Source organism: Microcaecilia unicolor, chromosome 9 (genome assembly GCF_901765095.1).
Source record: "Microcaecilia unicolor chromosome 9, aMicUni1.1, whole genome shotgun sequence".
Classification (NCBI taxonomy): Eukaryota; Metazoa; Chordata; class Amphibia; order Gymnophiona; family Siphonopidae; genus Microcaecilia; species Microcaecilia unicolor.
In genome coordinates, this window is record NC_044039.1 from 111,204,145 (window position 1) to 111,451,526 (window position 247,382).

The 247,382-nt window shown below is 44.6% G+C and overlaps 1 protein-coding gene across 2 annotated transcripts; it reads left to right on the top strand.

Moving 5' to 3' along the window:
• Positions 1 to 76,833: 76,833 nt before the first annotated feature.
• SNX6 (sorting nexin 6) lies at positions 76,834 to 242,214 on the top strand. Of its 2 annotated transcripts, none has more exons than XM_030214380.1 (14): positions 76,834 to 76,890; positions 77,068 to 77,115; positions 90,525 to 90,629; positions 103,448 to 103,558; positions 125,611 to 125,732; positions 137,184 to 137,307; positions 164,713 to 164,808; positions 177,882 to 177,987; positions 194,996 to 195,071; positions 207,195 to 207,234; positions 230,582 to 230,668; positions 230,931 to 231,090; positions 238,564 to 238,649; positions 240,642 to 242,214. In XM_030214380.1, exons 1-14 carry the CDS (start codon positions 76,885 to 76,887, stop codon positions 240,693 to 240,695), a joined length of 1,221 nt encoding a protein of 406 aa, XP_030070240.1. In that variant the 5' UTR covers positions 76,834 to 76,884; the 3' UTR covers positions 240,696 to 242,214. The 2 variants fall into 2 exon arrangements, with proteins under 2 accessions (XP_030070240.1, XP_030070239.1); XM_030214379.1 differs by having other exon boundaries at positions 76,836 to 76,890; positions 77,065 to 77,115.
• Positions 242,215 to 247,382: the final 5,168 nt, after the last annotated feature.

The following is a 247,382-nucleotide window of genomic DNA, read 5'->3' on the forward strand; positions in this document are numbered from 1 at the left end:
AAGGGTCACTGCTGGACATCTGGGTGCATGCAGGGCAGGGGAGAGGAGGGTACACTGCTGCACATGGGTGCATGCAGGGGAGAGAAGGGTCACTGCTGGACATCTGGGTGCATGCAAGGCAGGGGAGAGGAGGGTACACTGCTGGACATGGGTGCATGCAGGGCAGGGGAGAGGAAGGTCACTGCTGGATATGGGTGCATGCAGGGGAGAGAAGGGTCACTGCTGGACATCTGGGTGCATGCAGGGCAGGGGAGAGGAGGGTCACTGGGTATGGATGCATGCAGGGCAGGGGAGAGGAGGGGAGAGAGAAGAAATGCTGGACATGGATGGAGGGGAGAGAAGAGTGAGGAAGGAGATGAGATGAGGGAAAAGGAAGAGAGGAGAAAAACTGCACATGGATGAAGAAAATAGGCAGAAGCTGAGGACCAGAAATGAAGAAGAAAGGAGGAAAGAAATAAATGGAAAGGAAGCCCTGGAAACGGAGTTAAGAGGACAGATAGCAGCAGAATCGGATACTGGGCCAGCATGATCAGAAAAACAGTCACCAGACAACAAAGGTAGAAAAAAAATCATTTTATTTTCATTATAGCGTTTGGAATATGTTCACTTTGAGAATCAGGTGCTCAACATTAAAAGTTTATATTTATTTACTTATTTATGTATTTACTTATTTATGGCATTTTATCCCACATTAAACATGAATTAGATTGGAACCTGGGATCATTTAATGTTTTTTCCTGGAGAGAGTAATGCATTGCCCCCCCCCCCCACGGCTATAGCCAGCTCTGCAATTTTGGGGGGGCGCAGAGGTGGACGGGGGGGGGGGGGGGGCAGTGATGGATGGGGGGGGGGGCACCGAGGTGGACCGGAGAGAGAGCCTGTTGTTAAAAATTTACCAGCACACCACTGGCACAAACCCAAGCATTTGGAATGGTCTGGTGGCATGATAAGGAAGTACGCATTCCATAGGAGGTACTAAGTACTTAAAGATCCAGGACTCAACAGTGATACATACTACATTGTTGTAGGCTCTTCTAAAACCTCCGGTCCAATTCCCTGATCACCACCTCATACCCCGCCACCACCTATGAACCTCATGGCAATTTCTACACAGCCCAAACCCAGTGGTTCACTGATATCCATCCTCCCCTCCATCCTCTGTTCTCCTATAGAGCTTCAGTGACGGACCCCTCCCCATCAACCCTATAAACAGGAATGTATTGGCTGTGCTACATATGAACTGCACTGAGCATAAGAATGACATCAGTCTGTGGTTGAAAATTCACAGGCCCCACCTCTTCAGGGCTTACATGCATTAAGAAAGCCTAGAGGGATGGATGCAGAGGAGGACTTGAGATTTGTGGTTTAACAGAGGGTAGGAAATTTGGTGTTACCTATTCTCAGTGGCGGCCCCACCATTAGGCCGAGGTGGGAGCCTCAGGCAGCACTCTTCATGGAGCAGCGTCTCGCTCCTTCCCACCAGCCACGATCTGGCTTCTACCCCCATCCTTTGTCAACCTCCTTTCCCGAGTCTACCTTCGTTTTTTGTTTTTCAAAAGTCATGGTCTGTAGCATTGATTCCCATACGCTTCTTCTCTGTAATGAGACCCACCTCTAAGGAAACAGGAAGTTACATCAGAGAGGAGGATCGCAGTAGAGAGAAGTCAGTGCCTGAGGCAGAGCAGCGTATGGGAAGTGCTGCTTCTGCTGACTTTTGAAAAACAAAAAAAAGAAGGTAGATTTGGGGAAAGGGATTAAGAAAGGATGGGGGAGAGGCCAGACTGTGGCCAGAGGGGGGGGGGGGGGGGGGGGAGGGAGTTGGGAGAAAGAATGTAACTGTAGAGATGTTGGACGTGAGGGTGGGTACTGGGTGGCATGGGGGAGGGGTGCCATTTCATCATTCACCTCAAGTGGCAGATTACCTTGGGCCCCTGCCTAGAGTTGAAGCTCCAATGTGAGAGGGGATGACAGAAAAGGCAGGGGATTTTGAGATTTCTGTTACCAGGGGAAAAGGCCAAAGAGGTGGGGGGTTTTTCACACATATAATTGTGTGTGCCTACCTAGATTAGATTAATTAAATTCAGGATATCATAGCATATAATGTGGTACAGGTAGCTCTCATGTGCCAGTGCCTTCTCCAGCGCCGGTCTCCGGCGCAGCCGCGTTCCTGCCCTGCTCTTCTTGCTCCTCCTGTCCTGTGCACGCTGAAGCTCCTCAATTTCACCAGCCAAACCAGGGGCCCGGACATAATTTGCGGGGACCCAGGCCTCCCTGGTCCCCCGTAGCTACACCCCTGCTGACAACTGCAGTCAGTTCACACAAACGTCCTGAACATACTCATTGGGAATGCGTTAGCACATTTTTGTCAAATGTGAGCAACAGAACCACGTCAAGGTCCATTCCCATGTCTGTTGGCATTCATACACATTCACACCTGGAGGCACCAGTTCCTCCTTCCTCTGCCTCAATGGGCCAGAAGATAACAGTGGTACTGAAGGTGCTTTCTCTATAGAGACACCACTGCTGGAGAAACGAGTTCCTTCACTCTTTGACACACACATATGCACTCACATGCACACACATGCATACTCAATTATACAAGCAGGCACTCACACATGCATACTATAGAGGTGTATTGAGGCAAGAGGGCCGAAATACAGCTCCAGTTGTGTAAAATATAGTGTTAATAGCCATGTTAATATGATTTACATCAAACTGATGCTACTTACTGCACAGTGAACATGGATGCTGAAGCTCAGACTGTATTTTCCCTGCTCAAGAGATCATGAAGCAATGGGCCAGAAATTGCCTGATGATGTCACAAGCAGAGAAAACACAACCTGAACTTTATCATCTATCTTCAATATGCTGCCACCTCCCCACTCCCCAAAAATCCCTAAGAGGGCAAAAATGTTCACTTAGCTCCAAAAGAATGAACATGGATATGCGGAAATTCAGGCTGTATTTTCCCTGTTCAAGAGATCATGAAGCAATGGGCCAGAAATTGCCTGATGATGTCACAAACAGGTTAAATACAACCTAAACTTTATCATCTTTCTTCAATATGCAGCAACTGAGAGGCCAAAAAAGAGTTGCCTTAGCTCCTACAGAATGAAAATGGACGCAGAGCTCAAGCTGTATTTTCCCTGCTCACGAAAGCATGAAGCAATGGGCCAGAAATTGCCTGATGATGTCACAAGCAGAGAAAACACAACCTGAACTTCACATCTATCTTCAATATGCAGCCATTGGAAAGACAAAAATAAAAATATATTTGCTCTCTTAGCTCCTACAGCATGGAAAATGGATGCTGAAGTTCAGGCTGCATTTTCTCTGCTCAAGAGATCATGAAGCAATGGGCCAGAAATTGCCTGATGATGTCACAAGCAGAGAAAACACAACCTGAACTTTATCATCTATCTTCAATATGCTGCCACCCCCCCACTCCCCAAAAATCCCTAAGAGGGCAAAAATGTTCACTTAGCTCCAAAAGAATGAACATGGATATGCGGAAACTCAGGCTGTATTTTCCCTGTTCAAGAGATCATGAAACAATGGGCCAGAAATTGCCTGACGATGTCACAAACAGGTTAAATACAACCTAAACTTTATCATCTTTCTTCAATATGCAGCAACTGAGAGGCCAAAAAAGAGTTGCCTTAGCTCCTACAGAATGAAAATGGACGCAGAGCTCAAGCTGTATTTTCCCTGCTCAGTAAAGCATGAAGCAATGGGCCAGAAATTGCTTGATGATGTCACAAGCAGGAACAACACAACCTGAGCTTTATCATCTATCTTCAATATGCAGCCATTGGAAAGACAAAAATAAAAATATATTTGCTCTCTTAGCTCCTACAGCATGGAAAATGGATGCTGAAGTTCAGGCTGCATTTTCTCTGCTCAAGAGATCATGAAGCAATGGGCCAGAAATTGCCTGATGATGTCACAAGCAGAGAAAACACAACCTGAACTTTATCATCTATCTTCAATATGCTGCCACCCCCCCACTCCCCAAAAATCCCTAAGAGGGCAAAAATGTTCACTTAGCTCCAAAAGAATGAACATGGATATGCGGAAACTCAGGCTGTATTTTCCCTGTTCAAGAGATCATGAAGCAATGGGCCAGAAATTGCCTGATGATGTCACAAACAGGTTAAATACAACCTAAACTTTATCATCTTTCTTCAATATGCAGCAACTGAGAGGCCAAAAAAGAGTTGCCTTAGCTCCTACAGAATGAAAATGGACGCAGAGCTCAAGCTGTATTTTCCCTGCTCACGAAAGCATGAAGCAATGGGCCAGAAATTGCCTGATGATGTCACAAGCAGAGAAAACACAACCTGAACTTCACATCTATCTTCAATATGCAGCCATTGGAAAGACAAAAATAAAAATATATTTGCTCTCTTAGCTCCTACAGCATGGAAAATGGATGCTGAAGTTCAGGCTGCATTTTCTCTGCTCAAGAGATCATGAAGCAATGGGCCAGAAATTGCCTGATGATGTCACAAGCAGAGAAAACACAACCTGAACTTTATCATCTATCTTCAATATGCTGCCACCCCCCCACTCCCCAAAAATCCCTAAGAGGGCAAAAATGTTCACTTAGCTCCAAAAGAATGAACATGGATATGCGGAAACTCAGGCTGTATTTTCCCTGTTCAAGAGATCATGAAGCAATGGGCCAGAAATTGCCTGATGATGTCACAAACAGGTTAAATACAACCTAAACTTTATCATCTTTCTTCAATATGCAGCAACTGAGAGGCCAAAAAAGAGTTGCCTTAGCTCCTACAGAATGAAAATGGACGCAGAGCTCAAGCTGTATTTTCCCTGCTCAGGAAAGCATGAAGCAATGGGCCAGAAATTGCCTGATGATGTCACAAGCAGAGAAAACACAACCTGAACTTTACATCTATCTTCAATATGCAGCCATTGGAAAGACAAAAATAAAAATATATTTGCTCTCTTAGCTCCTACAGCATGGAAAATGGATGCTGAAGTTCAGGCTGCATTTTCTCTGCTCAAGAGATCATGAAGCAATGGGCCAGAAATTGCCTGATGATGTCACAAGCAGAGAAAACACAACCTAAACTTTATCATCCATCTTCTCTTGGCAGTAGCTGAGAATGTACAATGATCGTTCACTTGAAAAACTCAGTAAATACAACATGGTACTACAGATTCAGTACATATATGATCTAAAACTCTCATTTTGCTACTAATTCCTAGTGACAGAAAATTTAGGAATGCAGTACAAAAAAGCTATGAAAGATAGAATGTTTCAGCTCAGTAAAACCTCTGTTCATCTCTAGACCTCTAGATGAAATGTTGTTTATAAACCATATCCTTTTATTTCATTATATTTAGGGAGAGAGAAGTATGGGCAGATGCTCATTTTTAGCTGTAAAGTATGCACTCTTGCACAATACATTCAGTTTAAATTTTAGTTTTGTCTTGACACTTACCTGGATCATCATAGCAGGTCCTGTGCAACAGATGAACTGGACGTTTGATGCTTTTCCACCAGTATTCTGGTGTTTTTTTTAGTATTTGTAAGTATAGTGATAAGTATTCCACTCTAAATGAAGTACCACGTTTTTCTATTGTGTAATAATTATCCAATAATTTGAGTTTAAATTAAGCACTTACCTGGCTCCTTGTAGCAGGTCCTGGTACAAGAGATGAACTGGAGGTCTGCTTTTCCACCAGTATTTTGGTGTTTGTTAATCCTCATTAGAGGTAAGTATTGCACTTTAAATGAAATACCAAGTGTTTTCGTATTGTAATTCCTATCACGCTTTACACTGAATCTACTAATTTTGGAATAAGGAGCACTTACGCACGCACCTCTTGGTGGAAGAGATGACCTGGAACCACCAATATTCTGGTGCTCTGGTTAATCCTTGTTAGCATAGTAGTAAATATTTCACTCTAGATTAAGGTTCAAGTTGTTCCATAGTGTAGTGGTTATCACGCTGTATACTGAGTCTAATAATTTCAGATTAAATTAAGCACTTACCTGCCTCCTGGTGGAAGAGATGAACTGGAACTCTTCTGCTCTTCTACTAGTATTCTAGTATTTATTCATCGTCATTAGGTTAATTTAAAGTGTGTTAATATCACACTTTAAATGAAATTCTTTTAGAATAAATAGCAGTTACATAGCTATTGGTAGAAGCAACATCTACATGTCCACCAGTATTCTAATGCTTTGGTAAATCCTTGTTAGAATACTGGTAAATATTCCATCCTACATTTGAATGCTAATTTGTTCCATAGTGTAATGGTTAGCACTGGGCACTGAGGCCAGTTATTTAAGTTCAAAGCAATTTAACGTTTACCTGGCTCCTCGTAGCAGGTCCTGGTACAAAAGATGAACTGGTTCTTGCAGATGAGCTGAAAAGAAATCTCCCATATTGTCTAGCGGCTAGGATTCCTGGGTTTCCCCAAGGAATTCCAAACTCTCAGTTTGGGAATTTTTTTTTTTTTTTTTTGTTCTCTACTCTTAAGAAAGTTGAGATGGAGAGAGGTATAGAGCAGCTTTATAAGCTAAAAGCTGGGGGAAAGTCAACAGTCTGATAAAATATAGAAGTTAGAATATCCTAATGGAAAGGTTATATAATAAAAGCTGAAGTAGCCCAGGAATATTTAAATAAAGAACAGAGAAAAATTATTGCAAATTTAGTTCTGTCAATTGCTATAAGACTGAAAAAATGTTATAAGGGCTACAAAGCATTTTCTCATAAAAGTAAATAAAATTAGGCCAATAATGTGATAGATTCTGCATTTTACTACAGATCAGAAGATTCCAGATTCACTTCCTGGCTGCTTCATGCTTTAATTAACCTATCCTTAAAATAACAGGAAGAAAAGACTTCCTGTTAGAGATGTTAGTAAGAGATAGAAGCACAAAACTGGTATTGTGAGACTCAGAGGTGAAGGAGAAACATATGTAGAGGCTGATGAGGGAAAGGCAGAATTGCTTAACTATTTCTTTTTGGGTGTTCATTGAGGATGGGCCGGGAGTAGGCTTACAGAAATAATATGAATGGGGGCCTGGAATTTGGAGGGAGGGAGGGGGCCCTGGAACTCAGGGAGGCAGATCCCCCTGGAACTCAGGGAGGGAGGGGGGCCCTGGAAATCAGGGAGGCAGGTCCCCCTGGAACTCAGGGAGGGAGGGGGCCCTGGAACTCAGGGAGGGAGGGGGCCCTGGAACTCAGGGAGGCAGGTCCCCCTGGAACTCAGGGAGGGAGGGGGGGCCCTGGAACTCAGGGAGGCAGGTCCCCCTGGAACTCAGGGAGGGAGGGGGGCCCCCCTGGAACTCAGGGAGGCAGGTCCCCCTGGAACTCAGGGAGGGAGGGGGCCCTGGAACTCAGGGAGGGAGGGGGGCCCTGGAACTCAGGGAGGCAGGTCCCCCTGGAACTCAGGGAGGGAGGGGGGGCCCTGGAACTCAGGGAGGCAGGTCCCCCTGGAACTCAGGGAGGGAGGGGGGCCCCCCTGGAACTCAGGGAGGCAGGTCCCCCTGGAACTCAGGGAGGGAGGGGGTGCCCTGGAACTCAGGGAGGGAGGGGGGCCCCCCTGGAACTCAGGGAGGCAGGTCCCCCTGGAACTCAGGGAGGTAGGGGGCCCTGGAACTCAGGGAGGGAGGGGGGCCCTGGAACTCAGGGAGGCAGGTCCCCCTGGAACTCAGGGAGGGAGGGGGGCCCCCCTGGAACTCAGGGAGGCAGGTCCCCCTGGAACTCAGGGAGGGAGGGGGCCCTGGAACTCAGGGAGGGAGGGGGGCCCTGGAACTCAGGGAGGCAGGTCCCCTGGAACTCAGGGAGGGAGGGGGGTCCTGGAACTCAGGGAGGCAGGTCCCCCTGGAACTCAGGGAGGGAGGGGGGCCCTGGAACTCAGGGAGGGAGGGGGGGCCCTGGAACTCAGGGAGGCAGGTCCCCCTGGAACTCAGGGAGGGAGGGGGGGGCCCTGGAACTCAGGGAGGCAGGTCCCCCTGGAACTCAGGGAGGGAGGGGGGTCCTGGAACTCAGGGAGGCAGGTCCCCCTGGAACTCAGGGAGGGAGGGGGGCCCTGGAACTCAGGGAGGCAGGTCCCCCTGGAACTCAGGGAGGGAGGGGGGCCCTGGAACTCAGGGAGGCAGGTCCCCCCCTGGAACTCGGAGGGAGGGGGGCCCTGGAACTCAGGGAGGCTGGTCCCCCTGGAACTCAGGGAGGGAGGAGGCCCTGGAACTCAGGGAGGCAGGTCCCCCTGGAACTCAGGGAGGGAGGGGGACCCTGGAACTCAGGGAGGCAGGTCCCCCTGGAACTCAGGGAGGGAGGGGGAGGGGAGAATGAACCCCTTAAATAAAAAAAAAATTTTCAGCACCCCCAATCATTTTGAAAAGTCAGCTCCTATGACAATGGAGGCAGGAGCGGAGTCCTTGCTGTGACATACTATAGTACAACCTGTGGTCCTCCAGCAGATCTCCGCCATAACAGTACATCATCCACTGATGTTCTCAGCTACAGTGCTCCCATAACTATGAAAGGCACAGTGCTGATAGTTCTGTCATTACTGTATTTTGTTGCAGAAAGATAAAATAGCATACCGTAGTCTGCTGCTGAATCTACCGTAATTGTGGAAAGATGTCAAAGCAGAAAAGGCTTTCATATAAAATCCGTTTTAAACTGGAGGTAGTGAAGTACGCCAAAGAACATGGTAACAGAGCAGCGGAGAGACACTTTGGGCCACCTCCAACCGAAAAAATGATACGGGAATGGAGGAAACAGGAGGATCAGCTGCAAAAAACGGACAAAACGAAACAATGTTTTCGTGGGCATGCTGCAAAATGGCCACAGTTAGAAGTGGATATGAAAGAGTGGATCACACGTCACAGGAACAATGGCTTTTCAGTATCTACAAAAATTATCTACTATAATAAAACTCACCCTCAACGTTCTGAAAACAACGTTCTGAAGTCACTCAGTTACTCCCTGAAGGGTTCATGGATTCATGGTGGTGAAGCCACAACACTGACCATGTCTCTCTGCCCCGCCCTCGCATGACGGACCAATCAGAAAAAACACCTTCAACATTCTGAAACACAAAGAACCATCACAACACCGTTCCCAGGCAACACTAGGCAACGTAAGATGGACCAATCAGAGGAAACTACGTGACAATAAGGGAGGAGCATTCCCCAACAGAATGGCTCATTATCTGTGCAGCACGGAGAGCACAGAACCACCACTGGAACGAGAGAAGAATATTCCTGTTGTGGGTATGTGCAAAAATAGACCGGGGGGGGGGGGGGGGGGGGGAATAAATTTTTAAATGCCTAATGCCAGTACTGAAGAGTGCCAGAGGGCCTATAGCACAGACTATATTTGGGATCGCTTGACATGGAGTCAGAGGAGCCGGAAAACAACGTGCCCGTCACCATCTGAGACGTGGGCGAACAGGACAAGCTGCGGACCAGTTGGAAGGATTACCCGCGACCCAGCCAGCAGCAAACAGCGACCAAGGAAGGGGGAGGAGTACTCCTTCCCTGCCTAGGAATCGCTGGAGACTGGCTGCCAAACTAACGAAACAACCGCACACCGACGCACCACCTCCATCATTCGAAAGGCATCCACTCTTTCTTCAACAGAAATGCAAACTAATAATACAAAACAAACAAAGAATACATGGTTTCTCAGGCAGCTGCAGGTAACTCCCCACCCACTACCTCTTCCCCTTTTGCCGAAGCGGCCAAGGACCTGCCCAACCATCCCCAGCCTCAGGCAAGCTGTCTCCCACCTCGGGGATTCCCTGAGCACCCGGAAAAAGACGGCATGATTCCTGCAGCGCATAAATGTTCCAGCATTCCCCTGCAGCCGGCCTGAAATTGACCAAACATACCGGATCACCCCCCGATGGCCCGAGACCGTGCTCTTCTCCCTTCCGCCAACTTAAAACAACCATCCCCGTCCTCAGGCAAGCCGTCACCCACCTCCAGGATGCCCAGAACCCCAGCCCAATGGAAAAAGATGGCGCTGCTTCCAACAGCACATTTCTCTTCCAGCATTCCCCTACAGCAGCCCTGAAACGGCCAAAAAATACCAACAGACAAAGAACGTGCTCCTCTACCTTCCGCCCATCTAAAACAACACTGCTGCCTCAGCACAACACAAAAAAAAAACATGGAAAAAAAAAACAACACTCAGCAAAGGCTGACCCCCCTATAACCACATTTACATTTCACCAACAGAAAGACCCCCCTCCACAAACCTCCTTGACAGACAAAACCACACACACACAATACAACAGAAACACACCCTCAAAGCCACACACCAATCCAACCCACTTTGCCAGCACAGCACAGCACATCCCCCAACCCCCAAGCAAAAAACAAAACAAAAAAAGACACACATCAACAACCTGCACACACACCGCACCCTCACACACTCACACACACACACACAAACACACACACAAAAAATAACTCTGTGATACATACACACACACACACAAAAAAAGCCACATGCTAGCGCCCGTTTCATTGGTTTCGGAAATGGGCCTTTTTTACTAGTCATATATGAAGACAAACGTCTTGCTACAGAGAAAGGCATTGAGGACTTCACTGGATCACCATCATGGTGCCACAGATTTATGAAGAGATGTGGTCTTGCTATGCACACCAAAAGTAGGAATGCACAAAAAATGCCTATAGAATATGAATCCATGATTTTGTCTTTTCACAAATTTGTACTGGATGCAAGAAAGAAAAACTGATTTGAAATAAGCCAGATTGGGAACATGGATGAAGTCCCGTTAACCTTTGATGTTCCATCAAACAAGACTGTTGATGTGAAAGGTGCCAAAACCATAACCTTGAAAACCTCAGGGCATGAGAAAACCCATTACACGGTTGTGTTGTCCTGCTGAGCAGATGGCATCAAACTGCCACCAATGCTGATTTTCAAAAGAAAAACCATGTTAAAAGAGGCAATCCCAAGAGGAGTTATTGTTCATGTTCATGACAAAGGATGGATGGACGAAAATGGCATGAAGATATGGATAGAAAAAGTGTGGTCCAAACGTCCTGGAGGGCTTCTGAAAAAACCTGCTCTATTAGTGCTTGACCAATTTAGGGCACATATCACTGAAGCCACAAAAAAGAGATTTAAAGAAGAGAAAACCCATCTAGCCGTAATTCCTAGGGGGCTTACTACTACTACTACTTAACATTTCTAGAGTGCTACTAGGGTTACGCAGCGCTGTACAATTTAACAAAGAAGGGCGGTCCCTGCTCAGATGAGCTTACAATCTAAAGGACAAAATGTCAAGTTGGTGTAGTCTAGATTTCTGAGTATAGATGTGGTGGTTAGGTGCCGAAGGCGACATTGAAGAGGTGGGCTTTGAGCAGTGATTTGAAGATGGGCAGGGAGGGGGCTTGGCGTATGGGCTCAGGGAGTTTGTTCCACGAATGAGGTGAGGCGAGGCAGAAAGGGCGGAGCCTGGAGTTGACGGTGGTGGAGAAGGGTTCTGAAAGGAGGGATTTGTCTTGAGAGCGGAGGTTACGGGTAGGAACGTAAGGGGAGATGAGGGTAGAGAGGTAAGGAGGGGCTGCAGATCGAGTGCATTTGAAGGTTAGTAGGAGAAGCTTGAACTGTATGCGGTACCTGATCGGAAGCCAGTGAAGTGACTTGAGGAGAGGGGTGATATGAGTATATCGGTCCATAAGACGTGCAGCCGAGTTCTGAATGGACTGAAGGGGGGATAGATGGCTAAGTGGGAGGCCAGTGAGGAGTAGGTTGCAGTAGTCAAGGCGAGAGGTAATGAGAGAGTGGATGAGAGTTCGGGTGGTGTGCTCAGAGAGGAAAGGGCGAATTTTGCTAATGTTATAGAGGAAGAAGCGACAAGTCTTGGCTATCTGCTGGATATGTGCAGAGAAGGAGAGGGAGGAGTCGAAGATGACACCGAGGTTGCGGGCAGATGAGACGGGGACGATGAGGGTGTTATCAACTGAAATAGAGAGTGTTCAGTTTCAGGTGGCGATTGGACATCCATGCAGCAATGTCGGATAAGCAGGCCGATACTTTGGCCTGGGTTTCCGCAGTGATGTCTGGTGTGGAGAGATAAAGCTGGGTGTTGTCGGCATAGTGATGGTAGTGGAAGCCATGAGATGAAATCAGGGAGTCCAGGGAAGAGGTGTAGATTGAAAAAAGGAGGGGTCCAAGGACAGATCCCTGGGGGACTCCGACAGAGAGTGGGATACGGGAGGAGGACGAACCATGAGAGTGTACTCTGAAGGTACGATGGGAGAGATAAGAGGAGAACCAGGAGAGGACAGAGCCCTGGAATCCAAAGGAGGACAGAGTGTCAAGAAGTAAGTTATGATTGACAGTGTCAAAGGCGGCGGATAGGTCGAGGAGGATGAGGATGGAGTAGTGACCTTTGGATTTGGCGAGGAGTAGGTCATTGCAGACTTTAGATAGTGCCGTTTCTGTCGAGTGCAGGGGGCGAAAGCTGGATTGAAGCAGATCGAGGATGGCATGAGAGGAGAGAAAATTGAGGCAACGGCTGTGGACAGCGCATTCAAGTATCTTGGAGAGGAAAGATTGCAACTTTTGGATGTTTCCATCAACAAGCCATTTAAAGTTTTAATGAGAGAAGAGTGGAATAAATGGATGACTGCTGAAAATCATGAACTGACACCAACTGGATGAATGAAGAGGCTCACTTTCACCCAAGTTTGTGAGTGGGTGAAAACCTCATGGCAGTCAGTTAAGGATGAAACCGTTGTGAGGTCCTTCAAAAAATGTGGCATCAGCAATGCCTTAGACGGCTCTGAAGATGACATCCTCTATGAACAGAGTGAAGACAGTGATACTAGTGATTCTGAGGAACTGAGCTTCATAAATGTGGACAGTAGTGACGAGGAGTTTTTGGGGTTCCCTGATGATTAGAGTAGTTTCTGTACTTAAAGCTTAAAGTCAGTAATAATGGTTGTTAATGCTGCTGTTGAGTTCTGTTTACATTTACATTGGTTAAATATTGTTATTTATGGTATGTTATTAAATATTTTACCACACGTTTTGCTTCAAACTTTTTTTTCTATTTTCCTCCTCTAAAACCTAGGTGCGTCTTATGGTCCGGTGCATCTTATAGTCCGAAAAATACGGTCATTAATCTGTAGAATTACATTGTTCTGCTATTTGAAAGAGTGAGAAAATATAAAAGATATCGCTGTTATTTTACAGCAGTTTTACATGGAATAGATATTTTTTTGATTGCTTTGGTTCTTGTTATATGATGGAAACAAAAAAAATATACAGTAAAAGTATATAGTTTTGCTGTTTGAAGTGTGATAAAGAACTAAAAAGTATATTGTTCCGCTTTTTAAGAGTGCGAGAAAGTTTAAACGTTTAGTAGTTTCATGTTCAGGAGTGTAATAGAACTTTGAAATTAAAATGTCAAAAGCTTAGATGTGTATTATTTTGCTGTTTTAAAGTGTCATCTTCAAAAGTAAATAGTTTTGTTCTTTGGTAGTATAAGAAGTTTAAGAATATACTGGGTTTTGTTTACTAAGGTGCGCTAGCATTTTTAGTACATTCCAAAAATCAGTTCACACTGTGTAAGACACTCATAGGAATATTATGGGAATATATTGTTTGGGAGTGTGATAGAGCTTTAAAAATGTGTTTTTGAGATTGTGATGTAATCATTACAAGAGCATTGGTTTAAGTTTACTTGGGAACAGTAGATGGACAAAAATTGCCAAGGCATAGAATGGGTAAAGGGTAGCAACGCTTCTCCTTCAGCTCTGAGCCCGTATGAAAATAGGGGGCAAGCAAAACTTTCAAGGCCCTACCTTGATGACATTCTCTTCAACAATGCACAGTCCATACCAGTTAGGCTGAAAAAAAAAGTAAGACCCTTTACTGATAGAACAAATGCACATTTGTGAATGTATCTTTAATGGGGAACAAAATTTGTATTCCTTTCCTCTAGTTGACAGAGTACCTCTTTAAGGGCATCTTTTACAAAGCCATGCCAGCGATTCCCACACGCAAATGAGAGGAAGCCCATAGGAATTGAAAGGGCTTCCTCTCATTTGCCATACCAAAAATCGGTAGCGTGGCTTTGTAAAAGAGGCCCTAACAGTTTTAACAATATGTGCTTACAGAGGGCCGAGACAGTCTGAGGTCAAAACTAGTAAAATATATTCTTAACCCCTTTCCCTATACTGTCCCCCACTAGAATTATTGCACATTTTAGATGGAAATAGAGACAAGTAAGATATTTTTTGTAGTGAAAATTATACCAGAATGTAGACCTAGGCTGCTAAAAATGCAACTCATAACACTTGGTTACTAAAGGTGGTGATGGTGTTAAAGAATGTACTTTATCAGTTTTGACTGCAAGAGGTAAGGCATACACATTTTGTTCCACATACACTTAAGGCTACTGATTTAGGCTTTAACTGATAAGAATCAATACATGCAGAAAAATTAATGTAGATGTCCATGGCATAAACACACACAAATACCCTTACCCTTGTTTGCCTTGGATTCTCACTCCATTTTTATGTCTCTTCTGCACTTCCTGCTAAGCAATATAAATGTACATATTTGATTCATAGTAACATAGTAAATGATGGCAGATTAAAGACCTTTATGGTCCATCCAGTCTGCCCAACAAGATAAACTCATTTTACATGGTATAATAATACTTTGTATACCCGAGTTTGATTTGTCCTTGCCATTATCAGGGCACAGACCGTAGAAGTCTGCTCAGCACTGTTCTGAAGTTCACATCGAAGTCCCTAAAATTTACACTCCAGCCCATCCATATCTATTCAGTCACGATCAGGGCGCAGACTGTTGAAGTCTGCCCAGCACTGGTTTTGCTTCCCAAAACTGGGTTGCCACCCAGTCTCCGCTAAGATTCCATGGATCCTTTTTACTTCCTGACATTACTCCTGAGCCTGCCCTCCTTCAACCTCAATTCATATCCTCTAGTTCTACCACCTTCCCATCTCCAGAAAAAGTTTGTTTGTGAATTAATACCTTTCAAATATTTAAACGGCTGTATCATGTCTCCCCTGTTTCTTCTTTCCTCCAAGATACACGTGTTCAGGTCGGCAAGTTTCTCCTCGTACGGTTTGCAATTCAAATCCCATACGATTTTTGTAGCTTTTCTTTGCACCACTTCCAGTCTTTTTACATCTTTAACAAGATACAGCCTCCAAAAATGAACACAATAATCCAAGTGGGGCCTCACCGATGACTTGTTGAGGGTATCAACACCTCCTCTTTCTTCAGCTGGTTATGCCCCTCTCTATGAAACCAAGCATCCTTCTGGCCATGGCCGCTGCCTTGTCGCATTGTTTCTTCACCTTCAAATCCTTGGACACCATCACCCCAAGGCCTCTTTCCTGAGTCAAGCTTACTAATTTCTCCCCTCCTATCCGGTATCTCTTTTGGGTTTCTGCACCCCAAGTGCAGCACTCTGCACTTTAACTCTCAAATATATCTATATCTATATCTATCTAATTAATATAGTGAATAGTGTTCAGAACTGAGTGCATGTCTAGATCTGGAAACCAGCTCTTTAGATAGCATTACTTCCCACCATCATAGCACTAAAGTCCACCTTCCTGCCTATCTCTTCATTTATATTAAGTTCAACTATAACAGTAATCCAATATAATCTTCGAAAATGCAATTTATCTGCAGGTGGATGTTCTTGGTGTGTTGTATACAGTGTTTATTAATGTTCTTAAATCACATTCCTTGTCATGCCCTCAGTTCTTTGTGTTTAAACCATTAATTTATATATATATCTCAAAAAAATGTTTTTAATATAGTGAATAGTTCTCAAACGCAAAGAATGGGGAAGAAAGAATGTGCTTTAAAAGCACAATATAATTCACTAAACACAAAGAACTAAGAGCATGACAAGGGATGTGATTTATTGCTGTGGGGGGATGAGGGGAAAGCCTAGATTTCAAGGTAATCTCTTTGGAGGATGTTCTTTCCCATTCAATCTGGCTCCTGTATTGCTGAGGCTGTGGGAGAATGAGGGGAAAGTCTAGCTTTAAAGGCCCTCTCTTTGGATGATGTTCTTTTCCATTCAAGAAGGCCCAGTCTACACCAGCCTGATAAATAAACAAAATAGAAGCACAGCACTTGTCATCTGAAGTAGATGAGAAGGAACAGATGGACAAATCACAATCTGGAACAGATGTGTAGGTTTTTTTTTTCTTCAGGCTCATCGAGTCACTCCTTACATCTTAGACTCTTGGGATCTCAAGAGATCTTTAACAACAGCCTTTCAGAAACAAATGCTCTCTTTTCTTTTTTGACTCCTTTAGTTACTCCTTATTCCTTCAGACTCAGAGTTATGGGGAAATCTGTGTGAACAGATCTCCTTCAACAATAAATGTGCTTCTTTGTGCATAAAATCCTCCCCAAGACAATTGTTTTCTCTTCTGTCCCTGGACCAACTTGGTGCTGAAGACTTTATGCTGCTTTGTAGAGCCCTGATGCTTCCCAGGAAGGTAATAAGAAAGAACCTGAGGGCTAATGTCCCAGGATAATATTCTAAGAAATCCAGCAGCTCACTCCATGTGTTCAGCCCACTCTTATGAAGGAAGAAAAAGAAAAATATAAAGATTACAAATGCCAGGTATGGTGTTAAGGAAGTGCAACAAGACTACTGCCACCTGGCCAGAGAGAGCCCTAAGACTGCTGAAAGCTGAAGGCGGCATGAAAATTTCTGCCTGGGCCCTAGCCACATCTAACACCAGCTCTAGCAAAATACACATTTCAAATCTGACATATTCTAATCACAAAATAGAAAATAAAATATGTTTTCTACCTTTTGTTGTCTGGTCATTTTATTTTTCAAGTCGTGATGGTCCCAGGCCCTAGTTTCTGTTCCTTCTGCCTTCTCAACTCACTCGACAAGGTCTTCTGCCCATTTGACATTTCTTCTTTACCCATGCTCACCATCCATCTTCCAATGTCTGTGTACCTATCTTTCTCCATGTTCAGCATCTCCCTTCTCTGTATCCCCTATACTTCCCTGTCCAGCATCTCACCGCATTCACCATCACCACTCTATGTCACTATCCCCTCCCCCTGTGTCCAGCCATCACTCCTCTGTGTCCGTATGCCCCCCAAGTCCAGCATCTCCCTTCTATTTTCTTATTCTCCTCCAAGTCTAGCATTGTCCATATACCACCTTCCATGTCTAGCATTGCCCCCTCTGTATACCATCCACATGTAGCATCTCACTCACCCTCCCTCTTCCTTCCCTCCCCTTCAACGCTGATCTCTTCGCCTGCCCTCCCTGCTTCTCCTTCAGTTCCAGCCCTCCCGTTCCTCTCTCCAATACTGTGTCTCTGTCCCAGGGGCGTAGCCAGACACCCAACTTTGGGTGGGCCTGGACTCAAGATGGGTGGGCAGAAGAACCCCTCCCTGTCCCACAGGTGATTTGGTCTCTCGTCTCACCTGCATGCCATCTGCTATTTACAAGGTATGCAGGAGAGACAGTTGTTGGGAGTTTTCAGCTGGTGGGGCTAGGGAATCAGAGCATAGGTGTGCTGCTACTGGATGGGCCTGAGGCCACTGCTCTGTCCCCTTCTGCTCTAGCTTTCTCTCCAGCACTGCCTCCTCAGTTCCATCCCTCCCCCCTCCAGCACTGCCACCTCCTCCCTTGGGGATCCAGCAGTGAGTGCCTTCCTTCCTCCAGGCTGGTCCAGCATTCTTTTTGCTGTGAAGATCCCCCACAGGCCCACTCTGGGGCCTTCCCTCCTCCAGCTCGTGCCTTCTTCTTTAATTTCCTGTTTCACAAAACAGAAAGTTACATCTGAAGGAAGGAGTTGGCAGATGAGAGAGGGAAGGCCCTGGATCAGGCCTGTGTGGTGAATCTTCAAGGAAGATGCGAGGGGCAGGGAAGGGAGGTAAGGAGGAAGGAAGGGAAGGAGAAGATGCCAGATCCACGGTAATTGAGGGTTTTTGTTTTGTTTTTTACCACAGGAGCAAAGACGTTTTACATTTTAGCTCTCCCACAGGGCAGTAAAATGTTTTGCTCCCACATCCGTGGTAAATGTGGCCAAGACTGGGGGGACCTGAGCCAAGATTGGGGGGGGGGCAGGACTCCTGAGGCCCCCTTTAGCTATGCTCCTGGCCCAGACACAAAATAGTCATCTCTGATTTAATCATAATGCTTGGAAACACAGGAATGGAAATGGTGGACAATGTCAATTTAGAAAGCTAATTGATGCTCCTAAGAGATCTAGGTATTTTTTTTTGTTTTGAAAATGAGGCCTTAAAGCTAATACCTCTGATGCTAGAGAGAAATGTAGGGGCCTTGAACATATAATGCAAACAAAACTTCCAAGCCTATAAGCAGCAGAACAAAGCCCCCAAAATACAACTAATAAGAAGAGGGAGAGCAGCTTCCCATAATAGTACATTTTAGAAAAAGGGCCGAACCATTTGCTTTGACAAGGTAGGTCATCTGGACCAATCAAAGTTAAACTAAAGTTATCAGCCAGCTGGGTAGTGTATAGACACTCAGATTGAAGAGGAGCAGCTTGAGTTAAAGGGAAATATAACACATGATTGCTTCCTCTCTATATGGACTGGTGTTTAAGCACTTATTTGTTTGCTTGGAGCATCAAGAGGATCTGAGAAGTACAACTGAGTGATCAGCTGTCCATAATTAAAAGCTTGGGTGTAAATTAAGAGAGAAGGTATACTTATGATTCTAGACATCTCAAAAAAGGGGAATTAAAACCTGATCCCCAACCTGAAAAAATCTTTTGAGGTGTGACCACACACACTGCCATTTGTATAGGTTACATAAAAGATTGTGTACTTTTCAAAATCAAATATGTGCACTGTTTTCCTCTGCTGACACAATCCCTCTAACCCCCAGACCGTGAAAGCACCTTCTTTACTCAGCTAATTGTGAGCTATGGAAGCCTGTGTGAACTCTGACCCTCCTCCTGGTACAGTTACATTTTCTAGGTTCTATTATACAGCATCTTTTTTCCCCCAAAATGATTGTCCAAAGCTTTCCAAAGTGCAATTCATAACAAACATTTCAAAATTCTTTAAATTACATAATAAAAAATGCAACATTTTAACACTATGAGAAAAACAATAGTCAATTATAATGCAGTAATTCAAATATTTAAGAAGGGAATGCTAATTGTATGTTGGACTGACTGTGAGAAGAAAGAAAGAATTATCTGTTGGATCCCACTTCACCTAAGGAAGTACTGCTTCAAAGTCTTAATAAGTTAATTACCTGTTTATGTGCACAGTGTTACATGAAGTCTGCATCAGATATAAATTACTGGAGCAGCTTTCAAACTGCATTGGTATAATAACCACAAGGACTTCATGCCCACATGCTTAGTACCAGTTCTCTAAATTGAATGGATACTGTGAGTTTGACACTTGCTGCAGGGGCTAGAATTTTGTGTAGATTTGCAAATGCAATTTTTGAAAAATGTTGTAAAAGGGCTCTATGTTTTGTCTCCATTGTATTCCAGAACTTTGAAGCCCTCACTGAAAAAGCTTTGGCTCTGGCTATCCATCTATCAGAAGAAAGCTTTTTTTCTTTTTAATTCATTTTCAATTCATATACAGTGCAGAAAGGAAGAGGAAAAATCACCATGAGGAAAACAGGCAACAATAACATCATCAAGGAAACAAAGACAATATCATTGGCGCAAGTGGACATCAAGGAGAGAAAAACACAGCTAAATTAACAAACAGTAATCAAAGAAATCTTCACAATTCTCAGTTTAAACATTACTCCCCCCCCCCCTTACATAGCTAGTCCCCTGCAAATAGGTGGGAAAATGTGGGATACAAATGAATAATGATTATTTAACAGAAAAGAGGAAGACACCCTTTCTGACAAAAACGTTTCCAGGTGTTCTGGGTCAAGGAAATTAAATTGCCTCTGAGCCATAATCATACATCTGCAGGGAAACTTTCCAAAATATGCCTCTCCCTCCACCCTTCCCAAGTGCAAGTGTCCTAGATTTCATGCCCAAAGATGCCTTACCATGAAGCTGTGTAGCATTCAACACATCTGGAAACCACTTGAATTTTTTTGTCCACAAAACAAATAATCCTTTCTCTTAAAAAATAATCAAATCTTCAGTTTGTCCTCTAAGTTAGTAAAGAGACAACAGGGTTGACTTGTAGTAATGACATCTAAAGAGTCTTCCAGGAAGCCAGACAAATCTACTGGAATGACCAAAAGGTCTACCTTCTTTTCTGTATCCTTCACCAAATGTTTCTTAGAGGAAATATAGAAGACTATTTGTGACCATCTCTGGGAAAAGGTGACTAAAGTTTCACATCCAAAAGGTTGAGAATGGCTGCTTTTTTATGTCATGGGTGCATAAACAGTCTGCGCAAAAGTTCAATGTTTTAACTTCTGTAACTTTCTTATGTTTTCAGATAAAAGGATGGGGTGTTTGGACTGTTATACTACAAATCATTTGCTCTAATAGAATTCATTAAAACCTCATTTTTTCCCAGTGACTGTAGTCACCTGTTCATAGAGATGGTATCAACATCAAACATTTTAGATCCAAAATCTCAGCAGACAACACATGCATTTTTGGAAAATTCAAAAATGTCAAATTATATAAACAAAAAGAATTCTCTCAGGACTCTATGAACAGACAAACTCTCCTTAGTCCCTCTTTTATATGCTTTTCCTTTTAATTTGCCTTTTTTTAATATCTCGGATCTCCCCCATAATGTGGGCTTAAAGTCTTTCCCTTTATGTTTCTTATTTGAAATTTAAGATTTGTTTAAATTTAATTACAAAAAATAAACTATCCTTAATCCCTGTTATATATGTACAGCCTAAACATGAGTCTCCAGCTTCTGAGATGTCTGTTTTAAAGCTGGAATTTGTAACAAATGAGCTTGACTTGATCTTAAGGACCTTAGTAAGTTCATACTATTTCAAATAATGTCTCAAATAAAATGGGCCATTAACTTCCAACACTTTAACATTAAATTCTTCCATTTCCATTGGGAGATAACAAGGTTCTTTCAACAGGCAAAAAGCTTTAAAAATTGCTCCCTCCATATTCCCAGGGCCATTCTAGTAGTGAGAAGGAGAGAACTCTTACCTTCGCTAGCTGCCTCTGCTGTAGTCATTTTTTTTAATCTCAGGTGGTTTCAACCCTCTTTTGGGGACAATGCGCTTAGGGTGTCTGCTCAGAATTGGCATTCACAGCAGACAACTGATAGGGTTACCCCATTGTATCAGGACAGCGTGATCCAGTGGAATAAGGGCTGGATCAACCTGCTTTAATAAATGAAGCCAGTTGGTGACCTAAATCCTCCAAAGTGCTCCTTGTCCTCTAACTTGTCCAACTCAGGACTGAGGACAAACAGTTGGCTGCAATTTTATATGTTTTCAGGTCACTTAGCAACATCCTCTGTCATAAAGGACTGTATAGGTCAGGGACACCTCCTTCTCCACTGTGACATCACCACAACTGGACTCCATAGCAACACTGAAAAAAAAACATATGCACATACATTATGGGATAGTAACAGACACAAAAATGGGCGGAATTAATACAAGTTTAAAACTTCTGAGTAGTGCTACTACGGTTACCATATGGTTCCAGAAAAGAAAAATCAGGACAGATTGAGCCAGTCTGTGTTTTACTTCCATTGCGTTCAATGGAAGCAAAACCTGGACTGGATCAATCTGTCCTCCTTCTTCTGGAGCCATATGGTAACCCTAAGTGGTACCAACTGTCAGGGTTTCATCCCTGGCTACTCTCCATTTATACATTTCATATCAATTCATAATTCAATGTCATTATAAAAAAAAATGCAACAACAACAAAAGTGGAGCTAGTTTCTTTAACAACTCCTTTGGTTTATTTTGTAATGGAGTTGGATAGAGAGTTTCTTGTAAAATTATTGTTTAAACATAGGGATGCTTTATTTTTAACTTCTAAGACTAAAACCTTTCCTGACTTTTCAAGGGTAATTCAGAAGAGAGGGGTTGGGAACTTTCTCTTCCTAAGATATTTCAGATATGAGTTGCTTTCTTACAGAGGGATGATCAGAAGCAAACACCGGTGCTAGAGGCTGTTAGCACCATACTAGCGCCTGCGTTTGCTAATGCCCCATGATCAGAGTCCCCGAGCGTGTGAAAGAACATGCTCGCGGGCTCTGAACACAACTAGCATGCAAAACAGGGCTCAGTGCAAATAGCATGCAAATGCATGCTAAACCTATTCATCCCCAATGATCAGCAACCAGCGCACCAAAGATTGGGTCGCTGGCCACGGCAAACCCTATGCCATCTCTGAGCTGGCATTAGGGGTTTGCAGACCATTGGGGAGCAATGGTGAGCCCTGTCCAGCATGCATTTGCATGCTAGCAGGCCCCCATTCCCCCCAACGAAGCAAACCCTCCCAAGAACTAATGACCCCCCCCCCAGCGACAGGGGGCTGGAGGTCTGGCGGACCTCCAGTCTCCCCGACACCCCCCACCAGGTTTAAGGAGGGCTGGAGATCCGGTGGGTCTCCAGCCCCCCCACCCCAGGTCCCCTCAGCATTTCTAAAAGGTCCCTGGTAAAGCCAGCAGCCAGACTAAGAAAATGGCACCCGAACTATTTAAGGCACGTAGTGACGTCAGAGGGTGTTCCGTGAACAAGTGCCCTTAAATAGTTTGGGCGCCATTTTTTTAGTCTGGCTGCTGGCTTTACATGCCAGAAGACTACAGCTCTCAAGGTACTGGAGTTTGGCATTCACACAGATTGATTGATCCAGTTTGTTCTTTTTAACGAGTTATCTAGCAGGAAATAATCTTTGTGTTTTTGGCTGTTTCAGGGACAGTAGTGAGGACTCTTGAAGAAGCCTGCGTGAAACGGGTCCGTCGGGACCTCACCCCACATGAGAGCAGTACCGCAATAGCTGGTGTAACACAACCACATGCAGTACAGATAAGTAATTTTTGAACTGTTCTGTGTTTTTGCTGATAACTTTCAGGGTTTAAACACTAATATTGAGAGGTTTTTCAGCTTATGATTACTTTTTTGCCGTAGTGCTCTAACTTTGTAAAGAATTCCAGTTAATACACTGAGTTGAGCAACAGTAGTATGAAGCTTTTCCTCTCTTTTCTACACAAACATTATGTTTTTTTTTTATTATTGTCACAATTTTGTTTAACAACTGAATAAACAAGTGAATCTGATTTTTGAAGAAATGAAGAGAACCATCTCAGGCCCTGCTATCTCTGCTCTGAACAGGAACACATGCTAGTGCATGTCAATAACCATACATATACACAGATGGACACATCTGGAAGTTAAGGAGTGATTCATACCTTTTTATTGTTTTGCATTTTCTTCAAAGGTTGCTGTTTTTAATAACAAAATAGAATGGGTTATCTATTGACTTGCCTAGGGGGCTCATTTTCAAAGCACTTAGCCTCCCAAAGTTCCATAGAAACCTATGGAACTTAGCCTCCCAAAGTGCTTTGAAAATATGCCTGTCTGTAGTAAGCATGGATATTATCTGTTTTGTATTACTTGATATTTCTAAAGTTTCAATAATTTGCATCATGACAACCTATTGAAATGACTAATGACTAGAGGAATTGCAGGATCACTTTTATCCTAGTTCAGAACATTTTGTACCAAACATCAGCTCATATGTATTAAGAAATTCAATAAATACTTGGATTCCTCAAGGGTATGCATTATCTGTAGTACTCTGCGTTATCTGTTGTGCTTTTTAATGTCTTTATTCTGCCACTTTGGGACACATGATGAATATTACCTTGGATTTCCTGGATTTCCTCCAACACCTTCTTGACTGCAGTGTGAGGTGGCAGACCTCTGCCCTCCCAGAATAAGTGATGTTCATTTGCAACTACAAGCACTCTCACGAGCTCACTTTCCTCATAAGAAAAGTTGTGCTCCCTCCTGGCAGCCATTCTGCTCATTTATAATTTGTTTCTGATAGAGGCCGCTGTGTTATGCATACTGGAAACATATAGTCAAGGCTCCACACATTTCACACAGTGCGCAAGATGTGCAGGGATACACAGCTTGCTCCCAGCCTCCTTCCTACATACAAGGTTACTAAATTAAATGGGTATCCCACTACATGCCTATGGTGCTGAATGGGGTCACCACTGAACATAACATACATAAAAAAAAAATATCTAGCCTCCGCTATTCCAAGCATCACAGTAATGATATATAGGTATAAAATAAATCCAATTTTATACCTTCAGGAAGGTAAAAGCTCCAGAACAACTTGTTCAGCAGCAACGAGTGCTCAGTTTTTCAATCATCAGCAAAAAAAACCTTTCTTTTTTGAACTGATATATAAATGCTTCATTCACTGACATTTTTAAATAAAGAATGTTTTCAGGAACTTAATTGTCCATAATTATGCTGCAGAGGGCCACCCAACAATGGCTAGTGTTTCACAGTGAAATCTGTACTGCTGCATCGTGGAACCGAACTAGAAAAATATTTTTTAAACTGTTATAAATCTTGCATTTGAAAACAATTTCTATTAACAATTTTATATATACTTGCTCAGTACTTATGTTTGCACTAACCCTCCCTCTTTTATAGACATATGGGATCACACTGTCACTAAAGTGAAGTTACTTACCTGGAGCAGGTATTTTCTGAGGGCAGCAGGACAGGTATTCTTACATTTGGGTGACATCATCCTAGTGGAGCCCTGTACAGATGCTGCCCAGCTCTCTATGGGACCCTTTTATGAAGCTTCTGTAAGCCCAGCACAGACTTACCGTATGCTATCCCGGGGCTACCGCTGGCCCAATGTGGCCACTGACAGTAGTTCTGGCTCAAGCGAGCGCCATTTCTGGCACAAAAAAACCCACCCAGATATGGTTAGCATGGTGCTAACCTGGCGGTAATCGGCATCACCATACACTGCCCAGTTAATGCTGGGTTAATGCCGGAGCCCTTACCGCCATATCAGTGGGTGGCGGTAAGTGCTGCCCACCACAAGGCCATGTAGTAGGAGTATTCTTACCGCATGGCCATTTTATTTTGGGGCCTTTTTACCTGCTGCAGTAAAAAGGATTCTGGCGCATGGGAAAAACAGCCCCCACCGCTACCATAGGGCCCTTTTTCCCGCAGCTTGATAAAAGGCCCCGTATATATTTAAGAGTCTTTCCACCCGACGCATTAGCACAAGACCCTCAGTGATTTAAAATATCTTAAAAAAGAAGAGGTAGAGGGGTATAAGGATACCTGTCATGCTGTCCTCAGAGACCACCTGCTACAAGTAAGTAACTTTGCTTTCTCCAAGGACACCACACAAAATCTCCCAAAAACACTCTTTGGTAGGAACACACTAATAAAATACAAAACCAAGGACCATAAACTGAATGTCTTTTATTCATTGTGTCTATACCAATTTTCTATATATATACTCTTAAAGAGAACCCTCAGGAGACACCACTAATAAAGGCAATATCATTGATTATTTTGCCTAGTGGCATAGCATCTCTTCATAGGGCTATCTCTTAATTGTGAATTTAAGGTGCTATTGCAAACACACATGAGTGCTCAAAATCAATGTGCTCAATAAATAATGAATGAAACTTATCTTCAGTCCATGTCTCTGAAGTTTACAGTCCATATAGGCTTCCCCTGATTGCGCCCAACACCGCGGGTTTCAATGCTTTCCTCAGGGACTCAAGTTAATTGCCCTCACAAAATCCACAAAGACCTGTAAGCTGAAACACCAATGCTGAATACTTTTTCTGCACTCGCAAGTTCTTTGATGGCGCTATTTAAAGGCTGCAGGGAGCTGTCGCTTTTCATGACATCACTGTGAAAACAAAGAATCTTACACCAATAAAACAGTCCAACCTGAACAATGATTAAGATCCCCACATGCTTATAAAAAACTCGCAAGCATATGAGAAAAACATAACCCCGCTTATAAGGTAACACCACCACAAACTTAAAAATAAGGTAATTTTTCTTTTAGGTAATTGTTTTTGTCTCCAAGGACAAGCAGGGCACATGTATTCTTACATTTGGGAATCCCTAGCTACCAGGTTCACCGAAAGCAACAACAGCAGGACAATAGAATCATGCAACAGCAAGACTAGCCTGAATCCAATTAACCTTAATCGTTATACAAATTGGTTGTGGAGGTGCAGCTTGGAACAAAATAAACAAGGAGCCTAGGAGAGTGAAATTGGATTCTAGACACCAAACAAATTCTACAGGACTGTCTAGCCAAACTGACTGTTGCATTGTGTATTCTGCTTAAGACAGTAATGAGATGTGAATGTGTGGATCGAAGACCCCTTTGCAGCCTTGCTTGCTCCTCAATGGAGGCTGGCCTCAAGTGAGCTACCAACGCAGCCATGGCTCTGACATTGTGAGCTGTGACATGACTCTCAATTGTCAGTCCAGTCTGGTCGTAAGAGAAGACGATGCAATCTTCTAGCCAATTGGACAAAATGTGCTTACCAGTGGCTGCCCCTATTCTGTTGGAATCAAAAGAAACAAAAACCTGGGTGGACTATCTATGGACTTTAGTCCACTCCAGATAGAAGGCAAAGGCTTGCTTGCAGTCCAAGGTGTGCAGTGAACTTTCACCAGGATGGGCATATGGTATGGGGAAGAATGTTGGTAGAATGATTGACTGGTTAAGATGGAACTCTGACACCACCTTAGGGAGGAATTTAGGATGCATGCTGAGAACTACCCTGTTATGATGGAATCTAGTGTAAGGTAGATCAGCTACTAGGGCCTGAAGCTCATTTACTCTGCAAGCTGAAGTGACCGCCACCATAAACAAGATCTCAAGGTAAGGTACTTCAGATGACAGGAGTCTAGTGGATTGAAAGGAGCTTTCATCAGCTGGGTAAGGACAGCGTTGAAATACCATGACACAGAAGGAGGTTTGAGAGGAGGCCTTGTCAACATCAAACCTCTCATAAACAGAATATTGCAGGAATGGGCTTGTCATGTACATGATGATTATAAGCGCTGATTGCAGAAAGATGAACCCTTACAGAGTTGGTTTTCAACCCAGACTCAGTTGTAGGAAGTACTTAAGCAGTTTTTCAGTAGGACAAAAAAATTAGATCTAGGACTTTGCTTTCACAACAGACAGCAAACCTCCTCCATTTAAATGTATAATAGTAGTGGCAAAGAGGTCCACTGAGGGGGTGCACCACACTCAGAAAATCTTGCAGGCTATGCCCATGTTGAGAGACTGCTCGTGTGGTTGCATGAACCTGCTCAGTCTGTCTGCCAGACTGTTCTTCTTGCACAGACAGGTATGTTGCCCTGAGCATCATGCTGTGTTTGAGGGCCTATTGCCATATCTTGACTGCTTCTGGACAAAAGGGATAGGAACGCATACCCCCCTGCTTGTTGATATAGTACATCGCAACATGATTGTTTGTATCAAAATGATTTGATTTCCAAGACGATCTCTGAAAGCCTTTAGAGTGTTCCACATTGTCTAAAGTTCCAGGAGATCGATATGTTACCGCCTGGGAGGACCAAGTCCCCTGAGTGTGGATCCCATCTACATGAGCTCCCCAGCCCAGGTGGGATGCATCTATGGTCACAATTTTATGTGGAAGTGAAATTTGGAATGGGAGTCCCAGGGTGAAATTGGACCAAATCATCCACCAGCAGAGTGATTGTCTCAGCTGCAGGATGACCTCGATGACATATGCCAGGTTCCCTGTGGTCTGATGCCATTGAAAAGCCGGAGTCCACTGGGCTCTTCTAAAATGAAGATGTGCCATGGGAGTAACATGCATAAAAGTCACCTGATCTTGAGTGAGATATGCTCAAGCTTACACTATGTCTAGCAGTATTCCCATATACTCTAATTGCTGAATGGGCATTCGTTTGGTGGGACATCACAGAAGACTTAATACCAATTCTGTTAAGGTCCCCATGGATTCTCATTGTCTTGCATTTCAGCATGTTTTTTTCTGATCTAAAGTGGCTAGTTATTGAACAAATTCCTGATACCTATCAAGGCGACAGGACTTACCATCTTTTGCTATGAGAACAATATTGGATATTTGAACTTCAAGTGGTTCAACTGCATGGTCTTAATGAGTGTGTTGAATGGAACAGCATTTCTTGAATATGTTTGTGCTAATAAAGTTGTTCACAAGGATGATGTCATCTTGGGTATTTCTGTTCAGCAGAAAGTGGAGTTGGCGTTCTCCTTTGCTGGTTGCCATTTTAGAAAGTGCCTGACTCCTGTTGCAGCATCAGGACGGGCTGAAAACCCCAGGGCACAGTCCCCAAAGGAAAAGGATCCCTAAAGGACCTTGGATGTTGATGTCAACTTTAAGTCATTAGGATAGACGGATTATTTTTTATTGTTGTTTTCCCTTTCTATGGTGAGACAGGAATGAAAAAGTGTAACTCAGCAAACAAGGTTAAGATGTCCTTGGATTGATCCTCAGATGCTGTAAAAGGAATGGGTTCCAATACTAGGAGATGTTACAACTTTGCAGAAGGGAGGATATAGAGGGGCATAATCAAACGGGGCCGGCCATCTATAAGGGCGTCCATCTATAATGATGGCCCCGTTAAGCGGCGTACCCGACTGTATTATCGAAACAAGATGGCCGGCCATCTTTCGTTTTGATAATACGGTCGGGGCCGGCCAAATCTCAACATTTGGGCCGCCCTTAGAGATCGCCGGCGTTAGAGATAGCCACCATTGATTTTCACCGATAATGGAAACTAATGGCGGCCATCTCAAACCCGGTCAAATCCAAGCCATTTGGTTGTGGGAGGAGCCAGCATTTGTAGTGCACTGGTCCCCCTCACATGCCAGGACACCAACCGGGCACCCTAGGGGGCACTGCAGTGGACTTCACAAAATGATCCCAGGTGCATAGCTCCCTTACCTTGGGTGCTGAGCCCCCAAACCCAACTCCCCACAACTGCAAAACACTACCATAGCCCTTAGGGATGAAGGGGGGCACCTAGGTGTGGGTACAGTGGGTTTCAGGTGGGTTTTGGAGGACTCCTATTTACCACCACAAGTGTAACAGGTAGGGGGGATGGGCCTGGGTCCGCCTGCCTGAAGTGCACTGCAGTACCCACTAAAAACTGCGCCAGGGACCTGCATAGTGCTGTGATGGAGCTGGGTATGGCATTTGAGGCTGGCATAGAGGCTGGCAAAAAAATGGTTTTTAATTTTTTGGGGGGTGGGAGGGGCTAAGTGACCACTGGGGGAGTAAGGGGAGGTCATCACCGATTCCCTCCGGTGGTCATCTGGTCAGTTCGGGCACCTTTTCAAGGCTTGGTCGTGAACAAAAAGGGACCAAGTAAAGCCGGCCAAATGCTCGCCTGCCTTTTTTTCCATTATCGGCCGAGGAAGGCCATCTATTAACCACGCCCCTGCCCCGCCTTTGGAACACAAACAACATGCCCCCTTGAACTTTGGCCGGCCCTGCGACAGAAAGCAGTTGAAGCCGGCCAAAATCGGCTTTTGATTATACCGATTTGGCGGCTTTAGGAGAAGGCCGGCCATCTCCTGATTTGTGTCGGAAGATGGCCGCCCTTCTCCTTCGAAAATAAGCAGGATAGTCTCACATTAGAATACTACTTTGAGGAATGCATTGGATTTTGTTGTCCCTGAGTGAGTTTGTAATGGAAGATCTGAGCAGAGGGCAGAACCATGTATTTCAAGCGGGATGAAGCAAGTTCGTAGAAAGCTATGCCACGTTGAAAGAGAGTGACGTAGGACAAGGGATGGTGATGTAAAGGATACTTATATGATGAATTTATAGAATATTCTATTGTAGTGAAGAATGAGCAGGAGTCTTATTATCAGAAATGCATCACAGATGCAATGAACAGTCCCCGCAAGAGTTGTTTCAAGTGGTGTGTTTTCTAACACAGATAGTGTCTGTAATGAGAGTTATAGTACACCTGATGAATATATGAATTGTTTTAAGCAGAAAGTTAGTAATATTGTTACAAGCTTTCCTGAGCAAGAATGTATGGGCATTTTGATTGTGAAATGGAGGATGAATGGAATGAGTTTTCAATGGTGGCTAGCTTTCAAATAAGTAGATATCTGAAGCAGTGTCGACCTATGGGGTCTGTTGGAGTCATATGTTCCCCTGGTATTTTGAAGGGAATTTGTTCCTGAAATTGTGTAAAATTATGAATCTATTTTTAGAATCTGGGTATTGTCCTGACGAATTGAAGCTGGCTACGATTTGTCCTGTGTTGAAACATGCTAAAGTGAGAAATGTTGTATTGTCAAACTATCACCCTATTTCTACATTACCAATGATGGTTAAGGTATTGGAACTTTCTGTGTACAAACAGTTGAATGATTTTTAATGTGCTCACTCTTTGTTAGACCCATTCCCGTATGGCTTCTGCAAGGCCCAAGCATAGAGGCATTGTTAGCTGCTACAGTAGATAAGTGAAATAGTTTACGTTTTTGTTTTTTAGTCATATCCTCAGATTTTGATATACTGGACCATACTATTTTAATCCAACAGTTACATGCTTGTGGACTTGTGGGGGCAATTCTGCAATAGTTTGAGTCTTTTTTGAGCAACACATAGGTAGTTGTGTGTGTGTGTGTGTGTGTGTGTGTGTGTGTGTGTGAGATAAGATTTCGGCCAAGTGAGAAGAATCAAGATGGCGCCGGCAACGGTTGTCGGATCTCGGAGCTCCTAAGACTCAACAGCGTTCGCGAGAGAGAAATTCTATCCCCAACTTTAAGATGGGGAAAAGAAAGGGGAAAACGCCGGCACCTACCTCCTCTGTACCGGCGCTACCCCCAACTTCTCATCAAACGACGCTCGAAAGCTATGGAATCGGGACCCTTGGCGTGCAGGCTTCTATTTCGACGGGCTCGCTCCAATTCGGTGCAGAGCGCAGCGTAGAGGGCGTGATGCTGAGCCCTCATTCTCTCACCGCTCCTCCACAACCTGGAAGTGTAGCAGAATCGACGGGACCACAACAGTTGGAACTGCTGTTTGTGGAAGGAGGACCCTCGAGTACTTCTACTCCGGGGAAGGAGATAACAACTCAGGGGCAAATGCTGGTCGGGCTCCCTGCTTCCCACGGAGCCACTTCAGAGAGTCATGGAGGAATGAAAAGACCAACTCAGGTGACAATGCCTATGCTTTGGGATGCAATCCAGGAGGTAAACAACACTCTACTTCAAATGAATATTTCCATAAAGGGCGAAATTGTGGAACTGAAGCAAACTAGTCAGAGTTTATCTTTAAAAGTTCAAGAACAAAATGAAAAAATGTTGAAGATGGAGACTGAGTTTAAACAATTACAGGATTTAACTGTGACTTTGGTAAAAGAAAAAGAAACTCAGGAAAGAAAGATGGAGTATTTGGAAAATAATGGGAGGAAAAATAACCTGAGGATATTGAATTTTCCTAAATCTCCCTTAGTATCATCAATGGATATGCTTAGAAAATATTTTGTAGATATATTGGGAATCCCTGTAGAGGGAGTTCCCCCTATTACAAGGGCCCAATATATCTCTGGAATAGTGAGACCTTCAGAAGAACAACCCCAGGTTACTTCAAATCTTAATTTGACAGAATTTCTTGAGAACTCCTTGGAAGTGATCACTGAAAGAACAACTTTAATAGTGACATTTGCTCTTGAACTTGATAGAAATAATAATTTCAGGCTATACTTTCGCCATTTAAATGATTGTTTCTTGGGACAAAAAATTCAGATTTTTCCCGACATGGCAAAGAGCACACAGAAAAGGAGAAAGGAATTCCTATTGTATAAACCTAGAGTTATTAATTTAGGTGCAACTTTTCTGTTAAAGTTTCCTTGCAAATGCCATGTAACTTTTGAATCAGTTAATTACATATTTTTCTCTCCCTCGAAATTGTTAGAATTTATTGTATTGAAGGAAGCTGTTAAGCCCGAGGATTTGCCTCCCTAATTGAGAACGCTGTTACGTTGGCTGTAAAATCCCTGCTCTGACCTAACCGTTAATAACTTAGTTTATAGCTATGTTATTTTTTTTCTTTTCCTTTTATTTTATTGCCTAGTATCTTGATTCAAATTGATTGTGGACAAAAATTTAAAAGTTTATCTTCCTATTTTAAGTCAGAAATGGCTATAAGTAGTTTTCTCTTTTTTCAGCTGTTTGTATTTTCTGATATTTCCTCATTTATGTCATTGGATGTAAATGAAAAATTTATAAATAAAGAATAAAAAAAAAAAAGATTTCGGCCAAGTACCACATACATACTGGGGTGCTCCAAGGATCAGTACTGTCGGCTATACTGTTTAACATCTATATGCGCCCACTGTGTGGGCTACTACAATCTTTGATATTCAATTCTTTTTTTCTTTTCCTGATACTGATCTGAATGTGGCACCCAGACTGAAAGTAATTTTGGATGCTGTCCTTGAATGGTTGACTCAAAATAGTCTGCAACTGAATGTCGAAAAAATAAAGTCATGTATGTGGTTTCTGATTCGGCAATAGAGTTGCCGAAAGAATTTCATTGTTGGGAGTGTCAAAGCAAGTAAAAAATTTGGGAATGCTGGTAGATTCAGTTTTGTCTTTTAGGCCTCAGATATAGGTTTTAATTAATAATGTATATTTATTTGAAGATGCAAATGTTGAGCAGGTTGGAGCCTTTGTTGCCTTGGAGCGACTTTAAAAAGTAGCTCAAGTGATGATATTCAGCAACCTGGATTATTGTAATATATTTTTTTTAATTTGTAAAGTTTATTAAACATACCACAAATATAACAACATTACAGTGCCTCGCCCCATTCACCATTATCATCCGGATTATTGTAATATTATTTATCCGTGGTTCTCAAATTATTATATTCAAATACTTCAGGTAACACAGAATTCAGCAGTTAGGCTTTTGTTTGGTTTATCAAGGGCTGAGCATCTGACAGCGCATTTAAATCAACAGAAATGCTTACTGTACTGATGAGCTACCGAATATTGTATAAATTGTTGTTGATGACTCATTGTATAATGTACCAAGATTCATCTTACTATTTGAAAAATGCTGTGAAGTGGTATGTACCAACATGTTCTCTGAGGTCTTTGGAGCAATGTAATCTTGTTGTACCCTCTCTTCAGCAGTTCCATTTGGGCTTGACTAGGACTGCTGCTTTTTCTATTGGTAGAATAGTACAGAATGATTTTTTCTACCTTTGTTGTCTGGTGACTTTGTTTTTCTGATCATGCTGGCCCAGTACCTGATTCTGCTGCTATCTGTCCTCTTAACTCCATTTCTAGGTCTTCCTTTCCATTTATTTCTTTACTTTCCCCCTTTCTTCTTCATTTCTTGCCTTACATCCGTAAGTAAAAGCTGGGTCCTCTGCAGACTTGACTGTCCAGTGGATCCAGCTTTTGCCTATTTTCTCCATCCATGTGCAGGTTTTTTAACACCCCCCTTCAAAATCTAATACTAGGCATGCCGAGAATACAAAACACTCAGGACCTATAGAGCAATTCTACCATACCATAAGCAGTAATTTCTACGAGTCACACAAGAAAAAGGAATGCATCTTAAACACTACAGTGAGCACTAGAACATCAATTCACCTAAAACGGAACCAGGCAGAATAATACAGATCGTTGATCCTGCACAGTCAATGCCAACTGAACGCCATGTCTTTTTCACAAACACAGATACACCCTAATCCACTATAGGCACCGATGGAAGAGGAATGAGGCCATCTCTCTCCTCCAACTGAAGGTAGGAGGGTGGGGAAGGGCATCTAGACCACCAGGTGGGGGGGGGGGGGATTGACCCGCAGCCCACTGAGCCACCTAGGACATCTGAGGGGATGCTTGAGGGGTTAGTGGGGCTGGAGACCCACCGGATCTGTAGCCCCCCCTGAACCTGTGTCGGGGGAGGTTAAGGGGACCAGACGTCCACCGGACCTCCAACCCCTGTCACTGGGGTGGGGTGGGGTCGGGGTTCCTGCAGGTGACTGCTGCATTGGGAGGAATGGGGGCCTGCTAGCATGCAAATATATGCTGGACAGGGCTCACTATTCCTCCCCAATGGTCTGCAAACCCTAACGCCAGCTCTGAGCTGGCATAGGGTTTGCCGCGGCCAGCGAGCCAATCTTTGATGCACTGGTCGCTGATCATTAGGGATGAATAGGTTTAGCATGCATTTGCATGCTACTTGCACTAAGAGCCCTGTTTTGCATGCATTTGCATGCTAGTTAGTTTCAGAGCCAGCAAGCGCATTTTTTCAAGCACTCACGGGCTCTGATCCTGAGGCGGTAGCAAACGCAGGCGCTAGTATGGTGCTAACAGCCTCTAGCACCTGCGTTTGCTTCTGACCATCGGCCCACAAGTTACGTGAGGGGAGGCCTGCCAGCCAGCCAGTCTACCCGTTCGCCAGCCAGCCTGCCCAGCTGCCCAGATAGGCAGACTGGAAAAAACCACCTGGATCCCCGACAGTCCCCTGAAAAGGAGGACATGTCCGGGGAATTCCGAATATATGGTAACCCTTTCCTAAAGCCAAAGGTCTGCAGTTGATCATACTGACCATGGAAATGAAGACCTGATGCAGGTTAGCAATCAAACCATGCAGGTCTTACAATGGCTAGGATGTAGGAGGGTCCCACTTAGACTTAGCCTTGCCACTCCAGCTGCCACTCCTTGTTTACAGACTGCAGGAGCAGTTCTCTCCTTGCAATGCCACCTAACTCATAGAGGTCACAGGTATATAGGCACCAGGTACAACTAAAACACATATGGATCTGAATGAATTCCTTGTATACAGTTGTTATAGGGCTCCTCCTGAGTCTGTAGCTGTAAGTTGCTCTTGGCCTTTCACTATTATTAGGGATTCCTCATGCCTTAGGCACAAATCTGGTGAACTAATCATTTCCTTAATATATTGAATCCTCCAAGGTAGCAAACTTTTTGTAGCAAAAGTATTAACTAAAAAAGTAACTAAGGGTAGGTGGAGGCGAGTGGTTACAAGTCAATAAATTATTAATAATTAATAAATTATTATTAATTAATAAAACCTAAACTACACATGCATAGACTATATAATACCCATTATTTGTTAAAGTCCATACAACCAATCACAAATAAGCCACCAATACGCTTGTGATTTATATATATATATAGTCCTCAAAAATTTTTTTCTTTCTTCAGACTCCTTTTTGGCCTGAGTCCTTTTTGGTATACAAGCTTTATCTCACATCTTCATAACTCCAACAGGCTTATTAAGCATAGAAACAGGTCCATAGTCTCTGTGATAGCTGTAAAACACCCAATTAGTGCTAAAGAATCTTGGACGCTATCAGCTGTTACTGCATCCTGCACTCCAATGTCTGCCTTAAGCAAATCCAGATACAATGGGGAAAGCCCGACATGATCATGTTTCGCTGAAAAGCGTTTTCAAGGGTCTTTCACTAGCTACCAACGGTAGTCAGGAACACCTCCCGGCAAGCAGCCGGCGGAACCGTCAAAAGACGCCCACACATGCATGTGTTAAAGTTCAAATTGCTGTATTTTATGCTGGAGTGCTTAGATATATAGTATGTTTAGTATTATATATGAAGGTTTTTATCAAATTTGTGTTGTATGAATGAGAGAGTGTATGTGAGTGGATTTAATATTTTGATTACATTGTATTAGACATTTAATAAAATTCGTTGTGATTTTGATAATTAATAAAGATTGAATTTTGTAAAGATAATACGGTTGCTTGAGAGAATTTGTGGGTATAGTGCAACCAGTATTCATCATTGAACCTAGATTAGAATATATATATCAGTGCTAAGAATTATACCACGAGAGAGGGGGAGAGCTAGAAGATGCAGGACCTCTAGGGGAAGAGAGGAAAATATAGGAGGGAGGTAAGAAGAGAGAGAGATGGAAATGGAATATGGCTGAAATCTATGAGGGAAAGAGGAAGAGAAAGGGATAGTGGACCTGTGAGAAGTGGGGTCAGGGGCAGGAAAGAGATGAACCTTTGCTGAATTTCAGGAGAGGAAGGCATAAGGAAGGGGGAGAGAAGAAAAGATGCTGGACATGGGGAGGGATAGAGACATAGACCACAGAAGGATTATGCCGGACAGGTGGTGGGGGGATAGGGACAGAAAGGGATGATGCCAGATAGGTGAGGGGGGGATAGGGACACAAAGGGATGATGCCAGATAGGTGATGGGGGAAGGGCACAGGTATGATGCCAACAGGAGGGGGCGATAGGGACACAGAGGGATAATGCTGTACAGGTGGGTGGAGATAGGGACACAAAGGGGTGATGACACATGAGGGGGGGTGGGGATACAAAGGTGATACTGGATATGGGAGGAATAGAGACCCAGAAGGATGATGCCAAACAGGTTGGGGTGGGGGGGAGACTAGGGACACAAAGGAATAATTCCAGACAGGTGGGGGGGGGGGGGATAGGGACACAAAGGGATGATGACACAAGGGAGGATGGGGACATAAAAGGGTGATACTGGATAGGGCAAGAATACAGACAGAGAAGAGGAATACTTAACATGGTGGGAGGATAAGAGCAGGGACATAGGAAATACTAAACAGAGTGATAGTGACACAGAGGGAAGATGGATAGTGGACATGGAGCGAGAAGAAATGCCAAATGAACCAAGAGGCCCTGGCAAGAGACAAGAGAAGACAGAGGAAAGCAGAAATCAGAGATTGGGACCAACACGATGAGGAAAATGATTGGAATATGTCAGTTTTTGGAACGTGCATCTGCCAGAAAGCGAAGGTACTTACCTGTAGCAGGTGTTCTCCAAGGACAGCAGGCTTTATATTCTCACAAGTGGGTGACACCGAGCTGCGTTGCCCGGTCTGGGACTTATAACAAGTATAAGTAGAACTTTGTGGAGCATGAGACACACTCCACTGCGCATGCGTGAGTGCCTTCCCACCCGTGGCAAGAACGTGGTCTCCTCAGTTTAATACTACAGCAAAAATAAAGTAAAAATAACAAAGAAGACAGCTCAAAGAGGGAAGGACTACTACTACTACTACTTATCATTTCTATAGCGCTACTATGCTATCCTCGGAGAACACCTGCTACAGGTAAGTACCTTCGCTTTCTCTGAGGACAAGCAGGCTTATTTATTCTAACAGGTGGGGAATCTCTAGCATCCAGGCTCACCAAAAACAACAAACATTGGTCAATTGGGCTTCTCAATGGCGAGGACATAACGCAGATTAACATGAAACTATATACAATCTGAATGAGAGTGCAGCCTGGAACAGAATAAAACGGGCCTAGGAGGGTGGAGTTGGATTCTAGACCCCAAACAGATTCTGTAACACTGTCTACCTGAACCGACTGTCACATCGGGTATCCTGTTCAAGGCAGTAGTATGATATGAACATGTGGACTGAAGACCACGTCACTGCTTTGCAAATTTCTTCAATGGAGACTGACCTCAAGTGGGCTACCAACACAGCCATAGCTCTGACATTATGAGCTATGACATGACCCTCCAAGGCCAGCCCAGCCTGGGCATAAGAGAAGGAAATGCAGTCTGCCAGCCAATTAGAAATGGTGCATTTCCCTATGACGACCCCCATCCTGTTGGGATCAAAAGAAACAAAAAGTTGGGCGGATTGTCTGTGGGGCCTGGTCTGCTCCATGTAGTAGACCACTGCTTTCTTGCAATCCAAGGTCTGCAAGTTGCTTTCGCCAGGATGGGCATGATGTCAGTAAAGTGTTGGCAAGACAATCAACTAGTTCAGATGGAATTCTGACACGACTTTCAGTAGAAACTTAGGGTGAGTGCGGAGGACTACTCTGTTGTGATGAAACTTAGTAAGATGCATCCACAATTAAGGCCTGAAAGCTCACTGACTCTATGAGCTGAAGTAACTGCCACCAAGAAAATGACCTTCCAGGTCAAGTATTTCAGATGGCAGGAATTCATTGGCTCAAAAGAGCTTTCATCAGCTGGATGAGAACAACACTGAGATCCCATGACAGTGGTTGAGGTTTGACAGGGGGCTTTGACAAAAGCAAACCTCTCATGAAGCGAAAAACTAGAGGCTGTCCAGAGATGGACTTACCTTCTACATGTTGATGATAAGCACTTATTGCACTAAGGTAAACTGTTATGGAACTTGTCTTGAGACCAGACTCTGATAGCTGTAGAAGGTATTCAAGCAGGGTGCGTGAAGGGCCTTGCTCTCACACCAGAAGGCAAACCTCCTCCATTTGAAAGAATAGCACCTCTTACTGGAGTCTTTCCTGGAATCCAGCAAGACCTGGGAGACACCCTCTGAAAGATCCAAGGAAGCGAATTCTAGGCTCTCAACATCCAAGCTGTGAGAGCCAGAGACTAGAGGTTGGGATGTAGAAGAGACCCTTAGTTCTGTGTGATGAGGGTCAGAAAACACTCCAATCTCCATGGTTCTTCGGAGGATAACTCCAGAAGTAGAGGGAACCATATCTGCCATGGCCAGTATGGTGCGAACAGAATCATGGTTTTGCGTTCTTGCTTGAGTTTCAACAAAGTATTCCCCACTAGAGGTATGGGAGGATACGCATGCAGAAGACTTGTCCCCCAATTGAGGAAGAAGGCATTTGACACTAGTCTGTTGTGGGCCTGAAGACTGGAACAGAACTGAGGGACCTTGTGGTTGATCTGAGTGGCAAAAAATCCACCGAGGGGATGCCCCACGCTATGTCCATATTGAGATACCACTCGTGTGGTTGCATTACCCTGCTCAGTCTGTTGGCCAGGGTATTGTTTTTGCCTGCTGGATAAGTGGCTCAAAGGAACATGCCATGTTGGCGAGCCCAATGCCACATCCGGACAGGCTCCTGACACAGAGAGTGTGATCCGGTGCCCCCCTGCTTGTTGGTGTAATACATTGAAACCTGATTGTCTGTTTGGATGAGTACAATTTGATAAGACAGCTGACCCCTTTACAGCATTCCTGATCGCCCAGAGCTCCAGGAGATTGATCTGAAGATTTGTTTCCTGGGTGGACCAAACACCTTGGGTGTGAAGCCCATCTACGTGAGCTCCCCCATCCAAGGAGAGATGCATCCGTCATCAGCAGCTTTTGTACCTGAGGAATCTGGACTGGAAGTCCCAGACTCAAATTGAATCAAATGGTCCACCACTGGAGAGAGCATACAAGCTCTGGGAACACTTGGATGACATCTACCAGGCTCCCTGTGGCTTGACCCCACTAAGAAGTCAGTGTTCATTGAGCTGATCTCAAGTGAAGCTGTGTCGTGGGTGTAACATACACTGTGGAAGCCATGTGGCCCAACAATCTCAACATCTGCTGAGCTGTGACCTGCTGAGAGGCTCGAACCTTGGAAGCAAGTGCGACAAGAGTGTCCACTCTCATCTCCAGAAGGTAGGTTCGAACTTTCTGTGTATCAAGCAGGGCTCCTATGAACTCCAATTGTTGGACAGGGTGAATATGGGACTTGAGATAATTTAAAACAAACCCTAGTAGCTCGAGCACCTGAATAGTCATCTGCATGGACTCCTGAGCACCATCCGAAGAGGTGCTCTTCACTAGCCAATCGTCGAGATACGGAACACATGGACTCCCAGTCTGTGTAGCGATGCTACAACTACCGCTAGACATTTGGTGAAGACCTTGGGAGCTGACTCGAGGCCAAAAGGCCAACACACAGTACTGGTAGTGCTGTGTTCCCAACCAAAATCAAAGATATTTACAATAGGCTGGAAGTATCAGAATGTGAGTATATGCATCTTTTAAGTCCAGAGAACATAGCCAATCATTTCTCTGAACCATTAGGAGAATGGTGCCCAGGGAAACTATCCTGAACTTTTCTCGGACTAGGAATTTGTTTAGGGCCCTTAGGTCTAGGATGGGAAACATCCCCCATTTTCTTTTGCATTAAGACGTACTTGGAATAGAATCCCCGCCCTTCCTGCCCTGGTGAAATGGGCTTGACTGCATGGGCCTTCAGATGGTCTGAGAGTTCCTCTGCAAGTACCTGCCTGTACTGAGAGCTGAATGAATGAGCTCTCAGTGGGCAATTTGGAGGTTTTAGATAGCAATTGAGTGCGTATCCGAGATGGACTATTTGAAGAACCTACCGGTCGGAGGTTATAAGGGGCCACCTTATGAGGAAAAACTTCAGCCTCCTTCTGACTGGCAAGTCATCTGAGATGGACACTTTTACTGTGGCTATATTCTGCTGGAGCCAGTCAAAAGTTCATCCCTTGCTTTGCCTGGGGAGCAGCAGGAGCCTTTGGCGCATGCTGTTGACATGAACAAGCGCACTAGGATTGAGCCTGAGCAAGCTGACGAACTGAAGGGTTGTACCTACGCCTCTGATAGTAATAGGTACTTCTTGGTTTTCTAAAAGTTCTCCTAGCTGAGGAATTAGATGCAGAAAGCACCTGGCGGGAGAGAGAAGAGATGGTATCAGTATGTTTTTTGATTTGGTCAGAGACCTCCTCAACCTCCACTCCAAAAAGGTTATCCCCCGGCATAGTGCATCCATCAGCCTCTGCTGAACAGAATGTTCCAAGTCTGAAACATGCAGCCATGAGAGAGTATGCACATTGCTATACTCTGAGCAGAGATCCTGGATGCCACATCAAAAGTGTCTTAAGTGCCCCTGGTCAAGAACTTTCAACAAGCCTTCTGCTGCTTGACAAACTTGCGAAGTGACTCAGCCTGCTCCGGAGGGAGCGTCTTAGCCAGTTCCAACAACTTGCGCACAGAGTTTCACAAGTGGATGCTCATGAAGAGCTAGCATGATTGTACTTTGGAGATGAGCATTGAAGCCTGGTACAACTTCCTCCCAAAAGAATCCAGGGTTCTAGCTTCTCTACCTGGGGACACCAAGGTATATTCCCTGGAACTCCAGGTTTTTTTGAGAGAGGATTCCATCACCATGGAATTGTGAGGCAACTGAGGCTTATCAAAACCAGGTGCACTGTGGATCTGATACTGGGTGTCTATCTTCTTGGGAATGAATGACCAGGACCGACAGAGGGGATTCCCAGTTCCTGAGGACTTCCTGAAGTACCTCATGGAGAGGGACAGTCACAGCCTCCCTAGGAGGAGACATGTAGTCCAGGACCTCAAGCATCTTGGCCCTGGGCTTGTCCTCAACTTCCAAATGAAATGGAATGGCATCAGCCATTTCCTTAACAAAATATGGGAATGAAAGGCTCTCTGGGGGAGACTTTCTCCTTTCAGGTGGAGAAAGTTCAGAAGGAATTTGCATAAGACTCATCTGAGGAGATCCAAGATGGCGATCTGGAAAGACGCATGAACAGCAGCTCCTGACCCCTTACATCACAATCGCGAGTTGGAACCTTCCCTGGTTGATTATGGGGAAGAGAAAGGGTAAATCCAACTTACCGAGCTCCACAGGACGGGTGAACCCCTTTCCCTCTCGGCAGACGACGTTGGAGGAGGCGGGACTGCTGTTGCAGAGGACTCAAGCCGGCGCTTCGAGGGGCCCGATGGAAACGTCGGACCTCAGCATAGAGGGAGTGACGTTGAGTCCCCCTCCGATAACAACGCCCCAGAGACCCGGAGGGGAACAGATGGCTATGGAGAGGCAATTGGCGGGAGCGACCGGTAGTGTAGTCCCTGCCGATAGCAGTGGAGACCCCATAGCTACCTCATCTCCGTTGGAAACACCCTCGCAAACAGGCTTGAGGCTGTTAGCGGCTTTGCCTGAGCGACAACTGAGTGAGCCCTCCGTTAGTGTCCGGGAATTAGTTAGACCATCTGTTGTTACAATGGACTCCATTTGGGAGGCAATCCAAGGACTAAACAACACACTACTCCAAGTAGCAGAAACTTTGCGTACAGATATGGGGAAGTTATCTCAGGCTCACTCAGAACTTTCCACTAAGGTAACTGAACAGATGAATAGAATCGACCATCTTGAACCTGAGGTAAATTCTATAAAGGAATCTATTTCTGCAGTTATCAAAGATAATACCATTCAAGGGAAAAAAATTGACTATATGGAAAACCAACTACGAAGGAATAATTTACGCTTTTTGAACTTTCCTAAATCTCCTTTGACTCCAGCTAAGGAAATGTTAAAAAAATACTTTATTGAAGTTCTGGGGCTTTCCTCAGAAGCTTTTCCTCCTCTTACTAGGGTGTTATACATTTCTGGAGCTCGAGTTAATAATGCACAATCTTCTCTACCTGATTTGAACTTAACTCAGATTTTGGAAAGTTCAATGGATGTTATTACAGAAAGGACAACATTGCTGGTTTCGTTTGCATTAGAATTGGACCGTAATAATATATTTAGGTTATTTTTTCGCCATATCTCTACACCTTTCCTAGGTTCAAAAATTCAAGTGTTCCCTGATCTCTCTCGAGAGACACAAAGAAAAAGAAAAGGCTTTTTATTATTAAAAGCAAGGGTCCTACAATTAGGTGGATCCTTTATACTTAAATTTCCTTGTAAATGCTATATTACTTTTCAATCCACTAATTACATTTTCTTTGAGCCGGGAAAACTTTTAGAATTTATAGTGAGTAAAGAGTAGTCTGTTGTTTGTCAGGATTGAATGCTATAATCGGTTGCTCCGACTTGATTTCTTGTCTTTCCTGTTGTTAAAATTGACTGGGGTGGGAACCGCCTCAGCTATTTTGTTCTAAATTTGAGTTCCTAGTTCTTGGATCATTAATGTGGACAAACATATATTTTTTCTTTACCTGATTGTCTTTTTTTCATTATTGTATATTTCTTTAAAATTCCAATTTATGTATATGCGTAAATGAAATATTAAATTGAATAAACAGAATAATAAAAAAAAAAAAAAAAAAAAAAAAAAGACTCATCTGAGGAACAGTACCTTGGATCCTCCTCTGAATCCCATGAGTGTTCCTCTTCAGTGTCAGACAATACCTCCTGAGAGCGTTAAGACTGAACCTGCCTTGATGTACAGGAACCATGTCCTCGAGAATGCCATCGAGAAGTCAGTTCCTGCCTTGACTTTGGCGAAGCTTCCTCCACCAATGTTGAGGGAGTGCTGGCTTGGATGGCGATACTAGAGCCGCATGTGGCATCAGTGTTGGAGGTCACACCACGGGCTGAGGGCCAAGTGGGGCTGCAACGGTAGGCAGGGTAGGCGCAAGCACCCACAATACTGATGTACACCGTTGCATTAGGCCATCCAGCAGCTCATGGAGCAAGGCCTGGATGCGCTCATTAAGAGCTGACACCAGAAAAAGCTGGGGTGCTGGTTCAGGTGCAGGTTGCAGAGTTGGGTCTTTGCTGCTGGGAGACTGATGCAGTGGCACATCCTGTATGGAGGGGGAGCGGTCCTCCCGGCATTGACACTTCTCGGGTGCTGAATCCTTCGACGCCCCAGAGCTCCTGGCTCTATGCATCTAGGACGATCGATGATGATGACCTTCTCCTGAAGTGTGTCACCGAGGCTCCTCGATGACAATGAGGACAACATGGAATCCACACGCAGCCTCGGGGTTGAGTCTGACGATGGACGGTCCCAGGGGTCCTGCACAGCAGGAGACCTCAAGGCAGGTGGAGGCCCACTCGATGCTTCACTGCTCCCAGTGTCTAAGGGTCTAGCAGCAGCCATGCATGCCGGTGCAACACTCGACGTCAATGCGAGGAACCAGACTTGGCTCCAAAAATCCTCTCTCATTGATCCTCTCTGGAAACCTAGGTCCTCTTCTTCATGTGAAGACAGAGAACACAGTTAATGGGGCTATGGTCAGGCCCAAGACACTGAAGACACCAAGAATGGGTGTCCTTCCCAGAGATCATCCGATTGCACCAGGTACAGAATTTAAAGTCACTGCGAATGTTCATGGACGTGGAAGGAAAAACTTCCTTGGCTAAATTAAATGAAAAAATGGTGCCTGAAAAAAGGTCAAGGAATGGCAAAAAATAAAGGGAAAAATCCTGACCGGTCAAGGCCTAAAAGTGGCTGAACGATGACAAAAAAGAAAGGAAACTTAAAACCAGGCAAAATAAACTGAAAAATATAAGGAAAAGACAAAAAAAAGGAGGTTCCACAACTGACAACGCAATTTAAAGACGAAAAATTGCTGAAAGGCACAAAAATGCTCTTTAGGACCAAGTGATGTGAGGAGACGGTAAAAAAACACACCCTTTCCTCACCAAGGTAGAAAAAGTACTTTGGAGTCCACGTTCTCGTGGCGGGCGGGAAGGCACTTGCGCATGCGCGGTGAAGCATGTCTCGCACCCCACAAAGCTCTTCTTATACTTGTTATAAGTCCCAGACCAGGCGAAGTAGTGGGTCGGCATCACCCACTTGTGAAAGAATAAATAAGCCCGCTCGTCCCTGGAGAACTAGTTTTAGACATGGCTGTGGCCCGCAACAAAAATCTCACTCATTGGCCTTCAGTCTCAAATATTGCAGTGGACCACCTTTGGAGTCTCTGCCATGGGGTGTAAATTAGGGTTGCTTGCTAGATCCAGATTTGCCCGACAGGGTTGATCTAGTCCTGGGCTTACCCCTTTGCATGAAGGGACTTGTAGTTCTGATTTCCCTATTGGATTCCCTAAGAAAAGCAAGGCTAAAGGTCCCTGCATGCATTGGGGTAAGCCCAGAATAGGATCAACCCTGTCGGGTGAATCTGGATCCAGCTGGCAATCCTAGAAATACATATTACTGGCTGTACCGTGCAGAAAGGGGGTTGAGCATGGCAGGGGTGTAGCTAGATAACAGATTTTGGGTGGGCCTAGGGAAGAAGTGGGTGGGCACCAATTGTTCCCCCCCCCCCCCCAACCACCACCCAAAAAATACCTTCCTTTTTGGCAGAGCATATGCTGTGAGCCCGTCTGGAGCCACATCCTTTTGATCCACGACTATCTCAGCGATAAATTATCACCACTCCTCTCTCCCTTTCCCTCCTCAGTTATATCTCTTTCCCTCTTGTGACCTTGTATACTGAATTTTGTACTATTGTTTGCTTAATAGACTATTGTACGCCACATTGAGCCTGCCCATGGGCGGGAATATTGTGGGATATAAATGCCATAAATAAATAAATAAATAAATCTCAGCTGGTGGGAAAACGCTTCTTTCCACCTTGGCAGTCTGCAGCAGGCATGCGCTGAAAACTGAACATTTGCAGTCTTCAGCTGGCCGAGCTTGGGATCCCACCACTAAACGTGTGCTACTGTTGGGTGGGCCTGAGCCCTAAATGGGTGGGCCCCGACCCACACAGGCCCACCTGTGGCTACGCCACTGGAGCATGGGAGTTCACTTGCACGATACACATGGCACACACTGCATTACAACATAAAGTAATGAAGGCATTACATATTTCTCTGCAACACACAAAAGGAAACAGTGACTTTTAACACATGCACAATGTGAGAAATTGTTTGCTAGGTCTGGGGCAATGTAGAAGGGCTGGTCAAGAGGATTTAGTGCCAGTTTTGGGGGTTAAAATAACAGTATTGTATTTTTTTAGTAACTAGAGAAGTGAATTTTAAAAGACAGACAAAAAGTAACAGCTCATGTGCGTGCACCTGAACAGAAACAGAAGTGCCAGTGCATATCTATACCTGTTGTTCTTTACATAATTATTAGCCTCGCAAACCTTTTATGTGCACGAAATGTTTGCGAAGCTAATATTTATGTGCCGAACAAAAGGCACAGATGTGTGCTGGCATTCTCATTTTGTTTGGATATATGCATAGCGAGCTGCCTTGACTGCAGAACCTTTGTGCATATGTGTATGGCAGGCTTCCCCTGATCATTGTGTAAGTTCTGCATGCTTGAAATTAACAATCATTAGCTTACTGCATCACACGGTTTTCATTTCATGGTAGAAGCTGCGTGCTCATCCATCTGTGCACAACTCTACCGCATTGCTTTCTGCATCGACCCCTCTGGAAGCAGTCTTTCCCCCCAGCTGGGATGGGATCTGCTGTATTGCTCTGGTGATCTTCCACACCATCTCTCTGTACATTTTGCTTTGTGCTCCTGCACTACAAGTCCCCTACCTATGACATCAAGTATCGTGAACTGATTAACAGGCAGATGGACAAACTGAAACAAGAAGCATGTTTTCATTTTCATAAAACATGCTGAACAAAACCAGCTACCTTGGAGAACAGAAATAACATTACAGCTACTGCTCACCACTCTAAGCAGAAGCCGAAGTGCTTTTGCTGGGCTGCTTCTGTACTGTAAATTGCAAGAATTCCATTGCCTTACATGGTGGGAAGGGAAGAGAACTTGCTTGTTTGACAAATCTGAGCATTTGGATCAGTCATTTGTCCCCTCGGCAGGGGGCAGGGTAATGGAAAGCAGTGGGATAGGTTGAGCAGGTGCATAAACTGCTGGCAGTCTCCTCGTTTTTGCCTTGGCTTGGGAGAGGTTTGGCCATGCAGGGGAAGCTATATGAAATAACTCTGTGTTCCTGGATCTGCAAACAGACTGGAAATTCCATAGTTTTAGACAGCTTTAGAAATGATTAATAGTAGTAGTAGTGTTTGAGAACGTCAAGCACTGCTGTTATCCACACAGTACCTTGAATTTTGCTTATATCAAGGACTGGACCAGTGTAGGGGAGAGTGTGCTCTTTTGAATAAATTTGCAGTCCTAGGGGTTTCAAAATTGCCTCAATACTGATCGATTGTGGGAACAGCTTAGACAAGCAAAATTCCTTTGTAATCCTATTCAGATCTACCTGTGATGTGATAATTCAGTTTAGTCTGTGATATATAAAAAAAAATTAAAACCTAGTGGCATAGTGGATTGAGAAACAGGGAAACCAGGGTTGAAAACCTACTGATGCAATGAGGGGTTAAGTGACTTACCCAAAATCACAAGGAGCATCAGGTAAAACTTAGGGGGGCTTTTACTAAGTGTTTTTACACCAGCTGATTTTTAGCGAGCTAAAAACTCTAACACACTTTAGTAAAAGACCCCCTTAGATTGTAAACCCTCTTGGGCAGGGAAATTACTATAGTTTGTGAATTATAACTGGCCTTTAGCTCCGGTTTGGAAAAAGTATTACAAATCTAGAATTCAAATCTCCTGCATAAGCCTAGTTTTGGCAGTTATAACCTGACCTGGCTATATAGCCCAGGCCATAGGAGCCAGTTCTGCGGGTGAATGAGCACCCCTAATATTGAGCAAATTCTTTGACTGTGTCCAGGGAAGGGTAATTTCCATTGGATTTAGCAACCTCAATCATTTTGAAAAGCTCGCTCCTACGGCCTAGACTCATTCAGAGAATGATTAACACAATATGGTATGTATCTGCATAATAAAATTTAATAAAATTAAAAGTTCTCTCAATAGCTGTTGAGTGGAGTCCTAATACTGTCCAGTGTTAAAGGTTGCTGGCCTAAACCTTTTGAATTTTAGGACAAAAAAGATTTAAATAGATCAGACTGCAACTGTTTTCTTTCTTGGTGCATGATGATAATAACAGATCATGGCTGGCTCAGCTAACACAGGTCTGTTTAATACATTTTAGTGGATACTGCCATTATTTAAACTGTGCAATCACATACAAAAGTTTGAGAATGCTTGCTTACAAAGGTTAGAATTGAAATAGCTCAAGGTGTACCTTGGGTCACGGTTCACATTAAGATAATAGCTTAATTGCCAAAATTAATGTAACTATAGTGCTTTGATTGCAACAACTATTTTTTTTGTTACATTTGTAGAGTGGCCTAGTGGTTAGGGTGGTGGACTCTAGTCCTGAGAAACTGAGTTCAATTCCCACTTCAGGCACAGCTCCTTGTGACTCTGGGCAAGTCACTTAACCCTCCATTGCCCCAGGTACAAATAAGTACCTGTAAGCCGCATTGAGCCTGCCATGAGTGGGAAAGCGTGGGGTACAAATGTAACTAAAAAACATGGGCTTCTGTTTACACGTGTTACTGTACCATTAACATACTATTTCACAGATCCCGTTTTATGCAATGAGACCAAGTTATTAATAACTGAGGTTAACAGTGAAATAACAGTTCTTAACGGTGGCCTACACTGATCCCTTCCCCCTTCAGTAGGCTTATCTCATATTTTCTGTATCTCTGACAGCTTTTGCCCAGTATGTGTTCAATGTTTTTATGTTTCTGTAGAAGTGGGCCAAAATTTTTAAAATACATTAAATAAAAGGGGAAATTACAGGGTTTCTTTTTGAAATCCTATTGAATATTAGCACCAGGGGGATTCTTAAGTGTGAAGTATATGGGGCACAATGTTTTTTCTCTGTTGGTTTGGACCTCTGGCATATGACACTACGCTGTTATTCTGTCCTTGTATTCTCCCTTTTCTATTGGTTTATGAACTGCCTTGCTGTTCTTTTGACCAAAAGATGATATATCAAGTGAGTGAACAAGGCTTATTTTCAAAGCACTTAGACTTACAAAGTTATATAGAGGGGCATAATCGAAAGGGGCACCCAAGTTTTCCTGAGGACGTCTTCGCAGGACGTCCCGGTGAAGGGGCAGGGAAACCCGTATTATTGAAACAAGATGGGCGTCCATCTTTCGTTTCGATAATACAGTTGGGGATGCCCAAATCTTGACATTTAGGTCGTCCCTAGAGATGGTCGTCCTTAGACTTGGTCGTTTCTGATTTTCAGCTATAATGGAAACTACGGACGCCCATCTCAGAAACGACCAAATGCAAGCCCTTTAGTCGTGGGAGGAGCCAGCATTCGTAGTGCACTAGTCCCCCTGACATGCCAGGACACCAACCGGGCACCCTAGGGGGCACTGCGGTGGACTTCAGAAAAAGCTTCCAGGTACATAGCTCCCTTACCTCGTGTGCTGAGCCCCCAAAACCCACTACCCACAACTGTACACCACTACCATAGCCCTTAGGGGTGAAGGGGGGCACCTAGTTGTGGGTACAGTGGGTTTGTGATGGGTTTTGGAGGGCTCACATTTACCACCACAAGTGTAACAGGTGGGGGGGATGGGCCTGGGTCCACCTGCCTGAAGTGCACTGCACCCACTAAAACTGCTCCAGGGACCTGCATACTGCTGCGATGGACCTGAGTATGACATTTGAGGCTGACATAGAGGCTGGCGCAAAAAATTTTTTAAGTTATTTTTTGAAGGTGGGAGGGGGTTAATGACCACTGGGGGAGTAAGGGGAGGTCATACCCGATTCCCTCCGGTGGTCACCTGGTCTGTTCGGGCACCTTTTTGTGCCTTGGTTGTAAGAAAAACTTGACCAGGTAAAGTCATTCAAATGCTCGTCAGGGACGCCCTTTTTTTCCATTATGGGTTGAGGACGCCCATGTGTTAGGCATGCCCAAGTCCCGCCTTCGCAATGCCTTCGACACGCCCCCAGGAACTTTGGTCGTCTCCGCGACGGAAAGCAGTTGGGGATGCCCAAAATCAGCTTTCGATTATGCCGATTTGGGCGACCCTGTGAGAAGGACACCCATCTTCCGATTTGTGTCGAAAGATGGGCGTATTTCTCTTTCGAAAATAAGCCTGCATGTAACCTATGGAACTTTGTAAGTCTAAGTGCTTTGAAAATGAGCCACTCATAAACTAAAATGCACACAGAGATTTGAAAAGATATCCTTCTGACTACTTTACTGGGCTCGCTCCTGATACTACCTCTTTTCCCTGTTGGAAAAAGCATGTGTGCTGTGAACATATAGGGGAGAAGTTATCAAGGTACGATAAAAGGCAATCTTTTACTGCACCTTGATATACCACAGAATGCAGCAACCTGCAGTATTTCGGTCCCTTAGGTTTTTTGGGTTTTTTTTAATTTTTAGAAATTTAAATTTACATCCCAAAGATAACTTTGTCAAGAAAAAATGCCACATAATAACATACACAAAAAAACAACAACAAGGCAATATCTAGAACAGGCTATTAGTCCACTAATGTTGGGGCAAGAGCAATTCACTAAACCTAAGAGGCTGTTACAATAAGGAAAAAAAAGTAAATAAGAAATAGTAGGAACACCACCTAAATCTTTAAGGCAAAGTAGAAACAGTAGGAACAACACCTAAATCTTTAAATCCTACTTCCAAATAAACTATCACTTGGATTACCTTCCATCCAAAATGTGGCGCAACTGAGAAGGTTCAGAAAAATGAAACACAGTATTATCTACAAAACACATTTACAATGAAACTTTAGCTGATATCTTGCCCCCAAGGCCAATGCCTCTTGCTTTATAAGTAAAAAAAAGTTTCCTTCTCTCAGGTGTCCATCTGGAAACATTTGGAAATATCCAAATTCTCTCTCCCACAAACATGACTGAGACAGCATATTGCAAATTTATTCTAATCAAAGCTTCTTTATCTTGAAGAAACACAAGGCACCAGGAGGGTAGCCCTAAAAGCTACAGCCCCTCCTTATCTCTCTACCCTCATCTCCCCTTACGTTCCTACCCGTAACCTCCGCTCTCAAGACAAATCCCTCCTCTCAGTACCCTTCTCCACCACCGCCAACTCCAGGCTCCGCCCTTTCTGCCTCGCCTCACCCCATGCTTGGAATAAACTCCCTGAGCCCATACGCCAGGCCCCCTCCCTGCCCATCTTCAAATCCTTGCTCAAAGCCCACCTCTTCAATGTCGCCTTGGGCACCTAACCACTACACCTCTATTCAGGAAATCTTGACTGCCCCAACTTGACATTTCGTCCTTTAGATTGTAAGCTCCTTCGAGCAGGGACTGTCCTTCTTTGTTAAACTGTACAGCGCTGCGTAACCCTAGTAGCGCTCTAGAAATGCTAAATCCTCCTGAGAAATCTCCAAAACAGCCTAGACGTTTAAGCTATCTGAAGAAAGTTCTGCTGCAATTGGCCCGACTGTTTTTTTAGACTCTTGATGCAGGCTCTTTAGCCAAAACACAGTCTGTGTTGAGCCATCACAATTGCAATAAAGGATATCAAGCATCCTGTTGTCAGCTCCACTGTTTTGTTCTTCTTGTTTTGTGTGGAGACTTGTTCTTCTGTTCTGTTTGGCATGGATAAAAAAAAAAAATCAGTTACACAATCACAGTAAATACAAAGACCACATCTTCGATGTCCCTTAATGACTGAAGAAAAGTAAGAAAAATCCAAATAAGATTTTGTAAGACACTCCTTCAAATTATAACTTTGTTGTATTTGACAACTTCTATGGTTTGCACAGCATCATGAGTCTGCAATATGTGCCAATAACAATTTATAATGGAGCTTATTTTAGACAACCCTAAACCAGCATTTAGACGCCCTTAGTATGGGGACATCTAAATGCCGATTCTACAATGCTGTCAAATCTACGGAATGTCCATACTTCAAGAGGGCAGGTTCTGGGCATATTAAGAGTGGAATTGGGGAGTGGCTGACACTTTGACATTCATGTCCCAGTTATTGCTGATTTGAGAAGCAGAAGGAATGTTCATATCCACAAATATGGGTGTTGTTATTTAGAGCAGCTCCTGGAATCTCCAGTTACGGGAAGGTGCTAGAATTGAGCAGCGCTTTACTGGAGGGATTTGGGGAGTGACTTCCATGATCCCTGAAAATGAAACTAGTGAAAAAAGCCAGGGCAATATCTCAGCTGCACAAATGCTGGATGTTCATGGTACTAAAATGACTGATATGAACGTTCAATGTCCTGACATATGGATGTTTTTCTTGCCACTTTAGAACATGGGCATTCATGTTGCTGTCCAAGTTCTGGTTTAGCTACATCCATAGTTTGCACATTCTAGTTTGCAAAATGGCTATTCATTCTGGATAAACTCAGCATTATTGGCAATGCACTGACTTGGATGTTCTTTCTAAAATGCTGTTCTACGTGTCTAATTGAAACATAACTTGAAAATGGCAAAACACATACAGGAGATGTGAAATTAGCTTAGATTATATTGGTGATCACAAGAAGTCGCTTTCCGCGAGATTCTATATATCAAGCCAAGATTTCCACGTGGAAATCAAAGCATATTCCATAACAATGTGCATAAGCTAACTGGCTAACAAACTAATCAGTGCTGATAATTGGATGTTAACAACCAATTATCATCACTAATTGGCATTAATTAGAATTTATGCACAGAACTGTCTAAGCATATTCTATAACATACTGTACATAAATTCTAAGTCGAATAGTTGAAAAGTGAGCGTGGAATGGATGGGTCGTGGGCGTTTCTAAAATCTATGCACATTGTTATAGAATACACCCGCTCTACATGTAATTTAGGAATCGGGATATATGCCAGGTTTTACTTGGCATAATTGGTCACGACTAAATTTAGTCGCGTGGAGCAGCACTTGGCATATTCTACAAACCACGTGGATATTTAGGCTTATTTTATAAAGTAAGGCAAATTTCATTTTGGCGCTGAATTTTTAGAAGTGATATATAGAATCTAATCTTTTGTGCATATAATGCTCTTTTATAAGCCGATTTACAATAGAGGAAGGATATCCTCTCTTCAAGAACTGCTGCAAAATATTCCTTGCTAGCAATTTAAAATTTTGTACTGATGTACATAAATGCCACAAAGAAATTGTGATAGTACAATTAGAGCTGTACCGAATAGCATATTTTATTATTCAGCTGAATACGAATAATGAAAAATATTATTCGGCCAAATATGAATACTGAATACGAATAATGGGCATTGAGCTTTAACATAACAAATAATAAAAGACGCAAAGTGAAATCAGAGATCAGGTGTTTATTTAGCACAGTAGTGCTCTGGATTACTTGTATTCGAATTTAAATCACTATTCGGCCGAATACGAATAATGTATTTTGGGCACCATTCGGGGCCGAATCGAATATAAATGAAAAGAAATAAATACTAATATCTGGTACAGCCCTAATTACAATATGCTTAGGTGATATTCATGTTCCTGGATTTATATATTGTCAAAAGAGGAATTATTTTAAGATTGCAATATCCTCACAAAAATGGAATAAGGGCGACGAAAATGATAGTGGGGATGGGACGACTTTCCTATGAAGAGAGGCTGAGAAGGCTAGGGCTTTTTAGCTTGGAGAAGAGACGGCTGAGGGGAGATATGATAGAAGTGTATAAAATAATGAGTGGAATGGATCGGGTGGATGTGAAGCGACTGTTCACGCTATCCAAAAATACTAGGACTAGAGGGCATGAGTTGAAGCTACAGTGTGGTAAATTTAAAACGAATCGGAGAAAATTTTTCTTCACCCAACGTGTAATTAGACTCTGGAATTCGTTGCCGGAGAACGTGGTACGGGCGGTTAGCTTGACGGAGTTTAAAAAGGGGTTAGATAGATTCCTAAAGGACAAGTCCATAGACCGCTATTAAATGGACTTGGAAAAATTCCGCATTTTTAGGTATAACTTGTCTGGAATGTTTTTACGTTTGGGGAGCGTGCCAGGTGCCCTTGACCTGGATTGGCCACTGTCGGTGACAGGATGCTGGGCTAGATGGACCTTTGGTCTTTCCCAGTATGGCACTACTTATGTACTTATGTACTTATGTACTTCATATGGATTCAGATATGGATAGCAGACAGCCACTTATATATACTTATATACATCATCTATATAAATTTGTATAAGGATTTTTCTGTGTGCAATGATTATTTAGAATCTGTTGACTTACGTGAATGGTCTTTGCAGTGTTCTGAGCACAATGTTTTCTGTCCTTTTGAGCTTTGAGATGTTTTGATAAATGAAATGTATTATTTGTATTATTTTTTTTTCTTAAAGGGCAATTCTATATAAGGGCACTCCATTTATGCATCCATTCTTGTGCTGATTTACAGAATAGTAGCACTTTCATGTTAAGTGCACAGTTACCTACAAAAGTACTAGCAGGGCACCTAAGCACTATTCTGTGGCAGAGGATGCAAACAGATGGAGCTCACACTTACCAGTGCAACTTATAGAATACTGTAGGTGTGTAAATGTAAGGTGTTATGCTAGTATTCTATAATGGAATCTGGGGGTATAGATGCTATTATAGAATTGGCATCCTCAGGATACTGAAACAGACACCCAGTTATAGAATCTTCCCCTCAATTTTTATGTATATATATCTGTTGGAAGATACCATCTGTAAGCACTGTTCCCTCTAAGCTGTGCAGGAGTCCTCCAACTGCACTGCTACCAGTGGGGGACGGTGCTTCAATATTGTGTTTTCAATCCCTAGGGACAGGCAGCTTCCCTGGAGTCCTGCAGAGCTTGCCTGTACATCACTACTGAAAATGTGATAGTGAAACAGCACCCCCCACTGGCTGGACTATAGGTGGAGGAATCCCCGCTTAGCTTAGAGGAAACAGTGTCTGTAAGGCCTACATATGCTGCTTGTCATCAGAGAAAAAAGTTTTTATCTGCATTTATCAGTTATCTGAAAACTGTAGAGCCAGTGTACCTTTAGCCTGATTTAGAGAGGGTATTTCTGGAAATCTGTTTAAGATGGGGGAGAAAAAGAACATGAGTAGATTACACTTTCAAATTAACAAGTGTTATTTTTTTCACAGAAAGGGTACCTACAGTGACAAATGATAGATTCAACACAAAAGTATACTTGTGCTTTTGCTTTGAAAATTGGTATAAAGTTCACGAATAACATGTTATCTACAGACTCTAAGTAGACTATTTAAAAAGCGCCCCCTTTTAATTCAGTTGCAGCTGCTGGTAGATGGGCTGCTTCATTAGAGATAGATAAAGCCTGCCAGAACTAACCAAGCACCTAGACTCTGATTATCCCAACCAACATTAAATCAAGCTGATGAAAGACTAAAACATCAGCCATCTGCACCACTCACATACAAGCAGCATGCACAGAAGAGAGCTTCTTTCAAAACACGTAATTGTGGTGTTTGAAATATGCCTGGATGCTGAAAGGCTGGAATCCATCTGTCCCTGAAAGAAAGAATGACTGATTTGGACAGCTTAGAAAAGTGCTTTTAAGTATTTTATTTATTTCATCATTTATATAGTACACTAAGGAAGAATGGGCAGGATATCTGATACTAGTTTACATGGGCAATTTCTGTGATAAAATTTGAGACATAATACTGTAATGCCCAATTTGGGCAGATCTGTTGCCTTTTCCTCATAGCCCTAGGCCAACATCAGGGTGCAGCCTTAAACACTGAAACACATACCATGCACGGCAGAAATCATTTTGGACAAACAGAGGTCCTAGCTTCTCAAAAATAAATTCCCTTCATCATTACCTATTCCACATCTTCCAGCAAAAACATTTTTTATATTTTGGGCTGACAGAAAAATTATATCTATGAAAATACGTAAACCCCCTATTGTGCAAGGTGGTATAACAAGTGAATAAATCATATCAGACTCAAACAATACTAGCTTTTTACTTCAAGTTCTTCCTATTCGCTAGTGGAGAGATAATAAACACTCTTTGTGGCCAAAACTGTCAAGAAGTACTTTTCAGTCCTGTGAGTATGGGAGAGATGCACAGAGAACTGCTTCTTTCTAACAAAGCTAATTGGTGCCCTCTAGTGATATAGGTGCTTCTTCATCTCAGTGATGTAGTTCACTGTGTCTGACATACACCCTGGGGAATTGTGCAATTATGTACCCACATTATTAATTAAAAAATGTATATTCCGTTCTTTCCATAGTCTTCTAGGTGGAGTACAACAAACACTGGCATCATAATGCTCGTAATGGGCCTGATTTTATAACAAGGCACCTTTGTAAGAAGTCCACAAAGATGCCTATTTTATAAAAGGCAAAATGAAAACATAGGAACACAGAAAAAATGTAGGCAGCTAAAGATCACATGGCCTACCCAGCCTGCCTCTCTTCAATTCATATACTGTTTTTGCTCCACCACTTCCACTGGGAAGCCGTCCCATGAATTTACCACCGTGAAGAAGTATTTCCTTAGGTTACTTCTGAGTCTAACCCCTTAATCCTATGCCCCCTCGTTCCAGAGCTTCCTTTCAATTGAAAGAGACTCGCCTCCTGTGCATTTATGCTGCATAGATATTTAAATGTCCCTATCATATCTGTCCTCTCCTGTCTTTCTTCCAAAGTATATATACTGAATAAGTTTGTCCCCATATGCTTTATGATGAAGACCACTGACCACCCTTTGGACTGACTCCATCCTGTCTATATCTTTTTGAAGGTGAAGCCTCCAGAATTGTACACAATATTCTAAGGCCCCAATGATCAGAAGCAAATGTGAGTGATAAAGGTCATTAGCGCTGGACTAGTGCCCGCATTTGCTATCACCGAATGCTGACAGCTGGTGAACTCGCGAACAATCTCGCCAGCTCTCAGTGCAATGAGCATCCTAATGTATTCAAAAGCAAGCTAAGTTAGTTTCCTATTCATCCCTAATGCTCGGAGGACTGCGTGACTCAGACAGGCACTTCTACCGCTGTAACCCTTACTCCAGCTCAGAGCTGGTATTAGGGTGTCAGGGGTACCATCTCTCCAGCCTCTCCCCCCCTCCTACACTAGTTTCCACCAGTCTCAAGAGGAAAAATAAAGTTTAAAATCAAATGTGTCCGTGCAGAAATCAGTTGCCATGTTCAGATTCTGGAAGGAGGGAGGGAAAGCACGTAAAACACACATTTCCTTGCACAAAGAACTCCGCAGTGCTCTGCTTTCTCGAAAACAAGAGCAGGACTAAGTGGATCACAGAAGGCAGTCAATACTGGAAGAAGTAGCTGAATAATAAAAAGCCGCTGAAGGAGTGAAGAGATCAAAAGTTTGCTTGGAAACATTCACCAGGAAGGAGCTGTTCAGTAGCTGCTGCAGCACAAGAAGGACCCACAGGTCTTGTGCGCATGTGTTGGGCACATCCCTCCCCTTTACTTCCCAATGTTCAGTGCTAACAGTGCACATAAAATTTGCAAACCATTAGCACTGAGAATTGGGAAGTTCTTTTACAGCGGGGTTTTGTACAGCACTGGAGTTTTGAGCATCTGGCTGTCTATGAGGTCTCACCAGAGTCTTATACAGGGGCATCATCACTAGACAATGACACGGGGATAGGGACCTGTGGTAATCCGCGGTAGTAGAAAATGATTTTGCATATTTACTAAGGGTGCAGGAGCAAAACTTTCTACCACACTGTAGGAACAGTAAAAAGCCTTGCTCCCACGGACCCCCCCCCCCCCCCCCGCAGTTACCGTTTCCACGATTACAGCATCTCTGTGTCTTCCTCCACTCCTTCCCTCCCCTCAGTATCTGTACTTTATGGAGCCGACAGTGATCCCCACAGGCCTGCTCTGGGGCCTTCCCTCTGCCAGGTCCTGCCTTCTGATGCAGCTTCCTAAAACTGGAAAAGCTTTGGAGCAGGCCTGTAGGGATCGCTGTCAGCTCCATAAGGTAAGTCCAGATCACTGCAAAGAAATTACCCCTTAAAGTAACCATGAATCAGCAGTAGATTCAGCCAGAAGGCATTAGAATTGCTTTTGAAGTTTTGAAGCTGCAATTTTGGTGAATGGGAAACAGAAATAGTGACGGTGCTGCGGAAATGTGAAAATAGTTTAGCATCTGCAAATCTGGAGATGGTTAAGAAAAGAAAGCTGGACTGACTTAACCCCAGCAGACATAATTTCTGCTGTTTGTGACTGTGATGCAAGCTGATAAGCCCTCCATATCTAGCTTCAGATCATTACTTTGCACCAGCATACAAAAGCTTTTTCTCTCCTCCTCTGCCCATTGCCTTTCCTTGTCTGTATGACTTTCATTCTGACCTCCTCTTTTACTGTACTCCCTCTCCATCCTCTACCCCCATAGCAAGATTCCACCAGGCCCTAATTCTTCACCCATACCCTAGTCCCACATTCTCTTCATCAATCCGCTGGCTCTGTGTCTCTCTTCCTCTGTTTTGCCCTCCTAGCCCTCTCATTCTACTATTGGCTCTCCTTTTCTCCCCCCCCCCCCCCCCCCCCCGTTTGCTTCTCTTTCCTCCACAGTTGAGGCGGGGTGATGAATCCCATCCCTTTTTTTCTGTGCACAGGTGCTAGCTGGCCTTGCTCTTTTCTAAACTGTCCAGTTACCGCTAGTTTCCTGGTGAAAGATCCAAACAAGGAGCAAGAGGCAGCCTAGTTGCCTATAAATGAAAGCATTAATATCCTCTCCAGGGTTGCCAGGTGGAAAATTTTTTTCCCACCCAAACCAGCCTAAATCCAGCCCAAAACCCGCCCAAACTCAAACCCCGCCCCTGACACCCCCACCCCCGCGTCATCACCCCTGCCCCCGCCGTCATCAACCCCGCCCCCGCCATCATCAACCCCGCCCCCGCCATCATCGGCCCCGCCTCCCTCGTCATCGGCCCCCACCTCCCTCATCATCAGCCCCGTCCGTCACTAACCCCGCCCAAAACGTCACTAACCCCGCCCCCCGCGGCCGGAAAAAACCGCCTGAAAACCACCCAAAAGAAAAAAAAGAAGCCCAAAAAACCGCAACCCGCCGCGGGCAAAAATTTCCCGCGGCGGGTCGCGGAAAACCGCCCAATTGGCAACACTGATCCTCTCCCCTGTCATCACTACACACATTTAGTATTTAGTCAGAAGGGGACAATATATGGTAGTAGGGTGGGGTGTAGTAAGAAGTTAGAGGCACTGTTCATAACATTCTAATTCCAGAAGGTAGAACTAGCTTTAGGTGTTGATAGATTTTTTTCATCTTGGGGGTTGAGAAGCAGATCTTTGGGCTACAAAAGCTGAGCTTTTCTGGTATTAGTTTTAAGTTTCCTAGAGCCTCAGAGATAGCAATATCAAAACTTCTTCCTTCTGTTCTGAAAGATGCGGCCAGTGAACATGTTCTGTCCACTGCTGGGAGCCTTGCTGGATAAGTGGTTAATCAGTTTGATAAGTTGGCTACTGAAGTTCTATATCCACTGGTATCTAGTTCCTGCAGCAATTTATGGGATGGTGGGGGATATTTTGAGATTTTATACAGACTGGGGAAAATACTCTCTGCTGGCTCTGAATAACTAGATTACTGAGGGCCAGATGCACAAAGCTTACCATGCTATTAACATTTGCTTTAGACTGGTTCTAGCTAGTCTAAAGCAAGCAAATATGTAGTCAGTAATGCACAAAGGGGTTTTCTGTGGCTTCTCCAGAGCAGAAATAATTTAAGGAGCAAATAGAAGAGATGCACAAGCAAGCAGCTGCAAAGGCTGCCTGCTTGTGCCTCCTACTTCTCACTTCCTGTTGGCCCCACCCCAATTCTTTTTAAAAATTTCCCTAGTGGTCCAATGGACCCCGACACCCCCCCCCCCCGAACTTTTTTTTAAATTTCCATGGTGGTCCAGTGGACCCTGAACCCCACCTCACGGCTTTTCCCAGATCTCTTTTTTTTTTTTTTTTTTTCCTGGTGGTCCAGTTCAGCCTGACCACCCTTCCCCACGGCCCTCCCCACAACCCCGCCCCTAAATCTTAAAAAAAAATTTCCCTGGTGGTCCAATGAAACAAACCCTGACCCCACCTGCACCCCTCCTTCATAGGTGGTCAGTGGCCCAACTGTTTGGGGAGGCTAAAGGGGGTGTGGTTAGGGGTGGGGCCAGGGGTGGAGCTTAAACCCATAATTGTCTGATAACACACAGAAAAAATAAATAAAAATAAAAGTCACAATTAATACCGTTTATTAAATTTAGATATTATATATGTATCATATGTCAAAGAATAAAGTGGTTGCTCAAAGCATATACTAACCACAATTGCTCAACTGCAAAACACTATGCACAACTTTGTACAAAACCACACTCAGAACCTTACTGTACCATAAATATTACACTGGGCAGAACCTAATACACCAAAATACCACCCATATGGAAAATGCAGACCATCAACAATATGAAACTTTTAATGTTGAGCACCTAATTCTCAAAGTGGACATATTCCAAACACTATAATGAAAATAAAATGATCTTTTCTACCTTTGTTGTCTGGTGACTTTGTTTTTCTGATCATGCTGGCCCAGTATCCGATTCTGCTGCTAACTGTCCTCTTAACTCCGTTTCTAGGGCTTCCTTTCCATTTATTTCTTTCCGCCTTTCTTCTTCATTTCTTGTCCTACATCTGTAAGTAAAAGCTGGGTCCTCCGCAGACTTGACTGTCCAGTGGATCCAGCTTCTACTCTCTTCCTTTTCCCTCATCTCATCTGCTTCCTCACTCCACCCCCCCCTCCATCCATGTCCAGCAACCCTCCTCTCCATCCACCCACCCATGTCCAGCAGCCCTTCTCTCATCCTGCCCTCCCCTCCATCCACCCATGTCCAGCCACTCTCCTCTTCCCTGCCCTCCCTCCTTCTATCCATCCATCCATACCCAATGATTCTCTTCTCTCCCCTGCCCCCCTCCATCCACCCATGTCCAGCAACCCTCCTCTCCCCCTGCCCTCCCCTCCATCCACCCATGTCCAGCAGCCCTCCTCTCCCTCCTGCCCACCAGCGACTCTCCTCTCCCCTGCCCCCCCCCAAGCCAGCCAGCCAGCCATCGCTTTCTCCCCCCCCCCCCCCGGGTCCTGTCTCTTCCGCCCTCACTCATCCGCTCATTTTTATAGCGTCGTTCTCCCTCCGACGCTGGCGATTCACAGAGCCAGCCTTAATCTGCCTGCGTCGGAGCCTCTCCTTCAGACGCATCCCACCTTCTTTAATGCAACTTCCTGTCTTACGCAGAGGTGGGATGCTTCTGAGGGAGAGGCTTCAACGCAGGCAGATTAAGGCTGGCTCTGTGAATCCACGGTGCGGCGTCGGAGAAAGAACGCGGATAGGTGAGAGCAAGGGGGGTGCAAGACTCGCGCGGGAGGGGGGAGGAGGCAGAGACCGCCGGTCAGCGTTTGGCGCTTAGGCGCCATCTCTTTTAAAGATCTTTGGGGGAGCGACTGCTCCCCCTGCGCCCCACCTAGCACTGCAGCCAAGGGAAGTCCACGATTGGGCTCTCCCCAAGCCTCTTATATGGGGTGCATATGCCCTCCTTGTAGATTTACAAGGTAGAGGCAAAGGGCAGGAGCAACAGCTCCTACCTCCTGCCTCAGGCCTGCCTGGAACACAATGGTGGTGCCCAGGCCCTGTGGGATGTAATGGGCATGGCTAAGTACCATATAAGGAAAAAAAACTTATATGGTGTTTAGCTCCAACCAGTGCATCCCAGAAACCATATAAGAAATTTACACTGGGCAGGGCCTGGGAACCACCATTGTGTTGCAAGCAGCCTTGAGGCAGGAGGGAGGAGCTGTTGTTGCTCCTGCCCAGTGCTGTAGCGAGGGTGGCTGACACCCGGGGCGGTTCGCCGCTGCGCACCCCCCCCCCCGGGTGCAGCACAGCGCACCCCCCCTCGGCGCGCATTCTTACCAAAGGAGGCGGGCAGGAGGGCCGCTCCGCCCCGAGTGCACGTCGCTGGGAGCTGTGTCGGTTCCACTGGTTTCCTGCTCTCTCTGTCCCGGAACAGGAAGTAACCTGTTCCAGGGCAAAGAGAGCAGGGAACCAACTGCGCCGACACCCCCCCAGCGGCGTGCACCCAGGGCGGACCACCCCACCCCCCCTTCCTACGCCACTGCTCCTGCCCTCCTGCCTCCACCTTGTAAAGGTACAGGTAGGGGTGCAGGTGAGGTCGGGGTCAGAATGGGGTGTGTGCACCTGCAGGGAAGGGGGTCTGCTTCACTGGACCACCAGGGAAGATTTGGGGGGGGGGGTGGTGGTCAAGGTCAGCTGGACCACCAAGGAAAAGTTTTAAAAAGTGAGGTTTGGCGCATCAGAGCTGTCAAATGCACAAAGGGAGATCTGTGCAGCTCATTTGCATGCAATCCGCTTTGTGCCTCACTCACTGTTAGCGAGTTGCTAAATTTTATCAAGGTAGATAGATGTATTTTATGGCTGCCTTTTTGCATCAGGCCCTGAATCCTTTAACTTACTTATACTGCCTTGAAAAAGTCTTCAAATCCTGCTGTCTAAAGATTGCAATTCAGAATGCATTAAATTAGGAGTTTCACTGATTTGTTTAATATCCATTATGGGGCCTATATTCGGCATGATTTAAGCAGGCAAGAGAGATTCCTGCACACTTAAATCATGTTGAGTAGGCCAGCTGCCGATATTCAGCTGTACTTAAACAAGCAGTGCTGTTGAATATTGACATTAACTGATCATGTAAAAGCTGACCAGAAGAAGGGCAGTCTATGGATAAAGGCAGGGAAGAGCTAGCTGGTATGTGGGTACTGGTGATATTTGGTGTCAGCGTTAGCATGGCTAAGCAGGCAGATAACACCGCACAAAAAGCAGACCTAACTTTCACAGCTTAGCTATGCAGGTGCTGGACCTGAATATCAGCCGGCACCCACATAACTTTTGGGTAGCAGCCTGAAGCTTATTTTCTCTCCCTCCTGCTCCCCCTCATACAGCTGGGGGAGGAAGACAAAGTGCCGGACCCATGGGGAGTGGGATTTTGGACCTGCAGAAGGAGAGAAGGTGCTGGATCTGAAAGAAAGGGAGAGAAGTGCTGGACTGCAGCGGGTGGGGGGGGGGGGGGCTGGAGGACTGCGATGGGGGAGGGGAGACATGTGCTTTGTTGATTCTTGTTCTGAATTGTTTCTGATTTATAAAAATGCCAGTTGTACAAAATATCATTTCTTTTTATACTTTAATAAAAGACCAAATGATGAGTGGAGGAGTGGCCTAGTGGTTAGGGTGGAGGACTTTGGTCCTGGGGAACTGAGGAACTGAGTTCGATTCCCACTTCAGGCACAGGCAGCTCCTTGTGACTCTGGGCAAGTCACTTAACCCTCCTTTGCCCCATGTAAGCCGCATTGAGCCTGCCATGAGTGGGAAAGCACAAGGTACAAATGTAACAAAAAAAAATATCAAATGTATCATTAAAAAAAAGTATGTATATATAATGTAATGCCTAAATACCATAGAAAATATGAATGCTTAACAATAATGTGAGATATAGGAACTCAGTTATCAATGGTGGTCTCAGCTGATATAGCTAATAAGCACTTAAAAAGCTGGTGACCCCCTCATTCAATCATCGCACCAACTGTGGTTCATAAATTTGTATATACTGTAATAACTATAATCCCGGTAGCAAACCTTCAGGGGTGGTAGGCTCCCTTTAGCAGTCCACCAACAAAGTCCTTCCAGACAACACAGCTTTTAGTGCCAAACAGTTTATTTCCCCACCTCCACAAAATCTCAGTTCAAGGGGTTAAAGTCCCATTCAGTTTCCAAACTAAAGCACCCAGAAAAAAACTTCCCTTTAAATCCAAGTTCTCCCCCAGTTCAACAACCTGGGTTTCAGTTTTAAAAGTCTTTCCGCTTGGGTGGTTGCAGAATGGCAGTACACCACCCACAACACAGCTAATTGACTCCTGTGACCACCCACCGCCTTCAGTCCCTGCAACTCTGCCCCAAAGTACAATTACAGTCCATGTCCACTGGTTCCTCCCAACCTGGTGTGTTGGTCTCTCCAGCCTCTCCTTCCTCCAAACACTCCATTAACTCTGCTTCTCTGCTAGGCTGTTGGTTGGAGACCTCCTCCCCCTCCCAGGTGGAAGGAATCTTGTACTGATTTCTAACCCAAGGGTATTGAGCTTTGTCATCCCTGCTCCCCCTTCTGGCCCTCGCCTGCCATCGCAGCTGCTTCCAGTCCTTTTCCCCCTCCCTTCCACGTGGGGGCCATACCGGGTTTTGGGACCTGCCACCCCGCTCCCTTCTCTCAGGGCCTTGTGGGGAATGTAGTCTTGCCCCATACCTCCTCCTGAGCTGCTTAGACCCTCCAACCTCCTTACAATACGTAAGTAAATGCCAGTTATCTGATTAAGGAGCTTGGTAACGCTTCAACTGTTTCTTGGATGGTATAAAGAAACCACCAAAATATCAGGTGTAATCCAAGAATCAAAAAATCTACTATAAAGTGAAAAAAGTGCTTGAAAAACATGCCTATTAATCCATTAAAAATCATGAGACTGCAGCCAAAAAATTGTGTTAAAAAAATAAAAAACCAGCACACAAAGCCATCACGAAGAAATACCTACTTGAATAGTCCCCACCAACAAGAACCAGGAAATGGGAGAAACACACCATAAGGTATCGACAAAGTTTGCATATTCTACCCCGTTCACAACCCACCTTGACCTCAAATGACCAACCACTTCACAGCTGGGAGAACTCCTTCCCCATCACCTCCCTGCCTCTCCCATTATTGAGCTGCTGAAAGAGTTGTAATCTTGCTGGAAGACACACATAACTTCACCAATTCAGACTGGTTCAATAGATCTGGAGGACAAAAATAAATCTCTCTTTGCTTCTAGCTTCATAATCCAGTCTGCCTAGCACATACAATAACTTACAAACCTCAAGTTGACATAGGACATACAATAACTTACAAACCTCAAGTTGACATAGATAGCACAAAACCTGGCTATATAGGGCAGTGTATGTGAAAGGACTAAATGCTTATAGAGAGAGGGTCCAAAAGTCTTAATGTGTGTCAGGCTTCTGACGAAACACTGGGTCTGTGAACTCTTGGGCCACTGCCGAGGAGCGGCAGCGGCAGGAAAATCACCAAACAGGAGGCAAGGCAGACCACAGACAGACAGGCGCAGGCCGGACTGGAGCAGCTGGACTGGAACCGAAGCACTAAGCAACAGCAAGAGAATAGTCCATGAATCAAGCAGAGTCTTACAGGCAGGCAGCAAAGCAACAGGGAAACCAGGAACCAAACCAAGTCTATAGGCTGGCGGCAATCAGTAGAAAACCAGGAATCAAGCAGGGACTTGAGCAGGCAGCAAACTGTAGAATAAACCAGGAAACACGCAGGGTCTTGGCAGGCAGCAAACTGTAGAATAAACCAGGAAACATGCAGGGTCTTGGCAGACAGCAATAGAATAATCCAGGAACACAAGCAGGGTCAAAAACAGGCAAAGCAAGCATTCAGGGCAGGAACCGCAACAGACCAACAAGGACAAGAACACAACTGAAGACCTTTGTTGCCAAGGCAAAGCCTGAAAGTTCCCAGGTGCTTAATAAAGGCAACATACAAGGGAGTTCACCAGTTAAGGGTGCTGCTAAGTTCCAAAAATCCCAAGACAGTCTGGAATGCTGGAAGATCTGGACCGGACCAGCATGACTTCTGGAACATGGGAAACAGCAAACAGACAGTCCATCGCAGCCACCTGGCCTGACCACCAGGTGGCGAGATAAGTGAGAGCATGAAACGGGCACAACCGTGACAATGTGACAGGACTAAACGTTAATAAAATGAAGGTCTAGAAGTCTGAATGCCTATGTCACTGTAAAAACTGTTATGAGATACTCAGTTAACTCTATATAAGGTAAAAGGTAACACATGTAAGACCTTCCCTTCCAATTCTAGCAGTCATAATGCCTATGTCATTGTAAAAACTTGTTATGAGATCAGCAAACAATAACAGGTAACTGAAATATGGATCAATTATAACACTAACTAAACATTTATTTACTTTCTAGAAAGTACCTGGGGAGATCACGATATATAGCTGCTTACCAGTTTTCAAATATAACTGGTTTTTACAGGGCTACAGTAAAGAGCTTTCTCTCTCAGGCAAAAGCCAGTACAATTCAAAATAAATGAGCTCCTGGACCAATCAGAGCCCAGAACAAGAAGTTTCAAAAATAGCTGGTTACATCACTACAGGCATTTCCTTTATCTGTGTGCTAACTAAGGCCCAGATGCACTAAACCTAACATGCCAGCAATGTGGCTTTTACACCAGCTCTAGCCGGTTTAGTAAGCAAGTAGTAAAACCTCAGAGCTGTTTTCCTGTCATAGCAGCAGCTAACGAAAACGAAATGCAAAGCTATTAAAATGAGCTAATAGCTATTATAATGAGCTAATTACTATTATAATGTGCATGGAAGGCGATGCATAGCTGTTTTCCGACCCCATGCACAGAAGCAGTCCCTACCTTTACGTGGAAGATCTAACGGGAGGTCTGCAGCTCTTGGTAATGCCTTGCTGGGGCTGCTGTGAGCTGCGGACTGCCTGTTGCTAGCGCTTTAAAAACAAAACAAAAAAAAGAAGGCTACCTGCTTTCCTACAAGCAGCTTGTCTGCGTGAGGGAAAGCAATCTGTAGCATGCGTAGAGAAGCCACACTTAGCGCATGGCTGCTCTGCGCATGCTCAGCTGACCTACTGGCTTCCCCCCCCTAGAAAGGAAATTGCATACAAATGAACTAACAGTGAACAGCTCATTTGCATGCGATTTCCTTCATGCATGCCCAGTTTTTTCAAAATTGCTAAGCAGCAACTGGGAACGGTAAGGGAAGGGAAGGGCTTTTAGCGTGCAGTTTAGTGCATCTGGGCCTAAAAGAAGGAATGGTCATTACTCTGTAGCAGTTTAAACATAAACATGCACCATCTGCTGGCCAAACTAGAGAAATACACTTCAAGAAATATTCAATACAATTTAAAGGCTTAAAAACACACTGTTCTGTCACAGTCTTCGATTAAATATCTGTCCATTTCTTGTCTGTGAAGGAGGCCTGTAAATCACACCAAAGTAATACATTTGCCATTCCCTCTTTCCAGATTGATCCATAGTGCCTCTTCCTTACCCTGCAGATCCTGCAATTGCGTGGCATTAATATTATCTTTAACATATAGGCAGTGGTGTGCTGGAGCCGCTCGCACCGGCTCGCAAGAGCCGGTTGTTAACTTGCTCGGCTCTTGCGAGCCGGTTGTTGAATTGCGTGAGCCGGCTCTCTTCCTCCCTCCCAATCCAGTCCCTTACGTCAGCGACTTCACGAATTCTTTGGGGTCGCTGCAAGCGCTGACTCTCCCACGCTGGCGCTGCAGGTTCGCATTTTAAAAATGGCCGCCGAGACTTCTGCCGAAGTCTTGGAGGCCGCCCTTGTATGTCCTCAGCGGCCATTTTGAATCGCAAACCTGCAGCGCCAGCGGGGAGAGGAGTCAGCGCTTGCAGCGACCCCGAAGAATTCGTAAAGTCGCTGACGTAAGGGACCGGATCCGGAGGGAGGGAGGGAGGGAGTTGAATTCGCCGAACTCGGGAGGGGGTGGCAGGGAAGAGAAGGGAGTCGCTGGGCATTTGTGAATGGAGGGGAGGGGAGAGAAGGGTCGCTATAGGTGCATGCAGGGCAGGGGAGAGGAGGGTCACTGCTGGATATAGGTGGATGGAGGGCAGGGGAGAGGAGGGTCACTTCTGGACATGGGTGCATGCAGGGCAGGGGACAGGAGGATCGCTGGGTATAGGTGCATGCAGGGCAGAGGACAGGAGGGTCACTGGACATGGGTGGATGGAGGGCAGGGGAGAGGAGGGTCACTGCTGGACATGGGTGGATGGAGAGCAGGGCAGGGAACAGGAGGGTCACTGGACATAGGTGGATGGAGGGCAGGGAGAGGAGGGTCACTGCTGGACATGGGTGCATGAAAGGCAGGGGACAGGAGGGTCACTGCTGGACATGGGTGGATGGAGGGCAGGGGAGAGGAGGGTCACTGCTGGACATGGGTGCATGCAGGGCAGGGGACAGGAGGATCGCTGGGTATAAGTGCATGCAGGGCAGGGGACAGGAGGATCGCTGGGTATAAGTGCATGCAGGGCAGGGGAGAAGAGGGTCACTGCTGGACATGGTGCATGCAGGGCAGGGAAGAGGAGGGGAGAGAGAAGAAATGCTGGACATGGATGGAGGGGAGAGAAGAGTGAAGGAAGGAGATGAGATGAGGGGAAAAGGAAGAGAGGAGAAAAACTGCACATGGATGAAGAAAATAGGCAGAAGCTGAGGACCAGAAATGAAGAAGAAGGAAGAAAGAAATAAATGGAAAGGAAGCCCTGGAAACGGAGTTAAGAGGACAGATAGCAGCAGAATCAGATACTGGGCCAGCATGATCAGAAAAACAGTCACCAGACAACAAAGGTAGAAAAAAATTTCATTTTATTTTCATTATAGTGTTTGGAATATGTTCACTTTGAAAATCAGGTGCTCAACATTAAAAGTTTATATTTATTTACTTATTTATGGCATTTTATCCCACATTAAACATGAATTAGATTGGAACCTGGGATCATTTAATTTTTTTTTCCTGGAGAGAGTAATGCATTGCCCCCCCCCCCCCCCCGGCTATAGCCAGCTCTGCAATTGTTTTTTTTTGGGGGGGGCGCAGAGGTGGGGGGGGGGGGCAGAGGTGGATGGGGGGGGGGCGCCGAGGTGGACCGGGGAGAGAGTCTGTTGTTAAAAATTTACCAGCACACCACTGCATATAGGGCTTCTTTTACTAAGCCGTGCTAGTGATTTTTGCGTAGCAAATAAGAAGCCCATAGGAATTGAATAGATTTCCTTTCATTTGCTGCGCCAGAATCGCTAGCATGGCTTAGTAAAAGAGGCCCATAATGCCACTCCCACTCCCTTTCTTCCTACCCTGTTTTTCCTGAACACATTATAGTCCGGTATAACTATATCCAAGTCAAGGTTCTCTGTGTCACTAAATCCAAATCAGCCTCTTCCATCACAGCCTCAGATCTAAACCTTACTTACCATACTTTGGGCATTAGTATATACTGCTTTCCAGATGTTGCCCCTTTTTCCTATTTGTGTAAAGGTATTTAATGCTTCGCTTACCTGACGGTTTGTACTTACCTGGGGGCTTTGACCATCCTGCCCCAACGATTCTTGTTTAAAGCCCTCTTCAGTAGGTTATCTAGTCTATTGCTAAAAACAGTTCTCCCCTTCTTTAATAGATGGACATGATCTCTGCTCAGCAGCCCTTGGAAAAGCATCCTATGTTCCAGGAAGCCAAAATGTTCTTGACCACACCATCTGCACAGTTACATATTCATCTCCAGAATGCAAGCTTCTCTGCCTGGCCTTTACCCTCAACAGGGAGAATTGATGAGAACAGAGCCAGAAGCCATGAAGGTGTAAACCTATCTGTGTGCCAGCAACTATAGAATGTAAATGCTGGCACACAGATTTATGCCTGTTTCAGAGCATGTTCTTGTAATGTACACACACATTTTATAAAACACACAACTGTACCCCTGCTCCACCATAATTACACCCCTGGGAACACCTACATGTGGTCTGTCACCATAAGTACATAAGTACATAAGTAGTGCCATACTGGGAAAGACCAAAGGTCCATCTAGCCCAGCATCCTGTCACCGACAGTGACCAATCCAGGTCAAGGGCACCTGGCACGCTCCCCAAACGTAAAAACATTCCAGACAAGTTATACCTAAAAATGCGGAATTTTTCCAAGTCCATTTAATAGCGGTCTATGGACTTGTCCTTTAGGAATCTATCTAACCCCTTTTAACTCCGTCAAGCTAACCGCCCGTACCACGTTCTCCGGCAACGAATTCCAGAGTCTAATTACACGTTGGGTGAAGAAAAATTTTCTCCGATTCGTTTTAAATTTACCACACTGTAGCTTCAACTCATGCCCTCTAGTCCTAGTATTTTGGGATAGCGTGAACAGTCGCTTCACATCCACCCGATCCATTCCACTCATTATTTTATACACTTCTATCATATCTCCCCTCAGCCGTCTCTTCTCCAAGCTAAAAGCCCTAGCCTTCTCAGCCTCTCTTCATAGGAAAGTCGTCCCATCCCCACTATCATTTTCGTCGCCCTTCGCTGTACCTTTTCCAATTCTACTATATCTTTTTGAGATACGGAGACCAGTACTGAACACAATACTCCAGGTGCGGGTCGCACCATGGAGCGATACAACGGCATTATAACATCCGCACACCTGGACTCCATACCCTTCCTAATAACACCCAACATTCTATTCGCTTTCCTAGCCGCAGCAGCACACTGAGCAGAAGGTTCAGCGTATCATCGACGACGACACCCAGATCCCTTTCTTGATCCGTAACTCCTAACGCGGAACCTTGCAAGACGTAGCTATAATTCGGGTTCCTCTTACCCACATGCATCACTTTGCACTGTTCACATTGAACTTCATCTGCCACTTGCACGCCCATTCTCCCAGTCTCGCAAGGTCCTCCTGTAATCGTTCACATTCTCCTGCGACTTGACGACCCTGAATAATTTTGTGTCATCGGCGAATTTAATTACCTCACTAGTTATTCCCATCTCTAGGTCATTTATAAATACATTAAAAAGCAACGGACCCAGCACAGACCCCTGCGGGACCCCACTAACTACCCTCCTCCACTGAGAATACTGGCCACGCAATCCTACTCTCTGCTTCCTATCTTTCAACCAGTTCTTAATCCATAATAATACCCTACCTCCGATTCCATGACTCTGCAATTTCTTCAGGAGTCTTTCGTGCGGCACTTTGTCAAACGCCTTCTGAAAATCCAGATATACAATATCAACCGGCTCCCCATTGTCCACATGTTTGCTTACCCCCTCAAAAAAATGCATTAGATTGGTGAGGCAAGACTTCCCTTCACTAAATCCGTGCTGACTTTGTCTCATCAGGCCATGTTTTTGTATATGCTCTGCAATTTTATTCTTAATAATAGCCTCCACCATCTTGCCCGGCACCGACGTCAGACTCACCGGTCTATAATTTCCCGGATCTCCTCTGGAACCCTTCTTAAAAATCGGAGTAACATTGGCTACCCTCCAGTCTTCCGGTACTACACTCGATTTTAGGGACAGATTGCATATTTCTAACAGTAGCTCCGCAAGTTCATTTTTTAGTTCTATTAATACTCTGGGATGAATACCATCTGGTCCCGGTGATTTACTACTCTTCAGCTTGCTGAACTGACCCATTACATCCTCCAAGGTTACAGAGAATTTGTTTAGTTTCTCCGACTCCCCCGCTTCAATATTCTTTCCGGCACCGGTGCCCCCCCCCAAATCCTCCTCGGTGAAGACCGAAGCAAAGAATTCATTTAATTTCTCCGCTACGGCTTTGTCCTCCTTGATCGCCCCTTTAACACCATTTTCGTCCAGCGGCCCAACCGACTCTTTGGCCGGTTTCCTGCTTTTAATGTATCTAAAAAAATTTTTACTATGTATTTTGCTTCCAACGCTAATTCTTCTCAAAGTCCTTTTTTGCCCTCCTTATCTCCGCTTTGCATTTGGCTTGGCATTCCTTATGATCTATCCTGTTACTTTCAGTTGGTTCTCTTCTCCACTTTCTGAAGGATTGTTTTTTGGCTCTAATGATTTCCTTTATCTTACTGTTTAGCCACGCCGGCTGACGTTTAGTCTTTTTTCCCTTTTTTCTAATACGTGGAATATATTTGTCCTGAACCTCCAGGATGGTGTTTTTAAACAGCATCCACGCCTGATGCAAGTTTTTTACTCTGCGAGCTGCTCCTTTCAGTCTTTTTTTCACCATTTTTCTCATTTTGTCGTAATCACCTTTTCTATAGTTAAACGCTAGCGTACTTGATTTCCTAGTTTCACTTCCTTCAATGCCAATATCAAAACCGATCATATTATGATCACTGTATCAAGCGGGCCCTCGTATCGTTACCCCCCTGCACTAGATCATGAGCACCACTAAGGACTAAGTCTAGTATTTTTCCTTCTCTTGTCGGCTCCTGAACTAGCTGTTCCATGAAGCTGTCCTTGATTTCATCAAGAAATCTTATGTCCCTTGCGTGTACAGATGTTACATTAACCCAGTCTATATGCGGGTAATTGAAATCCCCCATATTATTGTGTTGCCCAGTTTGTTTGCGTCCCTGATTTCCTTTAACATTTCCGCATCCGTCTGTTCGTCCTGGCCAGGCGGACGGTAGTACACTCCTATCACTATCCTTTCCCCTTTGCACATGGAATTTCAATCCACAGTGATTCCAAGGAGTGTTTTGTTTCCTGCAGAATTTTCAATCTATTGATTCAAGGCTCTCGTTAATATACAATGCTACCCCTCCACCAATCCGATTCACCCTATCACTACGATATAATTTGTACCCCGGTATGACAGTGTCCCACTGGTTATCCTCCTTCCACCAGGTCTCAGAGATGCCTATTATATCTAATTTTTCATTAGTGCAATATATTCCAACTCCCCCATCTTATTTCTTAGGCTCCTGGCATTCGCATATAGACATTTCAACTATGGTTTGTTGTTCCTAAGTACATCATGCTTAGTACTTGACAGTATTAATTGGCAATCTTTTGTCTGATTTTTATTGTTATTTAAAGATACCCGATCTACTACAATCTCTTTTGCAACCTCACTATCAGGATACTCTATCTTCCCTGTTATGGTGATATCTTTGAAGATACCTTATCCCGAACCATGCTCTTTTGAGCGACTGTCGGCCTTTCCCCCATTTCTAGTTTAAAAGCTGCTCTATCTCCTTCTTAAACGCCGATGCCAGCAGCCTGTCCCACTCTGTTTAGATGGAGCCCATCCTTTCGGAATAGGCTCCCCCTTCCCCAGAATGTTGCCCAGTTCCTAACAAATCTAAAGCCCTTCCTCCTGCACCATCGTCTCATCCACGCTTGAGACTCTGGAGCTCTGCCTGTCTCTTGGGCCCTGCGCGTGGCACCGGTAGCATTTCAGAAAATGCTACCCTGGAGGATCTGGATTTCAGCTTTCTACCTAAGAGCCTAAATTTTGCTTCCAGAACCTCTCTCCCACATTTTCCTTATACACATATATAATGTGGTTTATTTTAGAAAAGGCCTTTTCCAAGTGTAAAATGTTGTTTACACATTAAGAAGCTCTATCAAATTACCCTGCATGTGTATAATTGCTATTTGCATAATTCTCTTGCATGTGGGTGTGAATTAGAGAGAAGATGTCAGCTTGTGTAGCTGGAAAGAAGATACTACTAATCATTTCTATAGCACTACTAGATGTACGCAGCACTATACACATTGTATGCAGGTACTTTCTCTGGCCCTAGAGGGCTCACAATCTAAGTTTTGGTACCTGGGGTAATGAAGGGTTAAATGACTTATCCAAAGTGACAAGGAGCTGCAGTGGGAACTGAACCCAGGTTGGCAGGATCAAAGCCCATTGCCCTAACCATTAAGCTAGTCCTCCACTCCTAGTGCCTTGCCTAAGGTCACAAGGCGCTGCAGTGGGAAATTAGCCTGTGTGGATTAGATTAAGGGAGACCCATGGAGTTGAAAACAGGAGATGGCATGAGCCCAGATGGAAGGAGGCTGCATCGGAAGGTGGCCTGCATGAGTAAGAAGGCAGTGAGAGCCCCGGTGCAAGATCAATAGTAGAGGTGGTAGTGTTAGAGTACTGGGGGAAGGCTGACCCCGAAGTGAATCAAATAGTGCATTACTCCATTAACATTTTATACCACTCATGAGCCTGGGAGGTTTTCTCACAAAACACTGTAGGGGGGCAGGAGAGAGAAAAGTATGATGTAACAATTTTGGTGGGATTTGACCTTGTGGGGGGGGGGGGGGGGGAGAGAAAGAATGGTAGCAATGGAATTAAGGGGAAGAAAAAATAGTGATATTTGGCTTGCGAGTGGAGTGGAGGAGTAGCCTAGTGGTTAGTGCAGCAGACTTTCATCCTGGAGAACTGGGTTTGATTCCCACTACTGCTCCTTGTGACTGTGGGCAAGTCACTTAACCTTGCATTATCCCAGGTACAAATAAGTACCTGTATATACTATGTAAACCACTTTGAATGTAGTTGAAAAAAACACAGATAGGCAGTATATCAAGTCCCATTTTCCTTGAGAAGAAAGGGGGAAGAGAACAATAACCATTATTACATTGCATGACATGCTATGCATCTGCATTTATGCGTAAGAACATTCCAATACTGTTCTATTTAATGTGGGAATGGTTTTATAGATTTGTCACATAGCTAGATCTGTATTTCTGAAAAATGGGCACTTAAATGTGTTTGTATTTTATAAACAGTGCAGAAGGGGCTGCATGCTTTACAATATACGTGCATCTCTGCCTCTTAAAATACACATGTAATTAACTATGTATAGAAATATACATGCACTCATTGTGCATGTACATTTCAGAAATTATGAATTTAGTAAAGATTACATGGAAACAATTGGTGGTAGAGACCACTTTCGCTGACTGCTGTCCTTTGTTTGAGGCTCCTCGATCAAGGTAAGCACTTGTTCTTGCTTTACTTGAGCCTGGGAGGCAGTGCAGTGAAGTTGCTCTGTGGTTTTACGGTACATGGATAGAACACAGTTTAATTATTGCTGTAATGAGTCAGTCAGTCTGTAATTTTGCTCTTTGGTTCAATGAGGGGATTCCCCACCTTGTCCTGTGTAACTGTGTGCTGTCTGCAACTCTTTGGGCTTGTTTAACAGCTTGCTTTCTTATTTATTGTTTCCTTTTTGTTCTCTCTTTTTGTTCCTTTTCTTTCTCTGTTTTGCCTCAGTGTCTTAAATCATTGCTCTGCTTCTTGTGTTTGTGTAACTAAAATCAATGCTGCTAGTGGTATTGTAAACAACTCTGCCATCTTGCGACTAATTTGAAAACTACAGTTTTCCCTGGTTTTGGTTGATGTATGCTCTCAAGTATTGCTGATGTATGCTCTCAAGTATTGCAGAACCAGTACATAAATTAGAGAGATGATGGCTGCTATTTCATGTCCACATGTTGCAATTTGGTAGTCCCTATCTCCTGTTCTTCTCTTGATTCTTGAGGTTGTTGGTCCTGCTGAGGATTGATTGTGATTTTACCTGTTTACAGTAGAGGAGTGTGGTAGCCGTGTTAGTCCACTCTTAAGGTTATCAATAGAAATCAAACAAAATAAAACATGGAAAAGAAAATAAGATGATACCTTTTTTATTGGACATAACTTAATACATTTCTTGATTAGCTTTCGAAGGTTGCCCTTCTTCCTCAGATCGGAAATAAGCAAATGTGCTAGCTGACAGTGTATATAAGTGAAAACATTCAAGCATTACTATGACAGTCTGACAGGGTGGGAGGATGGGAGGATGGGGGTGGGTCAGAGGTATGCATGGGGACATCAAAGCATATCATTGATATTCTAACAGGATGGGTGTGGATAGGTGAGGGGTGGGGTGATCAACAGAGACATACAGCTTTATGGTTATAATGGGTTAGGAACCATAAAGCTGTATGTCTCTGTTGATCACCCCACCCCTCACCTATCCACACCCATCCTGTTAGAATATCAATGATATGCTTGATGTCCCCATGCATACCTCCGACCCACCCCCATCCTCCCACCCTGTCAGACTGTCATAGTAATGCTTGAATGTTTTCACTTATATACACTGTCAGCTAGCACATTTGCTTATTTCCGATCTGACGAAGAAGGGCAACCTTCAAAAGCTAATCAAGAAATGTATTAAGTTATGTCCAATAAAAAAGGTATCATCTTATTTTCTTTTCCATGTTTTATTTTGTTTGATTTCTATTGATAACCTGTTTACAGTGAATTTGCTGTATTTCTAAGGCTCTCTCCGTGCCAGAGCATTTTTGTTTCTGATAATGCTGCATATCTGTTTTTGCCAGTAGTTCTCTAAAGAATTTTTGTGGGACTTCATTTCCTTTGGGTACTACTTGTTTTGGTATAAATTGTTTGGGTAGTCTGAGACTCTGATAGCTTGAGGTGCCACAGAGGGGTTCTAGGTTAGATCCCTATGCTTGACTTGAGATTCTGCAGTGAAAGAACCAAAGGTACAGATTCTGGTCTGGTTTTCTGGGGTGGAAGAACATAGGAACACAGAATCCAACACGAGTGAGTTTCTGGGACTCAGCTTGTGTTGAATCCATAGGCTGGAATCGGGAGTAGCCTTCTGGGGGTGGCAGGCTAGGTGAAGTGTTTCTATGGTAGGGGCATAGTGGCATGGAGTATCAGAGCTCTCACCTCCTTGATAATTTATCATGGGTAGTACTAAAAGTAAATCCCTAGTCCCACTGTCAGGGCCGGCTGCTTACATGAGCAAAAAGTGACTGCAGTTAAGGTAGAACTGAAGAAACAGATGGTTGGTATTAACACTAAAGCCAATTGTCTTGCATGTAAATGTACTACATCTCTGTACCCAGTTCTCTCTCTCCCTCTGCACCCCTTCTGAAGTACAAAGAGGAGAGGGAGGATGAGGATAAAACCATGGACCTTTTGTTGTCCTACCAGTGGGAGACTTTTGAGGACAAATCAGTTTGAACTCAGATGGGTTGGTCTCCTTTAATACCCCTTTGGAGGGAGACCAGTTAGGATGACAGTGAGAAGACGGTGAGTTGAACCCACTCGGAGTTGATTAAAAATGTCAGTGACTGAGCCCCCTCCCCCCCCCCCCCGGGGTGGTTGAGGCTTCAGGTTTTTGTTTTTTTTAACATTTTACAATTTATATTGTGTGGTGTGGTGGCTTCTCAAACAGCCATCAGCACACCGCACGTTTACGCTTGTCATACTTTTGAGCATCTGCACCTCTGTAATAACTTTTGACTATGTTTTCCATGTCATAATGTCTATTGAGCAGGGACTGTCTCTCTATGTCATGTGTTCAGCGCTGCGTGCGTCTGGTAGCGCTATACAAATGTTAATAATAATCCAGTGATAACTGGGGTTATTTTTGTGAATCCAGCATAATTAACAGGGAGACCACCGTTCAATACTTATTGTATTAAAAACATCTTTGCCAGACCATTTCCTCACATCTTCCTTTTATATCGATAAGGAGCTTTTCCATTTCGTCTCATTGATTCAGCTTCAGATAACTTTACTGGCGAAAAACAACCAACTTGCAAAGAACTTGTTTTATGCCTCCCTCCCTCCTTCCTTCCTGTACTACTAGTGCACAGTGCAACTACTATCTTACCCCTTGCTGTGTCTGCTTTCCTACTCCCTGGACTCACGACTTTCCCTCTTCTTTTCCCTAAACAGTCACCTAGCTCACACCTGCGCTCCGCTGCTTTCACTAGCTGCTCTACCTCTCCATTTCCGCCAGCTTTTTGAGCAGCTGATAGCCTGGGCGGGGCTAGCTACCATCACATGACGGCTTCCGGTCCCGCGCGCTGCCGCCTGCCTGCAGATCAGCCATGATGGTGGGTGTTTTCAACCGTTAAAAAATAAAATAGTGTTAAAAGCTGTTCCCACCCCCGGGCTTTTGTACTTCCCGTTTTCTCCCCTCTATCTTTACAGTACACGAAGTTGACAATACGTTTTCCATGACTAACGTCTTCTTGTTTTCTGTGTCTTTTTACTCTCTTCCTGCTTAGCAGGAAGGCCTGGATGACGGTCCCGACTTCCTTTCGGAAGAGGACAGAGGGGTAAGCATTATTCTTTATTGTTGTTGTTTCTTTGTCACTAGTAATTGTCTCCCTGGTCGGGACTGGGGAGGGACCGTACGGTTCAAGGAGGAGATTGAAGTCGGAACCTGCAGCCTGCTGTCTGCAATTCCCTAGCCGGGCTCCTTTCTTGTGACATTTGTGTCGTGTTTCCGTTATCTGCGCTAATCTCAGTGTGTAGGGCTGGCACTGTGTGTGGGACGCTGTTTGTTGAATAAAATGATTATTGCTAAGTGATTGTGTTGATGAGACAGTGATAAAGTTGTCCCTCACGTCCGCAAATCAGCACAAGACAGCAAAGCTCCTATAGAGTTTAATAAGGGCAGAAGACCACCGGGATACATGGTGCATGCATTCTGCTCCTGGGCAGAACTTTAGAATCCAGTATGTTGTTTTTGGTAGATAAACTATACAGAAACCTCGATTTGTCCTTTGTAATTCAAAAAGCCCAGGACTGATCCTGGAAACATTCTACTAAGTTGCTTTTCTTCCAAATTAATTCCATTTACCATTGCCTTCTATCATGCCAGTCGACCAATTTCTAAATGATAAGAGGGTAGAGTTTATATGGAATTAATTTGGAGGAGAGGACATTTAGTAGAGTGCTTCAGTGATCTGTCCTCCAACTGATTGTGTTCTATATTTTTGTTAAATGAGAAAGTTTGCCTTTTTGCTGATTCTTGCTGATTCTTTCTCAAACTGTGTATGCTCTCCATGTAAAACTGGTTGAGTATCAGGTAAGTAAGCGTTAATGTGGAAAAATGCAAAGTGATGCATTTGGAGTATAGAAATCCAAGTGTGTTTGATTTAGGTGGTGGTGAAACAATGTGATAAGGCGGTGGCCAAAGCCAGAATCCTTTCCCTTAGTAACATGGGTGTTATACTATGTTATATTTTAACTAACCAGCCGACCCATGTTAATGCTTTAATGGGGCCTAGATTTATATCTAAAGCACAGTGTGTGAAGCTAAATGCTTACCACCAGCATAGGCAAGAGAAGCGACTGGAGCAGCTATAAGTAGAGAGAGTCTGGCTGCTGGACCCTTTAGAATTAAGGACTAACGTTTGGGTGTTTTGAGTACAAAGGTGTTGGTACACTCTCATACATTCAACAGGTTAAGCATTTTTTTCTTTATAACATAGGCCTTTGTCAAAGAGATGTCCATTAAAGTCACTGAAAGCTATGTGTATGAGTTAACAAATTGAGTGCTGTGAGGTATTATAATAATGTAGTTATGACTTGAGAGATTTTCAAGTCCAGGAATTTTGTGGTGGTCCTAGTAAATTAGTTTAGTTTAATTCTCATCCTCTTTTTAAATGGAGTATCACTGAAGAGCCTGCTGGAGTCCACAAGTCCTGCTGGTGAAGATTGGCCAGGCATTAGAGAAGGGCAGGGAAGGGGCGGAGTATGAGAGGAAGTGAAGGGGGTAGGGAAGGTCAGGAAAAGGGGAATGGAGGAAGGAGTGAAAGGGGGTAGTAGGGAACGAGAGGGAAAGGAAAGTGCTTGGGAGGATAACAGGGAAAGAGGGAGAGTGGTGATGGGTAGGAAGGGGGGAATAGTGCAAGAGGATGGGAGGGACAGGGAGAGAGAAGCCTACATGCTTATAGCCCCCTCCCCCCCCAGGAGGTTAGACTGACAGGAGATAGCATGACATTAAAAAGCTGAAGCTGGTGGACTTAGACTCCCTTTCCCCCTCTCCCGCACAGCCATCATCCCCATTCACCCATACAGAGCAAACAAACCTATGAGCTGCTGCATCCATATTGTCGTTAAAGTAGTAATTAGTTCTTAGTCGTTATCATTGTGATATTCAGAGGGGCTTGTTATAGGGACTCCCTCTATTTGTGTAGAGATGTCTTCACCCAGTAAAGACCACCAAAACAGACATGTTGTAAGAATCAGGTGCGCAACAATCAGTTACTGTTTATAAGTACAAAGTTTTTATCATTAGGTTGAAACCTGGAAGTATTTAACATCTTTTTTTTGTGTGCATGTACGTCAAAAGAAAAAGGTGGTATGTGAGAACTTGCTCCTTTTGTTTTGTTGAATGCAGTGGTATAATAAAATTGCACTTTCTTTTTTTATTACTACTGTTTCACAGAGTGGTATTAAATGAGGGAAGAGCTTCCTTCATGCAGAAGTTCTGTCCAGGGTCTGTCTAATTGTGTCAGCGTTGACCATTTCAGCACACTATTAGCTGCTAAGTTCATACAAAGTTAATTATACTTTGTATGAACAGTGGAAAATATAAATCTGTTGGCTGCCTGCTATATGAATATTCCATCACTGAAGGGGGGCAGACTCAGGAGTAATGTCAGGAAGTATTTTTTCACAGAGAGGGTGGTGGATATGTGGAATGTCCTCCCGCGGGAGGTGGTGGAGATGAAAACGGTAATATAATTCAAACATGCGTGGGATAAACACAAAGGAATCCTGTTTAGAAGGAATGGATCCATGGAATCTTAGTGGAGATTAGGTGACAATTCCAGTAATTTGGAAGCAAAACCGGTGCTGGGCAGACTTGTACGTCCTGCGTGCCCTGATCATGACTGGCTAGATAAGGAATGGGCTGGAGTTTAAATTTTAAGCGGTTTTGACGTTAGCTTCAGAACTTAGTACAAGAATAGTGCTGGGCAGACTTCTACAGTCTGTGCCCAGAGAATGGCAAGGACAATTCAAACTCAGCTATAAAGTATCACATACCATGTAAAATGAGTTTATCTTGTTGGGCAGACTGGATGGACCAAACAGGTCTTTATCTGCCATCATTTACTATGATACTGTATATTATGGGCATTTGCTTTAAACTTTGTTTTAATTCATTTATTCAGACCTTACATGCACATTGTATTGTTTTTTAAATTCAAAGGCGAATCCTAAGGGTAGTTGAACAATTAGGTATAAACTGTGTTGTTTCTGACTTTATTTGTTTTGGATTGCTTTGGATCCTACTGATCTGTACATTTGCTGTCTAGAATTTTTGAGGAAATAAAAATTAAGTTTTGAATGTACTCTGTAGAAGTTGCTTACTTTTGCTGTATGTGTATGGATACCTGTTCTGGTGTGTGCATGTGATAATATTTGAATAACTTAACGGCTATAATTTCTGAACATGTGACATCATTAAAGGTCAGACTTTTAAATTCCCAGTTGGGTCTATATGCTAATCTCAACTTTGTTAAACGTTATATCTACTTGTTCCCATGTTACTGAATTCTATTATTCTGACTCGGTGTATTTTCAAATGTAAACCGCCCTCGTCATCACGTATTGACACGGGGGCAGGGCAGAGAGGGTCTCTACTGCGCATTTGCGAGTGAGTACGACACTCGCCATTTATATATATTGATTGATGGAACAAGAGTTTCTGTCCTTCTCTTAGATTATTTGTTTGAAGTGTCTGACTCTGTTCTTTCTGTAGAAGGGAGTAATAATGTGGTTGGTTGGTATTTGGGCTCTCCACTTGAAGAGCTTTAACTTCTGGGTTATTATTTAAACAGGTTTGCGAAGGCAAACATAAACTAATATTAACATGCTTTGTATCAATTCTAGCTGTATATGATTGACTTGGCTTTAACCAGAAAGTATTGTTTTTACCAAATCTCACACTTGTTGATTTTATTTGACATTTCTTTGACAACTAGCTCAGAAATGTTTGTTGCAGTTCCAGTGAGATATGGGTAACTAGTGTTTTTAATTCAGACAGAATTTTTATTCTTTACAGTTTATTCTTTTGATAATGTCCATTCTGTGGAGTGGAAAATACCTTTTTATTTTATCAACAGATCAGACTGTGCCCCCAGTTATAAATATTTTATCTTGTGTCCCTGATGAGCATTTTAAATGAAGTAATTCTTTATATCAGTGATACAAGCAAGTTTTATTTGAATAGAGTTAAGTCTAAGAGGAACAGGCTTAGTTTATGGGATGTAGCCTCTTGATTTTTGAATTTTGATTCTTTTCTTCATATAGTGTGGTTTAAAAACATTTGGTTATTTTTTCATCTGTTGTGTTTTATTACTTGTCCTTTGGTAATTCTTTGCTCTTGTGAAAACAATTGTATTCTGAATTTTAAATAGTTTGATTGTAGTACGAATGATACATGTTTTTCCAAGCTCTAATAGTGGGAGGAGCTTCAAACATGTACAGCTGAGGAATGACATAAGATAGACAAAAATGGATTCTGAGTATTCTGTCAACTGATTGAATTATTTAAAACATATGTTTTGGTAGCACTGTTGCTTTCATTCGTTTGGAATCTCGGGCACTTTGAGGGTAGTTTGTTAGTGCTCCAGAGAAGCTGTAATTTTTTTTTTTTTAATGGATTGTGGCCACTGTTAAATTATGGACCCACTGATTGCTCTAAAGCAGTACCACCTCTTAATGAAGACTAAGCAGCTGTGCAACTACATAGCCTATGTAGCTCTAGCTGGCAGATTTTCATTAAATTAGATTTTATAGCTTAAGTTAGAAAAAAGGAAGCTGTGCTCTATAGAACATATTAAAACATATGGAGCAACCAGTTCTATAGTGAAACAAGATATGCTTACAGCATAATGTGAGGACCTGTTTCATAACTGATTTTTGGCTTGGTTTTCCTATTGCCATAATCTCTTGATATATCATGTGCCCTCCCATGGGACTGAAGTGGCTGAAATTTGGCAGGAGTGTAGATATTGTTGTAATAGGAATTTCAGCACAGTCCTTTCAGAGGGTCCCTGCCATGCATATGGGATTCAGGGACAAACAGATGGACTGAGTATTGATGGTAGACAGGCACTCTTTCAAACTCTTAATAAGAAATCAGCCTAAACCCAGGAAAAATCCACTTACCCAGTGTCTTTGACCCTAGTAGGAGGGTTGAATAAGCACATGTAAGGAGGGGAGAATAGAGGAGGAGAGTGAGGGCTAGTTGGGGGAAGAAAGTTTGTACATAGGCGAGGTAGGATAGAGGGGGGGGGCTACATGGGAATAGGTATAAGTGTTCAGTCACCAGGGAAGAAATGTACTTGCTATGTACTCCCTTCAAAATAAATTATTGGAGGAGGGAGAGGTACTAGCAGGAATACTTTCCAATTATATTTTACCCCTGCCAAATCAGTTGTAGGGAAATTTTTCAAACCATGAAGGCATAGTGAATCTTTCTTGATCTGGCCACTTCTTCATACATATTTGGGCTTGTAATTGAATCGGAATCTTCTGCTCCTGGAGTTCATACAGTTCATCCTTCGTTCACAGCTACTCTAGGGGTGTGTGTACATTTCCATCCTTTAATTTAGCCTTTGTTAAGCAGTGAATGCAGGAGCTTGGCCTTAGTGTTTTCTAGAGCCGTGCAGTAAGTTGCAGTTTAATAGTGATGGGCTTTCTCTCTTGGAGGCTGTGAACTCAGCTTCCATTAAATCCCCTATTCCATTTCATCAAGCAGATCAACCCATAGACTGGTGGGTTGTGTCCATCTACCAGCAGGTGGAGATAGAGAGCAATCTTTTGCCTCCCTATATGTGGTCATGTGCTGCCGGAAACTCCTCTGTATGTTCTCTATCTCAGCAGGTGGTGGTCACACACAGCAGCAGCTCTGGCTAGGTCTCCAAGCCTATTCATTTAGGTTTTGTTGAGTACCTGGGGTTGAGGGCTCTTCCTGAGCAAGTGCAAACCTGGTGGTGCCAGGTCCCTCTTTTTCTCCCCCCTCCCGCTGGCTCCATTTAAAAAAACAAAGAAAACGTCTTTTTTAAACGTCCAAAAAGGGCGTCTATTGCAGCTGCTCACTGGGACACCAATTCGTTGCAGCTCGGAGCGAGAAGCAGGTAATTTTATCTTTTATAGCGGGCAGGGGGTTCCCCGAACGGTCTCCTCGTGGCTTATGGCGTCGGAGGTCAAGGGCGCGAAAAGACGCTCCCCGGACCGCGTGCGCGCGTCTAGCGGTGAAGTGGGGGGGTTCAAAGGCAGAGTCGCCTTTTTTGGGCCCCTTTTCGGAGTCGGGAGAGTTCCCCGGTTTTTCCTCCAGTGCGGCGGCTTTTCCCGCCTTAGGCGCCCATCCCCCGCTGGCTGCCCTCCCGGTTTTGGACGGCCACGCTGCTCGGACGGCTTCTTCTTAGGCCGCCCTCGAGGTGGGAGACGTTAATCCTATGGTCGCCTTTGACTTGGGCTACGGTAAGAAGGCAGCAAATTTAAAGCGCCATTCTTCCCGCGCGGCTCCTTCGCGGAGTGTCACACCGGACACCATGTTGGATGCGCAGCGCGCCTCTCCCCCACTCTTGGGAGCGCAGGTTGAGAGTGCCTCGAGGGCCGTGGCCCAGGCTGCAGAAGTGCACAGACTGGGGGGTTTCTCCCCTGAGTTCATTTTGCTGCTGCATCAGGCTTTTCTTATGCAAAACGCTGCCCCTACTCCCCTGTATGATAAGGGTGATGAGGCTTCTATGATCAAACGCCCTCGGGTGGATCTCCCGGCCCTGGGGGACTCTGTCTCCTTTGATGTGGATGAGGGCAGCGTATCTGAGTTCTCCCAAATGTCCTTAGGGGATTCTTTGGAGGAGACTGATCCTCGCTCGGATGGAGTGGATGACCTCTCTGCAGCGTGGCTTTTTCACTCAGAGGATTTGCCCAACCTGTTAGTGCAGGCCATGAGCATTTTGAAAATTTCCTCTCCGGAGGAAGGCCCTCTCTCAGCCTCAGCTGGCTCAGCCATTATGCTGGGAACTAAGCGCCCGCCTAGAACCTTCCACGTTCATGAAGCCTTGCAGACTTTAATTTCGGCTCAGTGGGATTCCCCTGAAGCGAGCCTTAAAGTAGCCAGGGCTATGTCCCGGCTGTATCCTCTGCCTGAGGGGGAACGGGAAGCCTTTCTGTGGCCTACAGTGGATTCTTTAATCACTGCGGTGACTAAGAAAACGGCTCTGCCAGTGGAAGGTGGCACTGCCCTGAAGGACGCTCAGGACAGGAGATTGGAGGCGGCCTTAAAGTTGGCCTTTGAGGCGGCTGCCCTGAGTTTGCAAGCCTCGGTTTGCGGCTCCTATGTGGCCAGGGCGTGCCTGTTTTGCAGCGGGTTTCCCTCTCGGACTCTTCCTTGAGGGTGGACTGGCTGGCCCTGGAGTCGGGCTTGGCCTACTTGGCAGACTTGCTTTATGATGTTTTGAGAGCCTCGGCCAAGGGCATGGCTCAGACAGTCACTGCGCGGCGGTGGCTCTGGCTTAAGCACTGGTCTGCTGACCATGCCTCTAAATCTCGCCTAGCCAAGTTGCCTTTTAAAGGCAAGCTGCTCTTTGGGGACGAACTGGACAAGATTGTGACGGAGCTCGGCACGTCTAAGGGTAAGAGGTTGCCGGAGGTCAGGGCACGGGCCGGTAGTGCTCGCCCTGGTTCATCCAAGGGCCGATTTCAGGAAGCCCGTCGGTATCGCCCAGGCAAGTCGACCTCCTCTTCCTCCAAGCGGAACTTCTCCCCCAAGCAGCATTCCTTTCGCAGGGACCGCCGTCCCGGAGGTTCGTCCTCCGGCCCTCCCCCAGGGTCTCGTACCCAATGACGGGGCCATGGCCCAGAGCAGATAGGAGGACGGCTATCCTCGTTTCTGGGAGAGTGGACCAGGGTAACTTCAGACGCTTGGGTTCTGGAAGTCATCAGGGACAGCTACAAGTTGGAGTTCTGCCGGCCCTTGAGAGACGGGTTTGTGAACTCTCCCTGCAAGTCTCCAGTCAAAGCGGCGGCAGTGCAGCAGACTTTGGACAACCTGATCCACCTGGGCGCGGTGGTCCCAGTGCCAGTAGATCAACTTGGCAAGGGACGTTACTCCATTTACTTCGTGGTGCCAAAGAAGGGAGGTTCTGTTTGGCCTATTCTCGACCTCAAGGGAGTCAATCGGGCCTTGAAAATACGGCACTTCCGGATGGAGACTCTCTGCTCTGTAATAGCTGCGGTAAAAAAAGGAGAATCCCTGGCATGCTTGGACATCAAGGAAGCTTACTTACATATTCCCATCTGGCCGCCTCATCAGCGCTTCCTGCGCTTTGCAGTCCTGGGCCGCCACTTCCAGTTCAGAGCCCTCCCGTTCGGGTTCGCTACTGCTCCGCGGACCTTCTCCAAAGTAATGGTGGTCATCGCGGCTTACCTCCGCAAGGAAGGAGTGCAAGTCCATCCCTATCTGGATGACTGGCTGATCCGAGCCCCCTCTTATGCAGAGTGTGGGAGAGCTACGGACAGGGTTATTGCCCTTCTGAGCTCCCTGGGATGGATCGTCAACTGGGAGAAAAGTCATATGTGCCCGACTCAGTCCCTGGAGTATCTGGGAGTTCGATTCGACACCCAAGTGTGTTCCTGCCAGACAACCGGCGCGTCAAGCTTCGGACCCAGGTGGACCAGTTCCTAGCATTCTCTACACTTCGGGCTTGGGACTATGTGCAGCTGTTGGGCTCCATGACGGCCACGATGGAGGTAGTGCCCTGGGCCAGGGCCCATATGAGACCACTACAGCACTCTCTTCTGCGGCGGTGGACTGCAGTCTCGGAGGATTACGCTGTACACCTTCCCTTGGATCCAGCAGTGCGCAAGGCGCCGAGTTGGTGGCTGAGGCCAGACAAGCTGTCCGTAGGAATGCCTCTCACGACCCCGGAGTGGGTTGTCGTCACGACGGACGCCTGTTTGACGGGCTGGGAGCCCACTGCCTGGGAAGGACAGCGCAGGGGCTCTGGTCTCCTGCGGAGGCGAAGTGGTCTATCAACCTCCTGGAACTCCGAGCCATTCGGTTGGTGCTTCTAGAGTTTGTCCCGGTCCTGGTACTGAGGCCAGTACGGGTCCTGTCGGCCAAAGCCACGGCTGTGGCCTATGTCAATCGCCAGGGAGGTACCAGGAGCGTCCCTCTAGCCAAGGAGGCCATGAAGCTATGCCTGTGGGCGGAAGCGAATCTGGAACAGCTGTCGGCGGCCCACATTGCGGGAGTCATGAATGTCAAGGCAGACTTTCTCAGTCGCCTTACTTTGGATCCCGGAGAGTGGCAGCTGTCGGCTCAGGCGTTCTTGGACATCACGAAGCGCTGGGGTCAGCCGAGCTTGGATCTGATGACGTCCTTGGCCAATTGCCAAGTGCCGCGGTTCTTCAGCAGAGGATGGGACCCTCGATCTCTGGGAGTTGATGCTCTTCTCCAGCAGTGGCCGGCACAGGAGCTTCTCTGTGTTCCCGTCCTGGCCTATGATGGGCAGAGTTCTAGGCCGGGTGGCAAAGCATCCGGGCCGGGTGATCCTGGTGGGTCCGGATTGGCCCAGACGCCCCTGGTATGCGGACTTAATCAGGCTGTCAGTGGACGGCCCTCTGCGGCTGCCAGCGGAGCAGGGCCTCTTGCATCAGGGTCCTGTGATGATGGAGGATCCCTCCCCCTTTGGTCTTACGGCCTGGCTATTGAGCGGAAGCGGCTGAGGAAGAAGGGCTTCTCCGACAAGGTCATCGCCACTATGCTGAGAGCGAGGAAGCGTTCTACTTCTACTACTTACGCCAGGGTTTGGCGTACCTTTGCATCCTGGTGCGAGGCAGGCTCTCTATCGCCCTTCACTGCTCCAATATCTTCAGTGTTGGCGTTCCTGCAAGAGGGTCTGGAGAAAGGCCTGTCGCTCAGTTCGCTGAAAGTCCAGGTGGCGGCTCTAGCTTGCTTCAGGATCCGTTTGAAGGGTGCTTCCCTGGCTTCGCAGCCAGATGTGGTACGTTTCCTCAAAGGAGTTAATTACCTGCGCCCTCCTCTGCACTCGATAGTGCCTACGTGGAATCTCAATCTAGTGCTATGGGCCTTGCAGAAGCCGCCCTTTGAGCCTTTGTCGAGGGCATCGCTGAAGGACCTGATGTTGAAAGCGGTCTTTTTGGTGGCTATCACTTCAGCTGGAAGAGTTTCCGAGCTCCAGGCACTCTCGTGTCGAGAGCCGTTCCTGCGGTTCACTGAGGCAGGAGTGTCGATTCGCCCAGTGCCTTCCTTTCTGCGCAAGATTGTTTCTTGCTTCCATGTGAATCAGCAGCTTTGTCTACCTTCCTTTCATAGGGAGGATTACCCAGAGGAGTACCCTGCTCTCAAATGTCAGGATGTGAGACGAGTCACCATCAGATACTTGGAAGTGACCAATGACTTCCAGAAGTCGGATCACCTGTTCGTGCTGTTCGCAGGCCCTCGTAAGGGGCTGCAGGCATCTAAGCCTACTGTGGCACGTTGGGTCAAGGAGACGATTGCAGCAGCTTATGTGGCTGCAGGGAAACTTCCGCCTATTCCGCTGAAGGCGCACTCTACCAGAGCACAGGCGGCCTCGATGGCAGAGTCCAGATCCGTCTCCTTGGAAGAGATTTGTAGAGTGGCAACTTGGGCATCGGCTCATACCTTCTCACGACATTACCGCTTGGATGTGGCTGCTCGGGCCGAGGCCCAGTTTGGAGCTTCAGTGTTGCGTTCAGGGATTTCCATGTCCCGCCCTGGGTGAGTACTGCTTCGGTACATCCCACCAGTCTATGGATTGATCTGCTTGATGAAATGGACCTGATAATTTTCTTTCCATTAATCATAGCAGATCAGTCCATAGCCCCACCCAGACATCTGTATTGTTTTTGTTCTGGTTATATTTCAGGTTTAGTCTTCAGTTCCTGTTCAGGAGGACTTCGCGTTCAAGTTCTTCCAATTGGATTTTCCTTGAGTTGAAACGATTTTGTGTTACAGTGGGCTGCTGCATTCCTCTCCCCCTGTGGCGACGGTGGTTGGATTGATAACTAAATTATGCCGGCGCTCCCTCCCCCCCCGCTTCGTGCGGTAGTGGGGTAGCTTTGTATCCCTCCCGCTTCGGCGGTGTTAGGGTCAGCCAGCTCCTCCCATGGTTGCGGTAGCAGGATAAGCCAGATCCCCTCGCATCGGCGGCTGTGGTGTCCCTCCCCCGCTTCGCGGGGATGAGCTGGACGGATTCCCCTCCCCGCTTCAGCGGTGGTGAGCTGGGCAGAGTGTCCCTTTGTAGGTGTAATTCTCTAAGTGCTGAGTCCTGTGGATGGAGCTTTGATATCGACATACTGAGGAGTTTCCAGCAGCACATGACCACATATAGGGAGGCAAAAGATTGCTCTCTATCTCCACCTGCTGGTAGATGGACACAACCCATCAGTCTATGGATTGATCTGCTATGATTAATGGAAAGAAAATTATCAGGTATGATACATAATTTTACCTTTCTTACTTAGGGAGAAGGCACTGGATCTCGAATTGAACCAGAGTCTGTTATGTAGCAGCACAACCACTCAACCTAGTCTCCTGTGTGAAAGAAGGCTTATGAGATTGCTGTATCTGTGTACTTGTTCACCTCATGCCTCTTTTTTTTTTTTTGGTGTCCTTTCTCCACCAAATTTTCAGGTTATGTCAGCAGTGAGAATCCAAAGGGTGTTGAGGGGGGGGGGGGGAAACTATTCTTATGTCACATGTGCAGACCATAGATAACTCACATGCATATGTTCCAGCAACTTAATTCCTTTTTAGTTCTGGGTGAACCTTGTAAAACTAAGATTTTGTGTTGAACTTATTTTTGTGTGAATAATAACATTTTGAAAGCTTCTCCTACTTAACCCTATTCATTAGAGCACTTTTGTATTTGTAGGTATCTCCAAGGCAGAAAACATTTATCCCCCTGTTTACAAAACCGCATGCTAATGCCTACCCCCTTCACTTCCCAATTCCCCTCCCCCTTTCCTCACTTTCATACTCCTTCCCACTTTGAATGGGCTGTGTCGGTATTGCCGTGCGGCTTTGTGAACAGGGGGGTTAGACTACAGTGATGTAAAATCAGGAGGGGAGGGGGATCTTTTCATAATTGGCTAACTTTGTTCCTTGAATAAATAAAATAGTTTAAAAACTAGGTTATATGCTTACTCAAGTTTCCTTTGTGTAATATTACATTTTGTTTAAAGATCAGAAATCATTCAGTGTGACATATATATGCAATAATAGAGGAAATCAGGAAGGGGAAAAAAAGTTCTTTCACATCACTGTAGTTGAATACCAACCAAGAACTTTCAGGAACCGGGGAAATTTTCTTTTCTTTCCATATATGTATAAGTTGAGAAAGTTTGACTCCAAAAGGCCTTCAAAAATCCAGGGTCGTCTTATCTATGGGTTATTAACTGCCCACCCCCACCTCGCCCCTTCTGGAATCGCTCCCTCCACCAGCCTTCAGTTCTGCATTTCAATTCTTACCCCCCCCCCCACCCCCAATATACCTTCAAATGTCTTGTATGGAGCTGCAGCAGCACAGTGATATACCAAACGTCTTGTGGCCAACTCCAGAGCACGCACACTGACCTGTCCTGCCCCCCTGTGACTCAACTTCCTGTTTCCACATGGGTGGGACAGGTCTGAGGGAGCACTTTGGCACAGGCTGCAGGTGGCCTAGGTGTATCGTTGCACTGCTGCTGCTTGTAGAAAATTAAGCTTGAAGGTGCACAGTGGGTGGAGAGGGAATTGAGATGCAGAACTGTGGGCTGGCAGAGAGAGGGGGGAGGGATGCTGGACTACATGCTAGGTGGGATGGGGGGGTGGAAAGAGATTGATACTGGATAATGGGAGGGAAAGCCATGTTGAACATTGAGATGGAGGGAAGGATGGAGGGAAAGTGATGTAGAACATGGAGGTGGAGAGGAGGAGAAGGAGAGAGGGTCCTGGACCAGGTGGGGAAGAGAGGGCTGGAAAGAAGGAGTTACAGCATTTTCACCATTTTTAGTCTCAAAACTACCCTAAATGTATACACAAGATCGACTTATACACGAGTATATACAATATCTTTGTTGCTTTTTTTTATGCTTAAAATTTCAAATCTAAGAAATCCATCTTAAAGTGAAATGACATTAACATAGCAAAAATAGTAATATTCAAGGGAAGAGGATAGGATTTGATATACCCCCTTTCTGTGGTTACAATCAAAGCAGTTGCCATATACAGATATTTAATTTGTACCTGGGACAAAGGAGGGTTAAGTGACTTATCCACAAAAACACAGAGAGATCAGTTTCATGTTGCCTGGAGTTTTTCTAGTCCTGCTGATTACAGCTTAATGTAAACAGCAGGCACTGCTTTGAGAGAGAAGTTATCTGCAGTATTTTATCTTAGGATAAAATTTACCTTTTCAGTAAGGTGTATGTGATTTTCCATGAGCCCTTACTTACTATGAAAGGTTTTACCACAGGTTCCTGCATTTTGTAGGGAAGCTCATTACCCCTTAGTTGTGTATTTCATTACTAAATAAACGGTTATACTAGCGCTTATGCCATATGATTTTTAAAAAGTATGAAATGCATTTTACCATAATTTTATGTCATAAAATTAGATGTTTAGCCTTGCAATTCATTTTATAGTATGAGTATTCCCTTTCTTTTAATTTTAAAATATTTCTTTTTTTAGCCTAAAGCAATAAATGTGGATCTACAAACTGATGCCACGCTGCAAGTTGATATTTCAGATGCTCTTAGCGAGAGAGACAAAGTGAAATTCACTGTCCACACAAAGGTAAAACCCACCTGTTTTAACTAGATATACTCTTTGTGTAGGGGCCCTTTCCTTAAAGTACACAGCATAGTGTGTGTTTTAGTGTGCACTAATAGCCAGTTTGCTAAAAAATCATAAGCTAACTGCTTAGTGCAAGATGGGGTAGTGGGTGGGCATGGACTGCTCATTGCTGTTAGCACATGGTAAATAGTGCATACTAATGCCATCTCAAGATGTGCAGTAGCGAACTTGTCTGTATAGTAACTGCAGGGGGAATGCTGGACACACTGCTAACAGTTAATACGTAGCCTCTGTAATAACTGTGAATTTGTTTTTACATCTAGCACTTTAGTAAAAGGGCCTCTTGATTGGGAATGAGAACTGTTAATGTTGAATTAGGGTTTTGGAAGTGTAATAAGTGAACCATAAAAGAATGTCCCCGTATAGTTTTGTTTTTTAATGTGAAATGGGAGTATCTCATATGATATTCTCATCTGTAAGATTACTTTAAATGCATCACTAATAGAGCCAACCCAACAGAAATGTTATCAGATATATAGTTCTGATATTCTCCATGTATAATGCAGGCTTACAAATTCCAAGATATTTGGAAATGGTGTTTTTGAGAACAGAGCTATTCTTGACATATTAAAAATTCAAGTGGGTTACATCAACGCTAGATCCGTAGTAAACAAATCAACAGTAGTAACAGACTGGATCACGTCAGAAAACCTTGATCTACTTTTCATCAACAAAACCTGAATCCATGATCAAAAGGGCCCTATGATCCTAGACCTTTGCCCTCCAGGATACAAAATTGCTCACTGGACCAGAAAGGAAAAGAGAGGCAGAGGCATAGCACTAATCTATCGATCCCACTTTACCACCAAAACTACTGCCGAGGCCATAACAACCCAACTTGAAATTGCCTCAATCAGAATCCACAACAAAACCCTGCTTGATCACCTGAACTGTGTCTTGTTTTATAGACCACCAGGTAATTGGAACGAAGGCCAGACAAACTTCACTGACTTCATTTCAAACACTTGTGGAACCAACTCCAATATACTAGTATTAGAAGACATTAACCTTCACCTAGAAGACCCAGACTCTACCAATGCACAAGAATTCCTCCATTTATGGGATCTCAAATGGCCACAAATGCAAGCAACCCATGTCAAAGGGCACACACTCGACCTCATCTCACACAAATTGTCAACAGACCAGAACCTAATAATAACAGATATTAAATGGACAGAAACACCAAGGACCGATCACTACAAACTAAACATATCCCTAAAATGGCGGAAGAAGGGTTCAAATAGCACACAAGAACACACAACCTACAGTACAAGAGGCCAAATAGATTAGGAAACATTGTGGCAACAGATATACAATAATGAATGGACAGCGCAAACTGACTCCACATAGTACCTCACAGAATGGGATAAAAGATGCAGAAGCATACTAGACGAAATATCACCCTTACCAACAAGAACCTCGCGTAGGCATAACTCCATACCATAGTTCAACGATGAACTGAAAACACTAAAAACACAATCCAGGAAACTCGAACGAGCATGGAAAAAAATAAAAGATGAACACACACTCAATGCATGGAAACAAATACAAAGAAAAGTACAAATATGCAATAAGACAGACCAAGAGGTCATACTATAAACCTAAAATAGGGCCAGATTACAAAGAAACTATACCAACTCATGAACAAACTACTAGACATCACAGTGGTCACTACAACCAATACAGACATCCCATCTGCAGACAAACTTGCTAAATACTTCAAAGAAAAAATCGCAAACCTACGCAACACTCTACCTCAGGACAATACCGATATCGAAAACTTCATCAATGGCTTGGACTCAACCCTTGGAGAATACCCAGCTGACCGAACTTGGTCAAACTTCGCTCTCCTCACCGCCGAAACAGTTACCCAGGCGATCAAAAGGTTCTCCAACACCCACTGTAAATTGGTTACCTGCCCCAGCTACCTAATAAAACCCGCCCCTGACCGCTTCATAGCAGACCTCACATCCTGTCCTGTTTCTGCTATAGGTGAGCCCTTAGGTTCCCTGAGGCCCCGCAAGACCTCAGAGGACAGCCGCGCACTCCGAATCTTCACCCGCGGCGACCACCGTTCACCAGGGGTTAAGCCCCCAGCTGCAGGCGGCCAGCAGGACTGCTGGAACCGTGGGGTGACGGCCGGCCTGGCTGGTAGTCAGCAACTCAGTCTCTAAAGGGCAGCTAGCAAGGACGGCTAGCACTGAAGAGGGACACAGTCTCTGAAGACAGCTAGCAAGGGCGGCTAGCACTGAAAAGGAACACAGTCTCTGAAGACAGCTAGCAAGGACGACTAGCACTGATGATGGACCCAGTCTCTGAAGGTGGCTAGCAAGGACGGCTAGCACTGAAGATGGACCCAGTCTCTGAAGGTGGCTAGCAAGGACAGCTAGCACTGAAGATGGACCCAGTCTCTGACGGTGGCTAGCAAGGACGGCTAGCACTGAAGGTGGACCCAGTCTCTGAAGGTGGCTAGCAAGGACGGCTAGCACTGAAGATGGACCCAGTCTCCGAAGAGCAACACTCCGAGATCCACTGTGTCGGCTTCTGACATCTGAAACGGAAGCACTGGACCCTTCCAGTTCCGTTGTTTAAATCTCCCGCCAGTCCGTCCCTTCCCTGGAAGAGGAGCCAATCCCCCCGGCCCTGGCAGGCAAGGAGCGCCTGGATTGGCCAGCCTGCCTTGCAGGCGGGGTCTCAACTTCGACGCGCCAATCCGGCGCGAGTAGGTGGAGCTTCCTTGCTGGTCCGCTCCGGGCCAGGGAGACGTCGACGCCGGCGCCGCCATCTTGGCCGGCGTGCTCCCTTCTCTGAGGCCGGCGTTCGCTCCAGCAGGTCGCCGGCCTCGGGCCGACCCGCAGCAGCGCTGGCTCCGTCGGCGGCTCGTCTCCGCCGCCCTGGACACCACGAGCCCCGCCGACCATCGCTCCCCCCCCCCGCGGGAGCACAGGTAAGGGCCCGGGACGGGACACATCCCACCGAAACTAAATGCTTCAACAAGATCTCTTCCCTAAGGAAAATGGCAACTTCCATATCAACATGCTGATCAATCCATAGACTGGTGGGTTGTGTCCATCTACCAGCAGGTGGAGATAGAGAGCAAAGCTTTTGCCTCCCTATATGTGGTCATGTGCTGCCGGAAACTCCTCAGTATGTCGATATCAAAGCTCCATCCGCAGGACTCAGCACTTAGAGAATTACACCCACAAAGGGACATTCTCCCCAGCTCACCACTGCCGAAACGGGGGAGGGGAATCCATACTTCACCCCTATGTATGCCCTCCCCTCTTGAAAATACACATAGTAGTGCTTCCATATCATCATGCTGATCAATCCATAGACTGGTGGGTTGTGTCCATCTACCAGCAGGTGGAGATAGAGAGCAATCCTTTTGCCTCCCTATATGTGGTCATGTGCTGCCGGAAACTCCCCAGTATGTTCTCTATCTCAGCAGGTGGTGGTCACACACAGCAGCAGCTCTGGCTAGGTCTCCAAGCCTAATTTTTAGGTTTTGTTGAGTACCTGGGGTTGAGGGCTCTTCTTGAGCAAGTGCAAACCTGGTGGTGCCAGGTCCCTCCTTTTCTCCCCCCTCCCGCTGGCTCCGTTGAAAAAAAAAAAAAAATTTTTGGACGTCCTTAAGGGCGTTTATTTCAAAGTTTATTGCAGCTACTCACTGGGACACCAGTTCGTTACAGCTCGGAGCGAGAAGCAGGTAATTTTTACCTTTTGTAGCGGGCAGGGGGTTCCCCGATCGGTCTCCACGTGGCCTATGGCGTTGGAGGGCGAGGGCGCAAAGAATCGCTCCCCGGACCGCGTGTGCGCTTCTAGCAGGGATGCGGGGGTCTTAAAGTCTGATTCGCCCTTGTTGGGTGTCAGTTTGGAGGCCGGTCAGTGTCCCGGTTCTTCCTCCGGCGCGGCGGTTTTTCCCGCCATAAACGCCCATCCCCCGCTGTTCGCCTCCGCCATCTTGGCCGGCCACTCTGCTCGGACGGCTTCTTCTTGGGCCGCCCTTGAGGTGGGAGACGTTAATTCTATGGCCGCCCTTGATTTGGGCGACGGCAAAAAACCGGCCAAAGTTAAGCGCCGTTCTTCCCGCGCGGCTCCCTCGCGGAGTGTCACGCCGGACGCCATTTTGGATGCGCAGCATGTTTCTCCCCCGCTCTTGCGAGCGCCGGTTGAGGGTGCGTCTAGGGCTGTGGCCCAGGCTGCTGAAGTGCGCAGTCTGGGGGGTTTCTCCCCTGAGTTCATTTTGCTGCTGCATCAGGCTTTCCTTATGCAAAACGCTGCCCCTTCTCCCTTGTCCGATAAAGGGGTTGAGGCCCCCGGACGTAAACGCCCTCGGGTGGATTTCCAGGCCTTAGAGGACTCTGTCTCCTCTGATGTAGATGAGGGCAGCGTATCTGGGTTCTCCCAACGGTCCTTTGGGGATTCCTTGGAGGAGACGGATTCCCGCTCGGATGGAGCGGATGACCCCTCTGCAGCGCGGATTTTTTGCTCAGAGGACTTCCCCAACCTGTTAGTGCAGGCCATGAGCATTTTGAAGATTTCCTGTCCGGAGGACGTCTCTCCCTCAGCCCCTGTTGGCTCCGCCATTATGCTTGGGACGAAGCGCCCGCCTAGAACCTTCCACGTGCATGATGCCATGCACACCTTGATTTCGGCTCAATGGGATGTCCCGGAAGCGAGCCTCAAAGTGGCTAGGACTATGTCCCGCCTCTATCCTCTGCCTGAAAGTGAACGGGAGGCCTTTCTTTGGCCTACCGTGGATTCTTTGATCACTGCGGTGACTAAGAAAACGGCGTTGCTGGTGGAAGGTGGCAAGGCCCTAAAGGACGCCCAAGACAGAAGATTGGAGGCGGCCTTAAGGTTGTCCTTCGAGGTGGCTGCTTTAAGTTTGCAGGCCTCAGTTTGCGGCTCCTATGTGGCCAGGGCATGCCTGACGATTGTGCAGCGGGCTTCCCCCTCGGATCCTTCCTTGAGGGCTGATTGGCCGGCCCTGGAATCGGGCTTGGCTTATTTGGCAGACTTGCTGTATGATGTCTTGAGAGCCTCTGCTAAAGGTATGGCTCAGACAGTCTCTGCGCGGCGGTGGCTTTGGCTGAAGCATTGGTCTGCTGACCACGCCTCTAAGTCCCGCCTGGCTAAGTTGCCTTTTAAAGGCAAGCTGCTCTTAGGGGTTGAGCTGGACAAAATTGTGACCGATCTCGGCACGTCTAAGGGCAAGAGGTTACCAGAGGTCAGGGCTCGGGTCAGTGCTCGCCCCGGTAACTCCAGAGGACGGTTTCAGGAAGCCCGTCGGTACCGCCCGGGCAAGTCGGGCTCCTCTGCCCCCTCTTCCTTCAAGAGGAACTTCTCCCCCAAGCAGCATTCCTTTCGCAGAGACCGCCGTCCCGGAGGTGCGCCCTCCGGTCCTCCCCCAGGGTCTCGTAACCAATGACGGGGTCCTGGTCCATGGCCCAGTGCAGATTGGAGGACGCCTGTCCTCGTTTCTGGGCGAGTGGACCAGGGTAACTTCAGACGCTTGGGTGCTGGAAGTCATCAGAGACGGCTACAAGCTAGAGTTCTGCCGACCCTTAAGAGACGGGTTTGTACTCTCTCCCTGCAAGTCTCCGGTCAAAGCTGTGGCAGTGCAGCAGACCTTGGACAACCTGATACGCCTGGGTGCGGTCGTTCCGGTGCCAGAAAATCAGCTTGGCAAGGGACGTTACTCCATTTACTTTGTGGTACCAAAGAAAGGAGGTTCTGTACGGCCTATCCTCGACCTCAAAGGGGTCAATCGGGCCTTGAAAGTTCGGCACTTTCGCATGGAGACTCTCCGCTCTGTTATAGCGGCAGTGAAGGCAGGGGAGTTCCTGGCATCCTTGGACATCAAGGAAGCGTATTTGCATATTCCCATCTGGCCTCCTCATCAACGCTTTCTGCGTTTTGCAGTACTGGGCCGACACTTCCAGTTCAGAGCCCTCCCGTTCCGGTTGGCTACTGTTCCACGGACCTTCTCCAAAGTAATGGTGGTCATCGCGGCCTTCCTGTGAAAGGAAGGAGTACAAGTCCATCCTTATCTGGACGACTGGTTGATCCGAGCCCCCTCTTATGCAGAGTGCGGCAAAGCTGTGGACCGGGTGATTGCTCTTCTGAGCTCCCTGGGGTGGATCATCAACTGGGAGAAAAGCCAGCTGCGCCCGACTCAGTCCCTGGAGTATCTGGGAGTTCGATTCGACACCCAAGTGGGCAGAGTGTTCCTGCCAGACAATCGGATTGTCAAACTTCAGGCTCAGGTGGACCAGTTCCTAGTAGCCTCTCCTCTTCGGGCTTGGGACTATGTGCAGCTGTTGGGCTCTATGACAGCCACGATGGAAGTAGTGCCCTGGGCCAGGGCTCATATGAGACCACTACAACACTCTCTGCTGCAGCACTGGACTCCAGTGTCAGAGGATTATGCTGTGCGCCTTCCCTTGGACCCAGCAGTGCGCAAGGCGCTGAGCTGGTGGCTGAAGACAGACAAGTTGTCTGCAGGAATGCCTCTTGTGACCCCGGAGTGGATTGTCGTCACGACGGACGCCTCTTTGACGGGCTAGGGAGCCCACTGCTTGGGAAGGACAGCGCAGGGGCTCTGGTCTCCTGCAGAGGCAAAGTGGTCTATCAACCTCCTGGAACTCAGAGCCATTCGGTTGGCGCTTTTGGAGTTCCTCCCTGTACTGGCGTTGAAGCCAGTACGGGTCCTGTCGGACAATGCCACGGCTGTGGCCTATGTCAACCGCCAGGGAGGTACCAAGAGCGCCCCTCTAGCCAAGGAGGCCATGAATCTATGCCAGTGGGCGGAAGCGAACCTGGAACAGCTGTCAGCGGCCCACATTGCCGGAGTCATGAATGTCAAGGCGGACTTTCTCAGTCGCCATACCTTGGATCCCGGAGAGTGGCAGTTATCGGCTCAGGCGTTCTTGGACATCACGAAGCGCTGGGGCCAGCCGAGCCTAGATCTGATGGCGTCATCGGCCAATTGCCAAGTGCCGCGCTTTTTCAGCAGAGGACGGGGACCCTCGATCTCTGGGAGTAGATGCTCTTCTCCAACAGTGGCCGACACAGGAGCTTCTCTATGTGTTCCCGCCCTGGCCCATGCTGGGCAGGGTGCTAGACCGGGTGGCAAAGCATCCGGGCCGGATAATCCTGGTGGGTCCGGACTGGCCCAGACGTCCCTGGTATGCGGACTTGATCAGGCTCTCAGTGGACGACCCTCTGCGACTGCCAGTGGAGCAGGGTCTGTTGCATCAGGGTCCCGTGGTGATGGAGGATCCCTCCCCCTTTGTTCTTACGGCCTGGCTATTGAGCGGCAGCGTCTGAGGAAGAAGGGCTTCTCAGACAAGGTCATCGCCACTATGCTGAGAGCGAGGAAGCGCTCTACTTCTACTGCTTACGCCAGGGTTTGGCGTACCTTTGCAGCGTGGTGTGAAGCAGGCTCACTTTCTCCCTTCACTGCTCCAATCTCTTCAGTGTTGGCGTTCCTGCAAGAAGGTCTGGAGAAAGGCCTGTCGCTCAGTTCCCTTAAAGTCCAGGTAGCGGCTCTGGCTTGCTTCAGGGGCCGCCTGAAGGGTGCTTCCCTGGCTTCGCAGCCAGATGTGGTACGTTTTCTCAAGGGAGTTAATCGCCTGCGTGGAATCTCAACCTGGTGCTAAGAGCCTTGCAGAAGCCGCCTTTTGAACCCTTGTCGAGGGCATCTCTGAAAGACCTGACATTGAAAGCAGTCTTTTTAGTGGCTATCACTTCAGCCAGAAGAGTTTCCGAGCTCCAGGCACTATCATGTCGAGAGCCTTTCCTGCAGTTCACTGAGGCAGGAGTGTCTATTCGCACAGTGCCTTCCTTCCTGCCCAAGATTGTTTCTCGCTTCCATGTGAATCAGCAGCTCTGTCTCCCTTCCTTTCGTAGGGAGGACTACCCAGAGGAGTACTCTGCTGTCAAATATCTAGATGTGAGACGAGTCATAATCAGATACTTGGAAGTGATCAATGATTTCCGGAAGTCGGATCATCTGTTTGTCCTGTTTGCAGGTCCTCGTAAGGGTTTGCAGGCTGCTAAGCCTACAGTGGCAAGATGGGTCAAGGAAGCCATTGCAGCGGCTTATGTGGCCGCGGGGAAGGTGCCGCCTATCCAGCTGAAGGCTCACTCCACTAGAGCTCAGGCGGCCTCGATGGCAGAATCCGGGTCCGTCTCCTTGGAAGAGATTTGCAAGGCGGCAACTTGGGCATCGGCCCATACCTTCTCCAGGCATTACCACTTGACTGTGGCTGCTCGGGCGGAGGCCCGGTTTGGAGCTTCAGTGTTGCGGTCAGGGATTTCAATGTCCCGCCCTGGGTGAGTACTGCTTCGGTACATCCCACCAGTCTATGGATTGATCAGCATGATGATATGGAAGGTAAAATTATGTATCATACCTGATAATTTTCTTCCATTAATCATAGCTGATCAATCCATAGCCCCTCCCAGATATCTGTACTGTTTATATTCTGGTTGCATTTCAGGTTCAAGTTTAGTCTTCAGTTACTTCAGAAAGACTTCGTGTTCAAGTTTTTTCAATTGGATTCTTCAAGAGTTGAGACGAGTTTGTGTTACAGTGAGCTGCTGCATTCCTCTCCCCTCCGTTTTACGGGGCTGGATTGAGACCTAAATTCTGCCGGCGCTCCCTCCCGCTTCGTGCGGCTGTAGGGCAGCTTTGTACCCCTCCCGCTTCGGCGGTGTTAGGGTCAGTCAGCTCCTCCCGCGGTTGCGGTTGCAGGATAAGCCAGATCCCCCCGCATCGGAGGGGTGGTGTCCTTCCCCCGCTCCGCGGGGATGAGCTGGACGGATTCCCCTCCCCCACTTGTGTGGGGATGAGCTGGGTTAATTCCCCTCCCCCGTTTCGGCGGTGGTGAGCTGGGCAGAGTGTCCCTTTGTGGGTGTAATTCTCTAAGTGCTGAGTCCTGCGGATGGAGCTTTGATATCTACGTACTGAGGAGTTTCCGGCAGCACATGACCACATATAGGGAGGCAAAAGCTTTGCTCTCTATCTCCACCTGCTGGTAGATGGACACAACCCACCAGTCTATGGATTGATCAGCTATGATTAATGGAAAGAAAATTATCAGGTATGATACATAATTTTACCATCCTACTCACCCCAATACCAAAAGATACCAAGAAAAATACAAAACGAAATCACCAACTACCGCCCAGTAGCATCTATCCCACTGGTAATAAAATTGATACTGATTATATAAACAAATTCTCAATATTACATGAATCACAATCAGGATTCCGCCCCCTCCATAGCACTGAAACAGTACTAATTACTCTCCTAGCCAAATTCAAACAGGAAATAGCAACAGGTAAAAGCATACTTCTCCTCCAATTCGACATGTCTAGTGCATTCGACATGGTAAACCATAATACACTACTAAGACTCCTAGATTACTTCGGGATCGGAGGAAATATACTTAGTTGAATAAAGGGTTTCCTAACCACTAGAACGTATCAAGTGAAATCAAATTCAAACATATCATCACCGTGGAAAGCAGATTGCGGAGTACCTCAAGGATCACCACTATCACCGATCCTTTTCAACCTAATGATGACCCACTAGCCAAGTCCTTATCCGACCAAGGCTTTATAAACCTTTTCAATCTATGCGGATGATGTCACATATACATTCCTTACAAACATGATCTGACGAGATCACCAACGAAATTAAGCTCAGCTTAAACATCATGAACTCATGGCAAATGCATTTCAACTAAAACTCAAGTACAGAAAAAACACACTCTCATCATCTCATCCCAATACAACGCGAACACCCCACAAATATAACACCCCAGTTACACCCTCCCCATCTGACAGCCTGAAAATCCTTGGCGTTACAATCGACCACACCTTACATTTACACAAGAAAATGTTCCACTCAATGTGGAAACTCAAACGTGTGAAAACCATGCTTCCCGAGGGAAACATTTCGCAACCGATACAATCAATGGTTCTAAACATATAGACTACTGCAAAGGATTTATGCGGGATGCAAAGAACAACTCAATAAAGAAACTTCAGAGACCGCTCAAAACACAGCATCCAGGCTTATATTTGGAAAACGCTATTCGAAAGTGCCAACTCCTCCGAGAAAAATTGCACTGGCTCCCAATTAAAGAACGTATTGCTTTCAAAATCTGCACCCTGGTTCCTAAAATTATCTACGGTGAGGCCCCGGGATACATGATAGACCTCATTGACCTACCAATCAGAAATACAACCAGATTCAACACGAACATATCTAAACCTCCACTACCAAGCTGCAAAGGACTCAATTATAGCTACGTCATGCAAGGTTCCACGTTAGGAGTTACGGACCAAGAACGGGATCTGGGCGTCGCGTCGAATAATACGCTGAAACCTTCTGCTCAGTGTGCTGCTGCAGCTCGGAAAGCGAATAGAATGTTGGGTATTATTAGGAAGGTATGGAAAACAGGTGTGAGGATGTTATAATGCCGTTGTAATCGCGCCATGGTGCGACCGCACCTTTTGAGTATTGTGTTCAATTCTGGTCGCCGCATCTCAAGAAGAGTATAGTGGAATTGGAAACGGTGCAGCGAAGGGCAACTAAAATGATAGCAGGGATGGGACGACTTCCCTATGAAGAAGTCTAAGGAGGCTAGGGCTTTCAGCTTGGAGAAGAGACGGCTTAGGGGAGATATGATAGAGGTGTATAAAATAAGTGAGTGTAGTGGAACAAGTGGATGTGAAGCTTCGATTCACACTTTCCAAAAATACTAGGACTAGGGGCATGCGATGAAACTACAGTGTAGTAAATTTAAAACAAATCGAGAAAATTCTTCTTCACCCAACGCTTATTAAATTCTGGAATTCGTGCCGGAGAACGTGGTGAAGGTGGTTAGCTTTGGCAGAGGTTAAAAGGGGTTAGACGGTTTCCTAAAGGACAAGCACTAAATGGACTTGGGAAAAATCCACAATTCCAGAAAACATTTATTAGAATGCTTGTATGTTTGGGAAGCTTGCCAGGTGCCCTTGGCCTGGATTGGCCGCTGTCATGGACAGGATGCTGGGCTCGATGGACCTTGGTTTTTCCCAGTGTGGTATGTACTTATGTAAAATCAACTCATGCATCCAGCTTTCCTACATAGCACACAACTATGGAACGCATACCAAAAGCCGTGAAAACAATGTATCACCACCTAAACTTCCGGAAGTCACTAAAAACTTACCTGTTCAAAAATGCATACCCTACTGACCAACTTAAATGCCTGAACCCCTGCAACACTACAAAACCAAACCCAAGTAATGGACATAACATAACTTTTCCTCTATATGATTCCCTAATATGTCTCTCCCACCATGAACCTCATTCTACCACATCACTGTGTAACTGTTTATACCGGAATTCGGCGAAACGCCTTTATGGTACTATGCAAGCCACATTGAGCCTGCAAATAGGTGGGAAAATGTGGGATACAAATGTAACAAATAATAAATAGTTTGGCAGGTTCGGAAAGAATGGGTTTTATACAGACAAATGTTTGCAGGGGTTTAGTTTAATCAATATAATTTGTTCATGGTATCTATATTTATACAATGTTTAACGTGCATCTGAAAGTTGTAGTTGGCAAATGGAACATTTGGAGTTTATTTACAAACCTGTGTTAACTTTGCAGTTAGGAACTCTTTTGAAATTTAGGGGGCCATTCTGTATAGGGGGCCACAATTCTGGTGCCCAAAAAGTGCGTGCTAAGCCAGTATTCTATAACAGCCAAATTGCACATCAAAGCCGTTTTAAATATACTAGGTAAGTTGTCAAAGACTTGCCTACATGTAGGTACGACTGCTATGCTTGCTCATAGCCTACATGTGACAGTTGTACATGTAATTGCCAGATAATCTGTAAAGTGTGTGCTAAACAGTTTGGCATATCCCCGACCCACCCGTACCCTGCCCACATGTGCGCACTAATGCACATAAGTCCTAGTTAGTTCCAGGTATTGACAATAAGTGGTACTTAAGTGCCAATTTAGGTCAAATCAAACAATTAAGTTACATGCATAAGTGAGGTATTCTGTAAATAGAGGTAAGGGGTATGCTTTTAAATCTATGTTCTGCATTCATCTTTATATTTTATTTATTACATTTGTATCCCACATTTTCCCACATAGCAGTAGGCTCAATGTGGCTTACAGGTTCTGGAGAGGAGAGTACCAACTCTGGGAATATATACAGAGTGGAAAATAGAGTAACAGTAGGTGCAAGGAAGCTGATAAGGTTCCGGAAAAGAGAATACAATTCTGGGACGAATATATAGTAGCATATAGAGAGAAGTATAAGTCTCTGGGGATGGGACTACAGCTTCTAGCGAGCAATACAGAGTAGAATAAGGGTAGAAGTACACTTAATTATAACTGGAGTGGTAAAATTCGTACAGTTTGAAGTAATAGGATTATGTGTATTGTTCATTTCTTAGATCGATAGATGTGATGCATTGTTCATGAATTAGTTCGGGTATGCTGGGTAGGCTTTCCAGAAGAGGTGAGTCTTGAGGTCTTTTGGAAATTTGAGATGGGTGTTCACAGTTCTAATGTTAGGTAAAGCGTTCCAGAGCTGGATGCAAATGTAGGAAAAGCTGGATGCATATGTTGATTTGTATTTTAGTCCTTTACAGTTTGGGTAATGCTTTAACCTGTTGTGGTGTCTCTTAAATGTACCATATATAGATGTTTTCTCTTATTTTTATTTTGCAGAGTTCATTACCCAATTTCAAACAAAATGAATTTTCAGTTGTTAGACAGCACGAGGAATTCATCTGGCTCCATGATTCCTTTGTGGAAAATGAAGACTATGCTGGCTACATTGTAAGTCTCAACATTCTGTTTGCTGATGTTGCTTTTCTTAGCATGTGTGTGGTAGAAAGCATTCTCCCAGGACAAGCAGGACATTATCTTCTCGCATCTGGGTGACATCATTTGACAGAACCTAGCACGGACGCTATCCAGTGTTTTCTTTCTAGAAGCCATCGACTGTGCATATGTGAGTGTCTTCCTGCCAGTCTCGTTTGCGTGGGACCAGCAGTCATCTTTCTGCAGGGCTGAGAGGGATGGTTTGTGCTGTGCTTTCCTCTGTGTTTTTCTTTCCTTGCGGCCTTCCCTTTTCAGATTCTGCTGCAGAGTACGGAACCGTTTTTCTCTCTTTTCTTTTAGTTTATCTCCTTATTTCTGTTAGTGATTTTTGGCCTTTTTCGGTTTCCTTTATTTTTCCACAGCCTGCTTAGGACTGAGCTCTTGGCTGGGACTTTGATTTTTACAGAAAAAAGCCCCCAAAGGCATCATTGAGCCATTTGATTTCTTTTTAGTTGTTTTTCTCCTAAGTGTCGCAGAAAACTCCATTGGTTCTTAAGTTTTCACGGTGCAGCGAGGTGGTCTGTAACTGATACTTACAACTTGTGCTTGTTGTACCTGGGACCCGACCATCCATCCTCTAACTGTAAACTCTGTTTTCAAATGTGGAGAAGAACCCAGAACAGTTGAGAGACTTTTTGGTGCATCTAAGCCTGGTCCATTGACATCAACACCAGCACCGAGGGCATCGGACAATAGGGATGTTCTCGCCCAAAGGACATTGCTGTCTGCCTCAACGTTGGGTGTCATTAGCACCCCTGTGAGCTGAGAATCCTTGGACTTGACACTAAGGACATGGAAAGATTCTATGTCATCCTTGGCACCAAAAGGCTCCGATACCGGGCATCAAGCGGAGGCGAAGAAGCACTGGCATCAGACCTCCAATGGTGCCAATAGCACTGGAGCACCAGCATTGCCAGTACCCGAGAATTGTTTGGCGCCAAGAAGACTGCTCGCCCTCTGGAGCTGGAACCAGCCTTCTGATTCAGCCCCCACATCTTTTCAGTCTGTCACTGCACCAGCAGCAGAGAGCCTTTACTGATGCCTGCCTTAAAAGAGGGTCTCTGGGCATTGCTGCAGGAGGTGATGGCATGCATCTTGTCTCTGCAAGGTGCTGAGGCATCCATGATGTTGGTGCCATTCATGGTGCTGCCCCAGCCGATCCTGGAAGCTCATACCCTACCTTTTGTCTGTTCGTTGACATTGTTTCCAGCAGGGCTGGTGCTCCTTTCCAACCCTTTGGGGGAGGAAGCTTCCCCAGCATCTAGAAGGAAACCAGTTCCTCGGTGCTCTCACCTAGATTCTGGCCATGAGTCCAGTGGTCCAAGGTGGGCACAAACTCAGATAACTCTTGAGTATTTTTTTTTATTAATCATTTAATAATTCACAAAACAATGTGATTATGCAATTCACATTCAGATAACAAGAAAATCACTTTACATGAAAATATGAGGAAACGATAAAAACTATTTTCCGTCCACTATAGAAAGAAAAAGGAGATTCCAAGAAAAGGAAAAAAAACAAAGTATTTGTTATTACACAATTGCTACCTCTAAGTTCAAACTCCAGTCTGCTATGTAGGAGGGCATGTAACAGTCACTTCAACTCTAGCATCTAGGAAATCTTTAAGCTGTTTAGGGTCTACAAATTGAAATTGTTTGCCCTCAAGCAAAACAATGCATATACAAGGAAAACGTAAAACAAAATTTGCTTTCAAGGCTTCTACTCTGGGACGCAGTTCCAAAAAGGCCCTACGTCTAGCTTGTGTCGGCCTAGAAAGATCAGGAAAAATCCTAACCTTGGAACCCATAAACAGTTCATCTAAATGCCTCAAGGAAAGTCTTAACACTGCGTTCCGATCCGGTTCCAGTGCAAAAGTGACTAACATTGTAGTCCTATGGGTAATCATGTCCAATGAACTTTCCAGGAAGGAAGTAAGGTTCATTTCTTCACCCATTTCTCGTCTAGGGGGATCTCCCATTGTCCCCCTGATATTCCAGATGTAATAGGCCCGAGTTGTGGGAGGCAATGAATCTTTGTCCATTCCCAGAATGTCAGTCATATATTTTTTCTCCATCTCAATTGGAGGAATTAAAGGAGACTTGGGGAAATTAAGGAACCGAAGGTTAAGTCTCCGAGACTGGTTTTCAAGGTATTCCAATCGTTTATGCAGAAAGTTATTATCCTTAACCAAAGCGGATTCCAAAGACCCCATTTCTTGAATTTTAGTATCCACTTTTTCAATCTTAGAGGACTGCTGTGCTGTCACCTGTGCCTGTATCAAAACTGCTTCTGAAAGAGTTTTAATATTGTCAGTATTTTCTTTTAGCATACTTTGCTTGGAGGAGTGAGTGTTATATACCATATCCTACAGTGACTCAAGTGTCACAATAGAGGGCTTGCTTGTTCCATCTGATGGTAAAAGGAAGTGTGGTGGGGTCTCAGTACGAGAGAGCTTATTAACAATATCTTGCGGCAGTACCTTTAAGGCCAATTTGGCCAAAAACGCAGGGTCCGAGGTCCCACTCAAATTCGCCGCTGGCCTCTCCCCTCTGTCAGCTCCGAATTCACCCCTTCGGTATCGGATACTGGCCGGGCTGCAGCGAATAATTCACTTCCTGGCTGTGGTGGATCCCTGCAGTCTCCGGGGCTCAGAGAAACCCCGTCTCTGCTTCCTGTTGACGTCGGCGCATCGACAGTTGCAGAAGGAGTCGACGTGCATAGAGGTCCCGGTGGTGTCCTGGGGAACTGCAAAGTCGATTGCTTCAATGCTGACAAGGACCCAGGAGTCGAGGGAAGCTCCCTTACCTTACCCCTCTGTTTTCCCATCGCGAATGATGGGACGAGGGACCCGCAAGAGGCAACAAACCACAGTGTCCCCAGGGAGCTTACTCAGGTGTATGTGATCAAAGCGCCATCTTGGAAAAAACCACTCGAATATTTTGATGAGTCTGATACAGACAGCTCTTGGATGTCTGACTTAGAACCAGAGGACTGCCATCAGAGCTCTCCTTTGTCTCACTTTTGGATGAGATGGTTGATTCTTGTCTTAAGTTGGAGATTGATGACAAGCCCAGGGCTGAGCTGTTGGCATCCTTGATTAGGATTCCCTTGCCAAGAAGGCTGTGATAGTACCTGTGCATATCATTCTTAAAACAGCACAAATGAAGAACTGGGAGACCCCTCTCTGTGCAGCCTGTACTTAAGAAGATGGACTCTGTGTATCCAGTCCAGAAGGCTCCTGAATTCAAGAAGCAGCAGCTTCCCCTCCATTCTGTGACAGTTGAATCCACCTACAAAAGGGCCATGAGGTCCAGAACGCTTGAACCCTTGGAGTCTTTTGGGAAGAAGGTTTATCAGGGCTGTATGCTTATTTCCTGCATTCAGTCCTACCAGCTCCACATGAACATTCACTTGAACTTGGTGTGCAGTGTGGTGGAGTTTGGGACACTACCTCCAGAGCACACCAGTGACGACCTGCAGCTAGTAGCTAAGCAGATGGCTTGCTGAAAGCACGTGGCATGGGCAACCTGAGATGCTTTTGACCTGACATCCAGAGTCTCCAAATTAAGTATTGGCATGTACAGATTTGCCTGGTTGCATGTTTCACACCTAGAACCTGCCATTCAGTAGAAACTTGGAGACATCCCTTGTCGAGGTGACAGTCTTTATGGGGACAAAGTGGAGGAGGTCACTGACCTCATCAAGATACCTGCTGATGCCATGAAGTTCCTACCTAAGCCCGCTCTTTCTGTGGCCTCCACTTCCTGGAGGTTTTTGGGTTGCAGGCAGAAGAGAACCTACTCCCCTCAATGGCATAGTTTATGCTTTCTGCCCATCCTGCTTAGCAGCTCCAGGGTTTTTGCTCCCACCCTCAGCATCAGTGGACCCAGAAGCTACAGTCAACTTCCCAGTCAAAGTGGGAGACAAGCTTTTGACTTGCCTCAAGAGAGCATAGCTGCTGTAAAAGTGACTGTCCCGGAAAGCCTACCGGGTAGGAGCAAGGCTGAATTTTTTCCAAGAAAGGTGGATCCTTGTAACCTCAGCTCAGTGGGTTCTCAAAGTAGTCCAGGAGGGTTACATCCTTCATTGGTGAAAATTTCCTCCAAATTGTCCACCAAGGGCATTGTGATTCAGTTCTCAGCATCAGAAGGTGCTCACAGAGGAAATCTATTCCCATCTATAGGCTCGAATGGTCGAAATTTTGTGTTTGGCGTATGTATAGGATTCGTTGAATATCCTTCATATATTTTTTCTTCTTTTATGTATGCTCTTAATTATTAATTATTAATCCATAAATTAACTTACACACTTCCCTAGGTAGGGCTCTTATCGAAGCCTACCCAGTTATAGCTAAACTACTGGTAATATTACAGTGCTCAGCTTTACAACATTTCAATCACTCCGATTGATTGAACCATAATTAGTATAGCCCACATTATTGCACTGAATCCCTTCCTCCTCCTCCATGCAATCAGTATTAAATACATAAAGTACTTATTTTAAGATGGTCTATTGATTCTCCATGCTCCACAACAAGATGTGAGAATTTTCTCTAATCGGAGTGAGAGATAGACGAGATTATGTGCTCGTGCTCATTTTAAAAACAGTCCCACAAGTCTCTCAAACTTGTTATTCTTCCAAACGTAGGTATTTCCTTCCCATTACAGATCTTCCCAACACTAGCTATGTTTCGCAATATAGTGCTTCATCAGGGGAATTCTCATATCCTACAAATAGGAGACATTGTATTACAACCCACACTTAATTACCCAATGTGTATGGAACACTGTTGTATTACTGGTTCCTCAAATATAGAATCTTATTATTATCGCTTTCAGATTTATTTCTCTCTTTGAAAATCATTTGAAATCATTCTCAAAGTTGATTATAACACTCTAGGCATACCTGAAGTGCGACAATCTCCCAACCTACGATTCGCTTTTCTAAAAAGACGCCAGTGCATACGTTATTCTTTTATAGCAGACCAAACTGACTCCTCCTTCTCACCTGATTATTATAACCGCTCAATTTCACGATTTAAGCCCCATGGTATAACAGTATCCAATTGGGCCCTTAGCACCACTTATTTTTGTAGGCGGTTAGCAAGCCGCAGTGACAATGCGCCAACTGATAAGCAGAGATGTGCTCACTCTTTGCCCCCTCCCCCCAAGATATGCCCCTTGAGGAAAAAATGTAAAATATTTTTAGCGAATGGGTAGTACACACCCATTTGAATCCGCAGGACGACTCAACATGCCCTGTGGTAAGCACTCATTAGTGCTTACTACAGCTTAGTAAAAGGATCATTCCTTGTCATCAAGCAGATGAAGCCATTACGTATGGATTATGTCCATCAACCAGCAGGGGAGATAGAGAGCACTCAAACTTTCACAGTGCGCTCTTGGCCAGCTAGCCTCCACTGCCCTCTTCAGAATTCTCTATCTCCCTTAGCAGGGTGGCTGCAGCTTGTTCGAGCTCCAGAAAAATCTGCCGGGAGGTGGTTCCCTGGCTTGCCAGTTGTTAACCGGGGTGTTGGAGGCTATAGCAGCTTCACTTTATAAAGGCACATAGGTTAGCCCTTTCCCTGCCTTACCCATACCTCTGTGGATGTGAACATATTGCCTTGCTTTCCCTGTCCTTACCCACTAACAGTGGATGCAGGCATATAGGTTCGCCCTTTCCCTGCCTTTCCCAATCATCTGAGCCTCCGGAGTCTTCAATACCTCTGCTTTCCTCACAGCTTAAAAAAAGAAAAAAAAAGTCGCGTCGCGTTTTTAAACGCAGAGACGCTGGAACAGAGGTTTTTGACCTGATTTTCAGCAGGATCGTAGTTGTACACTAGATCCTTTGAGGTAAGAGTGTTTTCCAACTCCTCCGGGGTGGGCCCGCGATCGAGGCGATTTTGGCGCGAACCACCATTTTGGATTTTACCGCCGTTTTTCGGCGATGGCTGCGGACAATGTAAAGCGCTGCTTGGGACATTGTCCAGCTGCTGGGATCGATGACAGCCACGATGGAAGTGGTACCCTGGGCGAGAGCGCACCTGAGACCTCTACAGTATTCCCTACTCCGGAGATGGTCTCCTATTTCTCAGGATTACCAATGCAGACTTACTTGGCTCCCTGCGGCATGTCTCAGCATGGAGTGGTGGCTCTCGGACAGCATGCTGCGGCGAGGAATGCCGCTGACGCTCCCCGTTTGGTGCCTAGTGGTAACAGATGCCAGCCTGAAGGGCTGGGGCGCACACTGCAAGGGGAAGCATGCCCAGGGTCTATGGACACCCGAGGAGTCGGAGTGGTCCATCAACCGCCTAGAGTTGAAAGCAGTGTTTCAGGCGCTTCTGGCCTTTCAAGTGACCCTGGAAGGATTGGCTGTCAGAGTGATGTCGGACAACACGACAATGGTGGCCTATATAAATCGACAAGGCGGAACAAGGTGCAGAGCACTAGCCGCGCAGGCCGAACTGATTTGCCACTGGGCCGAGCTGCATCTTCAGTGTCTGTCGGCAGCTCATATTGCAGGTCAGAGCAATGTGCAGGCAGATTATCTGAGCAGGCATCAGATCGATCCAGCAGAATGGAATCTGGCAGACGAAGTATTCCTGCAGATCTGTGCCAAATGGGGCAAGCTCGTGATGGATCTAATGGCGACAAGTGCCAATACCAAAGTCCCGTGCTTCTTCAGCAGACGGAGAGATCCTCGCTCGGCGGGGTTGGATGCCTTGGCTCAACCCTGGCCTCCGGGTCTACTTTATGTGTTTCCCCCATGGCCCTTGATAGAGCACCTGCTCTTGCGGATTCGGCTGCACCCAGGAGAAGTGGTCCTCATCGCCCCGGATTGGCCAAGGAGACCTTGGTATGCAGACCTCCGACAGATGCTCCTGGAGGCTCCTCTGCCGTTACCCTCTGGTACCAAACCTGTTGACTCAGGGACCGGTAGCCATGGAGGACCGCCGGCCGCTTTGGTCTTACTGGCATGGCTATTGAGAGGGCGCAATTGAGGATAAAGGTTATTCCAATAAAGTTATTTCCACTCTCCTGCAGCCCGCAAGCGGGTCCACGGGCCGTGGCTTATGCCAGGGTTTGGTGCCTGTTTGAGTCTTGGTGTGCTTCCAGAGCCATTGTTCCAATGCGGGCTCCTGTCTCGCCGATTCTGGACTTTTTGCAGGAAGGTGTACAAAAAGGCTTGGCCTATAATTCCCTGCGAGTGCAGGTGCAGCGTTGGCCTTCCTTCGTGGTAAGGTGGAAGGCATGTCTTTGGCTGCTCACCCAGATGTGGCCACGGTTTCTTAGAGGGGGTGCTTCGCTCCGACCTCCAGTGCGGAGCACCTGTCCAGCTTGGAACCTGGGGCTAGTTTTGAAAACCCTGCAGGCATCTCTTTTTGAGCCGCTTCGGCGAGCATCGGAGAAAGACTGACACTAGAGGCCGTTTTTCTGGTGGCCATTACCTCAGCGAGAACGGGTGTCAGAGCTCCAGGCGCTGTCCTGTAGAGACCCATTTCTGCAATTTTCAGAGTCCGAGTCACGGTTCGGACCGTGCCTTCCTTATTGCCTAAGGTGGTTTCAGCCTTTCACTTAAACCAGCCTAGTTCTTGCCTCTTTTTCAGAGGAAGAGTTTCCAGAATCTTTTGGGCAGCTGCACCTTTGGGATGTGCGCAGGACTCTGCTGCAGTATCTGCGATTACTAACTCTTTCAGGTCTTCTGATCATCTGTTTGTTTTGCTACCCGGTTCTCGCAGAGGGTCTCCAGTGTCTAAAGCCACTATTGCCCGCTGGCTCAAAGAAACTATCTTTTCAGCTTATCTGCTGGCCGGCAGGGTTCCGCCTGTAGCCTTTAAGGCACACTCTACTAGAGTGATTTCTTCCTCTTGGGCTGAAACTGGAGCACTCTCTCTTCAAGAGATATGCAGTGCAGCAACATGGGCTTCTAAGCTCTCCCTTTGCCCGACATTAGAGGCTGGATGTGGCTGCCAGGAGGGATGCGCGTTTGGTGCACAAGTGCTAGCGCGTGGTGTGGCTTGTTCCCACCCTATCTAGGGATTGCTTTGTTACATCCCATACGTAATGGCTTCATCTGCTTGATGACAAGGAAGGGAAAATTAGGTTCTTACCTTGGTAATTTTCTTTCCTTTAGTCATAGCAGATGAAGCCATGAGCCCTCCCTGTATGATTGTCTGTATGCTGTGAATCTGTTTTTCAGGTTCTGTTCTAATTTCCTGAAGTTCCTTCCTTGGGAGAAAGTTGGAAAACAATCTTCAGGATTCATGTTCAGTTTAAATTTAGGAGGATGTGTTCATTCCCTCCAGCATGTTTTGGAGAATGTGTTGATTCTCTCCAGGAGGCGCGTGTGTTCCCCTCCAGTTCTATAAATAGGAGGATGAGTTCATTCCCTCCAGTGTGTTGGGAGGATGTGTGATTCCCTCCAGGAGGCGCGTGTGTTCCCCTCCACTTATACAATAAGGAGGATGAGTTTATTCCCTCCTTTATGAGTTCATGCCCTTGTGATGGGCCATCGTTAGCTGTGAGGAAAGCTCTTGTGATTCCCATTGCGGTTTGCCATACTGCTTTGGAAGCTTCAAATACTGAAGAGGCAGTGGAGCTAGCTGGCCAAGAGGGCACTGTGAAAGTTTGAGTGCTCTCTATCTCCCCTGCTGGTTGATGGACATAACCCATACGTAATGGCTTCATCTGCTATGACTAAAGGAAAGAAAATTACCAAGGTAAGAACCTAATTTTCCCTTTTGTCTCTTCAGCCAGACAGTCCCATAGAGCATCAGTGAAAGTGCGGGAACAGTTTCCTGGTACTAAAGTAGACATTTTGAAAACAAGCCCTCCTCTCAGAGAGAGCTTCCCCACAAATTGGACTGAAAAGCTCTACACATGTAGTCATTTAGAAAACAAGCCCCACTGCTTTAACTGAAAACAGTTCTGCCAAAGTGCAGCAGGTTAAAAAATTGGGGGGGGAGGGGGACTCATTCTAAGCTCCCTCAGAGAAGCTTGCACAAACAGCAAAGAAAAGTAGCCACCTGCAGGTGAAGAAGATGTCCTCTATTGGAGGAGAGGTAGCATCAAAGCTGAGCTTTGAGGTAAAATCAAGCATGTCTCTCTCTGGTAGAGTTTTTCAGTACTATTTATTTATTTCCAGACAGTTGATATACTGCTCGAGGGCCTACACATAGGCAGCTAAGCGGTGTACATAATCATAAAAAGAGAACAATAAAGATGAATTATGGGACAGGATAAAGGAGCAGAGTAACAGATACAATCTTTAACGGGACAGGGAAGGAGGGAATTAAGAGTGAAAATATGGGTCTTGATGTCATGTTTAAGGCTGGAAGGGAGGGTGGTTCCTGAAGTACAGGGAAGATTATTCCAGAGTTTAGGTCCTATGTAGCTGAAGGGTGTATGATGGGAGCTAGCGAGGCGAAGGTTGATTAGGGGAGGGAAGAACCAAGAGGTTATTGTGAGCAGAGCACAGGAAACAGGTGCATAAGGAATCGGGCGCTTGTTGAGGTAGCGGGTGCAAGTGGAGACGTAGCCTTGTAGACCATGGCATCTTAAATGTAATTAGAGCAGAAACAGAAACCTGCCATGATCAAATCAACTGGCATTGTGGAGTAATTTAACAGCTGTAGATTGGAGTAATTGGAGACGTTTGAGGGATGAGAGAGGAAGACTAAAGTAAAGGGAGTTACAATAGTCTAGGTGGGAGATGACTAGAGCCAACAGAAGAGGACAAAGGAGTGAAGCGGGGAACAGAGGACGGGCTGAGTGGACTTTGTGAAGTGCAAAGAAAGAGGACCGGAGTATAGAATCAATTTGAGACTTAAAGGTCAGAGTCAAAGGTGACATCAAAAATGTTTACTGAATTAAGTTGTGGAAGGAGAGAGAGGAATACTACCTGAGCAGGGTGAAAAAATGGATTCACACTTTGGTGTATTAAGGTAAAGGAGATGGTTCGCGTATGAGCCACAGTGGGACCTGTTCCAATCAGTCATTTAGTCAGAGAATAGAGGAATCATCAGAAACCCTATAGAAGATCTGAATGTCGTCTGCATAGCAAAACAGTGTACAGGTGACAGAAGGGGGGTGAGAAAGATATTGAAAAGGGTAGGTGAGAGAATGGAACACCAGAGCAAAGGGGAAGAGGAGAAGTCGTGGTGTTTTGGAAAGAAAGCTGATAGGTATCAGCTGGAAAACCAGGAGAGGACGTTACTAGTGATCCCAATAGAGCGGAGACTTTGGAGGAGTAGGGAGTGATCTGTGAGATCAAAAGCAGAAAAAAAAGGTCAAAGGAAACCAAGATCACAGGAGTGTGTAGGTCCAAGGAAGCCTCTATGAGATCATATCGAGCAAAAAGGAGCATTTTAGTACTATGGTAATTATTTTATTTATTAGGATTTATTTACTGCCTTTTTGAAGGAATTCACTCAAGGTAGTGTACAATAAGAATAAATCAAACATGAGCAATAGACAATTACAGCAGTGTGAAGAAACAGTGTGTTTTAAGCCTGTAACATGTATTGGATATTTTCCTGTCTTAAATATGTCTGAAGTGTATTTCTCCTGTTTAGCCAGCAGATATGGTGTATGTTTATGCTGTTACAGAAGACTGACTTCTCTCCTTTTTTTATTTTTTTTTATTTGGCGCACACATAATAGGATGTGCCTGTAGTGATGTAACCAGTTTTTATTTGCAACTTTCTGTTGTGGGTTCTGACTGGCCTGAAGTTTTGAAATTACCCAGCAGATGCTAGCTGTTGCTTCAGTTTCAGCCTGGGAGATGGAGAGAGAGAGAGAGATCTCTTTTGCTGAAGCTCTATGAACAAATATATGTCCTGATCTCCCCAGGTGCAAGTGTTTAGTTAGTGTTATAATTAATCCATATTTCAATTACCTGTTAATGTTTTCCAATTGCACTATTTTGTTCCACTGTTTAATATTTTTAAGAGAATAAACATAATTGTTTGCCCTGTTTGTCTGGACTGATAAAGAATCCTGGTGATTGGTTTGTTAGGTCTGTGAGTGCTTTCTTGGGAATTGTGGGACCACTGGAAGTGTGGCTCCAGTAACCTAGAAATCACTGGGGATAATTTGAGAGTGGGAGACTCCTCTAGAGGCAGTTGTGACCCAGTCGGTGGGAGGAGGGTGCTAGTGAAGAGCACAAGCGGCAGGTGCAGGTGGACCTGAGCTGTGCTGGGGATAGACCCTCTAAGTGGCTGCGGGGTAACCCCAGGTGTGTGGCTAGGTTTTTCGTGACAAGCTGTAACAACATTCGAGCAACAATACAAAGTGTGGTATAGTATATTACTTACAATGCCAGTACAACACGTAATATAACATTTTAATTGACAGTGTAGGGTATTAACAAAGATGGAACATATAGGTAAGAGAGTAAGAGGAGTTAGAAAGTAAAGTAACTAAAGAAAGTTACACATGAGGTCAAGAGAGATGGTTAACATATAGATAGGTAAGACAGTAAGAGGAGTTAGAAAATAAGGTGACTAATTTAATGAAAGGTGCACATGAGGTCAGAGAGATGGCTAAATATTATCTCAGCTAGGGTAGGAGTGGATAAACATGTCCTGCTGCAGTATGTGCAGCCCGAGTCACTCCTTGTGTGAGTGAGACTAACAAGTTAAGTTAGTTCTTCCATTAAAGGCCTGGTTGAAGAGCCAAGCTTTCACCTGCTTTTTGAAGTAGAGGTAGTCTTATGTTAAGCAGAGCCTTTCAGGGAGTGCATTCCAGAGTGTGAGGCTACTCAGTGCTCGCAGGTATCACATCATGTAATGTCTTTTGAAGAGGGCCTGGTTAGGGGTACTACTTGAGAGAATCTTAGTATCCTTGGAGGTGTATAGAGGATCATCCTATTCTTCAGGCACGCAGGGCCATTTCCTTTAAGGGCCCTGAAGATCAGACATAGAGTTTTAATTTTAGCCCTGTATTGCACTAGTAGCCAGTAAAGTGATTGCAAAAATGGTGTGATGTGGTCACTTTGCTTTCAACTTTCTATTACTCATGCTGCAACATTCTGAATCAGTTGGAGCTGGTGCAGGCCCTTTGTAGTCAGACTGTTGTAGAGTGCATTACAGTAATCCAGTCTTGATGTTACCATGGAATGCACAACCATGCCATCCTTTAATTTTCTTATAGCAGTCATAATATCAGTTTTTACGTTATAGTTTTACACTTGCTATTTTGCCCAAGCTGATTTGCAGATCTGGGCGGTTTACAGGCTAAAAACAGCAAGAAAAGTTTAGAAAGAAACTACTGTTTTAGACAGGATAGCAGACAGAAACACAATCAGGCGAAATTTAAAGGAGCAGATGGGAAAGAAAGGGGAGGGGGAGAATAATATAAGAGCAAGGCCAGAAAAAAAGGGGGGGGGGGGCAGGAATTTAACAATGCAGTATGACAACCAAACTCTCTCCTCTTATTAATTGAAAGCCTTTTTAAACAACCAGGTCATCGGAGTTTTTTTGTAATTCTTACAGGAAAGTTCAGACCTTAAAGTTAGTAGAAGGGAATTCCACTGAGCAGGAGCTGCAAAGAAAAATGCACGATGATGAGTACTTTCAAGTTGAGCCGATTTAGGATGTGGAAGAACAAGACGATGGTCATTTATTGAACGGAGGAGTCGGATTGGTGAATAGGGAATTTTAAAGGCAGAGAGATAATCAGGAAGACCAACTCTAAGGGCCTTAAAAGTGAGCATAAGGAGTTTAAATGAGATACATTGTTCTATTGGAAGCCAATGAAATTTTTGAAACAGTGGGGAAACATGGTCAAACTTTCATGCATGACATATAAGTTTAATAGCCGTGTTTTGTATTGATTGCAACTTCTTCAGGCTTAAACAAGAACATTCCAAGTAAACAATGTTGCAGTAATCAAGCCTAGTTATCAATAAGGACAGCACAAAAAATGAAATGTTTCTAAATCGAAGTACCTACTAATTGAACGCATTTGACAGAGTATGTAGAAACTGAATTTGCACAGACTAGAAATTGGGAGGAAAAGTAAGACTGAAATCCAGTTTAATTCCTAAGTAGCGAAATTATTCTACAGGACATATAGAAATCCCGAGGAGATTCAAAGGGGCGGTAGATGTAGAAAGGCCACCAGTGAACCAGCATGCTACTGTTTTCTTTTCTTTGTTGCAAACCAGTTTGTGGGCATCTAGCCAATTGGGTACTAGAGTTGGGCAGTGTTGAAGAGGCCCTAAATTTGGATTTCTCAGTCACTCCAGTAGATTGGATTAGCTTAGCAAGGGGACTTAGAAAAAGTTGACAAGAACAGGGGACAGGACTGAACCTTGTGGCACCCCGCCAATTAGAAGATGTGGAAACGCTATAGAGGAGGGGGTGATAACCTTGTAAGAGCGATTAGTGAGAAAAGAAGTAAACCATGCCAGGACAGTTCCACCAACACCTAAAGAAGATAACTGCACCAGTAAAAGATTATGATCAACCAGATCGAACTCTGCCAAAATATCAAGAGATATTGTGAGTGCAACTTCGTCAAAATTGGAGTAGATCTCATTTAAAACAGCTGCAATCTGCATACTGTAGTGTGGTGGGCAAGAATTTTAGTATTATAGGTGGATAGTTGGTCAAATACAACCTTTTCCAGAACTTTGGAGAGAAAATATAGATTGGATACGGGATGATAGTGAGCAGGGACCTGTGGATCCAAAGAAGCTTTCTTTAAAAAAGGATGTACTATTTTGGTTTTCCAGGATGCGAGCATTGCCCCAATGGAGGGGCCACAATTGGAGGATCCTAGGTATCAGATTTAACTCTGAGACTGTTAACCAGGCAGATGGAAATGGATCAAGAGGGCAGAAAGAGAGATGCATGGACTTCCTTAATTTTGACAATGAGAAGAGAGAGACTCCATGAAGTTAGCCCTGGTAAGGCAGCACAGGACTGGGTTTAGAACCCTAGCTATAGATGTATAGTCCTAACCAAGTCAAACAGACATCACACAGAGAGGTAGCACAGGGCTGGGCTAGTAGTCCCAGCTAAACAGAAGAACCACCTACTCAAGCACAAACAGAACCAAACAGAGAGGACACTCAGGGCTGTGCTAGTAGACACAGCTAAATTAAAGAACGGCCCACTCGTGCCACACAGAGAGACCGCACAAGTCTGCGTTAGTAGTTGCAGCTAAACGAATAAGCAATCCACTCAAACACAACCTGAAACCTCACAGAGAGAACTCAGAAAGCACACAGGAAAAACTCAAGACAAGGCCACACAAACACTCACGGCTATGCCACACAGCACTCAAGGATAAGGGAAAGCCACTCATGAAGGAACACTCTAAGGTGTACCATACTGCACTAAGGGACGAGGGAAGCCACTCAAAGGAATACTCAAGGGTGTGCCACTAGGCACTCAAGGAAAAAAGGGAAGCAACTCATAAAAATACACAAAGCTGGCCACGTAGCACTCAAGGGTAAAGGGGAGCCAACTATAGAAATACACTCTAGGCTGTACCATACAGCACTCGGGGAAAAGGGAAGCCACTCATAGGAATACACAAGGCTGGCCACACAACACACAAGGGTAAAGGGAAACAGACGATGGCTTTGCTTGAGAGCAAACCTAACAGGAAAGTAATCCATACAGATTCAAACCAAAACCACTCACACAGGGCTCAGGGCTGTGCCCAAAGACACAGCATAACAAGAAGACCAGTTCCCTCAGAATCAAACAGTACAACAAGAAAAAGAAAAATAGACCTGTTGCAAAGGTAACTCAGGAAAACTCCCTGGGTCCTTATAAAGGAGTAGGCTGATGATGTCACAAGTAGGAAATGAAGCAGAATCAGGGAGACCAAAGCGAGACTTGGCTAACAGGAAGAACAACAGGAAAAAAGACAGACTGGGGAGGTCACAGAGCTCGATACAGAGAAACAGTAGGTCTGGACATAAGGGCACGGTCACAACTGTGACACAGACCAAGGAACCTGTGTGAATGAGAAGGCTGATGGGAGACTATAGGAAGCACAGTTTGAAATGACTAGGTCAAGCGTATGACCACTCTTATGGGTTAGAAAGTTGACCCATTGATGAAGTCCACGGTCAGATAGTATAGACAGTAGGAAATGCAACCATGGGTGGGATGGAATGTCAACATGTGTATTAACATCACTCAGAATTAAGAGGTTTGGATAACGAACAGTAGCTGCAGTTAGAGTTTGAAAACAGGCATCCCATTTTGCCTGGCTTAAAGATTGGGGATAATTGCAGAGGAGAAGGACTAAAAGGGTAGGAGCATGAATACAAACTGCCAGTGCCTCTGAAAAAGAGAATGGAGAAGATATTTCAACTATTTGGAGTCTAGCGGAAAGATAATAGCCAGGCCTCCACCATTTCTTATAGCTCTGGCTAAGAATATGATATCAAATCCTTCTGGAAGACAATTGTAAAGATAACTTTCTTTACTTGATTTGATCCATGCCTCCGTGAAGCAAAGAATCTTGGCTCCAGAAGACAGAAGAAAATCTTGAATAAGTTGTGTTTTAGATTGCAGGGATCTACAGTTTAGAAGACTGATAGGAACAGAAGAGTTTCCACCAGTGGAATTGTGTGTATAAGCAATATTGGTGAGATAACGTACCTGAGGTAGTTTGAGGCCAGAGTTAGGAGGCACAACAGTTTCTCACAAGAGTCAGGATTGGCATTCTTAGGAGTACCTTGCGTGAATTATCTGAGAATGAGCCAAAACTGGGGAGTAGTTGGAGGAGAAGCAAGAAGGTAATAAAAATTACAGACCCACGAGCCATTTTGCCTGACACCTGAAATACTTATACAGGGAGAAAAATATAGCTGCATGCTCCTTTCCTCAGCACAGTTCAGGAGACTAAAAAGAACCTGTCTTCTGTCTAGCGTGCTTACGTCACTGAAGTCAGTCACGTGATTGGCTGGGTTCGGAGCCCTAGGCTCCCAGAGCAGGGGGAGAGTTTGGCAGTCAGAAGCACTGAGAAATTTTGTCACGGAAGTCAGTCATGTGATTGGCTGCGGAGCCCTAGGCTCTCAGAGCAGGGGGGGAGAGGCAGTCAGAAGCACTGAGAAATTTCCTATGACAGAAAACAGCACAGCATACATTCAGTTCAAGCAGTAGCATCATAGACTTCAGCACAGTGCAGGAAAATGCAAGAGACTAAAAAAAACTGTCTTCTCTCTAGCGTGCTTATGTCACTGACGTCAGTCACATGATCGGCTGGGTTCAGAGCCCTAGGTTTTCAGAGCTGGGGGAGAGTTGCAGTCAGAAGCACTGAGAAATTTCGTCATGGAAGTCAGTCACGTGATTGGCAGTGTTTGGAGCCCTAGGCTCCCAGAGCATGGGAAGAGTTTGGCAGTTGGAAGCACTGAGAAATTTCCTACAACGACAGAAAACAGCACAGCATAGATTCAGTTCAAGCAGCAGCAAGTTCTTATTGCTCTGACTACGTACATTTGGATTTTTCCACACAGTTTTTTAACTGGCATAAGAATATAAGCGTTGCCATACTGGGACAGATTGAAGGACCATCAGGCCCAATATCCTGTTTCCAACAGTGGCCAATCTAGGTCATAAGTACCTATAAACAGATTTTATGTTGCTTATCCTAGAAATAAGCAGTGGGTTTTCCCAAGTCCGTCTTAATAATGGCTTATGGATTTTTCTTTTAGGAAATTATCCGAACCTTTTTTAAACTCTCCTAAGCTAAGTGCTTTTACCACATTTTCTGTCAGTGAATTTCAGAGTTTAATTACACGTTGAGTGAAGAAATATTTTCTCCAGTTTGATTTAAATTTACTACTTAGTAGCTTCATCGCATGCCCCCTACTCCTAGTATTTTTGTGAAAAGTAAATGAGCGATTCACGTCTACCTGTTCCACTCCACTTAGCATTTTATAGACCTCTATCATATCAACCGTCTCTTCTCCAAGGTGAAGAGCCCTAGCTAGCCTCTTTAGCCTTTCCTCATAGGGAAGTTGTTCCATCATCTTTATTATTTTTTTTGCCCGTCTCTGTTCCTTTTTCTGATTCTGCTATATCTTTTTTGAGATGTGGTGACTGGAATTATACACGGTATTCGAGGTGCGGTCACATCATGGGGTGATAAAAAGGCATTATAATATTCTCATTTTTGTTTTCAATTCTTTTCCTAGTAATTCCTAACATTCTATTTGCTTTCTTAGACACCTTCACCCTGAGCAGAGGGTTCCAACATATCATTAATGATGACACCTAGATCCTGTTCCTGGGCGTATTCCTGCTCAAGGGCTTATGAAGCACTGGTTTTCTCCAAGAGGATAAATTCTTTCTACTTCTGAGTATGCAGAACATAATCACCTTTCACATGGATGGTACTACATGACTAGTATCTGTCTTACGTTTAGCTACTGATCCTTGGGGTCCAGTGTATTTCTCCCGAGGAGAGTGTCAGTATTTTCAAAAGAAACCCTGTTACTGACTAAGGGAGTTCTTCATTTGCAAAGTTAGTGGAAGTTGCTCTAATTTTTAGTCTGTGCCCAGAAATGAAGGAGTTCTCTCCTATGCTGGATCTACTCGCTTCACATGGCAAACCTGGAACAGGTCGTATGCCCCAGGAGAGATGGAATTGAGTCATAAGGTAATGGATTTCACCTTGAGAATGAGTTCCCCTGTCGTACTTCCTTTCAGGTGTGGATACCTGTATCTTATCTGAACTTCCAGGAAACTTCTCTCGGAAGCCTGGGAGGCTCTAACCACTAAATTTTACTGCTTTGGGGTTCAGCATCCCGCGATACCACTAATGCTAAATAGTAGTAGTAGTAGTAGGTGGAACAAGAAAGGGAGGAACTGGCTCTGAATGTAATGGTACGTAGTCCAGAAAGCTTATAGATTATACTATATCTGACAAAGGATCACCAAAAAAGAAACACAAAGCCACTCTCATTTGCCCAAAGAGGAGCATGTTTAGGAATCTGTTTGTATAACCTTTCTCAGGAACAATCTGAAGCCATTCACTCTAAGGCAGAAAATTGTTCGCTATCTTGTTCACCACAAGAGTTCTTATTTTGAGAGAGTGTACCTATAGCCACCAGCTTGCCTCTGTGTGGAGTACTTCCTGTATGTTAACACAACTAGTTTGGAGGTGCTCTGTTTAAAAGCTGTGCAGAACAAGGCTAAACACCCTACAAAGAGAGCCAGAGACGCTGGGATAACCGATACCGTTTATGAACTCCTCCTCGCTAGAAAGCAACAAATGTGAAGCATAAGAAGTAGAGATTTAGGTTCTCATCTCCAGTCATAAGACTTAGGTACCAGTAGACACACTTATGTGATTTCCAGGGTGCCTTACAGTGCAAGGAACTGTCTTTAATACCTAGAAGGCATATTCTAAAATGTGTACTGCAGTTCTGCATTATTGGAGGAACTCGGAGAAGAAGTCATGAAAGAGAAGGCATCCTACAACTGCATGATATTGCATGCCTCCTGGACTGATGATGATATTTGACAGTTGGAATGGGTAATAGATATTCAAAAGGACTTATGAGCGTTAAGTTTACAGGCAGCCATCTTTAGCAATATCCTAGGTTTGTACCTTCTTGGGCCATGGCAACAAGACCAACAACTAAGCTCTTAAATTTTATTAATTTCCTGGAAGGAGGGTGAGTTGATAGGCTAGGGCAGTTTCTGCACTTTTGCCTTTTGGAATATGTGTTTTCAGGAGCTCAGTCGCTAGCTGCACTGCTCCAGTACATCAGCTTTCTTAATGATCCAGTACCTTTTTTAGTTTTGCAGTGATCCTTGCTTGCTACCTTTCAGGTTAAATCCACCTTGCTTTCTCCATTACAAGTGACACTGTTTCAGGATGGTGATTCTTCCCATTTTCTGTTGATCTAACTGGATTGGTCTCCCTTATTGTGTCCTAGTTCTGTGGAGCGGGTCCTTCAATACATTGTTGGGGAAGTGGATTTCCTCCCTTAGCTGTAGGTTCAACAAGTATCAAGGACAAAAATGTAGATTGATTTTATTTATTTATCACATTTGTATCCCACCTTTTCCCACTGATAGGCTCAAAGTGGCTTACAAGAATATTGTAGCAAGTTACAATGCAAGAAGTACAATTTTTCAAATTTAGCAGAATAAAAAAATAACAGTTAAACAGTGATGGGTATTGAAGTAGGATATGAATAACAATTAATCAGTAGTAAATATGAAAGATAAGATGTAATTAGAGTCTATTGGATCTTATAATAGTAAGGGATAATTCTGATTATGTTGAACCTGGGGAGTAAGCCTTCTTGAACAATACTGTTTTCAATGATTTCCTAAAGTTTAGGTAGTTCTGGGTAGTTTTTGTTAATTTGGGTAAGGCGTTCCACAGTTGAGTGCCAATGTAAATGAAGTTTGAGGCATAAATTGATTTATACTTTAAGCCATTGCAGTCTGGGTAATGTTCAGATAAGATCGCGATGAGCTGGTTCTAGGTGGTAAATCAACCAATTCAAGCATGTATTCTGGTACCTCACCGTAGATTATTCTGTGGATTAATGTACATATTTTAAAGGCTATTCGTTCTTTCATAGGGAGCCAATGCAGAATCTCTCTGAGTGGTTTTGCAGTTTCAAACTTAGATTTTCCAAATATCAGTCTTGCCGCAGTATTTTGGGCTGTTTGTAATTTCTTGAGCAGTTGTTCGTTGCATCCCGCCTATATAGCGTTGCAGTAATCCATCTGACTCAAGACCATGGATTGTATCAAATTGCGGAAGACTTCACAGGGAAAGAAGGGTTTTATTTGCTTGAGTGTCCACATTGAATAGAACATTTTCTTTGTGGTGTTGGTCACTTGAGACTCTAGTGTTAAGTATCGATTTTTTGTGATCCCTAGAAGTTTCAAATTATCTGAGATTGGCAGTGAAAGGTTGGGGGTATTTAAAGTGGTGGGATTATAATTGTTATATTGAGATGATAAAATGAGACAGTGGGTCTTTTTGGCGTTTAGTTTCAGATGGAAGGAATTTGCCCATTTTTCCATTGTGGTCAGTCCAAGAGTAATTTGATTGGTAATTTCTTCCAAGTTCTTGCTGAATGGTATATATATTGTTACGTCATCTGCGTAAATAAAAGGATTTAAACCTAGTCTGGATAGGGCATTAGCTAATGGGGTCATCATTATATTACATCACTTAGCATCTCCCTTCTTGATTTTTTTGAGACTTTTCTTACCATCCTTGATTTATGGAGGATGAATTCCTATCTGGTTACTTGCAAGTTCTTTGACCCTTCTGTGCTGTTGCTTGTCTGTGAATATTTCTCCTTTCATATCTTCCTCCTGTGAATTTTCTTAGACAATATTGGAAGAGTTTCTGTACTTGTACACTCTTCTATGCAAAGAAAACTGAAATTTCTTTGTAGGATGTTTATAGCCTCTCTTTTAAGCACTTGGCAAAGGTCATGGCAAGCTTATCATCCTCTAGAGGTTCTTCCTTATATATGTGTATATCTAAGAAATCTTGTTTGGATGCAGGAACTCCTTGTTTTTCTCTATTCAAAACATTGCTTTCCAAATGGATTAATGGAAGGACATCATTATAGTTTTTCCCTTTTTCTTCTTGGAAGAGCAAAATCTGCCTCATACTGAGTTTTTTTTTATATAGTGCTACTCCTAAAGTATAATTCCAGAGCTTCCAATATGTTTATATAGTTGAGCATATTAATGTTTCTTCTCACATCTGCACTTTTTTAGGGGGGTGGGGCAGATAGAGGTTGCAATGCTTGCATATTGTGCACTTGAGATGTGATATTTCAAGCAGAGTTTTTGACATTCCACTTATCTGGGGCACTGCTTTTCTTACATCCCAAAGGTTCTGGACTGGTCTGGTGAGGACTGTAAAGAAGGTGAAATTAGGTCTTACCTGCTAATTTTCTTTGCCTTAGTCCCACCAGAGATGTAGCCTCTGAGATATTAGGAAGGGAATCTAGACTACTCTGGTGGTCTAGATTCCCTTCCTAATATCTCAGAGGCTACATCTTTCAGTTGGGTCACTAACTCAGGGGGGCACTAGTTAAAGTAGGCCTTACCTTCTCAGAATAAATGAAAATGTCTTCCAAGTGAGAAAAATATGTTAAGGAATACTTGGAGGAGTCCAAGTCCTTTTCCTCTTTCTCTTCCCTTGTTTTCACTTTGTGGGGATTTTCTTGGAGATGAAGATGTGTTCTATTGTTATGACAGTTTACTTGGAAAAAGAAATCATTTGTTCCATTGGTTTGGCATTTGAAATGCTGATGACATTGCATAGTATCCTTATAGGGTGAAGCAAGCAGGACTACTTCTGTGTCCATTGGTCAGTGGACATAACCCACATGGACTGGACTGGTTTAGTGTGGTGGGGACTAAAGGAAAGAAAATTAGCAGGCAAGACCTAATTTATCCATTTCAAAGAAGGCTGAGGATTACTTTGTATAGGAAAATTTACGTCTTTGTTTTCAAAAATAATTCTTAGATTTTTAGAAATGGCTTGGCGAACTTGGATCTTTTTTTTTTTTTTAAGAATAAGTTATACCATTGTCAAAGAGGTATGTTTAGGTGCAAGCATAAGCAACAAGACCAGCCATTTAGAAAGATGTATTAAAAAATAGGGTAGCATTGCTAGGGAGTTAGAAGTAGTACTGTGTCACTGTTCGTGTGATTTGAAGTAGGTGTAAATGCTGATGGATTTTTTTCTTGGCTATATGTATATTGCATTTTACAACACAAAATACACATATACGTTGAAAGACAGCCCATACAACACAAAATACACATATACGTTGAAAGACAGCCCAAACCACACCAAATATATATGCTATGGTATGTTTTCGTACATGTTGATTTACATGTGTGAATAGACTTTTTACATGTGCAAATGGTACATAACTTATTCTAAAATTTGCCTCCTCTGACTGCAGATTTGCATTGACTTTTACAAAGATTGGTAGAAACTTCCATTTTCAATTTTGAACATCTTTACTCTATTGGCCAGATCCCACCCGCACCACCAAAACCAGATTTTGATGCTTCAAGAGAAAAGTTGCAGAAGCTTGGGGAAGGAGAAGGGTCAATGACGAAGGAAGAGTTTACAAAGATGAAGCAGGAACTGGAAGCGTAAGTTTTATTTTAAGAATTTTAAAAATAGATGTACATACAAGTGCCATACTCTGCAAACTGTCCTATCCCAAAAACCACTCCATATAGCTGCCCATCCCCTAAAACTAACTGTTGCTAACAGTCCTGCTGAATAAAGCTATACTCCAGCTGCCCCAGTACCCTATAAACTCTCACCTCCAAAATCTAAGCCCCACATTACTTCACTACCCCACAAACTGCCCCATCCCCAAAATCTACTGCCCTGCATACCGCCCCCCACAATCCTGCAGACTGCCATCACATTCAAAGAATATCCCCTTCAACTGCCACAACACCCCTAATCTACACCATCTGCTAAATCTACCTCCTGCACCCTTCTCTTTCGAAAATAAGCCTGATTGTGTAAATTATTGGATTGTTTTCTTATATCAGTATTTGTTACTTGTGAGCCACATTGAACTTGATCTTGTGTGGGATAATGTGGGATACCAATGCCATAAATAAAAAAAATAAGGGAGACAGTAGTGGGCAACTTGGGCCCAACACAATGGATCAATTGAACATCATCAGCTTAAAAAGAAGAATAGTAAAATAAACACTTATGCCTGTAGATTGAATGAGAGAGGCAAGAAGACTTAAAAACAGATGGAAAAGAATAATAGAAAGGTTTGAGCTCTGTGTGGCACTCCACAGTGTAGGTGTTGCTACTGGGGAAAAATCTGTGCCCAAACAAACCTTAAATGATGTTTAAGAAAGAGAGTGAAAACATTGCAGGACAATGCTATGAATTCCAAGATCAAACAACTGAGAGAGCAATAGCTCATGGTTAATGAGATTGAATGCCACAGAGAGGTTACAGAGAGGTTAAGAGAGACCAGAATAACTTCACTAATAAGGACCAGAACACAAATCTCTTTCCTTGTCATCAAGCAGATGAAGCCATTATGTATGGGTTATGTCCATCAATCAGCAGGGGAGATAGAGAGCACTCAAACTTTCACAGTGCGCTCTTGGCCAGCTAGCTCCACTGCCTCTTCAGTATTCTCTATCTCCCTTAGCAGGGTGGCTGCAGCTTGTTCGAGCTCCAGAAAAATCTGCCAGGAGGTGGTTCCTGGCTTGCCAGTTGTTAACCGGGGTGTTGGAGGCTATAGCAGCTTCACTTTAAAGGCACATAGGTTAGCCCTTTCCCTGCCTTACCCATACCTCTGTGGATGTGGACATATTGCCTTGTTTTCCCTGTCCTTACCCACCAACAGTGGATGCAGGCATATAGATTCGCCCTTTCCCTGCCTTTCCCACTCATCTGAGCCTCCGGAGTCTTCAATACCTCTGCTTTCCTCACAGCTTAAAAAAAAAAAAAAAAAAAAGTCGCATCGCGTTTTTAAACGCAGAGACGCTGGAACAGAGGTTTTTTGACCTGATTTTCAGCAGGATCGTAGTTGTATTCTAGATCCTTTGAGGTAAGAGTGTTTTCCAGCTCCTCTGGGGTGGGCCCGCGATCGGGGCGATTTTGGCGCTAAACCGCCATTTTGGATTTTACCGCCATTTTTCGGCGATGGCTACGGACAATGTAAAGCGCTGTTCCACTTGTGGCAAGCGCAAATCAGCAGCAGGGCTCTGTAAATCGTGCTGTATTGGCGTAGGAGCCGGCCCGAGCATGGCGAGCGATGTTTCTTCCCGCTCTGAGCTGGCAGCGGGCGCCATTTTGCTTACACCGCATGGCGCGGCCTCCGTGGACACGGAGAGACCTGAGCCGGGTGGGGCACCTCGAGATGAGGTTATTTCAGGAGTGCTTAGCACCGGACAGGATTTGGGTGCCCAGGGTGTGATTTTCTCCCCGGATTTTGTGCTTTTGCTGCATAAAGCATACATGATGAAAAGAGCCTTTCCTCAAGGGCCGCCTGAGGCTCCTCTGATTGCCCCCCCCCCCGATGGATTCTGGCCTGGGACTGCCCAGTGAGGCTTTTTTCCCGGATGCTTGGCCTAAAGATAAGCGCAGAAGGGTTAATTCCCCTTCAGATTGTGGTGCACCTTTCCCCCCCCCCCCCCCCCCCCCCCCCCCCCCCCCCCCCGTGGTCGGGGTGTGAGGATTCGGAGAACTCTGACAGACGTTCTTGGTCTGAGGAACCAGAGTCAGGTGCGGATTTACCACAGGATCTGGATGATCCCTCCGCGGTGAGGATTTTCCACCGTGATGAGCTGCCAGCGCTTATTTCAGATACCCTGCAGGCCCTCTCGATTGAAGATCCTGACAGTGGCATGGCCTCCTCGGGTAATCCCAGGATGGCTAGTACCAAGAAAGCTGCTCGGTCCTTCCCTTTGCATGACTCCATCCTAGAGCTTGTTTCGGCTCAGTGGGCTGACCCCGAGGGACCTTTGAGAGTTTCCAGGGCTATGGGGCAGTTATACCCTCTGCGTGAGGGACATATGGCTCGTTTTCAAATGCCTACAGTGGATGCCCTAGTCACTGCGGTGACAAAGAGAACTACCCTCCCTGTTGAAGGAGGTGTTGCCCTGAAGGATGTTCAAGACCGTAGGCTGGAAACAGCGTTGAAACGGTCCTTTGAAATTGCAGGTCTCACTGTTCGGGCGTCTGCATGCAGCTGTTATGCTGTGAGAGCCTGCCTAGCTTGGCTGCAACAGGCAGTGGCTCAGCCCGGAGATGGAGCGGAGCCCTTCTTGGATGTGGCTCCGCGGATGGAGGTGGCCTTGTCCTTTCTGGCTGATGACCTTTATGACCTTGTCAGAGCTTCGGCTAAACAAAATGGCAGTAGCAGTGGCGGCTCGCCGTCGTCTGTGGCTACGACACTGGGCAGCGGACATGGCCTCTAAGCAAAGGTTGGTGAAGTTGCCTTTTCAAGGACTTCTCCTATTTGGTGAGGAGTTAGAGAAAATTGTGAAAGGCCTGGGTGATCCAAAACCCCAGCGCTTGCCCGAAGATAGGCAGAGGCCTTCCTCTAAGGGCCAGGCGGTTCACTCCTCGTACAGACCTCGCTTCCGTGAAGCTAGAAGGTACCGCCCGGGGCGTTCTGCTGGGTTCACTTCTCGTGCACGTGGTCAGCAGAGGAACTCCTTTCGCTCGGACAAGCGTTCCGCAGCTGGTGGCTCAAGACCAGGAGTTCATGGGCGACCCTCTCAATGATGGTGCGCCGGCCCTCTCCTCGATGCCTGTCATCGGAGGACGGATTTCCCTCTTTGTCGAGGAGTGGGCCAAGATTTCCTCAGATCAGTGGGTTCTGGACCTGATCAGAGATGGATACAGAATAGAATTCAACGCCCAAGTAAGAGACGTGTTTGTGGAGTCCCGATGCGGTTCTGCCGTCAACGAGGTCTGATTCAGTTAGGGGCAGTGACCCCGGTGCCTCCCGCCGAGCAAGGCTGCGGCCGGATCTCCATCTACTTTGTGGTGCCGCGAAAAGGTGGGTCCTTTCGCCCTATTCTGGACTTAAAAGAAGTGAACAAGTCCTTGAGAGTGCGGCATTTCCACATGGAATCCCTGCGCTCCGTCATTGCGGCGGTTCAGCCAGGAGAGTTTCTCACGTCTCTAGACCTGAAGGAAGCTTACTTGCACATTCCGATTTGGCCCCCGCACCAGAAGTTTGTGAGGTTTGCGGTGTTGGGAAAACATTTCCAGTTCAGGGCCTTGCCTTTTGGCCTCGCCACAGCTCCCCGAACCTTTTCGAAGGTAATGGTGGTAGTAGCTGCTTTTCTCAGGCGAGAAGGTATCAGGGTTCATCCGTACCTAGACGACTGGCTCATCAGAGCAGACTCTGCATCAGAGAGCTTACAAGCTACAGCCAGAGTGGTCTCAGTACTGCAATCTCTAGGCTGGGTCGTCAATATGGCCAAAAGTCACCTGTCCCCTTCACAATCTCTAGAGTTTTTGGGGGCCAGGTTCGACACAGTCTCGGGCTATGTGTTCCTACCCGAGCTAAGGCGGTGCAAGCTTCAGAATCAGGTCCGTCTGCTCCTGAGGATGCCACGCCCGCGAGCTTGGGACATTGTCCAGCTGCTGGGATCGATGACAGCCACGATGGAAGTGGTACCCTGGGCGAGAGCGCACCTGAGACCTCTACAGTATTCCCTACTCCGGAGATGGTCTCCTATTTCTCAGGATTACCAATGCAGACTTACTTGGCTCCCTGCGGCCCGTCTCAGCATGGAGTGGTGGCTCTCGGACAGCATGCTGCGGCGAGGAATGCCGCTGACGCTCCCCGTTTGGTGCCTAGTGGTAACAGATGCCAGCCTGAAGGGCTAGGGCGCACACTGCAAGGGGAAGCATGCCCAGGGTCTATGGACACCCGAGGAGTCGGAGTGGTCCATCAACCGCCTAGAGTTGAAAGCGGAGTTTCAGGCGCTTCTGGCCTTTCAAGTGACCCTGGAAGGATTGGCTGTTAGAGTGATGTCGGACAACACGACAACAGTGGCCTATATAAATCGACAAGGCGGAACAAGGTGCAGAGCACTAGCCGCGCAGGCCGAACTGATTTGCCACTGGGCCGAGCTGCATCTTCAGTGTCTGTCGGCAGCTCATATTGCAGGTCAGAGCAATGTGCAGGCCGATTATCTGAGCAGGCATCAGATCGATCCAGCAGAATGGAATCTGGCAGACGAAGTATTCCTGCAGATCTGTGCCAAATGGGGCAAGCCCGTGATGGATCTAATGGCGACAAGTGCCAATACCAAAGTCCCGTGCTTCTTCAGCAGACGGAGAGATCCTCGCTCGGCGGGGTTGGATGCCTTGGCTCAACCCTGGCCTCCGGGTCTACTTTATGTGTTTCCCCCATGGCCCTTGATAGGGCGCCTGCTCTTGCGGATTTGGCTGCACCCAGGAGAAGTGGTCCTCATTGCCCCGGATTGGCCAAGGAGACCTTGGTATGCAGACCTCCGACAGATGCTCCTGGAGGCTCCTCTGCCGTTACCTCTGGTACCGAACCTGTTGACTCAGGGACCGGTAGCCATGGAGGACGCCGGCCGCTTTGGTCTTACGGCATGGCTATTGAGAGGGCGCAATTGAGGGATAAAGGTTATTCCAACAGTTATTTCCACTCTCCTGCAAGCCTGCAAGCGGTCCACTTCCGTGGCTTATGCCAGGATTTGGTGCCTGTTTGAGTCTTGGTGTGCTTCCAGAGCCATTGTTCCAATGCGGGCTCCTGTCTCGCCGATTCTGGACTTTTTGCAGGAAGGTGTACAAAAAGGCTTGGCCTATAATTCCCTGCGGGTGCAGGTGGCAGCGTTGGCCTCCCTTCGTGGTAAGGTGGAAGGCGTGTCTTTGGCTGCTTACCCAGATGTGGCACGGTTTCTTAGAGGGGTGCTTCGGCTCCGACCTCCAGTGCGAGCACCCTGTCCAGCGTGGAACCTGGGGCTAGTTTTGAAAACCCTGCAGGCATCTCCTTTTGAGCCGCTTCGGCGAGCATCGGAGAAAGACTTGACACTGAAGGCCGTTTTTCTGGTGGCCATTACCTCGGCGAGACGGGTGTCAGAGCTCCAGGCGCTGTCCTGTAGAGACCCATTTCTGCAATTTTCAGAGTCCGGAGTCACGGTTCGGACCGTGCCTTCCTTTATGCCTAAGGTGGTTTCAGCCTTTCACTTAAACCAGCCTATTTTCTTGCCCTCTTTTTCAGAGGAAGAATTTCCAGAATCTTTTGGGCAGCTGCACCTTTTGGATGTGCGCAGGACTCTGCTGCAGTATCTGCGAGTTACTAACTCTTTCAGGACTTCTGATCATCTGTTTGTTTTGCTATCCGGTTCTCGCAGAGGGTCTCCAGCGTCTAAAGCCACTATTGCCCGCTGGCTCAAAGAAACTATCTTTTCAGCTTATCTGCTGGCCTGCAGGGTTCCGCCTGTAGCCTTTAAGGCACATTCTACTAGAGTGATTTCTTCCTCTTGGGCTGAAACTGGAGCATTCTCTCTTCAAGAGATATGCAGTGTAGCAACATGGGCTTCTAAGCTCTCCTTTGCCCGACATTAGAGGCTGGATGTGGCTGCCAGGAGGGATGCGCGTTTTGGTGCACAAGTGCTAGCGCGTGGTGTGGCTTGTTCCCACCCTATCTAGGGATTGCTTTGTTACATCCCATACGTAATGGCTTCATCTGCTTGATGACAAGGAAGGGAAAATTAGGTTCTTACCTTGGTAATTTTCTTTCCTTTAGTCATAGCAGATGAAGCCATGAGCCCTCCCTGTATGATTGTCTGTATGCTGTGAATCTGTTTTTCAGGTTCTGTTCTAATTTCCTGAAGTTCCTTCCTTGGGAGAAAGTTGGAAAACAATCTTCAGGATTCATGTTCAGTTTAAATTTAGGAGGATGTGTTCATTCCCTCCAGCATGTTTTTTTGGAGGATGTGTTGATTCTCTCCAGGAGGCGCGTGTGTTCCCCTCCAGTTCTATAAATAGGAGGATGAGTTCATTCCCTCCAGTGTGTTGGGAGGATGTGTGATTCCCTCCAGGAGGCGCGTGTGTTCCCCTCCACTTATACAATAAGGAGGATGAGTTTATTCCCTCCAGGAGGATGTGCATTCCCTCCTTTATGAGTTTATGCCCTTGTGATGGGCCATCGTTAGCTGTGAGGAAAGCTCTTGTGATTCCCATTGCAGTTTGCCATACTGCTTTGGAAGCTTCAAATACTGAAGAGGCAGTGGAGCTAGCTGGCCAAGAGGGCACTTGAAAGTTTGAGTGCTCTCTATCTCCCCTGCTGGTTGATGGACATAACCCATACGTAATGGCTTCATCTGCTATGACTAAAGGAAAGAAAATTACCAAGGTAAGAACCTAATTTTCCCATTGTGAAGATCTCTAAATCCCCAGACTGGTGAAGATGCAGCACATTGTGTTGTTAAGATGGCTGAGAAATTGGTCTAATAATGCTTTCTCATGATTTTTGTTTATGAATAGGATAGTCAAAACAGGCCAATAACTTATAGGATCAGAAGAGTTGAAGGATGCCTTTTTGAACACAGGGCAAATGATAACTTCTTTTCAGTTATGGGGGATATTCCTAGTAGTAGAATAGAATTAACCAGAGCATTGCGGGCAAACCTTTTAATAAGGGAGGAGGGCATGGGGTCGAGAGTGACCAATACAGTTGAACTGGTACTCAGGACCTTAGCAAGTAAAAGGAGGTAACCTCCTGGAAGGAGCTCCATAGTCCTCTGAAAGTAGGACTGAATTCAAGTTCTGGGACAAAAGTAAGTGAGACATCTCTAATTTTCTTGTAGATTGGGTAGAGGTGAAGAAAGCTGTTGTGAATTCCACATCATCTGTAAAGCAGGGACATGGTCTTCCGTCCATACTTTACTTCACATTACTGCCTCCACCAGGCTTGAGGAGTAGACATTGCCTTTGGTCAAACTGTTCTGACTTATCTGTCTCTTTCTGTGGTCTGCTCTCAAGATTGCAAAAAGTTCAAACGGTTTGAATAGCCCTAAACTTGCAATTTACTCGTGTGCCTGATTTAGTCCTGCTTGTCGATAGAAAAAAATCAGTGTTGCTCACCTGTTACAGATGTTTTGTATAGATAACAGGATTGATCAAGCATTTAATCTTTCACCTGAGTTGCATCATGGCTAATTAAAAAAAACAAAACAACCTTTTTAGGTATGACTGGTCTTATTACGATTGTTTGTTTTCCTGTCATATACTGGAGTTCTTTTCCTTGTGTTATATGTTACCATTGTGTTTATTGTAAATTGCCCTGAACTGTTCATCTCAGTGAGGACTGAGGAGACCACTGTTTACAAGAAGAACTGATCATTCTCAGAATGCTGATGTGAAGTTCTGAATAGTAAGAGACCAGTTCTATCCCTGTTCTGTTGAATGATGTCAACCATTGTGTGCCTAATCAGTCCTGCTGTCTGTAGAAAATGTTATAAATGAGCAACATTGCTGTGTTTCAGTTTTATAAAATATAGCAGGATGGCTTCTTTTCCTGTATTCTAGTCCACATAAGCTTTCCATTTTATTGTGATAAAACTCCCATGAGTAAATTGACTATAAACAGGAAGTTATGCATATATGTTAGAAAAAGTGTGCTGGAAAAATTGACAAGCACATGTCATTGCCTAAAAGAAAAAGTGTCTTTTATATGCAGGTTTTGCATGAAAGAGGTGTATATTTCAGTACACTGCTGAAAGTTGTTCTTCAATTCCAGACTGTTTTGATATTTTACTATGTTATTTAAAAAAAAAATTAAAGTACATTCAATTTCTTCTCTTTTCTCTATTTTACATCAAACACACATGCAACACCTTTGCTTTCAAGAGACATTATACACATGTTCAGATACTCCATTTCTCCTTGTCTGAAATGCACATACAACCCACTTCCTTACATCACACAGGTATTCTCTATTTCATACCTGCCCGCACAAAGAATAACAATATGTTTCCATCTTATAGGGCTCTGCCTACAGCTGGCAGGCAGGGTAAAGAAAGTTCCTACATGTATTACCCCCCGGCAACAGCATAGGTTTTCAGGTGAGGGGAAAACACGGCCTGACCAGAAAAGGAGGGAAATCCCAGACAAACAGATTTCATGCACTATTATGGAAAATCCCCAAGGACAGACCAGGATCCTGACTTAGCTCAGGCCCCCGGCTGACTAAACAATATAATTTGGAAGGATACAGGTTGCAGCTGGGAGGGGGAGGAGTCTCTGTGAAGGAGGAAACAGAACGTGCAGGAACAGAGATGGAGTGCCCTGAGGAGGGACTCTTTCCATCTACCCCAGAGATCACAACCCCAGAAGAGGAGGAACAGATGGAGGTAGCACCAGAGGAGTGAAGGAAACCAGCTGCAGGGAGTTTCAGTGGCTGGGCAAGCTTTGCAATTGTTTGTTTTTCTCCACACACATTCCCCATGGGAGGACCGGAGCCAGTTTACCGGTAAAGTGGGAGGTAGGGGACAAGCCCCTGCTGAAACTACACTGGGGCTGTCAGCAAAGCAGTGTGGAAAAACTGTTAACTAATGTTGGACTGTTGAACTGCAAATTGAACTATTTAAACTAGGAATTGAACTGTAGGAACTGAGAAATGAACCTTATTTGATGAGCCATAGTTACAGTGGTGGAAATAAGTATTTGATCCCTTGCTGATTTTGTAAGTTTGCCCACTGACAAAGACATGAGCAGCCCATAATTGAAGGGTAGGTTATTGGTAACAGTGAGAGATAGCACATCACAAATTAAATCCGGAAAATCACATTGTGGAAAGTATATGAATTTATTTGCATTCTGCAGAGGGAAATAAGTATTTGATCCCCCACCAACCAGTAAGAGATCTGGCCCCTACAGACCAGGTAGATGCTCCAAATCAACTCGTTACCTGCATGACAGACAGCTGTCGGCAATGGTCACCTGTATGAAAGACACCTGTCCACAGACTCAGTGAATCAGTCAGACTCTAACCTCTACAAAATGGCCAAGAGCAAGGAGCTGTCTAAGGATGTCAGGGACAAGATCATACACCTGCACAAGGCTGGAATGGGCTACAAAACCATCAGTAAGACGCTGGGCGAGAAGGAGACAACTGTTGGTGCCATAGTAAGAAAATGGAAGAAGTACAAAATGACTGTCAATCGACAAAGATCTGGGGCTCCACGCAAAATCTCACCTCGTGGGGTATCCTTGATCATGAGGAAGGTTAGAAATCAGCCTACAACTACAAGGGGGGAACTTGTCAATGATCTCAAGGCAGCTGGGACCACTGTCACCACGAAAACCATTGGTAACACATTACGACATAACGGATTGCAATCCTGCAGTGCCCGCAAGGTCCCCCTGCTCCGGAAGGCACATGTGACGGCCCGTCTGAAGTTTGCCAGTGAACACCTGGATGATGCCGAGAGTGATTGGGAGAAGGTGCTGTGGTCAGATGAGACAAAAATTGAGCTCTTTGGCATGAACTCAACTCGCCGTGTTTGGAGGAAGAGAAATGCTGCCTATGACCCAAAGAACACCGTCCCCACTGTCAAGCATGGAGGTGGAAATGTTATGTTTTGGGGGTGTTTCTCTGCTAAGGGCACAGGACTACTTCACCGCATCAATGGGAGAATGGATGGGGCCATGTACCGTACAATTCTGAGTGACAACCTCCTTCCCTCCGCCAGGGCCTTAAAAATGGGTCGTGGCTGGGTCTTCCAGCACGACAATGACCCAAAACATACAGCCAAGGCAACAAAGGAGTGGCTCAGGAAGAAGCACATTAGGGTCATGGAGTGGCCTAGCCAGTCACCAGACCTTAATCCCATTGAAAACTTATGGAGGGAGCTGAAGCTGCGAGTTGCCAAGCGACAGCCCAGAACTCTTAATGATTTAGAGATGATCTGCAAAGAGGAGTGGACCAAAATTCCTCCTGACATGTGTGCAAACCTCATCATCAACTACAGAAGACGTCTGACCGCTATGCTTGCCAACAAGGGTTTTGCCACCAAGTATTAGGTCTTGTTTGCCAGAGGGATTAAATACTTATTTCCCTCTGCAGAATGCAAATAAATTCATATACTTTCCACAATGTGATTTTCCGGATTTAATTTGTGATGTGCTATCTCTCACTGTTACCAATAACCTACCCTTCAATTATGGGCTGCTCATGTCTTTGTCAGTGGGCAAACTTACAAAATCAGCAAGGGATCAAATACTTATTTCCACCACTGTAGGCTGGGGGCTACTCTTTGTTGTGTGTCAGGGAGATTGAACTCTGCACTGAGCTGTGTGGGATTTGGAAGTGGACTTCTAAAGTTCCTGAGAAAATTCAAGCTATACTTAAGACATTGTTTAAACATGCTCAGTGCCAAAAGACTTTATTGGAAAGGAGGAAGGCTGAAGTTTGCCTTTCCTTCTTGGTTTGCTATTAAGAATATACGCAGCATAGTACTTTACCTTGTGGCAGAACTATTTTCTTTTGGGAGAAGCAAGACTAAAATCCCAGACAAAATTTTGGAATATCAGGATTGTAGTTGTCAGTATTTTGTGTGGATTTTGTTTTGTATCTTGGAGGCTTGCTTTGCAGCAGCCTCATACCCAAGCCAGGAAAGACTCCATACTAGCTTCTGTGAACCCTTACAGCCAAGTTACTCACTACAAAAAAAAAAAAAAAATATATATATATAAAGCCAAACTTCTCTCTCACATACACACAAACACCCCTTTCATGCTTGCACAAAGAGCAAGCTCTTTATTGAAACAGACACGACACTTCAACACATGGTCTTCTCTTAACCTACAGAAATTCAGCCTCTCCGTGTCTCGCACAAATACATTTTGGGAACTTACATGGTGTAAAGAATGTTTTTGAAAATTTCATGCACTTCATGGTGTATATCATTCAATCTTATTTCAGGATTTTATTATGATGATAAATTCAATAATGGTTTTGAATTAGCAGCCACATAAGCTCTATTTCCTTTTCACTTCTGACTGGAGCAAGAGATTTTATCATTTTTAATATTATCTTAATTATTCTGTTTTGTTTCTAGTGAATATTTGGCAATCTTCAAAAAAACCGTGGCAATGCATGAAGTATTCTTGTGTCGTGTGGCAGCACATCCCATTTTGAGAAAAGATTTAAATTTTCATGTCTTTCTGGAATACAATCAGGATGTGAGTATGCTCATTGTGGTGGCTTTGTTTTATTTTTATTATAAAATAAATTGGAAAAAGATTTGACTGGGAACTCTTCATCCACTGAGAGGTTTAGTTTTGTGTTCATGAACTTTTGCCTTTAGCCTTCTATCACCTGTAAATCAATGTTCTTTAAATGGGTTTTTGACACCTGTCCCAGGGATGCTAAAATCAGGCTAGGATAGCCACAGTGAATTTGCATATTCTGGATCTAAATGCATGCAGGTTTCTCATGGATATCCCAAAAACATGACATGCTGTGGAGTCTCTCAGAAAGTTTTGGAAACCCTGTCCTAAAGTCATATATTCCTTACACCAAGTAAATAAAAACTCTTGAACTGAGTAAATTGTTGCACATGATTGTCCTGCAGCATATGGTGAGCATCATAAAATCTGGTTTGCCAAACACTTAACTAGGTTGTGATAAGCAACGCAAAGGAGATGGCGGCCAGGAAAATTCAAGCAGCTAAAACTTGTATCTGATGTGTTTTTCTTCCCTTCTCTGAAGACATGATGAATTACTTAATCCTGCTGATGGTCGTACAGCTTTGACATGGAGTATCCGTCTAGAACCTCCCAGAAAAAGTAAGATAGCCTTTACAGTTGTGGGAATCCCTAGTTATTTTCCACCCAGACATGTTTCTCACTGACCTCTACAGTTAGTTGCTGCTTTAGTTTTTCAAAGTTATTCATTTTCAGGCAAAAGTGTGCCTTGACGGTGTTTTTCTCTCTCTTGGTAGTGGTAGTCAAGTTTACCATTGGCTGTCAGATCTTTATAGCTGTGGAGCTCCTTTTTTTTTTTTTTCCTACTTGGACTATGTTTTTTCAAAGTTTCTTCATCTTTTTATTTCACATCTATTTTGTCTGATATTGGCAAAAAAGAAAGCTATTGACCTCAAGAAGTGCTCACACCATGGGCAAAAGAAGTCCTTAACAGACCACTATAAGACCTGTTACATATGATCCTTACACAAGCACTTGTCATATTGCAGTGTCTGTCCTAGGAAGTTACTAAGGATTACCAGGATCAGCAAGATAAAATTACTTCGTCGTCTTGAAGAAACGAAGAAAAGGTTCAGATCCACAGAACTAGTGACAAAGCATCAAGAAACACAAGTACTGTGAAGCCCCATCAGTTGTAGAGTTCATAGTAAACCTTCATTTCAGACTAACATATTTTAGGGAGGCTGAGGTTTTATTCAAACCACTGTCAACTGTTACACACATCCTGACATTTAGATATTTTTAGATAATATCAGAAGGCTACAGATTGGAGAAATTCCTGTTAGGTGCCAAATTGCCCACCGAAGAAAACATGGGCTCGCTGGAGATCTTGTCCCTTTTGCAGGCCAAACTGCTCAAATCTGTCCAACCACAGCAAAGAGAAGAGTGTGTTTTCTCAAAGAAAACAGTATACCATTCTATCCTTGACCTAAGTGCCTTGAAAAATATCTTGTGGGAGAGATTCAAGATTCTTAACTTAAGAATCTTATTACCCTTTCCAAATGAGAGACTGACTGACTCTGCTCTCTACATCTAAAGGAAGGTTATACCCACATAGAGATACTTCCTGTAACCTAGATGTATCTTTCTCAGAGTAGATATGGGATTCATCACATCCTGTACTAAACTGCCTTTTGGCCTACCATCTGCTCCTTAGATATTTACAAAATACCTGACTATTGTGGCATTTTTATGGAAATTACAGATGCATGGATGCATGTGTTTACTGATATGGATAATTGTGTGGCAAAGGACTACTCTCAAAAGCAAAAATAAATCTATGTGCATTACTATCCAGTTGCCGGAGTTACTAACTTTATCAACTTTTCTAAGTTCAAACTGAGCTTGTAGTCCCAAGTGGAGTTTGTAGGTGCTTATTCATCAGCCATCTTAACTACAGACTCTCTGTGGAGAAGGAAGCAAGCCAAAATCAGTAGGTATGAGTATGGGTCGTACTGAGGATAGCAGACCTTTTGGTTTCAACAGTCCACACAGTTTCCATATAGTATCTCTATAAATGGAGGTATATCTTAGTGGTTAGAACTGTGGGCTCACAGCTAGGGAAACTTGGGTTCAAATCTTGTTCCTTGTGTTCTTGGGCAGTCACTTCACCTTCCAGTGCCTCAGGTATAAACTTAGATTGTTAGATCTCCGAGACATCAAAATACCTGCAGTACCCGAATGTAACTCACCTTGAACTTGGATTGAAAAAGCAAGTTGTTAAATCTAAATTCATATGAAATATGTCCAATGAACATTAAAGGCCCAATGAAATCAAGCCATTTAAGAAATCAGGATCGTATCTGTGCACCAGAAAAACTCAGAGGACTCCTTGTCTTGCTGGTTCTTCCATTCTAGTGTGACCAAAGACTTGTCTTTCCAGTCGGTCTTAAAAACCCATTTAATTCAGCTTGCCTTTAATGACAGTTTTTGAAATGCTGGAGAGGCTGGGAAGCAACTGTCAGTCAAGTCTGTAAGTTTGTTGGCTAGTTGATGGAATGAATGTAGCTCTTTCTATGTATGCTTGTTCTCCGAATGATTATGTATCTGCTATTTTCCTCTTCTATTGAATAATGGAGTTCTTTTCCTTTCTGTTTTATTTTGCTTGTGCTCCGTCTTGCTGTGTTGTCATGAAATGGCGGTATATCAAATAAATAAAACTATAAAACATAGTCATAAGCCATGATGAGACTAACCACATATGTGCCGAACATGGGCTGAGGATCTCATTTAAATGGGCTCCAGCCCCAGGATACCCTGCCCGCTTCTGGTGCTAGGAGTAATTTCCTCATTGTCCTTCAGTATGCGTGGGTATGCTCTCTTCTGTCAACAGATGGAGACTGAACTACTAGTTTAACATCTTCACCAATAAAGGGTCCTTTGCTGCCCATAACTTGCTAAAATTACTCAGTGTTCAGCAGATGGTAGACTGGCTCCTGTGCAGTCTGGCTTAACCTTGTAGAAATGAAGAGGTCTAAAGAGATTTGGGTGAGTTGTTTTTTTTTCTCTTCCCCCCCCCCCTTTATAGTGTATACCATGCATGGCCCCCCACATTGAAGGGTGAGGAGAGGGGGAGCACTGAGGCCACTTGATAACAGTGATCATAATGTGTTCAGATTTGATATCTGCTTTGGAGTAAGTACACACAGGAAATCTAATACGTTAGCGTTTAACTTTCAAAAAGGAGACTATGATAAAATGAGAAAATGGTGAAAAAAAAAAGGAGCAGCTGCAAAGGTCAAAAATTTACATCAGGCGTGGATGATGTTAAAAAATACCATCCTGGAAGCCCAGGCCAAATATATTCCGTGTATTAAAAAAGAAGGAAGGAAGACCAAATGACAGCCGACATGGTTAAAAAGTGAGGTGAAGGAACCAATTAGAGCTAAAAGAAATTCCTTCAGAAAATGGAAGAAGAAACAGACTGAAAATAATAAGAACCAGCATAAGGAATGGCAAGTCAAATTCAAAACGCTGATAAGGAAGGCAAAGAGAGACTTTGAGAAAAAGATTGCATTGGAGGCAAAAACACATAACTTTTTTTTTTTTTTTGGGGGGGGGGGGGGTATATTAAAAGCAAGAAGCCGGCAAAAGAATTGGTTGGAGCACTAGATGACCGAGGGGTAAAAGGGGCATTTGAGGAAGACAAAGCCATAGCAGAGAGATTAAATGAATTCTTTGCTTTGATCTTTACCAAGGAAGATTTGGGAGAGATACTGGTGCCACAAAAGGTATTCAAAGCTGACAAGTCAGAGAAACTGAATGAAATCTCTATAAACCTAGAGGATGTAATGGCGCAATTTGACAAATTAAAGAGTAGCAAATGTCCTGAACCGGATGGTATTCATCTCTGAGTACTGATAGAATTGAAAAATGAACTTGCGGAACTACTGTTAGTAATATTTAATTTATCTTTAAAATCAGGCATGGTTCTGGAAGATTGGCGGGTGGCCAATTTAACGCCGATTTAAAAAAAAAAAAAAAAAAAAAAAAAAAAAGGTTCCAGAGGTGATCTGGGAAATTATAGACCGGTGAGCCTGACATCAGTGCTGGGCAAAATGGTAGAAGCTATTATAAAACAAAATTACTGAGCATATTCAAAAACATGGATTATTGAGACAAAGCCAACATGGATTTAATGAAGGGAAATCTTGCCTCCCCAATCTACTACATTTCTTTGAAGAGGTGAACAAACATGTGGATAAAGGTGAGCCGGTCAATATTGTGTGTCTGGATTTTCAAGACATTTGACAGAGTACCTCATGAAAGACTCCAGAGGAAATTGGAAAGTCATGGGATAGGAGGTAGTGTCCTATTGTAGAGTAAAAACTGGTTATTGAATAGAAAATAGAGTGGGATTAAATGGTCAGTATTCTCAATGGAGAAAGGTAGATAGTGGGGTTCTGCAGGGGTCTGTGTTGGGACCACTGCTTTTTAACATATTTATAAATGATCTAGAGATGGGAATAACTAGTGAGGTAATAAGATTTGTTGATGATATAAAATTATTCAAAGTTGTTAAATTGCAAGAGGATTGTGAAAAATTACAAGAGGACCTTAGGAGACTGTGAGACTGGGCATCCAAATGGCAGATGATGTTTAATGTGAGCAAGTGCAAAGTGATGCATGTAGGAAAGAGGAACCCGAACTATTGTTACGTGATGCAAGGTTCCACGTTAAGAGTCACCGATCAGGAAAGGGATCTAGGAGTCATCGTTGATATTACTTTGAAACCCTCTGCTCAGTGTGCAGCAGCAGCGGCAAAGAAAGCAAATAGAATGTTAGGTAATATTAGGAAAGGAATGAAAAATAAAAACGAGGATGTTATAATGCCTTTGTATCGCTCCCTGGTGCAACCACACCTTTAATACTGTGTGCTGTTCTGGTCACCGCATCTCAAAAAAGTTATAGTAGAATTAGAAAAGGTACAGAGAAGGGTGACAAAAATGATAACGGGGATGAGATGACTTCCCTGTGAGGAAAGGCTATAGCGGCTAGAGATTTTCAGCTTGGAGAAAAGACTGCTAAGGGGAGATATGATAGAGGTATATAAAATAATGAGTGGAGTAGAACGAGTAGATGTGAATCGCTTGTTGTTTCCAAAAATACTAGGACTAGGGAGGCACGCAATGAAGCTACAAAGTAGTAAATTTAAAACTAATCGGAGGAAATATTTCTTCACTCAAGGTGTAATTATACTCTAGAATTTGTTGCCAGAGAATGTGGTAAAAGCAGTTAGCGGGGTTTAAAAAAAAGGTTTGGATAGCTTCCTAAAAGAAAAGTCCGTAAGCCATTATTAAAATGGACTTGGGAAAAACCACTGCTTATTTTTAGTATAAGCTGCATAAAATGTAGTGTTTTGGGATCTTGCCAGGTACTTGTAACCTGGATTGGCCACTGTTGGAAACAGGATACTGGGCTTGATAGACCTTCGATGTGTCCCGGTATGGCAACACTTATGTATTCAGTCCCTAGAAGAAACCCACCTGGTGGATCTTCTCTACTGTATAGTGTGAGAAATTTGCCTGTCCACTACCATTGTGTATGTACGAGTTTTCCTCATGAAGGTATGGCCTGTTTGCCATGCTGAGGAACTGAACTTGGACAATCCTGCTCTGTACAGTGCCGGGGGTTCATGGCCCGGTTCTCAGGGCACGCTTAGCCAGTCGGATTTTCAGGGCACCCACAATGAATATGCATTAGTGGAGTGAAATGAGTAGACATGAATCATTTACTCTTTTCCAAAATACTTGGACTAGGAGGCATGCTATGAAACTACTAAGTAGTAAATTCAAAACAAATAAGAGAAAATATTTCTTCACTCAGAGTAATTAAACTCTGGAATTCGTTGCCAGAGAATGTGGTGAAAGCAGTTAGCGGGATTTAAAAAAGGTTTGGATAATTTCCTGAAAGAAAAGTCCATAAGCCATTATTAAGATGGATGTGGGAAAATCCACCGTTTGTAGGATAAGCAGCATACTTTTACTCTGGTTTTTGGTTGAATGTCTTTATATAAGCAATTATTTTTGAAAATGTATATAAAAATGAAGAAGAATGAATCAATCAATGAATAGCAGATTTGGATAATATTGAATTCTATTGAGAGGACATGCTGAGATAGACCGAAGGTCCATCAAGCCCAGCATCCTGTCTCCAACAGTGGCCAATCCGGGTCACAAGTACCCGTCAAGTTCCCAGAACAGCAAACCAGATTTTACGCTGTTTATCCTAGAATATGAGTAGATTTTCACAAGTCCATCTTGGCTTATGGACTTTTCTTTTAGGAAATTATCCAAACTTTTTTAAACTCTGCTAAGCTAACTGCTTTTACCACATTCTTTGGCAATGAATTCCAGCGTTTAATTTTTCATTAAGTGAATAAATATTTTCTCCAATTTGTTTTAAATTTACTACTTAGTAGCTTGTTTGCGTGCCCCCTACTGCTAGTATTTTTGGAAAGAGTAAACAAGCGGTTCACATCTACCTGTTCCACTCCACTCAGAATTTTATAAACCTCTATCATAGCTCCCCTCAGCCATCTCTTCCCCAAACTGAAGAGCCCTAACCGTTTTAGCCTTTCCTTATAGGGAAGTCATCCCATCCCTTTTATCATTTTCGATACAAATGCATTATAATAGTCTCAGTTTTGTTTTCCATTCCTTTCCTAATAATTCCTAACATTCTGTTTACTTTCTTAGCCACCGCTGCACATTGAGCAGAGGGTTTCAACGTATCATCAACGATGACACCTAGATAAGGAAAAGTTGTTCAAGAAAAGCAGGTAGGCTAAAGGGTGTGTGGTACAGTTTCTGCAGGAAATAGGATGTGTGGTCAATCCAATCTAGAGCAAACTATGCCTGTCCCAGATTTTGGAATATCTAGGAGCATGATTTGATACGCTTCTGGGCAAAGTATTCCTTCCAGATGGAAGAATACAGAAACTTCGAGCAAAAGTGAGGAGTCTGGGCAAACTGTTGAAGCCTATTGCTTGGGATTACCCTCAAGTGTTGGGGCCCATGACGGCAACCATAAAAGTGGTACCATGGACCAGAGCTCACATGCTGGACCCCCCAGAAAGAGAATCTGGAGTTCACTTGTCCCCTTTAAGGATAGGCAAGGGACAGTCTGTCATGGTGGCTGTGCCGGGCAATCTGGAGCTTCCATCCTGGATTCTAGTGACAACAGATACCAGCTTGAGCAGTTGGAGGGTGCATTTTCTGGGCAAGGTGGTTCTAGAATGGTGAACAGAGTAACGCATCTTAGCAGATCAAGAGTCTAGAGGCAAAAAGCCATATGGCTTGCCCTTCTGGCCCTCCAACCAATAGTTCAGAACAAGACAGTGAGTCTTATCTAACAATGCAACAGCAGTGGATTATACCAGTGAGCAGGACAGCACCAAGAGTTTCCAGGCATCAGAAGAAATGAAGGTGGTCATGGACTAGGTGGGAAAGAATGTGTTAAGTCTTTCAGTGCCATATGTAGCTAGGGTTGATAACATTACTGTACACAGCCTTGAGTGAATTGCTTCAAAAAGGCGGTAAATAAATTTTAATAAATATATAGGGGTGGAATCGCTCGAAATTCAGGAGAGTAAACTCTATCAGAAGATGTCTTCCAAGTCATAGTGAGACATTGGGAAATGTCAGTGATGGAGAAGGAAGATACGATAAAGACGTTCAAATACTTCCATGGCATAAATGGAGAGGAAGTAAGTGTCTTTCAATTGAAAGAAAGCTCTGGAATAAGGGTGCATAGGATAAAGTTGAAAGGAAATAGACTCAGGAGTAATCTGAGGAAATACTTCTTTATGGAACAGGGTGGTGGATGTATGGAACAGTGTGCTGGTGGAGGTGGTGGAGAAAAGGATTGTATGTAGTTTCAAGTTTATTTAGTCTTTGATATACCCAATGAGACAACTTTCTGGGTGGTATACATAGAAACCATAATTTAAATTATCTACTATAATAATTTGCACCTCCAATGTTCTGAAGCTCTCGGTTCGTAATGTCTGAAGCCTTTCGGTGACGTCACCGTGTTGCCAGGGAAACCGCGACAGCTTCAGAACGTTGGAGGTGCAACTCCTTTCCACCCCTCCCCCCCCCCCCCCCCCCCCCCCGTGCAAAGTGATGGCTCTGTTCCTTCCCCCCCCAGTCTGCAGGTGTGACATTGCTTCCTTCACCTCGCTACCCGTGGTTTTGGTACCTCTCTCTCGCTTCCTCTTCCCAACAGTGTTGCACAGTGTACGGGATTCTTCGGGGCAGGCAGGAAAGATCCCCAGTCTTGCCTGCCCGCTGCCAGCACTGACCCTCCCTCGCTGCCGGATCGCTCTTTAAAAATGGCCACCGAGACTTCCAGCGGCGGCCTCGCAAGACTTCTGCTGAAGTCTCGACGGCCGTTTTGAAGAGCGATGCAGTAGCGCCACGGGAGAGTCAGCGCCGGCCGCGGGCAGGAAAGACTGGGGATCTTTCCTGCCTGTCCCGAAGAATCCATTGAACAACCTGGGTGGCTGGAGTGGGGGCAGGGGAGTGAGGAGAATCGCTGGGTATGGGTGGCTGGAGGGGGGGGGGCAGGGGAGAGAAGACAATCACTGGGTATGGGTGGCTGGAGGGGGGGGCAGGGGAGAGAAGACAATCACTGGGTATGGGTGGCTGGAGGGGGGGCAGGGGAGAGAAGACACACTGGGTATGGGTGGGGGGAGGGGAGAGACAATCTGATATGGGTGACTGGAGTGGGGGGCAGGGGAGAGAACACAATCACTGGGTGTGGGTGGCTGGAGTGGGGGGCAGGGGAGAGAACACAATTGCTGGATATGGATGGGTGGCTGGAGAGGAGGGGGCAGGGGAGAGAAGACAATCGCTGGGTATGGGGTGGCTGGAGGGGGCAGGGGAGAGAAGACAATCGCTGGGTATGGATGGGTGGCTGGAGAGTGGGGGCAGGGGAGAGAAGACAATCGCTGGGCATGGATGGGTGGCTGGAGAGAGGGGGCAGGGGAGAGAAGACAATCGCTGGGCATGGATGGGTGGCTGGAGGGGGGGGCAGGGGAGAGAAGACAATCACGCACAGAGACAAACAAATGTGCTAGCGCCCGTTTCATTTCTAACAGAAACGGGCCTTTTTCTCTAGTAGACTATAATAAGAATGAACTTCATTCATTGATGGGAAAGAGAAGGTAGAAAAAGGAAGATAGAATAGCTGTGAATTTTGCAATACTCCAATGCTGAACCGCATGTCTCCATGAGGGAGAATATTTCTAAGACTATACAAAAATCATATACTAAAAGCATCGTGACTTTAAGAAAGCATGGGACAAGCACATAGGATATTGAGAGAGAGGAAGAGAGAGTAATGGTATGGATGGGTAGACTGGCCTTTATCTGCCATCATTTTTATTTATATGATAAGGGAAAAGAGAATGGGGATAGAATTTGATGTACTGCTTTTGTGTGGTTATAATCAAAGCAGCTTACATATTATATATAGGTTCTTACTTTGTATCTGTAGCAATGGAGGGTTACGTGACCTGTCCAGAATCATAAAGAGCTGCAGTGGGAATTAAACCCAATTCCCCATGTTCTCAGGCCGCTGCACTAACCATTAGGCTATTCCTCCACTTCAGTGGCCAGAAGTGCCAAAGTCAAAAGATTCTTCAACTGCAGAAAGGAACGGTTGTCAGAAGGGATAGATGTTCTGGTGCAACCATGACAAAAAAACAGACTGTTGTATGTGTTTCACCTGTGGCTCTTGATAGACTGGGTCATACAGAAGGTGGAGGGTCATCCTGGGTGGATCTTGATTGGCCTCCAAAACCCTGATACGGGAATCTCATAGGGTTGAAGGTAGGAGATCCTCTGAACTTGCCCAGAAAGTTTGGCTTTCTAGCTCAGTGGCCCATTCAGATGTAGAAGGTATCTCTCTTATTGCCTGGCCCTTGAAAGATCAATGGTTGAGAAAGTGTGGTTATTCAAGTAGGGTGATAAGTACCCTATTGCGATCCAGAAAGACTTCAACCGCTTTAACATTTGTCAGTTTGAAGGATCTTCCAAGCTTGGTGTCAAAACCAGCAGGCTTCTGTGGGGGAGATCCGGAGTTCCTGCTGGACAGCTTGGATAAGGGTTTGACGCTGTCGTCTCTGAGAGTCCGCTTGGTGGCCATACCCTTTTTATAGGGGTGGTGCAAGGTTGTCAATTGGCTGTTCATCCAGATGTCTCCATTCCTAAAAAGAGTGAAACACTTGAGGCCTCACAGAGACTGGTGGTCCCACCGTGGGATTTAAACGTTACTGTTAGTGTTCATGTGTGATATTTTTGGTTGTTTCTTTCCCTGTTTCCTGTGGGGTTTAATTACATCTGTGCTTTGTCAGTAGAGATATTGGCTGGTTGTGGGCTGAAGGCATTGAACCAGTGGTTCTCGGTCTCCTGTCTACTAGCAGGAGAGTGTGTATCCACATGTCTGGAGGGAATCAAGGAAATAAAATAACTGGTATCCAATAATTATCCATGCTGCATTCTAAAAATGTTCAGATGACAGTCAAGCTGTCCTGTTCCTAAACTGTATGAATAGGCATGGAGGAAAAAGCGCTATCTTCTGACAGCAATCTGATTATGGAGTTGGGCTTTTTCATATGGTCAGATCATCATGCAATTGTATTTAATGTGAAATCTTTAAAGACTATAGTTAAGAAAATTCTAGTTTCTTTTTTGAAAGATGCCCTTCATTTGAAGTGTCCTCCTTAGAAGCAGTGTTATTAATTTAGAGGTGTTGAATATCAATGATGTTGTGAATTTATGGAATGAGGCATTGTTAGAGTTATTGAATGAAATAAGTTCAAAGGAAATGCTCATATGCTCCATGGTACAATGATGAATTACAAATGTCCAAAAGATGACTTCATAAAAGTGAGCAATAATGGAGGAAATATCCTTCAAGGCCAAATTTGGAAAATATATAATTTAAAACTACAACATATTGTATTTATCAGAGCAACTGAATGCAAGGAACATGGAGAAAGGAAGAAGCTATATGTATTGTCCTGGAAAGAGAAGATGGAACCTGTATTTACATGGGTGTTATCTACAGACCTCCGACAGAAACGGAGAACCTGGACAAGGATCTGATAGAAGATATTCATAAGCTTGGTACGAAAGGGGAGGCACTAATGTTGGGAGATTTCAACTTCAACTTGCCTGATGTGGATTGTAATATAGCGTTGACAGAATTGGAAGGAGATTGTGCAAGTCTGCCAAATTGCCTTGCTCAGACAAATGGTGACGGAACTCAAGAGGGAAGGGTCAACACTGGATCTAGTGCTCACAAATGAAGGAAGTGTTTCCAGTGTCCGTGTGGGTGCCCACCTATGTAGGTAATAGTGATCATCACACAGTATGGCTTGTTATAAGAGCAAAAGCAGAGTGTAGATGCACAGAACTCAAAGTACTAGATTTTAGACGTAATAATTTTGGTAAAATGGGGGAATACCTGAAGAAGGAGCTAATGGCATGTTTAGGCATAGGTGAAATGAAAGCGCAGTTGTCCAAGTTGAAAGCTGCTATAAATATGGCAACTGATCATTACACAAGGAAAAGAAAGCAAGAGAAACAAGAAGCCTATATGGTTGTCCAATCAAGTGGCTGAAAAAATAAGGGCAAGGAGGCTTCATTCAAGAGCTACAGAAAAACGCATCAAGAGGATCACAGAAAAGATAATCGGATTAAACTCAAAGAAGTGAAGAGGGAAATACAGCTGGCGAAAGCGCAGGTGGAAGAAAATGGCAAAACATGTTGAGAGGTGACAGGACCTTTTTCAGATATATTGGGGAAAGGAGAAAAGATAAGCATGGAATTGTAAGACTAAAGGATGCTGAGAATAGCTATGTGGAAAGTGATGGGGATACAGCGAACATGCTAAACAAATTCTTCTCTTCAGTGTTCACGGAACAAAATCCTGGAGAAGGACCAAAGTCGTCTTCCAAGGGAATATCTGGGAATGGAGTGGATATTGCGCCATTCACGGAAGAAAGCGTTTATAAACAGCTTGAGAATCTGAAAATGGATAAAGCTATGGGGCCAGATGAGATACATCCCAGGATACCGAGGAAGCTCACGGGATTGAAGATGAGCTAATGTGGTCCCCTCTTCACAAAAGCGGAGACAGGGAAGAAGTGGGAAACTACAGGCCAGTAAGCCTCACATCGGTGGTAGGAAAAATATTTGAAAGATATTAATCTGCAAACAAACATTTTCCAGAGATGGGAAGGTGGTAGAACTAGAGGACATGAATGGAAGTTGAAAGGGGGCCAACTTAGGAAAAATGTCAGGAAGTATTTTTCACTGAGAGGTTGGTAGATACCTAGAATGCTCTCCCGCGGGAGATGGTACTGGATAAACACAAAGGAATCCTGATTAGAAGGAATGGATCCAAAGAAGCTAAGCTTAGAGCTTAGGTAGCAACACCGGTAATTGGGAAACAAAGCCAGTACTGGTGAGACTTCTGTGGTCTGTGCTCTGATCGTGGCTGGACAGATTCAGCTTTAGAAGTTGGAGAACAAGGCCAGTGCTGGGCAGACTTTTACAGTCTGTGCCCTGGGCATGGTTGAATAGACTTGGATGGGTTGGAGTGGAGATTTTCAGGGGCTTTGACGACTTCTTCAGAAATTTTAGAACAAGGACACTGACAGGCAAACTTCTACGATCTTTGCACTGAAAATGGCAAGGACAAATCAAGATCAGGTATACATATGAAGTATCACATACCATATGTAATGAGTTTATCTTGTAGGGCAGACTGGATGGACCATACAGGTCTTTATCGTCTGTCATTTACTATGTTGCTATCGGGCTCATTTTCAAAGCACTTAGCCTTCCAAAGTTCCATAGGTTTCTATGGAACTTTGGAAGGCTAAGTGCTTTGAAAATATGCCTCTAAGTTATGTTATTACTAGGAAAAAATGCCCGTTTCTGAGCGCAATGAAACGGGTGCTAGCAAGGGGCCCCCTCCCTCCGTCCCTCCGAGCTACTAGCCTTGTTGGGGGTTCGCGTCGCTGTGTGTGGGGAGGGTTTTTTTTTTTTTTTTTTGCTGCGCCTCCGTGGCCGTGCCTGTGGCGTTTCCGTTTCGGCCCTCGAGTGTCATAGCTCCGCCCTCGACGTCATGACGTTTTGACACGAGGGCGGTGCAGACACTCCAGGGCACACCGGATAACTCGGGCGCCTCAACTTCCGTGGAGGCTTCAGAACGTTGGGGTTGCCTTTTATATAGAGAGATGTTACTTTGCCTTTAGCAACTAAACAGCAATATTTTAATAAAATTAAAAATTCTTCATCTTGATCAAGGGAGTTCTTTTTTGCTATAGTTAATAAGTTGAGTTCTATTAACTTTAGCAGTAATCCAGTCAGGTTTACAGGATATCCATAATGAATATTAATGAGAGATTTGCATGAGGTAGAGGCAGTGCATGTAAATCTCTCTCATGAATATTCATTGTGGATATTCTGAAAACCTGACCAGCTGGGATGCCTCCAGGACCAGGTTTGGGAACCACTGACTTAAATGATCAGATCTCATGTCGTGATTTTGCATTAGGATTTTTGGATAAAATATCAAATATTACAAATTGGTTTGATTATAGTTTACCATTGGAAGTTGAGTCTGTTGAGTAATGAATCACAATGGTCAACCTTTTCTAAGGTTAGAATTGAACAAATTAAAACTTGTCTGGCTAGCATTCAGACAGGAAAGGGAATGGGACTTAATATGTTGCCTTTCTGTGGTTTTTGCAACAAAATTCAAAGAAGTTTACATAGTATATACAGGTATTTATTTGTACCTGGGGCAAAAGAGGGTTAAGTGACTTGCCCAGAGTCATAAGGAGCTGCAGTGGGAAATGAACCCAGTTCCCCAGGATCAAAGTCTGCTGCACTAACAACTAGGCTACTCCTCCTTTTTGTGTCTTTCAATCCTGTTGTCCTTCAATCATAAAAACTATGAAAGATGTATCTAATAAAGCTGTCCATCAGATTGTTAATAAATCATTGTCGGAAGGAAAAATGCCTATTGCATAGAAGAAAAGCCTCTATTAAACCTTTTACTGAAGAATACATCTTTAGATCATTACGGCTCTGGAGTATGTACACACAGAAAATCCAGTATGTTAGCATTTAACTTTCAAAAAGGAAGCTATGATAAAATGAGAAGCATAGTGAAAAAAAACAAACCTGTGAAGCTCAAAAATTTACATCAGCTGCGGATGCTGTTCAAAAATACCATCCTGGAAGCCCAGGCCAGTTATATTCCATGTATTAAAAAAAGAGGAAGGAAGACCAAGCAGCAGCCGGTATGGTAAACCTTGCTTTCTCTACCTCACCACCTCTCCCTCCACTAGTCCGTTCCCCTCTCGCTCCTTCCCCTCATTCCCTTTCCTCCTTTCCTGAAGTTACTATTGAGGAAACTGCACTTCTCCTTTCTTCCTCAAAATGTACCACCTGTTCCTCTGATCCCATTCCCACCCACCTTCTTAATGCCATCTCTCCTGCTCTTATTCCTTTTATCTGTCACATTCTCAACCTCTCACTTTCCACTGCGACTGTCCCTGCTGCCTTTAAACATGCTGTGGTCACACCTCTCCTTAAAAAGCCTTCACTCGACCCTACTTGTCCCTCTAATTACCGACCCATCTCCCTCCTTCCTTTTCTCTCCAAATTACTTGAGCGTGCTGTTCACCGCCGCTGCCTTGATTTTCTCTCCTCACATGCTATTCTTGACCCACCAATCTGGTTTTCGCCCTCTCCACTCAACCGAAACTGTGCTTACTAAAGTCTCCAATGACCTATTACTGGCTAAATCCAGAGGTCAATATTCCATCCTCATTCTTCTTGATCTTTCCGCTGCTTTTGACACTGTCGATCACAGCATACTTCTCGATACCCTGTCCTCACTTGGATTCCAGGGCTCTGTCCTTTCCTGGTTCTCTTCCTACCTCTCCCTCCGCACCTTTAGTGTTCACTCTGGTGGATCCTCTTCTACTTCTATCCCTCTGCCTGTCGGCGTACCTCAGGGTTCTGTTCTTTGTCCCCTCCTCTTTTCTATCTACACTTCTTCCCTTGGTTCATTAATCTCATCCCATGGCTTTTCCTACCATCTCTATGCTGATGACTCCCAAATCTACCTTTCTACCCCTGATATCTCACCTTGCATCCAAACCAAAGTTTCAGCGTGCTTGTCTGACATTGCTGTCTGGATGTCTCAACGCCACCTGAAATTAAATATGACCAAAACCGAGCTTCTCATTTTCCCCCCCAAACCCACCTCCCCGCTCCCCCCGTTTTCTATTTCTGTTGATGGCTCTCTCATTCTCCCTGTCTCCTCAGCTCGAAACCTTGGGGTCATCTTTGACTCTTCTCTCTCCTTCTCTGCTCATATCCAGCAGATTGCCAAGACCTGTCATTTCTTTCTTTACAACATCCGTAAAATCCGCCCCTTTTTTTCCGAGCACTCTACCAAAACCCTCATCCAAACCTTTGTCACCTCTCGTTTAGACTACTGCAATCTGCTTCTTGCTGGCCTCCCACTTAGTCACCTCTCCCCCCTCCAGTCGGTTCAAAACTCTGCTGCCCGTCTCGTCTTCCGCCAGGGTCGCTTTACTCATACTACCCCTCTCCTCAAGACCCTTCACTGGCTCCCTATCCGTTTTCGCATCCTGTTCAAACTTCTACTACTAACCTATAAATGTACTCACTCTGCTGCTCCCCAGTATCTCTCCACACTCGTCCTTCCCTACACCCCTTCCCGTGCACTCCGCTCCATGGATAAATCCTTCTTATCTGTTCCCTTCTCCACTACTGCCAACTCCAGACTTCGCGCCTTCTGTCTCGCTGCACCCTATGCCTGGAATAAACTTCCTGAGCCCCTACGTCTTGCCCCATCCTTGGCTACCTTTAAATCTAGATTGAAAACCCACCTCTTTAACATTGCTTTTGACTCGTAACCACTCGCCTCCACCTACCCTCCTCTCTTCCCTTCCCGTTCACATTAATTGATTTGATTTGCTTACTTTATTTATTTTTTTGTCTATTAGATTGTAAGCTCTTTGAGCAGGGACTGTCTTTCTTCTATGTTTGTGCAGCGCTGTGTACGCCTTGTAGCGCTATAGAAATGCTAAATAGTAGTAGTAGTATGGTTAAAAAGTGAGGTGAAGAAAGCTATTAGAGCTAAAAGAAATTCCTTCAGAAAATGGAAGAAGGAACTGACTGAAAATAATAAGATTTAATAAACTGGGTGTTACATAAAAAACGGTTTCTGTTAAACAGTAAATGCAATATCAGAAACCAGAGTATTTATCTATAATAATAATACCAGAACCACACAAAAAAAATTTAAAATTATGTAAATGAGTGCTCAGTTTTTTAGGTGTACATACAATGACTCCAGGAATCAAAAGGTAGATTCACACCATCTTGACATCATCGCACGCCTTACCGCCACCTATGAAAATGCTGCTCTCAGACATTTGAAAATTAAAATAAAGTTTTTTTAGAAAAATGCCCGCTACTTAACTCAAGCGGTGTGGAGAACAGTCTTCAGCTTGGTATGCTTTGGCGGGCTTTGCTAGAAAGATACAATATACTTTTTCCAATGCAAGTTTTGTGAATTCATCCACCGAACAAAAAACAAAGTCCAAATTCCTAGTTCCCTACATGGGCCATGTTTCGCCAGTATAATGGCGTCTTCAGTGGAACTGAAAGCAACTTTAGGGAGGAACATAAACCAACCCGATGCAGATCCTACAAAATAATAAGAAACAGCATAAGGAATGGCAAGTCAAATGCAAAGCGCTGATAAGGAAGGCAAAGAGAGACTTTGAAAAAAAGGTTGCTTTGGAGGCAGAAACACATAGTAAAAATTTTTTTTAGGATTATTAAAAGCAAGAAGCCAGAAAAAGAATCAGTTGGACCACTAAATGACTGAGGGGTAAAAGGGGCACTCAGAGATTAAATGAATTCTTTTCTTCGATCTTCATGGAGGAAGATTTGGGAGAAATACTGGTGCTAGAAATGGTATTCAAAGCTGATGAGTGAGAGAAACTGAATGAAATCTCTATAAACCTGGAAGATGTAATGGAACAATTTGACAAATTGAATAGTAGTGGATTGCCTGGACCGATGAACTTGCAGTACTATTAATAATATGTAATTTATATTTAAAATTAGGCTGGTACCGGAAGATTGTAGGGTGACCAATGTAACGCAGATTTTTTAAAAAAAGGTTCCAGAGGTGATCAGGGAAATTGTAGACCAGTGAGACTGACGTTAGTGCCGGGCAAAATGGTAGAGACTATTATAAAGAACAAAATTACAGAGCATATTCGAAAGCATGGATTAATGTGACAAAGCTAACATGGATTTAGTGAAGGGGAAATCTTGCCTCACTAATCTACTACATTTCTTTGAAGAGATTGAACAAACGTGGATAAAGGTGAGCCAGTTGATATTGTGTATCTGGATTTTCAAAAGGCATTTTACAAAGTACCTCATGAAAGATTCCAGAGGAAATTGGAGAGTCATGCAATAGGAGTGTTCTATTGTGGATTAAAAACTGGTTAAAAGATAGAAAACAGGAGACTTGCGGGAATCCAAAATGGCGTCGTAGAGATGTCGCTTAACCAGACGCTCCCTTATCTTCTCCGTGTCTGAGCTGTCGAGAGCCCTATCACCTGTCGGAAGATGGTGAAAAGGAGAGTAAAGGTTCGGGACTTACCCTCAACCCCGGCTGGAACCCAAACCCGACAGCAACCGACGCTGGAGAGATTCGGTGTGACATCGGGACCTTCTGCTGCTTCTTCTCCGAGTATCGGAGCCGAGCTAGCTGCGTCGGCCGACAGTATAGACGGGGTTTCCCTAAGCCCCGTCGAGCGTGCGGCTCTCCCACAGCCGGGAGGTGGAAACCAGGAAGTGGTGCCTGACGCTCAGTTGCCCGAAGAGGTCGAGAGGAGCGAGCAGAGAGGGAGCCCACTCCTGGAGACAGAGCTGGTGGAGAGTGTTTCGGTAGGAACGATTTCAAAAATTCCATCTAACATTATTACAAACTTGAGCCTAGCACTCAAAACCCCTCTCCCAGTGGTTTCTGTGGGCCAATTGAGTAAACCAGCTGTAGTGACGCTTGAGTCACTTTGGGACTTAAACTACACCATGCACTCATCCCTACAAGCAATGATAGTGAAAAACTCAGAGGGAATTAAGACTTTGACTGAAGCTGTCTTAATTCAGGACCAAATAAATACTGTTCAGGTTTCTAGAGTGGAACGAATCGAGAAACATTTAGGTAAAATAGAGATTATGACTCAAACTTCTGTTAAAGAAAAGTGTTTTACCTATAGGAAAATGGAATACCTGGAAAATCAGTTAAGAAGATGTAATTTGAGATTAATTAATTTCCCAAGATCGCCAATGATTTCACCGATAGAAATGTTTAAAAAATATTTAGTAGAAGTTTTGGGCATGTCAAAAGATTTATTACCCCCATTGGTTCGGGTCCAACATTTTCAATCTAATTATGCTGTAGATAAGCAAAAAGATAATATGAATCTAACATCTTTTCTTGAATCGTCACTGGAAGTTATCACTCAAAGAACATCAGCTGTGGTGACATTTGCCCTGGAGATGGACAGGAATGCTGTTTTGAGACTTTTCTTTAGGAATATTGATTCAATGTTTTTAGGATCAAAAATTAGGATATATTCGGATTTATCTAAAGAAACACAGAAGCGGAGGAAAGCCTTTTTGGCACTCCGTCAAAGATCTGTAGTTCTTGGAGCTAACTTTATACTTAAATTTCCTTGTGTTTGCCGTATATTATTTCAGTCTAAGAGTTTTCAGTTTTTTGATCCTAAGCAACTAGAAGAGTTTTTGATTTCAAAAGAAGGAGTGAATGCAAATGTAGTGGTTTATGAAACATATGCATACTGTTAGAGATAACTGTGAGAAAGTGAGTAGGTCAAAGCGAATCCCGTGTATGAATAATTAAGATTTTCCTAATTGTATTTTCTTTTTCTTTTTGGATTCATAATTACCAATTTATTTTAAGGTCGATAGATTGAATTGTGATTTTCACCTATGTAAGTAGGTTTATAGTTCTTTTTTTTTTCTTCTCATTATACACTTGTATTGCAATTGCCATATTAATTCTGTATGGAATAATATATAAACTAATAAAGATATAATAAAAAAATAGAAAAGATAGAAAACAGAGAGTAAGGTTAAATAGTCAGTATTCTCAATAGAGAAGGGGTAGATAGTGGGGTTCCAGAGGAGTCTCTGCTGGCACCGCTGTTTTTTAAAACATATTTATAAATTATCTGGAAATTTGAGTAACTAGTGATGTAATTAAGTTTGCTGATGATACAAAGTTATTCAAACTGGGCATCCAAATGGCAGATGATGTTTAATGTGAGCAAGCGCAAAGTAATGCATGTTGGAAAGAGGAACTCGAACTATAGTTACGTTCTATATTAGGAGTCACCGACGAGGAAAGGGATGTAGGTGTCATCATTGATAATATGTTGAAACCCTCTGCTCAGTGTACGGCGGTGGCTAAGAAAGCAAATAGAATGTTAGGTATTATTAGGAAAGGAATGGAAAACAAAAATGAGGATGTTATAATGCCTTTGTGTCGCTCCATGGTACGCTACACCTCGAATACTTTGTGCAGTTCTGGTAACTGCATCTCAAAAAAGGTATAGTGGAATGAGAAAAGGTACAGAGAAAGGTGATAAAAATGATAAAGGGAGTGGGACGACTTCCCTTTGAGGAAAGGCTAAAGTGACTAGGACTCTTCAGCTTGGAGAAAAGACTGCTGAGGGGAGCTGTGAAATAATGAGTGGAGTGAAATGGGTATATGTGAATCACTTGTTTACTCGTTCCAAAAAATACTAGGACTAGGGGGCACGCAATGAAGCTACAAAGTAGTAAATTTAAAACAAATCGGAGAAAATATTTCTTCACTCAGCGTGTAATTACGGTTGCCAGAGAATGTGGTAAAAGCAGTTCTCTTAGTGGGGTTTTAAAAAGGTTTGGATAGCTTCCTAAAAGAAAGGTCCGTAAGTCATTATTAAAATGGACTTGGGGAAAATTCACTACTTGTAACCCGGATTTGCCACTTTTGGAAACAGGATTCTGGTCTTGATGGACCTTCCGTCTCGTCTGTCCCAGTAAGTCAACACATATCTACTTATTATAGACCAATTTCTTCTCTACCTTTTTTGGCAAAGATCATTGAAAAAGTTTTTCATTTTGAGCTAAGTGGATTTCTAGAACTACATCAAATTTTGAATGTAGCATGATACTGACACACTTTCGATGTTTGACGTTAACCATACTGGTGTTGACAAGGGTTTTTGTGATTTCTTAGTGTCCTTGGATATCTCAGCAGCTTTTGACTCAGTAAACCATACTATTTTTTCCAATTCATTTAAGAGTGATTGGGATTGATGGAATAGAACTTGATTGGTTTTCTTCATTTTTAGAATCTAGTCAGTTTTTTTTTTAACTTCAGCATTGGATGCTACTGTATTTAATATCTACTTGAGTTCTTTATATATGTTAGACTGGGGTTAGTTTACAGAATTTACTCGGATGACGTCCAATTTTCTTCTTCAAAATTGATGAATCTTTCTCTATGAATATTGATTTATTGTCTTTTCCTTCAAACTATTAATAGCAGGATTTAAGCTAACCATTTAATGCTAAATATGGCTAAAACCTGTTTTTGTCCAGTAATCCAGTTCCTACCTTTCCTAAATCTTTTAAGGTTAGTGATCAGATAATTTCCCTTGTTCAAAAGACACAGTGTCTTGGAGTTATTTTAGATTCATCATTATTTGAGATTCTTCATTAACAATGTATGATCATGTTAGAAAAGTAATTGATGTTATCTTTTCAAAATGTTCAAAATTGGCAACTAAGATTTAATGCGAAGAAATGCAGGGCCATGCACTTGAGTTATAAGAATCCAGGGGAACGGTACAATATAGGAGGTGAAGTGCTTCTTTGTACGAAAGAATAACGGGACTTGGGGGTATTTGTGTATGATGATCTTAAGGTTTCCAAAAACTAGAAAAAGTGACGGTCAAAGCCAGAAAGATGCTTGGCTGCATAAGGAGAAGGATGACCGGCAGGAAAAAAAGAGGTGATAGTGCCCTTGTATAAGTCTCCGGTGAGGCCCTATTTAGAGTACTGTGTGCAGTGCTGGAGACTGCACCTACAGAAGGATATAAACAGGATTAAGTCGGTCCACAGGGCGGCTATGAAATTAATTAAGCGGTTTCGGTCATAAAACATATAGGGACAGGCTTAGGGACCTAAGTGGAGGAGTGGCCTAGTGGTTAGGGTGGTGGACTTTGGTCCTGGGGAACTGAGGAACTGAGTTCGATTCCCACGTCAGGCACAGGCAGCTCCTTGTGACTCTGGGCAAGTCACTTAACCCTCCTTTGCCCCATGTAAGCCACATTGAGCCTGCCATGAGTGGGAAAGCGTGGGGTACAAATGTAACAAAAAAAAATATATATGTATACGCTGGAAGAGAGACAGGAGAGAGGGGGATATGATAGAGACGTTTAAATACCTTAGTGGCGTTAATGTACAGGATGTGAGCCTTTTTCAAATGAAGGAGAACTATGGAATGAGGGGGCATACGATGAAGTTAAGAAGAAATAGGCTTAGGAGGAATCTAAGAAAATACTCTCTCATGGAAAGGGTGATGGATGCGTGGAATGGCCTCCCAGTGGAGGTGTGGAGACAGGGACTATGTCAGAGTTTAAGAATGCATGGGACAGGCATTTGGATGGGCCTTTTGGCCCTTATCTGCTGTCATATTTCTATGGGGTCCTTTTACCAAGCTTTGGGAAAAAAGGGCCCTTCGCTAGCGGCGGGGGCTGTTTTTCCCGCATGCAAGGGCCCTTTATACCACAGTGGGTAATAAAGACCCCAGCACACATGGCCATGTGGCAAGGAGCCCTTAACCACTCGTTGAGGTGGCGATAAGGGTTCCCATACTAACCCAGCATTAACTGGGCACTGCGTGGCGATGTCCAGTTATTGCTGCGCAAGCCATTTCCAGGGATTTTCTCCCCCCCCCCCCCCCCCAGAAATGGCGTGCACTCGGGGTGGGACTACCACCGGCAGCCGCATTGGGCTGGCAGTAGTCCCAGAATAGCAAGTGAGTGGCAAGCCCGCATTGGGCTTACTGACGCTCTGTAAAAGAGCCCCTATGTTTCTAAAATTGAAAGTGGTTAGGCGCCTGAAGGACTATTTGACAATTGAAAACTGGAATGGTTATACAAAGTACTTTAATTTATTCTTTTGATGGATTATCATAGAAGACATTGAAATCATTACAGACAGCAAAGAATGTAACTGCCCAAATTCTTTTTTGTTTGTCTAGATATGATCATATTACCCCTGTTTTAATTGGTTTACATTGGTTGTCAGTTGAATTTAAAATCTTTTATAAAGGTTTGTTATTGGTCTTTAAGGTTTTGGTTTATAAGATATCCACAGTGATTTCCTGTGGATTACATTTACACCAATGCTCTTGATTGTTATGCTCAACCTCAGCAAAGTTGATAATGTTCCATCCTTTCGCCAATTTGACTTGGAGTATGGAGCATCTGTCTTCTACATTGCAGGACCAAAATTATGGAATGAATTGTCTCACAAATGAATTCAGCGAATTCTCTTGATTATATTTAAAAAAGCTTTGAAAACATATTTTTTTTCATTAGTTCTGTGGTATCGGACTGATTTCTGTTTAAAAATGCCCCTTGAACTTGTGTCAGTTTATGTGATGTAACCTGTGAATTTTATGTGATGATTTTAGTTTGTAGTTTCTATTGCTTGTATATACTGTATTTATAGTTTATTTTTATGTATTTGACTCTTGTAATCTGCTTTGAATCGTCAGATAATTCGGAATATAAATTTTATAAATAAACCACCCAACCTTTGACTAATTTTATATAGTAGGCAATAGAACATTCTGTCAGGTTGAATTACTAGTTAGATTTTCATAAGTGGTACCTTACTCAAAGCATAGCAACCTGCATCTTCCCTCGTGGGAAGGAAACTTGACAGTGCCCTTTTTTTTTTTTTTCATAAAAGGCTGGTATGGTATTCATCCCAGAGTATTAATAGAGCTGAAAATGAACTTGTGGAGCTGCTGTTAGTAATATGCAATTTATCCCTAAAATCAGGTGTGGTACCGGAAGATTGGAGGGTGGCCAATGTAACGCCGATTTTTAAAAAGGGTTCCAGAGGAGATCCGGGAAATTATAGACCGGTGAGTCTGACATCGGTGCCAGGAAAGATGGTGGAGGCTATTATTAAAAATAAAATTACAGAGCACGTACAAAAGCATGGGCTGCTGAGACAAAGTCAGCACGGATTTAGTGAAGGGAAGTCTTGCCTCACAAATCTACTGCATTTTTTCGATGGGGTGAACAAGCATGTGGACAAAGGGGAGCCGGTGGATATTGTATATCTAGATTTTCAGAAGGCGTTTGACAAAGTGCCTCATGAAAGACTCCAAAGGAAACTGGAGAGTCATGGGATCGGAGGCAGTGTATTAGTATGGATTAAGAGCTGGTTAAAAGACAGGAAGCAGAGAGTAGGGTTGAATGGTCAGTATTCTCGATGGAGAAGGGTAGTTAGTGGGGTCCCTCAGGGGTCTGTGCTGGGACCGCTGCTTTTTAACATATTTATAAATGACCTTGAGATGGGAGTAACTAGTGAGGTAATTAAATTCGCAGATGACACAAAGTTATCCAGGGTCGTCTCTTTGCGGGAGGAGTGTGAAAGATTACAAGAGGACCTCGTGAGACTGGGGGATTGGGCGTCCAAATGGCAGGTGAAGTTCAATGTTGACATGTGCAAAGTGATGCACGTGGGAAGGAGGAACCCGAATTACAGCTATGTCATGTAAGGTTCCGCTTTAGGAGTTATGGACCGAGAAAAGGATCTGGGAGTCATCGTGGATAGAACGTTGAAATCTTCCACTCAATGTGCTGCGGCGGCTAAGAAGGCGAACAGAATGTTGAGTATTATTAGAAAAGGGATGGAAAACAAGCATGAGGATGTTATAATGCCGTTATATCGCTCCATGGTGCGACCGCACCTGGAGTATTGTGTTCAGTTCTGGTCGCCTCATCTCAAAAAAGATATAAAGGAATTGGAGAAGGTGCAGAGAAGGGCGACGAAAATGATAAAAGGGATGGGACGACTACCTTATGAGGAGAGGTTAAGACGGCTAGGACTCTTTAGCCTGGAGAAAAGGCGGCTGAGGGGTGATATGATAGAGGTCTACAAAATAATGAGTGGGGTAGAGTGGACAGATGTGAAGCGTTTGTTTACGCTTTCTAACAATAATAGAACTAGGGGACACAAGATGAAATTAGAATGTGGTAGGTTTAAAACAAATTGGAGAAAGTTTTTCTTTACTCAGCGTGTGGTTAGACTCTGGAACTCATTGCCAGAGAAGGTAGTGACGGCAGCTGGCCTTGCTGAGTTTAAAGGGGGTCTGGACAGATTCCTGAAGGAAAAGTCCATTGATCGTTATTAAATTCTGGGTTTTTGCCAGGTTCTTGGGGCCTGGATTGGCCGCTGTCGGAGACAGAGTGCTGGGCTTGATGGACCTTTGGTCTTTTCCCAGCGTGGCAGTGCTTATGTACTTATGGCTCAGCAAAGGAAGTGCTATAGAAGCACACAGTTGTTTTCTATGTAGCAAAAGGTGCCACTGTCCTGTTACAGCAGGAAGACAGATTAGCATCTGTAATAAAACCTGGAAGAGATTTGGAGAACTCTGGTTGTCGTATCTCAAAATATATGTAGTGGAATTAGAAAAAGTTCAAAGAAAAGTGATCAAAATGATAAAGGGGATGGTACATCTCTCATATGAGAAAAGGCTAAAAAGGTTAGGGCTCTTCTGCTTAGGAAAGGGAGGGTATGATTGAGGTCTACAAAATCCTGAGTGGTGTAGAATGGGTAAAAGTGAATCGATTTTTTTTTTTAACTCTTTCAAAAAAGTACGAAGACTATGAGACACTCAATGAAGTTACATGGAAATACTTTCAAACAAATAGGAGGAAATATTTTTTCATTTGATGAATAGTTACGGTCTGGAACTCGTTGCCAGAGGATGTGGTAACAGCGGTTAGCATATCTGGGTATAAAAAAGGTTTGGACAAGTTCCTGGAGGAAAAGTCCATAATTTGCTATTAAGAACATAAGAATAGCCATAATGGGTCAGACCAATGGTAGCCCAGAATCCTGCTTCCAACAGTGGTCAATCCAGGTCACAAGTACCTGGAGAGAAACCCAGTTAGTAGCAACATTCCTGGGGCAAGTGAAAGGATATTGTATCCCCTGGTGGGCAGGTCCTGGCTAAAGGAGTGCTGGCGTCGGCACAATTGAAGCATGCCACCCACTTCTTTACTGCTCAGACACCATGGATCTTGGGACTTGGGCAGTGGACCGCTTCAGCTGGCAGGGCTTGGGCATCCCTGCCAGCCATTCCATGGGTGCCACAAATTGTAGGGGGTCTTAAAATATGCAGTGTCTCCCTGTTCTCTGTAGCGCCCTGGGGCATTAGGGTGGGGAATGTAGGATTTCTGTTGAGTCTTTCAATAGTTCTGTGTCATTAATGAATTACACTAACCAACTCTATGGTACTTATTCTTTAGTCTCACCCAGAGCGTCTCAGCACCAGACCTTTTGTTAAGTGTATGAGTTTTATTTTAAAAACCTAGCAATAATTCCTCAGTGACATCTGGGAGGAAGTTTTCATTGATGCAGTCAGTACAGATTCCTTGCTGCAGTAGTCTTCAACTTGCCTACTGAGAGAATTCTGAATGTTTGGGTTCAATCGTAGTCATAACTGTCAGGTGCTCTTATGTGAGCCGAGATGTGAAAGATATTTTAGGATCTATTTCTTGTGGAAGAAAAAGAAAAGGATACAACAAAACTGATCTGAATCAGAGTTCACAGATTGATAACAGTGCAACAGAGCCTGCCATGAGTGGGAAAGCGCGGGATACAAAAAAAAACAAAAAACTTTTAACTTCCTTTAGGAAAAATTTGAAAACATACCTCTTTAATATGTATTAATGCTGCCTTTTCTGGTTTATGAAGGGGTAGAATGATATGGAGTCCTTTTACTAAGCTGCGGCAAAAGGGGACCTGCGTTGGCGTTGACGCATGTTTTTGACGTGCACCGGTCCGGGCCCCCTTTTACCGCAGTGGATAAATAGGCAGGTTTAAAAAAAAAAAAAAAAAAAAAAAGAAATGGACATGTGACGAGTGAAGCACTTGCTGCGTTCCCATTTCAGGTGGGAGCACTTACCGTCACAAGTTGAGTTGGCAGTAAGGGCTCCTGCCTACCCCGGTGGTAAGCAGGCAGCGTGCAGGATCATGTGGCACTGCCGGGTTCACACTGGTGCTACAAAAATAAAAAAACTTTTGTAGCACCAGAAATGGCGAGCGCTAGGGGTGGGAAGTACCGCCGGGCTACCGCAGTAGCCCGGCAGTACTTCCCTTTTAGCAAGCGGTACACCCACGTTGGGCTTACTGCCGCTTTGTAAAAGGGCCCCTGTATGATATTGTCTTTTATTCTCTTTCATATTGTATTTTGTTGCTCTGTAATCCACTTTGAATGGCTTGTCCATAAAGGTGATATAAAATCTTATGATGATGATAACCATTGCAATAGATTAAGAAGTAAATCTCAGACTTTTATCTCCAAGAGTTTTCCATATAAATCAACCTTTTATTGCCATCTCATTATAGTTTCCTCTGTCCTTTAGTATTGGCTGCAAACATTTAAAACACCAAAACCTGGCTCTTGAACTGTCATGCCAAGTGATTATTCTACTATTTGAGATCTCAAGCCTATACAGATTTTCAAAGAATTAATTTCATTTTTGTAGTATGTTTTTAAATGTATTAATGCATCTGGCTCTAAGCTTATTAAATAAAATTGCTTAGAAATTAACTTCTCCAATTCTTTGAAAGGGATCTATATTTTGTTCCAGCTTCTCAAATTCCCTTCTGTGTCATACATTACCAAACAAGGCCAATTTTGGCTCACTGGAAGTATCAATCAAGGTAACAGGTCAAAAACATTTTGCCCAATAAAATAGCCACCCAAGTAAATGTTTGTGACTGTAGTTGTCTTGCAGTAGTATCTGCACTTCAAGACTTGTAAGTTAATTTTCCAATACTGGCTGCTGCATAATATATCAAATTTGCAGTAGTGTGGTCTAGCTTATTATATTTGCAAAGTGTAAAATGACTGTTTCATTCTCTGTAAGTAAAATGTTGAGTTGTGACAGGTATTTGGATCTTTCAGCTAAGTGTTCGAGGGAAAAATAAGAAAGAAAAACTTGAAGATTTCTTTAAAAACATGGTGAAGTCAGCAGATGGCGTCATGGTTTCTGGAGCAAAGGTAACTTCTTTCAATGTTATATTATGGAATAATTAACAATGCATAGGAAGCTGACTAGTTTTTACAGTCCATTGACCAGGGCTTAAATTCAGCTGGAATGTTAGTGAAAATAATTTACCAAAACAACTTCAGCACTGTGAGAGCATTTTCAAACTTTGAGGGTCTTTTACTTAGGTGCACTGGTGATTTTAGCACAGCTAAAAATAGGTGCGCACTAAACGCTAAAGACGTCAATGTATTCCTATTTTGTAGCACGCGTTAAAATCTCCAGTGCGCCGAAGTAAAAGACCCCCTTAGTGAGTTAGCTATGCTGATTGCATGATTCATGAATCCAGAAGAGCTGACCTGTGTGTTTTGAAAATGTGTGAGGCAAGTGGTTGCAGGATTGTACTACAGTCTTTCTTGCTGAGAAGGCTGTATTGCATGGAGGAAATCTTCCACTCCTTCAGAAGTACGATTTTGTTGGATGTGTGAAATAGTACTTGAAGAAACAAAACAAAAGTACCAGGGGCCTTCAAAAAAGGGGGAAATAGAACCTTTAATCATGTGTTTAGATAAGACAATCCTTGAATGGACCCGACACGGTCCATGTTTTGGCGCACAACGCCTGCGTCAGGGGTCTACATTAAACATAAACACAAACAATTTAATTATATACATATATGTATATATACACATATAACTGTAAATACACATATATCTAACTTTAAAACAATAAGAACCATAAATATCTCTACTATAATAAAACGCACCTCCAACGTTCTGAAGCTGACTCCGTGGCATCAGTGAAGGGTTCGTAAGGGTTTGTAACATCGTAAGTCTGTCACATCTCTCTCTGCCCCGCCCTCGCGTCAAAACGTGATGACGTTGAGGGCGGCTGACCTATCAGAGGGAACCGCATGATAGGTCCGCCGCCCTCGATGTCATCACGTTTTGACGCGAGGGTGGGGCAGAGAGAGATGTGACTTACGATGTTACGAACCCTTACGAACCCTTCACTGATGCCACGGAGTCAGCTTCAGAATGTTGGAGGTGCGTTTTATTACAGTAGAGACATAACTCATGAGTCACAATGTCTAAACAGCCTGGCTATGTTTCTCCCTAATTTTGCAGTTAAACATCGCAGGGTGGCTGCTGGGGGGGGGGGGGGGGGGGTGGGACAGAGGACAATCGCTGGGTGGCTGGAGAGGGGGCAGGGGACAGAGGACAATCGCTGGGTGGCTGGAGGGGGGGGCAGGGGAGACACGAGAATCGCATGGCTCGAGGGGGGGCAGGGGACAGAGGACAATCGCTGGGTGGCTGGAGGGGGGGCAGGGGGGACAACAGAATAGCTGGGTGGCTGGAGGGGGGGCCAGGGGAGAGAGGAGAATCGCTGGGTGACTGGAGGGGGGCAGGGGAGAGAGGACAATCACACACACTCTCTCACAGACACAATCACACCCAGTCTCGCTCTCTATCTGTCACACACACACACTCGCATGGTGCTGCCAAACATGCAGAGGTGGGGAGAGGCAGGGGGTCCTGAGACCAGAGGGGAGGGAAATGGGGAGGGGGGAGGGAGACCTGAGACGGGGGAGGGGATCCTGAGACCAGAGGGGAGGGGTCCTGAGACCACAGAGGGAGGGCGGGAGGTATCTCTGTCACACACACACTCTCTCACAATCAGTGTCTTTCTCTCACTCTCAGTCTCTCACACTATCCAGCTTATAATCGAAAAAGAAAAACGCCTATATTTTGACCCAAATCGGGAGATGGGCGTTTTTCTCACAAAGGCGTCCAAATTGGTATAATCGAAAGCCGATTTTGGGCGTTTCCAACTGCACTCCATCGCGGAAACGAATAAAGTTGATGGGGGCGTGTCAGAGGCGTGGTGGAGGCGGGACTGGGGCGTGGTTATCAGCTGAGGAGAGATGGGCGTCTTTAGCTGATAATCAAAAAAAAAAAAAGTGTTTTGATCGCGATTTTGGGTCACTTTTTTGGACCCTTTTTTTCTCACGAACAAGTCCCAAAAAAGTGCCTCAACTGCCCAGATGACCACTGGAGGGAATCGGGGATGACCTCCCCGGACTCCCCCAGTGGTCACTAACCCCCTCCCACCCAAAAAAACCCCACTTTATATAAATCATATTTATTAAAGATCAATAACCTGTACAAGTATCAACATAAAAATTGTAACAAATCATCACATCAAATTGCCATGCTCTTCTTGTACAGAGGTCCTCAACGCAAGTCAACAAGTTTTAACATAATTCTCCCTTACTAACACCCCTTCCCTACCCTCCCTCCCTCCCCTATACCTCCCCCCTCCCCACCCCCCACCCTTTGTCATCAGGTATAAACAAGACACCTCTAAAAATTTAACAGTTTGCTCCTGGCAGCTGGGGTCAGTGTATTTAAAAGTGGGCTCCAGGTATTTTGGAAGGCCCGTCCAGTTTTGGATTTAAAGTCTCTCACTCCCATTCTTTCAGTTCGCATGAGCGTTATCATACGAATCTGCCACTGAGCGTAAGATGGATAGTGATGTGATATCCACTCCGATAAAATCACTTGCTTAGTCACTATGATTGTTTTTTGTACAAATGCTGTAAATCCAGATGGTATGGGGTGGACAAATATTGGATGGCCTAACAACAATCCGGAATTATATTTCCACCTGGTCTGCCAAATGTCAGAGACGTATTGTATTATCTGTTTCCAGTATCGTACTATTCCTCTACATTTCCAAAGCATGTGTCCCAGGGTGGCCCCAGGTTCTCTACACTTGGGGCATTCTCCCCATGATGAAAGTCCTATGTGAAAAGCTCTTCTCGGTGAGATATATAGCCGAAGCGCCACTTTGTACTGCATCTCCCAATGTGAAATCATAACTGATTGTTTCCTCAAAGTTAATACATGTGCTGTAAACTGAGGCAATGTAAGATCTATCGATATGTCTTGCTTCCATTGGGACAGTAGTTTAACATAGTCCAACTCCTGAGCAGTATCTCTGATGTGTCTGTGGTGGAATTTAAGTGGCACCCGTTGTTGCGCCGTTAAAGAATACGCCAGGGCCAATTCTTCTTGGACGTCTTCAGCCAGATCTTCCCAGGATAAGGATAGTATATAATGCTTGAGCTGACAGTAATGGAATTCATCTAAGGGGGATAGTCCATACTCTCCTTGAAGCTCCCGGAAAGGTTTTATCCGCCCCTCGAGATTGACAGCTTGTAGTAAGTACACCATTCCTTTTCGTTTCCAACGCTGGAATGCTGGGTATAGGGTCCCGGGAGGGAAAGCCGGATTCCCACAGATTGATTGGAACGGAGTAATTTTTGCAGAAAAGTTATGCAATTTACAAATCCATTTCCACACAGCTTTCGCCGAGCCCATTATTCCTGTTCTTTTTAATATGTATGGTATAGGGGGCCCAGACGCGTGTAGGTAGCTGCTAAAATGTACTTCTGGGTACAAGCCCAACTATATTGATGTATCAGTGTAATCCTGAGTTCCCCGGAACCAATCATTGATGTGGCGCATTCCACTAGCCACTGTCATGTGTTTTATGTTTAGCAAGCCCAAGCCGCCATACTCCACTGGGACACACAATGTAGCATAAGGGAGACGAGGCCTTTTTTTCTTCCACAAGAAATTTTGCACCATTTTAATCAATTTCCGCTCATCCTTCCTTTTTAAATATAATGGAAGAGCTTGAAAGGTGTATAACCATCTGGGGGCTATGACCATATTATATAGGGCAATTCTACCCAAGAGAGAAAGTGGAAGGGGCCCCCAGGCCTCCAGTTGCTTGTTACTGTCTTGCAGCAGCCTTTGCATATTATGTTCATAAAGCTTTGACAAGTCCATAGTAATATGTACTCCCAAGTATTTTAAGAAAGTTTGTGTCCATTGGAAAGGAAAGTTTCCTGACCATGTTGTCTGCACCTCCGGGGTCACCGGCAGGGCCATAGATTTGTGCAAGTTTAATCTGAAGCCAGAGTACTTCCCGTATCGCTCAATTATTTGTAGCAGAATCTTTAGAGTTTTAGAGGGCTCTCTCAAAATTACTAGTAAATCATCTGCATAAGCTAAGATTCTAACATCCTGTCCTGCCAGACTAACCCCCCGGAGATCTGGAGCCGAGGAGACCCTTCGCAACAGGGGCTCCAGAGACAACAAAAATAATAGGGGAGACAAGGGGCATCCCTGTCTTGTACCACGATGGATCTCAAACTCCGGCTCTCTGGAGCCATTTATCAGCACAGCTGCCCTGGGTTGATCATATAGTGTTTGGGCCGCCCGACTAAACCACCCCTCTATGCCCATGGCCGCCAAAGTCTGAAACATAAACACCCACCCAACCTGATCAAAAGCCTTTTCAGCATCCAAGCTCAGTATCAGGGTGGGTGCCCCAGTCTGTTGGCTAGCAGCCATGGCCATCAGGGTCTTCCTAATATTGTGGCCCGATTGGCGACCTTTCACAAACCCAACCTGCTCTGAACCTATTAGTGATGGAAGGCATTCCGCTAACCGTTCAGCCATTATCTTTGCCAGGATCTTCGTGTCAACATTTAGTAATGATATTGGCCGATAAGATTCTACCTTATCTAAAGGTTTTCCGGGCTTTGGAATTAAGGTTATGAGCACTGAATTGGCATAACTCGGGAATTCCCTCCTCTCCACCACCTCCCGGTAATATTCTAACAAAGAAGCCAGGGCCTCCCCTGTCAATAGTTTATAGTATTCCCCGGAAAATCCATCTGGTCCAGGAGCAGACCACAACTTCAACGTTTTAATCACGTGCTGTAACTCTGTCATTGTTAAGGGTTTGTTCAAATTCTCTAGCTGTGCCTCTGTTACCCTCGGTAGCCCCACCTGGGATAGATATTCTCGTATTTCCGAATCGGGGAGAGGTGAGTTCTTTTGATAAAGTGTTGCAAAATATTTCGTGAATGCCTGTCCAATCTTTTGGCTATCAGTTAGTAGATTCCCGTTAACATCTGTCAGTGTGGTAACCGTCCTTGGGGCTCCCGTATTTTTAATCAGGCGTCCCAGCATTCTACCTGCCCGGTTACCATGCCTCTGTAGTTTATATTTATAAAAGAGAGCTGATTTCATTTCTTTTTCATGTAGGAGACTATTCAACGCCACCTGAGCAACTTTTAGGTTTTCTAGAGTTATTGCCGTCGGGTGGTGCAGGTGAATTCTTTTTGCCTTTTGCAATTGGCGTTCTAAACTCAGGATGGCTGCCGTTCTCTTTTTATTTTTAATGGTACAATAAGCTATAATAGCCCCCCGTACAACTGCTTTAGAGGCGGTCCAAAACAGTTCAGGCTGGTGCATAGCATGCCAGTTATTGTATGTCATGTATTGTTCCCAACTTTTCCGTATGTGTACCCGCAGGCGTGAGTCCTGGTATAGGTGTGCTGGGAATCTCCACCCCCTGCTCCCCCTAGCCTCTATGTTAATGTTAAGATCCATCCACACCAACGCATGGTCTGCCACTTCCTCTGGGCCTATTGATGTTTTTCCTACCAGGTGAAATAGAGAGCGTGTCAGCAAAATATAGTCTATTCGAGCAAATGTACCATGAGCTCTCGACCTGTGCGTGTAGTCTTTCTCTCCTGGGTGGTGTATTCTCCAAGGGTCTACCAGGTCAAGGGTCTTATTAAATGACTGAAATTCTCTAGCCCTTGTTCCCCTATATTGTGATTCTTTTGTACTTGAGCAATCTTGCCGAGGGTCAATCACCGCATTAAAATCTCCCACTACAATCATATTCCCATTCCTATTTTGCAAGCATTTCCCTGCTAGTTTTGGGAGGAAAGATGTATCATGATTATTAGGACCATAAAGAACCAAAAGTAGCAATTCCTTACCCTGCAACCATATATTTAACAATATGTAATCTCCCTTGGTTCCCTTATCTATCACAGTTGCTTTATATGGGAGTCCTCTCCTAAACAATACCACCACCCCTCCTTTGCGGCTTTGAGATGATGCCGCAAATACCTCACCAACCCAATATTTTTGCAGTTTAGAATGTTCTAGGTCAGTAAGGCGTGTTTCTTGAAGGCAAGCAATATCGGCCTTATGCCTCTTTAACGCTGAGAGAATCTTAGATCTCTTGGTTGGGGAACTAATACCCCCAACATTCCATGATATTATCCTAGTCGACATCTCCCAGGGCTTCTGTTTTCAGTAACCAGTCTCCTCATTCCCAGCTTATTATGAGTACCCCCCAGCTCCAAGATCTCAGTCCCAAAACTTACCACTAGAAATCTCTTTAGTTCAAACAACTCCCCCAATCTGCCCTGCCTAAGTGTATTCCTACCCCACTGGTGCCCTGCTATTACTTTCATGTTTTTAACCCCTGTATCCCAACCTCCCTTCATATCCAACCCTATAGCCATGCTCCTAGGTCCAAGCCTGGAGCTGGTAAGAGATCACCTGAAGTGCTACGAGCCCTCAACTCCAATAAAACAATAACTTTAACATTATCTGCTCACCACTGCCATTATAGATTATAGTCTTATGGTCAGTAAAGTTACCATGCACTCTAGTCTCCTGCCAGGGCGTCCTGATCACGGAGACCAATTTTTGCTGCATCTGGTGTGTTGAATGACCGCCATTGTCCTTGGATTTGTACTTTCAAAGTTGCTGGGTATTGGAGAACAAAGCGAATTTGTTTTTGAACTAACGAGGAACACAGAGAGTGAAATTTACGTCTCCGCTCCTGAACTCCTATTGAATAGTCCTGGAACATCAGAATTTGTCGTCCTTCATGCTTTAACTCTCCCCTGCGGATCTTGAATCCTTGCAGTACTTCCATTTTGTGCCGATAATTTAACAGCTTTGCTATAATCACTCGTGGTCTTCCCTGGGGTTCTCTGCTGCGGCCCACCCTGCGCTCTTTCAATGATCAGGGGCCCAAAGGAGTCTGATAGCGCCAGTTCTTTTGATAGCCATCCGGTAAGCCACTCCACCAAATTTTTATCAGGTATGTTTTCCGATAGACCTACAATCTGCACGTTGTTCCTGCGGGAGCGGTTTTAAAGATCCTCTAACTTGTCCGCATGTTCTTGGAGTTGTTGTTTGATATCATGTAAATCTACGCCATAGCCGCGGGAATCATCTTCCAGAGCAGAAGCCCTGGTCTCAAGGTCCTCCGTTCGTGTCTCTAAGCCTTCCAATTTTGTGTGGAAAACATCCAGCTTTTGATCTAGTGCATCCCATTTGGGTTGCCAAGCCTTTGCCACCGCCATAGTTAGCTGCTCGAGTTGCGACGCCGAAAAAGTCTGGCCTGCTGAAAGCGGGTCCTCCGCCATCTTGGATTCCAGAGTGGGCGCTTCAATCTTGTCTTTTTCTTTTTTCCCCGTTCGTAGCGCCATTCCAGGGGGAGATTGCTTGAGATATTTGTCCATACAGGTATATTTCGCCCGATTTCGGTCTCCGGATTTTATGCTTTGCAGTGGTTATATAGATTTAGGAGCGAGGGCTCTCGAGCTGCAGCAGAACATGTCTGTTCAGCTCATCGCGTCACGTGATCTCCAAAAACCCCACTTTAAAAACTTTTTTTCCAGCCTGTATGCCAGCCTCAAATGCCGTACCCACCTCCATGACAGCAGAATGTGTTCGATCCTGTCACAGCCTTTCCCTGGGTCAGATGTGGCTCTCGGGTGCAGTACAGGGTCACATGAGCATTGCATTGTGGTGGGTGTAGGGTATTGGGGCTCCGTGATTTCATTAGCTTGTGTTACAGTCTCACGATGTTGGTAGTTGGTAGGCTCTTCTCCCATGGTGCTTTTCCCCCTGCCTACTGGGTCAGAGTGTGCCCTGTTGTGTTTCCTGTTGTAGTCCATGCGGTAGTGGCCATTTTTGTAAGCCAGTTTTAGTTCCCTTTCCTGTGTTAGCCATGTTAGAGAACTTAGTTCTTACCTTGAATGTGGCTGAAAGAGGGCATTGTACAGCATTCTGCCAGCTCTGACCTACTGCTAATCTCAGTACCAGGGAGACTCGTTGCCAGTGGGGCACAACCTCTGATCTGCAGTTAAACTGTGAGTAAACGCGGTTATTCCAATAAAGGATGTTTTCGGAGAGATTAGTCTTCAGGTGTCAACTGGTGTGCCAATGTTATACAGCAGCAACAAGTCCTAGAGGCCTGCGTGTATGCAGGTCCCTAGAGCACTTTTAGTGGGTACCGCCGTGCACTTCAGCCAGGTGGCCCCAGGCCCATCCCCCCCCCCCCCCCCCCCCACCTGTAACACTTGTGCTGGTAAATGGGAGGCCTCCAAAACCCACTGTACCCACATGTAGGTGCCCCCTTCACCACTAAGAGCTATGGTAGTGTTGTACATTTGTGGGTAGTGGGTTTTGGGAGAGGGGGGTTGGGAGCTCAGCACCCGTGGTAAGGGAGCTATGCATGTGGGAGCTTTTTCTGAAGTCCACCACACTGACCTAGGGTGCCCAGTTGGTATCCTGGCATATCAGGGGGGCGAGTGTACTACGAATCGTGGCCCCTCCCACGACCAAATGGCTCGGATTAGGACGTTTTTGAGCTGGGCGTTTTTAGTTTCCATTATCGCTAAAAAAAACCAAACGCCCAGCACAAAAACGTCCATTTTTTTCGAAAATACGGTTCGGCCCGCCCCTTCACGGACCCGTTCTCGGAGATAAACGCCCATGGAGAGAGGCGTTTGCGTTCGATTATGCCCCTCTATGTCTCACATTATCACATTCACTCTCTGTGTCTCACACTCACTCTCACACACACACAATCGGTCTCATACACTTTCGGTCTCACAGAGAGTCTTTGTATCGCACACATACTCTCTCACACTCTCTCTGTCTCACACACACTCTGTCTCTCACACACAGTGTATCTGTGTGAAAAACACTCTCTCACACTCGCTCTGTCTCACATACGCACTCACACACACACTAATTCTCACACACACTCGCACCCAGTCTCTCTCACTCTGTCACACACACACACTCGCACATTCACTCTCTCTCTCTCTCTCACACAGTCACTCTCACACACACTCTGTCAAACATACACACTCCAAGAAAAACCTTGCTAGTGCCCTTTTCATTTGTGTCAGAAACAGGCCTTTTTTGCTAGTTGAAACATAAAAAAATGAATTTTAGAGCGTGAACCTAACATTTACATAACATATAAAGCCACAGATATTTAGGGAAAATTATTTACCTTTAAAACATATTATTAAAATAAGCTAAAATTAAAATATTGATCTTGATGTAATCATACAATCGGTGTCTTAATGAATATATATTGAAAGAACCACAAAATGATGTGCATTACATTATTAACATGTCCTTGTGGAACCATCTATCGAACATCATAAAATCTATAATGATGAAATAATGAATGTTTCCTCACAGGGCTTTTACCTCTGTATAGATTTAAATGATATTTTAATATGCCTTGAGCAGGATACCTGATGCTACAGTTGGTTTGGGCAGACAGTTGCAGAATGTTGGGGCCTAGATTCCAACTTCACCCCCCTAGGCCCATTTTACTCTGTTCCAGGCTGCACTCTCATATAGTTTGTATATAGTTTCAGATTGCGAGCCTAATTGACCAATGTTTGTTTTTTTGGTGAGCCTGGATGTAGGGATACACTAATTGTGAGAATTGTTCTCAGAAAAAAGTGAAGATATTAACCTATAGCAGGTATTCTCTGAGGACAGCACACCTTATAATCTCACAACCCTCCTGCCTCCCCTTGGAGTTGTCTCCTATTTTTTTTTCTTTTTTTATGCTGCGTTCTCTCAGCAGGCGGGAAGGCACTCACATATGCGTGGTAGAGCGACTCTTGCACGCCACCCTCTGTTTTTTTTAGCTTGTTACAAGCTCCAGACCAGGCAACACAGGATTGCGTTACCCAACTGTGAGAATGTAAGGCGTGCTGTCCTCTAAAAATACCTGCTTACAGGTAAGTATCCTCACTGCTCAGCGTTACTCAGTGTGCAGCCTTCTTTCTCCGAGGACAAGCAGGCTCAATATTCTTACAAGTGGGTCATTGTCTGTGTCGGCCCAGAAGACGGAAGAAACCTTTCAGAGCTCTGGAACCTTCCCAAACGTTCCGTCGCGCGATCAGTTCTTTTTCTTCCGCGCCTTGAGAGAGTTGTGCTCGCCGCTACTCCCTTGTGTTTTGCTCAGGAGACTGCTTTTTTCGAGTTTATTGCTCCCTTTTTTCTTCTTTTATTTAACTTCCTCAAGTAAAAAATTAAAAAAAATTTTTTTTATTTTTTGTTTTTTCCTCATTTTTACAAGTTTCCTTTCTTTTTTCATTGCGGCCGCCTTTAGGCTGCTCGGCCGTGTCTTTTTTCCCTTTTTTGTGCCTTTTTAATTGGCACAATCGAGCCTTTTGATTTCGTGGACGCTATTTTCCCGCTCATGTCATCGAAGACTCCCAGCGGCTTCAAATGCTGTACTCGCTGCAACCGGACTATCTCGGGCACCAACCCCCACGCGTGGTGCCTCCAGTGTCTTGGGCCTGATCATCTTCCAGCTGCCTGTAAGCTGTGTAAGTCAATGAAGAAAAGGACCCAGGTGGCTCGAGAGGCTCAGCGCGAGAGACTTTTTTCTGATCAGTCCGGTCCTTCGATATCGGCATCGACATCGGTACAGAGGTCGACGTCGAGGGAAGCAGTGACACCGACAGCCCAGGTAATGGCTGCTGAAAGACCGCTTCGAGCTGGGAGCAGCGAGGCATCGAGTGGGTCTCCACCCGTCTCGAGGCCTACTGCTATGCAGGCCCCCCGGGACCGACCTTTGTTGGACCCGGCCCCGAGGAGGTGTGAGGATTCCACGTCGTCCTCACCGGTACCGAGGAGTCTCGATGACGGGGGTCAAGCAAAGGCGAAGAAGCATCGTCATCGATCTCCTTCCAGGCATGGTACCTAGAGCTCCGGGGAGCCGAGGGAGTCGGCACCCGAGAAGCGTCGGAGCCGGGAGGATTGCTCACCCTCCATTCAGGAGGTGTCGATGCGTCGGTCGTCTGGCAGCCTGGTACCAGCTCTCGAGCCCCCTCAGATTCTGGCACAGACTCCTGCACCGGCCCCACAGCCTTTTCCAATGGCAGCTCTCAACGAGCGCATCCGGGCCCTTCTTCCAGAGCTTCTAGAAGGGTTGCTTTGTCAGTCTGCCTCAGTGTCAGGGGTGCTTGCGCCTCCCGTACCGACTGCGGAGACGGCATCTGGGCCATCACATGTGAGGGAGGTCCCCGCCCTCGGTGCCGCTTGCCACCCGGGTCGACTCCCCCTCAACGTCAGTGGAGGAAGCTTCACCGGAGTCCAAGCAGGGGTCGACTTCTCGACATCCCCCACGAGGTCGTCGATCCTTGAAGTTGAGGCAGGCTCGGGTTTGGGCTGCTCTTAGGGAGCTTCTGTCTGATACCGAAGAGGAGCGCTCATGGGGAGAAGAGGAAGACCCCAGGTATTTTTCGGAGGAAGAGTCCTGTGGGCTTCCCTCTGATCCTACTCCACCGATTGAAGTAAGGATGTCTCCACCTGAGAGTCTTACTTTCTCATCCTTTGTGCGGGAAATGTCTAAGGACATTCCATTCCCTATGGAGGTTGTGGATGAGCCCAGGGCTGAGATGCTCGAGGTCCTGGATTATCCTTCTCCACCTGCAGAGGTTGCAACGGCTCAGAGAAGTGCTGATGCGGAATTGGTCTTGCCCTCTCTCTAATCCAGTGGTCCCCAAGAAGTCTGAGTCCCAGTACAGAGTCCATGGAGAGCCTGTAATGGTGAAGGCCCAACTTCCTTACGATTCCATGGTGGTGGACTCTGCTCTCAGAAGAGCTAAGAGTACTAGGGACTGTGCCTCGTCGCCCCCAGGCAGAGAGTATAGGACCTTTGATTCTTTTGGGAGGAGAACGTATCAGGCCGCAATGCTCGCTGCCAAGATCCAAACATACCAGCTCTACACGAGCTACAGGTATATATCTTCATTTTATCAGAGTCATAACGAACTTCTCTGATAAGGTTGCACATTGAGTAACGAGCAGTGCTATGATGCTGAGATATTGAGACATTGTAACACTGAGAGACGCTGAAAAAAGCTGGAATTCGTTGGGTGCGGTATACACACCTGGCGAGATTAAGTGCACCTGTTTCTATTATTTAAGTTATAGAAAAATAACACGATGTTATGTTGATATAGAAAGATTGGCACATATAGAGTGCAAATATTTTTTTTCTGGGAGTGTATATTATGAGATCATACTAGTGCATATATATGGGAAAAAACCTGGATGTTAGTTGCTTGTCTAGGGATAAGTCAAGATATGCATTTATATCCATGTGCGAAATGTCATGCGTAACGCACAAGAGTATATGAGTATAAGCAAGTAGATACTTCATTCATTCAATTATCCCCAAAGAGCTCTGATAATGTTTAGAGTAAACTAGGATAAACTGGATCTGAGGATAGTATCAGGCTCTATACCCATGATTTATTGATTTATAGACTCATTGAGAGCCTAGAATAGTATATACATTCCTAGAATTGATAATATGGGAAGGTAGAGATAAGTGAGTGGTGTGAATAGTGTGCATGAGGTTGATTGAGAATGTGATAGGATTGACCTTGTAATTACACATTTACATATTTTCTTTTAGGTTTAGGGTCTATCACTATTTATGTGAGAGCACTGGTTTTGTTTGCTCACGTGATAATTAAAAAAGTTCTTTGGAGACGTTCAGTGATTGAGAAACTTGATCACCCATAGAAACAGAATTTATCTTTGAGTATTGCTTTGCTTGGGTGAGTTAACACTCTGAGAACCTCTCCTTCACTCATAAAAAATTTCTAGAGTCTTCTGTGGTCAATCCTCTCACATTTCTCTATAAGATTGTACTCTGGTTTGTTTTCAAAAGAAGCAGAACCCTTATGTCACATCTGAGTTCTAGGGATTGGATTAAGACTAAGCTTTGTTAGTACTGAAGTATTCATCCTTGGTTTACATTGCTATGTGTGTGTATTTTTTTAAACGGGAGAGTTGGCGATTACAGGCAATCGATAACTGTGTGTAATATGTAATGACCTATATCCTTTCTCTATTAGGATGTAGATGATTTCTTTGAACATGAGAGGACATTTCTTGTAGAGTACCACAACCGAGTCAAAGATGCATCTCTGAAGTCTGACAAAATGACAAGGTCGCACAAAAGTATGTTTCAGTTCTATACATTGGTAATTTTGTCCATTCTGATAAATATTGAGATCTGTTTTCCTACCGAGCCTTTGTGTGAAGAGCAACCTCATTTTCAGCTTGTAATTACATGATAGTACTTCAGGATTATTTTATTCAGTTATAAACCTTTTGTATTTTACAATCTACTATAATAAAACTCACCCTCAACGTTCTGAAGACAACGTTCTGAAGTCACTCAGTCACTCCCTGAAGGGTTCGTGGATTCATGGTGGTGAAGCCACTCCACTGACCTGTGCCCCGCCCACGCGTCAAACGTCAGAACGTTGTCTTCAGAACAGTAAACTAAAGGAAGGGATCGCAACCAAGCAGGTGGTGGAGTAGGGAAACATGCGGAGCGTGTTTCCCTACTCCTCCCCCTGCCTAGGAAACGAAGCCCACCAACCTCCAGACCCACCCGTGGAAAAAATCTGGAGGGAAACCACCTCCAAAGCTCCGGAGTCCAAATGACTCCGGACACCAGTGTTTCAAGTCCAACCCCCCCCCCCCCCCCCAAGCCACCCACCAAAGCTGCAGTTCGAAAGAAGCCCTGCCCACAGAATGCAGGAGGTGCAACCCCCCCCCCCCCCCCAAGCCACCCACCGTCGCGTTGCTTTGCCGGCGGGGGACCCAAAACCTCGCCAGCAGAAGTCCTGTGTTGTCTGCTGAGTCTCACTCCAGCGATCTTTGGCGTTGCTAGCCTGTGCAGGCAGGGCTTCTGTGCATCTGACGTCCTGCACGTCCAGGACGTCAGACGCACAGAACCCCGCCCTGCACAGGCTAGCAAGCAACGCCGAAGATCGCTGGAATGAGACTCAGCAGACAACACAGGACTTCTGCTGGCGGGATTTTGGGTCACCCGCCAGCAAAACTACGTGACGGTGGGTGGGATGGCAGCGGGCGGGTGCATCGCGGTGGGTGGGATGGTGGCGGGGGGGGGGGGGGGCATCGCGCTGAGGAGGCACTTCCTTCCTTCCCCACAAAACTGAACTATACAACACACACACACACACTCTCTCATCTGGCAGCGCTTCCTTAACCCCCCCCACCCCCACACACACACTTACTCTCATTTGGTCACACTTCCTCAACGCACCCCCCAACACACACACACTCTCACATCTGCCAGCGCTTCCTGAAACCCCTGCCCCCCCCCACACTCATCTGGCAGTGGTTACTGGACCCCCCACACACACACACACATACACACTCTCATTTGGCCACACTTCCTCAATGCCCCCCCCCCCCCCCAACACACACACACTCTCTCATCTGGCAGCGCTTCCTGAAATCCCTGCCCCCCACACACACACACACTCACTCATCTGACAACCCCCCCCCCCACCACACACACTCAGTCTCTCATCTGGCAGCCCTTCCTGAAGCCCCCCCCCCCACACACACTCTCATGTGGAAACGCTTGATAAAACGCCCCCCCCCCCCCTCCCCACACACACACTCACTCACTCATCTGGCAGCACTTCCAGAACCCCCACAACCCTCTTCTTCCAAGCTGAACCCCCCCCCCCCAACATACCCACACAACACACACACCCTCTCTCTCATCTGGCAGCACTTCCTGAAACCCCATACACACACACACTCACTCACTCTCTCTCTCAACTGGCAGCATTTCCTGAACCCCCCCCCCCCCCCCTCCACACACACACTCACTCTCTCTCATCTGGCAGCGCTTCCTGAAACCCCATACACACACACATACACACTCACTCTCTCTCTCATCTGGCAGCGCTTCCTGAACCCCCTGCCCCCCCCCCCCCAACACACACACTCTGGCATCGCTTCCTGAACCCCCCCACACACACTCACTCTCTCACTCACATCTGGTAGCGCTTCATGAACCCCCCGCACCCCTCTTCTTCCAAGCTGAACCCCCCCCCCCCAACACACACACTCTCTCTCTCTCTCCCCCTCCTCCAGCACACCAATTGCTTGGGTGCAGTGGCGGGACTCTCAGACAACAGAGAGGGGGGGGGGGGGGGGCCTGACACCAGAGAGAGAGAGGAAGGGCGGTATCTCTGTCACACACACCTTCTCTCTCTTAAATACAATGTCTTTCTGACTCTCACACACTCTCACACTGTATCACATTCACTCTCTGTGTCACACAGTCACTCACACACTCGCTTGGTCTCATACACTCTCACAGAGAATCTGTGTCTCACACACACTCTCTCGCACACACACACACTCTCTCTCACACTGTCTCACATACGCACTTGCACACACTCTCATTCTCACACACACACACTGACAGACACACTCACACCCAGACTCACTCTCTCTCTCTCTCACACACACACTCACACTTTCACTCTCTCTCTCACACACAGTCACTCTCACATACACTCTCCCAAACATACACACTCCGAGGAAAACCTTGCTAGCGCCCGTTTCATTTGTGTGAGAAACGGGCCTTTTTTACTAGTAATAATAATAATACAAGAAAATACTGATAATCCTTCAGATTTTATCATTTTGTTGGTGTTCCTTAAGGTGTTAGATGATACTGTTCAGTTTGACTATAAAGACTTTAAAAATGTGAGAGACCCACAAAGGTGCTTAAGTTTTTTTTTTTTCTGTTTCTTATTGTAAAGCAGCTACAAATGTTTCATTAAGTTTCATAAATGTTTCATCTATGATTTTTAATTAGAAATTTTTCTAAAAAATAATCACCCTGTCAGGGTGGTACAGTTTAGTGATCATTTTCTGTATTTGTGCAGAAGAGCTTAATCGGGGTGGAACCAGGCAATGAAACTCCTTTTAAACCAGATCTTGGGGAGGAGCCAGCAGTAACTCAGGAGCACATAGTTCAGAGTAAGATATCTTCAAAATATACTAGCAGAATATCCAGATAGGCTGTGGTAAAGGGTAAACTCGTTTAGAGGCACTTAAATAGAGGATACAGAGAAATTATTTCAAATCATCTCCTGCTGCACGGCAGGTAGTGAATACATTGTGCGCAAATGCCAGAATGTTCTAAACACTAGAGTGTTAAACTGTATGATGTTGAATGAAGATGTGTATCCAATGGGGCATTGATACCAAGGGATAAATAAGGATGGCATTGAGGTAAACAGGATAAATGGCTGGCAGAAAACAAAATATTGTGGAATTTTTACGCATAGACATTTTGATGGGGGGAGCAGGGAGAGCCTATTCTATAATATCTGTTCCATTATAGAATTCTAGCTTAACCTGGCATTGGTGCAACTTACATTTAGGCATCTGGAGTTACACTAGCCATAGTCCTGATATAACAACGGGTGCAGCAGGGCATGTGTAACTTAAAGTATTCAATAAGTTACATATATAACTGGGAGTCTCACCCATGTATCTGCCTGATGTATATCTCCTTTGCAGTTGCATACTTTAGCACTTATGTGCACCTTTATTCAATATCACTTAGAGCACTTACGTGTGTGAGTGCTTCTTTTCCTTGCATTTAAGTGCACTAAGGGGCTCATAAACATGAGTGCCTAGTTATAGAATTGCCATTATCGCTGGAAGGAGAACACTAAGGAAAACTAATGCTGTGGCATTTAGTTGTAAAATGGGAGAGTATGATAAAATGAGGACATTAGAAAAAACTAAAAAGAGCAGTTGCAGCGATTATATTTTACATGAGGCGTGGTCAGTCAAAAAGTAAATCTAGACTGGAAAAGATGAAGACAGACCAAATGACTGCTGGCATGGTTGAAAAGGTGAAGTTGAAGCAGCTCTTAAACCTAGAACAATGCCTTTCCAAAAACAGGAGGATTCAAGTGAAGAAAATGGGAAATGAGCTGGCAAGTTAGGTGCAAAACTTTAATAAATCAAACCAAAAGATAATATGAAAAGAGGCTTGCAATAAAGACAAATATTCCATAAGAAAAACGTTTCAAGTACATTAGAAATAATATGCCTGTGAAAGAGTCGGTTGAACTGCTAGATGACCAGGGAGTAAAAAGAACACTCACTGAAGCAAATCTTGGTGAACCTTGAAGATATAGAACACATGACAAACTAAACTGTAACAAATTACCTGGACTGGATAATATACCTCCTGGAGTTCTGAAATAATTCAGAAATTAAATTGCAGATCAGTTGGTAGAAATGTTTAACCTGTCATTAAAATTGGCTCCAGTACCCCAGGAATGGAGAATGGTTACTGTAATGTTGGTTTTCAAAAAGGGTTCTGGTGAGAGGGGGGATCCAGGAAACTATAGATGGATGAGCCGGACATTGGTAAGGCAAAATTGTAGAGGCCATTCTGAAAAAACAAAATTATTGGTGGTGTTAGACAATACATTAAAATCTTCGCCTCAGTATGCTTCAACACTCACACACACAAAAAAAGCAAATATAATGTTAGACATTAGAAAAGGAATGGAAATAACAGTGAATATTATAATGCTTCCAGACTGATCTGTGGTGTAACATCACCTTGAGTATTGTGTGCACTTCTGGGCACCTGATCTATACAAAGATACAGTAAAACTAGAAAAGGTTCAGGGAAGGGTGACCATAATGGGTCTGATCCATTCCTTTATATCGCTTTGAAGAGAAGAAGAGATAGTTGACAGGAAACCCAAGACATGGTTACTCTTGAGTTCTTTTAAATAATGCTTTCTAATGAGTCGTAGTATTCTTTTTCTGGACTCATTATGACTTGACTTTATTACATAGTTGGTTTACTGTTTTACTAATAATTCTATTAGACTATTTACTATGCTGTTGTGATAAACCTCTTATATTTAGCTATTGAGTTTTACATTTTGATTGCTAATCCACCTTAAACCTCTTTTGGTTAAGCAGATTATAAATGCCAGGTAGTCAAGTTAATTAATCTTAATCTATTTCTGGACGTGCAAGATCACTTAGATGACATTGTTTCTCCTAATGAAAGAAGCCAAATAAACTGAACAGATCATGCATGGACTATATTTGACAAATGCAAGAAGCCAAAAGTACCTTCACACTTGTAGTTTCCACCTTACTTCATTTGTATGCTTCAAAGTACGTGCTTGCTGTATGTAGCTTCATAGCAATCAGTGGAGAGTCTCCCATTACTTCAGGTTTGCTCCCCACCCTTCCAAAAAACTTGATTATAGAGGCGTACACCTTGTTTACTAGGTATTTTCTATACCATCTTTTGTTAGATACATCAAAGTGGTGGTTCACAGTTATTATAATTACAATCAAGGGAAGAAAAAGAAAAGATCTCCATTGTTAGGACAGAAACACACGAAGGTAAAGTTATTAGATATGAAAAGAATGCCATATATTGAACCAAGTAACTGAGTGCAAACATAAGCAGAGCTGAAAGAATCATGGGGACTAACTTTCATGCAGGGAATGCCCAACTAAACAAATGCGTCTTTAATGCGACCTTAAATTTGATTTGGGAGGGTTCTAGACAAAGGGATTGTGTCAAAGAATCCCATAAAGTACAGGCCAGATTGAAAAATCAAATTGATGGGTAGAATCAAAGCAGGCTTGGGCCAGTGCTTTTTTGCTGTCCTAACTTTATCCATTTGTTTAGCCAGTTAGTGTACTTAATATTGCCACTAACCAGCTAAATAGTGGTTCAGCCCAAACTGTCTCTGGACTTCCCCTAACCTAGCCTTTTAGGGAATGGCTGGTTAGATCTGATATTCAGTGGCACTACATGGTTAAGCCTGTCAGCTCAGGGGGGGTTTAACCAGGCAGGAGCTTCTCCTTCTGAGCTAAACTCCTTTAAATATTTACCCCATAGATTTTAAATTGACTATGATATTGACCAGGAAGTCAGTGAACTTGATACAAGAGTAGGGATTCCTGATCCATTCTATGAGCACGGCACAGTACTCAGATTACTGCATTTTGAACAGTTTTCATACTGGGAGAGACCTGACAAAACCACATTACGATAATCCAAATTGAATGTAATAAAGCAATGAATACCTAAGTATTGGTCACGCTTATTTAAGTATGGTTGACCTGAGTGGAGTTTACAAAGGGCAAAAGGTTATAAATAGAAATCAAACAAAATAAAACATGGAAAAGAAAATAAGATGATACCTTTTTTATTGGACATAACTTAATACATTTCTTTATTAGCTTTCGAAGGTTGCCCTTCTTCGTCAGATCGGAAATAAGCAAATGTGGTAGTGTTGCAGGAATTACCACTATTGTTAGCAGAATCTGTGGTACTTCAAGAGTCAAACACCACACACCAGAATGAGAGAGAAGTCTTCTTTATTTGCCAGCAAACAAAGTAGGACATCAGCACTAGGTCTCTTCTTCTCTTTCTCAGCTCTCTGGACCCTGCGTCTCCTGTCTGTCCTTCTCTCCTTCTGTTGTCTCTCTCTTCTAACGTAAGCTGCTTCTGCTCTCAGTTATATAGGGTCTTACACCTCTCTAGCCCCCCTTTCTCACCAGATGGTAAAGAATAGATTGATTACCCTGCCTTGAACTAATTATTACTTACACATTACTTAAAAATATCAGTTACATAGGTTTGATATTTCCCAAACTGACCTATGACCTGGGGCCTCTCACACTAGACATTGTGGCACCTATCTCTTGCATTTTATTATGATTAAATTCTCAGCTAACTTCATAACTTAGGTTCATTGAGGGGCCAGTCCTACATTTATTATTACTTTCAGAAAACCAGTCCTATACTTAGCTATAATTAATCAAGACTTTCCCTGACCTCTTTCACCTATTAGCTTCCTACACAGAACTCGCTAGGACTGTGGATAATTCAAACCAGATGATGACCTCTTAAAACTGCAGACAAAGCTCCACTTGAAAAGTCAGGACACTGGATTGAAAAGATATTCTATATAGAAATAGAACTTATTAATTACACAGAATAAAACATATTCTAAAATAAGCAGAAATCAGAATTCCTTATAAGACAAAATCTAAATCATCAAGAATATCTAAACTATCTTCTTCTAAACAACGTTCAATCTAATCCTTTTAAAACTACAGTATGCCTGGCTCATAATGGTATCCAGATGTGGTAAATAATTACTTCTCTCTGACCTTTCTAACCTTTTAGTCTAGCAAAAGTTAGACATTTGAGTAATTAAAACCAGATGGCATTCCTCCACTTTACAGGACTGAAAAGTTAAAATAGAATTAACAAATATGACTTCTTTGCCCAAGCTGCCTCAGTAGCAGATAGTATATATAAGAGAAACATCAAAACATTACTTTGACAGTCTGACAGAGTGGGAGGGTGGGGGTATGCATGGGGACATCAAAGCATTTCATTGATATTCTAACAGGATGGGTGTTGGTAGGTGAGAGGAGGGTGATAAACAGAGAAATACAACTTTATGGTTTACAATGGGCTAGAAAACCCAGATCCTTATTAAGTCCTGTCTGTTGGGTGTCAAAATATTCAATCATTCTTACTTCAAAGGTCTTACGTTCCTGTATTGTTTTAAAATTACCTTTCAGTATTCTTACTGTGAAATCACTGGTGCAGTGTTCTGGTCTTGTAAAGTGTTGGCCCACAGGAGTGGGGGCTTGACTGGCACCAGCTATTTTCATGTGATGTCTGTGCAGATTGAATCTTGTCTTAAGCATCTGGCCTGTTTCTCCAATATAGCATCCTTCTTTACATTTTTTACACTGAATGATATATACCACATTGGAAGATGAGCATGTAAAAGATTCCTTTATGTTGAATATTTTTCCCTTGTGAATGACTGTGGGGTCCTGTGAAATTTTTGGCATAGCTTGCAGCTGGATATGTTACAGGGAAACGTGCCCTTTTCTTTTTCAGTCTATGTTGGGAGTTTACTTCTGATCAGCTTGTGTTTTAAGTTTGGTGGCTGTCGGAAGGCCAGCACTGGTGGGGATGGGACTATCTCTTTCAGTAATTCATCTTTCTGGAGTAGGGGCTGTAGGTCTCTTATGATTTTCCTCAGTTTCTCCAGCTCTGGGTTGTATGTCACTACAAGGGGAATTCTGTCTGTGGCTTTTTTTTCTTTGTACTGTTGCAGATTTTCCCTGGGTGTTTTGAGGGAAGAGGCAATATTCTTGGAGATTATTTTGGGGTTGTAGCCTTTCTGTTTGAAGGATGCAGTAGGGTTTCAAGGTGTCTGTCTCTATCCTCTGGGTCCGAGCAGATACGGTGGTATCTTGTGGCTTGGCTGTAAATAATGGATCTTTTTGTATGTGAAGGGTGGAAGCTGGAGTTATGGAGGTAGCTGCATCTGGCACATTTCCCTGTAACATATCCAGCTGCAAGCTATGCCAAAACATTTCACAGGACCCCACAGTCATTCACAAGGGAAAAATATTCAACATAAAGGAATCTTTTACATGCTCATCTTCCAATGTGGTATATATCATTCAGTGTATAAAATGTAACGAAGGATGCAATATTGGAGAAACAGGCCAGATGCTTAAGACAAGGTTCAATCTGTACAGACATCACATGAAAATAGCTGGTGCCAGTCAAGCCCCCACTCCTGTGGGCCAACACTTTACAAGACCAGAACACTGCACCAGTGATTTCACAGTAAGAATACTGAAAGGTAATTTTAAAACAATACAGGAACGTAAGACCTTTGAAGTAAGAATGATTGAATATTTTGACACCCAACAGACAGGACTTAATAAGGATCTGGGTTTTCTAGCCCATTGTAAACCATAAAGTTGTATTTCTCTGTTTATCACCCTCCTCTCACCTACCAACACCCATCCTGTTAGAATATCAATGAAATGCTTTGATGTCCCCATGCATACCCCCACCCTCCCACTCTGTCAGACTGTCAAAGTAATGCTTTGATGTTTCTCTTATATATACTATCTGCTACCACATTTGCTTATTTCCGATCTGACGAAGAAGGGCAACCTTCGAAAGCTAATCAAGAAATGTATTAAGTTATGTCCAATTAAAAAGGTATCATCTTATTTTCTTTTCCATGTTTTATTTTGTTTGATTTCTATTGATAACCTTTAAGAGTGGCCTAACACGGCTACCACACCTCTCTATTTAAGATCAAAGGGCAAAAAAAAATGAGGAAATATGCGACATTAAACACAATTGGAAGTTAACAATGACTCCCAGATATTTAAAAGAATCCACCAGTTGGATTGGGTGAGCCACAAAGGAAAGGAACACAAGAGAAGGGCATATATATCTATTAATATTTGAGAAATACAAAGCATCTCATGCTACAGTCTTTACAAGCATGTTTGTGCAACCCCTCCATACTATTACATTTGATGAAAAACTGCCTTAGAAACATAGGGGTAAGATGTTCTGCTCAGGTGATTAAACATCTTTGGGTGAATGTTTTTTTTCCCAGTGCTAGGGTGGCCTGACAACTCAGATATGCTTAAGGCAGGGCAAAGTGGGTGCAGTGTGAATAATTTCCCCATCTCTGTCCCTGAATGTTGTGACATGAAGACACTTTCAACAGAAAAGCTCCTAAAGAGAAGAGGACAAAGTACCATCACAAAAAAGTAACAAAACAAACATTCTTAACATTTAAGTATCTTATCAGCTTCTTTATAATAACACTTACACACCATACACTCTCCAGAGAACTATTAACTAAAATGTAGCAATAGTGTGCAAGGGTTTTGTTTTGCTTGAGATGATTCTGCACCTACAATGTTCCCTGTTTCCTTCCTTAGCTTTCTCTTTGTACGAGTCTTTTTTGCCTCCACAGCTACTTTGTCTAGCCACCTTGCTGACCTTCACTGACGCAAGGACCAGGAAGCTTCCAGTGTGTTCTGTCCTGAATGAAAAGATCTGTACCCAATTATAGAATATTTCAAAAATTATTGAAGATGTTTTTGTTTCAGACATTTATAGATTGCTGTATCTTTAGTAAATTTTGTAATTTTACAGGTTTGCCTGGTTTCTTAGTTTGTAAACCACACTGAACTTGAGAGGCTAGTGCAGGTTGTAAGTACCCTAGGTAATATGAATGTGGTGATAAAACTAAAGACTGTAATGGCATTTTTCCAATATTTGTAAAATTTGTTACACCGCAGTGTCACAAAGCAGTTTACAAGAAGTTCTAGTAAATACCATAAAACGACTAGACTGAGATAGTAAACCAACAAGACACATGGGGGAAGGAAAATGTATAGCACAACAATTGTAACCAGCACACTGTAGTTTAATACTGGAAGATAATAAGAACATAATAAATAAAAAAACATTGCAAAGAAAAAGCTCTCTTAAGAAGCAGCGTCTTCAATGACTTAAATCTAGTATAAGAACGGTTAGACCGTAAGGAAGAAGGAAGTTTATTCTTTAAACTCGGAGCCACGCAACTGAAAGCTGTCATACAGGATGAGTCAAATACTAGTTTTTAAAGAGAGGGAACAACTAGAAAGTTGACATCAGAGCAATGAAGAGATCTTGCAGGATAATATAGTGTAAGCAAATTCAGTAAATACAGAATTCAACCAGTATTAAATGCTGCCTCTTGGATGTCTTAAGTGATGACTACAGCAGACCTTAATATTCAGTCTGCTATTACAGTTTATAGTTCTAGTAGACAGTCAAGTGTAGTCAGTAGCCCTGGTGAACTCTTTCTCCTTTCCTATAGGTGCGTTGGCCCACCCAATCACAACTCAGGCCCACCCAGTCAGTGCTTGGAAAATTGGGCATTAAAAAAAAAAAATCTTTGAAGCCGTTTCGCAGGCAGCGCTTCGCGTCTGCCCTGCGTGCATTGCAAAAGAAGGAAATCACCTCGTCGTCTTTGGGCCTTCCCTCACTGTGTCCCATTTCTCTAGAGACTGCAAGCTGTACAGTATACCTGGTCACTGTACGGTTAGATTGAATGCCAATTGAAAATAATGAGCATTTTAATAGAGACTTAAATGGTGTTAGACATGATGGGGCCTAGGGCAAACTCTAGGGAGGGGGCCCCAAAGCTTGCTTACAGGCCATCCCTTTTTCAAATTCAGTCAGGTTTGGGGACCCCTGTAAACTTGGGGCTCAGGACAATTGCCCTGCTTGCCCACCCCTAACACCGGACCTGTTCCAAAGCATAAATTATAGAATACTATCATTTACCCACATGTTATAGGCAAATAAAACCCCACTCCATGGCTGATGTAAGTGCTCACGCCTAACTTAATTCACATATCTTGCCTGTTGTGCTAGTATTCTAGAATAGATGCTGTATATGTACTGTTTGCTGGTAGATGGTAAATGCCTGGAAACTACTTCGGAGGAAATACAAATATACCATAAAACAGACTAAAAGACTACATTACAAAACAATGATAGGACCAAACTACAAAGACACACACAAACTCTTCTACCTCGTGAATAAATTGTTAGACACCACACCAGTTACAAACAACAGCAAAGACATACCAGGTGTCGACAACCTTGCGAAATACTTCAAGGAGAAAATTATACAATTACGACTTAAAATACCCGCCAGCCCTATTGAATACGCCACACTTCTAGACTGTCTAGACCCAGAAGACGGAATGTACCCAGCAGACAGAACCTGGACCAAATTCGAATTACTATCAGAAGACCTCATCTCTGAAACGCTTAAAAGATTTGCCAAATCCCACTACAAACTAGATATATGCCCAAACAACCTCATGAAATCAGCGCCTCAACAATGCATAATAGACCTAACGAACCACGTAAACTTCATGTTACAAAACAGACTTTTCCCAAAGGAAAAAGGAAAACTTCTACTCACCCCAATACCTAAAGATACAAAGAAAAGCGCAAGCGAAATAACCAATTACAGACCAGTAGCATCTATACCACTAATATAGACCTGAACATGTATACCCTGGAGGAAAGGAGGAACAGGGGTGATATGATACAGACGTTCAAATATTTGAAAGGTATTAATCCGCAAACGAACCTTTTCCGGAGATGGGAAGGCGGTAGAACGAGAGGGCATGAAATGAGATTGAAGGGGGGCAGACTCAAGAAGGTCAGGAAGTATTTTTTCACGGAGAGGGTGTTGGATGCTTGGAATGCCCTCCCGCGGGAGGTGGTGGAGATGAAAACGGTAACGGAATTCAAACATGCGTGGGATAAACATAAAGGAATCCTGTGCAGAAGAAAGGGATCCTCAGGAGCTTAGCCTAGAATGGGTGGCAGAGCTGGTGGTTGGGAGGCGGGGCTAGTGTGGGCAGACTTATACGGTCTGTGCCAGAGCTGGTGGTTGGGAGGCGGGGATAGTGCTGGGCAGACTTATACGGTCTGTGCCAGAGCCGGTGGTGGGTGGCAGGGATAGTGCTGGGCAGACTTATACGGTCTGTGCCAGAGCTGGTGGTTGGGAGGCGGGGTTGGTGGTTGGGAGGCGGGGATAGGGCTGGCCAGACTTATACGGTCTGTGCACTGAAGAGGACAGTACAAATAAAAAAAGTAGCACATATGAATTTATCTTCTTGGGCAGACTGGATGGACCGTGCAGGTCTTTTTCTGCCGTCATCTACTATGTTACTATGTTAATAACCAAAATAACTGAAGGAATGGTAACAAAACAACTCACAAACTATCGAAACAAGTTCTCAATACTGCATGATGCCCAATCAGGATTCCGGTCGAATCACAGCACAGAAACAGTATTAATTACCCTAATGACTACATTTAAACAAATGATTGCAACCGGCAACAATATACTCCTCTTACAATTTGACATGTCAAGTGCCTTTGATATGGTTGACCACGGAATCCTATTACACATACTTGAATATTTTGGCATCGAAGGAAATGTCCTAAACTGGTTCAAGGGGTTCCTAACCCTGCGCTCATATCAAGTCACATCAAATTCAACTATGTCTGCTACATGGACCCTGAATGTGGAGTACCGCAAGGATCACCCCTCTCACCAACTATTTTCAACCTAATGATGATCCCCTTGGCAAAACTTCTATCAAACCATAACCTTAACCCATATATACAGTGGGGGAAATAAGTATTTGATCCCTTGCTGATTTTGTAAGTTTGCCCACTGACAAAGACATGAGCAGCCCATAATTGAAGGGTAGGTTATTGGTAACAGTGAGAGATAGCACATCACAAATTAAATCCGGAAAATCACATTGTGGAAAATATATGAATTTATTTGCATTTTGCAGAGGGAAATAAGTATTTGATCCCCCACCAACCAGTAAGAGATCTGGCCCCTACAGACCAGGTAGATGCTCCAAATCAACTCGTTACCTGCATGACAGACAGCTGTCGGCAATGGTCACCTGTATGAAAGACACCTGTCCACAGACTCAGTGAATCAGTCAGACTCTAACCTCTACAAAATGGCCAAGAGCAAGGAGCTGTCTAAGGATGTCAGGGACAAGATCATACACCTGCACAAGGCTGGAATGGGCTACAAAACCATCAGTAAGACGCTGGGCGAGAAGGAGACAACTGTTGGTGCCATAGTAAGAAAATGGAAGAAGTACAAAATGACTGTCAATCGACAAAGATCTGGGGCTCCACGCAAAATCTCACCTCGTGGGGTATCCTTGATCATGAGGAAGGTTAGAAATCAGCCTACAACTACAAGGGGGGAACTTGTCAATGATCTCAAGGCAGCTGGGACCACTGTCACCACGAAAACCATTGGTAACACATTACGACATAACGGATTGCAATCCTGCAGTGCCCGCAAGGTCCCCCTGCTCCGGAAGGCACATGTGACGGCCCGTCTGAAGTTTGCCAGTGAACACCTGGATGATGCCGAGAGTGATTGGGAGAAGGTGCTGTGGTCAGATGAGACAAAAATTGAGCTCTTTGGCATGAACTCAACTCGCCGTGTTTGGAGGAAGAGAAATGCTGCCTATAACCCAAAGAACACCGTCCCCACTGTCAAGCATGGAGGTGGAAATGTTATGTTTTGGGGGTGTTTCTCTGCTAAGGGCACAGGACTACTTCACCGCATCAATGGGAGAATTGATGGGGCCATGTACCGTACAATTCTGAGTGACAACCTCCTTCCCTCCGCCAGGGCCTTAAAAATGGGTCGTGGCTGGGTCTCCCAGCACGACAATGACCCAAAACATACAGCCAAGGCAACAAAGGAGTGGCTCAGGAAGAAGCACATTAGGGTCATGGAGTGGCCTAGCCAGTCACCAGACCTTAATCCCATTGAAAACTTATGGAGGGAGCTGAAGCTGCGAGTTGCCAAGCGACAGCCCAGAACTCTTAATGATTTAGAGATGATCTGCAAAGAGGAGTGGACCAAAATTCCTCCTGACGTGTGCAAACCTCATCATCAACTACAGAAGACGTCTGACCGCTGTGCTTGCCAACAAGGGTTTTGCCACCAAGTATTAGGTCTTGTTTGCCAGAGGGATTAAATACTTATTTCCCTCTGCAGAATGCAAATAAATTCATATACTTTCCACAATGTGATTTTCCGGATTTAATTTGTGATGTGCTATCTCTCACTGTTACCAATAACCTACCCTTCAATTATGGGCTGCTCATGTCTTTGTCAGTGGGCAAACTTACAAAATCAGCAAGGGATCAAATACTTATTTCCCCCACTGTATACGCCGATGATGTAACAATATACATCCCTTTCAAACAAGACGTTAAAGAAATCTTCAATGAAATCAACCAAAGTCTACACATCATGAGCACCTGGGCAGATGCATTTCGATTGAAACTAAACGCAGAAAAAACTCAATGCCTGATACTCACCTCCCAATACAACATGAATGAATTTACCGCTATAAACACACCAAAACTAAACCTTTCAATCTCAGAAACTTTAAAAATCCTTGGAGTCACTATTGACCGCCACCTAACACTTGAAACTCATGCAAACAACACAACCAAAAAGATGTTCTACTGCATGTGGAAACTGAAAAGAATAAGACCATTCTTCCCAAGATCCGTCTTTCGCAGCCTAGTGCAATCCCTCGTACTCAGCCATCTGGATTACTGCAACTCACTATACGCAGGATGTAAAGAGCAAATACTGAGGAAACTTCAAACAGCCCAGAACACAGCAGCCTGACTCATCTTCGGAAAACCAAAATACGAAAGTGCAAAACCATTACGAGAGAAGCTACACTGGCTCCCACTCAAGGAACTCATTACTTTTAAAGTATGCACATTAGTCCACAAAATCATTCACGGTGAAGCCCCAGCCTACATGTCTGACTTAATAGACCTACCACCCAGAAACACTAAAAGATCATCCCGAACTTTCCTCAACCTCCACTTCCCTAATTGCAAAGGCATAAAATACAAAACACTGCACGCATCAACCTTTTCTTATATGAGCACGCAATTCTGGAATACAGTACCACGCGACCTGAAAACGATCTACGAACTAACCAACTTCCGCAAATTATTGAAGACTCATCTCTTTGATAAAATGTATTGAAAGGATCAAAACACATGAAGTCCACACACAATGTTAGTAATGCATCAATACGTTCTCTTCTGAATTCTCATCCCCCGTAATTTTACCACATTTATACCTTTACTCCCAGAAAAATGTTATACCGAATGTTCTCCTACTATTGTTTTGTTGCCCTATCAGTTCCCCCGTTGTTTCTTTCCATTGTTCTTTTCCATTGTTCTATTCACTTAACGAGACTTTGACTTTGTCTTCGCATAACTCCTCACAATGTAATCCATAACCGAGTTGTAACAAATTGTATTTCCATCATTCACAATGTATTGTAAGCCACACTGAACCCGCAAATAGGTGGGAAAATGTGGGATACAAATGCAATAAATAAATAAATAGATAACCCGCAACCTCGGTGTCATCTTCGACTCCTCCCTCTCCTCTGCGCATATCCAGCAGATAGCCAAGACCTGTCACTTCTTCCTCTATAACATTAGCAAAATTCGCCCTTGTCTCTCTGAGCACACCACCCGAACTCTCATCCACTCTCTCATTACCTCTCGCCTTGACTACTGCAACCTACTCCTCACTGGTCTCCCACTTAGCCACCTATCCCCCCTTCAGTCTGTTCAGAACTCTGCTGCACGTCTTATCTTCCGCCTGAACCGATACACTCATATCACCCCTCTCCTCAAGTCATTTCATTGGCTTCCGATCAGGTACCGCATTCAGTTCAAGCTTCTGCTACTAACCTACAAATGCACTCGATCTGCAGCCCCTCCTTACATCTCAACCCTCATCTCCCCTTACGTTCCTACCCGTAACCTCCGCTCTCAAGACAAATCCCTCCTTTCAGTACCCTTCTCCACCACTGCCAACTCCAGGCTCCGCCCTTTCTGCCTCGCCTCACCCCATGCGTGGAACAAACTCCCCGAGCCCATACGCCAGGCCCCCTCCCTGCCCATCTTCAAATCACTGCTTAAAGCCCACCTGTTCAATGTCGCCTTCGGCACCTAACCACTACACCTCTACTCAGGAAATCTAGACTGCCCCAACTTGACATTTCGTTATTTAGATTGTAAGCTCCTTTGAGCAGGGACCAGCAGGGACCTAGTAGCGCTCTAGAAATGTTTAGTAGTAGTAAAAAAAAAGCTTCTTTGAAAACGCATTTAGTAATTTAACACCAAAACACAGAAACAATAGCTAGTACAGTACAGTCTTGATTATCTGACCTTCACTATTCCGACCATCTGGCATTTCTAACAGAACCCTGGTAACACTATTGCATTTATTTCTATTAAAATTCTTTGTTTCAGAACAATTTTTGAAAATCAGGAACTATATCTCTTTGTTTGTGCATTGTTTAAGACGTTTATGCAGTTTTTTCCGTACTATCCAACTTTTTACTTATCCAGTAATGGGTCGGTCCCATTTATGTCAGATAATCGAGACTATAATGTACTACCTAAAATTATTTATTTTAGATATGGTCATATAAGAGAGAAAAACAGCATTGTGATAATTTATCTCCAAATGTGTTCCGTAGGCATGTTTACGCAGCACATCTTTAAGTTTTTAAATAGTGAGGTTTACTTTAAATAGTTATGTACGAGTAAGAAAAATAACCTGAATCCTAACCACTCGCTTTGTTCTCCTCCTTTTTTCAGATACAGCGGATGACTATAATAGAATAGGCTCTTCACTGTACTCATTAGGAACACAGGACTCTACAGATATATGCAAGTAAGAACATTGTTTATAGAAATCAGATGGAAGCCTATTAAACTCATCATGCAACTGTGCTTTGTTGGTGGTCTTATAAAGAGAACAGGAATACCTGTTATTCATTTTTTTTTTTTTAAAGGTAAAGAGCCAGGTGTTCCAGAACTTTGGGGGGCTAGCTTTATGGCTCATAGGCAATGCACTGCCATGCGGAAGATTTCTAGCTCAAATGTTCTGCTTTCTGGGTCACCTGTTGCAGAGTTAGCATTGACAGTCCTTGGATGGAGGGGAGGGAGTCTAGTCATCTCTCGCAGGTAATAGTTGTTGGCTTCATGGTCCATGATTGCAGGGTTTTGTAAGGAACCCTAGTGCATTTACATTAATGCAATGACCAGACTTGATATGTTGAGGGTTAAAGTAGAGGAAGAAAAAATATAGGTAAATGAATGCCTATGTTTGCCTATTAATGCCTGGAGGATGTAATGGGGCAGTACTACAAACTGAAGAGTAGCGAATCTCCTAGACCGGATGGTATTCATCCCAGAGTACTGATAGAACTGAAAAATGAGCTTGCAGAGCTATTGTTAGAAATATGTAATTTATCCTTAAAATCAAGTGTGGTACCGGAAGACTGAAGGGTGGCCAATGTAATGCCGATTTTTAAAAAAGGTTACAGAGGAGATCCGGGAAATTATAGACCGGTGAGTCTGACGTCGGTGCCGGGCAAAATGGTAGAGGCTATTATTAAGAACAAAATTACAGAGCATATTCAAAAGCATGTCTTAATGAGACAGTCAATATGGATTTAGTGAAGGGGAAATCTTGCCTCACCAATCTACTACATTTCTTTGAAGGGGTGAACAAACGTGTGGATAAAGGTGAGCCGGTTGATATCGTGTATCTGGATTTTCAGAAGTCTTTTTACAAAGTACCTCATGAAAGACTCCAGAGGAAATTGGAGAGTCATGGGATAGGAGGTAGTGTCCTATTGTAGATTAAAAACTGGTTAAAAGATAGAAAACAGAGAGTAGGGTTAAATGGTCATTATTCTCAATGGAGAAGGGTAGTTAGTGGGGTTCCCCAGGGGTCTGTGCTGGGACCGCTGCTTTTTAACATATTTATAAATGATCTAGAGATGGGAGTAACTACTACTACTACTTATCACTTCTATAGCGCTACAAGGCATACGCAGCACTGTACACCATACACATAAAGACAGTCCCTGCTCAAAGAGCTTACAATCTAAATAAGACAGGTAACAGATCAATTAAGAGGTAAGGGGAATAAAGAGGAGGGGATAAAAGGTACAGGCAAGTAAGCAGTGGTTAAGACTCAAAAACAGCGTCAAAGAGGTGGGCTTTTAGCTTGGACTTGAAGACGGCCAAAGACGGGGCTAGACGTACATGCTCGGGAAGTTTATTCCAGGCGTGTGGTGCAGTGAGATAGAAGGAACGGAGTCTGGAATTAGCAGTAGAAGAGAAGGGGACAGACGAGTGATTTGTCAACAGACCGGAGTGCCCGAGGGGGGGGTGTAGGGAGAGACAAGAGTGGAGAGGTACCGGGGAACAGCAGAGTGAATACACTTATAGGTCAGTAAGAGAAGTTTGAATTGAATGCGGAAACGGATAGGGAGCCAGTGAAGCGATTTAAGGAGAGGGCTAATATGAGCATAGCGATTTTGGCGGAAAATGAGTCGTGCAGCAGAGTTTTGGACTGATTGAAGAGGAGAGAGATGGCTAAGTGGGAGGCCAGTGAGAAGCAGGTTGCAGTAGTCTAGGCAACTAGTGAGATAATTAAATTTGCTGATGACACAAAGTTATTCAAAGTCGTTAAATCATGGGAGGATTGTGAAAAATTACAAGAGGACCTTACGAGACTGGGAGACTGGGCGTCTAAATGGCTGATGACATTTAATGTGAGCAAGTGTGAAGTGAGGCATGTGAGAAAGAGGAGCCCGAATTATAGTTACGTCATGCAAGGTTCCACGTTAGGAGTCATGGACCAAGAAAGGGATCTAGGTGTCATCGTTGATGATACGTTGAAACCTTCTGCTCAGTGTGCTGCTACGGCTAAGAAAACAAATAGAACGTTAGGTATTATTAGGAAAGGAATGGAAATCAAAAATGAGGATGTTATAATGCCTTTGTATCGCTCCATGGTGCGACCGCACCTTGAATATTGTGTTCAATTCTGGTCGCCATATCTCAAAAAAGATATAGTGGAATTAGAAAAGGTGCAGAGAAGGGCGACGAAAATGATAAAGGGGATGGGACAACTTCCCTATGAGGAAAGGCTAAAGCGGCTAGGGCTCTTCAGCTTGGAGAAAAGGCGGCTGAGGGGAGATGTGATAGAGGTCTATAAAATAATGAGTGGAGTTGAATGGGTAGATGTGAAGCATCTCTTCACGCTTTCCAAAAATACTAAGACTAGGGGGCATGCGATGAAGCTACAATGTAGTAAATTTAAAACGAATTGGAGAAACATTTTCTTCACTCAACGTGTAATTAAACTGGAATTCATTGCCGGAGAATGTGGTAAAGGCAGTTAGCTCAGCGGAATTTAAAAAAGGTTTGGACGGCTTCCTAAAGGAAAAGTCCATAGACCGTTATTAAATGGACTTGGGGAAAATCCACTATTTCTGGGATAAGCAGTATAAAATGTTTTGTACTTTTTTGGGATCTTGCCAGGTATTTCTGATCTGGATTGGCCACTGTTGGAAACAGGATGCTGGGCTTGATGGACCTTTGGTCTTTCCCAGCATGGCAATACTTATGTACTTATGCATGTTTCCAGATCCCAAGTCTAGTTCTGATTGAAATGAAGGCCCAGAAGAATAGCAGGAGAAATTACTAGGTCAAAACTTGAGCTAGTACTATACCACTACTATTTTACACAAAAGAAGGAATAGCTTTCCCCTCAAAACCAAGAATAAACTGCAATAAAATGATTGACAGGTGCTGAATGGAAACAGGTTGTTTTCTTCAGACACATGATAGCATCTCCAAACTCTATTAGTGCTATTGCCTTCTAAGCTAATGGATGTGTTGTGACAGCAGCAAGAATATTGGCAGATTACACTAGCAATTTGAAATATGTTAAGCCCCTATTCTGTACTTGAAGGTTAGTTAATTATGCTGTTAAGTAATTGATACTGATTGAACTGTTTCTCATTGGCATACAAAAAAAAGTAACTGTCTGCAGTATCTTCTGTGGCATGAGATCAAGGGGAAGAGAGGGAGAAAAGAATCCAGGAGCAAGACCTTTATTTGAACTTCAAAACAAAGATCTTAGTGTGTAGAATAACTGCATAAGGCAGTGGTTCCCAAACTTTTTTCCCATGTGATTCCATATGATAAAGCCAATTATTACTCAAATAAGCAGTACATTTCAGTGTGTTTCTTAAAAATTCAGTGACAAAAATATATATAAATCTATTTATTTTTAAATTATCTGATGTATTCACCATGCTGGAGACCCACAGGTTTACAAGCAGTTTCTCAGACTGTCACACAGTACAGCCACTAAGCCATTGATTGAGTTATCTTCCATTTTCTAGGTGGGGGGAGGGTGCCTATAAATTTGTAGCTGAGGTCTCTATGTGCATGTATATGTGAGTAAGTGCAAGGGGAAGGGGTTGATTGAGTGGATTTAAGTAGTGATATCTGTGTCAGGAGGGAGTGGGAGCAGTGTGTTTGAGAGAGTAGGGGAATATCTGTATGCGAAAGAGTAGGTTGGGGGAGGGGGTAACTAAGTTTGTGGCTACTCACAGGTTTATTCTGTCTTTGGGAGTGAGTGTAGGTGGGATGAGTGGAAGATAGGTTGGAGGTAGGAGAGGAGTAGGAGGGTGTTTACAAATGCTGTATTGGGGGTCTATGTGTGCATGTGTATGTGTGTGTGACTAAGTGAACGGATTTGCAGGTAGCAGGGGATGTGATTGCATAAAGAATAATTGACTGGGTGTGTGTTTGACAGGATGCTGTGTGTTTTTTGAGTGACTGGAGAAAGCCTACAAATGTGTATAGGTGTGGTTGGTGTATGCATGTGCTTTATGTGAGTGTTTCCCTAAGTGGATTGGGGGTATATATATATGTGTCCAATTGCATGGGGAGTGAGTGGATGTCTTTTGAGAGGGTGCCATGCCTGAGATACCCCTTTACCTTTGCCGCCTTTTTCTCCCTCTCCCCTTTACACTTCCCTTCTGTGCTCCCTTCTGCTTTCTTTCTTTTTTCTCCATTCTATCTCCTTCATCTTTCTTTTCCTTATATTTCCTCTTGCTCCTACCCTCCAACTAAAGGCTCATGAGCCCCAGCACCCAGATTCAGACACACACACTCCTTCCTATCACATCCTCTCTCTCTCTTTCTCATCCCCAGGCACATCTCCTCATTCCCCCATCTATTCCCCATCTTCAGGCTCAACTTCCCAGACTCATCTTTACTCATTTTATTCTTACCTCCACTTATTTTTGCCAGATACATCTGTGTCGTCCCCCCTCCATCCCCCAATTCATTCCTTGTCTCTTCCTGCAAGGCTGACACACACTCATGCTCATTCTTTGTCTCTCACATCCACTCATTCTCTTGATGTCTTCTTGGGTCGGCAGTTGCATCAGCAGCAATAAAAGGAGGAAGATGCATGGGACTGTCTCCTGCATGCATTACTACTCTTTGTGTGTGTGTTACCTTTGGTTTGCTGTGGTTCCCAGTTGTAAGCTGATTGTGCCAGTAGACGTGTGAAGAAAAAGAGGCTGCTGGTCCCAAAATTTGCACATGCAGAACAAGGGTCTGGCCTGGTGGTCTGAGCAGAGCCTTGAGGGGTAGGCCAAAACAGTCCTGGTGGTGGGTTTTTTGTTTTGTGTTTGGTGCAGGTTTGCCAAACTAAGTCTGGATTGTGGATCTGGAGGGTTGCATGCATACGCACTTTTCACAAATATACAGGAATCTACCAGGTGTTTGCTGTCTTGATGGCTTGCCACCCTAATTGAGGTTGCAACCCCCAGTTTGGGTCCTCTGGCATAGGGCTTTATTCTGTAAGCTATGTAAGTGCAGTACTGTGTAGTTACTGGATTCACTGTATATAGGAAAAAGAATTAACATAATTGCTTGCCATCACTCACCCAGGAGACATCCAAATAACTAACACGTTGTCAACCCTTTGGCATCAAGATGCCAGTGATCTCCAATACATCAGGGAGGCTTCTTTCCCTGAAGGGCTGGAGATAGACACTGGCACAATGTGCACCATCCCCGATGTCCTTCATGGATTTGGTGCTGATGCACTATCTACTGGCAGTGCATGGATCTTGAGGATGGACTGTACTACCTTCAGCCTTAGCATCGATGGCCTCAACGCCGAAGCTTCTTGCCATATAAAGAAGTGTAGGTATGTGTAAAAGAGTAGACTAGCCAAAGTGGTCAAAAATGGAAAGTACTTTTATTGAATTATTACAACGTTGGGCACAAGTTTTTAATTTCCTCTTGTATTCTAACATACGTTCCCTGAAAGGGGTCTGTAATAGAATTCACCACTCAAGAAAGTGCTGAGAAGGTAAATTACCATTCCATTACATCCCAAGGATCAGCCCAGACAAATGGGTTGTGACCATCCTCCAGCAGGTGAAGCTAGAGAACACTAATGAGTTGTGTCTTATAAGGTCCTGTGCATAGTAATCAAGCCAGTATTGTCTATCTCCAGCAGGCGGGATAGCAGCTCCTTTTGCAGTGTGGTGACTTCTGTGTGTCCTCCTGTCCTGTTTGCAGGTTCAGTAGAGTTTGGTCTAGGTCCCTCCCTCTTCCCCGTTGCCACTTTCTACCTCTCTTTCTTCCCTACTCTTTTTCTCCTGCCTCTGTTTAAAAAAAAAAAAAAAAAAGGTCAGCCACTGTGGTACTCTTTGGGAGCACTTTTGCTATGGGAAGATTGTAGGGCTTCAGTGCCTTGGAGGGTCACAAGACTGACTGTTTCTGTGAGTATATTTTTTATTCACTATGGGGTCCTTTTACAAAGGCGTGCTGAAAAATGGCTTGCGGTTGTGTAGGCACAGGTTTTTGGCACGCACCGATCCATTTTTCAGCGCGCCTGTAGAAAGGCCTTTTTAAAATTTTTGCCGAAAATGGACATGTGACAAAATCAAAATTGCCGAGTGTCCATTTTGGGTCTGAGACCTTACCGCCAGCCATCGATCTAGTGGTAAAGTTTCATGCCGCAGTAATGACCTATGCGTGTCAAATGCCACTTGGCGCACATCCAAAAATAAAGATTATTTTTTGGATGCACTCCAGAAATGAAATTACCGCAAGAATCATGCGGTAGCCGGGCAGTAACTCCATTTTGGGTCGCGTTGGGCGCGCATAGACGCTTACACAGCTTAGTAAAAGGACCCCTATGTCTGAGCCCATTGTCTTGTGCACGCTGCGGGAGTAAGCTCTCGGCTACCGGTTCCTGCACGCTGTGTTTCACATCCGCGAACATGCTGCTGTTACCTCTGTTGGTACTCTGTCTCTGGGAGTTCGACGGGCTCCACTCCAGTGGCATTTTTGACGCGCTCAGCGGCAACGGTTCCTGCGCTCTGCGAACCTTTGGTGGCCATTTTGTCAGCAGGTTCCTCACCTACTAGTGTGTCCCGAGATATTGGTTTTGCAGGGGTAGAAGTCTCTGCCCTGCCAAACTTCGTCTGCTTTTCTGTCTCACGTTACTTCTGAGGAGCAGGAGCAGCTGCCTAAGAAATGAAAACTTTGTTTCACAGTATTTGGAGGATGTTCGAGAGAGTTTTTTTTCTGTGAATTCTGACCGTTCTAGTTCTGCTGATGTTCCTAATTGGACATTTCAGGGGCAGATAGGGTTGATGATCCTATTGTAACTAGGTTATTTTTGATCTTTGATGTGTTCTCATCTGATGCCAGCCTCTTCGGGTGGGAAGCCCTTTATCTCCTCCACTCTGCGCAGGGCCGCTGGTCAAGAGTTGAGACTTGCTGGTCCATCAACAGAGTGGAACTTTGAGCTGTCTGGAAAGCTCTCCTAGCCTTTGCGCCCGGTGCGAGTGCTGTCAGACATTGTGACAGCGGTGTCTTACATCAACAGACAAGGAGGAACAGAGTCCCTAGCTCAGGAGGCTTGTCTTCTTTTTCTGTGGGCGGATTTGAGCATTCTGATAATTTCAGCTTCCCACATTGCGGGTTCAACTCAGCAGAGTGTGTCTGAACCTGGGAGTATGGCAGGGAGTATATATTGAAATGAGTATGTATTTTGCCTCATTTCAAAGACTGCATTTTGCTTCATTTCCACATGGTGGTGGGGCCTTCTGGTTCTGGACATCATGGCATCCAGACTCAATGCACAGGTTCACAATTTCTATAGCCGCTTCAGGGAGAAGGACTCCCTGGGAATGGATGCACTAGTACAGCCTTGGCTGTCGATTGGCCTTCTTTAAGTGTTTCCTCCGCAGCCTCTCGTGGGAAGGACATTGCACAGGATTGCTTATCTTGTAACTCTAGACTGGCCCAGACATCCTTGGTATACGGGCCTCATCCATCTTCAAATCGCTCCTTTGTTGGCTCTTCTTCCACAGACAGGCTTGTTGTACCAAGGTACAGTATTTATGGAGGATCCCTCCCGCATTGGTCTTATTGCCTGGCTATTGAGAGGGCGCGATTGAGGAAGATGGGTTACGCAGATGATGATGATATTACTACATTGCTGCAAGCACAAAATGAATCAACTTCTTATGCTAGAGTGTGGAGAACTTTTGAGAGCTGGTCTGCACAGTGGTTTTTCTCCATTTTGTGCTTCATTGCCTCAAATTTTATTCTTCCTTCAAGAGGGATTCAAAAAAGGCTTGGCCCTCAATTTGCTCAAGGTTCAGGTGGCAGCGTTGGCGTTCTATAGAGACAAAATACAGAATGCCTCATTGGCTGCTCACCCTGATATCATGTGGTTCCTTAAAGGAGTCACTCATCTTCTTCCCCCTCTCTGCAATATTTGTCCTCAGTAGAGTCTTCAGGCTCTTCAGTAGGCCCCCTTTGAGCCCCTTCTTTCAGCAACTATCAGAGGTCTCACTTTAAAGGCAGTTTTTCTAGTTGCCATTTCATCAACATGGAGCGTTTCAGAGCTTCAAGCTCTCTCTCTCAATGATCCCTTTCTCCACTTTTCTGACTCGAGGGTTTCGATACAGACAGTTCCGCCCTTTTTGCCGAAGATTGTATCTCCTTTTCTTGTCAGTCAGACTGTTTCTTCCTTCTCTTTCCAAGGAGGTCTGTTCTGCAGAATATGCTTCCCTGAGGCTGTTGGATTTGTGAAGCGCGTCCTTATGCACTATCTTGCTGCTACCAACAATTTCACATGTTCTGATCATCTTTTTGTCCTCTTTATGGGACCCCGGAAGGGTCTGCCATCCTCCAAAGCAACAGTGGCTCAATGGCTTAAGGAGGCTATTTCTTCTGTTTACATTCTGAGGGGTAAATCTCCTCCCATACATGTTAAGGCTCATTCTACCAAGTGTTTGGTGACTTCTTTGGCAGAGATCTGTAAGTCAGCGACATAGAAGTCTTCTCATTTGTTTGTTAAGCATTACTGTCTGGATGTATCTGCTTGAGTGGATGCTTCTTTGGAGACCACAGTTCTCACTGCAGGAATATCATAGTCCCTCCCTTCTTAAGGATTGCTTTTGTACATCCCATTTGTCTGGACTGATCCTTGGGACGTAATGGAAGGACTTATACTTGCAGAGGATCTCTGTGTTCGAGGAAAACTGATCACTAGCTGACTCTGGAAGTCTTGTCTCTGCCATGTCCCGCCTATGAGGTAATAGGAAGTAGTGGCGGAGAAATGAGTTCCGGGTGCCAGCTGCTGATCAGACAGCTCAGAGTTCTTTAAACCCACCATGAGTACAAAGCATTGTTGAAGCTTATAAACTCAGGAACATTGCAGACGCTAGTAAGTAACAGCACATGATAGATAGATCAGAGATACACCAAATTCAGAAACACAATAGTTACAACTTAGCTGACAATATCAGTCGAACATTTGGGATACTGTGAAACCAATATGTTCTTCAGATGAAAAAAGTTAATACAACAATAAAAATATATTTTAGGCAAAGGCTATCTAGATACATATGACCATGCCACTGGAAGACATCCACCAAAGTAGATGTAATATTATGCATATGTTGAAAATGAAAAACAGATCCTTGGTTTACTTTTATTTCATGACGGTATTTGATTTGGCTTTATTAACCACATTTATGAAGAAATTCACCCAATGGGTTAAATTTGCAGACCAAAATCATATTTATTTTTTATTATATATTTAAAACGCATTCATAAACACAAAACTGATTAAAGCATTGATATGCTTTACATACTTTTCATTAATACATATCACAAATAAAACTGCTTAAAACAGCTCTCGGAGTAATTTAAAATCAGTATTTGACAACAGAACAACAATTGTTAAATGCCTCACTATGGGGCTCCTGCGTTAATGGTATATTTTTTCATTTTTCTGAAGGGCTATTTTGTCAAGGGTTATTTTGTGGGAGGGGCCATTTTGTTAGGAGCCGATTTGTCAAGGGCAATTTTGTTACAAGGCTATTTTGTCTGGGCTGTTGTGTTGGGGTGCCTAAAAATTGTTACTGTAAGTACTCAAAAGCTAAATTTGAGTCAAAGAGAGAGAAGATCTTGGGCGGACAGAGCACAGCTGGAAGCAGGTCACCAGATCCTGCAAGATCAACCCTCCAATTCCATCTGTTGAACTAAAGAATTGGTTCGCAGCCCTGGAGGTAGACGAGCTAGAAACATCTAAAAAAAAACAGGAGGAAACAACGACCAAAAATGTCAACACTGCTGGACAAGTGGCCACAAAGAAGCGAAAGGTAGTGGTGGTTGGAGATTCACTCCTGAAGGGTACCGAAGCTCCCTTCAGCTGACCGGACATGTTGTCCAGGGAGGTGTGCTGTCTGCCTGGTGCCAAGATTCATAAGTTGAGCATCCTGAGTTGAGACACCTATTTGCGTATCTAACTCAGTTCTGCTTGTTGAGGGAAAAATAATTGGTGCTCATCTGTAACAGATGTTTTGTTAGATAGCAGGATTGATTGGTACCAGGCCCCCAAGACTCAATTCATTTTCAAGCTGTGGAATTGACTGAGGAGCTGAGAAGAATGCTATGTGTGAGTTGAGCCTTGCACACTCAGAGAAATTTACATTAACCCACTTGTGTGACTGATCAATCCTGTTGTCTAAAAAAAAATTTAAATTAAAATAAAACAAAAAATAAAACACACCTGTTACGGGTGAGCAACAGTTCGTTTTATGCCTAGACCTTTCAAAGGGACACAACTTAATGGCTTGATTTTTCAGCTGTGTGGATACAATTGTCTTGCCTCATGATACTCTCTAAAATGTGTAAGAGAGTAGAGCCTGACTGAAACCAGGGTCTACTGTTTTAGCTAAAACTGAATCTGTCACCAAAATTGGCCACTCAATTTTGGCAGAAACTGAAGCCAAAACCAAAACTCCCCCCCCCCCTCCCCCAGCGGCAGCCCTCTCCTGGGCCTACCTTCTCATTGGTGGGTGGTGGGCCTAGGAGCAATCCCACTCGCTCCAGCTCATGTTCTGGCTCCAGGTCAAAGTGACTTCTGGGATTTCCATCAAGATGGCCACTGGAAATACCGGAAGCCATTTTGACCTGGAGCCAGAACATGCGCAAGAGCAAGTGGGGCTTCTGTGCCCACTACCTACCAACGAGAAGATAGGCCCAGGAGGGGGCTGCCACTAGGGGGTGTGGGCTTGATTTGGGGGTGCGTGGAATCGGGAGGGAGTGGGGGCTGTGCATATAATTTCAGTTCCAGCTGAAAATGCACAGGCATTTTAGCCGAAACCTAAAGAAGACAAGCAGATCAGCGGGAAATGACAAAACAGTAAATTGTGAAACAAAGGAAGTGTATGGGGCCGCAGATGGAACCACAAGGCAGAGCCAAATACAAAGGAAGCAACTTGATTCAGTGACCCGACACAGCCCATGTTTCGGCGAATGTCTGCATCAGGGGTGAGAAATCAATCACAGCAAAATATATGTCTTCTCTTGAAATCCTTCTTTTCTTAATAAATGAGGATATAAGAAAGACAAATACTTTGTGTGTCTGTAGCGAGTGCTCACTATAGACACACAAAGTATTTGTCTTTTTTTTATATTCTCATTTGTCAAGAAGAGAAGAATTTCAAGGGAAGATGTGTTTTGCTGTGATTGATTTCTGACCCCTGACACAGGCATTCGCCGAAACATGGGCCATGTGGGGTCACTAAACAAAATTGCGTCATTTGTATTTGGCTCCACCTTGTGGTTCCATCTGTGACCCCCATACACTTCCTTTGTTTCACAAAACTGAAAGAAGGTTGAACACATATTATGGGCCAGTTTTGGCACTGAAACTGAAATTCGGTCAGCCACTATAAAAAAAGAATAATTCTAGCTATTATTAAAATAGGGTGTTTTAGAAGGTGTAGGAGAGAATTGAAGGGTGGGTTGGGGGGATTTCTTGGGATGCAGAGCATTCTTGTTTAGAGTAGGGCTGTAAGAAACTAAGGGGCCCTTTTACTAAATTGTGGTAAAAAGGGCCTTGTTCTAGTGGCGAGGGGCCATTTTTGCCGTACGCTGAGGTAAAACGCCAAAAAAAGACATGGCCATGCAGTAAGATTACTCTTTCTACGTGGCCATGTGGAGAGGAGCACTTATTGCCACCCATTGAGATGGCGGTAAGGGTTCCTACGCTAATCCAGCTGTAACCGGCTGGGTTACCGCTGCCGAATATCGCCAGGTAACCCCCTGCAGAAATATTTTTAAAATATTTCCACTAGTGCCAGAAATGCCACACGCTGGGGGCGGAATTACCGCCTGTGCCCACATTGGGCCAACGGTAGCTCCAGATTGGGGAGTGGTAAAGCCTGCGGTGGCTCTTCTGTATTTGTTGAAATACTGATAAGCCTTGGGTTTTCTTTGTTGGCTTGTTTACTGATATGTTGATTGGTTGTTTCTTGAAAATTTAATAAAAATATTTAAAATAAAGTAGGTTGTTTGGATCCAACACTGTTTTTAATTCAGTTTCAAAAGCTTATTTTCTCATTTAACCAAAGCTTATATTTTTTTCCAGGTTTTTCTTGAGAGTATCAGAATTATTTGATAAAACAAGAGTAAGTATTATTTTATTCTTAAAATTGCCAGTACAAAATGTACTTTCTTGACACATAGCAAATATACTTTATTAAAGTAATTTTATAATAGGTCATTTAGGTGCAGAGGCCAAATATTACACCTATTTTGAGATTATTTTATAAAGACACATAGGTATCTGTGCCTTTATAAAACAGCAGCACAAAACCTGCCAAAATCATGGTTACAATGCAGCCATGTATATTTAAATCGCTCAGGTTCAAGTAGCATAAGTATGTTTTGTAAGTAGATCAGACTATCCTTGGCTTCTGTAATCTGTATGATGTTTTGGTAGTTTGGTCAGACATATTTATTACAGTTGATAATTTTGAAGACATTTCATTATTATCAATTATGTTTGAGGAATGTTTATGTTGATGTATGTAAATTTTTGTTATCCGCATAAGATTGTTGAGCTATGTGGGCTACAAGAGATTTTATAGTAAACAATAAGAACATAAGAATAGCCATACTGGGTCAGACCAATGGTCCATCTAGCCCAATATCCTATTTGCAACAGTGGCCAAGAAAAACCCAAACGTAGGTTTGTATTTTATAACCTATGCATGTATTTTATGGTTCTGCCCAAACTCTTCCCAAACATGCCAACACCCAAGTCACATACAAGTGTGCACCAACTTCTCATAGTGTGTATTTGTGCATGAGATAATTTTATAAGAAGCATTTCATTTACGTATAAAGCCTTTATAAAATTACCCTCTAAAAGTGTATTTTTCTGCTGAGACCAGCAACAACTATCAAACTGACCAAATATAGTAAGGAAAATAGGGGGACATTAGTTTGGCTGTGTTAATTTGATTTACCAGTAGGCTTGAAAGTACATTGTGAAGTGAAAACCTGATACTGGGTTTTGCTTTCAAAATGCAGACCAGTAGGGAATGGGATAACATGCTGAGTGCATCTCTCAACCTCTTTCTGCTCTGTCTTGAACTTTTTCTAACACTGGTAAAAGTACTCATGGTAAAGGAGGGGCAATTTTCAGCAGGGTGCTTCCCATGCATTATGAACTCTACTACTACTACTATTTAGCATTTTCTGAGGGCAATTTTCAGAGCCATTTTTCCAGGTAAAGTGGCTGGTCTGAATATTGTCATCCATGGTCCAGCTTAAAGTAGTGTAGATCTCTATAGAGAGAGGCATTACTGTGGGCATGTTTAGGTCAGGGGAATTAGAGAGTATGGGTTTCCAAAAGTACACTTACAAGGGGCGTAGCTATGGGTGGGCCTGGTTGGACCCAGGCCCACCCAATCTCAGCTCTGGCCCACCTAGTCTTTGTGACTGCCGTTTGATGTCTGTCCGCACAGCTGAATTCAACCATGTGCGGTCGGACATAAGTACATAAGTAATGCCACACTGGGAAAAGACCAAGGGTCCATCGAGCCCAGCATCATGTCCACAACAGCGGCCAATCCAGGCCAAGGGCACCTGGCGAGCTTCCCAAATGTACAAACATTCTATACATGCTGTTCCTGGAATTGTGGTTTATGGACTTGTTCTTTAGGAAACCGTCTAACCCCTTTTTAAACGCTGCTAAGCTAACCGCCTTCACCACGTTCTCCGGCAATGAATTCCAGAGTTTGATTATGTGTTGGGTGAAGAAAAAGTTTCTTCGATTTGTTTTAGATTTACTACACTGTAGTTTCATCGCATGCCCCCTAGTCCTAGTATTTTTGGAAAGCGTGAACAGACACTTCACATCCACCTGTTCCACTCCACTCATTATTTTATATACCTCTATTATGTCTCCCCTCAGCTGTCTCTTCTCCAAGCTGAAAAGCCCTAGCCTCCTTAGTCTTTCTTCATAGGGAAGTCGTCCCATCCCCGCTATAATTTTAGTTGCCCTTCGCTGCACCTTTTCCAATTCTACTATATCTTTGTTGAGATGCAGCGACCAGAATTGAACACAATACTCAAGGTGCGGTCGCACCATGGAGCGATACAACGGCATTATAACATCCTCACACCTGTTTTCCATACCTTTCCTAATAATACCCAACATTCTATTTGCTTTCCTAGCCGCAGCAGCACACTGAGCAGAAGGTTTCAGTGTATTATCGAAGAGGACACCCAGATCCCTTTCTTGGTCCGTAACTCCTAACGTGGAACCTTGCATGACGTAGCTATAATTCAGGTTCTTTTTTCCCACATGCATCACCTTGCACTTGCTCACATTAAATGTCATCTGCCATTTAGCCGCCCAGTCTCGTAAGGTCCTTCTGTAATTTTTCACAGTCCTGTCGCGAGTTAACGACTTTGAATAACTTTGTGTCATCAGCAAATTTAATTACCTCACTAGTTACTCCCATCTCTAAATCATTTATAAATATATTAAAAAGCAGCTGTCCTAGCACAGACCCCTGAGGAACCCCACTAACTACCCTTCTCCATTGTGAATACTGCCCATTTAACCCCACTCTCTGTTTCCTATCCTTCAATCAGTTTTTAATCCACAATAGGACATTTCCTCCTATCCCATGACCCTCCAATTTCCTCTGTAGCCTTTCGTGAAGTACCTTGTCAAACGCCTTTTGAAAATCCAGATACACGATATCAACCGGCTCCCCTTTGGCCACATGTTTGTGTACTCCTTCAAAGAATTGAAGTAAATTGGTCAGGCAATTCCCCACACAAAAGCCGTGCTGATTTGGTCTCAGTAATCCATGTCCTTGGATGTGCTCTGTAATTTTGTTTTTGATAATAGCCTCTACCATTTTCCCCGGCACCGACGTCAGACTCACCGGTTTATAATTTCCCAGATCTCCCCTGGAATCTTTTTTAAAAATCGGCGTTCCACCCTCCAATCTTCCGGTACCATGCTCAATTTTAAGGATAAATTGCATATCACTAACATAAGCTCCGCAAGCTCATTTTTCAGTTCTGTCAGAATACCATCCGGTCCAGGAGATTTGCTACTCTTCAGTTTGCTGAACTGCCCCATTACGTCCTCCCCCAGTACGTCAGTAAGTTTCTCCGACTCGTCCGCTTGAAATACCATTTCCGACACCGGTATCCCACCCAAATCTTCCTCGGTGAAGACCGAAGCAAAAAATTCATTCAATCTCTCCACTACGTCTTTATCTTCCTTGATTGCCCCTTTTACCCCTCTGTGATCCAGCGGCCCAACCGATTCTTTTGCTGGCTTCCTGCGTTTAATATACCGAAAAAAAAATTTGCTATGTTTTTTTGCCTCTAATGCTATCTTTTTTTCGTAATCCCTCTTGGCCTTCTTAATCTGCGCCTTGCATTTGCTTTGGCACTCCTTATACTGCTGCTTGTTATTTTCAGACGGTTCCTTCCATTTTCTGAAGGCGTTTCTTTTAGCCCTAATAGCTTCCTTCACCTCACTTTTCAACCACGCTGGCTGTCTTTTGGACTTCTGTCTTTCTTTTCTAATTTGCGGAATATGTTTGGCCTGGACCTCCAGGATGGTATTTTTGAACAGCTTCCACGCCTGTTGTACAGTTTTTACCCTCTCAGTTGCCCCCCTAAGTTTTTTTTTTTTTTTTAACCGTTCTTCTCATTTTATCATAGTCTCCTTTTTTAAAGTTAAACGCTAACGTATTTGACTTCCTGTGTATAGTTAGTTCAAGGTTGATATCAAAACTGATCATATTATGATCACTGTTATCAAGCGGCCCCAGTACCATAACGTCCCTCACCAGATCATGCGCTCCACTAAGGACCAAGTCTAGAATTTTTCCTTTTCTCGTCGGCTCCTGCACCAGCTGCTCCATAAAGCTGTCCTTGATTTCATCAAGGAATTGTACCTCTCTAGCATGTCCCGATGTTACATTTACCCAGTCTATATTTGGATAATTGATGTCACCCATTATTATCGCATTGCCCATTTTGTTTGCGTCTCTGATTTCGTTTATCATTTCTGCGTCTACCTGCTCATCCTGGCGAGGCGGACGGTAGTACACTCCTATCACTGTCCTTTTCCATTTTATACATGGAATTTCAACCCACAATGATTCAAAGGTGTGATTTGTGTCCTGCTGAATTTGTAATCTATCTGAGTCAAGGCTCTCGTTAATATACAAGGCAGCCTCCGATCCCATCAAGTAAGCAGCACAAAAGTCCTCCTGCCCTTTTTTGCTGCGTGGGATTGGGAGTTGATCGGAAGTTAGGCACCGGGGCGGTGATCTGCTCTGGCGGCTAACGCAGCATACCATTGCAGGCTCTACCTCTGTATTTATATGTTTTCAATGCTTTGCAAAACATAAGAAGAAATAGGCCTTCCTCATCAACCCTCCAGACCGGTCAAGACGCTTGGGTTATGCTCGCCTACCAGCAGAGGGAGACTGAGAACACAAAACTTGAAACTATGTACTTATAACCTGTGCCTAGCCATCTATAGCTAGTATTTTCTCAGTCTCAGCAGAGGGTAGACAGGCAGCCTGTGCAGCTTGCCCGATCTGGATAGGTTTTTGAGTTAATTTTCAGAGTTTTCCTTTGTTTCTGTGCTATTTCTGGTGGATCCCTGTGCCTGGAAGACTTTGGTGTGCTAGGGGTTGCGGGTCCGCTGGGGCCCGTCATTGTCCCCTTTGGGGTGTCACACCCGGGTGGCCGGGTCCCTCCCCCGGTCTGGCACTCCGTTTGGGCAGCTTTGTGCCTCGGCTGCAGTTTGTATACTGCAGCCTTGAGTGCCGAATGGTGTTAGCACAGCAGCAAGGCTCAAATTAAAGGCTGCAGTAAAGTTTGATTGAAAAAAAAAAAAAAGAGTCAGGCCCAAGCTGGTGAGAGCTATTGGAGCTGCACTCCGGAGCCTCGGAGCTGTTCAGCTGTGAGGAAGGCGCTGACTTTTCCTGCTCGGGTGAGTTTCTTGGTTTTTACAATCGGGGCACTTGTTTGGCGGTCAGCTGGGCTTGCAATAATGTCGGGGAAACCGCTGAGGTGCCGGTCATGTGCGCGTCGGGGCGTCGACGCGGTGGGGAGCGTTTGCCGGTTTTGTGGGGAGCCGAAGCCTCAATCCTCCGTCCCGCCGGTGTTGGCGGCGGAGGTTCCCGCGGCTAGCGTCTCGGAGGTTACGGCACCTTTGAATAGCGGCCCTGCGGCGGTTCCGATTTTGGCGGGAACCGCCGCCATTTTGGATTCGGCGCTACACGGGCCTGAGAGAGTCGGAGGACTGCCGGGCAGCCAATTTCCAGCGCTTTCGAGGGGTGATGCCTCAGGTAGGATCGGTTTCCCCCCGGATTTCATTTGGAGTTTATATCAGGCTTGGCAGGCAGGGCCGTCCCGAGCGGAGCCCCTTAGCCTTGGAACGGGGGGGGGGGGGGGGGGGGGGCTGGCGCGAAGAGACCACTTGTAGAGTGGTCTGAGGATTTTGAGGGTTTTTCCCCTCCGGATTCGGAGGGTGACTTTAGCCTCCTAGAAGAGGAGGAGGGGTCGTTGGCTGGATATGATAAGGAGCTTGCGCTGCCTGGGGAGGATCCCTCGGTGGTGCGCATTTTTCAGCGAGATGAATTGTCGGATCTCATTGATCAGGTGGCTGCGAAAAATTGCCTTGTGTCTTGATCAATATAATGTGGACTAAGTAACAATATCATTTCATATTTGTTTTTTCTTTTAATGGACAAGGATTTGTCATATATAATTTCCTGTATTTCCTACATTTATTATATGTAAATGTATATTTTGAAAATTGATAAATAAAATAATAAAAAAAAATAATAAAAAAAAAAAAAGGTGGCTGCGACCCTCAAATTTGATCCGGCGGCAGCTCCGTTAGAGGCCGGAAAGCAGGATCCGTTGGTTAAGGGGATCAGACGGGTGTCTTGTTCTTTCCCTATGAATGCGGATCTGAGGGAAATGATTACTCAGGAGTGGCAGGCGCCGGAGGCGCCGTGTAAGGTGGCTCGGGCCATGACTAAGCCGCAGGAAGATAGAGATTCGCTCAAGCCTCCGACCGTGGATGCCGTGGTTACGGCAGTGACTAAGGCCACGGCGATTCCGGTGGACGGGGGGGCTGCGTTGCGAGACCCTCAGGACAGAAAATTGGAAACTTTCCTGAAGCGCAGTTTTGATTTGTCGGCCCTGGCGTTACAGGCGTCGGTCTGTGGAGGTCTGGTGGTGCGGGCTTGTTTCCGCTGGGCGGAACGGCTCTTAGATAGCCCGCCAGGGGCTCTTTGACTCAAGATCTGGCTAAGTTGGAGTTGGGCTCCTCCTTTTTGGCGGATGCACTGTATGATTTGTTGTGGGCCTCGGCGAAGAACATGTCTCTAGCGGTGGCAGCTCGTCGGGCCCTGTGGTTGCGAGGCTGGATGGCGGATGCTGCGTCCAAGGCCAAGCTGTGTTCGCTCCCGTTTAAAGGCTCTTTGCTGTTTGGTGAAGAGTTGGATAAGTTGGTAAGAAGTCTTAGTGATGCTAAGGTTCCTCGGCTTCTGGAACTTCGCCCTAAGGCTTCTAGAGGATCCGCGGGTCGCGGTCGTTTTCAGGAAGCAAAGCGGTATCGGCCGGGTAGGTATTCTGGTGGGACTAGGGGTCGTTTCTTTCAGAGAACTCAGTCCTTTCGCGGTGGCCGTCGTGGAGGGCGAGGTTCCTCTTTGGGAGCGTCCGGTGCGTCCCGTCCTTCTCAATGATGGTTTGGGGGCCCAGTCTCTGGTTCGCGTGGGGGCTCGCTTACGCTTGTTTTACCAGAGGTGGGTCCAGATCACGTCAGACCAGTGGGTCCTGCAGATAATCCGAGACGGGTACGCGCTGGAATTCGACAGGCCTCTGTCCGACTTCTTCCTAGTGTCTCCCTGTCATTCAAGGCGCAAGGCGAGAGCGGTCCGCGATACTCTGTCACGTCTGATAGCTTTAGGGGCTGTAGTCCCTGTTCCTCCAGCGGAGAGAGGAAAGGGATGTTATTCCATATACTTTGTGGTACCCAAAAAAGAGGACGCTTTTCGTCCCATTTTGGATCTCAAGAAGGTCAATGCAGCCCTAAAGGTTCCTTCCTTTCGGATGGAGACGTTACGCTCAGTCATTGTAGCGGTTCAGGAAGGGGAATTTCTGACTTCTCTAGATCTGACGGAAGCTTACTTGCACATTCCCATCCTGGAGGCGCATCAGCGTTTTCTTCGCTTTGTGGTGCTAGGGAGACATTTTCAGTTTTGCGCGCTTCCCTTTGGACTGGCCACCGCTCCTCGCACCTTCTCCAAGGTGATGGTCGTGGTGGCAGCAGCTCTTCGCTTGCAGGGCATTTTGGTGCACCCGTACCTAGACGACTGGTTGATTCGGGCCAAATCAAAGGCGGAGAGCGAGGAGGTCACCGGTCGGGTGGTGTCCTTTTTGCAATCTCTGGGCTGGGTTGTCAATCTGGCCAAGAGTCACCTGGTGCCGTCGCAGTCTCTCGAGTATCTGGGAGTCCAGTTCGACACGAAGAGAGGCCGGGTGTTCTTGACTCCCTCTCGCATGTCCAAGCTGCAGGCTCAGATCCGTCTTTTCCGAGTCCAGAGGGCGCCGTCGGCGCGGGAGTATCTTCAAGTGTTGGGTCTGATGGCCGCATCGATAGAGGTAGTTCCTTGGGCCAGAGCGCATATGAGGCAGCTGCAGGGTGCTTTGTTGTCTCGTTGGTCCCCTCAGCTTCAGGATCTGGAGGAGAGGCTCGCTCTGTCGGAGGTTGTTTGTCGCAGTCTCAGCTGGTGGTTCCATTCTCCGAACCTAGTGAAGGGCATGCCGTTGGCTGCTCCTCAGTGGGTGGTGATGACCACGGATGCGAGTCTGTCAGGCTGGGGGGCGCATTGTCTGGGACAGGTGGCCCAGGGACGTTGGACAGTGGAGGAGGCGTGTTGGTCCATCAATCGTCTGGAGACGCGTGCAATTCGGTTGGCTCTTCGGTCATTTCACTGTCTGTTAGTCGGCAAGGCTGTCAGGGTTCTGTCCGACAATGCCACAGCCGTGGCATATGTGAATCGACAGGGAGGAACGAAGAGTCCAGGGTTAGCACTAGAGGCGGCAGAGTTGCTGGTGTGGGCAGAGGCACATCTGCAGAGTCTCTCGGCGGGACACATGGCAGGGGTGGACAACGTGAGCGCGGATTATCTAAGCAGGCACACGTTGGATCCCGGAGAGTGGGCTCTCCACCCCTCCGTGTTCGAGCGGATAGTGGTTCAGTGGGGTCGGCCGGTGTTGGATCTCATGGCGTCGTCCACCAATGCGCAGGTCTCTCGGTTTTTCAGTCGAAGAGATCCTCGAGCCGAGGGCATCGACGCGTTGGTCCTTCCGTGGCCGACTCAGCAGTTGCTCTACGTGTTCCCGCCGTGGCAGCTGGTAGGCCGAGTGGTTCAGCGGATCGGTCGTCACGCGGGATTAGTAGTCCTGATAGCGCCCAATTGGCCCCGGCATCCGTGGTACGGAGATTTGATGCGGTTGCTGGTGCAGGATCCGATTCCCCTGGGGCCTCGGGTGAGATTGGTGCAGGGGCCGATCGAGATGGCCGATCCCTCTCCATTCTTGCTTACGGCCTGGCTCTTGAAAGGCACCGTTTAAGACATAAGGGTTTCTCGGCCAGGGTGATTGCTACGATGTTGCAGTCTCGTAAGAGGTCTACTTCCTTGGCATATGTGCGGGTGTGGCGCATTTTCGAGAATTGGTGTCAAGAGCGGGGCTATGCCCCATTGCGCGTGTCAGCGGTTGAGGTGTTGGATTTTCTTCAGGATGGTTTGGACAGAGGGCTTTCGCTCTCCTCTCTGAAGGTGCAGGTTGCAGCCTTGTCTTGTTTTAGAGGTAAGGTTCGGGGAGTATCCTTGGCGGCTTCTCCGGACGTGGGGCGGTTCTTGAAGGCAGTGAAGTTGCTTCGGCCGCCTTGCCGCCCGGTGGTTCCGCCTTGGGATTTAAATTTGGTCTTGGAGGCTCTGGTGGCGCCCCCGTTTGAACCTTTGCCTTCCATTACGTGTAAGGATCTTACTTTAAAGACAGTCTTTTTGGTGGCTGTTTCTTCGGCGCGTAGGATTTCGGAACTTCAGGCTTTGTCTTGCAGAGCGCCTTTCCTGTCTTTTGCCAAAGAAAAGGTGACTTTACGCACGGTTCCTTCCATTGTTCCTAAGGTGGTGTCTTCTTTTCATGTCAATCAGGTGATTTAGTTGCCAGTGTTGGGTGATCGTGCCGGGGATTCCGCGCAGCGTCGTTTAGCTAAGTTGGATGTGCGGCGCGTGTTGCGGTCCTATTTGAGCAGAACACAAGATTTTAGATCCTCGGACAGGTTGTTTGTTTTGTTTGGAGGTCCCAAGAGAGGAGAAGCTGCCTCCAAGGCCACTCTGGCTAGATGGTTGAAGGAGACTATTGCTTCGGCTTATTTATTGAAGCGTCGGCCGGTGCCCTCTTTACTTAAGGCACATTCTACGCGGGGAGTAGCAGCTTCATGGGCGGAAAGTAGTTTTATTCCGCCGCAAGAGATTTGCAGGGCTGCGGCGTGGTCCTCTATTCATTCCTTTGTGAAGCATTACAGACTTGATGTTCAGGCGAAAGAAGATGCTCGGTTTGGAGCGGCTGTGTTGTCTTCTGCTTTACGAGGGTCCCGCCCTTAGTTGGGATACTGCTTTGGTACGTCCCAAGCGTCTTGACCGGTCTGGAGGGTTGATGAGGAAAGTGAAATTAGGCCTTACCTGCTAATTTTCTTTCCTCTAGACCCTCCAGACCGGTCAAGAGCCCGCCCGTTCTTTTCGCAGAAGGATTCAGCCGTCCGTTCTTTTCGCAGGAGTATTCCTCAGCCGTGTCTTTGTATAGCAGTATTTTGAGCCGTGTATATGGATAGCAGTATTTTGAGCCGTGTTCTGCTAGGACTATTCCTTTAAGGTTTTGTGTGGTCAGAGAGAATTCTTTGGCTCTAAGACATTACAGAGCGGGACGCTGTGACGTCTCGTCTGTTTTCAGCACACTGTTGGTACTTGTCCTTGGGTTTTCCAGGTACAGGGGTTTCTAGTTTCAGAGTTGTGTTTTTATTCTCTGCTTTGCTAAGTGTATACTGGCTATAGATGGCTAGGCACAGGTTATAAGTACATAGTTTCAAGTTTTGTGTTCTCAGTCTCCCTCTGCTGGTAGGCGAGCATAACCCAAGCGTCTTGACCGGTCTGGAGGGTCTAGAGGAAAGAAAATTAGCAGGTAAGGCCTAATTTCACTTTATTTGAATTGGTATAATATTCCACCGGTTAGCTGACAAATATGGTAGAGTAGCAATATGTAACATATACAGTGGTGGAAATAAGTATTTGATCCCTTGCTGATTTTGTAAGTTTGCCCACTGACAAAGACATGAGCAGCCCATAATTGAAGGGTAGGTTATTGGTAACAGTGAGAGATAGCACATCACAAATTAAATCCGGAAAATCACATTGTGGAAAGTATATGAATTTATTTGCATTCTGCAGAGGGAAATAAGTATTTGATCCCCCACCAACCAGTAAGAGATCTGGCCCCTACAGACCAGGTAGATGCTCCAAATCAACTCGTTACCTGCATGACAGACAGCTGTCGGCAATGGTCACCTGTATGAAAGACACCTGTCCACAGACTCAGTGAATCAGTCAGACTCTAACCTCTACAAAATGGCCAAGAGCAAGGAGCTGTCTAAGGATGTCAGGGACAAGATCATACACCTGCACAAGGCTGGAATGGGCTACAAAACCATCAGTAAGACGCTGGGCGAGAAGGAGACAACTGTTGGTGCCATAGTAAGAAAATGGAAGAAGTACAAAATGACTGTCAATCGACAAAGATCTGGGGCTCCACGCAAAATCTCACCTCGTGGGGTATCCTTGATCATGAGGAAGGTTAGAAATCAGCCTACAACTACAAGGGGGGAACTTGTCAATGATCTCAAGGCAGCTGGGACCACTGTCACCACGAAAACCATTGGTAACACATTACGACATAACGGATTGCAATCCTGCAGTGCCCGCAAGGTCCCCCTGCTCCGGAAGGCACATGTGACGGCCCGTCTGAAGTTTGCCAGTGAACACCTGGATGATGCCGAGAGTGATTGGGAGAAGGTGCTGTGGTCAGATGAGACAAAAATTGAGCTCTTTGGCATGAACTCAACTCGCCGTGTTTGGAGGAAGAGAAATGCTGCCTATGACCCAAAGAACACCGTCCCCACTGTCAAGCATGGAGGTGGAAATGTTATGTTTTGGGGGTGTTTCTCTGCTAAGGGCACAGGACTACTTCACCGCATCAATGGGAGAATGGATGGGGCCATGTACCGTACAATTCTGAGTGACAACCTCCTTCCCTCCGCCAGGGCCTTAAAAATGGGTCGTGGCTGGGTCTTCCAGCACGACAATGACCCAAAACATACAGCCAAGGCAACAAAGGAGTGGCTCAGGAAGAAGCACATTAGGGTCATGGAGTGGCCTAGCCAGTCACCAGACCTTAATCCCATTGAAAACTTATGGAGGGAGCTGAAGCTGCGAGTTGCCAAGCGACAGCCCAGAACTCTTAATGATTTAGAGATGATCTGCAAAGAGGAGTGGACCAAAATTCCTCCTGACATGTGTGCAAACCTCATCATCAACTACAGAAGACGTCTGACCGCTGTGCTTGCCAACAAGGGTTTTGCCACCAAGTATTAGGTCTTGTTTGCCAGAGGGATTAAATACTTATTTCCCTCTGCAGAATGCAAATAAATTCATATACTTTCCACAATGTGATTTTCCGGATTTAATTTGTGATGTGCTATCTCTCACTGTTACCAATAACCTACCCTTCAATTATGGGCTGCTCATGTCTTTGTCAGTGGGCAAACTTACAAAATCAGCAAGGGATCAAATACTTATTTCCACCACTGTACCTAACCCCTCTTATAGAGGGGAATGTCAGATCCAAGTAATTTCCTACTAAACTTCTGTTCTTAAAATTGGGGAGTAAAATCCAGCTAATCAGATATTCATGTACTATTCCTTGCAATAACAAATAAACCAAGGAACATCTTTTTAAAATTCCTCTTGCTTCAACCAGAAGCCAATGTAACTCAATACACAGAGGGGTAACTCTCTTTCAAACTTAGATTTGGACAAAATCAATCTAGCCTGCTACATTCTGAACCAGGTGGGATTAATGCTCTTAAAGTGGTTCAGGCTGTCTAAGGGTGTGCTCTTAAGATGGGCAGAGTTCTATAAATCCCCTCACATGGTTCTACTACAGCCGTTGCAGTCAATATAAATCCACAGAACATGAAGAAAACATAACCTTAATTAACCAAATAGGCTTAGAAATTTTTTTTAATATGCTCAAATATCTCCACAGACCCAAAGGCTCTATTACAGGATGTCTGATGTTTGTTTCAATCATTGCACATTATTTTTTCACCCTGACATGTTTCACTTCACCAATCCAAAAACTTTGGGTCTGTGATAGTCTGTGGAGATACATGAGCACATTTTAAAAAATTTCTAAGCCTATTTGGTTAATTAAGGTTGTTTTCTTCATGTTCTGTGGGTTCATACTGATTGTGATGGCTTGATATTTTTCAGAACTTAAATAATTTCACCTCTTATTTTTTTGGTTTGCTACTGCAGAAGTGACATCTTGCCTTTTTATCCCACCTGACCCTCCTCTCCCTGCTGCCTTCAAACTTTATGCCATGGCAGGAAGAGCATTAAGGGGCCCTTTTACTAAGCCGCGTAAGCGTCTACGCGTGCCCAACGCGTGCCAGCTTGGAGTTACTGCCCGACTACTGCATTGATCTTGTAGCAGTTTCATTTTTGGCACTTGTCTGATACGCGTGTCTGAAAAATAATTTTTATTTTTGCCAAGTGGCATTTGATGCGTGTAGGTCATTATCGCCGGTTACTGCATGAGACTTTACCGCTAGGTCAATAGATGGTGGTAAGGTCTCAGACCCAAAATGGACATGCACCAATTTTTATTTTGACGCACGTCCATTTTCAGCAAAAATGTTAAAAAGGCATTTTTTGCAGGCATGCTGAAAAATGGGTCTGCGCTTGCTGAAAACATGCACCTACACTACTGCGGGCCATTTTTCAGCACACCTTAGTAAAAGGACTCCTAAGAGCCTTCAGCTAAGGCTTTGAGTCCTGTCCTTTATGATGCTCGCTGTGAGGGCAGGACTCTGCAAAGTGTTGCAGATTGCTTAGGCTCTGAGACTCTTAAGTCGCATAAGCTGTTATTTCTCACTATGGGGAATGAAGAGGTGAGGAGGAGGGATAGGAAATGGAATGCGCCTGGGAAGGAAGGGAAGAGAGAGAGAATAGAGTGCACCTGGAGAAAAAGGGAAGGGGGTGAGAACAGAGTATGCTGACCAGGAGAGAGTATGTGTTCTAGGGGACAGGGAGGAAAAGAGACAAATGCTGGGTGGGGGAATGGGAGAAAGAGAGAATGTGCCAACAGAGGGGGTAGGAAAGGGAGGGGAGCGTGTGTACCAGGAAGGGTGGAAGGGTTTGGGAGGGATGGAGAAGGGAGAGTGTGTACAAAGTGCATGTGTGTTGGGTCAGGGGAAGGTGAGAAGTGGTGAGGTGGAGAGAAAAAACAGCTCTGGGAAGGGGCAGAAATGGATAAAATAGAGGAAGTTGGGTGGTGGTAGAGAAGAAAGGATGAGGGAATTATGTAGCAGTGGAGAAGGGTGAGTGAGTGGGGAGGTGAGAGAGTAGGAAGGGAAGGAGAGCAGAATGGAAAAATATAGGTAAGATAAAGAATCACATGGAAAAGCAAAAACAGGAGAAATTAAACCTATATCATAAGCAAAAGAAAGATGGTGATACGATGGAAAAATCTAGAGGAAACGCTGAGAGAATAAAATGAAAAACAAGGGGAAGAAATAGAAAAGGAAAAATGAATTAATAGGGAAAGGCGAGAAAATTGAAAATCTAAATAACAGAATAAAAAGAAACATGAAGGAAATTGATAAGAATAGATTAAGAAATACATAATTATGAAAATATTTTATTGTCACCTTGCTGCAGCTACAAATAATAAGGTGGGAAAATTGAGATGGTGGCAGCACCAGGCCTAGGGAGGGGTAAGGGTGAGAGCATGAGTGTGTATATGTGTGGAAGAATGGCTAGGCAGGAGAGAGAAAGCTAATAGATCCCAATCTGGAACAAGGGGAAAAAGTTCACCAATCTGAGTTCCCTGCCCCTTCTCCCAACAAATAAAGCTAGCAGACTACACCTATGCCTCCCTTCCAAAGGATAAGTTGGCTCTTGGTCTCTATGTTTGCCCAACACTATTACTTAGACCCAGATCTGCCAAGTCTCCCACTTTCAGCAGGTCATTTCCCATATTCCTGCCGAGAATCTGGGATCTCCCGCTGAGTGGCCACCCTGTCCAACGTCAACAGGAAGCGCTTTCATAAAGCACTATCTCATGCTGCCACTGATAGCAGGAGATGATGTTTTATGAAGCTGTTTTCGGCTGCTGCTGGACGGGGAGACCACTCCTTTTGCCTCTGGCTGCGAATCAGCCATGCTTGGGTGGATCAGTGGGCAGAGCAAATGGCAGGGCAGAGTGGGGTGGACCCTAAATCTACTGCTGAATGAGTCAGCCCCCTTGGCTGCTCTGTAGACCAGAGCTCAGCAAATCCTGGACGCTAGGTTGCCATTTCACCTAGAAATTACATCTGGCGCCCAGGATTTCGTGCCCCCAAATGATGTTTGTTTTGTGGAGCTGCTTCACAAATAGTGCAACTTCCGTGTCTGCATCATGATTTGGCTCTCTAAACTTGAGCCACACTGTACAGTAAATTCAGTCTGGTCTTGTGGTTTGAGACTTCCTGAACTTCCTGCATGCATGGCTCAAGTTCAGAGAGAGCTAGTGCAGACATGGGAGATGCACTGTTTGTGAAGCAGCTTTGCATATAGCAAGGTAAGGTGAATAAATGTCAGACTCCCAAGCACAGTAGTTGCCTGGGAGTGACTTATGAGAGTAAAAATAAAGGTGAGAGTGTAATTGGTAAATAAAGGCTGGAGAGTGAGGGAAAGAGAGGCCAGGAGGGCTTATATGAGAGAGGAAGATACTAGATGAAAGCTGGGGAAGGGGGGTATGAGAGAGAGAGAGACTGGAGGGGACCCAGGCTGTGATGATATTTATTTATTTATTTAGATTTTGCTCACACCTTTTTCAGTAGTAGCTCAAGGTGAGTTACATTCAGGTACTCTGGATATTTCTCTGTCCCGGGAGGGCTCACAATCTAAGTTTGTACCTGATATGGGAAACAACGGGACATTTGCTTCTTTGCTTCACTTATCAGAGGGTGCTGTCACACAGTTGACAGCCTGCTTTGGGAAGGAAGACCGCTGGCTTCTGCCAGTGGTTTGAAGACGCACCTTAAGTAACTGATTTATTAAAGTTTCTTTGTGCACAGACACTGACTATGGAAATAGGAAAAAGAGTCTTAGTAAATCAGTTTTTTAAAGAGCTACTGCTGATCTGGGAGGGGATTTCCCCCCCCCCCCCCCCCCCCCCCCCCAATTCACTGGGAACTATGTTGGAGGGGTGGGGAAACATGAAAACAGAGAAAAAAAAAGGCAGATAAAAACATATGGCCTATTCAGTCTGCCTATCCATGCCATCTACTATCCTTTTCTATGTACCTGTCTCAAGCTTTCTTGAATTCATTTAGTTTTCATCTCTCCCACCTCCACTGGGAGGCTGTTCCACAAGTATTATCTCAGGTTATTTCTGAGTCTTTCCCCTTTCACCTTCATTCCAGAGCTTCCTTTCACTTGAAAGAGACTCGCCTCCTGTGCATTTTTGCCATGGAAGTATTTAAACATCTCTTTCTCCCCTCTACTTTTCTTCCAAAGTGTACATATTGAGATCTTTGTCTGTCCCCATATGCTTTAGTACGAAGACCACTGTCCATTTTAGCAGCCGCCCTCTGGACCAACCTCATCCTGTTTATATCTTTTTGAAGCTGTGGTCTCCAGAATTGTACACAGTTATTCTAAATGAAGTCTCCCCAGAGTCTTATACAGAAGCATCTCCTTCTTTTTCCTACTGGCCATTCCTCTCAGTATGCACCCAAGCATCCTTCTAGCTTTTGCCATTATCTTTTCTACCTGTTTGGCCACCTTAAGATGATCTGATATGATCACACCCAAGTCCCACTCCTCGTTTGTACACAGAAGTTCTTTGCCTCCTAAACTGTACCATTCCCTTGGGTTTTAGCAGCCCAAATGCATGAACCTGCATTTTTTAGCATTAAATCGGGATTTTCAAAAGGCATTTGACAAAGTACCTCATGAAAGACTACTGAGGAAATTAGAAAGTCATGGGATAGGAAGCAATGTTGTCAAGAGACAAACTAGAATCATAATAAAAGGCTTGCTTTGATCATATTTTAGAGGTTTTGGGGGGAATAATGATTAAATATTATCTCCCTTTGTTGGTCTGCCTCCAGGATTCTATTATTTCTGGGTAAAAGCAAACTTCTTGTTTATATACATTAGCATCTTAATTAAGCAGTTTAAGTAATCTCATTAGTGTAACTCTATTTTCTCCGAGGACAAGCAGGCTCAATATTCTTATATGTGGGTCGTCGTCCGCAACGGCCCAGAAGATGGAAGAAACCTTTCAAAGCTCTGGAACCTTCCCAAATGTTCAGTTGCGCAGGCGGCTTCCCGCCCGCGACGCGAATGTGCAGCGATCAGTTTTCTTTCCTCCGTGGTTCTACACGGTTAGGTTTTTTCTACTGCTGTAGTGTTCGGCTTAGGAGACGACACAGTGTTTAACGCTTTTTTCTTTTTCTTTTATTCAGTATTATTACTTTTAAAAATAATAATAATAAAAAGTTTCCCTTAGTTTTTCTTAGGTTTTTTCTTCTTTCTTTTAAGTTTCCTTTATTTTTGTCGCGGCCATCTTTTAGGCCACTCAGCCGGGTCTCTTCCCTTTTTTTTGTGCCCTTTTTGATCGGCACCATCGAGCCTTTTGATTTCACGGATGCTATTTTCCCGCCCATGTCATCGAAGACTCCCAGCGGCTTCAAGCGTTGTACTCGCTGCAACCGGACCATCTCGAGCACCAACCCTCACACGTGGTGTTTTCAGTGTCTTGGGCCTGACCACTTTCAGGCATGTGGATTCCACATCATCCTCATCAGTACCGAGGAGTCTCGATGACAGGCGTTGAGCGAAGGTGAAGAAGCACCGTCATCGATCTCCTTCCAGACATGGTACCGAGAGCTCCGGGGAGCCGAGGGAGTCGGCACCCAAGAAGCTTCGGCGCTGGGAGGATCGCTCACCCTCCGTTCAGGAGGTGCCGATGCGTCGGTCGTCCGGCAGCCTGGTACCAGCTCGAGCCCCCAGATTCTGGCACAGACTCCTGCACCGGCCCCACAGCCTTTTCCGATGGCAGCTCTCAACGAGCGCATCCGGGCCCTTCTTCCAGAGCTTCTGGAAGGGTTGCTTCGTCAGTCGGCCTCGGTGTCGGGGGTGCTTGCTTCTTCCGTACCGACTGCGGAGACGGCATCTGGGCCATCACCTGTGAGGAGGTCCCCGCCCTCGGTGCCGCTTGCCACCCTGGTCGACTCCCCCTCGACGTCGGTGGAGGGAGCTTCACCAGAGTCCAGGCAGGGGTCGACTTCTCGACATCCTCCACGAGGTCGTCGATCCTTGACATTAAGGCAGTCTCGAGTAAGGATGTCTCCACCTGAGAGTCTTACTTTCTCATCCTTTGTACGGGAAATGTTTAAGGACATTCCATTCCCTATGGAGGTTGTGGATGAGCCCAGGGCTGAGATGCTCGAGGCCCTGGATTATCCTTCTCCACCTGCAGAGGTTGCAACGGCCCCACTGCACAATACACTCAGGGAAGTGCTGATGCGGAATTGGTCTTGCCCCCTCTCTAATCCAGTGGTCCCCAAGAAGTCCGAGTCCCAGTACAGAGTCCATGGAGAGCCTGTAATGGTGAAGGCCCAACTTCCTCACGATTCCATGGTGATGGACTCTGCTCTCAGAAGAGCCAAGAGTACTAGAGAAATGCTAAGTAGTAGTACTAGAGACTATGCCTTGGCACCCCAAGTCTAGGACCTTGGATTCTTTTGGGAGGAGAACGTATCAGGCCGCAATTCTCGCCGCCAAGATCCAAACGTACCAGCTCTACACGAGCACTCACTTACGGAACTCGGTGAGGCAACTGTCCAGTTTAGTTGAAGCACTCACGAGCTTGCTGAACCTTTTTACCAGATGGTCAGGCAGCAGAAGGCGTGATGCAAATTCATGGCCAGGGGGTCTTAAGACACTTTTGATGTAGCATCCCGAGTAGCTGCTCAAGGTATAGTGATGCGCAGACTCCCATGGCTGCGTGTCTCTGACCTGGATCACAAGACTCAGCAGCGAATGGCGGATGTTCCTTGCCGGGGGGATAATCTTTTTGGAGAAAAAGTAGAGGATATGGTTGATCAGATGAAAAAGCATCATGATGCCATGGATTCTCTCTCCCGTCGGATGTCTTCTGCTAGTGCCTCCTCTTCTAGGAGGTTTTTTGGAGGGAGGAAGAATGCTCCCTATTCCTATAATAGGCATAGGTACACTCCTGCTTCTCGGCAGCCGGTTCAGGCTCAGTCCCAGCATGTGCGTTCTCCTCAACGCCGTGCGCCTAAGGCCCCTAGGGCTCCCCAGCAAAAGCAAAGGACGGGCTTTTGACTGGCTCCAGTGCAGCATAGCCACAGTAAAAGTGTCTTTACCGGGCAGCTTGCCTATCGGGGGGAGGTTGATATTTTTTCACCAAAGGTGGCCTCTTATAACCTCCGACAGGTGGGTTCTTCAAATAGTCCGGTTAGGATACACACTCAATCTGGCATCCAAGCCTCCAAATTGCCCCTGGGAGCTCAATCCTTCAGCTCCCAGCACAAGCTGGTACTTGCAGAGGAACTCTCCGCCCTTCTAAAGGCCAATGCGGTCGAACCCGTTCCACCAGGGGAAGAAGGGCTGTGATTCTATTCCAGGTACTTCCTTGTGCAAAAGAAAATGGGGGATGCGTCCCATCTTAGACCTAAGGGCCCTGAACAACTTTCTGGTCCGAGAAAAGTTCAGGATGGTTTCCCTGGGCACCCTTCTTCCCATGATTCAGGAAAATGATTGGCTATGTTCTCTGGACTTAAAAGATGCCTACACTCACATCTTGGTACTTCCAGCTCACAGGAAGTACCTTCACTTTCAGTACTGTGTACTACCCTTTGGCCTCGAATCTGTGCCCAGGGTCTTCACAAAGTGCTTGGCAGTTGTCTCAGCATCGCTATGCAGACTGGGAGTGCATGTGTTCCCTTATCTCGACGATTGGCTGGTGAAGAACACTTCGGGAGCAGGGGCTCTACGGTCCATGCAGATGACTATTCAACTGCTGGAGCTACTGGGGTTTGTAATAAATTATCCCAAGTCCCATCTTGTTCCAGTGCAGAAATTGGAGTTCATTAGAGCTCTGTTGGATACACGGACGTCTCGAGCTTATCTTCCCCAGGCAAGGGCAGACAGTCTTCTGGTCCTAGTGTCCTTGGCTCGAGCGTCTCAACAGATCACAGCTCGACAGATGTTGAGACTTTTAGGGTACATGGCCTCCACAGTTCATGTGACTCCCATGGCACACCTACATATGAGATCAGCTGAATGGGCCCTAGCTTCCCAGTGGTGCCAGGCCACAGTGAATCTAGAGGATGTAATCCATCTCTCCACCAGTGTTTGCAGCTCCCTTCAGTGGTGGACCATTCAATCCAATCTGACCTTGGGACGATCATTCCAAATGCCTCAGCCACAAAAAGTGCTGACGACGGATGTATTCCTCCTGGGGTGGGGACCTCATGTAGATGGACTTCACACTCAAGGAGCTTGGTCCTTTCAGGAAAAGGGTCTTCAGATCAACCTCTTGGAATTGCGAGCCATCTGGCATGCTCTCTAGGCTTTCAGAGATCGGCTGTCCAACCAGATCATCCTAATTCAGACAGACAACCAGGTTGCTATGTATTACACCAACAAGCAGGGGGGCACCGGATCTCGCCCTCTGTGTCAGGAAGCCGTCAGGATGTGGCTTTGGGCCCACCAGCACGGTATGTTTCTCCAGGCCACATATCTGGCAGGTGTAAACAACAGTTTGGCCAACAGGTTGAGCAGGATCGTGCAACCTCACGAGTGGTCCCTTAACATGGACGTTGTCCGCAAGATCTTCAGAGTGTGGGGTACCCCCTCGGTAGATCTTTTTGCCACTCAAACAAATCACAAAGTCCCTCAATTCTGTTCCAGACTTCAGGCCCATGACAGACTAGCGTCAGATGCCTTTCTTCTACATTGGGGAACAGGCCTTCTGTATGCGTATCCTCCCATACCTCTAGTAGGGAAGACTCTGCTGAAACTCAAGCAAGACCGTGGAACAATGATCCTGATTGCTCCCTTCTGGCCTCGTCAGATCTGGTTTCCTCGTCTTCTGGAGTTGTCCTCCGAAGAACCATGGAGATTGGAGTGTTTTCTGACCCTCATCACCCAGAACAAAGGGTCGCCTCTACATCCCAACCTCCAGTCTCTGGCTCTCACGGCTTGGAAGTTGAGAACTTAGAAGCTGCCTCTTTAGGCTTTACAGATGGTGTCTCCCGAGTCTTGCTTGCTTCCAGGAAAGATTCCTTGAAAAGGTGTTATTCTTTTAAATGGAGGAGGTTTGCCGTCTGGTGTGACAGCAAGGCCCTAGATCCTTTCTCGTGTTCTACACGGACTCTGCTTGAATACCTTCTACACTTATCAGAGTCTGGTCTCAAGACCAACTCCGTAAGGGTTCACCTTAGTGCAATCAGTGCTTATCATCAACATGTAGAATGTCAGCCTATCTCTGGACAGCCTTTAGTGGTTCGTTTTATGAGAGGTTTGCTTTTGTCAAAGCCCCCGGTCAAACCTCCACCAGTGACATGGGATCTCAATGTCGTTCTCACCCAGCTGATGAAAGCTCCTTTTGAGCCACTGAATTCCTGCCATCTGAAGTACTTGACCTGGAAGGTCATTTTCTTGGTGGCTGTTACTTCAGCTCGTAGAGAAAGTGAGCTACAAGCCTTGGTAGTCCATGCACCTTATATTAACATAGTAACATAGTAGATGACGGCAGAAAAAGACCTGCGCAATCCATCCAGTCTGCCCAACAAGATAAACTCACATGTGCCATTTTTTGTGTATACTTTACCTTGATTTGTATCTGTCTTTTTCAGGGCACAAACCGTATAAGTCTGCCCAGCACTATCCCCGCCCCGCCTCCCACCACCGGCTCTGGCACAGACCGTATAAGTCTGCCCAACACTATCCCTGCCGCACTCACCCTAAGTTCTTGCCGAAGGTGGTGTTGGAGTTCCATCTGAACCAGTCAATTGTCTTGCCAACAAATTTTCCCCGTCCACAGACCCGCCCTGGTGAGGACAAGTTGCACACCTTGGACTGTAAGAGAGCATTGGCCTTTTACGTGGAGCGGACAAAGCCCTATAGACAGTCCACCCAGCTGTTTGTTTCTTTTAATCCCAACAGGAGGGGAGTTGCCATCGGAAAACGCACCATCTCTAATTGGTTGGTGGATTGCATTTCCTTCACTTACGCCCAAGCTGTACATAAGTACATAAGTACATAAGTAGTGCCATACTGGGAAAGACCAAAGGTCCATCTAGCCCAGCATCCTGTCACCGACAGTGGCCAATCCAGGTCAAGGGCACCTGGCACGCTCCCCAAACGTAAAAACATTCCAGACAAGTTGTACCTAAAAATGAGGAATTTTTCCAGTCCATTTAATAGCGGTCTATGGACTTGTCCTTTAGGAATCTATCTAACCCCTTTTTAAACTCCGTCAAGCTAACCGCCCGTACCACGTTCTCCGGCAATGAATTCCAGAGTCTAATTACACGTTGGGTGAAGAAAAATTTTCTCCGATTCGTTTTAAATTTACCACACTGTAGCTTCAACTCATGCCCTCTAGTCCTAGTATTTTTGGATAGCGTGAACAGTCGCTTCACATCCACCCGATCCATTCCACTCATTATTTTATACACTTCTATCATATCTCCCCTCAGCCGTCTCTTCTCCAAGCTGAAAAGCCCTAGCCTTCTCAGCCTCTCTTCATAGGAAAGTCGTCCCATCCCCACTATCATTTTCGTCGCCCTTCGCTGTACCTTTTCCAATTCTACTATATCTTTTTTGAGATACGGAGACCAGTACTGAACACAATACTCCAGGTGCGGTCGCACCATGGAGCGATACAACGGCATTATAACATCCGCACACCTGGACTCCATACCCTTCTTAATAACACCCAACATTCTATTCGCTTTCCTAGCCGCAGCAGCACACTGAGCAGAAGGTTTCAGCGTATCATCGACGACGACACCCAGATCCCTTTCTTGATCCGTAACTCCTAACGCGGAACCTTGCAAGACGTAGCTATAATTCGGGTTCCTCTTACCCACATGCATCACTTTGCACTTGTCAACATTGAACTTCATCTGCCACTTGCACGCCCATTCTCCCAGTCTCGCAAGGTCCTCCTGTAATCGTTCACATTCCTCCTGCGACTTGACGACCCTGAATAATTTTGTGTCTGACTTTAGAGGGCCATGTCACGGCTCATAATGTTAGAGCCATGGCTGCGTCAGTGGCTCACAAAGTCAGCCTCCATTGAAGAAATTTGCAAGGCTGCAACGTGGTCATCAGTCCACACATTCACATCTCACTACTGCCTTCAGCAGGATACCCGACGCGACAGTCAGTTTGGGCATGCGGTGCTGCAGAATCTGTTCGGTGTTTAGAATCCAACTCCACCCTCCTAGGCCCATTTCTGTTCTGTTCCAGGCTGCACTCTTACCTAGTTGAGTTTGTTTTGAGGTCAATCTCTGTTACGTCCTCGCTGTTGCGAGGCCCAATTGACCAATGTTCTTTGTTTTGAGTGAGCCTGGGGGCTAGGGATACCCCATATGTAAGAATATTGAGCCTGCTTGTCTTTGGAGAAAATGAAGATACATACCTGTAGCAGGTATTCTCCGAGGACAGCAGGCTCCATATTCTTACAACTCTCCCTCCTCCCCGTTGGAGTTGTTCTCACTTATATTGTTTTGCTTTTTATTAAACTGATTGCTGCATTTTCGCGTCGCGGGTGGGAAGCTGCCCATGCAACGGAACATTCGGGAAGGTTCCAGAGCTTTGAAAGGTTTCTTCCATCTCCTGGGCCATCGCGGACGACGACCCACATGTAAGAATATTGAGCCTGCTGTCCTTGGAGGACACCTGCTAGAGGTATGTATCTTCATTTTACATGTTAGCCTTGGTGGGGGAGGGGTGAATTATTGGTTTCAAATAATTATTCTTTACTGCACTTGGTTTAAATGTTTTCTGAGGGTTAGACATGATTCTTGTTTTCCAGAAAGTGGAGGCCCGAGTGTCTGCTGATGAAGACCTTAAGCTTTCAGACCTTCTTAAATATTACTTGAGAGAATCACAAGCTGCTAAGGTGAGTGCTACTTTGCTCACTGAGGCAGTGCTGTTTATGATGTTAGTGTAGAGAAAAAAAAAAAAAAAAACCAAATGGAATCCAGATCCCAAGCTTTACCACCTGGTTTCTTGTTATAACTTAACTTACAAGAGGTCCTCTTTGTTCCACATTCTTTTCCGATTCTTTCAAGCTGTATTCAAACCCAAGTTACAGAGAGTTGAACAGGAAGCCTCTGCTGCAGATTGGAGGCATCACAGTTTTTTGTCTTCCTACTTTTCAGGATCTCCTGTATAGAAGATCTAGGTCATTAGTAGATTATGAAAATGCTAATAAGGCACTGGATAAAGCAAGAGCCAAGAATAAGGATGTGCTTCAAGCTGAAACTGCCCAGCAAGTGTGCTGTCAGAAATTTGAAAAAATATCTGAATCTGCAAAACAAGGTACACACTAAACTATCTTTACACAGCTTTTCTATTAAGTTAAAATGATTTAAAGTGATTATACCTAGGGATGTTTAATGTTAAATAGTAAATTAAGGTCCTTATTGTTGAATCTTCAGTTTAAAATGTGTTTCCCACCTCTCCTGCAGGGAGCTAAGGAATTATTCAAGCCAAACGGGGGGGGGGTCTTTTTTTTCCCAACATGCTACACAGTTCCTCACACTGAGGCAAGCTAGACTGCTGTTGACCAGGAAAATAACCAGAGAGGCAATCCAACCATATAGGGTTAGGAAAAGTCAAACTAGGTCAAGAGAAACTCGACTGGCCCAACAAACACAGGCTGGCCAGTATGGCAGGAATAGTTTATTGGCAAAAGAAAACCTGATTCATCCACATTTCAGCAACTGCCTGTATCAGGGTAAAACATCCACTCACATCTGCTGTGATGGAAAAGATTCTGCTTCAAGTTGGGTATATGCCTAGGATTTATATTGTAAAAACACAGTGAAAAATAAGCTCTAAATCATGGCTTTTACATTATGTCAGATGTTGTACTCCTGATGCAAGCAATTTGCAGAAACAACGCTGCACTGGATTTTCTTTTGCCCATAAATTGTTTCCACCATATTGGTCAGCCTTTGTTGGGCCAGCTGGGTTTCTCCTGAGCTAGATGTACTTTTCCTTCTATTGACCAGCCTAGGGAGCTTGTGAACATTTTGAGGGAGAGAGGGAGGCAGTATTCAGGCATATTAAGGGGAGCCCTCCCTCTATTGCAAGTACAGATAGCTTGAGGGTAGGTATTCCTCAAATGGTTAACAGTTTAAACTTCAGTTGTTTAAATAGTTAACTATTTAAATGACATTTTCATTTTTAATATAGTCCTTTAGGAGAGATGCTTTTCTCTGTAATAGTGTAACCCTTGTTAAGATTGGTTAACTATCTGGGTAGAGCTTAAGTTATTCCTTTCCTCTGTAGCATGTATCCTGCTGTACATCCATGGTGACAGTTAATTCTCATTAGCTTTTGTTTGGTAGGTTAAATTGTTCCTACAAATATGTCTGTATTGCGTGTATGTGAAAAATGGTAGAAGGAAGTTCTGTTGTGCTTCTTTCTGCTAGGAACAAAATGAACTGGAGAGAAAGTGTAGTTGCTTACCTGTAATGGGGATTCGCCATGGATACCTGGATAGTGCAGACACACTCGATATTGTCATCTGGCAGCCTTGGATGCGGAAAGACCCTCTCTAGTTTGATGAAAATCTTTTAACCAGTCAAGCGCTCTGTCCTCTTCCTACCTCAACTGATACCATAGCACTTTGAAATCAGTCATTTACAAGGTAGCGAGAGCCAATAATAATGGGAAATACTTGAGGATAAACCTCTGTAACTATGAACTGGGTAATGTGGGTAATGGAGAACCCCCGTTATAGGTAAGCAACTACGCTTTCTCTACAGGTAAGCTGGGTAATGCAGCTACACTCTGTATTTCCCAAGCTGAAGTTTGTCAGATATGATTATGCTGTGATAGACAACCCTGTAAATAAGAAGGGTGGAGGTGAGATACTAGGCAAAAAGATTTTTCAGCACAGCTTGTACAAATTTGCTATCAGACCTTGCTGCACCTTCTAAGCAATAATGTCTTGTGAAAGTGTGAGGTGTTGACCAGGTTGCTGCTTTGCATATGTCCAAGAGACAGATTCCTCTCAAGTAGCCATAGAGGTAGACATGGCTCTGAAGTGATGAGCAGTAATATGAGAAGGTCGAAGCTTGGCTTGTTAATAACAGAGGTCTATGCAGAGCCTCTTCTGCTGGAAGGCTATGTGGTTTAAGAAAGAAGAAAGGTAATACAATGTCCTAATTAATGTAAAAGGAAATAGCAGCTTTAGGCAGAAATTTTGGATGTGTTCAGAGGACAGTTCGGAGGACAGTAATGGACTAACAACGCCTGTAGTTCACTAATTCTTCTTGCCAAAGTAATAGCAACTGAGAATAAAGTTTTGAAAGTTAAAAATGTTTAATGAAGTAGAGTCCATCGGCCCAAATGGCGCACTCATCAGTTGAGTTAGGACTATATTAAGATCCCACTGAGGGGGAGGAGATTGAATTGGTAGTCGAATGTTCCAAAGACCTTTAATAAAACTTGCAATAAGAGGGTGTGAAGAGACTGACCTTTTATCTAATAATTCATGGAAAGATGATATCCCTGCTAAGCAGACTCTTATTGAAGAAGTCTTGAGATCTGTATCAGATAGGTGTAGAAACTATTGAAGGATGACTGAAACTGGACAGGAATATGGATTTTGATGAATAGCCTCACACCATAGAGTAAATCTTCACCATTTTAGGGTATAAGATTTTTGAGTTAAAGTTTTCATAGATGATGTAATAATGTTTTGGATTGCATTTGGAAGAGTGCATATATCTATCTTTTGATTCTCCAAACTGTTAAGACAAGAGAACTGAGGTTGGAATGTAACATTTGTCGCCCCCCCCCCCCCCCCCCCCCCCCCCCTGCTGAGTGAGAGTATGCACACGTGAATCTTGTATTGTCTTTTGGATCACCTTTGAAATCAGAGGAATTGGGGAAATGTATATAGAAGAGCCTGTTTCCTGAAGATGATGAATGCATCCATAGATAGACTGTGAGGAGTTGTTGAGCAGAACAGTTGACATTTCTTGTTTAGATGAATTGGACAGATCCCCCTGTGGAGTGCCCCATTTGCTGAACAGAAACTGAACAGTCTGGGTGGAAAGAGACCATTAGTGAGGTTGGAGCATTCTGCTGAGATTGTATGCCAATGTATTTGCCTGGAATGTAAGTTTATTTATTAGGACTTATTTACCGCCTTTTTGAAGGAATTCACTCAAGGCGGTGTACATGGATAAAGTCTTTGACAATATGTGATATGGTTCCCTGGATAAAGTAAGGAATCCTATCCCTCCCTGCTTGTTGATATAATGCGTGGGCTATTTGATTGGTCTAATTAAAAGAGTTCTGTTTGCAAGTGTTGCTTGAATGATCCAATTGCATAATATATTGTACGCAGCTTTATGAGATTGATGTGATATGTTAGCTATCTCGGCGAACAAGTCCCTTGTGTGCACAGATGAAGGTGAGCTCCCCATCCTGTGAGGGAAGGTGAGGTCTGGAGTAGGGAACTGAAACAGAGCTCCTTGTAATTGATCTGGGTTGTTCCACCAATGAAGTACTTGTTTTATCCGTGGGGTGATGAGTAATTTTTGAGACAAAGTTTGAAAACCTTGAGACTACTGAAACTTTAGCTGTTACTGAATTGGTCTCATATATGAAGCTTTGTGGTGGGGATTATTGTATTTGAGGCTGCCATGAGGCCTAAGAGCCTGAAGAAATTCCTTGCTGTGCATCTTTGAGAGGCAAGAAACTGCTGCACTAAACACTAGATGGTGTTTGAACAATCCTGCGGTGGAAATGATTTCCCTTGTACAGTGTCTATTTATGCTTCTGTGAGTGGGGTGCAGCCTGAATTTTTCTTTGTTTATGATGAATCATAGTGTGGAAAGAATGTTGACTGTACTCTGAAGAGATTTTAATAATCCTGTTTTGAGGATGCAGAGATTAGCCAATTGTCTGAGTATGGAAAGACAAAGACTCCAGATGTCCTGTGGTGTGCTGCCACCACTGAAAGGCATTTGGTAAAAATTCTGGGTGCTGAGGTCAGGCCGAATGGCAGTACTTTGTATTGGTAGTGTGTTAGACCAACGCAAAAGCAAAGCTATCTCCAATGATCTGGGTGTATAGGAATGTGCATATAGGCTTACTTGAGGTCTAGAGATGCAAGCCAGTTGTTGTGGCCTATTAGTAGTAGAATAGACTGCAAGGAGTAGTACATCCTGAACTTTTCCTTCTTCATAAAACGATTCAATTGCCTCAAGTCTAGAATGGGATGAAGACCTCGTGATTTTTTCGGAATTAGTAACTAGTGGGAATAGAATCCTTGATTGTGCTGATGTGAGACATCCTGGATAGCATCAGCATGAAGAAGATTCTCAATCTCTTCCTGTAACATAGGGCACTGGTTTGTAGGCCGTATGTTCTTGGGTAGAGGGGAATTTGGTGGTAGTTTGATGAAATTTCATTTGTAACCTTGGGAAATTAATTTTAATATCCAATTGTCCTTAGTCATTTTTAGCCATGCTTCATAAAAGAAGTGAAGGTGACTTCCTACCGGATAATTGTCAAAAACTAGATGCATTTTTGTATGTTGGTAGAAGATTGAGGCTTATGTTTTCATGGCCTTTGTCTTTGGAAGGTAACCCGAGGAGAATTGTGAGATGGAGGAGGCCTACATTAAGGCTGATAGCTCTGTCTATAATAAGACTGTGGGTATAGCAGAGATGGATAATATCTGCAATGGAAAGAGGAGGATGACCTCCTGTAGGATGTAGAGGAAGCTGATGTAGGAGCACTCAGTTCTTTAATGGTGGTACTATTCTCCTTAGCTTGAGAAACAGTATCCTTTACTTTGTCCCCAAATAAATTGTCACCTTGACATGGGACATCGACTAGACAGCTCTGCAACTCGTCACGTAGACCAGAAGCATGCAACCAGGCAGTCCTCCTTGTTGCTATTGAAACTGCTCCAATTTGCAATATCGTAAATGCCATGTATTTTTAATGAGATTCAGTGTATATTCTTCTATATTAAGATGTTCAGAGAGAGATCCTGTAGGTAAAAGATCCAGTGCTTTATTTGAGAGTGTTCATAATGAAATATTTGTAACTGATGAACTGCTATTTGTTGTGCTAACATAGCCCCTGAGTAGACTTTCCTGCCAACTGTATCCAAAATTTTGGGGTCTTTACCAGGAGGACAGTGAAATGATGACCTGCTGGTTCTACTCTTCTTTAATACCACCTCTATAACAGAATGGTGCGGCAACAGAAGCTTGTCATGTCCTAGAACCAGCTGGACTTTATACTTGGCATCAAGACATTTAGATATAGGTTGGCTAGAATAAGGAGTTTGCCAAATCTTGTAGCCTGAAGATCTTGTAGAACCGACTGAATAGGAACTGAAACTGTGCCCCTGAGAACATCAAACGATTTCATTCTCTCTTCAAAATCCTTGTGATCAGTGAAGACATCTTGAGATGCTAAATCAAGATCTTTTAGGACTCTTTCCATAAATTTGACATAATTTAGTATTATTTGCATAAATTTGACATAATTGGTATGCACGAGAGGTACATCTTGCGGTGTCAAAGTGGTGAGACCTTGAAAATGTGAATTAGAGGACATGGAAAAAACTGCCTCTGAGGAATTGTCAGGGGAAGAGGAATAACTTCTTCATCTGCAGAGTAGACTATAGAATGATTAGAAGAGTCCTGCCACTGGGAAGGAAGTGAATGTGAAAGGAGAATTGGAGCTGGAGATGGAATATGAGCCTCAGGGAGCTTATTTGGTACTATAAACTTGAACCATTAGCAACTGAGGAGGTTTTAGCGAAGGCTGTTATAATATTTTCTGAAAAAACTGGACTACAAGAAGTGCTGCATCTTGTGTGGTTTGTGCAGTTAAGCCAGGTGTTCATTTGCTGATAGTGCTTTAGGAGTGTTTGTAGGTGTGAGATGTGGCACAGTGCGAGGAGATATTTTTTTTCTTTTTAACTGGTTGAGATAGCTGTGCAGAAGTCTGAGCTAAGAGAAGGAGTAGAACCTCAGGAATGTGAACTTACAGAAAACGCTCCAGAGTGAGGAGCTGGAACAACTGCAGTCTTTGAAGCTTTCTCTTGTGCTGAGAAAAAGCAGTGTCAGCTGGGTGTTTCAGTTTTGAATATTCCTCTTTGTGAGGTTTTTTTTCCTTGACATGCTTAGCCTCTTTAAGGGAATTGCTTGAATGTGAGGAGTTGGTGCCGGTTACCATTGCTTTAAGAGAGCTCGTGGGGACTGGAGTGTTCATAGCGCACAAAGTTAGAACTCTCCAGTACCGTAGAAAGGTCCTTGGGGTTAGCACTGTCCGGTTTGAGTGATATTTTAAGTTCTTTTTTATTATTCTAAAAAACGGTCCTCCAAACTGCGGAGGGGAAGTAAAAAAAAAAAAAAAGACTGATTTCAAAGTGCTATGATGTCAGTGAGGCGGGAAGAAGACAGAGCGCTTGATTTGGTTAAAAGATTTCCATCAAACTAGAAAGGGCCATTCTGCGTTCCAGGCTGACGGATGTTCAGGATGTACAGGGTGTGGCTGCATTATCCAGCTTATCCACTGAACATAAAGTTTCCTAATTCCTATGTTAAGCAAATAGAAACACTTAACTGTACCTGAATTTGTAACCCATCTTAAGCTCAGATTTGGAAAGACATGTAATTAAAATCCAGGATGTATAGAATGAATGGCAGATCGTTTCCAGTGCTTGTATCGTCATTGTGGTTATTTTATTGAGTGTAGCAAACTAATTTCTTTCTTGCAGATTCAGGCTTCTCACTGATATCATAGATCATATTGTGCAGAATTATTAACTCTTCCATTATTGTGAACAGTGATCATATAAAACTGGCAAAGCAGGAGCAAAAACGTTTTTTTTTTTTTAATTTGAACCTACGTATTCAGAGTTGATGGGCAAAGAACTACAAGGGAAATATGTAGTACATAGTATGATATTTAGATTAATATAACTCGGTTACTGTATGAGGGCCATTCCATAAAAGTAGAAGAGTTGTTGGCATCCAGGCATATAAGTAAAAGATCATTAAAAAATCAAGTTCAGGAATATCCCACCTCCTGTGCCTCAAAGGCCCTGCTTTGCTAGGTTATCCATATCTTCTGCATTTTTTTTTGTGCACATGAACACTTAAATCTTGTGTAGGGTGTGTGCAGTTTTTTTTGTACATTTCATGAAGGTTTTTCCATAACCAGAATTGCATTTGGTGAAGATTTCCTGTTCCATAATTAATATCTTCTTACATAAGTTGCTAATGGATTTGTTATTGTGGATAATTTAATGAAGGGGTATGAGAAGAAAATAACCAAATTGAATATAACAGAAACAGTATGAAAAGATTGTTCTCTTAAGCTTCCGCTGCTAGCATCATGATTGTTGCAGTTGTCCAGATCTTGCCACATCTGAGTAAGTGGAACCGATGTTTTAGCCATAGCTTTCTTCAGGGTATGCTGTGAGGTCTGCAGTTTATCTGATTGGCTGGGGTTTGAGGTGGGTAGTTTCCTCAGGAAGGAAGAAGATTTTGGACTTTCCTGCCAAAATCTCCTTCCTTCCTGAGGCACCTACCCACCTCAAACCCCAGCCTATCAGGTTTGAGAACCCACTATTTATAAAGACAAACTGCAGACCTCACAGCATACCCTGAAGCCAAAGCACGATGGCTGAAAAGTTGGTTCCACTTAGACGCGGCAAGACTTGGACAACTACAGCACCTGTATGTCAAGATTCTTAGTGTGTATGTAAAACTGACTTTAACAGCGTATTCATTTTCTGTCCAGAACTTATCGACTTTAAAACAAGAAGAGTTGCTGCATTCCGAAAAAATCTTGTGGAATTAGCAGAATTGGAACTCAAGCATGCTAAGGTGACTTACATGTTTCCTTTTTGTAAGGGTAAAGAGTGCTCTATCTTTTTCTTCAAAATAGATCTTCTGGTATTTCCTGTCTCATACCATGTTAAAAACCTTTTGTTAAAAATAGAAATAATACTATGCCAGCGCACTCTGGCCCCCTGAACAGACTTGTGCTCAGTTTTTATAACAAGGATGTTCATCATCTTCTGAAACATAGACTAAGGTATTACTTGATTTCCAGTACTCACTATGAGGCAGATGCACTAAAGCTAAATGAGCCTTTAATGACTCTCCAACGAGGAAAATTTGATCCGTTGCATGCATCAAAGGGCTTTTACCGAGGAAGCCAGCAGCTAACGAAAACGGAATGGAGATGAGCAATTAGTGTGAAAACCCCATTGAAACGACATGCACTAACCTTTTCCGATTGCCTTTACGCAGGAAAAAGGCAGGAAATCTAACGAGAGGTCTGGACCTCTCGTTAGGACAGCTCTGTGCCAGGAAAAATCATTAAGTGAAAAAATAAACAAACTTTGAGCCAATTCCCAGTGCATTAGCAGAGCTAAAAGTGCTGTGATTGGTCCAAAGGACGTCAGAAAACACATAAAAAAATAAAAAAAGGATCGGGAGGGGGCAAGGGCGCTCATCAGGAGCGTCCTGTACGGACGGCCTTGCCCCCCCCCCCCCCCCCCGCTGCTCCCCACTTTCCGCCGCTCCCCCCACCCCGAAAAAGCAAAATTCTAGCAGCCCCTGCCCCCCTCCCTTCCTCACTACTCTGTCTCACCTCAGCTCCGCCTCCCGACATCCTCCGCCCTATGCCCCGCCCCCTCTTGGGGTCGTCGCCGCCATTCCCCTCCTCCATCGGGCCCCCCTCCCTCTTACCGGGCCCGTGCAGCGCCTCTCTCCTCTGTCCGAAGGCGCTGCACGGGCAAGAAGAAAGCTGATGCCTGCCTTCGCCCAGCTTCGGTCGCGCGTCTCTCTCCTGCTGCGCCCGCCCCTGTCTGACGTCAGTAACCTACGTAGGTTACCGACGTCAGACAGGGGCGGGCCCAGGAGGAGAGAGACACGCGACAGAAGCTGGGCGAAGGCAGGCATCAGCTTCTTGCCCGTGCAGCGCCTTCGGACAGAGGAGAGAGGCGCTGCACGGGCCCGGTAAGAGGGAGGGGGGCCCGTTGGAGGAGGGGAATGGCGGCGATGACCCCAAGAGGGGGCGGGGCACAGGGCGGAGGATGTTGGGAGGCGGAGCTGAGGTGAGACAGAGTAGTGAGGAAGGGAGGGGGGCAGGGGCTGCTAGAATTTTGCTTTTTCGGGGGGGGGGGGGGGGCGGCGGAAAGTGGGGAGCAGCGGGGGGGGGGGGCAAGGCCGTCCGTACAGGACGCTCCTGATGAGCGCCCTTGCCCCCTCCCAACCCTTTTTTTTTTGTTTTGATTTGGGAGCCATGTGCTTGTGATTTGACTGTGTTTTGACTGTTTGTGGCATGCGCAGAGCAGCTAAGATAACGCTTGGCTGCTCTGCGCATGATTTGGGGGCCGATTAACGATGTGTATTGTGATTCTTTGATACATTGTACGTTTCAATACCAATCTCAGCATGTGTGACTTTTTTTTTTGGTGCATTTTTTGTTATTTTAAAATCGTTAGGGACTTTAACGATTTAGATTTTTTTATGTTTGGTTGCTGCATCTGCCTCTATGTGCTGAGAGTTACAGGAGGAGGTAGCAGCTTCCATGCAGTTCAAATCAGCAGTCTTCTTGACACCAAGTAGCAGGGAAGGAGGATGTGGCCTGACAAATAGCTGCTCTCCTCCTCCTTCCCACACATCGACAAAGAAGACAACTGGTATTGTCTGCAGATGGAGTGTTTGCCATAGGAGGGGGGGTATGAAGAGCATGCAAAGGGACAGTGAATGCTACAGTGATTAAGTGATAGGCAAGGACAATTGAAACACCAAAGGATCTAATTATAGGCAAACCAGTACTATTGTTCTTTTTTTCCTTGTTTACAGGGTAACTTACAGCTGCTTCAAAGTTGCCTGGCAGTGTTAAACAGTGATACATAGATAGCTACATATCATCCTTCAATTCCCAAGGGCTGCTCCATAGCTGGCATTTGGGCATTTTCAGCTTACTAGAGAAATGCAGCGAACAAACGCAGGCCCCTCTCTCCTAGAAGAAGGAAAACAAGCAATGCAGCCAGCTGATATCGGATCTGGAGCACATGAAATACTCATGTACCCCCACACATATTCACATGTACCTTTATTTAATCATTGTATGCTTTACCTTTTCAAAAACCAAAATTTGTGTTTATTTTTGCTGCTTCTTTGTGAAGATAACTAATATTGGGTCTGTATTAAGAGTAATATTATGGAAGCAGATCATCTTAAACTACATAATTTTGAATTGATTGAAGGGAACCTGTAAAGAGCCTGCAAATGATCTATGCTGTTACAATACGAAGAGATGCTTGGTAAAAGGACTGCAACACAATGCAAGTCCTCACTATATCCAAGCAGTGAACTTTGTGTCAAGGGCCCTAAGAGAGGAAGCTGTACATGCAATTGCTACTAAACAATACTGTACAGTAAAAGTGGTTTTGATTGTCCTGATAAGACAGAAAACTCAGTTTCTTTCCATATTAGTAAGTTACTCTTCCAAGCATGAATGGTATTACACAATTTGACACCAGTGTCGATGATAACAGGATGCAGAATGATTCATTGTGAACTAAAAAGCAAAAGCATTCCTTTGCTTTTCTTTCAGAATGCCCCATGAGTGCTTCTTACTATTATAGAAGTGGTCCCATAATCTTAGGGTTAAAGAGTTGCTTAGCCTGTCAGTTCCTAACACTGAACATGCATGTGAGCCTATTGTTACTGGAAGTATCTTGCTAGGAGTTCATACTGCACTATATACAGTACAGAATGATTATGCTTCTCTCCCTCTCAGCTTTCACACTGTGAGTGGTGGCTGTTTTTCAGATCATTGTTGCTAGGGACATTTAAAAATGTGTGTCTTCTGTTATGCTGCACCACACTCCTATACTGCTTTGCCTTTAAAAGAAAGAGCAAAAATAGGCCTGGGAAAAACCAGGAAACTCTTGTTTCAAAAACATGATGGTGCCATTGCATAACGATGGAGGGGACCATAATGGAGTCTGAAATCTAGTGCACTTCTCAGTGTGGAATAGCACTTCAGGTTCACTTCAGGTCCTCATGTTATTTTTCTTCTGCTAGTGTGTAGAAAGATTGTTGACAGCATTCCTTGCTAAAATAGGGAAATTATTTTATTTTAAATGGACCCTTCCTGGTTTTTCCTTGTCTTTTAAAGACAGTGGGGAAAAGAGAGCCACCATTAGCTCTCTAAAGCACAGTATACATTGTTCTCTTTTTTTTTTTTTTTTTTCCATGTACTGATTTTAAAAAATATCCTAATTATATATATTTTTTTTAATATCAAACATTTCATAGAAATTTTCAAGTAAACCTGTAATATCTTTAAATAAGCAAATGCATTATTATGTTTGCCTTAACTTGTAGACTAATCCTAATTATTGTAAAATAAACTGTGAAATCAATTTTTAAATTACAGTGTGATAGTATTATGTCTGCCAAAGTGGTAAAGTAAAACTTCTGCTATATCTGTGATTTGTCATTTGAAATGCAATAATAATAGAGCTGTTACATGATAACATAATAAATGACTTGAGATAGAGCAAAGTTATTCACCTGTAGCAGGTGTTCTCTGAGGACAGCAAGCCAAGTATTCTCACAGCTGGTGATGTCATCTGGTGGAGCCTGGTGTGGATGCCATTTTAATCAGTCAATCGTTCTACCAACATTTTCCCCAAAACTTCTCTTTCCAAAATACTAGGACTAGAGGGCATGCAATGAATCTACTAAATAGTAAATTTTAAAACAAACTGCAAAAAAATATTTCTTCACTCAACATGTAATTAAACTCTGGAATTCATTGCCAGAGAATGTGGTAAAAACAGTTAGGTTAGCAGGGTTTAAAAAAAGGTTTGGGATAATTTCCTAAAAGTCTGTAAGCCATTATTAAGATGGACTTGGGAAAATCCACTGCTTATTTCTAGGATAAGCAGCATAAAATCTTTTGTTACTCTTTTGGGATCTTGCCACGTATGTGACCTGGATTGGCCACTATGAGAAACTGGATACTAGTCTTGATAGACCTGTCTGTGCCAGTATGGCAACGCTTATGTTCTTATGCACCCTACTCATACTCACATTCAACCTTCCTTGCCCCTATTCCTACATATTTTGTTCTCCTTATCTCTATTTCACCCTTGACTCTTTAAGAAGCCTACATGTCCTTAGTCCCCAACAGTCTTGTCTCTGAGCATATTACTGCTGAAGTTCTTCAGTCTAGTTCTCTCGCTTTTCTACCAGCACACACACCCCTCCCAATTCATGTCCTAGGCTTCTACCAATCAATCTGTAGCGGTGTCATGCTTCTCCTCTCCTCCAGCTCTCTCAAGTGTTATACTATTTCCCATGTTTGTCACCTTTTCTTAGAAAACTGTTAGCTCTGGAAAAGGAGGTCGACATACCTTGCATAAAGTCCCTCATCCAAACTTTCTCTTTCTGTTACCTTACAGACCCAAACTCCTCTGATGCATTTACCGGCTCCACCTTTCTGACATCACAGGGGTCTTTCTGCCTCCACTCACCACCTCCTCCTCTCTTGTGTCTTGCCCCACAGGTTTAGGAGACAGCCTTCTTTCTCTTGCTGCTGAGTTACTCCAGGAAGCTAGGTGCATACTGTCAACGTCCAGGAAGCTAGGTGCATACCTGTCAACGTTTCTGGATCCTAAGCAGTTACATAATACTGTCCCCTACTCCTGTTTTCATATTTGAGTATTAACTGCTCTACTTTCTTAGGTGAATGCAAGAACCACTTCTGTTCATTCACCACCACTACTAGTTTGGCTGGGAAGCAGATACTGGCTCTGAGACCTACTTTTAAGCAAGGCATCTCTGTCTATATATTGCCTTCCTCTTCTGGATTGAGGTTGAAAGAGTCTGTATAAGAGATGATGAGAATATCATCTGCATAGCTGAGAAAGATTTTAAAAAGCAAAGGGGCAAGCAAGAACAGACCTCTGAGGAACAAAAGGGGAGGGTAACATGGAGCTTTTCCAGTGCATTGAGATATACTTCTTAGCCAATAGCCAGGCTTTCCTCATCCAAATGTAGGATTGTCCTGGGATTGAAGTTCTTCATTTGACCTGTTACCTGTCTTGTAATTCTACCACAGAATATCTGTGTACAACATGTGCCTCAACATACCAGTTGGCTGCTTACACTTTCAACAGTGATTGGACAAATCAGGCTGCCTTTGGATACAGCTGGTTTGTGGACAGAAGGGCTTTCCTCAGTATCTTGTATTGTGGTTTTCATTACTGACAGCAGTCTAGGGATTCTGGCAATAGGCCTTGCCATATCTCCTCCTCTTAAGGTTTGGCCCTAATTTTCTGATCCTTTTGGATGCCTAATTCTCAGAACCCAAACTTCTATTGGTGTTCTGCAGATCTCTAGAGAACAGAGTGCCTGCATCTGCATACACAGTTCACAATTAGTTTATTGTATAATTGTGTGCTGATATATTAGAATTGAGCAATGCTTCAATGAACTGTTCACACTTTTATGGAGAAATTATACCTTATGTGCTAATTTACTTTCCTTTAGACCCTCCAGACTGGCCTATACAGATGGATTAGGCACTCCTACCAGCAGTTGGGTGGAGATTGAGAACTGCAGACTTCTGGTGGAACCTGACAGTTATCTGTTCAGTTCTTCCCAGAGTCAGTATGAATTTAACAAGCAGAAAAAACTAACATAGCATAAGAACCAACAAATCTTCCCTAACCATTCTGTCTCAAGGCTTCAAAATTGCACACAATTATTTTTTTTTAACAAAAACAAAACACTTTCATTGAAAAGGCAGCACCCCCACAGAAGTACACCAAAACAAATTCCCCTTGTAGATCATAACAGTACATGCAGGTTCTAGACCGGTCTGGAGGGACTAAAGGAATGTAAATTATCAGGTAAGATCTCATTTCTCTTTCATTAGTATCCCTCCAGACCAGCATAGACGGATGAGAAGTACGAAAGCAGTGAGCGTCAAGGGTGGGACCCTCAGAGCCCCGACTCTAATATCTGAGCCCCAAAAGTTGTATCCTGATGAATGCAAAGAGGACCAGCTCGCTGCTCTACAAATCTCTTGCAGTAGTACCAAAATGTTCTCCACCCATGAAGCTGCCTGCCCTCTGGCAGAATGCATTAAGGGCATCTGGGGACTGCCCTGCCACCAAGAAGGTAAGCGGAAGCAATAGCTTCCATAATCCAGTGCGATATGATAACCTGAGATGCCGCCAGGCCCTTTCTCCAAACAGCTAATAAAACAAACAAACTATCCTGACAAAGACAGAACTAGCTCTCCGGGCCACTTCCCTACATGCACATGGTTTTGTTTTTTAAATCCAAAGGTGAATCCTAAAGGTGGCTGACCAATTAGGTATAGCTACCTTTAGGATTCACCTTTGGGTTTAAAAAACAAAACCATGTGCATGTAAGAACTGGATGAACAAATTAAAACAAAGTTTAAAGCAAATGCCCTTAATATGTAATACTTGGTAGCAATAATCGAACTATGATGGAATATTCACATATCAAGCTGCCTGACCCAACAGATTTATTTTCCATTGAACATAATTAACTTTGTATGAACTTGGCAGCACATTTAGCCTGTCTCTACAGAACGCCTGCATGAAGAAAGCCCATCCCTCATTCAATATCTCTCTGTGAAATAATAGTAATAAAAAAAGGGACATGCATTTTTATAATATACCACTGCAAGCCATAAAACAAAAGGCGCAAGTTACTACTACTAAACATTTCTAAAGCGCTACTAGGGTTATGCAGCGCTGTACAATTTAACATAGAGGGACAGTCCCTGCTCAAAGAGCTTACAATCTAAAAGACAAGTGAACAGTCAGTCCAATAGGGGCACTTGCCATTTTTTTTCTTTTGATGTAGGAACAGGAAAATAAGATGTCAAATGTTCTCAGGTTTCAACCTAATGTTTAAAAATAATTTAAAAATTGTACTTATAAATAGTAAGTCTGATTGTTAAGCACCTGATTCTTACCACATGATGTCTGTTTTAGTGGCCCTTTTACTAGGTGAAAACAACTGCACGAATACAGGGAGTCCCTACAACTAGCCCCCTCCAAATGACACAATGATTTAAAATTTAGAACTAACTACTACTACTTAACATTTCTGGAGCGCTACTAGGGTTACGCAGCGCAGGACAGTCCCTGCTCAAGGAGCTTACAATCTAAATTGTTAATTTGTACAGCGCTGCGTAACCCTAGTAGCGCTCTAGAAATGTTTAGTAGTAGTAGTAGTAGTAAAGGACAAATGTACAGTCAGTCAAATTGGGTCAGTCTAGATTTCCTGAATAGATGCATAAAGGCAGGGGTGTGCTGGTAAAATTTTAACAACAGGCTCTTTCTCCAGACAGACGTAGCCAGCTCTGCAGTTGGAAGGGCCGGGGGGGGGGGGGGGGGGGGAGCAACACTTGCCTCTCTCTCCTCCCTCCCTTCGTGCGGGCACGCTAGGCATACCTTTGCTGGCAGCCAATAAATGGACTGCCACCACTCCCAACATCTTGCTCTGAGCAGCATGCTGGAACTTCTCTCACATGCTGGAGCAGTCCCAGCCTGCTGCTCAGAGCTGGAAACATGGAGTGGGGAGCAGCAGTAGTCTATTTACTTGGCTGGCAGTGCTCAGCATCACCACCAGCAAAGTAAAGGAGAATTCAGCAGGAGGCTCAAGCCCACATTTTGGGATCCAGTTGTTAAAGTAGCCATGGAGGGCCCTACTTTAACAACCGGCTCCCAAAATTCTTAAAAACTTAACCGGCTCTTGCGAGCCTGTGAGAGCCTGCTCCAGCACACCACTGCATAAAGGTTAGGTGCTGAAGGCGACATTGAAGAGGTGGGCTTTGAGCAAAGATTTGAAGATGGGCAGGGAGGGGGCTTGGCGAATGGGCTCAGGAAATTTATTCCAAGCATAGGGTGAGGTGAGGCGAGGCAGAAAGGGTGGAGCCTGGAGTTGGCAGTGGTGGAGAAGAGTACTGAGGAGGGATTTGTCCTGTGAGTGGAGGTTTCGGGTGGGAATGTAAGGGGATGAAATCAATACTTCTCTGACTATACATCCGTACGGTATGCTGCATAAGCCAGCATGTTTAAAAATATAAGTGAGATCAAATAAAAATGCCAACAATAAAGAACGACAACGTGGAAAAAGCATTTGCTCTTGCTTTCTTTTCAGGCTCCGCCCTTTCTGCCTCGCCTTACCCCATGCTTGGAATAAACTCCCTGACTCCATACGCCAGGCCCCCTCCCAGTCCCTGCCCATCTTCAAATCCTTGCTCAAGTCAAAGGAAAGCCCACCTCTTCAATGTCGCCTTGGGCACCTAACCACTACACACCTATTCAGGAAATCTTGACTGCCCCAACTTGACATTTCGTCCTTTAGATTGTAAGCTCCTTCGAGCAGGGACTGTCCTTTGTTAAACTGTACAGCGCTGCGTGCGTAACCCTAGTAGCGCTCTAGAAATGTTAAGTTGTAGTAGTAGTAACGGGGATAACAGCTGCGCGAAAGGGACATTGGCTTCAATTTTTTCACGCCATCCTACTTCCTCTTGTTATC

Coding starts and splice junctions, on each gene's coding strand:
- SNX6 (XM_030214379.1), top strand. Junction 164,809..177,881: donor TCATGGTTTCTGGAGCAAAG/GTAACTTCTTTC, acceptor TTTCTCTATTAG/GATGTAGATGATTTCTTTGA. Junction 230,669..230,930: donor GAGAATCACAAGCTGCTAAG/GTGAGTGCTACT, acceptor CCTACTTTTCAG/GATCTCCTGTATAGAAGATC.